Raw genomic sequence first — 283,687 nt, forward strand, 5'->3', positions numbered from 1 at the left:
CCTATGGAAGAAAATTCACTTAGCAGGTAAGTGGGGTTATGGTTCCTTTTTCTAGGTCAGTGTTGGATCCTAGATCCAGCACTACTGTACCACCTGTAAGCAGGTGAGAAACTGCGTTTAAGTTATACAGGCGATTTTTAAGGAATATTTACATGTTTGCAAAATCGACACTTAGAAGAAATTTCACAGAAAAACAGTCAATGGTTTCCTATGGAAGAAAATTCAAGTTACGGGTAAAGTACATTCTCGTTACTTTTGTAATCCAGTGCTGGGCTCCTAGGCTCAGTACTGGGACATCTATCTAAAACAGGTAAACAATTACGTTTTCACAGTTGGTACGATTTTTAAAGAATATTTGTAAGTTTCAAAAATCGACACTTAGAAAATTTTCAGCAAAAAGCAGGCAATGATATCCCATGGAAGGAAATTCGAGTTACTGGTAAGTACGGTTAAAATTACTTTTCAGGGTCAGTACTGAGCTCCAAGATGCAGCACTGAGGTCTCTCCTGATAACAGGTGAGTAAATCAGAATTCGTTGTTCGGCTGATTTTAGATGAATATTTTAAAGTTCCAAAACTCCACACCACTTAGAAGAATTTCCAAGTGAAACAACGAAATTTTAGCCTATGGAAGAAAAGTGAGTTATCGGCTTTTAGGTAAGTACTCGACTGGCAGAGTTATGGTTCTGGGCATAGACTCAGGGGTCTCCCAGGGGAGTCCCAGCCTACTTGCCAAGCCTTAAACTCCCCTTTTATTACATATAATTTACACCTAAGGTAGGCCCTAGGTAGTCCTAGGTGCATGATGCTATGTAAGTAAAAAATAAGATATGTAATTTGGTGGTTCGCGTGTCCTGTAAGTACCAAACAGTCTATTTCATTTTTCACTACTGTGAGGTCTACCCCTCTCATAGGTTAGCTCTGTGTATTCCCCTATACTTTTTATTTGGTAATTCCATATCGGAGAGGAGTAGCTTTATTTATTTATTGAAAATCCTACTTACTGGTGAGGTTGGATTTAACTTTACTATTTTAGAAATGCCACTTTTAGAGAGTGAACATTTCTCTGCACTTACTGCTCTATTTGCCTGAAACCTGGCCCCAATACACGTCTGGATTGGGCTGGGTGACAGCAAAATTTGTGCCTTCCCTCTAGAGAGCCACAACACAGGTCACTCAACTGCACCTGGGGGGTGAGCTCCGCTCCCCCTCCACCCCCAATAGGTTCAAGAACGATAATTTATGTAAGTAAATACATTATAGCTACAGCTTATAATCATGCGAGTTTAAATCATTTGTTGTTAGATGGTTTAAATATTTGAAAGGATCTGTTTTTAATAGACATTTTACAAAAACCACTGGTACATTTGCTAATTCTGTAAAATTAACACCCAACTGCCGTGACATTGCCAACCACAATGCCGTGACTCGGATTCGAACCAAGGTTGCTGCGGCCACAACGCAGAGTACTAACCACTATACGATCACGGCGAGCTACTTGGGCTCAACGACATACAGTGACATGGAGAATTTATAATTCGGAACAGTCAGGGCTATTCCTGTGATAGGCTGGATGTATTCATTGCTTCCTCATTCAGAGGCTGCGTCTCCTCAGTGGTTGATAGGCTGAAACCGTTTCCTGGCCGCCTGCTTGTGAAATGCCAGGAGTCAAAGATCACACATTACACTTGCGGACCTGTGATGGGACACCAATGCAGAGAAACCCACCTGGCACAGACCTTCTATTCTGTCTATTAGACCTGCATCTTCCCTGCACCTTTCAAGCCATTTGTATGTGAAGCAAGAAAGAGTTAGAGAGTGATCCATCTACACTTTTATAGGGAGGATGTCGCCGTGAGCTCCTCCCAGCTAATCACACGAACAGCAGAAAAGCAAGATAAATACACAGTTGAGGGGTGGGCTGCATGGTTATGTTTTTGAGTAAATATTGAAACTGACCTCAGTGGCTCATTAGCTGAGCTGCGGCTAATGACTGGTGCCAAATCATGATGAAGCAAGCACCATGGCTCGTAGGGGACCCACAACACGCTTTTCTTAGCTCACTGAATTAAAGTATAAACTTCCTCCGTGTGTGAGTGGTAAAGGCTTGTTAATATGGTTCCTTTTCCAATTCAAGTCTGACAACAAGAGGCAGGAACCACGTGGCTTCGGAAGCTCAGGAAAGTAGCCACCAACCACAGAGAAAGAGAGAACTGGCAGTATGAGAGGTGGAGAAAACAGAAGCGGGAGCAAGGAGCTCAAATGAGATTGATGGCGTTTAAATAGAGCGCGCAAAGGAACAGTTACACAGCTAAGAAATGGGAAAGACAGACTAGGGAAAAAAACACAGAAAGAGCCAGTAGATGAAATTCTCTTCCTGGGACAGCAGGTTAAGAGAAATTACACATGGGGAGGTTAAGCATGTAACACGGAGGAGAATAAAAAAGAAAATGCAGTTTTATGAAGTGTGTTTGCCAATCCAGCCAGCACTTTTGTTCTATTTCTCTCTTTGCGTCTTTTATTGGTAAAGTAACTTTCAAGTGCATACGCAGGTATGAATGAGAGAGCAACGGTATAATAATTTGAAGCGTTTACACCAGTGCTAAAGTAGGAATGAGGTGTAGCAAAGACATGAAAGAGGTAGCGATAACAAATATGTGGAGAGGCAATAGTGACACAAAAATAAGCCACCTATTTATAAAACTGAAATGGAAGAAATACTAAAGGTTAACTTCTGAAATTGTAGCCGATAATAAAAAGATTCTCGTTGTTGGCAGGATTCGAACCTGCGCGGGGATACCCCAATGGATTTCGAGTCCATCGCCTTAACCACTCGGCCACAACAACTTGCTGTAAGCTGCCTACAAATATTTTGTTTGAAAGTTTTGAAGTTTTCCCACATCAAAGTACTGATATTCTGCAATGCGCTTTTTAAAAACAATGTTTTTTTCATCATGCACGTTCTGTCCTAAAAACAAAAATTGCAGGAGTACATCTCTGGATCTGTAAAAGGATACGCTTGCATTCAAACTCCCTTGTGGCACTCAAGTTTTTGGGACCCTGTTGCACTCTGTTTTTGCGCTGCTTTTAGTATACGACCCATATTACAGAAGTCAACCATCTCTGAGTATTTGGGACTCCTTTGTAAGTGCCTTATCTTTAATCCTTGAAAAGCTCTATAATAAAGGGGTCTGTCAAATATTGCTTGAATGGAAGATAAAAGAAGGCCCACTTGTCTCACCAAATGCAGTAGAGAAACCTGATGTTTTACTCATGTTATCCTTAGTTCAGTTTTTGGTAGACCTGGCATCCTTAAGGTGGCCTACCAGCAACCTTTTTGCTTTTCACCTCACGTTTTGCTGTATCTTTATGTTGGTCTTAGGACTCTAATCACTTTATCACTACTGTGAGAAAGTGGCTCTGTATATACTGTTCCCAAATAGGTACAGTGTGCACAGAGTCCCCAGTCCCCAGAGGTTTGGCAGAGGCTAAAGTTAGATATAACCTTACTCTCTAAAGTGGTAGCTTGCCGAGCAGTAAGGCAGTATCAGAGTACAGTGTAAAACATTTGTTGTACACACTCAGTCAGCAAATGGTCTCACACACTCAAGAACTGAACTCTAGGCCATTGGTTTGCATACAAAAGATATTGTTGTTTTATTTTAGAACCAACAATAGGTATCAAAATATACTTTCTCAGAATGAGATGCTTTAGTTAAATACTTTGCAATAGGCAATTGACTTTTGCAGGTCATAGTTACAGTTTATTGCAATAGGCAACACAATTTGAATCACAATAATACATTGAGCTCAATGGGAATTTTAAGTTATATGCAATTAATTACTTTCAGGATTACTTTTCTAAATCCAGGACTGGATCCTAGATTCAGTCCTGGGACAGTTCTTGGAAACAAGTGAGTAAATTCGTTTTAGTTACTTTTGTGATTTTTAAGCAATATTTTGCTATTTTACAAGTTGACACTTAGAAACTTTTGCTGATCAAATTACCAATGTTATCCTATGGAAGGAAATTCACTTAGCAGGTAAGTGGGGTTATGGTTCCTTTTTCTAGGTCAGTGTTGGATCCTAGATACAGCACTACTGTACCACCTGTAAGCAGGTGAGAAACTGCGTTTAAGTTATACAGGCGATTTTTAAGGAATATTTACATGTTTGCAAAATCGACACTTAGAAGAAATTTCACAGAAAAACAGTCAATGGTTTCCTATGGAAGAAAATTCAAGTTACGGGTAAAGTACATTCTCGTTACTTTTGTAATCCAGTGCTGGGCTCCTAGGCTCAGTACTGGGACATCTATCTAAAACAGGTAAACAATTACGTTTTCACAGTTGGTACGATTTTTAAAGAATATTTGTAAGTTTCAAAAATCGACACTTAGAAAATTTTCAGCAAAAAGCAGGCAATGATATCCCATGGAAGGAAATTCGAGTTACTGGTAAGTACGGTTAAAATTACTTTTCAGGGTCAGTACTGAGCTCCAAGATGCAGCACTGAGGTCTCTCCTGATAACAGGTGAGTAAATCAGAATTCAATGTTCGGCTGATTTTAGATGAATATTTTAAAGTTCCAAAACTCCACACCACTTAGAAGAATTTCCAAGTGAAACAACGAAATTTTAGCCTATGGAAGAAACGTGAGTTATCGGCTTTTAGGTAAGTACTCGACTGGCAGAGTTATGGTTCTGGGCATAGACTCAGGGGTCTCCCAGGGGAGTCCCAGCCTACTTGCCAAGCCTTAAACTCCCCTTTTATTACATATAATTTACACCTAAGGTAGGCCCTAGGTAGTCCTAGGTGCATGATGCTATGTAAGTAAAAAATAAGATATGTACTTTGGTGGTTCGCGTGTCCTGTAAGTACCAAACAGTCTATTTCATTTTTCACTACTGTGAGGTCTACCCCTCTCATAGGTTAGCTCTGTGTATTCCCCTATACTTTTTATTTGGTAATTCCATATCGGAGAGGAGTAGCTTTATTTATTTATTGAAAATCCTACTTACTGGTGAGGTTGGATTTAACTTTACTATTTTAGAAATGCCACTTTTAGAGAGTGAACATTTCTCTGCACTTACTGCTCTATTTGCCTGAAACCTGGCCCCAATACACGTCTGGATTGGGCTGGGTGACAGCAAAATTTGTGCCTTCCCTCTAGAGAGCCACAACACAGGTCACTCAACTGCACCTGGGGGGTGAGCTCCGCTCCCCCTCCACCCCCAATAGGTTCAAGAACGATAATTTATGTAAGTAAATACATTATAGCTACAGCTTATAATCATGCGAGTTTAAATCATTTGTTGTTAGATGGTTTAAATATTTGAAAGGATCTGTTTTTAATAGACATTTTACAAAAACCACTGGCACATTTGCTAATTCTGTAAAATTAACACCCAACTGCCGTGACATTGCCAACCACAATGCCGTGACTCGGATTCAAACCAAGGTTGCTGCGGCCACAACGCAGAGTACTAACCACTATACGATCACGGCGAGCTACTTGGGCTCAACGACATACAGTGACATGGAGAATTTATAATTCGGAACACTCAGGGCTATTCCTGTGATAGGCTGGATGTATTCATTGCTTCCTCATTCCTCATTCAGAGGCTGCGTCTCCTCAGTGGTTGATAGGCTGAAACCGTTTCCTGGCCGCCTGCTTGTGAAATGCCAGGAGTCAAAGTTCACACATTACACTTGCGGACCTGTGATGGGACACCAATGCAGAGAAACCCACCTGGCACAGACCTTCTATTCTGTCTATTAGACCTGCATATTCCCTGCATCTTTCAAGCCATTTGTATGTGAAGCAAGAAAGAGTTAGAGAGTGATCCATCTACACTTTTATAGGGAGGATGTCGCCGTGAGCTCCTCCCAGCTAATCACACGAACAGCAGAAAAGCAAGATAAATACACAGTTGAGGGGTGGGCTGCATGGTTATGTTTTTGAGTAAATATTGAAACTGACCTCAGTGGCTCATTAGCAGAGCTGCGGCTAATGACTGGTGCCAAATCATGATGAAGCAAGCACCATGGCTCGTAGGGGACCCACAACACGCTTTTCTTAGCTCACTGAATTAAAGTATAAACTTCCGCCATGTGTGAGTGGTAAAAGCTTGTTAATATGGTTCCTTTTCCAATTCAAGTCTGACAACAAGAGGCAGGAACCACGTGGCTTCGGAAGCTCAGGAAAGTAGCCACCAACCACAGAGAAAGAGAGAACTGGCAGTATGAGAGGTGGAGAAAACAGAAGCGGGAGCAAGGAGCTCAAATGAGATTGATGGCGTTTAAATAGAGCGCGTAAAGGAACAGTTACACAGCTAAGAAATGGGAAAGACAGACTAGGGAAAAAAACACAGAAAGAGCCTGTAGATGAAATTCTCTTCCTGGGACAGCAGGTTAAGAGAAATTACACATGGGGAGGTTAAGCATGTAACACGGGGGAGAATAAAAAAGAAAATGCAGTTTTATGAAGTGTGTTTGCCAATCCAGCCAGCACTTTTGTTCTATTTCTCTCTTTGCGTCTTTTATTGGTAAAGTAACTTTCAAGTGCATGCGCAGGTATGAATGAGAGAGCAACGGTATAATAATTTGAAGCGTTTACACCAGTGCTAAAGTAGGAATGAGGTGTAGCAAAGACATGAAAGAGGTAGCGATAACAAATATGTGGAGAGGCAATAGTGACACAAAAATAAGCCACCTATTTATAAAACTGAAATGGAAGAAATACTAAAGGTTAACTTCTGAAATTGTAGCCGATAATAAAAAGATTTTCGTTGTTGGCGGGATTCGAACCTGCGCGGGGATACCCCAATGGATTTCGAGTCCATCGCCTTAACCACTCGGCCACAACAACTTGCTGTAAGCTGCCTACAAATATTTTGTTTGAAAGTTTTGAAGTTTTCCCACATCAAAGTACTGATATTCTGCAATGCGCTTTTTAAAAACAATGTTTTTTTCATCATGCACGTTCTGTCCTAAAAACAAAAATTGCATGAGTATATCTCTGGATCTGTAAAAGGATACGCTTGCATTCAAACTCCCTTGTGGCACTCAAGTTTTTTGGACCCTGTTGCACTCTGTTTTTGCGCTGCTTTTAGTCTACGACCCATATTACAGAAGTCAACCATCTCTGAGTATTTGGGACTCCTTTGTAAGTGCCTTATCTTTAATCCTTGAAAAGCTCTATAATAAAGGGGTCTGTCAAAGATTGCTTGAATGGAAGATAAAAGAAGGCCCACTTGTCTCACCAAATGCAGTAGAGAAACCTGATGTTTTACTCATGTTATCCTTTGTTCAGTTTTTGGTAGACCTGGCATCCTTAAGGTGGCCTACCAGCAACCTTTTTGCTTTTCACCTCACGTTTTGCTGTATCTTTATGTTGGCCTTAGCACTCTAATCACTTTATCACTACTGTGAGAAAGTGGCTCTGTATATACTGTTCCCAAATAGGTACAGTGTGCACAGAGTCCCCAGTCCCCAGAGGTTAGGCAGAGGCTAAAGTTAGATATAACCTTACTCTCTAAAGTGGTAGCTTGCCGAGCAGTAAGGCAGTATCAGAGTACAGTGTAAAACATTTGTTGTACACACTCAGTCAGCAAATGGTCTCACACACTCAAGAACTGAACTCTAGGCCATTGGTTTGCATACAAAAGATATTGTTGTTTTATTTTAGAACCAACAATAGGTATCAAAATATACTTTCTCAGAATGAGATGCTTTAGTTAAATACTTAGCAATAGGCAATTGACTTTTGCAGGTCATAGTTACAGTTTATTGCAATAGGCAACACAATTTGAATCACAATAATACATTGAGCTCAATGGGAATTTTAAGTTATATGCAATTAATTACTTTCAGGATTACTTTTCTAAATCCAGGACTGGATCCTAGATTCAGTCCTGGGACAGTTCTTGGAAACAAGTGAGTAAATTCGTTTTAGTTACTGTTGTGATTTTTAAGCAATATTTTGCTATTTTAAAAGTTGACACTTCGAAACTTTTGCTGATCAAATTACCAATGTTATCCTATGGAAGGAAATTCACTTAGCAGGTAAGTGGGGTTATGGTTACTTTTTCTAGGTCAGTGTTGGATCCTAGATCCAGCACTACTGTACCACCTGTAAGCAGTTGAGAAACTGCGTTTAAGTTATACAGGCGATTTTTAAGGAATATTTACATGTTTGCAAAATCGACACTTAGAAGAAATTTCACAGAAAAACACTCAATGGTTTCCTATGGAAGAAAATTCAAGTTATGGGTAAAGTACGTTCTCGTTACTTTTGTAATCCAGTGCTGGGCTCCTAGGCTCAGTACTGGGACATCTATCTAAAACAGGTAAACAATTACGTTTTCACAGTTGGTACGATTTTTAAAGAATATTTGTAAGTTTCAAAAATCGACACTTAGAAAATTTTCAGCAAAAAGCAGGCAATGATATCCCATGGAAGGAAATTCGAGTTACTGGTAAGTACGGTTAAAATTACATTTCAGGGTCAGTACTGAGCTCCAAGATGCAGCACTGAGGTCTCTCCTGATAACAGGTGAGTAAATCAGAATTCGTTGTTCGGCTGATTTTAGATGAATATTTTAAAGTTCCAAAACTCCACACCACTTAGAAGAATTTCCAAGTGAAACCACTCAATGTTAGCCTATGGAAGAAAAGTGAGTTATCGGCTTTTAGGTAAGTACTCGACTGGCAGAGTTATGGTTCTGGGCATAGACTCAGGGGTCTCCCAGGGGAGTCCCAGCCTACTTGCCAAGCCTTAAACTCCCCTTTTATTACATATAATTTACACCTAAGGTAGGCCCTAGGTAGTCCTAGGTGCATGATGCTATGTAAGTAAAAAATAAGATATGTACTTTGGTGGTTCGCGTGTCCTGTAAGTACCAAACAGTCTATTTCATTTTTCACTACTGTGAGGTCTACCCCTCTCATAGGTTAGCTCTGTGTATTCCCCTATACTTTTTATTTGGTAATTCCATATCGGAGAGGAGTAGCTTTATTTATTTATTGAAAATCCTACTTACTGGTGAGGTTGGATTTAACTTTACTATTTTAGAAATGCCACTTTTAGAGAGTGAACATTTCTCTGCACTTACTGCTCTATTTGCCTGAAACCTGGCCCCAATACACGTCTGGATTGGGCTGGGTGACAGCAAAATTTGTGCCTTCCCTCTAGAGAGCCACAACACAGGTCACTCAACTGCACCTGGGGGGTGAGCTCCGCTCCCCCTCCACCCCCAATAGGTTCAAGAACGATAATTTATGTAAGTTAATACATTATAGCTACAGCTTATAATCATGCGAGTTTAAATCATTTGTTGTTAGATGGTTTAAATATTTGAAAGGATCTGTTTTTAATAGACATTTTACAAAAACCACTGGCACATTTGCTAATTCTGTAAAATTAACACCCAACTGCCGTGACATTGCCAACCACAATGCCGTGACTCGGATTCAAACCAAGGTTGCTGCGGCCACAACGCAGAGTACTAACCACTATACGATCACGGCGAGCTACTTGGGCTCAGCGACATACAGTGACATGGAGAATTTATAATTCGGAACACTCAGGGCTATTCCTGTGATAGGCTGGATGTATTCATTGCTTCCTCATTCCTTATTCAGAGGCTGCGTCTCCTCAGTGGTTGATAGGCTGAAACCGTTTCCTGGCCGCCTGCTTGTGAAATGCCAGGAGTCAAAGTTCACACATTACACTTGCGGACCTGTGATGGGACACCAATGCAGAGAAACCCACCTGGCACAGACCTTCTATTCTGTCTATTAGACCTGCATCTTCCCTGCATCTTTCAAGCCATTTGTATGTGAAGCAAGAAAGAGTTAGAGAGTGATCCATCTACACTTTTATAGGGAGGATGTCGCCGTGAGCTCCTCCCAGCTAATCACACGAACAGCAGAAAAGCAAGATAAATACACAGTTGAGGGGTGGGCTGCATGGTTATGTTTTTAAGTAAATATTGAAACTGACCTCAGTGGCTCATTAGCAGAGCTGCGGCTAATGACTGGTGCCAAATCATGATGAAGCAAGCACCATGGCTCGTAGGGGACCCACAACACGCTTTTCTTAGCTCACTGAATTAAAGTATAAACTTCCGCCGTGTGTGAGTGGTAAAGGCTTGTTAATATGGTTCCTTTTCCAATTCAAGTCTGACAACAAGAGGCAGGAACCACGTGGCTTCGGAAGCTCAGGAAAGTAGCCACCAACCACAGAGAAAGAGAGAACTGGCAGTATGAGAGGTGGAGAAAACAGAAGCGGGAGCAAGGAGCTCAAATGAGATTGATGGCGTTTAAATAGAGCGCGTAAAGGAACAGTTACACAGCTAAGAAATGGGAAAGACAGACTAGGGAAAAAAACACAGAAAGAGCCTGTAGATGAAATTCTCTTCCTGGGACAGGAGGTTAAGAGAAATTACACATGGGGAGGTTAAGCATGTAACACGGGGGAGAATAAAAAAGAAAATGCAGTTTTATGAAGTGTGTTTGCCAATCCAGCCAGCACTTTTGTTCTATTTCTCTCTTTGCGTCTTTTATTGGTAAAGTAACTTTCAAGTGCATGCGCAGGTATGAATGAGAGAGCAACGGTATAATAATTTGAAGCGTTTACACCAGTGCTAAAGTAGGAATGAGGTGTAGCAAAGACATGAAAGAGGTAGCGATAACAAATATGTGGAGAGGCAATAGTGACACAAAAATAAGCCACCTATTTATAAAACTGAAATGGAAGAAATACTAAAGGTTAACTTCTGAAATTGTAGCCGATAATAAAAAGATTTTCGTTGTTGGCAGGATTCGAACCTGCGCGGGGATACCCCAATGGATTTCGAGTCCATCGCCTTAACCACTCGGCCACAACAACTTGCTGTAAGCTGCCTACAAATATTTTGTTTGAAAGTTTTGAAGTTTTCCCACATCAAAGTACTGATATTCTGCAATGCGCTTTTTAAAAACAATGTTTTTTTCATCATGCACGTTCTGTCCTAAAAACAAAAATTGCATGAGTATATCTCTGGATCTGTAAAAGGATACGCTTGCATTCAAACTCCCTTGTGGCACTCAAGTTTTTTGGACCCTGTTGCACTCTGTTTTTGCGCTGCTTTTCGTCTACGACCCATATTACAGAAGTCAACCATCTCTGAGTATTTGGGACTCCTTTGTAAGTGCCTTATCTTTAATCCTTGAAAAGCTCTATAATAAAGGGGTCTGTCAAAGATTGCTTGAATGGAAGATAAAAGAAGGCCCACTTGTCTCACCAAATGCAGTAGAGAAACCTGATGTTTTACTCATGTTATCCTTTGTTCAGTTTTTGGTAGACCTGGCATCCTTAAGGTGGCCTACCAGCAACCTTTTTGCTTTTCACCTCACGTTTTGCTGTATCTTTATGTTGGCCTTAGCACTCTAATCACTTTATCACTACTGTGAGAAAGTGGCTCTGTATATACTGTTCCCAAATAGGTACAGTGTGCACAGAGTCCCCAGTCCCCAGAGGTTAGGCAGAGGCTAAAGTTAGATATAACCTTACTCTCTAAAGTGGTAGCTTGCCGAGCAGTAAGGCAGTATCAGAGTACAGTGTAAAACATTTGTTGTACACACTCAGTCAGCAAATGGTCTCACACACTCAAGAACTGAACTCTAGGCCATTGGTTTGCATACAAAAGATATTGTTGTTTTATTTTAGAACCAACAATAGGTATCAAAATATACTTTCTCAGAATGAGATGCTTTAGATAAATACTTTGCAATAGGCAATTGACTTTTGCAGGTCATAGTTACAGTTTATTGCAATAGGCAACACAATTTGAATCACAATAATACATTGAGCTCAATGGGAATTTTAAGTTATATGCAATTAATTACTTTCAGGATTACTTTTCTAAATCCAGGACTGGATCCTAGATTCAGTCCTGGGACAGTTCTTGGAAACAAGTGAGTAAATTCGTTTTAGTTACTGTTGTGATTTTTAAGCAATATTTTGCTATTTTAAAAGTTGACACTTCGAAACTTTTGCTGATCAAATTACCAATGTTATCCTATGGAAGGAAATTCACTTAGCAGGTAAGTGAGGTTATGGTTACTTTTTCTAGGTCAGTGTTGGATCCTAGATCCAGCACTACTGTACCACCTGTAAGCAGTTGAGAAACTGCGTTTAAGTTATACAGGCGATTTTTCAGGAATATTTACATGTTTGCAAAATCGACACTTAGAAGAAATTTCACAGAAAAACACTCAATGGTTTCCTATGGAAGAAAATTCAAGTTATGGGTAAAGTACGTTCTCGTTACTTTTGTAATCCAGTGCTGGGCTCCTAGGCTCAGTACTGGGACATCTATCTAAAACAGGTAAACAATTACGTTTTCACAGTTGGTACGATTTTTAAAGAATATTTTTAAGTTTCAAAAATCGACACTTAGAAAATTTTCAGCAAAAAGCAGGCAATGATATCCCATGGAAGGAAATTCGAGTTACTGGTAAGTACGGTTAAAATTACATTTCAGGGTCAGTACTGAGCTCCAAGATGCAGCACTGAGGTCTCTCCTGATAACAGGTGAGTAAATCAGAATTCGTTGTTCGGCTGATTTTAGATGAATATTTTAAAGTTCCAAAACTCCACACCACTTAGAAGAATTTCCAAGTGAAACCACTCAATGTTAGCCTATGGAAGAAAAGTGAGTTATCGGCTTTTAGGTAAGTACTCGACTGGCAGAGTTATGGTTCTGGGCATAGACTCAGGGGTCTCCCAGGGGAGTCCCAGCCTACTTGCCAAGCCTTAAACTCCCCTTTTATTACATATAATTTACACCTAAGGTAGGCCCTAGGTAGTCCTAGGTGCATGATGCTATGTAAGTAAAAAATAAGATATGTACTTTGGTGGTTCGCGTGTCCTGTAAGTACCAAACAGTCTATTTCATTTTTCACTACTGTGAGGTCTACCCCTCTCATAGGTTAGCTCTGTGTATTCCCCTATACTTTTTATTTGGTAATTCCATATCGGAGAGGAGTAGCTTTATTTATTTATTGAAAATCCTACTTACTGGTGAGGTTGGATTTAACTTTACTATTTTAGAAATGCCACTTTTAGAGAGTGAACATTTCTCTGCACTTACTGCTCTATTTGCCTGAAACCTGGCCCCAATACACGTCTGGATTGGGCTGGGTGACAGCAAAATTTGTGCCTTCCCTCTAGAGAGCCACAACACAGGTCACTCAACTGCACCTGGGGGGTGAGCTCCGCTCCCCCTCCACCCCCAATAGGTTCAAGAACGATAATTTATGTAAGTAAATACATTATAGCTACAGCTTATAATCATGCGAGTTTAAATCATTTGTTGTTAGATGGTTTAAATATTTGAAAGGATCTGTTTTTAATAGACATTTTACAAAAACCACTGGCACATTTGCTAATTCTGTAAAATTAACACCCAACTGCCGTGACATTGCCAACCACAATGCCGTGACTCGGATTCAAACCAAGGTTGCTGCGGCCACAACGCAGAGTACTAACCACTATACGATCACGGCGAGCTACTTGGGCTCAACGACATACAGTGACATGGAGAATTTATAATTCGGAACACTCAGGGCTATTCCTGTGATAGGCTGGATGTATTCATTGCTTCCTCATTCCTCATTCAGAGGCTGCGTCTCCTCAGTGGTTGATAGGCTGAAACCGTTTCCTGGCCGCCTGCTTGTGAAATGCCAGGAGTCAAAGTTCACACATTACACTTGCGGACCTGTGATGGGACACCAATGCAGAGAAACCCACCTGGCACAGACCTTCTATTCTGTCTATTAGACCTGCATCTTCCCTGCATCTTTCAAGCCATTTGTATGTGAAGCAAGAAAGAGTTAGAGAGTGATCCATCTACACTTTTATAGGGAGGATGTCGCCGTGAGCTCCTCCCAGCTAATCACACGAACAGCAGAAAAGCAAGATAAATACACAGTTGAGGGGTGGGCTGCATGGTTATGTTTTTGAGTAAATATTGAAACTGACCTCAGTGGCTCATTAGCAGAGCTGCGGCTAATGACTGGTGCCAAATCATGATGAAGCAAGCACCATGGCTCGTAGGGGACCCACAACACGCTTTTCTTAGCTCACTGAATTAAAGTATAAACTTCCGCCGTGTGTGAGTGGTAAAAGCTTGTTAATATGGTTCCTTTTCCAATTCAAGTCTGACAACAAGAGGCAGGAACCACGTGGCTTCGGAAGCTCAGGAAAGTAGCCACCAACCACAGAGAAAGAGAGAACTGGCAGTATGAGAGGTGGAGAAAACAGAAGCGGGAGCAAGGAGCTCAAATGAGATTGATGGCGTTTAAATAGAGCGCGTAAAGGAACAGTTACACAGCTAAGAAATGGGAAAGACAGACTAGGGAAAAAAACACAGAAAGAGCCTGTAGATGAAATTCTCTTCCTGGGACAGGAGGTTAAGAGAAATTACACATGGGGAGGTTAAGCATGTAACACGGGGGAGAATAAAAAAGAAAATGCAGTTTTATGAAGTGTGTTTGCCAATCCAGCCAGCACTTTTGTTCTATTTCTCTCTTTGCGTCTTTTATTGGTAAAGTAACTTTCAAGTGCATGCGCAGGTATGAATGAGAGAGCAACGGTATAATAATTTGAAGCGTTTACACCAGTGCTAAAGTAGGAATGAGGTGTAGCAAAGACATGAAAGAGGTAGCGATAACAAATATGTGGAGAGGCAATAGTGACACAAAAATAAGCCACCTATTTATAAAACTGAAATGGAAGAAATACTAAAGGTTAACTTCTGAAATTGTAGCCGATAATAAAAAGATTTTCGTTGTTGGCAGGATTCGAACCTGTGCGGGGATACCCCAATGGATTTCGAGTCCATCGCCTTAACCACTCGGCCACAACAACTTGCTGTAAGCTGCCTACAAATATTTTGTTTGAAAGTTTTGAAGTTTTCCCACATCAAAGTACTGATATTCTGCAATGCGCTTTTTAAAAACAATGTTTTTTTCATCATGCACGTTCTGTCCTAAAAACAAAAATTGCATGAGTATATCTCTGGATCTGTAAAAGGATACGCTTGCATTCAAACTCCCTTGTGGCACTCAAGTTTTTTGGACCCTGTTGCACTCTGTTTTTGCGCTGCTTTTAGTCTACGACCCATATTACAGAAGTCAACCATCTCTGAGTATTTGGGACTCCTTTGTAAGTGCCTTATCTTTAATCCTTGAAAAGCTCTATAATAAAGGGGTCTGTCAAAGATTGCTTGAATGGAAGATAAAAGAAGGCCCACTTGTCTCACCAAATGCAGTAGAGAAACCTGATGTTTTACTCATGTTATCCTTTGTTCAGTTTTTGGTAGACCTGGCATCCTTAAGGTGGCCTACCAGCAACCTTTTTGCTTTTCACCTCACGTTTTGCTGTATCTTTATGTTGGCCTTAGCACTCTAATCACTTTATCACTACTGTGAGAAAGTGGCTCTGTATATACTGTTCCCAAATAGGTACAGTGTGCACAGAGTCCCCAGTCCCCAGAGGTTAGGCAGAGGCTAAAGTTAGATATAACCTTACTCTCTAAAGTGGTAGCTTGCCGAGCAGTAAGGCAGTATCAGAGTACAGTGTAAAACATTTGTTGTACACACTCAGTCAGCAAATGGTCTCACACACTCAAGAACTGAACTCTAGGCCATTGGTTTGCATACAAAAGATATTGTTGTTTTATTTTAGAACCAACAATAGGTATCAAAATATACTTTCTCAGAATGAGATGCTTTAGTTAAATACTTTGCAATAGGCAATTGACTTTTGCAGGTCATAGTTACAGTTTATTGCAATAGGCAACACAATTTGAATCACAATAATACATTGAGCTCAATGGGAATTTTAAGTTATATGCAATTAATTACTTTCAGGATTACTTTTCTAAATCCAGGACTGGATCCTAGATTCAGTCCTGGGACAGTTCTTGGAAACAAGTGAGTAAATTCGTTTTAGTTACTGTTGTGATTTTTAAGCAATATTTTGCTATTTTAAAAGTTGACACTTCGAAACTTTTGCTGATCAAATTACCAATGTTATCCTATGGAAGGAAATTCACTTAGCAGGTAAGTGGGGTTATGGTTACTTTTTCTAGGTCAGTGTTGGATCCTAGATCCAGCACTACTGTACCACCTGTAAGCAGTTGAGAAACTGCGTTTAAGTTATACAGGCGATTTTTAAGGAATATTTACATGTTTGCAAAATCGACACTTAGAAGAAATTTCACAGAAAAACACTCAATGGTTTCCTATGGAAGAAAATTCAAGTTATGGGTAAAGTACGTTCTCGTTACTTTTGTAATCCAGTGCTGGGCTCCTAGGCTCAGTACTGGGACATCTATCTAAAACAGGTAAACAATTACGTTTTCACAGTTGGTACGATTTTTAAAGAATATTTGTAAGTTTCAAAAATCGACACTTAGAAAATTTTCAGCAAAAAGCAGGCAATGATATCCCATGGAAGGAAATTCGAGTTACTGGTAAGTACGGTTAAAATTACATTTCAGGGTCAGTACTGAGCTCCAAGATGCAGCACTGAGGTCTCTCCTGATAACAGGTGAGTAAATCAGAATTCGTTGTTCGGCTGATTTTAGATGAATATTTTAAAGTTCCAAAACTCCACACCACTTAGAAGAATTTCCAAGTGAAACCACTCAATGTTAGCCTATGGAAGAAAAGTGAGTTATCGGCTTTTAGGTAAGTACTCGACTGGCAGAGTTATGGTTCTGGGCATAGACTCAGGGGTCTCCCAGGGGAGTCCCAGCCTACTTGCCAAGCCTTAAACTCCCCTTTTATTACATATAATTTACACCTAAGGTAGGCCCTAGGTAGTCCTAGGTGCATGATGCTATGTAAGTAAAAAATAAGATATGTACTTTGGTGGTTCGCGTGTCCTGTAAGTACCAAACAGTCTATTTCATTTTTCACTACTGTGAGGTCTACCCCTCTCATAGGTTAGCTCTGTGTATTCCCCTATACTTTTTATTTGGTAATTCCATATCGGAGAGGAGTAGCTTTATTTATTTATTGAAAATCCTACTTACTGGTGAGGTTGGATTTAACTTTACTATTTTAGAAATGCCACTTTTAGAGAGTGAACATTTCTCTGCACTTACTGCTCTATTTGCCTGAAACCTGGCCCCAATACACGTCTGGATTGGGCTGGGTGACAGCAAAATTTGTGCCTTCCCTCTAGAGAGCCACAACACAGGTCACTCAACTGCACCTGGGGGGTGAGCTCCGCTCCCCCTCCACCCCCAATAGGTTCAAGAACGATAATTTATGTAAGTAAATACATTATAGCTACAGCTTATAATCATGCGAGTTTAAATCATTTGTTGTTAGATGGTTTAAATATTTGAAAGGATCTGTTTTTAATAGACATTTTACAAAAACCACTGGCACATTTGCTAATTCTGTAAAATTAACACCCAACTGCCGTGACATTGCCAACCACAATGCCGTGACTCGGATTCAAACCAAGGTTGCTGCGGCCACAACGCAGAGTACTAACCACTATACGATCACGGCGAGCTACTTGGGCTCAACGACATACAGTGACATGGAGAATTTATAATTCGGAACACTCAGGGCTATTCCTGTGATAGGCTGGATGTATTCATTGCTTCCTCATTCCTCATTCAGAGGCTGCGTCTCCTCAGTGGTTGATAGGCTGAAACCGTTTCCTGGCCGCCTGCTTGTGAAATGCCAGGAGTCAAAGTTCACACATTACACTTGCGGACCTGTGATGGGACACCAATGCAGAGAAACCCACCTGGCACAGACCTTCTATTCTGTCTATTAGACCTGCATCTTCCCTGCATCTTTCAAGCCATTTGTATGTGAAGCAAGAAAGAGTTAGAGAGTGATCCATCTACACTTTTATAGGGAGGATGTCGCCGTGAGCTCCTCCCAGCTAATCACACGAACAGCAGAAAAGCAAGATAAATACACAGTTGAGGGGTGGGCTGCATGGTTATGTTTTTAAGTAAATATTGAAACTGACCTCAGTGGCTCATTAGCAGAGCTGCGGCTAATGACTGGTGCCAAATCATGATGAAGCAAGCACCATGGCTCGTAGGGGACCCACAACACGCTTTTCTTAGCTCACTGAATTAAAGTATAAACTTCCGCCGTGTGTGAGTGGTAAAGGCTTGTTAATATGGTTCCTTTTCCAATTCAAGTCTGACAACAAGAGGCAGGAACCACGTGGCTTCGGAAGCTCAGGAAAGTAGCCACCAACCACAGAGAAAGAGAGAACTGGCAGTATGAGAGGTGGAGAAAACAGAAGCGGGAGCAAGGAGCTCAAATGAGATTGATGGCGTTTAAATAGAGCGCGTAAAGGAACAGTTACACAGCTAAGAAATGGGAAAGACAGACTAGGGAAAAAAACACAGAAAGAGCCTGTAGATGAAATTCTCTTCCTGGGACAGGAGGTTAAGAGAAATTACACATGGGGAGGTTAAGCATGTAACACGGGGGAGAATAAAAAAGAAAATGCAGTTTTATGAAGTGTGTTTGCCAATCCAGCCAGCACTTTTGTTCTATTTCTCTCTTTGCGTCTTTTATTGGTAAAGTAACTTTCAAGTGCATGCGCAGGTATGAATGAGAGAGCAACGGTATAATAATTTGAAGCGTTTACACCAGTGCTAAAGTAGGAATGAGGTGTAGCAAAGACATGAAAGAGGTAGCGATAACAAATATGTGGAGAGGCAATAGTGACACAAAAATAAGCCACCTATTTATAAAACTGAAATGGAAGAAATACTAAAGGTTAACTTCTGAAATTGTAGCCGATAATAAAAAGATTTTCGTTGTTGGCAGGATTCGAACCTGTGCGGGGATACCCCAATGGATTTCGAGTCCATCGCCTTAACAACTCGGCCACAACAACTTGCTGTAAGCTGCCTACAAATATTTTGTTTGAAAGTTTTGAAGTTTTCCCACATCAAAGTACTGATATTCTGCAATGCGCTTTTTAAAAACAATGTTTTTTTCATCATGCACGTTCTGTCCTAAAAACAAAAATTGCATGAGTATATCTCTGGATCTGTAAAAGGATACGCTTGCATTCAAACTCCCTTGTGGCACTCAAGTTTTTTGGACCCTGTTGCACTCTGTTTTTGCGCTGCTTTTAGTCTACGACCCATATTACAGAAGTCAACCATCTCTGAGTATTTGGGACTCCTTTGTAAGTGCCTTATCTTTAATCCTTGAAAAGCTCTATAAGAAAGGGGTCTGTCAAAGATTGCTTGAATGGAAGATAAAAGAAGGCCCACTTGTCTCACCAAATGCAGTAGAGAAACCTGATGTTTTACTCATGTTATCCTTAGTTCAGTTTTTGGTAGACCTGGCATCCTTAAGGTGGCCTACCAGCAACCTTTTTGCTTTTCACCTCACGTTTTGCTGTATCTTTATGTTGGCCTTAGCACTCTAATCACTTTATCACTACTGTGAGAAAGTGGCTCTGTTTATACTGTTCCCAAATAGGTACAGTGTGCACAGAGTCCCCAGTCCCCAGAGGTTAGGCAGAGGCTAAAGTTAGATATAACCTTACTCTCTAAAGTGGTAGCTTGCCGAGCAGTAAGGCAGTATCAGAGTACAGTGTAAAACATTTGTTGTACACACTCAGTCAGCAAATGGTCTCACACACTCAAGAACTGAACTCTAGGCCATTGGTTTGCATACAAAAGATATTGTTGTTTTATTTTAGAACCAACAATAGGTATCAAAATATACTTTCTCAGAATGAGATGCTTTAGTTAAATACTTTGCAATAGGCAATTGACTTTTGCAGGTCATAGTTACAGTTTATTGCAATAGGCAACACAATTTGAATCACAATAATACATTGAGCTCAATGGGAATTTTAAGTTATATGCAATTAATTACTTTCAGGATTACTTTTCTAAATCCAGGACTGGATCCTAGATTCAGTCCTGGGACAGTTCTTGGAAACAAGTGAGTAAATTCGTTTTAGTTACTGTTGTGATTTTTAAGCAATATTTTGCTATTTTAAAAGTTGACACTTCGAAACTTTTGCTGATCAAATTACCAATGTTATGCTATGGAAGGAAATTCACTTAGCAGGTAAGTGGGGTTATGGTTACTTTTTCTAGGTCAGTGTTGGATCCTAGATCCAGCACTACTGTACCACCTGTAAGCAGTTGAGAAACTGCGTTTAAGTTATACAGGCGATTTTTAAGGAATATTTACATGTTTGCAAAATCGACACTTAGAAGAAATTTCACAGAAAAACAGTCAATGGTTTCCTATGGAAGAAAATTCAAGTTACGGGTAAAGTACGTTCTCGTTACTTTTGTAATCCAGTGCTGGGCTCCTAGGCTCAGTACTGGGACATCTATCTAAAACAGGTAAACAATTACGTTTTCACAGTTGGTACGATTTTTAAAGAATATTTGTAAGTTTCAAAAATCGACACTTAGAAAATTTTCAGCAAAAAGCAGGCAATGATATCCCATGGAAGGAAATTCGAGTTACTGGTAAGTACGGTTAAAATTACATTTCAGGGTCAGTACTGAACTCCAAGATGCAGCACTGAGGTCTCTCCTGATAACAGGTGAGTAAATCAGAATTCGTTGTTCGGCTGATTTTAGATGAATATTTTAAAGTTCCAAAACTCCACACCACTTAGAAGAATTTCCAAGTGAAACCACTCAATGTTAGCCTATGGAAGAAAAGTGAGTTATCGGCTTTTAGGTAAGTACTCGACTGGCAGAGTTATGGTTCTGGGCATAGACTCAGGGGTCTCCCAGGGGAGTCCCAGCCTACTTGCCAAGCCTTAAACTCCCCTTTTATTACATATAATTTACACCTAAGGTAGGCCCTAGGTAGTCCTAGGTGCATGATGCTATGTAAGTAAAAAATAAGATATGTACTTTGGTGGTTCGCGTGTCCTTTAAGTACCAAACAGTCTATTTCATTTTTCACTACTGTGAGGTCTACCCCTCTCATAGGTTAGCTCTGTGTATTCCCCTATACTTTTTATTTGGTAATTCCATATCGGAGAGGAGTAGCTTTATTTATTTATTGAAAATCCTACTTACTGGTGAGGTTGGATTTAACTTTACTATTTTAGAAATGCCACTTTTAGAGAGTGAACATTTCTCTGCACTTACTGCTCTATTTGCCTGAAACCTGGCCCCAATACACGTCTGGATTGGGCTGGGTGACAGCAAAATTTGTGCCTTCCCTCTAGAGAGCCACAACACAGGTCACTCAACTGCACCTGGGGGGTGAGCTCCGCTTCCCCTCCACCCCCAATAGGTTCAAGAACGATAATTTATGTAAGTAAATACATTATAGCTACAGCTTATAATCATGCGAGTTTAAATCATTTGTTGTTAGATGGTTTAAATATTTGAAAGGATCTGTTTTTAATATACATTTTACAAAAACCACTGGTACATTTGCTAATTCTGTAAAATTAACACCCAACTGCCGTGACATTGCCAACCACAATGCCGTGACTCGGATTCGAACCGAGGTTGCTGCGGCCACAACGCAGAGTACTAACCACTATACGATCACGGCGAGCTACTTGGGCTCAACGACATACAGTGACATGGAGAATTTATAATTCGGAACACTCAGGGCTGTTCCTGTGATAGGCTGGATGTATTCATTGCTTCCTCATTCCTCATTCAGAGGCTGCGTCTCCTCAGTGGTAGATAGGCTGAAACCGTTTCCTGGCCGCCTGCTTGTGAAATGCCAGGAGTCAAAGATCACACATTCCACTTACGGACCTGTGATGGGACACCAATGCAGAGAAACCCACCTGGCACAGACCTTCTATTCTGTCTATTAGACCTGCATCTTCCCTGCACCTTTCAAGCCATTTGTATGTGAAGCAAGAAAGAGTTAGAGAGTGATCCATCTACACTTTTATAGGGAGGATGTCGCCGTGAGCTCCTCCCAGCTAATCACACGAACAGCAGAAAAGCAAGATAAATACACAGTTGAGGGGTGGGCTGCATGGTTATATTTTTGAGTAAATATTGAAACTGACCTCAGTGGCTCATTAGCAGAGCTGCGGCTAATGACTGGTGCCAAATCATGATGAAGCAAGCACCATGGCTCGTAGGGGACCCACAACACGCTTTTCTTAGCTCACTGAATTAAAGTATAAACTTCCGCCGTGTGTGAGTGGTAAAGGCTTGTTAATATGGTTCCTTTTCCAATTCAAGTCTGACAACAAGAGGCAGGAACCACGTGGCTTCGGAAGCTCAGGAAAGTAGCCACCAACCACAGAGAAAGAGAGAACTGGCAGTATGAGAGGTGGAGAAAACAGAAGCGGGAGCAAGGAGCTCAAATGAGATTGATGGCGTTTAAATAGAGAGCGTAAAGGAACAGTTACACAGCTAAGAAATGGGAAAGACAGACTAGGGAAAAAAACACAGAAAGGGCCTGTAGATGAAATTCTCTTGCTGGGACAGCAGGTTAAGAGAAATTACACATGGGGAGGTTAAGCATGTGACACGGGGGAGAATAAAAAAGAAAATGCAGTTTTATGAAGTGTGTTTGCCAATCCAGCCAGCACTTTTGTTCTATTTCTCTCTTTGCGTCTTTTATTGGTAAAGTAACTTTCAAGTGCATGCGCAGGTATGAATGAGAGAGCAACGGTATAATAATTTGAAGCGTTTACACCAGTGCTAAAGTAGGAATGAGGTGTAGCAAAGACATGAAAGAGGTAGCGATAACAAATATGTGGAGAGGCAATAGTGATACAAAAATAAGCCACCTAGTTATAAAACTGAAATGGAAGAAATACTAAAGGTTAACTTCTGAAATTGTAGCCGATAATAAAAAGATCCTCGTTGTTGGCAGGATTCGAACCTACGCGGGAATACCCCAATGGATTTCGAGTCCATTGCCTTAACCACTCGGCCACAACAACTTGCTGTAAGCTGCCTACAAATATTTTGTTTGAAAGTTTTGATGTTTTCCCACATCAAAGTACTGATATTCTGCAATGCGCTTTTTAAAAACAATGTTTTTTTCATCATGCACGTTCTGTCCTAAAAACAAAAATTGCATGAGTATATCTCTGGATCTGTAAAAGGATACGCTTGCATTCAAACTCTCTTGTGGCACTCAAGTTTTTTGGACCCTGTTGCACTCTGTTTTTGCGCTGCTTTTAGTCTACGACCCATATTACAGAAGTCAACCATCTCTGAGTATTTGGGACTCCTTTGTAAGTGCCTTATCTCTAATCCTTGAAAAGCTCTATAATAAAGGGGTCTGTCAAAGATTGCTTGAATGGAAGATAAAAGAAGGCCCACTTGTCTCACCAAATGCAGTAGAGAAACCTGATGTTTTACTCATGTTATCCTTAGTTCAGTTTTTGTTAGACCTGGCATCCTTAAGGTGGCCTACCAGCAACCTTTTTGCTTTTCACCTCAAGTTTTGCTGTATCTTTATGTTGGCCTTAGGACTCTAATCACTTTATCACTACTGTGAGAAAGTGGCTCTGTATATACTGTTCCCAAATAGGTACAGTGTGCACAGAGTCCCCAGTCCCCAGAGGTTTGGCAGAGGCTAAAGTTAGATATAACCTTACTCTCTAAAGTGGTAGCTTGCCGAGCAGTAAGGCAGTATCAGAGTACAGTGTAAAACATTTGTTGTACACACTCAGTCAGCAAATGGTCTCACACACTCAAGAACTGAACTCTAGGCCATTGGTTTGCATACAAAAGATATTGTTGTTTTATTTTAGAACCAACAATTGGTATCAAAATATACTTTCTCAGAATGAGATGCTTTAGTTAAATACTTTGCAATAGGCAATTGACTTTTGCAGGTCATAGTTACAGTTTATTGCAATAGGCAACACAATTTGAATCACAATAATACATTGAGCTCAATGGGAATTTTAAGTTATATGCAATTAATTACTTTCAGGATTACTTTTCTAAATCCAGGACTGGATCCTAGATTCAGTCCTGGGACAGTTCTTGGAAACAAGTGAGTAAATTCGTTTTAGTTACGGTTGTGATTATTAAGCAATATTTTGCTATTTTAAAAGTTGACACTTCGAAACTTTTGCTGATCAAATTACCAATGTTATCCTATGGAAGGAAATTCACTTAGCAGGTAAGTGGGGTTATGGTTACTTTTTCTAGGTCAGTGTTGGATCCTAGATCCAGCACTACTGTACCACCTGTAAGCAGTTGAGAAACTGCGTTTAAGTTATACAGGCGATTTTTAAGGAATATTTACATGTTTGCAAAATCGACACTTAGAAGAAATTTCACAGAAAAACAGTCAATGGTTTCCTATGGAAGAAAATTCAAGTTACGGGTAAAGTACGTTCTCGTTACTTTTGTAATCCAGTGCTGGGCTCCTGGGCTCAGTACTGGGACATCTATCTAAAACAGGTAAACAATTACGTTTTCACAGTTGGTACGATTTTTAAAGAATATTTGTAAGTTTCAAAAATCGACACTTAGAAAATTTTCAGCAAAAAGCAGGCAATGATATCCCATGGAAGGAAATTCGAGTTACTGGTAAGTACGGTTAAAATTACTTTTCAGGGTCAGTACTGAGCTCCAAGATGCAGCACTGAGGTCTCTCCTGATAACAGGTGAGTAAATCAGAATTCGTTGTTCGGCTGATTTTAGATGAATATTTTAAAGTTCCAAAACTCCACACCACTTAGAAGAATTTCCAAGTGAAACCACTCAATGTTAGCCTATGGAAGAAAAGTGAGTTATCGGCTTTTAGGTAAGTACTCGACTGGCAGAGTTATGGTTCTGGGCATAGACTCAGGGGTCTCCCAGGGGAGTCCCAGCCTACTTGCCAAGCCTTAAACTCCCCTTTTATTACATATAATTTACACCTAAGGTAGGCCCTAGGTAGTCCTAGGTGCATGATGCTATGTAAGTAAAACATAAGATATGTACTTTGGTGGTTCGCGTGTCCTGTAAGTACCAAACAGTCTATTTCATTTTTCACTACTGTGAGGTCTACCCCTCTCATAGGTTAGCTCTGTGTATTCCCCTATACTTTTTATTTGGTAATTCCATATCGGAGAGGAGTAGCTTTATTTATTTATTGAAAATCCTACTTACTGGTGAGGTTGGATTTAACTTTACTATTTTAGAAATGCCACTTTTAGAGAGTGAACATGTCTCTGCACTTACTGCTCTATTTGCCTGAAACCTGGCCCCAATACACGTCTGGATTGGGCTGGGTGACAGCAAAATTTGTGCCTTCCCTCTAGAGAGCCACAACACAGGTCACTCAACTGCACCTGGGGGGTGAGCTCCGCTCCCCCTCCACCCCCAATAGGTTCAAGAACGATAATTTATGTCAGTAAATACATTATAGCTACAGCTTATAATCATGCGAGTTTAAATCATTTGTTGTTAGATGGTTTAAATATTTGAAAGGATCTGTTTTTAATAGACATTTTACAAAAACCACTGGTACATTTGCTAATTCTGTAAAATTAACACCCAACTGCCGTGATATTGCCAACCACAATGCCGTGACTCGGATTCGAACCGAGGTTGCTGCGGCCACAACGCAGAGTACTAACCACTATACGATCACGGCGAGCTACTTGGGCTCAACGACATACAGTGACATGGAGAATTTATAATTCGGAACACTCAGGGCTGTTCCTGTGATAGGCTGGATGTATTCATTGCTTCCTCATTCCTCATTCAGAGGCTGCGTCTCCTCAGTGGTTGATAGGCTGAAACCGTTTCCTGGCCGCCTGCTTGTGAAATGCCAGGAGTCAAAGATCACACATTACACTTGCGGACCTGTGATGGGACACCAATGCAGAGAAACCCACCTGGCACAGACCTTCTATTCTGTCTATTAGACCTGCATCTTCCCTGCACCTTTCAAGCCATTTGTATGTGAAGCAAGAAAGAGTTAGAGAGTGATCCATCTACACTTTTATAGGGAGGATGTCGCCGTGAGCTCCTCCCAGCTAATCACACGAACAGCAGAAAAGCAAGATAAATACACAGTTGAGGGGTGGGCTGCATGGTTATGTTTTTGAGTAAATATTGAAACTGATCTCAGTGGCTCATTAGCAGTGCTGCGGCTAATGACTGGTGCCAAATCATGATGAAGCAAGCACCATGGCTCGTAGGGGACCCACAACACGCTTTTCTTAGCTCACTCAATTAAAGTATAAACTTCTGCCGTGTGTGAGTGGTAAAGGCTTGTTAATATAGTTCCTTTTCCAATTCAAGTCTGACAACAAGAGGCAGGAACCACGTGGCTTCGGAAGCTCAGGAAAGTAGCCACCAACCACAGAGAAAGAGAGAACTGGCAGTATGAGAGGTGGAGAAAACAGAAGCGGGAGCAAGGAGCTCAAATGAGATTGATGGCGTTTAAATAGAGCGCGTAAAGGAACAGTTACACAGCTAAGAAATGGGAAAGACAGACTAGGGAAAAAAACACAGAAAGGGCCTGTAGATGAAATTCTCTTCCTGGGACAGCAGGTTAAGAGAAATTACACATGGGGAGGTTAAGCATGTGACACGGGGGAGAATAAAAAAGAAAATGCAGTTTTATGAAGTGTGTTTGCCAATCCAGCCAGCACTTTTGTTCTATTTCTCTCTTTGCGTCTTTTATTGGTAAAGTAACTTTCAAGTGCATGCGCAGGTATGAATGAGAGAGCAACGGTATAATAATTTGAAGCGTTTACACCAGTGCTAAAGTAGGAATGAGGTGTAGCAAAGACATGAAAGAGGTAGCGATAACAAATATGTGGAGAGGCAATAGTGACACAAAAATAAGCCACCTAGTTATAAAACTGAAATGGAAGAAATACTAAAGGTTAACTTCTGAAATTGTAGCCGATAATAAAAAGATCCTCGTTGTTGGCAGGATTCGAACCTTCGCGGGAATACCCCAATGGATTTCGAGTCCATTGCCTTAACCACTCGGCCACAACAACTTGCTGTAAGCTGCCTACAAATATTTTGTTTGAAAGTTTTGATGTTTTCCCACATCAAAGTACTGATATTCTGCAATGCGCTTTTTAAAAACAATGTTTTTTTCATCATGCACGTTCTGTCCTAAAAACAAAAATTGCATGAGTATATCTCTGGATCTGTAAAAGGATACGCTTGCATTCAAACTCTCTTGTGGCACTCAAGTTTTTTGGACCCTGTTGCACTCTGTTTTTGCGCTGCTTTTAGTCTACGACCCATATTACAGAAGTCAACCATCTCTGAGTATTTGGGACTCCTTTGTAAGTGCCTTATCTCTAATCCTTGAAAAGCTCTATAATAAAGGGGTCTGTCAAAGATTGCTTGAATGGAAGATAAAAGAAGGCCCACTTGTCTCACCAAATGCAGTAGAGAAACCTGATGTTTTATTCATGTTATCCTTAGTTCAGTTTTTGTTAGACCTGGCATCCTTAAGGTGGCCTACCAGCAACCTTTTTGCTTTTCACCTCAAGTTTTGCTGTATCTTTATGTTGGCCTTAGGACTCTAATCACTTTATCACTACTGTGAGAAAGTGGCTCTGTATATACTGTTCCCAAATAGGTACAGTGTGCACAGAGTCCCCAGTCCCCAGAGGTTTGGCAGAGGCTAAAGTTAGATATAACCTTACTCTCTAAAGTGGTAGCTTGCCGAGCAGTAAGGCAGTATCAGAGTACAGTGTAAAACATTTGTTGTACACACTCAGTCAGCAAATGGTCTCACACACTCAAGAACTGAACTCTAGGCCATTGGTTTGCATACAAAAGATATTGTTGTTTTATTTTAGAACCAACAATAGGTATCAAAATATACTTTCTCAGAATGAGATGCTTTAGTTAAATACTTTGCAATAGGCAATTGACTTTTGCAGGTCATAGTTACAGTTTATTGCAATAGGCAACACAATTTGAATCACAATAATACATTGAGCTCAATGGGAATTTTAAGTTATATGCAATTAATTACTTTCAGGATTACTTTTCTAAATCCAGGACTGGATCCTAGATTCAGTCCTGGGACAGTTCTTGGAAACAAGTGAGTAAATTCGTTTTAGTTACGGTTGTGATTTTTAAGCAATATTTTGCTATTTTAAAAGTTGACACTTCGAAACTTTTGCTGATCAAATTACCAATGTTATCCTATGGAAGGAAATTCACTTAGCAGGTAAGTGGGGTTATGGTTACTTTTTCTAGGTCAGTGTTGGATCCTAGATCCAGCACTACTGTACCACCTGTAAGCAGTTGAGAAACTGCGTTTAAGTTATACAGGCGATTTTTAAGGAATATTTACATGTTTGCAAAATCGACACTTAGAAGAAATTTCACCGAAAAACAGTCAATGGTTTCCTATGGAAGAAAATTCAAGTTACGGGTAAAGTACGTTCTCGTTACTTTTGTAATCCAGTGCTGGGCTCCTGGGCTCAGTACTGGGACATCTATCTAAAACAGGTAAACAATTATGTTTTCACAGTTGGTACGATTTTTAAAGAATATTTGTAAGTTTCAAAAATCGACACTTAGAAAATTTTCAGCAAAAAGCAGGCAATGATATCCCATGGAAGGAAATTCGAGTTACTGGTAAGTACGGTTAAAATTACTTTTCAGGGTCAGTACTGAGCTCCAAGATGCAGCACTGAGGTCTCTCCTGATAACAGGTGAGTAAATCAGAATTCGTTGTTCGGCTGATTTTAGATGAATATTTTAAAGTTCCAAAACTCCACACCACTTAGAAGAATTTCCAAGTGAAACAACGAAATTTTAGCCTATGGAAGAAAAGTGAGTTATCGGCTTTTAGGTAAGTACTCGACTGGCAGAGTTATGGTTCTGGGCATAGACTCAGGGTTCTCCCAGGGGAGTCCCAGCCTACTTGCCAAGCCTTAAACTCCCCTTTTATTACATATAATTTACACCTAAGGTAGGCCCTAGGTAGTCCTAGGTGCATGATGCTATGTAAGTAAAAAATAAGATATGTACTTTGGTGGTTCGCGTGTCCTGTAAGTACCAAACAGTCTATTTCATTTTTCACTACTGTGAGGTCTACCCCTCTCATAGGTTAGCTCTGTGTATTCCCCTATACTTTTTATTTGTTAATTCCATATCGGAGAGGAGTAGCTTTATTTATTTATTGAAAATCCTACTTACTGGTGAGGTTGGATTTAACTTTACTATTTTAGAAATGCCACTTTTAGAGAGTGAACATGTCTCTGCACTTACTGCTCTATTTGCCTGAAACCTGGCCCCAATACACGTCTGGATTGGGCAGGGTGACAGCAAAATGTGTGCCTTCCCTCTAGAGAGCCACAACACAGGTCACTCAACTGCACCTGGGGGGTGAGCTCCGCTCCCCCTCCACCCCCAATAGGTTCAAGAACGATAATTTATGTAAGTAAATACATTATAGCTACAGCTTATAATCATGCGAGTTTAAATCATTTGTTGTTAGATGGTTTAAATATTTGAAAGGATCTGTTTTTAATAGACATTTTACAAAAACCACTGGCACATTTGCTAATTCTGTAAAATTAACACCCAACTGCCGTGACATTGCCAACCACAATGCCGTGACTCGGATTCAAACCGAGGTTGCTGCGGCCACAACGCAGAGTACTAACCACTATACGATCACGGCGAGCTACTTGGGCTCAACGACATACAGTGACATGGAGAATTAATAATTCGGAACACTCAGGGCTATTCCTGTGATAGGCTGGATGTATTCATTGCTTCCTCATTCCTCATTCAGAGGCTGCGTCTCCTCAGTGGTTGATAGGCTGAAACCGTTTCCTGGCCGCCTGCTTGTGAAATGCCAGGAGTCAAAGTTCACACATTACACTTGCGGACCTGTGATGGGACACCAATGCAGAGAAACCCACCTGGCACAGACCTTCTATTCTGTCTATTAGACCTGCATCTTCCCTGCACCTTTCAAGCCATTTGTATGTGAAGCAAGAAAGAGTTAGAGAGTGATCCATCTACACTTTTATAGGGAGGATGTCGCCGTGAGCTCCTCCCAGCTAATCACACGAACAGCAGAAAAGCAAGATAAATACACAGTTGAGGGGTGGGCTGCATGGTTATGTTTTTGAGTAAATATTGAAACTGACCTCAGTGGCTCATTAGCAGAGCTGCGGCTAATGACTGGTGCCAAATCATGATGAAGCAAGCACCATGGCTCGTAGGGGACCCACAACACGCTTTTCTTAGCTCACTGAATTAAAGTATAAACTTCCGCCGTGTGTGTGTGGTAAAGGCTTGTTAATATGGTTCCTTTTCCAATTCAAGCCTGACAACAAGAGGCAGGAACCACGTGGCTTCGGAAGCTCAGGAAAGTAGCCACCAACCACAGAGAAAGAGAGAACTGGCAGTATGAGAGGTGGAGAAAACAGAAGCGGGAGCAAGGAGCTCAAATGAGATTGATGGTGTTTAAATAGAGCGCGTAAAGGAACAGTTACACAGCTAAGAAATGGGAAAGACAGACTAGGGAAAAAAACACAGAAAGAGCCTGTAGATGAAATTCTCTTCCTGGGACAGCAGGTTAAGAGAAATTACACATGGGGAGGTTAAGCATGTAACACGGGGGAGAATAAAAAAGAAAATGCAGTTTTATGAAGTGTGTTTGCCAATCCAGCCAGCACTTTTGTTCTATTTCTCTCTTTGCGTCTTTTATTGGTAAAGTAACTTTCAAGTGCATGCGCAGGTATGAATGAGAGAGCAACGGTATAATAATTTGAAGCGTTTACACCAGTGCTAAAGTAGGAATGAGGTGTAGCAAAGACATGAAAGAGGTAGCGATAACAAATATGTGGAGAGGCAATAGTGACACAAAAATAAGCCACCTATTTATAAAACTGAAATGGAAGAAATACTAAAGGTTAACTTCTGAAATTGTAGCCGATAATAAAAAGATTCTCGTTGTTGGCAGGATTCGAACCTGCGCGGGGATACCCCAATGAATTTCGAGTCCATCGCCTTAACCACTCAGCCACAACAACTTGCTGTAAGCTGCCTACAAATATTTTGTTTGAAAGTTTTGAAGTTTTCCCACATCAAAGTACTGATATTCTGCAATGCGCTTTTTAAAAACAATGTTTTTTTCATCATGCACGTTCTGTCCTAAAAACAAAAATTGCATGAGTATATCTCTGGATCTGTAAAAGGATACGCTTGCATTCAAACTCCCTTGTGGCACTCAAGTTTTTTGGACCCTGTTGCACTCTGTTTTTGCGCTGCTTTTAGTCTACGACCCATATTACAGAAGTCAACCATCTCTGAGTATTTGGGACTCCTTTGTAAGTGCCTTATCTTTAATCCTTGAAAAGCTCTATAATAAAGGGGTCTGTCAAAGATTGCTTGAATGGAAGATAAAAGAAGGCCCACTTGTCTCACCAAATGCAGTAGAGAAACCTGATGTTTTACTCATGTTATCCTTAGTTCAGTTTTTGGTAGACCTGGCATCCTTAAGGTGGCCTACCAGCAACCTTTTTGCTTTTCACCTCACGTTTTGCTGTATCTTTATGTTGGCCTTAGGACTCTAATCACTTTATCACTACTGTGAGAAAGTGGCTCTGTATATACTGTTCCCAAATAGGTACAGTGTGCACAGAGTCCCCAGTCCCCAGAGGTTTGGCAGAGGCTAAAGTTAGATATAACCTTACTCTCTAAAGTGGTAGCTTGCCGAGCAGTAAGGCAGTATCAGAGTACAGTGTAAAACATTTGTTGTACACACTCAGTCAGCAAATGGTCTCACACACTCAAGAACTGAACTCTAGGCCATTGGTTTGCATACAAAAGATATTGTTGTTTTATTTTAGAACCAACAATAGGTATCAAAATATACTTTCTCAGAATGAGATGCTTTAGTTAAATACTTTGCAATAGGCAATTGACTTTTGCAGGTCATAGTTACAGTTTATTGCAATAGGCAACACAATTTGAATCACAATAATACATTGAGCTCAATGGGAATTTTAAGTTATATGCAATTAATTACTTTCAGGATTACTTTTCTAAATCCAGGACTGGATCCTAGATTCAGTCCTGGGACAGTTCTTGGAAACAAGTGAGTAAATTCGTTTTAGTTACTGTTGTGATTTTTAAGCAATATTTTGCTATTTTAAAAGTTGACACTTCGAAACTTTTGCTGATCAAATTACCAATGTTATCCTATGGAAGGAAATTCACTTAGCAGGTAAGTGGGGTTATGGTTACTTTTTCTAGGTCAGTGTTGGATCCTAGATCCAGCACTACTGTACCACCTGTAAGCAGTTGAGAAACTGCGTTTAAGTTATACAGGCGATTTTTAAGGAATATTTACATGTTTGCAAAATCGACACTTAGAAGAAATTTCACAGAAAAACAGTCAATGGTTTCCTATGGAAGAAAATTCAAGTTACGGGTAAAGTACGTTCTCGTTACTTTTGTAATCCAGTGCTGGGCTCCTAGGCTCAGTACTGGGACATCTATCTAAAACAGGTAAACAATTACGTTTTCACAGTTGGTACGATTTTTAAAGAATATTTGTAAGTTTCAAAAATCGACACTTAGAAAATTTTCAGCAAAAAGCAGGCAATGATATCCCATGGAAGGAAATTCGAGTTACTGGTAAGTACGGTTAAAATTACTTTTCAGGGTCAGTACTGAGCTCCAAGATGCAGCACTGAGGTCTCTCCTGATAACAGGTGAGTAAATCAGAATTCGTTGTTCGGCTGATTTTAGATGAATATTTTAAAGTTCCAAAACTCCACACCACTTAGAAGAATTTCCAAGTGAAACCACTCAATGTTAGCCTATGGAAGAAAAGTGAGTTATCGGCTTTTAGGTAAGTACTCGACTGGCAGAGTTATGGTTCTGGGCATAGACTCAGGGGTCTCCCAGGGGAGTCCCAGCCTACTTGCCAAGCCTTAAACTCCCCTTTTATTACATATAATTTACACCTAAGGTAGGCCCTAGGTAGTCCTAGGTGCATGATGCTATGTAAGTAAAACATAAGATATGTACTTTGGTGGTTCGCGTGTCCTGTAAGTACCAAACAGTCTATTTCATTTTTCACTACTGTGATGTCTACCCCTCTCATAGGTTAGCTCTGTGTATTCCCCTATACTTTTTATTTGGTAATTCCATATCGGAGAGGAGTAGCTTTATTTATTTATTGAAAATCCTACTTACTGGTGAGGTTGGATTTAACTTTACTATTTTAGAAATGCCACTTTTAGAGAGTGAACATGTCTCTGCACTTACTGCTCTATTTGCCTGAAACCTGGCCCCAATACACGTCTGGATTGGGCTGGGTGACAGCAAAATTTGTGCCTTCCCTCTAGAGAGCCACAACACAGGTCACTCAACTGCACCTGGGGGGTGAGCTCCGCTCCCCCTCCACCCCCAATAGGTTCAAGAACGATAATTTATGTCAGTAAATACATTATAGCTACAGCTTATAATCATGCGAGTTTAAATCATTTGTTGTTAGATGGTTTAAATATTTGAAAGGATCTGTTTTTAATGGACATTTTACAAAAACCACTGGTACATTTGCTAATTCTGTAAAATTAACACCCAACTGCCGTGATATTGCCAACCACAATGCCGTGACTCGGATTCGAACCGAGGTTGCTGCAGCCACAACGCAGAGTACTAACCACTATACGATCACGGCGAGCTACTTGGGCTCAACGACATACAGTGACATGGAGAATTTATAATTCGGAACACTCAGGGCTGTTCCTGTGATAGGCTGGATGTATTCATTGCTTCCTCATTCCTCATTCAGAGGCTGCGTCTCCTCAGTGGTTGATAGGCTGAAACCGTTTCCTGGCCGCCTGCTTGTGAAATGCCAGGAGTCAAAGATCACACATTACACTTGCGGACCTGTGATGGGACACCAATGCAGAGAAACCCACCTGGCACAGACCTTCTATTCTGTCTATTAGACCTGCATCTTCCCTGCACCTTTCAAGCCATTTGTATGTGAAGCAAGAAAGAGTTAGAGAGTGATCCATCTACACTTTTATAGGGAGGATGTCGCCGTGAGCTCCTCCCAGCTAATCACACGAACAGCAGAAAAGCAAGATAAATACACAGTTGAGGGGTGGGCTGCATGGTTATGTTTTTGAGTAAATATTGAAACTGATCTCAGTGGCTCATTAGCAGTGCTGCGGCTAATGACTGGTGCCAAATCATGATGAAGCAAGCACCATGGCTCATAGGGGACCCACAACACGCTTTTCTTAGCTCACTGAATTAAAGTATAAACTTCCGCCGTGTGTGAGTGGTAAAGGCTTGTTAATATAGTTCCTTTTCCAATTCAAGTCTGACAACAAGAGGCAGGAACCACGTGGCTTCGGAAGCTCAGGAAAGTAGCCACCAACCACAGAGAAAGAGAGAACTGGCAGTATGAGAGGTGGAGAAAACAGAAGCGGGAGCAAGGAGCTCAAATGAGATTGATGGCGTTTAAATAGAGCGCGTAAAGGAACAGTTACACAGCTAAGAAATGGGAAAGACAGACTAGGGAAAAAAACACAGAAAGGGCCTGTAGATGAAATTCTCTTCCTGGGACAGCAGGTTAAGAGAAATTACACATGGGGAGGTTAAGCATGTGACACGGGGGAGAATAAAAAAGAAAATGCAGTTTTATGAAGTGTGTTTGCCAATCCAGCCAGCACTTTTGTTCTATTTCTCTCTTTGCGTCTTTTATTGGTAAAGTAACTTTCAAGTGCATGCGCAGGTATGAATGAGAGAGCAACGGTATAATAATTTGAAGCGTTTACACCAGTGCTAAAGTAGGAATGAGGTGTAGCAAAGACATGAAAGAGGTAGCGATAACAAATATGTGGAGAGGCAATAGTGACACAAAAATAAGCCACCTAGTTATAAAACTGAAATGGAAGAAATACTAAAGGTTAACTTCTGAAATTGTAGCCGATAATAAAAAGATCCTCGTTGTTGGCAGGATTCGAACCTACGCGGGAATACCCCAATGGATTTCGAGTCCATTGCCTTAACCACTCGGCCACAACAACTTGCTGTAAGCTGCCTACAAATATTTTGTTTGAAAGTTTTGATGTTTTCCCACATCAAAGTACTGATATTCTGCAATGCGCTTTTTAAAAACAATGTTTTTTTCATCATGCACGTTCTGTCCTAAAAACAAAAATTGCATGAGTACATCTCTGGATCTGTAAAAGGATACGCTTGCATTCAAACTCCCTTGTGGCACTCAAGTTTTTTGGACCCTGTTGCACTCTGTTTTTGCGCTGCTTTTAGTCTACGACCCATATTACAGAAGTCAACCATCTCTGAGTATTTGGGACTCCTTTGTAAGTGCCTTATCTCTAATCCTTGAAAAGCTCTATAATAAAGGGGTCTGTCAAAGATTGCTTGAATGGAAGATAAAAGAAGGCCCACTTGTCTCACCAAATGCAGTAGAGAAACCTGATGTTTTATTCATGTTATCCTTAGTTCAGTTTTTGTTAGACCTGGCATCCTTAAGGTGGCCTACCAGCAACCTTTTTGCTTTTCACCTCAAGTTTTGCTGTATCTTTATGTTGGCCTTAGGACTCTAATCACTTTATCACTACTGTGAGAAAGTGGCTCTGTATATACTGTTCCCAAATAGGTACAGTGTGCACAGAGTCCCCAGTCCCCAGAGGTTTGGCAGAGGCTAAAGTTAGATATAACCTTACTCTCTAAAGTGGTAGCTTGCCGAGCAGTAAGGCAGTATCAGAGTACAGTGTAAAACATTTGTTGTACACACTCAGTCAGCAAATGGTCTCACACACTCAAGAACTGAACTCTAGGCCATTGGTTTGCATACAAAAGATATTGTTGTTTTATTTTAGAACCAACAATAGGTATCAAAATATACTTTCTCAGAATGAGATGCTTTAGTTAAATACTTTGCAATAGGCAATTGACTTTTGCAGGTCATAGTTACAGTTTATTGCAATAGGCAACACAATTTGAATCACAATAATACATTGAGCTCAATGGGAATTTTAAGTTATATGCAATTAATTACTTTCAGGATTACTTTTCTAAATCCAGGACTGGATCCTAGATTCAGTCCTGGGACAGTTCTTGGAAACAAGTGAGTAAATTCGTTTTAGTTACTGTTGTGATTTTTAAGCAATATTTTGCTATTTTAAAAGTTGACACTTCGAAACTTTTGCTGATCAAATTACCAATGTTATCCTATGGAAGGAAATTCACTTAGCAGGTAAGTGGGGTTATGGTTACTTTTTCTAGGTCAGTGTTGGATCCTAGATCCAGCACTACTGTACCACCTGTAAGCAGTTGAGAAACTGCGTTTAAGTTATACAGGCGATTTTTAAGGAATATTTACATGTTTGCAAAATCGACACTTAGAAGAAATTTCACAGAAAAACAGTCAATGGTTTCCTATGGAAGAAAATTCAAGTTACGGGTAAAGTACGTTCTCATTACTTTTGTAATCCAGTGCTGGGCTCCTAGGCTCAGTACTGGGACATCTATCTAAAACAGGTAAACAATTACGTTTTCACAGTTGGTACGATTTTTAAAGAATATTTGTAAGTTTCAAAAATCGACACTTAGAAAATTTTCAGCAAAAAGCAGGCAATGATATCCCATGGAAGGAAATTCGAGTTACTGGTAAGTACGGTTAAAATTACTTTTCAGGGTCAGTACTGAGCTCCAAGATGCAGCACTGAGGTCTCTCCTGATAACATGTGAGTAAATCAGAATTCGTTGTTCGGCTGATTTTAGATGAATATTTTAAAGTTCCAAAACTCCACACCACTTAGAAGAATTTCCAAGTGAAACCACTCAATGTTAGCCTATGGAAGAAAAGTGAGTTATCGGCTTTTAGGTAAGTACTCGACTGGCAGAGTTATGGTTCTGGGCATAGACTCAGGGGTCTCCCAGGGGAGTCCCAGCCTACTTGCCAAGCCTTAAACTCCCCTTTTATTACATATAATTTACACCTAAGGTAGGCCCTAGGTAGTCCTAGGTGCATGATGCTATGTAAGTAAAAAATAAGATATGTACTTTGGTGGTTCGCGTGTCCTGTAAGTACCAAACAGTCTATTTCATTTTTCACTACTGTGAGGTCTACCCCTCTCATAGGTTAGCTCTGTGTATTCCCCTATACTTTTTATTTGGTAATTCCATATCGGAGAGGAGTAGCTTTATATATTTATTGAAAATCCTACTTACTGGTGAGGTTGGATTTAACTTTACTATTTAAGAAATGCCACTTTTAGAGAGTGAACATTTCTCTGCACTTACTGCTCTATTTGCCTGAAACCTGGCCCCAATACACGTCTGGATTGGGCTGGGTGACAGCAAAATTTGTGCCTTCCCTCTAGAGAGCCACAACACAGGTCACTCAACTGCACCTGGGGGGTGAGCTCCGCTCCCCCTCCACCCCCAATAGGTTCAAGAACGATAATTTATGTAAGTAAATACATTATAGCTACAGCTTATAATCATGCGAGTTTAAATCATTTGTTGTTAGATGGTTTAAATATTTGAAAGGATCTGTTTTTAATAGACATTTTACAAAAACCACTGGCACATTTGCTAATTCTGTAAAATTAACACCCAACTGCCGTGATATTGCCAACCACAATGCCGTGACTCGGATTCGAACCGAGGTTGCTGCGGCCACAACGCAGAGTACTAACCACTATACGATCACGGCGAGCTACTTGGGCTCAACGACATACAGTGACATGGAGAATTTATAATTCGGAACACTCAGGGCTGTTCCTGTGATAGGCTGGATGTATTCATTGCTTCCTCATTCCTCATTCAGAGGCTGCGTCTCCTCAGTGGTTGATAGGCTGAAACCGTTTCCTGGCCGCCTGCTTGTGAAATGCCAGGAGTCAAAGATCACACATTACACTTGCGGACCTGTGATGGGACACCAATGCAGAGAAACCCACCTGGCACAGACCTTCTATTCTGTCTATTAGACCTGCATCTTCCCTGCACCTTTCAAGCCATTTGTATGTGAAGCAAGAAAGAGTTAGAGAGTGATCCATCTACACTTTTATAGGGAGGATGTCGCCGTGAGCTCCTCCCAGCTAATCACACGAACAGCAGAAAAGCAAGATAAATACACAGTTGAGGGGTGGGCTGCATGGTTATGTTTTTGAGTAAATATTGAAACTGATCTCAGTGGCTCATTAGCAGAGCTGCGGCTAATGACTGGTGCCAAATCATGATGAAGCAAGCACCATGGCTCGTAGGGGACCCACAACACGCTTTTCTTAGCTCACTGAATTAAAGTATAAACTTCCGCCGTGTGTGAGTGGTAAAGGCTTGTTAATATAGTTCCTTTTCCAATTCAAGTCTGACAACAAGAGGCAGGAACCACGTGGCTTCGGAAGCTCAGGAAAGTAGCCACCAACCACAGAGAAAGAGAGAACTGGCAGTATGAGAGGTGGAGAAAACAGAAGCGGGAGCAAGGAGCTCAAATGAGATTGATGGCGTTTAAATAGAGCGCGTAAAGGAACAGTTACACAGCTAAGAAATGGGAAAGACAGACTAGGGAAAAAAACACACAAAGAGCCAGTAGATGAAATTCTCTTCCTGGGACAGCAGGTTAAGAGAAATTACACATGGGGAGGTTAAGCATGTAACACGGGGGAGAATAAAAAAGAAAATGCAGTTTTATGAAGTGTGTTTGCCAATCCAGCCAGCACTTTTGTTCTATTTCTCTCTTTGCGTCTTTTATTGGTAAAGTAACTTTCAAGTGCATGCGCAGGTATGAATGAGAGAGCAACGGTATAATAATTTGAAGCGTTTACACCAGTGCTAAAGTAGGAATGAGGTGTAGCAAAGACATGAAAGGGGTAGCGATAACAAATATGTGGAGAGGCAATAGTGACACAAAAATAAGACACCTATTTATAAAACTGAAATGGAAGAAATACTAAAGGTTAACTTCTGAAATTGTAGCCGATAATAAAAAGATTCTCGTTGTTGGCAGTATTCGAACCTGCGCGGGGATACCCCAATGGATTTCGAGTCCATCGCCTTAACCACTCAGCCACAACAACTTGCTGTAAGCTGCCTACAAATATTTTGTTTGAAAGTTTTGAAGTTTTCCCACATCAAAGTACTGATATTCTGGAATGCGCTTTTTAAAAACAATGTTTTTTTCATCATGCACGTTCTGTCCTAAAAACAAAAATTGCATGAGTACATCTCTGGATATGTAAAAGGATACGCTTGCATTCAAACTCCCTTGTGGCACTCAAGTTTTTTGGACCCTGTTGCACTCTGTTTTTGCGCTGCTTTTAGTCTACGACCCATATTACAGAAGTCAACCATCTCTGAGTATTTGGGACTCCTTTGTAAGTGCCTTATCTTTAATCCTTGAAAAGCTCTATAATAAAGGGGTCTGTCAAAGATTGCTTGAATGGAAGATAAAAGAAGGCCCACTTGTCTCACCAAATGCAGTAGAGAAACCTGATGTTTTACTCATGTTATCCTTAGTTCAGTTTTTGTTAGACCTGGCATCCTTAAGGTGGCCTACCAGCAACCTTTTTGCTTTTCACCTCACGTTTTGCTGTATCTTTATGTTGGCCTTAGGACTCTAATCACTTTATCACTACTGTGAGAAAGTGGCTCTGTATATACTGTTCCCAAATAGGTACAGTGTGCACAGAGTCCCCAGTCCCCAGAGGTTTGGCAGAGGCTAAAGTTAGATATAACCTTACTCTCTAAAGTGGTAGCTTGCCGAGCAGTAAGGCAGTATCAGAGTACAGTGTAAAACATTTGTTGTACACACTCAGTCAGCAAATGGTCTCACACACTCAAGAACTGAACTCTAGGCCATTGGTTTGCATACAAAAGATATTGTTGTTTTATTTTAGAACCAACAATAGGTATCAAAATATACTTGCTCAGAATGAGATGCTTTAGTTAAATACTTTGCAATAGGCAATTGACTTTTGCAGGTCATAGTTACAGTTTATTGCAATAGGCAACACAATTTGAATCACAATAATACATTGAGCTCAATGGGAATTTTAAGTTATATGCAATTAATTACTTTCAGGATTACTTTTCTAAATCCAGGACTGGATCCTAGATTCAGTCCTGGGACAGTTCTTGGAAACAAGTGAGTAAATTCGTTTTAGTTACGGTTGTGATTTTTAAGCAATATTTTGCTATTTTAAAAGTTGACACTTCGAAACTTTTGCTGATCAAATTACCAATGTTATCCTATGGAAGGAAATTCACTTAGCAGGTAAGTGGGGTTATGGTTACTTTTTCTAGGTCAGTGTTGGATCCTAGATCCAGCACTACTGTACCACCTGTAAGCAGTTGAGAAACTGCGTTTAAGTTATACAGGCGATTTTTAAGGAATATTTACATGTTTGCAAAATCGACACTTAGAAGAAATTTCACAGAAAAACAGTCAATGGTTTCCTATGGAAGAAAATTCAAGTTACGGGTAAAGTACGTTCTCGTTACTTTTGTAATCCAGTGCTGGGCTCCTGGGCTCAGTACTGGGACATCTATCTAAAACAGGTAAACAATTATGTTTTCACAGTTGGTACGATTTTTAAAGAATATTTGTAAGTTTCAAAAATCGACACTTAGAAAATGTTCAGCAAAAAGCAGGCAATGATATCCCATGGAAGGAAATTCGAGTTACTGGTAAGTACGGTTAAAATTACTTTTCAGGGTCAGTACTGAGCTCCAAGATGCAGCACTGAGGTCTCTCCTGATAACAGGTGAGTAAATCAGAATTCGTTGTTCGGCTGATTTTAGATGAATATTTTAAAGTTCCAAAACTCCACACCACTTAGAAGAATTTCCAAGTGAAACAACGAAATTTTAGCCTATGGAAGAAAAGTGAGTTATCGGCTTTTAGGTAAGTACTCGACTGGCAGAGTTATGGTTCTGGGCATAGACTCACGGTTCTCCCAGGGGAGTCCCAGCCTACTTGCCAAGCCTTAAACTCCCCTTTTATTACATATAATTTACACCTAAGGTAGGCCCTAGGTAGTCCTAGGTGCATGATGCTATGTAAGTAAAAAATAAGATATGTACTTTGGTGGTTCGCGTGTCCTGTAAGTACCAAACAGTCTATTTCATTTTTCACTACTGTGAGGTCTACCCCTCTCATAGGTTAGCTCTGTGTATTCCCCTATACTTTTTATTTGGTAATTCCATATCGGAGAGGAGTAGCTTTATTTATTTATTGGAAATCCTACTTACTGGTGAGGTTGGATTTAACTTTACTATTTTAGAAATGCCACTTTTAGAGAGTGAACATGTCTCTGCACTTACTGCTCTATTTGCCTGAAACCTGGCCCCAATACACGTCTGGATTGGGCAGGGTGACAGCAAAATTTGTGCCTTCCCTCTAGAGAGCCACAACACAGGTCACTCAACTGCACCTGGGGGGTGAGCTCCGCTCCCCCTCCACCCCCAATAGGTTCAAGAACGATAATTTATGTAAGTAAATACATTATAGCTACAGCTTATAATCATGCGAGTTTAAATCATTTGTTGTTAGATGGTTTAAATATTTGAAAGGATCTGTTTTTAATAGACATTTTACAAAAACCACTGGCACATTTGCTAATTCTGTAAAATTAACACCCAACTGCCGTGACATTGCCAACCACAATGCCGTGACTCGGATTCAAACCGAGGTTGCTGCGGCCACAACGCAGAGTACTAACCACTATACGATCACGGCGAGCTACTTGGGCTCAACGACATACAGTGACATGGAGAATTTATAATTCGGAACACTCAGGGCTATTCCTGTGATAGGCTGGATGTATTCATTGCTTCCTCATTCCTCATTCAGAGGCTGCGTCTCCTCAGTGGTTGATAGGCTGAAACCGTTTCCTGGCCGCCTGCTTGTGAAATGCCAGGAGTCAAAGTTCACACATTACACTTGCGGACCTGTGATGGGACACCAATGCAGAGAAACCCACCTGGCACAGACCTTCTATTCTGTCTATTAGACCTGCATCTTCCCTGCACCTTTCAAGCCATTTGTATGTGAAGCAAGAAAGAGTTAGAGAGTGATCCATCTACACTTTTATAGGGAGGATGTCGCCGTGAGCTCCTCCCAGCTAATCACACGAACAGCAGAAAAGCAAGATAAATACACAGTTGAGGGGTGGGCTGCATGGTTATGTTTTTGAGTAAATATTGAAACTGACCTCAGTGGCTCATTAGCAGAGCTGCGGCTAATGACTGGTGCCAAATCATGATGAAGCAAGCACCATGGCTCGTAGGGGACCCACAACATGCTTTTCTTAGCTCACTGAATTAAAGTATAAACTTCCGCCGTGTGTGTGTGGTAAAGGCTTGTTAATATGGTTCCTTTTCCAATTCAAGCCCGACAACAAGAGGCAGGAACCACGTGGCTTCGGAAGCTCAGGAAAGTAGCCACCAACCACAGAGAAAGAGAGAACTGGCAGTATGAGAGGTGGAGAAAACAGAAGCGGGAGCAAGGAGCTCAAATGAGATTGATGGTGTCTAAATAGAGCGCGTAAAGGAACAGTTACACAGCTAAGAAAGGGGAAAGACAGACTAGGGAAAAAAACACAGAAAGAGCCAGTAGATGAAATTCTCTTCCTGGGACAGCAGGTTAAGAGAAATTACACATGGGGAGGTTAAGCATGTAACACGGGGGAGAATAAAAAAGAAAATGCAGTTTTATGAAGTGTGTTTGCCAATCCAGCCAGCACTTTTGTTCTATTTCTCTCTTTGCGTCTTTTATTGGTAAAGTAACTTTCAAGTGCATGCGCAGGTATGAATGAGAGAGCAACGGTATAATAATTTGAAGCGTTTACACCAGTGCTAAAGTAGGAATGAGGTGTAGCAAAGACATGAAAGGGGTAGCGATAACAAATATGTGGAGAGGCAATAGTGACACAAAAATAAGCCACCTATTTATAAAACTGAAATGGAAGAAATACTAAAGGTTAACTTCTGAAATTGTAGCCGATAATAAAAAGATTCTCGTTGTTGGCAGGATTCGAACCTGCGCGGGGATACCCCAATGGATTTCGAGTCCATCGCCTTAACCACTCGGCCACAACAACTTGCTGTAAGCTGCCTTCAAATATTTTGTTTGAAAGTTTTGAAGTTTTCCCACATCAAAGTACTGATATTCTGCAATGCGCTTTTTAAAAACAATGTTTTTTTCATCATGCACGTTCTGTCCTAAAAACAAAAATTGCATGAGTACATCTCTGGATCTGTAAAAGGATACGCTTGCATTCAAACTCCCTTGTGGCACTCAAGTTTTTTGGACCCTGTTGCACTCTGTTTTTGCGCTGCTTTTAGTCTACGACCCATATTACAGAAGTCAACCATCTCTGAGTATTTGGGACTCCTTTGTAAGTGCCTTATCTCTAATCCTTGAAAAGCTCTATAATAAAGGGGTCTGTCAAAGATTGCTTGAATGGAAGATAAAAGAAGGCCCACTTGTCTCACCAAATGCAGTAGAGAAACCTGATGTTTTTTCATGTTATCCTTAGTTCAGTTTTTGTTAGACCTGGCATCCTTAAGGTGGCCTACCAGCAACCTTTTTGCTTTTCACCTCAAGTTTTGCTGTATCTTTATGTTGGCCTTAGGACTCTAATCACTTTATCACTACTGTGAGAAAGTGGCTCTGTATATACTGTTCCCAAATAGGTACAGTGTGCACAGAGTCCCCAGTCCCCAGAGGTTTGGCAGAGGCTAAAGTTAGATATAACCTTACTCTCTAAAGTGGTAGCTTGCCGAGCAGTAAGGCAGTATCAGAGTACAGTGTAAAACATTTGTTGTACACACTCAGTCAGCAAATGGTCTCACACACTCAAGAACTGAACTCTAGGCCATTGGTTTGCATACAAAAGATATTGTTGTTTTATTTTAGAACCAACAATAGGTATCAAAATATACTTGCTCAGAATGAGATGCTTTAGTTAAATACTTTGCAATAGGCAATTGACTTTTGCAGGTCATAGTTACAGTTTATTGCAATAGGCAACACAATTTGAATCACAATAATACATTGAGCTCAATGGGAATTTTAAGTTATATGCAATTAATTACTTTCAGGATTACTTTTCTAAATCCAGGACTGGATCCTAGATTCAGTCCTGGGACAGTTCTTGGAAACAAGTGAGTAAATTCGTTTTAGTTACTGTTGTGATTTTTAAGCAATATTTTGCTATTTTAAAAGTTGACACTTCGAAACTTTTGCTGATCAAATTACCAATGTTATCCTATGGAAGGAAATTCACTTAGCAGGTAAGTGGGGTTATGGTTACTTTTTCTAGGTCAGTGTTGGATCCTAGATCCAGCACTACTGTACCACCTGTAAGCAGTTGAGAAACTGCGTTTAAGTTATACAGGCGATTTTTAAGGAATATTTACATGTTTGCAAAATCGACACTTAGACGAAATTTCACAGAAAAACAGTCAATGGTTTCCTATGGAAGAAAATTCAAGTTACGGGTAAAGTACGTTCTCATTACTTTTGTAATCCAGTGCTGGGCTCCTAGGCTCAGTACTGGGACATCTATCTAAAACAGGTAAACAATTACGTTTTCACAGTTGGTACGATTTTTAAAGAATATTTGTAAGTTTCAAAAATCGACACTTAGAAAATTTTCAGCAAAAAGCAGGCAATGATATCCCATGGAAGGAAATTCGAGTTACTGGTAAGTACGGTTAAAATTACTTTTCAGGGTCAGTACTGAGCTCCAAGATGCAGCACTGAGGTCTCTCCTGATAACAGGTGAGTAAATCAGAATTCGTTGTTCGGCTGATTTTAGATGAATATTTTAAAGTTCCAAAACTCCACACCACTTAGAAGAATTTCCAAGTGAAACCACTCAATGTTAGCCTATGGAAGAAAAGTGAGTTATCGGCTTTTAGGTAAGTACTCGACTGGCAGAGTTATGGTTCTGGGCATAGACTCAGGGGTCTCCCAGGGGAGTCCCAGCCTACTTGCCAAGCCTTAAACTCCCCTTTTATTACATATAATTTACACCTAAGGTAGGCCCTAGGTAGTCCTAGGTGCATGATGCTATGTAAGTAAAAAATAAGATATGTACTTTGGTGGTTCGCGTGTCCTGTAAGTACCAAACAGTCTATTTCATTTTTCACTACTGTGAGGTCTACCCCTCTCATAGGTTAGCTCTGTGTATTCCCCTATACTTTTTATTTGGTAATTCCATATCGGAGAGGAGTAGCTTTATTTATTTATTGAAAATCCTACTTACTGGTGAGGTTGGATTTAACTTTACTATTTAAGAAATGCCACTTTTAGAGAGTGAACATTTCTCTGCACTTACTGCTCTATTTGCCTGAAACCTGGCCCCAATACACGTCTGGATTGGGCTGGGTGACAGCAAAATTTGTGCCTTCCCTCTAGAGAGCCACAACACAGGTCACTCAACTGCACCTGGGGGGTGAGCTCCGCTCCCCCTCCACCCCCAATAGGTTCAAGAACGATAATTTATGTAAGTAAATACATTATAGCTACAGCTTATAATCATGCGAGTTTAAATCATTTGTTGTTAGATGGTTTAAATATTTGAAAGGATCTGTTTTTAATAGACATTTTACAAAAACCACTGGCACATTTGCTAATTCTGTAAAATTAACACCCAACTGCTGTGATATTGCCAACCACAATGCCGTGACTCGGATTCGAACCGAGGTTGCTGCGGCCACAACGCAGAGTACTAACCACTATACGATCACGGCGAGCTACTTGGGCTCAACGACATACAGTGACATGGAGAATTTATAATTCGGAACACTCAGGGCTGTTCCTGTGATAGGCTGGATGTATTCATTGCTTCCTCATTCCTCATTCAGAGGCTGCGTCTCCTCAGTGGTTGATAGGCTGAAACCGTTTCCTGGCCGCCTGCTTGTGAAATGCCAGGAGTCAAAGATCACACATTACACTTGCGGACCTGTGATGGGACACCAATGCAGAGAAACCCACCTGGCACAGACCTTCTATTCTGTCTATTAGACCTGCATCTTCCCTGCACCTTTCAAGCCATTTGTATGTGAAGCAAGAAAGAGTTAGAGAGAGATCCATCTACACTTTTATAGGGAGGATGTCGCCGTGAGCTCCTCCCAGCTAATCACACGAACAGCAGAAAAGCAAGATAAATACACAGTTGAGGGGTGGGCTGCATGGTTATGTTTTTGAGTAAATATTGAAACTGATCTCAGTGGCTCATTAGCAGAGCTGCGGCTAATGACTGGTGCCAAATCATGATGAAGCAAGCACCATGGCTCGTAGGGGACCCACAACACGCTTTTCTTAGCTCACTGAATTAAAGTATAAACTTCCGCCGTGTGTGAGTGGTAAAGGCTTGTTAATATAGTTCCTTTTCCAATTCAAGTCTGACAACAAGAGGCAGGAACCACGTGGCTTCGGAAGCTCAGGAAAGTAGCCACCAACCACAGAGAAAGAGAGAACTGGCAGTATGAGAGGTGGAGAAAACAGAAGCGGGAGCAAGGAGCTCAAATGAGATTGATGGCGTTTAAATAGAGCGCGTAAAGGAACAGTTACACAGCTAAGAAATGGGAAAGACAGACTAGGGAAAAAAACACAGAAAGAGCCAGTAGATGAAATTCTCTTCCTGGGACAGCAGGTTAAGAGAAATTACACATGGGGAGGTTAAGCATGTAACACGGGGGAGAATAAAAAAGAAAATGCAGTTTTATGAAGTGTGTTTGCCAATCCAGCCAGCACTTTTGTTCTATTTCTCTCTTTGCGTCTTTTATTGGTAAAGTAACTTTCAAGTGCATGCGCAGGTATGAATGAGAGAGCAACGGTATAATAATTTGAAGCGTTTACACCAGTGCTAAAGTAGGAATGAGGTGTAGCAAAGACATGAAAGGGGTAGCGATAACAAATATGTGGAGAGGCAATAGTGACACAAAAATAAGCCACCTATTTATAAAACTGAAATGGAAGAAATACTAAAGGTTAACTTCTGAAATTGTAGCCGATAATAAAAAGATTCTCGTTGTTGGCAGTATTCGAACCTGCGCGGGGATACCCCAATGGATTTCGAGTCCATCGCCTTAACCACTCGGCCACAACAACTTGCTGTAAGCTGCCTACAAATATTTTGTTTGAAAGTTTTGAAGTTTTCCCACATCAAAGTACTGATATTCTGCAATGCGCTTTTTAAAAACAATGTTTTTTTCATCATGCACGTTCTGTCCTAAAAACAAAAATTGCATGAGTACATCTCTGGATATGTAAAAGGATACGCTTGCATTCAAACTCCCTTGTGGCACTCAAGTTTTTTGGACCCTGTTGCACTCTGTTTTTGCGCTGCTTTTAGTCTACGACCCATATTACAGAAGTCAACCATCTCTGAGTATTTGGGACTCCTTTGTAAGTGCCTTATCTTTAATCCTTGAAAAGCTCTATAATAAAGGGGTCTGTCAAAGATTGCTTGAATGGAAGATAAAAGAAGGCCCACTTGTCTCACCAAATGCAGTAGAGAAACCTGATGTTTTACTCATGTTATCCTTAGTTCAGTTTTTGGTAGACCTGGCATCCTTAAGGTGGCCTACCAGCAACCTTTTTGCTTTTCACCTCACGTTTTGCTGTATCTTTATGTTGGCCTTAGGACTCTAATCACTTTATCACTACTGTGAGAAAGTGGCTCTGTATATACTGTTCCCAAATAGGTACAGTGTGCACAGAGTCCCCAGTCCCCAGAGGTTTGGCAGAGGCTAAAGTTAGATATAACCTTACTCTCTAAAGTGGTAGCTTGCCGAGCAGTAAGGCAGTATCAGAGTACAGTGTAAAACATTTGTTGTACACACTCAGTCAGCAAATGGTCTCACACACTCAAGAACTGAACTCTAGGCCATTGGTTTGCATACAAAAGATATTGTTGTTTTATTTTAGAACCAACAATAGGTATCAAAATATACTTGCTCAGAATGAGATGCTTTAGTTAAATACTTTGCAATAGGCAATTGACTTTTGCAGGTCATAGTTACAGTTTATTGCAATTGGCAACACTATTTGAATCACAATAATACATTGAGCTCAATGGGAATTTTAAGTTATATGCAATTAATTACTTTCAGGATTACTTTTCTAAATCCAGGACTGGATCCTAGATTCAGTCCTGGGACAGTTCTTGGAAACAAGTGAGTAAATTCGTTTTAGTTACTGTTGTGATTTTTAAGCAATATTTTGCTATTTTAAAAGTTGACACTTTGAAACTTTTGCTGATCAAATTACCAATGTTATCCTATGGAAGGAAATTCACTTAGCAGGTAAGTGGGGTTATGGTTACTTTTTCTAGGTCAGTGTTGGATCCTAGATCCAGCACTACTGTACCACCTGTAAGCAGTTGAGAAACTGCGTTTAAGTTATACAGGCGATTTTTAAGGAATATTTACATGTTTGCAAAATCGACACTTAGAAGAAATTTCACAGAAAAACAGTCAATGGTTTCCTATGGAAGAAAATTCAAGTTACGGGTAAAGTACGTTCTCGTTACTTTTGTAATCCAGTGCTGGGCTCCTGGGCTCAGTACTGGGACATCTATCTAAAACAGGTAAACAATTACGTTTTCACAGTTGGTACGATTTTTAAAGAATATTTGTAAGTTTCAAAAATCGACACTTAGAAAATTTTCAGCAAAAAGCAGGCAATGATATCCCATGGAAGGAAATTCGAGTTACTGGTAAGTACGGTTAAAATTACTTTTCAGGGTCAGTACTGAGCTCCAAGATGCAGCACTGAGGTCTCTCCTGATAACAGGTGAGTAAATCAGAATTCGTTGTTCGGCTGATTTTAGATGAATATTTTAAAGTTCCAAAACTCCACACCACTTAGAAGAATTTCCAAGTGAAACAACGAAATTTTAGCCTATGGAAGAAAAGTGAGTTATCGGCTTTTAGGTAAGTACTCGACTGGCAGAGTTATGGTTCTGGGCATAGACTCAGGGGTCTCCCAGAGGAGTCCCAGCCTACTTGCCAAGCCTTAAACTCCCCTTTTATTACATATAATTTACACCTAAGGTAGGCCCTAGGTAGTCCTAGGTGCATGATGCTATGTAAGTAAAAAATAAGATATGTACTTTGGTGGTTCGCGTGTCCTGTAAGTACCAAACAGTCTATTTCATTTTTCACTACTGTGAGGTCTACCCCTCTCACAGGTTAGCTCTGTGTATTCCCCTATACTTTTTATTTGTTAATTCCATATCGGAGAGGAGTAGCTTTATTTATTTATTGAAAATCCTACTTACTGGTGAGGTTGGATTTAACTTTACTATTTTAGAAATGCCACTTTTAGAGAGTGAACATGTCTCTGCACTTACTGCTCTATTTGCCTGAAACCTGGCCCCAATACACGTCTGGATTGGGCTGGGTGACAGCAAAATTTGTGCCTTCCCTCTAGAGAGCCACAACACAGGTCACTCAACTGCACCTGGGGGGTGAGCTCCGCTCCCCCTCCACCCCCAATAGGTTCAAGAACGATAATTTATGTAAGTAAATACATTATAGCTACAGCTTATAATCATGCGAGTTTAAATCATTTGTTGTTAGATGGTTTAAATATTTGAAAGGATCTGTTTTTAATAGACATTTTACAAAAACCACTGGCACATTTGCTAATTCTGTAATATTAACACCCAACTGCCGTGACATTGCCAACCACAATGCCGTGACTCGGATTCAAACCGAGGTTGCTGCGGCCACAACGCAGAGTACTAACCACTATACGATCACGGCGAGCTACTTGGGCTCAACGACATACAGTGACATGGAGAATTTATAATTCGGAACACTCAGGGCTATTCCTGTGATAGGCTGGATGTATTCATTGCTTCCTCATTCCTCATTCAGAGGCTGCGTCTCCTCAGTGGTTGATAGGCTGAAACCGTTTCCTGGTCGCCTGCTTGTGAAATGCCAGGAGTCAAAGTTCACACATTACACTTGCGGACCTGTGATGGGACACCAATGCAGAGAAACCCACCTGGCACAGACCTTCTATTCTGTCTATTAGACCTGCATCTTCCCTGCACCTTTCAAGCCATTTGTATGTGAAGCAAGAAAGAGTTAGAGAGTGATCCATCTACACTTTTATAGGGAGGATGTCGCCGTGAGCTCCTCCCAGCTAATCACACGAACAGCAGAAAAGCAAAATAAATACACAGTTGAGGGGTGGGCTGCATGGTTATGTTTTTGAGTAAATATTGAAACTGACCTCAGTGGCTCATTAGCAGAGCTGCGGCTAATGACTGGTGCCAAATCATGATGAAGCAAGCACCATGGCTCGTAGGGGACCCACAACACGCTTTTCTTAGCTCACTGAATTAAAGTATAAACTTCCGCCGTGTGTGTGTGGTAAAGGCTTGTTAATATGGTTCCTTTTCCAATTCAAGTCTGACAACAAGAGGCAGGAACCACGTGGCTTCGGAAGCTCAGGAAAGTAGCCACCAACCACAGAGAAAGAGAGAACTGGCAGTATGAGAGGTGGAGAAAACAGAAGCGGGAGCAAGGAGCTCAAATGAGATTGATGGCGTTTAAATAGAGCGCGTAAAGGAACAGTTACACAGCTAAGAAATGGGAAAGACAGACTAGGGAAAAAAACACAGAAAGAGCCTGTAGATGAAATTCTCTTCCTGGGACAGCAGGTTAAGAGAAATTACACATGGGGAGGTTAAGCATGTAACACGGGGGAGAATAAAAAGAAAATGCAGTTTTATGAAGTGTGTTTGCCAATCCAGCCAGCACCTTTGTTCTATTTCTCTCTTTGCGTCTTTTATTGGTAAAGTAACTTTCAAGTGCATGCGCAGGTATGAATGAGAGAGCAACGGTATAATAATTTGAAGCGTTTACACCAGTGCTAAAGTAGGAATGAGGTGTAGCAAAGACATGAAAGAGGTAGCGATAACAAATATGTGGAGAGGCAATAGTGACACAAAAATAAGCCACCTATTTATAAAACTGAAATGGAAGAAATACTAAAGGTTAACTTCTGAAATTGTAGCCGATAATAAAAAGATTCTCGTTGTTGGCAGGATTCGAACCTGCGCGGGAATACCCCAATGGATTTCGAGTCCATCGCCTTAACCACTCGGCCACAAAAACTTGCTGTAAGCTGCCTACAAATATTTTGTTTGAAAGTTTTGATGTTTTCCCACATCAAAGTACTGATATTCTGCAATGCGCTTTTTAAAAACAATGTTTTTTTCATCATGCACGTTCTGTCCTAAAAACAAAAATTGCATGAGTATATCTCTGGATCTGTAAAAGGATACGCTTGCATTCAAACTCTCTTGTGGCACTCAAGTTTTTTGGACCCTGTTGCACTCTGTTTTTGCGCTGCTTTTAGTCTACGACCCATATTACAGAAGTCAACCATCTCTGAGTATTTGGGACTCCTTTGTAAGTGCCTTATCTTTAATCCTTGAAAAGCTCTATAATAAAGGGGTCTGTCAAAGATTGCTTGAATGGAAGATAAAAGAAGGCCCACTTGTCTCACCAAATGCAGTAGAGAAACCTGATGTTTTACTCATGTTATCCTTAGTTCAGTTTTTGGTAGACCTGGCATCCTTAAGGTGGCCTACCAGCAACCTTTTTGCTTTTCACCTCACGTTTTGCTGTATCTTTATGTTGGCCTTAGCACTCTAATCACTTTATCACTACTGTGAGAAAGTGGCTCTGTATATACTGTTCCCAAATAGGTACAGTGTGCACAGAGTCCCCAGTCCCCAGAGGTTTGGCAGAGGCTAAAGTTAGATATAACCTTACTCTCTAAAGTGGTAGCTTGCCGAGCAGTAAGGCAGTATCAGAGTACAGTGTAAAACATTTGTTGTACACACTCAGTCAGCAAATGGTCTCACACACTCAAGAACTGAACTCTAGGCCATTGGTTTGCATACAAAAGATATTGTTGTTTTATTTTAGAACCAACAATAGGTATCAAAATATACTTTCTCAGAATGAGATGCTTTAGTTAAATACTTTGCAATAGGCAATTGACTTTTGCAGGTCATAGTTACAGTTTATTGCAATAGGCAACACAATTTGAATCACAATAATACATTGAGCTCAATGGGAATTTTAAGTTATATGCAATTAATTACTTTCAGGATTACTTTTCTAAATCCAGGACTGGATCCTAGATTCAGTCCTGGGACAGTTCTTGGAAACAAGTGAGTAAATTCGTTTTAGTTACTGTTGTGATTTTTAAGCAATATTTTGCTATTTTAAAAGTTGACACTTAGAAACTTTTGCTGATCAAATTACCAATGTTATCCTATGGAAGGAAATTCACTTAGCAGGTAAGTGGGGTTATGGTTACTTTTTCTAGGTCAGTGTTGGATCCTAGATCCAGCACTACTGTACCACCTGTAAGCAGTTGAGAAACTGCGTTTAAGTTATACAGGCGATTTTTAAGGAATATTTACATGTTTGCAAAATCGACACTTAGAAGAAATTTCACAGAAAAACAGTCAATGGTTTCCTATGGAAGAAAATTCAAGTTACGGGTAAAGTACGTTCTCGTTACTTTTGTAATCCAGTGCTGGGCTCCTAGGCTCAGTACTGGGACATCTATCTAAAACAGGTAAACAATTACGTTTTCACAGTTGGTACGATTTTTAAAGAATATTTGTAAGTTTCAAAAATCGACACTTAGAAAATTTTCAGCAAAAAGCAGGCAATGATATCCCATAGAAGGAAATTCGAGTTACTGGTAAGTACGGTTAAAATTACTTTTCAGGGTCAGTACTGAGCTCCAAGATGCAGCACTGAGGTCTCTCCTGATAACAGGTGAGTAAATCAGAATTCGTTGTTCGGCTGATTTTAGATGAATATTTTAAAGTTCCAAAACTCCACACCACTTAGAAGAATTTCCAAGTGAAACCACTCAATGTTAGCCTATGGAAGAAAAGTGAGTTATCGGCTTTTAGGTAAGTACTCGACTGGCAGAGTTATGGTTCTGGGCATAGACTCAGGGGTCTCCCAGGGGAGTCCCAGCCTACTTGCCAAGCCTTAAACTCCCCTTTTATTACATATAATTTACACCTAAGGTAGGCCCTAGGTAGTCCTAGGTGCATGATGCTATGTAAGTAAAACATAAGATATGTACTTTGGTGGTTCGCGTGTCCTGTAAGTACCAAACAGTCTATTTCATTTTTCACTACTGTGAGGTCTACCCCTCTCATAGGTTAGCTCTGTGTATTCCCCTATACTTTTTATTTGGTAATTCCATATCGGAGAGGAGTAGCTTTATTTATTTATTGAAAATCCTACTTACTGGTGAGGTTGGATTTAACTTTACTATTTTAGAAATGCCACTTTTAGAGAGTGAACATGTCTCTGCACTTACTGCTCTATTTGCCTGAAACCTGGCCCCAATACACGTCTGGATTGGGCTGGGTGACAGCAAAATTTGTGCCTTCCCTCTAGAGAGCCACAACACAGGTCATTCAACTGCACCTGGGGGGTGAGCTCCGCTCCCCCTCCACCCCCAATAGGTTCAAGAACGATAATTTATGTAAGTAAATACATTATAGCTACAGCTTATAATCATGCGAGTTTAAATCATTTGTTGTTAGATGGTTTAAATATTTGAAAGGATCTGTTTTTAATAGACATTTTACAAAAACCACTGGTACATTTGCTAATTCTGTAAAATTAACACCCAACTGCCGTGACATTGCCAACCACAATGCCGTGACTCGGATTCGAACCGAGGTTGCTGCGGCCACAACGCAGAGTACTAACCACTATACGATCACGGCGAGCTACTTGGGCTCAACGACATACAGTGACATGGAGAATTTATAATTCGGAACACTCAGGGCTGTTCCTGTGATAGGCTGGATGTATTCATTGCTTCCTCATTCCTCATTCAGAGGCTGCGTCTCCTCAGTGGTTGATAGGCTGAAACCGTTTCCTGGCCGCCTGCTTGTGAAATGCCAGGAGTCAAAGATCACACATTACACTTGCGGACCTGTGATGGGACACCAATGCAGAGAAACCCAACTGGCACAGACCTTCTATTCTGTCTATTAGACCTGCATCTTCCCTGCACCTTTCAAGCCATTTGTATGTGAAGCAAGAAAGAGTTAGAGAGTGATCCATCTACACTTTTATAGGGAGGATGTCGCCGTGAGCTCCTCCCAGCTAATCACACGAACAGCAGAAAAGCAAGATAAATACACAGTTGAGGGGTGGGCTGCATGGTTATGTTTTTGAGTAAATATTGAAACTGACCTCAGTGGCTCATTAGCAGAGCTGCGGCTAATGACTGGTGCCAAATCATGATGAAGCAAGCACCATGGCTCGTAGGGGACCCACAACACGCTTTTCTTAACTCACTGAATTAAAGTATAAACTTCCGCCGTGTGTGAGTGGTAAAGGCTTGTTAATATAGTTCCTTTTCCAATTCAAGTCTGACAACAAGAGGCAGGAACCACGTGGCTTCGGAAGCTCAGGAAAGTAGCCACCAACCACAGAGAAAGAGAGAACTGGCAGTATGAGAGGTGGAGAAAACAGAAGCGGGAGCAAGGAGCTCAAATGAGATTGATGGCGTTTAAATAGAGCGCGTAAAGGAACAGTTACACAGCTAAGAAATGGGAAAGACAGACTAGGGAAAAAAACACAGAAAGAGCCAGTAGATGAAATTCTCTTCCTGGGACAGCAGGTTAAGAGAAATTACACATGGGGAGGTTAAGCATGTAACACGGGGGAGAATAAAAAAGAAAATGCAGTTTTATGAAGTGTGTTTGCCAATCCAGCCAGCACTTTTGTTCTATTTCTCTCTTTGCGTCTTTTATTGGTAAAGTAACTTTCAAGTGCATGCGAAGGTATGAATGAGAGAGCAACGGTATAATAATTTGAAGCGTTTACACCAGTGCTAAAGTAGGAATGAGGTGTAGCAAAGAAATGAAAGAGGTAGCGATAACAAATATGTGGAGAGGCAATAGTGACACAAAAATAAGCCACCTATTTATAAAACTGAAATGGAAGAAATACTAAAGGTTAACTTCTGAAATTGTAGCCGATAATAAAAAGATTCTCGTTGTTGGCAGGATTCGAACCTGCGCGGGGATACCCCAATGGATTTCGAGTCCATCTCCTTAACCACTCGGCCACAACAACTTGCTGTAAGCTGCCTACAAATATTTTGTTTGAAAGTTTTGAAGTTTTCCCACATCAAAGTACTGATATTCTGCAATGCGCTTTTTAAAAACAATGTTTTTTTCATCATGCACGTTCTGTCCTAAAAACAAAAATTGCATGAGTACATCTCTGGATCTGTAAAAGGATACGCTTGCATTCAAACTCCCTTGTGGCACTCAAGTTTTTTGGACCCTGTTGCACTCTGTTTTTGCACTGCTTTTAGTCTACGACCCATATTACAGAAGTCAACCATCTCTGAGTATTTGGGACTCCTTTGTAAGTGCCTTATCTTTAATCCTTGAAAAGCTCTATAATAAAGGGGTCTGTCAAAGATTGCTTGAATGGAAGATAAAAGAAGGCCCACTTGTCTCACCAAATGCAGTAGAGAAACCTGATGTTTTACTCATGTTATCCTTAGTTCAGTTTTTGGTAGACCTGGCATCCTTAAGGTGGCCTACCAGCAACCTTTTTGCTTTTCACCTCACGTTTTGCTGTATCTTTATGTTGGCCTTAGGACTCTAATCACTTTATCACTACTGTGAGAAAGTGGCTCTGTATATACTGTTCCCAAATAGGTACAGTGTGCACAGAGTCCCCAGTCCCCAGAGGTTTGGCAGAGGCTAAAGTTAGATATAACCTTACTCTCTAAAGTGGTAGCTTGCCGAGCAGTAAGGCAGTATCAGAGTACAGTGTAAAACATTTGTTGTACACACTCAGTCAGCAAATGGTCTCACACACTCAAGAACTGAACTCTAGGCCATTGGTTTGCATACAAAAGATATTGTTGTTTTATTTTAGAACCAACAATAGGTATCAAAATATACTTGCTCAGAATGAGATGCTTTAGTTAAATACTTTGCAATAGGCAATTGACTTTTGCAGGTCATAGTTACAGTTTATTGCAATAGGCAACACAATTTGAATCACAATAATACATTGAGCTCAATGGGAATTTTAAGTTATATGCAATTAATTACTTTCAGGATTACTTTTCTAAATGCAGGACTGGATCCTAGATTCAGTCCTGGGACAGTTCTTGGAAACAAGTGAGTAAATTCGTTTTAGTTACTGTTGTGATTTTTAAGCAATATTTTGCTATTTTAAAAGTTGACACTTAGAAACTTTTGCTGATCAAATTACCAATGTTATCCTATGGAAGGAAATTCACTTAGCAGGTAAGTGGGGTTATGGTTACTTTTTCTAGGTCAGTGTTGGATCCTAGATCCAGCACTACTGTACCACCTGTAAGCAGTTGAGAAACTGCGTTTAAGTTATACAGGCGATTTTTAAGGAATATTTACATGTTTGCAAAATCGACACTTAGAAGAAATTTCACAGAAAAACAGTCAATGGTTTCCTATGGAAGAAAATTCAAGTTACGGGTAAAGTACGTTCTCGTTACTTTTGTAATCCAGTGCTGGGCTCCTAGGCTCAGTACTGGGACATCTATCTAAAACAGGTAAACAATTACGTTTTCACAGTTGGTACGATTTTTAAAGAATATTTGTAAGTTTCAAAAATCGACACTTAGAAAATTTTCAGCAAAAAGCAGACAATGATATCCCATGGAAGGAAATTCGAGTTACTGGTAAGTACGGTTAAAATTACTTTTCAGGGTCAGTACTGAGCTCCAAGATGCAGCACTGAGGTCTCTCCTGATAACAGGTGAGTAAATCAGAATTCGTTGTTCGGCTGATTTTAGATGAATATTTTAAAGTTCCAAAACTCCACACCACTTAGAAGAATTTCCAAGTGAAACCACTCAATGTTAGCCTATGGAAGAAAAGTGAGTTATCGGCTTTTAGGTAAGTACTCGACTGGCAGAGTTATGGTTCTGGGCATAGACACAGGGGTCTCCCAGGGGAGTCCCAGCCTACTTGCCAAGCCTTAAACTCCCCTTTTATTACATATAATTTACACCTAAGGTAGGCCCTAGGTAGTCCTAGGTGCATGATGCTATGTAAGTAAAACATAAGATATGTACTTTGGTGGTTCGCGTGTCCTGTAAGTACCAAACAGTCTATTTCATTTTTCACTACTGTGAGGTCTACCCCTCTCATAGGTTAGCTCTGTGTATTCCCCTATACTTTTTATTTGGTAATTCCATATCGGAGAGGAGTAGCTTTATTTATTTATTGAAAATCCTACTTACTGGTGAGGTTGGATTTAACTTTACTATTTTAGAAATGCCACTTTTAGAGAGTGAACATGTCTCTGCACTTACTGCTCTATTTGCCTGAAACCTGGCCCCAATACACGTCTGGATTGGGCTGGGTGACAGCAAAATTTGTGCCTTCCCTCTAGAGAGCCACAACACAGGTCACTCAACGGCACCTGGGGGGTGAGCTCCGCTCCCCCTCCACCCCCAATAGGTTCAAGAACGATAATTTATGTAAGTAAATACATTATAGCTACAGCTTATAATCATGCGAGTTTAAATCATTTGTTGTTAGATGGTTTAAATATTTGAAAGGATCTGTTTTTAATAGACATTTTACAAAAACCACTGGTACATTTGCTAATTCTGTAAAATTAACACCCAACTGCCGTGATATTGCCAACCACAATGCCGTGACTCGGATTCGAACCGAGGTTGCTGCGGCCACAACGCAGAGTACTAACCACTATACGATCACGGCGAGCTACTTGGGCTCAACGACATACAGTGACATGGAGAATTTATAATTCGGAACACTCAGGGCTGTTCCTGTGATAGGCTGGATGTATTCATTGCTTCCTCATTCCTCATTCAGAGGCTGCGTCTCCTCAGTGGTTGATAGGCTGAAACCGTTTCCTGGCCGCCTGCTTGTGAAATGCCAGGAGTCAAAGATCACACATTACACTTGCGGACCTGTGATGGGACACCAATGCAGAGAAACCCACCTGGCACAGACCTTCTATTCTGTCTATTAGACCTGCATCTTCCCTGCACCTTTCAAGCCATTTGTATGTGAAGCAAGAAAGAGTTAGAGAGTGATCCATCTACACTTTTATAGGGAGGATGTCGCCGTGAGCTCCTCCCAGCTAATCACACGAACAGCAGAAAAGCAAGATAAATACACAGTTGAGGGGTGGGCTGCATGGTTATGTTTTTGAGTAAATATTGAAACTGATCTCAGTGGCTCATTAGCAGAGCTGCGGCTAATGACTGGTGCCAAATCATGATGAAGCAAGCACCATGGCTCGTAGGGGACCCACAACACGCTTTTCTTAGCTCACTGAATTAAAGTATAAACTTCCGCCGTGTGTGAGTGGTAAAGGCTTGTTAATATAGTTCCTTTTCCAATTCAAGTCTGACAACAAGAGGCAGGAACCACGTGGCTTCGGAAGCTCAGGAAAGTAGCCACCAACCACAGAGAAAGAGAGAACTGGCAGTATGAGAGGTGGAGAAAACAGAAGCGGGAGCAAGGAGCTCAAATGAGATTGATGGCGTTTAAATAGAGCGCGTAAAGGAACAGTTACACAGCTAAGAAATGGATAAGACAGACTAGGGAAAAAAACACAGAAAGAGCCAGTAGATGAAATTCTCTTCCTGGGACAGCAGGTTAAGAGAAATTACACATGGGGAGGTTAAGCATGTAACACGGGGGAGAATAAAAAAGAAAATGCAGTTTTATGAAGTGTGTTTGCCAATCCAGCCAGCACTTTTGTTCTATTTCTCTCTTTGCGTCTTTTATTGGTAAAGTAACTTTCAAGTGCATGCGCAGGTATGAATGAGAGAGCAACGGTATAATAATTTGAAGCGTTTACACCAGTGCTAAAGTAGGAATGAGGTGTAGCAAAGACATGAAAGGGGTAGCGATAACAAATATGTGGAGAGGCAATAGTGACACAAAAATAAGCCACCTATTTATAAAACTGAAATGGAAGAAATACTAAAGGTTAACTTCTGAAATTGTAGCCGATAATAAAAAGATTCTCGTTGTTGGCAGGATTCGAACCTGCGCGGGGATACCCCAATGGATTTCGAGTCCATCGCCTTAACCACTCGGCCACAACAACTTGCTGTAAGCTGCCTACAAATATTTTGTTTGAAAGTTTTGAAGTTTTCCCACATCAAAGTACTGATATTCTGCAATGCGCTTTTTAAAAACAATGTTTTTTTCATCATGCACGTTCTGTCCTAAAAACAAAAATTGCATGAGTACATCTCTGGATATGTAAAAGGATACGCTTGCATTCAAACTCCCTTGTGGCACTCAAGTTTTTTGGACCCTGTTGCACTCTGTTTTTGCGCTGCTTTTAGTCTACGACCCATATTACAGAAGTCAACCATCTCTGAGTATTTGGGACTCCATTGTAAGTGCCTTATCTTTAATCCTTGAAAAGCTCTATAATAAAGGGGTCTGTCAAAGATTGCTTGAATGGAAGATAAAAGAAGGCCCACTTGTCTCACCAAATGCAGTAGAGAAACCTGATGTTTTACTCATGTTATCCTTAGTTCAGTTTTTGGTAGACCTGGCATCCTTAAGGTGGCCTACCAGCAACCTTTTTGCTTTTCACCTCACGTTTTGCTGTATCTTTATGTTGGCCTTAGGACTCTAATCACTTTATCACTACTGTGAGAAAGTGGCTCTGTATATACTGTTCCCAAATAGGTACAGTGTGCACAGAGTCCCCAGTCCCCAGAGGTTTGGCAGAGGCTAAAGTTAGATATAACCTTACTCTCTAAAGTGGTAGCTTGCCGAGCAGTAAGGCAGTATCAGAGTACAGTGTAAAACATTTGTTGTACACACTCAGTCAGCAAATGGTCTCACACACTCAAGAACTGAACTCTAGGCCATTGGTTTGCATACAAAAGACATTGTTGTTTTATTTTAGAACCAACAATAGGTATCAAAATATACTTGCTCAGAATGAGATGCTTTAGTTAAATACTTTGCAATAGGCAATTGACTTTTGCAGGTCATAGTTACAGTTTATTGCAATAGGCAACACAATTTGAATCACAATAATACATTGAGCTCAATGGGAATTTTAAGTTATATGCAATTAATTACTTTCAGGATTACTTTTCTAAATCCAGGACTGGATCCTAGATTCAGTCCTGGGACAGTTCTTGGAAACAAGTGAGTAAATTCGTTTTAGTTACTGTTGTGATTTTTAAGCAATATTTTGCTATTTTAAAAGTTGACACTTAGAAACTTTTGCTGATCAAATTACCAATGTTATCCTATGGAAGGAAATTCACTTAGCAGGTAAGTGGGGTTATGGTTACTTTTTCTAGGTCAGTGTTGGATCCTAGATCCAGCACTACTGTACCACCTGTAAGCAGTTGAGAAACTGCGTTTAAGTTATACAGGCGATTTTTAAGGAATATTTACATGTTTGCAAAATCGACACTTAGAAGAAATTTCACAGAAAAACAGTCAATGGTTTCCTATGGAAGAAAATTCAAGTTACGGGTAAAGTACGTTCTCGTTACTTTTGTAATCCAGTGCTGGGCTCCTAGGCTCAGTACTGGGACATCTATCTAAAACAGGTAAACAATTACGTTTTCACAGTTGGTACGATTTTTAAAGAATATTTGTAAGTTTCAAAAATCGACACTTAGAAAATTTTCAGCAAAAAGCAGGCAATGATATCCCATGGAAGGAAATTCGAGTTACTGGTAAGTACGGTTAAAATTACTTTTCAGGGTCAGTACTGAGCTCCAAGATGCAGCACTGAGGTCTCTCCTGATAACAGGTGAGTAAATCAGAATTCGTTGTTCGGCTGATTTTAGATGAATATTTTAAAGTTCCAAAACTCCACACCACTTAGAAGAATTTCGAAGTGAAACCACTCAATGTTAGCCTATGGAAGAAAAGTGAGTTATCGGCTTTTAGGTAAGTACTCGACTGGCAGAGTTATGGTTCTGGGCATAGACTCAGGGGTCTCCCAGGGGAGTCCCAGCCTACTTGCCAAGCCTTAAACTCCCCTTTTATTACATATAATTTACACCTAAGGTAGGCCCTAGGTAGTCCTAGGTGCATGATGCTATGTAAGTAAAACATAAGATATGTACTTTGGTGGTTCGCGTGTCCTGTAAGTACCAAACAGTCTATTTCATTTTTCACTACTGTGAGGTCTACCCCTCTCATAGGTTAGCTCTGTGTATTCCCCTATACTTTTTATTTGGTAATTCCATATCGGAGAGGAGTAGCTTTATTTATTTATTGAAAATCCTACTTACTGGTGAGGTTGGATTTAACTTTACTATTTTAGAAATGCCACTTTTAGAGAGTGAACATGTCTCTGCACTTACTGCTCTATTTGCCTGAAACCTGGCCCCAATACACGTCTGGATTGGGCTGGGTGACAGCAAAATTTGTGCCTTCCCTCTAGAGAGCCACAACACAGGTCACTCAACTGTACCTGGGGGGTGAGCTCCGCTCCCCCTCCACCCCCAATAGGTTCAAGAACGATAATTTATGTAAGTAAATACATTATAGCTACAGCTTATAATCATGCGAGTTTAAATCATTTGTTGTTAGATGGTTTAAATATTTGAAAGGATCTGTTTTTAATAGACATTTTACAAAAACCACTGGTACATTTGCTAATTCTGTAAAATTAACACCCAACTGCCGTGACATTGCCAACCACAATGCCGTGACTCGGATTCGAACCGAGGTTGCTGCGGCCACAACGCAGAGTACTAACCACTATACGATCACGGCGAGCTACTTGGGCTCAACGACATACAGTGACATGGAGAATTTATAATTCGGAACACTCAGGGCTGTTCCTGTGATAGGCTGGATGTATTCATTGCTTCCTCATTCCTCATTCAGAGGCTGCGTCTCCTCAGTGGTTGATAGGCTGAAACCGTTTCCTGGCCGCCTGCTTGTGAAATGCCAGGAGTCATAGATCACACATTACACTTGCGGACCTGTGATGGGACACCAATGCAGAGAAACCCACCTGGCACAGACCTTCTATTCTGTCTATTAGACCTGCATCTTCCCTGCACCTTTCAAGCCATTTGTATGTGAAGCAAGAAAGAGTTAGAGAGTGATCCATCTACACTTTTATAGGGAGGATGTCGCCGTGAGCTCCTCCCAGCTAATCACACGAACAGCAGAAAAGCAAGATAAATACACAGTTGAGGGGTGGGCTGCATGGTTATGTTTTTGAGTAAATATTGAAACTGACCTCAGTGGCTCATTAGCAGAGCTGCGGCTAATGACTGGTGCCAAATCATGATGAAGCAAGCACCATGGCTCGTAGGGGACCCACAACACGCTTTTCTTAACTCACTGAATTAAAGTATAAACTTCCGCCGTGTGTGAGTGGTAAAGGCTTGTTAATATAGTTCCTTTTCCAATTCAAGTCTGACAACAAGAGGCAGGAACCACGTGGCTTCGGAAGCTCAGGAAAGTAGCCACCAACCACAGAGAAAGAGAGAACTGGCAGTATGAGAGGTGGAGAAAACAGAAGCGGGAGCAAGGAGCTCAAATGAGATTGATGGCGTTTAAATAGAGCGCGTAAAGGAACAGTTACACAGCTAAGAAATGGGAAAGACAGACTAGGAAAAAAAACACAGAAAGAGCCAGTAGATGAAATTCTCTTCCTGGGACAGCAGGTTAAGAGAAATTACACATGGGGAGGTTAAGCATGTAACACGGGGGAGAATAAAAAAGAAAATGCAGTTTTATGAAGTGTGTTTGCCAATCCAGCCAGCACTTTTGTTCTATTTCTCTCTTTGCGTCTTTTATTGGTAAAGTAACTTTCAAGTGCATGCGCAGGTATGAATGAGAGAGCAACGGTATAATAATTTGAAGCGTTTACACCAGTGCTAAAGTAGGAATGAGGTGTAGCAAAGAAATGAAAGAGGTAGCGATAACAAATATGTGGAGAGGCAATAGTGACACAAAAATAAGCCACCTATTTATAAAACTGAAATGGAAGAAATACTAAAGGTTAACTTCTGAAATTGTAGCCGATAATAAAAAGATTCTCGTTGTTGGCAGGATTCGAACCTGCGCGGGGATACCCCAATGGATTTCGAGTCCATCGCCTTAACCACTCGGCCACAACAACTTGCTGTAAGCTGCCTACAAATATTTTGTTTGAAAGTTTTGAAGTTTTCCCACATCAAAGTACTGATATTCTGCAATGCGCTTTTTAAAAACAATGTTTTTTTCATCATGCACGTTCTGTCCTAAAAACAAAAATTGCATGAGTACATCTCTGGATCTGTAAAAGGATACGCTTGCATTCAAACTCCCTTGTGGCACTCAAGTTTTTTGGACCCTGTTGCACTCTGTTTTTGCACTGCTTTTAGTCTACGACCCATATTACAGAAGTCAACCATCTCTGAGTATTTGGGACTCCTTTGTAAGTGCCTTATCTTTAATCCTTGAAAAGCTCTATAATAAAGGGGTCTGTCAAAGATTGCTTGAATGGAAGATAAAAGAAGGCCCACTTGTCTCACCAAATGCAGTAGAGAAACCTGATGTTTTACTCATGTTATCCTTAGTTCAGTTTTTGGTAGACCTGGCATCCTTAAGGTGGCCTACCAGCAACCTTTTTGCTTTTCACCTCACGTTTTGCTGTATCTTTATGTTGGCCTTAGGACTCTAATCACTTTATCACTACTGTGAGAAAGTGGCTCTGTATATACTGTTCCCAAATAGGTACAGTGTGCACAGAGTCCCCAGTCCCCAGAGGTTTGGCAGAGGCTAAAGTTAGATATAACCTTACTCTCTAAAGTGGTAGCTTGCCGAGCAGTAAGGCAGTATCAGAGTACAGTGTAAAACATTTGTTGTACACACTCAGTCAGCAAATGGTCTCACACACTCAAGAACTGAACTCTAGGCCATTGGTTTGCATACAAAAGATATTGTTGTTTTATTTTAGAACCAACAATAGGTATCAAAATATACTTGCTCAGAATGAGATGCTTTAGTTAAATACTTTGCAATAGGCAATTGACTTTTGCAGGTCATAGTTACAGTTTATTGCAATAGGCAACACAATTTGAATCACAATAATACATTGAGCTCAATGGGAATTTTAAGTTATATGCAATTAATTACTTTCAGGATTACTTTTCTAAATGCAGGACTGGATCCTAGATTCAGTCCTGGGACAGTTCTTGGAAACAAGTGAGTAAATTCGTTTTAGTTACTGTTGTGATTTTTAAGCAATATTTTGCTATTTTAAAAGTTGACACTTAGAAACTTTTGCTGATCAAATTACCAATGTTATCCTATGGAAGGAAATTCACTTAGCAGGTAAGTGGGGTTATGGTTACTTTTTCTAGGTCAGTGTTGGATCCTAGATCCAGCACTACTGTACCACCTGTAAGCAGTTGAGAAACTGCGTTTAAGTTATACAGGCGATTTTTAAGGAATATTTACATGTTTGCAAAATCGACACTTAGAAGAAATTTCACAGAAAAACAGTCAATGGTTTCCTATGGAAGAAAATTCAAGTTACGGGTAAAGTACGTTCTCGTTACTTTTGTAATCCAGTGCTGGGCTCCTAGGCTCAGTACTGGGACATCTATCTAAAACAGGTAAACAATTACGTTTTCACAGTTGGTACGATTTTTAAAGAATATTTGTAAGTTTCAAACATCGACACTTAGAAAATTTTCAGCAACTAGCAGGCAATGATATCCCATGGAAGGAAATTCGAGTTACTGGTAAGTACGGTTAAAATTACTTTTCAGGGTCAGTACTGAGCTCCAAGATGCAGCACTGAGGTCTCTCCTGATAACAGGTGAGTAAATCAGAATTCGTTGTTCGGCTGATTTTAGATGAATATTTTAAAGTTCCAAAACTCCACACCACTTAGAAGAATTTCCAAGTGAAACCACTCAATGTTAGCCTATGGAAGAAAAGTGAGTTATCGGCTTTTAGGTAAGTACTCGACTGGCAGAGTTATGGTTCTGGGCATAGACTCAGGGGTCTCCCAGGGGAGTCCCAGCCTACTTGCCAAGCCTTAAACTCCCCTTTTATTACATATAATTTACACCTAAGGTAGGCCCTAGGTAGTCCTAGGTGCATGATGCTATGTAAGTAAAACATAAGATATGTACTTTGGTGGTTCGCGTGTCCTGTAAGTACCAAACAGTCTATTTCATTTTTCACTACTGTGAGGTCTACCCCTCTCATAGGTTAGCTCTGTGTATTCCCCTATACTTTTTATTTGGTAATTCCATATCGGAGAGGAGTAGCTTTATTTATTTATTGAAAATCCTACTTACTGGTGAGGTTGGATTTAACTTTACTATTTTAGAAATGCCACTTTTAGAGAGTGAACATGTCTCTGCACTTACTGCTCTATTTGCCTGAAACCTGGCCCCAATACACGTCTGGATTGGGCTGGGTGACAGCAAAATTTGTGCCTTCCCTCTAGAGAGCCACAACACAGGTCACTCAACTGTACCTGGGGGGTGAGCTCCGCTCCCCCTCCACCCCCAATAGGTTCAAGAACGATAATTTATGTAAGTAAATACATTATAGCTACAGCTTATAATCATGCGAGTTTAAATCATTTGTTGTTAGATGGTTTAAATATTTGAAAGGATCTGTTTTTAATAGACATTTTACAAAAACCACTGGTACATTTGCTAATTCTGTAAAATTAACACCCAACTGCCGTGACATTGCCAACCACAATGCCGTGACTCAGATTCGAACCGAGGTTGCTGCGGCCACAACGCAGAGTACTAACCACTATACGATCACGGCGAGCTACTTGGGCTCGACGACATACAGTGACATGGAGAATTTATAATTCGTAACACTCAGGGCTGTTCCTGTGATAGGCTGGATGTATTCATTGCTTCCTCATTCCTCATTCAGAGGCTGCGTCTCCTCAGTGGTTGATAGGCTGAAACCGTTTCCTGGCCGCCTGCTTGTGAAATGCCAGGAGTCAAAGATCACACATTACACTTGCGGATCTGTGATGGGACACCAATGCAGAGAAACCCACCTGGCACAGACCTTCTATTCTGTCTATTAGACCTGCATCTTCCCTGCACCTTTCAAGCCATTTGTATGTGAAGCAAGAAAGAGTTAGAGAGTGATCCATCTACACTTTTATAGGGAGGATGTCGCCGTGAGCTCCTCCCAGCTAATCACACGAACAGCAGAAAAGCAAGATAAATACACAGTTGAGGGGTGGGCTGCATGGTTATGTTTTTGAGTAAATATTGAAACTGACCTCAGTGGCTCATTAGCAGAGCTGCGGCTAATGACTGGTGCCAAATCATGATGAAGCAAGCACCATGGCTCGTAGGGGACCCACAACACGCTTTTCTTAGCTCACTAAATTAAAGTATAAACTTCCGCCGTGTGTGAGTGGTAAAGGCTTGTTAATATAGTTCCTTTTCCAATTCAAGTCTGACAACAAGAGGCAGGAACCACGTGGCTTCGGAAGCTCAGGAAAGTAGCCACCAACCACAGAGAAAGAGAGAACTGGCAGTATGAGAAGTGGAGAAAACAGAAGCGGGAGCAAGGAGCTCAAATGAGATTGATAGCGTTTAAATAGAGCGCGTAAAGGAACAGTTACACAGCTAAGAAATGGGAAAGACAGACTAGGGAAAAAAACACAGAAAGAGCCAGTAGATGAAATTCTCTTCCTGGGACAGCAGGTTAAGAGAAATTACACATGGGGAGGTTAAGCATGTAACACGGGGGAGAATAAAAAAGAAAATGCAGTTTTATGAAGTGTGTTTGCCAATCCAGCCAGCACTTTTGTTCTATTTCTCTCTTTGCGTCTTTTATTGGTAAAGTAACTTTCAAGTGCATGCGCAGGTATGAATGAGAGAGCAACGGTATAATAATTTGAAGCGTTTACACCAGTGCTAAAGTAGGAATGAGGTGTAGCAAAGAAATGAAAGAGGTAGCGATAACAAATATGTGGAGAGGCAATAGTGACACAAAAATAAGCCACCTATTTATAAAACTGAAATGGAAGAAATACTAAAGGTTAACTTCTGAAATTGTAGCCGATAATAAAAAGATTCTCGTTGTTGGCAGGATTCGAACCTGTGCGGGGATACCCCAATGGATTTCGAGTCCATCGCCTTAACCACTCGGCCACAACAACTTGCTGTAAGCTGCCTACAAATATTTTGTTTGAAAGTTTTGAAGTTTTCCCACATCAAAGTACTGATATTCTGCAATGCGCTTTTTAAAAACAATGTTTTTTTCATCATGCACGTTCTGTCCTAAAAACAAAAATTGCATGAGTACATCTCTGGATCTGTAAAAGGATACGCTTGCATTCAAACTCCCTTGTGGCACTCAAGTTTTTTGGACCCTGTTGCACTCTGTTTTTGCGCTGCTTTTAGTCTACGACCCATATTACAGAAGTCAACCATCTCTGAGTATTTGGGACTCCTTTGTAAGTGCCTTATCTTTAATCCTTGAAAAGCTCTATAATAAAGGGGTCTGTCAAAGATTGCTTGAATGGAAGATAAAAGAAGGCCCACTTGTCTCACCAAATGCAGTAGAGAAACCTGATGTTTTACTCATGTTATCCTTAGTTCAGTTTTTGGTAGACCTGGCATCCTTAAGGTGGCCTACCAGCAACCTTTTTGCTTTTCACCTCACGTTTTGCTGTATCTTTATGTTGGCCTTAGGACTCTAATCACTTTATCACTACTGTGAGAAAGTGGCTCTGTATATACTGTTCCCAAATAGGTACAGTGTGCACAGAGTTCCCAGTCCCCAGAGGTTTGGCAGAGGCTAAAGTTAGATATAACCTTACTCTCTAAAGTGGTAGCTTGCCGAGCAGTAAGGCAGTATCAGAGTACAGTGTAAAACATTTGTTGTACACACTCAGTCAGCAAATGGTCTCACACACTCAAGAACTGAACTCTAGGCCATTGGTTTGCATACAAAAGATATTGTTGTTTTATTTTAGAACCAACAATAGGTATCAAAATATACTTTCTCAGAATGAGATGCTTTAGTTAAATACTTTGCAATAGGCAATTGACTTTTGCAGGTCATAGTTACAGTTTATTGCAATAGGCAACACAATTTGAATCACAATAATACATTGAGCTCAATGGGAATTTTAAGTTATATGCAATTAATTACTTTCAGGATTACTTTTCTAAATCCAGGACTGGATCCTAGATTCAGTCCTGGGACAGTTCTTGGAAACAAGTGAGTAAATTCGTTTTAGTTACTGTTGTGATTTTTAAGCAATATTTTGCTATTTTAAAAGTTGACACTTAGAAACTTTTGCTGATCAAATTACCAATGTTATCCTATGGAAGGAAATTCACTTAGCAGGTAAGTGGGGTTATGGTTACTTTTTCTAGGTCAGTGTTGGATCCTAGATCCAGCACTACTGTACCACCTGTAAGCAGTTGAGAAACTGCGTTTAAGTTATACAGGCGATTTTTAAGGAATATTTACATGTTTGCAAAATCGACACTTAGAAGAAATTTCACAGAAAAACAGTCAATGGTTTCCTATGGAAGAAAATTCAAGTTACGGGTAAAGTACGTTCTTGTTACTTTTGTAATCCAGTGCTGGGCTCCTAGGCTCAGTACTGGGACATCTATCTAAAACAGGTAAACAATTACGTTTTCACAGTTGGTACGATTTTTAAAGAATATTTGTAAGTTTCAAAAATCGACACTTAGAAAATTTTCAGCAAAAAGCAGGCAATGATATCCCATGGAAGGAAATTCGAGTTACTGGTAAGTACGGTTAAAATTACTTTTCAGGGTCAGTACTGAGCTCCAAGATGCAGCACTGAGGTCTCTCCTGATAACAGGTGAGTAAATCAGAATTCGTTGTTCGGCTGATTTTAGATGACTATTTTAAAGTTCCAAAACTCCACACCACTTAGAAGAATTTCCAAGTGAATCCACTCACTGTTAGCCTATGGAAGAAAAGTGAGTTATCGGCTTTTAGGTAAGTACTCGACTGGCAGAGTTATGGTTCTGGGCATAGACTCAGGGGTCTCCCAGGGGAGTCCCAGCCTACTTGCCAAGCCTTAAACTCCCCTTTTATTACATATAATTTACTCCTAAGGTAGGCCCTAGGTAGTCCTAGGTGCATGATGCTATGTAAGTAAAAAATAAGATATGTACTTTGGTGGTTCGCGTGTCCTGTAAGTACCAAACAGTCTATTTCATTTTTCACTACTGTGAGGTCTACCCCTCTCATAGGTTAGCTCTGTGTATTCCCCTATACTTTTTATTTGGTAATTCCATATCGGAGAGGAGTAGCTATATTTATTTATTGAAAATCCTACTTACTGGTGAGGTTGGATTTAACTTTACTATTTTAGAAATGCCACTTTTAGAGAGTGAACATGTCTCTGCACTTACTGCTCTATTTGCCTGAAACCTGGCCCCAATACACGTCTGGATTGGGCTGGGTGACAGCAAAATTTGTGCCTTCCCTCTAGAGAGCCACAACACAGGTCACTCAACTGCACCTGGGGGGTGAGCTCCGCTCCCCCTCCACCCCCAATAGGTTCAAGAACGATAATTTATGTAAGTAAATACATTATAGCTACAGCTTATAATCATGCGAGTTTAAATCATTTGTTGTTAGATGGTTTAAATATTTGAAAGGATCTGTTTTTAATAGACATTTTACAAAAACCACTGGTACATTTGCTAATTCTGTAAAATTAACACCCAACTGCCGTGACATTGCCAACCACAATGCCGTGACTCGGATTCGAACCGAGGTTGCTGCGGCCACAACGCAGAGTACTAACCACTATACGATCACGGCGAGCTACTTGGGCTCAACGACATACAGTGACATGGAGAATTTATAATTCGGAACACTCAGGGCTGTTCCTGTGATAGGCTGGATGTATTCATTGCTTCCTCATTCCTCATTCAGAGGCTGCGTCTCCTCAGTGGTTGATAGGCTGAAACCGTTTCCTGGCCGCCTGCTTGTGAAATGCCAGGAGTCATAGATCACACATTACACTTGCGGACCTGTGATGGGACACCAATGCAGAGAAACCCACCTGGCACAGACCTTCTATTCTGTCTATTAGACCTGCATCTTCCCTGCACCTTTCAAGCCATTTGTATGTGAAGCAAGAAAGAGTTAGAGAGTGATCCATCTACACTTTTATAGGGAGGATGTCGCCGTGAGCTCCTCCCAGCTAATCACACGAACAGCAGAAAAGCAAGATAAATACACAGTTGAGGGGTGGGCTGCATGGTTATGTTTTTGAGTAAATATTGAAACTGACCTCAGTGGCTCATTAGCAGAGCTGCGGCTAATGACTGGTGCCAAATCATGATGAAGCAAGCACCATGGCTCGTAGGGGACCCACAACACGCTTTTCTTAACTCACTGAATTAAAGTATAAACTTCCGCCGTGTGTGAGTGGTAAAGGCTTTTTAATATAGTTCCTTTTCCAATTCAAGTCTGACAACAAGAGGCAGGAACCACGTGGCTTCGGAAGCTCAGGAAAGTAGCCACCAACCACAGAGAAAGAGAGAACTGGCAGTATGAGAGGTGGAGAAAACAGAAGCGGGAGCAAGGAGCTCAAATGAGATTGATGGCGTTTAAATAGAGCGCGTAAAGGAACAGTTACACAGCTAAGAAATGGGAAAGACAGACTAGGGAAAAAAACACAGAAAGAGCCAGTAGATGAAATTCTCTTCCTGGGACAGCAGGTTAAGAGAAATTACACATGGGGAGGTTAAGCATGTAACACGGGGGAGAATAAAAAAGAAAATGCAGTTTTATGAAGTGTGTTTGCCAATCCAGCCAGCACTTTTGTTCTATTTCTCTCTTTGCGTCTTTTATTGGTAAAGTAACTTTCAAGTGCATGCGCAGGTATGAATGAGAGAGCAACGGTATAATAATTTGAAGCGTTTACACCAGTGCTAAAGTAGGAATGAGGTGTAGCAAAGAAATGAAAGAGGTAGCGATAACAAATATGTGGAGAGGTAATAGTGACACAAAAATAAGCCACCTATTTATAAAACTGAAATGGAAGAAATACTAAAGGTTAACTTCTGAAATTGTAGCCGATAATAAAAAGATTCTCGTTGTTGGCAGGATTCGAACCTGTGCGGGGATACCCCAATGGATTTCGAGTCCATCGCCTTAACCACTCGGCCACAACAACTTGCTGTAAGCTGTCTACAAATATTTTGTTTGAAAGTTTTGAAGTTTTCCCACATCAAAGTACTGATATTCTGCAATGCGCTTTTTAAAAACAATGTTTTTTTCATCATGCACGTTCTGTCCTAAAAACAAAAATTGCATGAGTACATCTCTGGATCTGTAAAAGGATACGCTTGCATTCAAACTCCCTTGTGGCACTCAAGTTTTTTGGACCCTGTTGCACTCTGTTTTTGCGCTGCTTTTAGTCTACGACCCATATTACAGAAGTCAACCATCTCTGAGTATTTGGGACTCCTTTGTAAGTGCCTTATCTTTAATCCTTGAAAAGCTCTATAATAAAGGGGTCTGTCAAAGATTGCTTGAATGGAAGATAAAAGAAGGCCCACTTGTCTCACCAAATGCAGTAGAGAAACCTGATGTTTTACTCATGTTATCCTTAGTTCAGTTTTTGGTAGACCTGGCATCCTTAAGGTGGCCTACCAGCAACCTTTTTGCTTTTCACCTCACGTTTTGCTGTATCTTTATGTTGGCCTTAGGACTCTAATCACTTTATCACTACTGTGAGAAAGTGGCTCTGTATATACTGTTCCCAAATAGGTACAGTGTGCACAGAGTCCCCAGTCCCCAGAGGTTTGGCAGAGGCTAAAGTTAGATATAACCTTACTCTCTAAAGTGGTAGCTTGCCGAGCAGTAAGGCAGTATCAGAGTACAGTGTAAAACATTTGTTGTACACACTCAGTCAGCAAATGGTCTCACACACTCAAGAACTGAACTCTAGGCCATTGGTTTGCATACAAAAGATATTGTTGTTTTATTTTAGAACCAACAATAGGTATCAAAATATACTTTCTCAGAATGAGATGCTTTAGTTAAATACTTTGCAATAGGCAATTGACTTTTGCAGGTCATAGTTACAGTTTATTGCAATAGGCAACACAATTTGAATCACAATAATACATTGAGCTCAATGGGAATTTTAAGTTATATGCAATTAATTACTTTCAGGATTACTTTTCTAAATCCAGGACTGGATCCTAGATTCAGTCCTGGGACAGTTCTTGGAAACAAGTGAGTAAATTCGTTTTAGTTACTGTTGTGATTTTTAAGCAATATTTTGCTATTTTAAAAGTTGACACTTAGAAACTTTTGCTGATCAAATTACCAATGTTATCCTATGGAAGGAAATTCACTTAGCAGGTAAGTGGGGTTATGGTTACTTTTTCTAGGTCAGTGTTGGATCCTAGATCCAGCACTACTGTACCACCTGTAAGCAGTTGAGAAACTGCGTTTAAGTTATACAGGCGATTTTTAAGGAATATTTACATGTTTGCAAAATCGACACTTAGAAGAAATTTCACAGAAAAACAGTCAATGGTTTCCTATGGAAGAAAATTCAAGTTACGGGTAAAGTACGTTCTCGTTACTTTTGTAATCCAGTGCTGGGCTCCTAGGCTCAGTACTGGGACATCTATCTAAAACAGGTAAACAATTACGTTTTCACAGTTGGTACGATTTTTAAAGAATATTTGTAAGTTTCAAAAATCGACACTTAGAAAATTTTCAGCAAAAAGCAGGCAATGATATCCCATGGAAGGAAATTCGAGTTACTGGTAAGTACGGTTAAAATTACTTTTCAGGGTCAGTACTGAGCTCCAAGATGCAGCACTGAGGTCTCTCCTGATAACAGGTGAGTAAATCAGAATTCGTTGTTCGGCTGATTTTAGATGAATATTTTAAAGTTCCAAAACTCCACACCACTTAGAAGAATTTCCAAGTGAAACCACTCAATGTTAGCCTATGGAAGAAAAGTGAGTTATCGGCTTTTAGGTAAGTACTCGACTGGCAGAGTTATGGTTCTGGGCATAGACTCAGGGGTCTCCCAGGGGAGTCCCAGCCTACTTGCCAAGCCTTAAACTCCCCTTTTATTACATATAATTTACACCTAAGTTGGGCCCTAGGTAGTCCTAGGTGCATGATGCTATGTAAGTAAAACATAAGATATGTACTTTGGTGGTTCGCGTGTCCTGTAAGTACCAAACAGTCTATTTCATTTTTCACTACTGTGAGGTCTACCCCTCTCATAGGTTAGCTCTGTGTATTCCCCTATACTTTTTATTTGGTAATTCCATATCGGAGAGGAGTAGCTTTATTTATTTATTGAAAATCCTACTTACTGGTGAGGTTGGATTTAACTTTACTATTTTAGAAATGCCACTTTTAGAGAGTGAACATGTCTCTGCACTTACTGCTCTATTTGCCTGAAACCTGGCCCCAATACACGTCTGGATTGGGCTGGGTGACAGCAAAATTTGTGCCTTCCCTCTAGAGAGCCACAACACAGGTCACTCAACTGCACCTGGGGGGTGAGCTCCGCTCCCCCTCCACCCCCAATAGGTTCAAGAACGATAATTTATGTAAGTAAATACATTATAGCTACAGCTTATAATCATGCGAGTTTAAATCATTTGTTGTTAGATGGTTTAAATATTTGAAAGGATCTGTTTTTAATAGACATTTTACAAAAACCACTGGTACATTTGCTAATTCTGTAAAATTAACACCCAACTGCCGTGACATTGCCAACCACAATGCCGTGACTCGGATTCGAACCGAGGTTGCTGCGGCCACAACGCAGAGTACTAACCACTATACGATCACGGCGAGCTACTTGGGCTCAACGACATACAGTGACATGGAGAATTTATAATTCGGAACACTCAGGGCTGTTCCTGTGATAGGCTGGATGTATTCATTGCTTCCTCATTCCTCATTCAGAGGCTGCGTCTCCTCAGTGGTTGATAGGCTGAAACCGTTTCCTGGCCGCCTGCTTGTGAAATGCCAGGAGTCATAGATCACACATTACACTTGCGGACCTGTGATGGGACACCAATGCAGAGAAACCCACCTGGCACAGACCTTCTATTCTGTCTATTAGACCTGCATCTTCCCTGCACCTTTCAAGCCATTTGTATGTGAAGCAAGAAAGAGTTAGAGAGTGATCCATCTACACTTTTATAGGGAGGATGTCGCCGTGAGCTCCTCCCAGCTAATCACACGAACAGCAGAAAAGCAAGATAAATACACAGTTGAGGGGTGGGCTGCATGGTTAAGTTTTTGAGTAAATATTGAAACTGACCTCAGTGGCTCATTAGCAGAGCTGCGGCTAATGACTGGTGCCAAATCATGATGAAGCAAGCACCATGGCTCGTAGGGGACCCACAACACGCTTTTCTTAACTCACTGAATTAAAGTATAAACTTCCGCCGTGTGTGAGTGGTAAAGGCTTGTTAATATAGTTCCTTTTCCAATTCAAGTCTGACAACAAGAGGCAGGAACCACGTGGCTTCGGAAGCTCAGGAAAGTAGCCACCAACCACAGAGAAAGAGAGAACTGGCAGTATGAGAGGTGGAGAAAACAGAAGCGGGAGCAAGGAGCTCAAATGAGATTGATGGCGTTTAAATAGAGTGCGTAAAGGAACAGTTACACAGCTAAGAAATGGGAAAGACAGACTAGGGAAAAAAACACAGAAAGAGCCAGTAGATGAAATTCTCTTCCTGGGACAGCAGGTTAAGAGAAATTACACATGGGGAGGTTAAGCATGTAACACGGGGGAGAATAAAAAAGAAAATGCAGTTTTATGAAGTGTGTTTGCCAATCCAGCCAGCACTTTTGTTCTATTTCTCTCTTTGCGTCTTTTATTGGTAAAGTAACTTTCAAGTGCATGCGCAGGTATGAATGAGAGAGCAACGGTATAATAATTTGAAGCGTTTACACCAGTGCTAAAGTAGGAATGAGGTGTAGCAAAGAAATGAAAGAGATAGCGATAACAAATATGTGGAGAGGCAATAGTGACACAAAAATAAGCCACCTATTTATAAAACTGAAATGGAAGAAATACTAAAGGTTAACTTCTGAAATTGTAGCCGATAATAAAAAGATTCTCGTTGTTGGCAGGATTCGAACCTGCGCGGGGATACCCCAATGGATTTCGAGTCCATCGCCTTAACCACTCGGCCACAACAACTTGCTGTAAGCTGCCTACAAATATTTTGTTTGAAAGTTTTGAAGTTTTCCCACATCAAAGTACTGATATTCTGCAATGCGCTTTTTAAAAACAATGTTTTTTTCATCATGCACGTTCTGTCCTAAAAACAAAAATTGCATGAGTACATCTCTGGATCTGTAAAAGGATACGCTTGCATTCAAACTCCCTTGTGGCACTCAAGTTTTTTGGACCCTGTTGCACTCTGTTTTTGCACTGCTTTTAGTCTACGACCCATATTACAGAAGTCAACCATCTCTGAGTATTTGGGACTCCTTTGTAAGTGCCTTATCTTTAATCCTTGAAAAGCTCTATAATAAAGGGGTCTGTCAAAGATTGCTTGAATGGAAGATAAAAGAAGGCCCACTTGTCTCACCAAATGCAGTAGAGAAACCTGATGTTTTACTCATGTTATCCTTAGTTCAGTTTTTGGTAGACCTGGCATCCTTAAGGTGGCCTACCAGCAACCTTTTTGCTTTTCACCTCACGTTTTGCTGTATCTTTATGTTGGCCTTAGGACTCTAATCACTTTATCACTACTGTGAGAAAGTGGCTCTGTATATACTGTTCCCAAATAGGTACAGTGTGCACAGAGTCCCCAGTCCCCAGAGGTTTGGCAGAGGCTAAAGTTAGATATAACCTTACTCTCTAAAGTGGTAGCTTGCCGAGCAGTAAGGCAGTATCAGAGTACAGTGTAAAACATTTGTTGTACACACTCAGTCAGCAAATGGTCTCACACACTCAAGAACTGAACTCTAGGCCATTGGTTTGCATACAAAAGATATTGTTGTTTTATTTTAGAACCAACAATAGGTATCAAAATATACTTGCTCAGAATGAGATGCTTTAGTTAAATACTTTGCAATAGGCAATTGACTTTTGCAGGTCATAGTTACAGTTTATTGCAATAGGCAACACAATTTGAATCACAATAATACATTGAGCTCAATGGGAATTTTAAGTTATATGCAATTAATTACTTTCAGGATTACTTTTCTAAATGCAGGACTGGATCCTAGATTCAGTCCTGGGACAGTTCTTGGAAACAAGTGAGTAAATTCGTTTTAGTTACTGTTGTGATTTTTAAGCAATATTTTGCTATTTTAAAAGTTGACACTTAGAAACTTTTGCTGATCAAATTACCAATGTTATCCTATGGAAGGAAATTCACTTAGCAGGTAAGTGGGGTTATGGTTACTTTTTCTAGGTCAGTGTTGGATCCTAGATCCAGCACTACTGTACCACCTGTAAGCAGTTGAGAAACTGCGTTTAAGTTATACAGGCGATTTTTAAGGAATATTTACATGTTTGCAAAATCGACACTTAGAAGAAATTTCACAGAAAAACAGTCAATGGTTTCCTATGGAAGAAAATTCAAGTTACGGGTAAAGTACGTTCTCGTTACTTTTGTAATCCAGTGCTGGGCTCCTAGGCTCAGTACTGGGACATCTATCTAAAACAGGTAAACAATTACGTTTTCACAGTTGGTACGATTTTTAAAGAATATTTGTAAGTTTCAAAAATCGACACTTAGAAAATTTTCAGCAAAAAGCAGGCAATGATATCCCATGGAAGGAAATTCGAGTTACTGGTAAGTACGGTTAAAATTACTTTTCAGGGTCAGTACTGAGCTCCAAGATGCAGCACTGAGGTCTCTCCTGATAACAGGTGAGTAAATCAGAATTCGTTGTTCGGCTGATTTTAGATGAATATTTTAAAGTTCCAAAACTCCACACCACTTAGAAGAATTTCCAAGTGAAACCACTCAATGTTAGCCTATGGAAGAAAAGTGAGTTATCGGCTTTTAGGTAAGTACTCGACTGGCAGAGTTATGGTTCTGGGCATAGACTCAGGGGTCTCCCAGGGGAGTCCCAGCCTACTTGCCAAGCCTTAAACTCCCCTTTTATTACATATAATTTACACCTAAGGTAGGCCCTAGGTAGTCCTAGGTGCATGATGCTATGTAAGTAAAACATAAGATATGTACTTTGGTGGTTCGCGTGTCCTGTAAGTACCAAACAGTCTATTTCATTTTTCACTACTGTGAGGTCTACCCCTCTCATAGGTTAGCTCTGTGTATTCCCCTATACTTTTTATTTGGTAATTCCATATCGGAGAGGAGTAGCTTTATTTATTTATTGAAAATCCTACTTACTGGTGAGGTTGGATTTAACTTTACTATTTTAGAAATGCCACTTTTAGAGAGTGAACATGTCTCTGCACTTACTGCTCTATTTGCCTGAAACCTGGCCCCAATACACGTCTGGATTGGGCTGGGTGACAGCAAAATTTGTGCCTTCCCTCTAGAGAGCCACAACACAGGTCACTCAACTGCACCTGGGGGGTGAGCTCCGCTCCCCCTCCACCCCCAATAGGTTCAAGAACGATAATTTATGTAAGTAAATACATTATAGCTACAGCTTATAATCATGCGAGTTTAAATCATTTGTTGTTAGATGGTTTAAATATTTGAAAGGATCTGTTTTTAATAGACATTTTACAAAAACCACTGGTACATTTGCTAATTCTGTAAAATTAACACCCAACTGCCGTGACATTGCCAACCACAATGCCGTGACTCGGATTCGAACCGAGGTTGCTGCGGCCACAACGCAGAGTACTAACCACTATACGATCACGGCGAGCTACTTGGGCTCAACGACATACAGTGACATGGAGAATTTATAATTCGGAACACTCAGGGCTGTTCCTGTGATAGGCTGGATGTATTCATTGCTTCCTCATTCCTCATTCAGAGGCTGCGTCTCCTCAGTGGTTGATAGGCTGAAACCGTTTCCTGGCCGCCTGCTTGTGAAATGCCAGGAGTCAAAGATCACACATTACACTTGCGGACCTGTGATGGGACACCAATGCAGAGAAACCCACCTGGCACAGACCTTCTATTCTGTCTATTAGACCTGCATCTTCCCTGCACCTTTCAAGCCATTTGTATGTGAAGCAAGAAAGAGTTAGAGAGTGATCCATCTACACTTTTATAGGGAGGATGTCGCCGTGAGCTCCTCCCAGCTAATCACACGAACAGCAGAAAAGCAAGATAAATACACAGTTGAGGGGTGGGCTGCATGGTTATGTTTTTGAGTAAATATTGAAACTGACCTCAGTGGCTCATTAGCAGAGCTGCGGCTAATGACTGGTGCCAAATCATGATGAAGCAAGCACCATGGCTCGTAGGGGACCCACAACACGCTTTTCTTAGCTCACTGAATTAAAGTATAAACTTCCGCCGTGTGTGAGTGGTAAAGGCTTGTTAATATAGTTCCTTTTCCAATTCAAGTCTGACAACAAGAGGCAGGAACCACGTGGCTTCGGAAGCTCAGGAAAGTAGCCACCAACCACAGAGAAAGAGAGAACTGGCAGTATGAGAGGTGGAGAAAACAGAAGCGGGAGCAAGGAGCTCAAATGAGATTGATGGCGTTTAAATAGAGCGCGTAAAGGAACAGTTACACAGCTAAGAAATGGGAAAGACAGACTAGGGAAAAAAACACAGAAAGAGCCAGTAGATGAAATGCTCTTCCTGGGACAGCAGGTTAAGAGAAATTACACATGGGGAGGTTAAGCATGTAACACGGGGGAGAATAAAAAAGAAAATGCAGTTTTATGAAGTGTGTTTGCCAATCCAGCCAGCACTTTTGTTCTATTTCTCTCTTTGCGTCTTTTATTGGTAAAGTAACTTTCAAGTGCATGCGCAGGTATGAATGAGAGAGCAACGGTATAATAATTTGAAGCGTTTACACCAGTGCTAAAGTAGGAATGAGGTGTAGCAAAGAAATGAAAGAGGTAGCGATAACAAATATGTGGAGAGGCAATAGTGACACAAAAATAAGCCACCTATTTATAAAACTGAAATGGAAGAAATACTAAAGGTTAACTTCTGAAATTGTAGCCGATAATAAAAAGATTCTCGTTGTTGGCAGGATTCGAACCTGCGCGGGGATACCCCAATGGATTTTGAGTCCAACGCCTTAACCACTCGGCCACAACAACTTGCTGTAAGCTGCCTACAAATATTTTGTTTGAAAGTTTTGAAGTTTTCCCACATCAAAGTACTGATATTCTGCAATGCGCTTTTTAAAAACAATGTTTTTTTCATCATGCACGTTCTGTCCTAAAAACAAAAATTGCATGAGTACATCTCTGGATCTGTAAAAGGATACGCTTGCATTCAAACTCCCTTGTGGCACTCAAGTTTTTTGGACCCTGTTGCACTCTGTTTTTGCGCTGCTTTTAGTCTACGACCCATATTACAGAAGTCAACCATCTCTGAGTATTTGGGACTCCTTTGTAAGTGCCTTATCTTTAATCCTTGAAAAGCTCTATAATAAAGGGGTCTGTCAAAGATTGCTTGAATGGAAGATAAAAGAAGGCCCACTTGTCTCACCAAATGCAGTAGAGAAACCTGATGTTTTACTCATGTTATCCTTAGTTCAGTTTTTGGTAGACCTGGCATCCTTAAGGTGGCCTACCAGCAACCTTTTTGCTTTTCACCTCACGTTTTGCTGTATCTTTATGTTGGCCTTAGGACTCTAATCACTTTATCACTACTGTAAGAAAGTGGCTCTGTATATACTGTTCCCAAATAGGTACAGTGTGCACAGAGTCCCCAGTCCCCAGAGGTTTGGCAGAGGCTAAAGTTAGATATAACCTTACTCTCTAAAGTGGTAGCTTGCCGAGCAGTAAGGCAGTATCAGAGTACAGTGTAAAACATTTGTTGTACACACTCAGTCAGCAAATGGTCTCACACACTCAAGAACTGAACTCTAGGCCATTGGTTTGCATACAAAAGATATTGTTGTTTTATTTTAGAACCAACAATAGGTATCAAAATATACTTTCTCAGAATGAGATGCTTTAGTTAAATACTTTGCAATAGGCAATTGACTTTTGCAGGTCATAGTTACAGTTTATTGCAATAGGCAACACAATTTGAATCACAATAATACATTGAGCTCAATGGGAATTTTAAGTTATATGCAATTAATTACTTTCAGGATTACTTTCCTAAATCCAGGACTGGATCCTAGATTCAGTCCTGGGACAGTTCTTGGAAACAAGTGAGTAAATTCGTTTTAGTTACTGTTGTGATTTTTAAGCAATATTTTGCTATTTTACAAGTTGACACTTAGAAACTTTTGCTGATCAAATTACCAATGTTATCCTATGGAAGGAAATTCACTTAGCAGGTAAGTGGGGTTATGGTTCCTTTTTCTAGGTCAGTGTTGGATCCTAGATCCACCACTACTGTACCACCTGTAAGCAGGTGAGAAACTGCGTTTAAGTTATACAGGCGATTTTTAAGGAATATTTACATGTTTGCAAAATCGACACTTAGAAGAAATTTCACAGAAAAACAGTCAATGGTTTCCTATGGAAGAAAATTCAAGTTACGGGTAAAGTACATTCTCGTTACTTTTGTAATCCAGTGCTGGGCTCCTAGGCTCAGTACTGGGACATCTATCTAAAACAGGTAAACAATTACGTTTTCACAGTTGGTACGATTTTTAAAGAATATTTGTAAGTTTCAAACATCGACACTTAGAAAATTTTCAGCAACTAGCAGGCAATGATATCCCATGGAAGGAAATTCGAGTTACTGGTAAGTACGGTTAAAATTACTTTTCAGGGTCAGTACTGAGCTCCAAGATGCAGCACTGAGGTCTCTCCTGATAACAGGTGAGTAAATCAGAATTCGTTGTTCGGCTGATTTTAGATGAATATTTTAAAGTTCCAAAACTCCACACCACTTAGAAGAATTTCCAAGTGAAACCACTCAATGTTAGCCTATGGAAGAAAAGTGAGTTATCGGCTTTTAGGTAAGTACTCGACTGGCAGAGTTATGGTTCTGGGCATAGACTCAGGGGTCTCCCAGGGGAGTCCCAGCCTACTTGCCAAGCCTTAAACTCCCCTTTTATTACATATAATTTACACCTAAGGTAGGCCCTAGGTAGTCCTAGGTGCATGATGCTATGTAAGTAAAACATAAGATATGTACTTTGGTGGTTCGCGTGTCCTGTAAGTACCAAACAGTCTATTTCATTTTTCACTACTGTGAGGTCTACCCCTCTCATAGGTTAGCTCTGTGTATTCCCCTATACTTTTTATTTGGTAATTCCATATCGGAGAGGAGTAGCTTTATTTATTTATTGAAAATCCTACTTACTGGTGAGGTTGGATTTAACTTTACTATTTTAGAAATGCCACTTTTAGAGAGTGAACATGTCTCTGCACTTACTGCTCTATTTGCCTGAAACCTGGCCCCAATACACGTCTGGATTGGGCTGGGTGACAGCAAAATTTGTGCCTTCCCTCTAGAGAGCCACAACACAGGTCACTCAACTGTACCTGGGGGGTGAGCTCCGCTCCCCCTCCAACCCCAATAGGTTCAAGAACGATAATTTATGTAAGTAAATACATTATAGCTACAGCTTATAATCATGCGAGTTTAAATCATTTGTTGTTAGATGGTTTAAATATTTGAAAGGATCTGTTTTTAATAGACATTTTACAAAAACCACTGGTACATTTGCTAATTCTGTAAAATTAACACCCAACTGCCGTGACATTGCCAACCACAATGCCGTGACTCAGATTCGAACCGAGGTTGCTGCGGCCACAACGCAGAGTACTAACCACTATACGATCACGGCGAGCTACTTGGGCTCGACGACATACAGTGACATGGAGAATTTATAATTCGGAACACTCAGGGCTGTTCCTGTGATAGGCTGGATGTATTCATTGCTTCCTCATTCCTCATTCAGAGGCTGCGTCTCCTCAGTGGTTGATAGGCTGAAACCGTTTCCTGGCCGCCTGCTTGTGAAATGCCAGGAGTCAAAGATCACACATTACACTTGCGGATCTGTGATGGGACACCAATGCAGAGAAACCCACCTGGCACAGACCTTCTATTCTGTCTATTAGACCTGCATCTTCCCTGCACCTTTCAAGCCATTTGTATGTGAAGCAAGAAAGAGTTAGAGAGTGATCCATCTACACTTTTATAGGGAGGATGTCGCCGTGAGCTCCTCCCAGCTAATCACACGAACAGCAGAAAAGCAAGATAAATACACAGTTGAGGGGTGGGCTGCATGGTTATGTTTTTGAGTAAATATTGAAACTGACCTCAGTGGCTCATTAGCAGAGCTGCGGCTAATGACTGGTGCCAAATCATGATGAAGCAAGCACCATGGCTCGTAGGGGACCCACAACACGCTTTTCTTAGCTCACTGAATTAAAGTATAAACTTCCGCCGTGTGTGAGTGGTAAAGGCTTGTTAATATAGTTCCTTTTCCAATTCAAGTCTGACAACAAGAGGCAGGAACCACGTGGCTTCGGAAGCTCAGGAAAGTAGCCACCAACCACAGAGAAAGAGAGAACTGGCAGTATGAGAGGTGGAGAAAACAGAAGCGGGAGCAAGGAGCTCAAATGAGATTGATAGCGTTTAAATAGAGCGCGTAAAGGAACAGTTACACAGCTAAGAAATGGGAAAGACAGACTAGGGAAAAAAACACAGAAAGAGCCAGTAGATGAAATTCTCTTCCTGGGACAGCAGGTTAAGAGAAATTACACATGGGGAGGTTAAGCATGTAACACGGGGGAGAATAAAAAAGAAAATGCAGTTTTATGAAGTGTGTTTGCCAATCCAGCCAGCACTTTTGTTCTATTTCTCTCTTTGCGTCTTTTATTGGTAAAGTAACTTTCAAGTGCATGCGCAGGTATGAATGAGAGAGCAACGGTATAATAATTTGAAGCGTTTACACCAGTGCTAAAGTAGGAATGAGGTGTAGCAAAGAAATGAAAGAGGTAGCGATAACAAATATGTGGAGAGGCAATAGTGACACAAAAATAAGCCACCTATTTATAAAACTGAAATGGAAGAAATACTAAAGGTTAACTTCTGAAATTGTAGCCGATAATAAAAAGATTCTCGTTGTTGGCTGGATTCGAACCTGTGCGGGGATACCCCAATGGATTTCGAGTCCATCGCCTTAACCACTCGGCCACAACAACTTGCTGTAAGCTGCCTACAAATATTTTGTTTGAAAGTTTTGAAGTTTTCCCACATCAAAGTACTGATATTCTGCAATGCGCTTTTTAAAAACAATGTTTTTTTCATCATGCACGTTCTGTCCTAAAAACAAAAATTGCATGAGTACATCTCTGGATCTGTAAAAGGATACGCTTGCATTCAAACTCCCTTGTGGCACTCAAGTTTTTTGGACCCTGTTGCACTCTGTTTTTGCGCTGCTTTTAGTCTACGACCCATATTACAGAAGTCAACCATCTCTGAGTATTTGGGACTCCTTTGTAAGTGCCTTATCTTTAATCCTTGAAAAGCTCTATAATAAAGGGGTCTGTCAAAGATTGCTTGAATGGAAGATAAAAGAAGGCCCACTTGTCTCACCAAATGCAGTAGAGAAACCTGATGTTTTACTCATGTTATCCTTAGTTCAGTTTTTGGTAGACCTGGCATCCTTAAGGTGGCCTACCAGCAACCTTTTTGCTTTTCACCTCACGTTTTGCTGTATCTTTATGTTGGCCTTAGGACTCTAATCACTTTATCACTACTGTGAGAAAGTGGCTCTGTATATACTGTTCCCAAATAGGTACAGTGTGCACAGAGTCCCCAGTCCCCAGAGGTTTGGCAGAGGCTAAAGTTAGATATAACCTTACTCTCTAAAGTGGTAGCTTGCCGAGCAGTAAGGCAGTATCAGAGTACAGTGTAAAACATTTGTTGTACACACTCAGTCAGCAAATGGTCTCACACACTCAAGAACTGAACTCTAGGCCATTGGTTTGCATACAAAAGATATTGTTGTTTTATTTTAGAACCAACAATAGGTATCAAAATATACTTTCTCAGAATGAGATGCTTTAGTTAAATACTTTGCAATAGGCAATTGACTTTTGCAGGTCATAGTTACAGTTTATTGCAATAGGCAACACAATTTGAATCACAATAATACATTGAGCTCAATGGGAATTTTAAGTTATATGCAATTAATTACTTTCAGGATTACTTTCCTAAATCCAGGACTGGATCCTAGATTCAGTCCTGGGACAGTTCTTGGAAACAAGTGAGTAAATTTGTTTTAGTTACTGTTGTGATTTTTAAGCAATATTTTGCTATTTTACAAGTTGACACTTAGAAACTTTTGCTGATCAAATTACCAATGTTATCCTATGGAAGGAAATTCACTTAGCAGGTAAGTGGGGTTATGGTTCCTTTTTCTAGGTCAGTGTTGGATCCTAGATCCAGCACTACTGTACCACCTGTAAGCAGGTGAGAAACTGCGTTTAAGTTATACAGGCGATTTTTAAGGAATATTTACATGTTTGCAAAATCGACACTTAGAAGAAATTTCACAGAAAAACAGTCAATGGTTTCCTATGGAAGAAAATTCAAGTTACGGGTAAAGTACATTCTCGTTACTTTTGTAATCCAGTGCTGGGCTCCTAGGCTCAGTACTGGGACATCTATCTAAAACAGGTAAACAATTACGTTTTCACAGTTGGTACGATTTTTAAAGAATATTTGTAAGTTTCAAAAATCGACACTTAGAAAATTTTCAGCAAAAAGCAGGCAATGATATCCCATGGAAGGAAATTCGAGTTACTGGTAAGTACGGTTAAAATTACTTTTCAGGGTCAGTACTGAGCTCCAAGATGCAGCACTGAGGTCTCTCCTGATAACAGGTGAGTAAATCAGAATTCGTTGTTCGGCTGATTTTAGATGAATATTTTAAAGTTCCAAAACTCCACACCACTTAGAAGAATTTCCAAGTGAAACCACTCAATGTTAGCCTATGGAAGAAAAGTGAGTTATCGGCTTTTAGGTAAGTACTCGACTGGCAGAGTTATGGTTCTGAGCATAGACTCAGGGGTCTCCCAGGGGAGTCCCAGCCTACTTGCCAAGCCTTAAACTCCCCTTTTATTACATATAATTTCACCTAAGGTAGGCCCTAGGTAGTCCTAGGTGCATGATGCTATGTAAGTAAAACATAAGATATGTACTTTGGTGGTTCGCGTGTCCTGTAAGTACCAAACAGTCAATTTCATTTTTCACTACTGTGAGGTCTACCCCTCTCATAGGTTAGCTCTGTGTATTCCCCTATACTTTTTATTTGGTAATTCCATATCGGAGAGGAGTAGCTTTATTTATTTATTGAAAATCCTACTTACTGGTGAGGTTGGATTTAACTTTACTATTTTAGAAATGCCACTTTTAGAGAGTGAACATGTCTCTGCACTTACTGCTCTATTTGCCTGAAACCTGGCCCCAATACACGTCTGGATTGGGCTGGGTGACAGCAAAATTTGTGCCTTCCCTCTAGAGAGCCACAACACAGGTCACTCAACTGCACCTGGGGGGTGAGCTCCGCTCCCCCTCCACCCCCAATAGGTTCAAGAACGATAATTTATGTAAGTAAATACATTATAGCTACAGCTTATAATCATGCGAGTTTAAATCATTTGTTGTTAGATGGTTTAAATATTTGAAAGGATCTGTTTTTAATAGACATTTTACAAAAACCACTGGTACATTTGCTAATTCTGTAAAATTAACACCCAACTGCCGTGACATTGCCAACCACAATGCCGTGACTCGGATTCGAACCGAGGTTGCTGCGGCCACAACTCAGAGTACTAACCACTATACGATCACGGCGAGCTACTTGGGCTCAACGACATACAGTGACATGGAGAATTTATAATTCGGAACACTCAGGACTGTTCCTGTGATAGGCTGGATGTATTCATTGCTTCCTCATTCCTCATTCAGAGGCTGCGTCTCCTCAGTGGTTGATAGGCTGAAACCGTTTCCTGGCCGCCTGCTTGTGAAATGCCAGGAGTCAAAGATCACACATTACACTTGCGGACCTGTGATGGGACACCAATGCAGAGAAACCCACCTGGCACAGACCTTCTATTCTGTCTATTAGACCTGCATCTTCCCTGCACCTTTCAAGCCATTTGTATGTGAAGCAAGAAAGAGTTAGAGAGTGATCCATCTACACTTTTATAGGGAGGATGTCGCCGTGAGCTCCTCCCAGCTAATCACACGAACAGCAGAAAAGCAAGATAAATACACAGTTGAGGGGTGGGCTGCATGGTTATGTTTTTGAGTAAATATTGAAACTGACCTCAGTGGCTCATTAGCAGAGCTGCGGCTAATGACTGGTGCCAAATCATGATGAAGCAAGCACCATGGCTCGTAGGGGACCCACAACACGCTTTTCTTAGCTCACTGAATTAAAGTATAAACTTCCGCCGTGTGTGAGTGGTAAAGGCTTGTTAATATAGTTCCTTTTCCAATTCAAGTCTGACAACAAAAGGCAGGAACCACGTGGCTTCAGAAGCTCAGGAAAGTAGCCACCAACCACAGAGAAAGAGAGAACTGGCAGTATGAGAGGTGGAGAAAACAGAAGCGGGAGCAAGGAGCTCAAATGAGATTGATGGCGTTTAAATAGAGCGCGTAAAGGAACAGTTACACAGCTAAGAAATGGGAAAGACAGACTAGGGAAAAAAACACAGAAAGAGCCAGTAGATGAAATTCTCTTCCTGGGACAGCAGGTTAAGAGAAATTACACATGGGGAGGTTAAGCATGTAACACGGGGGAGAATAAAAAAGAAAATGCAGTTTTATGAAGTGTGTTTGCCAATCCAGCCAGCACTTTTGTTCTATTTCTCTCTTTGCGTCTTTTATTGGTAAAGTAACTTTCAAGTGCATGCGCAGGTATGAATGAGAGAGATCAACGGTATAATAATTTGAAGCGTTTACACCAGTGCTAAAGTAGGAATGAGGTGTAGCAAAGAAATGAAAGAGGTAGCGATAACAAATATGTGGAGAGGCAATAGTGACACAAAAATAAGCCACCTATTTATAAAACTGAAATGGAAGAAATACTAAAGGTTAACTTCTGAAATTGTAGCCGATAATAAAAAGATTCTCGTTGTTGGCAGGATTCGAACCTGCGCGGGGATACCCCAATGGATTTCGAGTCCATCGCCTTAACCACTCGGCCACAACAACTTGCTGTAAGCTGCCTACAAATATTTTGTTTGAAAGTTTTGAAGTTTTCCCACATCAAAGTACTGATATTCTGCAATGCGCTTTTTAAAAACAATGTTTTTTTCATCATGCACGTTCTGTCCTAAAAACAAAAATTGCATGAGTACATCTCTGGATCTGTAAAAGGATACGCTTGCATTCAAACTCCCTTGTGGCACTCAAGTTTTTTGGACCCTGTTGCACTCTGTTTTTGCGCTGCTTTTAGTCTACGACCCATATTACAGAAGTCAACCATCTCTGAGTATTTGGGACTCCTTTGTAAGTGCCTTATCTTTAATCCTTGAAAAGCTCTATAATAAAGGGGTCTGTCAAAGATTGCTTGAATGGAAGATAAAAGAAGGCCCACTTGTCTCACCAAATGCAGTAGAGAAACCTGATGTTTTACTCATGTTATCCTTAGTTCAGTTTTTGGTAGACCTGGCATCCTTAAGGTGGCCTACCAGCAACCTTTTTGCTTTTCACCTCACGTTTTGCTGTATCTTTATGTTGGCCTTAGGACTCTAATCACTTTATCACTACTGTGAGAAAGTGGCTCTGTATATACTGTTCCCAAATAGGTACAGTGTGCACAGAGTCCCCAGTCCCCAGAGGTTTGGCAGAGGCTAAAGTTAGATATAACCTTACTCTCTAAAGTGGTAGCTTGCCGAGCAGTAAGGCAGTATCAGAGTACAGTGTAAAACATTTGTTGTACACACTCAGTCAGCAAATGGTCTCACACACTCAAGAACTGAACTCTAGGCCATTGGTTTGCATACAAAAGATATTGTTGTTTTATTTTAGAACCAACAATAGGTATCAAAATATACTTTCTCAGAATGAGATGCTTTAGTTAAATACTTTGCAATAGGCAATTGACTTTTGCAGGTCATAGTTACAGTTTATTGCAATAGGCAACACAATTTGAATCACAATAATACATTGAGCTCAATGGGAATTTTAAGTTATATGCAATTAATTACTTTCAGGATTACTTTCCTAAATCCAGGACTGGATCCTAGATTCAGTCCTGGGACAGTTCTTGGAAACAAGTGAGTAAATTCGTTTTAGTTACTGTTGTGATTTTTAAGCAATATTTTGCTATTTTACAAGTTGACACTTAGAAACTTTTGCTGATCAAATTACCAATGTTATCCTATGGAAGGAAATTCACTTAGCAGGTAAGTGGGGTTATGGTTCCTTTTTCTAGGTCAGTGTTGGATCCTAGATCCAGCACTACTGTACCACCTGTAAGCAGTTGAGAAACTGCGTTTAAGTTATACAGGCGATTTTTAAGGAATATTTACATGTTTGCAAAATCGACACTTAGAAGAAATTTCACAGAAAAACAGTCAATGGTTTCCTATGGAAGAAAATTCAAGTTACGGGTAAAGTACGTTCTCGTTACTTTTGTAATCCAGTGCTGGGCTCCTAGGCTCAGTACTGGGACATCTATCTAAAACAGGTAAACAATTACGTTTTCACAGTTGGTACGATTTTTAAAGAATATTTGTAAGTTTCAAAAATCGACACTTAGAAAATTTTCAGCAAAAAGCAGGCAATGATATCCCATGGAAGGAAATTCGAGTTACTGGTAAGTACGGTTAAAATTACTTTTCAGGGTCAGTACTGAGCTCCAAGATGCAGCACTGAGGTCTCTCCTGATAACAGGTGAGTAAATCAGAATTCGTTGTTCGGCTGATTTTAGATGAATATTTTAAAGTTCCAAAACTCCACACCACTTAGAAGAATTTCCAAGTGAAACCACTCAATGTTAGCCTATGGAAGAAAAGTGAGTTATCGGCTTTTAGGTAAGTACTCGACTGGCAGAGTTATGGTTCTGAGCATAGACTCAGGGGTCTCCCAGGGGAGTCCCAGCCTACTTGCCAAGCCTTAAACTCCCCTTTTATTACATATAATTTACACCTAAGGTAGGCCCTAGGTAGTCCTAGGTGCATGATGCTATGTAAGTAAAACATAAGATATGTACTTTGGTGGTTCGCGTGTCCTGTAAGTACCAAACAGTCAATTTCATTTTTCACTACTGTGAGGTCTACCCCTCTCATAGGTTAGCTCTGTGTATTCCCCTATACTTTTTATTTGGTAATTCCATATCGGAGAGGAGTAGCTTTATTTATTTATTGAAAATCCTACTTACTGGTGAGGTTGGATTTAACTTTACTATTTTAGAAATGCCACTTTTAGAGAGTGAACATGTCTCTGCACTTACTGCTCTATTTGCCTGAAACCTGGCCCCAATACACGTCTGGATTGGGCTGGGTGACAGCAAAATTTGTGCCTTCCCTCTAGAGAGCCACAACACAGGTCACTCAACTGCACCTGGGGGGTGAGCTCCGCTCCCCCTCCACCCCCAATAGGTTCAAGAACGATAATTTATGTAAGTAAATACATTATAGCTACAGCTTATAATCATGCGAGTTTAAATCATTTGTTGTTAGATGGTTTAAATATTTGAAAGGATCTGTTTTTAATAGACATTTTACAAAAACCACTGGTACATTTGCTAATTCTGTAAAATTAACACCCAACTGCCGTGACATTGCCAACCACAATGCCGTGACTCGGATTCGAACCGAGGTTGCTGCGGCCACAACTCAGAGTACTAACCACTATACGATCACGGCGAGCTACTTGGGCTCAACGACATACAGTGACATGGAGAATTTATAATTCGGAACACTCAGGGCTGTTCCTGTGATAGGCTGGATGTATTCATTGCTTCCTCATTCCTCATTCAGAGGCTGCGTCTCCTCAGTGGTTGATAGGCCGAAACCGTTTCCTGGCCGCCTGCTTGTGAAATGCCAGGAGTCAAAGATCACACATTACACTTGCGGACCTGTGATGGGACACCAATGCAGAGAAACCCACCTGGCACAGACCTTCTATTCTGTCTATTAGACCTGCATCTTCCCTGCACCTTTCAAGCCATTTGTATGTGAAGCAAGAAAGAGTTAGAGAGTGATCCATCTACACTTTTATAGGGAGGATGTCGCCGTGAGCTCCTCCCAGCTAATCACACGAACAGCAGAAAAGCAAGATAAATACACAGTTGAGGGGTGGGCTGCATGGTTATGTTTTTGAGTAAATATTGAAACTGACCTCAGTGGCTCATTAGCAGAGCTGCGGCTAATGACTGGTGCCAAATCATGATGAAGCAAGCACCATGGCTCGTAGGGGACCCACAACACGCTTTTCTTAGCTCACTGAATTAAAGTATAAACTTCCGCCGTGTGTGAGTGGTAAAGGCTTGTTAATATAGTTCCTTTTCCAATTCAAGTCTGACAACAAAAGGCAGGAACCACGTGGCTTCGGAAGCTCAGGAAAGTAGCCACCAACCACAGAGAAAGAGAGAACTGGCAGTATGAGAGGTGGAGAAAACAGAAGCGGGAGCAAGGAGCTCAAATGAGATTGATGGCGTTTAAATAGAGCGCGTAAAGGAACAGTTACACAGCTAAGAAATGGGAAAGACAGACTAGGGAAAAAAACACAGAAAGAGCCAGTAGATGAAATTCTCTTCCTGGGACAGCAGGTTAAGAGAAATTACACATGGGGAGGTTAAGCATGTAACACGGGGGAGAATAAAAAAAAAAATGCAGTTTTATGAAGTGTGTTTGCCAATCCAGCCAGCACTTTTGTTCTATTTCTCTCTTTGCGTCTTTGATTGGTAAAGTAACTTTCAAGTGCATGCGCAGGTATGAATGAGAGAGCAACGGTATAATAATTTGAAGCGTTTACACCAGTGCTAAAGTAGGAATGAGGTGTAGCAAAGAAATGAAAGAGGTAGCGATAACAAATATGTGGAGAGGCAATAGTGACACAAAAATAAGCCACCTATTTATAAAACTGAAATGGAAGAAATACTAAAGGTTAACTTCTGAAATTGTAGCCGATAATAAAAAGATTCTCGTTGTTGGCAGGATTCGAACCTGCGCGGGGATACCCCAATGGATTTCGAGTCCATCGCCTTAACCACTCGGCCACAACAACTTGCTGTAAGCTGCCTACAAATATTTTGTTTGAAAGTTTTGAAGTTTTCCCACATCAAATTACTGATATTCTGCAATGCGCTTTTTAAAAACAATGTTTTTTTCATCATGCACGTTCTGTCCTAAAAACAAAAATTGCATGAGTATATCTCTGGATCTGTAAAAGGATACGCTTGCATTCAAACTCTCTTGTGGCACTCAAGTTTTTTGGACCCTGTTGCACTCTGTTTTTGCGCTGCTTTTAGTCTACGACCCATATTACAGAAGTCAACCATCTCTGAGTATTTGGGACTCCTTTGTAAGTGCCTTATCTTTAATCCTTGAAAAGCTCTATAATAAAGGGGTCTGTCAAAGATTGCTTGAATGGAAGATAAAAGAAGGCCCACTTGTCTCACCAAATGCAGTAGAGAAACCTGATGTTTTACTCATGTTATCCTTAGTTCAGTTTTTGGTAGACCTGGCATCCTTAAGGTGGCCTACCAGCAACCTTTTTGCTTTTCACCTCACGTTTTGCTGTATCTTTATGTTGGCCTTAGCACTCTAATCACTTTATCACTACTGTGAGAAAGTGGCTCTGTATATACTGTTCCCAAATAGGTACAGTGTGCACAGAGTCCCCAGTCCCCAGAGGTTTGGCAGAGGCTAAAGTTAGATATAACCTTACTCTCTAAAGTGGTAGCTTGCCGAGCAGTAAGGCAGTATCAGAGTACAGTGTAAAACATTTGTTGTACACACTCAGTCAGCAAATGGTCTCACACACTCAAGAACTGAACTCTAGGCCATTGGTTTGCATACAAAAGATATTGTTGTTTTATTTTAGAACCAACAATAGGTATCAAAATATACTTTCTCAGAATGAGATGCTTTAGTTAAATACTTTGCAATAGGCAATTGACTTTTGCAGGTCATAGTTACAGTTTATTGCAATAGGCAACACAATTTGAATCACAATAATACATTGAGCTCAATGGGAATTTTAAGTTATATGCAATTAATTACTTTCAGGATTACTTTCCTAAATCCAGGACTGGATCCTAGATTCAGTCCTGGGACAGTTCTTGGAAACAAGTGAGTAAATTCGTTTTAGTTACTGTTGTGATTTTTAAGCAATATTTTGCTATTTTACAAGTTGACACTTAGAAACTTTTGCTGATCAAATTACCAATGTTATCCTATGGAAGGAAATTCACTTAGCAGGTAAGTGGGGTTATGGTTCCTTTTTCTAGGTCAGTGTTGGATCCTAGATCCACCACTACTGTACCACCTGTAAGCAGGTGAGAAACTGCGTTTAAGTTATACAGGCGATTTTTAAGGAATATTTACATGTTTGCAAAATCGACACTTAGAAGAAATTTCACAGAAAAACAGTCAATGGTTTCCTATGGAAGAAAATTCAAGTTACGGGTAAAGTACATTCTCGTTACTTTTGTAATCCAGTGCTGGGCTCCTAGGCTCAGTACTGGGACATCTATCTAAAACAGGTAAACAATTACGTTTTCACAGTTGGTACGATTTTTAAAGAATATTTGTAAGTTTCAAAAATCGACACTTAGAAAATTTTCAGCAGAAAGCAGGCAATGATATCCCATAGAAGGAAATTCGAGTTACTGGTAAGTACGGTTAAAATTACTTTTCAGGGTCAGTACTGAGCTCCAAGATGCAGCACTGAGGCCTCTCCTGATAACAGGTGAGTAAATCAGAATTCGTTGTTCGGCTGATTTTAGATGAATATTTTAAAGTTCCAAAACTCCACACCACTTAGAAGAATTTCCAAGTGAAACAACGAAATTTTAGCCTATGGAAGAAAAGTGAGTTATCGGCTTTTAGGTAAGTACTCGACTGGCAGAGTTATGGTTCTGGGCATAGACTCAGGGGTCTCCCAGGGGAGTCGCAGCCTACTTGCCAAGCCTTAAACTCCCCTTTTATTACATATAATTTACACCTAAGGTAGGCCCTAGGTAGTCCTAGGTGCATGATGCTATGTAAGTAAAAAATAAGATATGTACTTTGGTGGTTCGCGTGTCCTGTAAGTACCAAACAGTCTATTTCATTTTTCACTACCGTGAGGTCTACCCCTCTCATAGGTTAGCTCTGTGTATTCCCCTATACTTTTTATTTGGTAATTCCATATCGGAGAGGAGTAGCTTTATTTATTTATTGAAAATCCTACTTACTGGTGAGGTTGGATTTAACTTTACTATTTTAGAAATGCCACTTTTAGAGAGTGAACATTTCTCTGCACTTACTGCTCTATTTGCCTGAAACCTGGCCCCAATACACGTCTGGATTGGGCTGGGTGACAGCAAAATTTGTGCCTTCCCTCTAGAGAGCCACAACACAGGTCACTCAACTGCACCTGGGGGGTGAGCTCCGCTCCCCCTCCACCCCCAATAGGTTCAAGAACGATAATTTATGTAAGTAAATACATTATAGCTACAGCTTATAATCATGCGAGTTTAAATCATTTGTTGTTAGATGGTTTAAATATTTGAAAGGATTTGTTTTTAATAGACATTTTACAAAAACCACTGGCACATTTGCTAATTCTGTAAAAATAACACCCAACTGCCGTGACATTGCCAACCACAATGCCGTGACTCGGATTCAAACCGAGGTTGCTGCGGCCACAACGCAGAGTACTAACCACTATACGATCACGGCGAGCTACTTGGGCTCAACGACATACAGTGACATGGAGAATTTATAATTCGGAACACTCAGGGCTATTCCTGTGATAGGCTGGATGTATTCATTGCTTCCTCATTCCTCATTCAGAGGCTGCGTCTCCTCAGTGGTTGATAGGCTGAAACCGTTTCCTGGCCGCCTGCTTGTGAAATGCCAGGAGTCAAAGATCACACATTACACTTGCGGACCTGTGATGGGACACCAATGCAGAGAAACCCACCTGGCACAGACCTTCTATTCTGTCTATTAGACCTGCATCTTCCATGCACCTTTCAAGCCATTTGTATGTGAAGCAAGAAAGAGTTAGAGAGTGATCCATCTACACTTTTATAGGGAGGATGTCGCCGTGAGCTCCTCCCAGCTAATCACACGAACAGCAGAAAAGCAAGATAAATACACAGTTGAGGGGTGGGCTGCATGGTTATGTTTTTGAGTAAATATTGAAACTGACCTCAGTGGCTCATTAGCAGAGCTGCGGCTAATGACTGGTGCCAAATCATGATGAAGCAAGCACCATGGCTCGTAGGGGACCCACAACATGCTTTTCTTAGCTCACTGAATTAAAGTATAAACTTCCGCCGTGTGTGAGTGGTAAAGGCTTGTTAATATGGTTCCTTTTCCAATTCAAGTCTGACAACAAGAGGCAGGAACCACGTGGCTTCGGAAGCTCAGGAAAGTAGCCACCAACCACAGAGAAAGAGAGAACTGGCAGTATGAGAGGTGGAGAAAACAGAAGCGGGAGCAAGGAGCTCAAATGAGATTGATGGCGTTTAAATAGAGCGCGTAAAGGAACAGTTACACAGCTAAGAAATGGGAAAGACAGACTAGGGAAAAAACCACAGAAAGAGCCAGTAGATGAAATTCTCTTCCTGGGACAGCAGGTTAAAAGAAATTACACATGGGGAGGTTAAGCATGTAACACGGGGGAGAATAAAAAAGAAAATGCAGTTTTATGAAGTGTGTTTGCCAATCCAGCCAGCACTTTTGTTCTATTTCTCTCTTTGCGTCTTTTATTGGTAAAGTAACTTTCAATTGCATGCGCAGGTATGAATGAGAGAGCAACGGTATAATAATTTGAAGCGTTTACACCAGTGCTAAAGTAGGAATGAGGTGTAGCAAAGACATGAAAGAGGTAGCGATAACAAATATGTGGAGAGGCAATAGTGACACAAAAATAAGCCACCTATTTATAAAACTGAAATGGAAGAAATACTAAAGGTTAACTTCTGAAATTGTAGCCGATAATAAAAAGATTCTCGTTGTTGGCAGGATTCGAACCTGCGCGGGGATACCCCAATGGATTTCGAGTCCATCGCCTTAACCACTCGGCCACAACAACTTGCTGTAAGCTGCCTACAAATATTTTGTTTGAAAGTTTTGAAGTTTTCCCACATCAAAGTACTGATATTCTGCAATGCGCTTTTTAAAAACAATGTTTTTTTCATCATGCACGTTCTGTCCTAAAAACAAAAATTGCATGAGTACATCTCTGGATCTGTAAAAGGATACGCTTGCATTCAAACTCCCTTGTGGCACTCAAGTTTTTTGTACCCTGTTGCACTCTGTTTTTGCGCTGCTTTTAGTCTATGACCCATATTACAGAAGTCAACCATCTCTGAGTATTTGGGACTCCTTTGTAAGTGCCTTATCTTTAATCCTTGAAAAGCTCTATAATAAAGGGGTCTGTCAAAGATTGCTTGAATGGAAGATAAAAGAAGGCCCACTTGTCTCACCAAATGCAGTAGAGAAACCTGATGTTTTACTCATGTTATCCTTAGTTCAGTTTTTGGTAGACCTGGCATCCTTAAGGTGGCCTACCAGCATCCTTTTTGCTTTTCACCTCACGTTTTGCTGTATCTTTATGTTGGCCTTAGGACTCTAATCACTTTATCACTACTGTGAGAAAGTGGCTCTGTATATACTGTTCCCAAATAGGTACAGTGTGCACAGAGTCCCCAGTCCCCAGAGGTTTGGCAGAGGCTCGAGTTAGATATAACCTTACTCTCTAAAGTGGTAGCTTGCCGAGCAGTAAGGCAGTATCAGAGTACAGTGTAAAACATTTGTTGTACACACTCAGTCAGCAAATGGTCTCACACACTCAAGAACTGAACTCTAGGCCATTGGTTTGCATACAAAAGATATTGTTGTTTTATTTTAGAACCAACAATAGGTATCAAAATATACTTTCTCAGAATGAGATGCTTTAGTTAAATACTTTGCAATAGGCAATTGACTTTTGCAGGTCATAGTTACAGTTTATTGCAATAGGCAACACAATTTGAATCACAATAATACATTGAGCTCAATGGGAATTTTAAGTTATATGCAATTAATTACTTTCAGGATTACTTTTCTAAATCCAGGACTGGATCCTAGATTCAGTCCTGGGACAGTTCTTGGAAACAAGTGAGTAAATTCGTTTTAGTTACTGTTGTGATTTTTAAGCAATATTTTGCTATTTTACAAGTTGACACTTAGAAACTTTTGCTGATCAAATTACCAATGTTATCCTATGGAAGGAAATTCACTTAGCAGGTAAGTGGGGTTATGGTTCCTTTTTCTAGGTCAGTGTTGGATCCTAGATCCAGCACTACTGTACCACCTGTAAGCAGGTGAGAAACTGCGTTTAAGTTATACAGGCGATTTTTAAGGAATATTTACATGTTTGCAAAATCGACACTTAGAAGAAATTTCACAGAAAAACAGTCAATGGTTTCCTATGGAAGAAAATTCAAGTTACGGGTAAAGTACATTCTCGTTACTTTTGTAATCCAGTGCTGGGCTCCTAGGCTCAGTACTGGGACATCTATCTAAAACAGGTAAACAATTACGTTTTCACAGTTGGTACGATTTTTAAAGAATATTTGTAAGTTTCAAAAATCGACACTTAGAAAATTTTCAGCAGAAAGCAGGCAATGATATCCCATGGAAGGAAATTCGAGTTACTGGTAAGTACGGTTAAAATTACTTTTCAGGGTCAGTACTGAGCTCCAAGATGCAGCACTGAGGCCTCTCCTGATAACAGGTGAGTGAATCAGAATTCGTTGTTCGGCTGATTTTAGATGAATATTTTAAAGTTCCAAAACTCCACACCACTTAGAAGAATTTCCAAGTGAAACAACAAAATTTTAGCCTATGGAAGAAAAGTGAGTTATCGGCTTTTAGGTAAGTACTCGACTGGCAGAGTTATGGTTCTGGGCATAGACTCAGGGGTCTCCCAGGGGAGTCGCAGCCTACTTGCCAAGCCTTAAACTCCCCTTTTATTACATATAATTTACACCTAAGGTAGGCCCTAGGTAGTCCTAGGTGCATGATGCTATGTAAGTAAAAAATAAGATATGTACTTTGGTGGTTCGCGTGTCCTGTAAGTACCAAACAGTCTATTTCATTTTTCACTACCGTGAGGTCTACCCCTCTCATAGGTTAGCTCTGTGTATTCCCCTATACTTTTTATTTGGTAATTCCATATCGGAGAGGAGTAGCTTTATTTATTTATTGAAAATCCTTCTTACTGGTGAGGTTGGATTTAACTTTACTATTTTAGAAATGCCACTTTTAGAGAGTGAACATTTCTCTGCACTTACTGCTCTATTTGCCTGAAACCTGGCCCCAATACACGTCTGGATTGGGCTGGGTGACAGCAAAATTTGTGCCTTCCCTCTAGAGAGCCACAACACAGGTCACTCAACTGCACCTGGGGGGTGAGCTCCGCTCCCCCTCCACCCCCAATAGGTTCAAGAACGATAATTTATGTAAGTAAATACATTATAGCTACAGCTTATAATCATGCGAGTTTAAATCATTTGTTGTTAGATGGTTTAAATATTTGAAAGGATCTGTTTTTAATAGACATTTTACAAAAACCACTGGCACATTTGCTAATTCTGTAAAAATAACACCCAACTGCCGTGACATTGCCAACCACAATGCCGTGACTCGGATTCAAACCGAGGTTGCTGCGGCCACAACGCAGAGTACTATCCACTATACGATCACGGCGAGCTACTTGGGCTCAACTACATACAGTGACATGGAGAATTTATAATTCGGAACACTCAGGGCTATTCCTGTGATAGGCTGGATGTATTCATTGCTTCCTCATTCCTCATTCAGAGGCTGCGTCTCCTCAGTGGTTGATAGGCTGAAACCGTTTCCTGGCCGCCTGCTTGTGAAATGCCAGGAGTCAAAGATCACACATTACACTTGCGGACCTGTGATGGGACACCAATGCAGAGAAACCCACCTGGCACAGACCTTCTATTCTGTCTATTAGACCTGCATCTTCCCTGCACCTTTCAAGCCATTTGTATGTGAAGCAAGAAAGAGTTAGAGAGTGATCCATCTACACTTTTATAGGGAGGATGTCGCCGTGAGCTCCTCCCAGCTAATCACACGAACAGCAGAAAAGCAAGATAAATACACAGTTGAGGGGTGGGCTGCATGGTTATGTTTTTGAGTAAATATTGAAACTGACCTCAGTGGCTCATTAGCAGAGCTGCGGCTAATGACTGGTGCCAAATCATGATGAAGCAAGCACCATGGCTCGTAGGGGACCCACAACATGCTTTTCTTAGCTCACTGAATTAAAGTATAAACTTCCGCCGTGTGTGAGTGGTAAAGGCTTGTTAATATGGTTCCTTTTCCAATTCAAGTCTGACAACAAGAGGCAGGAACCACGTGGCTTCGGAAGCTCAGGAAAGTAGCCACCAACCACAGAGAAAGAGAGAACTGGCAGTATGAGAGGTGGAGAAAACAGAAGCGGGAGCAAGGAGCTCAAATGAGATTGATGGCGTTTAAATAGAGCGCGTAAAGGAACAGTTGCACAGCTAAGAAATGGGAAAGACAGACTAGGGAAAAAAACACAGAAAGAGCCAGTAGATGAAATTCTCTTCCTGGGACAGCAGGTTAAAAGAAATTACACATGGGGAGGTTAAGCATGTAACACGGGGGAGAATAAAAAAGAAAATGCAGTTTTATGAAGTGTGTTTGCCAATCCAGCCAGCACTTTTGTTCTATTTCTCTCTTTGCGTCTTTTATTGGTAAAGTAACTTTCAAGTGCATGCGCAGGTATGAATGAGAGAGCAACGGTATAATAATTTGAAGCGTTTACACCAGTGCTAAAGTAGGAATGAGGTGTAGCAAAGACATGAAAGAGATAGCGATAACAAATATGTGGAGAGGCAATTGTGACACAAAAATAAGCCACCTATTTATAAAACTGAAATGGAAGAAATACTAAAGGTTAACTTCTGAAATTGTAGCCAATAATAAAAAGATTCTCGTTGTTGGCAGGATTCGAACCTGCGCGGGGATACCCCAATGGATTTCGAGTCCATCGCCTTAACCACTCGGCCACAACAACTTGCTGTAAGCTGCCTACAAATATTTTGTTTGAAAGTTTTGAAGTTTTCCCACATCAAAGTACTGATATTCTGCAATGCGCTTTTTAAAAACAATGTTTTTTTCATCATGCACGTTCTGTCCTAAAAACAAAAATTGCATGAGTACATCTCTGGATCTGTAAAAGGATACGCTTGCATTCAAACTCCCTTGTGGCACTCAAGTTTTTTGGACCCTGTTGCACTCTGTTTTTGCGCTGCTTTTAGTCTACGACCCATATTACAGAAGTCAACCATCTCTGAGTATTTGGGACTCCTTTGTAAGTGCCTTATCTTTAATCCTTGAAAAGCTCTATAATAAAGGGGTCTGTCAAAGATTGCTTGAATGGAAGATAAAAGAAGGCCCACTTGTCTCACCAAATGCAGTAGAGAAACCTGATGTTTTACTCATGTTATCCTTAGTTCAGTTTTTGGTAGACCTGGCATCCTTAAGGTGGCCTACCAGCAACCTTTTTGCTTTTCACCTCACGTTTTGCTGTATCTTTATGTTGGCCTTAGGACTCTAATCACTTTATCACTACTGTGAGAAAGTGGCTCTGTATATACTGTTCCCAAATAGGTACAGTGTGCACAGAGTCCCCAGTCCCCAGAGGTTTGGCAGAGGCTCGAGTTAGATATAACCTTACTCTCTAAAGTGGTAGCTTGCCGAGCAGTAAGGCAGTATCAGAGTACAGTGTAAAACATTTGTTGTACACACTCAGTCAGCAAATGGTCTCACACACTCAAGAACTGAACTCTAGGCCATTGGTTTGCATACAAAAGATATTGTTGTTTTATTTTAGAACCAACAATAGGTATCAAAATATACTTTCTCAGAATGAGATGCTTTAGTTAAATACTTTGCAATAGGCAATTGACTTTTGCAGGTCATAGTTACAGTTTATTGCAATAGGCAACACAATTTGAATCACAATAATACATTGAGCTCAATGGGAATTTTAAGTTATATGCAATTAATTACTTTCAGGATTACTTTTCTAAATGCAGGACTGGATCCTAGATTCAGTCCTGGGACAGTTCTTGGAAACAAGTGAGTAAATTCGTTTTAGTTACTGTTGTGATTTTTAAGCAATATTTTGCTATTTTACAAGTTGACACTTAGAAACTTTTGCTGATCAAATTACCAATGTTATCCTATGGAAGGAAATTCACTTAGCAGGTAAGTGGGGTTATGGTTCCTTTTTCTAGGTCAGTGTTGGATCCTAGATCCAGCACTACTGTACCACCTGTAAGCAGGTGAGAAACTGCGTTTAAGTTATACAGGCGATTTTTAAGGAATATTTACATGTTTGCAAAATCGACACTTAGAAGAAATTTCACAGAAAAACAGTCAATGGTTTCCTATGGAAGAAAATTCAAGTTACGGGTAAAGTACATTCTCATTACTTTTGTAATCCAGTGCTGGGCTCCTAGGCTCAGTACTGGGACATCTATCTAAAACAGGTAAACAATTACGTTTTCACAGTTGGTACGATTTTTAAAGAATATTTGTAAGTTTCAAAAATCGACACTTAGAAAATTTTCAGCAAAAAGCAGGCAATGATATCCTATGGAAGGAAATTCGAGTTACTGGTAAGTACGGTTAAAATTACTTTTCAGGGTCAGTACTGAGCTCCAAGATGCAGCACTGAGGTCTCTCCTGATAACAGGTGAGTAAATCAGAATTCGTTGTTCGGCTGATTTTAGATGAATATTTTAAAGTTCCAAAACTCCACACCACTTAGAAGAATTTCCAAGTGAAACAACGAAATTTTAGCCTATGGAAGAAACGTGAGTTATCGGCTTTTAGGTAAGTACTCGACTGGCAGAGTTATGGTTCTGGGCATAGACTCAGGGGTCTCCCAGGGGAGTCCCAGCCTACTTGCCAAGCCTTAAACTCCCCTTTTATTACATATAATTTACACCTAAGGTAGGCCCTAGGTAGTCCTAGGTGCATGATGCTATGTAAGTAAAAAATAAGATATGTACTTTGGTGGTTCGCGTGTCCTGTAAGTACCAAACAGTCTATTTCATTTTTCACTACTGTGAGGTCTACCCCTCTCATAGGTTAGCTCTGTGTATTCCCCTATACTTTTTATTTGGTAATTCCATATCGGAGAGGAGTAGCTTTATTTATTTATTGAAAATCCTACTTACTGGTGAGGTTGGATTTAACTTTACTATTTTAGAAATGCCACTTTTAGAGAGTGAACATTTCTCTGCACGTACTGCTCTATTTGCCTGAAACCTGGCCCCAATACACGTCTGGATTGGGCTGGGTGACAGCAAAATGTGTGCCTTCCCTCTAGAGAGCCACAACACAGGTCACTCAACTACACCTGGGGGGTGAGCTCCGCTCCCCCTCCACCCCCAATAGGTTCAAGAACGATAATTCATGTAAGTAAACACATTATAGCTACAGCTTATAATCATGCGAGTTTAAATCATTTGTTGTTAGATGGTTTAAATATTTGAAAGGATCTGTTTTTAATAGACATTTTACAAAAACCACTGGCACATTTGCTAATTCTGTAAAATTAACACCCAACTGCTGTGACATTGCCAACCACAATGCCGTGACTCGGATTCAAACCAAGGTTGCTGCGGCCACAACGCAGAGTACTAACCACTATACGATCACGGCGAGCTACTTGGGCTCAACGACATACAGTGACATGGAGAATTTATAATTCGGAACACTCAGGGCTATTCCTGTGATAGGCTGGATGTATTCATTGCTTCCTCATTCCTCATTCAGAGGCTGCGTCTCCTCAGTGGTTGATAGGCTGAAACCGTTTCCTGGCCGCCTGCTTGTGAAATGCCAGGAGTCAAAGATCACACATTACACTTGCGGACCTGTGATGGGACACCAATGCAGAGAAACCCACCTGGCACAGACCTTCTATTCTGTCTATTAGACCTGCATCTTCCCTGCACCTTTCAAGCCATTTGTATGTGAAGCAAGAAAGAGTTAGAGAGTGATCCATCTATACTTTTATAGGGAGGATGTCGCCGTGAGCTCCTCCCAGCTAATCACACGAACAGCAGAAAAGCAAGATAAATACACAGTTGAGGGGTGGGCTGCATGGTTATGTTTTTGAGTAAATATTGAAACTGACCTCAGTGGCTCATTAGCAGAGCTGCGGCTAATGACTGGTGCCAAATCATGATGAAGCAAGCACCATGGCTCGTAGGGGACCCACAACACGCTTTTCTTAGCTCACTGAATTAAAGTATAAACTTCCGCCGTGTGTGAGTGGTAAAGGCTTGTTAATATGGTTCCTTTTCCAATTCAAGTCTGACAACAAGAGGCAGGAACCACGTGGCTTCGGAAGCTCAGGAAAGTAGCCACCAACCACAGAGAAAGAGAGAACTGGCAGTATGAGAGGTGGAGAAAACAGAAGCGGGAGCAAGGAGCTCAAATGAGATTGATGGCGTTTAAATAGAGCGCGTAAAGGAACAGTTACACAGCTAAGAAATGGGAAAGACAGACTAGGGAAAAAAACACAGAAAGAGCCTGTAGATGAAATTCTCTTCCTGGGACAGCAGGTTAAGAGAAATTACACATGGGGAGGTTAAGCATGTAACACGGGGGAGAATAAAAAAGAAAATGCAGCTTTATGAAGTGTGTTTGCCAATCCAGCCAGCACTTTTGTTCTATTTCTCTCTTTGCGTCTTTTATTGGTAAAGTAACTTTCAAGTGCATGCGCAGGTATGAATGAGAGAGCAACGGTATAATAATTTGAAGCGTTTACACCAGTGCTAAAGTAGGAATGAGGTGTAGCAAAGACATGAAAGAGGTAGCGATAACAAATATGTGGAGAGGCAATAGTGACACAAAAATAAGCCACCTATTTATAAAACTGAAATGGAAGAAATACTAAAGGTTAACTTCTGAAATTGTAGCCGATAATAAAAAGATTTTCGTTGTTGGCAGGATTCGAACCTGCGCGGGGATACCCCAATGGATTTCGAGTCCATCGCCTTAACCACTCGGCCACAACAACTTGCTGTAAGCTGCCTACGAATATTTTGTTTGAAAGTTTTGAAGTTTTCCCACATCAAAGTACTGATATTCTGCAATGCGCTTTTTAAAAACAATGTTTTTTTCATCATGCACGTTCTGTCCTAAAAACAAAAATTGCATGAGTATATCTCTGGATCTGTAAAAGGATACGCTTGCATTCAAACTCCCTTGTGGCACTCAAGTTTTTTGGACCCTGTTGCACTCTGTTTTTGCGCTGCTTTTAGTCTACGACCCATATTACAGAAGTCAACCATCTCTGAGTATTTGGGACTCCTTTGTAAGTGCCTTATCTTTAATCCTTGAAAAGCTCTATAATAAAGGGGTCTGTCAAAGATTGCTTCAATGGAAGATAAAAGAAGGCCCACTTGTCTCACCAAATGCAGTAGAGAAACCTGATGTTTTACTCATGTTATCCTTAGTTCAGTTTTTGGTAGACCTGGCATCCTTAAGGTGGCCTACCAGCAACCTTTTTGCTTTTCACCTCACGTTTTGCTGTATCTTTATGTTGGCCTTAGCACTCTAATCACTTTATCACTACTGTGAGAAAGTGGCTCTGTATATACTGTTCCCAAATAGGTACAGTGTGCACAGAGTCCCCAGTCCCCAGAGGTTAGGCAGAGGCTAAAGTTAGATATAACCTTACTCTCTAAAGTGGTAGCTTGCCGAGCAGTAAGGCAGTATCAGAGTACAGTGTAAAACATGTGTTGTACACACTCAGTCAGCAAATGGTCTCACACACTCAAGAACTGAACTCTAGGCCATTGGTTTGCATACAAAAGATATTGTTGTTTTATTTTAGAACCAACAATAGGTATCAAAATATACTTTCTCAGAATGAGATGCTTTAGTTAAATACTTTGCAATAGGCAATTGACTTTTGCAGGTCATCGTTACAGTTTATTGCAATAGGCAACACAATTTGAATCACAATAATACATTGAGCTCAATGGGAATTTTAAGTTATATGCAATTAATTACTTTCAGGATTACTTTTCTAAATCCAGGACTGGATCCTAGATTCAGTCCTGGGACAGTTCTTGGAAACAAGTGAGTAAATTCGTTTTAGTTACTGTTGTGATTTTTAAGCAATATTTTGCTATTTTAAAAGTTGACACTTCGAAACTTTTGCTGATCAAATTACCAATGTTATCCTATGGAAGGAAATTCACTTAGCAGGTAAGTGGGGTTATGGTTACTTTTTCTAGGTCAGTGTTGGATCCTAGATCCAGCACTACTGTACCACCTGTAAGCAGTTGAGAAACTGCGTTTAAGTTATACAGGCGATTTTTAAGGAATATTTACATGTTTGCAAAATCGACACTTAGAAGAAATTTCACAGAAAAACAGTCAATGGTTTCCTATGGAAGAAAATTCAAGTTACGGGTAAAGTACGTTCTCGTTACTTTTGTAATCCAGTGCTGGGCTCCTAGGCTCAGTACTGGGACATCTATCTAAAACAGGTAAACAATTACGTTTTCACAGTTGGTACGATTTTTAAACAATATTTGTAAGTTTCAAAAATCGACACTTAGAAAATTTTCAGCAAAAAGCAGGCAATGATATCCCATGGAAGGAAATTCGAGTTACTGGTAAGTACGGTTAAAATTACATTTGAGAGTCAGTACTGAGCTCCAAGATGCAGCACTGAGGTCTCTCCTGATAACAGGTGAGTAAATCAGAATTCGTTGTTCGGCTGATTTTAGATGAATATTTTAAAGTTCCAAAACTCCACACCACTTAGAAGAATTTCCAAGTGAAACCACTCAATGTTAGCCTATGGAAGAAAAGTGAGTTATCGGCTTTTAGGTAAGTACTCGACTGGCAGAGTTATGGTTCTGGGCATAGACTCAGGGGTCTCCCAGGGGAGTCCCAGCCTACTTGCCAAGCCTTAAACTCCCCTTTTATTACATATAATTTACACCTAAGGTAGGCCCTAGGTAGTCCTAGGTGCATGATGCTATGTAAGTAAAAAATAAGATATGTACTTTGGTGGTTCGCGTGTCCTGTAAGTACCAAACAGTCTATTTCATTTTTCACTACTGTGAGGTCTACCCCTCTCATAGGTTAGCTCTGTGTATTCCCCTATACTTTTTATTTGGTAATTCCATATCGGAGAGGAGTAGCTTTATTTATTTATTGAAAATCCTACTTACTGGTGAGGTTGGATTTAACTTTACTATTTTAGAAATGCCACTTTTAGAGAGTGAACATTTCTCTGCACTTACTGCTCTATTTGCCTGAAACCTGGCCCCAATACACGTCTGGATTGGGCTGGGTGACAGCAAAATTTGTGCCTTCCCTCTAGAGAGCCACAACACAGGTCACTCAACTGCACCTGGGGGGTGAGCTCCGCTCCCCCTCCACCCCCAATAGGTTCAAGAACGATGATTTATGTAAGTAAATACATTATAGCTACAGCTTATAATCATGCGAGTTTAAATCATTTGTTGTTAGATGGTTTAAATATTTAAAAGGATCTGTTTTTAATAGACATTTTACAAAAACCACTGGTACATTTGCTAATTCTGTCAAATTAAAACCCAACTGCCGTGACATTGCCAACCACAATGCCGTGACTCGGATTCGAACTGAGGTTGCTGCGGCCACAACGCAGAGTACTAACCACTATACGATCACGGCGAGCTACTTGGGCTCAACGACATACAGTGACATGGAGAATTTATAATTCGGAACACTCAGGGCTGTTCCTGTGATAGGCTGGATGTATTCATTGCTTCCTCATTCCTCATTCAGAGGCTGCGTCTCCTCAGTGGTTGATAGGCTGAAACCGTTTCCTGGCCGCCTGCTTGTGAAATGCCAGGAGTCAAAGATCACACATTACACTTGCGGACCTGTGATGGGACACCAATGCAGAGAAACCCACCTGGCACAGACCTTCTATTCTGTCTATTAGACCTGCATCTTCCCTGCATCTTTCAAGCCATTTGTATGTGAAGCAAGAAAGAGTTAGAGAGTGATCCATCTACACTTTTATAGGGAGGATGTCGCCGTGAGCTCCTCCCAGCTAATCACACGAACAGCAGAAAAGCAAGATAAATACACAGTTGAGGGGTGGGCTGCATGGTTATGTTTTTGAGTAAATATTGAAACTGACCTCAGTGGCTCATTAGCAGAGCTGCGGCTAATGACTGGTGCCAAATCATGATGAAGCAAGCACCATGGCTCGTAGGGGACCCACAACACGCTTTTCTTAGCTCACTGAATTAAAGTGTAAACTTCCGCCGTGTGTGAGTGGTAAAGGCTTGTTAATATGGTTCCTTTTCCAATTCAAGTCTGACAACAAGAGGCAGGAACCACGTGGCTTCGGAAGCTCAGGAAAGTAGCCACCAACCACAGAGAAAGAGAGAACTGGCAGTATGAGAGGTGGAGAAAACAGAAGCGGGAGCAAGGAGCTCAAATGAGATTGATGGCGTTTAAATAGAGCGCGTAAAGGAACAGTTACACAGCTAAGAAATGGGAAAGACAGACTAGGGAAAAAAACACAGAAAGAGCCTGTAGATGAAATTCTCTTCCTGGGACAGGAGGTTAAGAGAAATTACACATGGGGAGGTTAAGCATGTAACACGGGGGAGAATAAAAAAGAAAATGCAGTTTTATGAAGTGTGTTTGCCAATCCAGCCAGCACTTTTGTTCTATTTCTCTCTTTGCGTCTTTTATTGGTAAAGTAACTTTCAAGTGCATGCGCAGGTATGAATGAGAGAGCAACGGTATAATAATTTGAAGCGTTTACACCAGTGCTAAAGTAGGAATGAGGTGTAGCAAAGACATGAAAGAGGTAGCGATAACAAATATGTGGAGAGGCAATAGTGACACAAAAATAAGCCACCTATTTATAAAACTGAATTGGAAGAAATACTAAAGGTTAACTTCTGAAATTGTAGCCGATAATAAAAAGATTTTCGTTGTTGGCAGGATTCGAACCTGCGCGGGGATACCCCAATGGATTTCGAGTTCATCTCCTTAACCACTCGGCCACAACAACTTGCTGTAAGCTGCCTACAAATATTTTGTTTGAAAGTTTTGAAGTTTTCCCACATCAAAGTACTGATATTCTGCAATGCGCTTTTTAAAAACAATGTTTTTTTCATCATGCACGTTCTGTCCTAAAAACAAAAATTGCATGAGTATATCTCTGGATCTGTAAAATGATACGCTTGCATTCAAACTCCCTTGTGGCACTCAAGTTTTTTGGACCCTGTTGCACTCTGTTTTTGCGCTGCTTTTAGTCTACGACCCATATTACAGAAGTCAACCATCTCTGAGTATTTGGGACTCCTTTGTAAGTGCCTTATCTTTAATCCTTGAAAAGCTCTATAATAAAGGGGTCTGTCAAAGATTGCTTGAATGGAAGATAAAAGAAGGCCCACTTGTCTCACCAAATGCAGTAGAGAAACCTGATGTTTTACTCATGTTATCCTTAGTTCAGTTTTTGGTAGACCTGGCATCCTTAAGGTGGCCTACCAGCAACCTATTTGCTTTTCACCTCACGTTTTGCTGTATCTTTATGTTGGCCTTAGCACTCTAATCACTTTATCACTACTGTGAGAAAGTGGCTCTGTATATACTGTTCCCAAATAGGTAAAGTGTGCACAGAGTCCCCAGTCCCCAGAGGTTAGGCAGAGGCTAAAGTTAGATATAACCTTACTCTCTAAAGTGGTAGCTTGCCGAGCAGTAAGGCAGTATCAGAGTACAGTGTAAAACATTTGTTGTACACACTCAGTCAGCAAATGGTCTCACACACTCAAGAACTGAACTCTAGGCCATTGGTTTGCATACAAAAGATATTGTTGTTTTATTTTAGAACCAACAATAGGTATCAAAATATACTTTCTCAGAATGAGATGCTTTAGTTAAATACTTTGCAATAGGCAATTGACTTTTGCAGGTCATCGTTACAGTTTATTGCAATAGGCAACACAATTTGAATCACAATAATACATTGAGCTCAATGGGAATTTTAAGTTATATGCAATTAATTACTTTCAGGATTACTTTTCTAAATCCAGGACTGGATCCTAGATTCAGTCCTGGGACAGTTCTTGGAAACAAGTGAGTAAATTCGTTTTAGTTACTGTTGTGATTTTTAAGCAATATTTTGCTATTTTAAAAGTTGACACTTCGAAACTTTTGCTGATCAAATTACCAATGTTATCCTATGGAAGGAAATTCACTTAGCAGGTAAGTGGGGTTATGGTTACTTTTTCTAGGTCAGTGTTGGATCCTAGATCCAGCACTACTGTACCACCTGTAAGCAGTTGAGAAACTGCGTTTAAGTTATACAGGCGATTTTTAAGGAATATTTACATGTTTGCAAAATCGACACTTAGAAGAAATTTCACAGAAAAACAGTCAATGGTTTCCTATGGAAGAAAATTCAAGTTACGGGTAAAGTACGTTCTCGTTACTTTTGTAATCCAGTGCTGGGCTCCTAGGCTCAGTACTGGGACATCTATCTAAAACAGGTAAACAATTACGTTTTCACAGTTGGTACGATTTTTAAAGAATATTTGTAAGTTTCAAAAATCGACACTTAGAAAATTTTCAGCAAAAAGCAGGCAATGATATCCCATGGAAGGAAATTCGAGTTACTAGTAAGTACGGTTAAAATTACATTTCAGGGTCAGTACTGAGCTCCAAGATGCAGCACTGAGGTCTCTCCTGATAACAGGTGAGTAAATCAGAATTCGTTGTTCGGCTGATTTTAGATGAATATTTTAAAGTTCCAAAACTCCACACCACTTAGAAGAATTTCCAAGTGAAACCACTCAATGTTAGCCTATGGAAGAAAAGTGAGTTATCGGCTTTTAGGTAAGTACTCGACTGGCAGAGTTATGGTTCTGGGCATAGACTCAGGGGTCTCCCAGGGGAGTCCCAGCCTACTTGCCAAGCCTTAAACTCCCCTTTTATTACATATAATTTACACCTAAGGTAGGCCCTAGGTAGTCCTAGGTGCATGATGCTATGTAAGTAAAAAATAAGATATGTACTTTGGTGGTTCGCGTGTCCTGTAAGTACCAAACAGTCTATTTCATTTTTCACTACTGTGAGGTCTACCCCTCTCATAGGTTAGCTCTGTGTATTCCCCTATACTTTTTATTTGGTAATTCCATATCGGAGAGGAGTAGCTTTATTTATTTATTGAAAATCCTACTTACTGGTGAGGTTGGATTTAACTTTACTATTTTAGAAATGCCACTTTTAGAGAGCGAACATTTCTCTGCACTTACTGCTCTATTTGCCTGAAACCTGGCCCCAATACACGTCTGGATTGGGCTGGGTGACAGCAAAATTTGTGCCTTCCCTCTAGAGAGCCACAACACAGGTCACTCAACTGCACCTGGGGGGTGAGCTCCGCTCCCCCTCCACCCCCAATAGGTTCAAGAACGATAATTTATGTAAGTAAATACATTATAGCTATAGCTTATAATCATGCGAGTTTAAATCATTTGTTGTTAGATGGTTTAAATATTTGAAAGGATCTGTTTTTAATAGACATTTTACAAAAACCACTGGCACATTTGCTAATTCTGTAAAATTAACACCCAACTGCCGTGACATTGCCAACCACAATGCCGTAACTCGGATTCAAACCGAGGTTGCTGCGGCCACAACGCAGAGTACTAACCACTATACGATCACGGCGAGCTACTTGGGCTCAACGACATACAGTGACATGGAGAATTTATAATTCGGAACACTCAGGGCTATTCCTGTGATAGGCTGGATATATTCATTGCTTCCTCATTCCTCATTCAGAGGCTGCGTCTCCTCAGTGGTTGATAGGCTGAAACCGTTTCCTGGCCGCCTGCTTGTGAAATGCCAGGAGTCAAAGTTCACACATTACACTTGCGGACCTGTGATGGGACACCAATGCAGAGAAACCCACCTGGCACAGACCTTCTATTCTGTCTATTAGACCTGCATCTTCCCTGCATCTTTCAAGCCATTTGTATGTGAAGCAAGAAAGAGTTAGAGAGTGATCCATCTACACTTTTATAGGGAGGATGTCGCCGTGAGCTCCTCCCAGCTAATCACACGAACAGCAGAAAAGCAAGATAAATACACAGTTGAGGGGTGGGCTGCATGGTTATGTTTTTGAGTAAATATTGAAACTGACCTCAGTGGCTCATTAGCAGAGCTGCGGCTAATGACTGGTGCCAAATCATGATGAAGCAAGCACCATGGCTCGTAGGGGACAAACAACACGCTTTTCTTAGCTCACTGAATTAAAGTATAAACTTCCGCCGTGTGTGAGTGGTAAAGGCTTGTTAATATGGTTCCTTTTCCAATTCAAGTCTGACAACAAGAGGCAGGAACCACGTGGCTTCGGAAGCTCAGGAAAGTAGCCACCAACCACAGAGAAAGAGAGAACTGGCAGTATGAGAGGTGGAGAAAACAGAAGCGGGAGCAAGGAGCTCAAGTGAGATTGATGGCGTTTAAATAGAGCGCGTAAAGGAACAGGTACACAGCTAAGAAATGGGAAAGACAGACTAGGGAAAAAAACACAGAAAGAGCCTGTAGATGAAATTCTCTTCCTGGGACAGGAGGTTAAGAGAAATTACACATGGGGAGGTTAAGCATGTAACACTGGGGAGAATAAAAAAGAAAATGCAGTTTTATGAAGTGTGTTTGCCAATCCAGCCAGCACTTTTGTTCTATTTCTCTCTTTGCGTCTTTTATTGGTAAAGTAACTTTCAAGTGCATGCGCAGGTATGAATGAGAGAGCAACGGTATAATAATTTGAAGCGTTTACACCAGTGCTAAAGTAGGAATGAGGTGTAGCAAAGACATGAAAGAGGTAGCGATAACAAATATGTGGAGAGGCAATAGTGACACAAAAATAAGCCACCTATTTATAAAACTGAAATGGAAGAAATACTAAATGTTAACTTCTGAAATTGTAGCCGATAATAAAAAGATTTTCGTTGTTGGCAGGATTCGAACCTGCGCGGGGATACCCCAATGGATTTCGAGTCCATCGCCTTAACCACTCGGCCACAACAACTTGCTGTAAGCTGCCTACAAATATTTTGTTTGAAAGTTTTGAAGTTTTCCCACATCAAAGTACTGATATTCTGCAATGCGCTTTTTAAAAACAATGTTTTTTTCATCATGCACGTTCTGTCCTAAAAACAAAAATTGCATGAGTATATCTCTGGATCTGTAAAAGGATACGCTTGCATTCAAACTCCCTTGTGGCACTCAAGTTTTTTGGACCCTGTTGCACTCTGTTTTTGCGCTGCTTTTAGTCTACGACCCATATTACAGAAGTCAACCATCTCTGAGTATTTGGGACTCCTTTGTAAGTGCCTTATCTTTAATCCTTGAAAAGCTCTATAATAAAGGGGTCTGTCAAAGATTGCTTGAATGGAAGATAAAAGAAGGCCCACTTGTCTCACCAAATGCAGTAGAGAAACCTGATGTTTTACTCATGTTATCCTTAGTTCAGTTTTTGGTAGACCTGGCATCCTTAAGGTGGCCTACCAGCAACCTTTTTGCTTTTCACCTCACGTTTTGCTGTATCTTTATGTTGGCCTTAGCACTCTAATCACTTTATCACTACTGTGAGAAAGTGGCTCTGTATATACTGTTCCCAAATAGGTACAGTGTGCACAGAGTCCCCAGTCCCCAGAGGTTAGGCAGAGGCTAAAGTTAGATATAACCTTACTCTCTAAAGTGGTAGCTTGCCGAGCAGTAAGGCAGTATCAGAGTACAGTGTAAAACATTTGTTGTACACACTCAGTCAGCAAATGGTCTCACACACTCAAGAACTGAACTCTAGGCCATTGGTTTGCATACAAAAGATATTGTTGTTTTATTTTAGAACCAACAATAGGTATCAAAATATACTTTCTCAGAATGAGATGCTTTAGTTAAATACTTTGCAATAGGCAATTGACTTTTGCAGGTCATAGTTACAGTTTATTGCAATAGGCAACACAATTTGAATCACAATAATACATTGAGCTCAATGGGAATTTTAAGTTATATGCAATTAATTACTTTCAGGATTACTTTTCTAAATCCAGGACTGGATCCTAGATTCAGTCCTGGGACAGTTCTTGGAAACAAGTGAGTAAATTCATTTTAGTTACTGTTGTGATTTTTAAGCAATATTTTGCTATTTTACAAGTTGACACTTAGAAACTTTTGCTGATCAAATTACCAATGTTATCCTATGGAAGGAAATTCACTTAGCAGGTAAGTGGGGTTATGGTTCCTTTTTCTAGGTCAGTGTTGGATCCTAGATCCAGCACTACTGTACCACCTGTAAGCAGGTGAGAAACTGCGTTTAAGTTATACAGGCGATTTTTAAGGAATATTTACATGTTTGCAAAATCGACACTTAGAAGAAATTTCACAGAAAAACAGTCAATGGTTTCCTATGGAAGAAAATTCAAGTTACGGGTAAAGTACGTTCTCGTTACTTTTGTAATCCAGTGCTGGGCTCCTAGGCTCAGTACTGGGACATCTATCTAAAACAGGTAAACAATTACGTTTTCACAGTTGGTACGATTTTTAAACAATATTTGTAAGTTTCAAAAATCGACACTTAGAAAATTTTCAGCAAAAAGCAGGCAATGATATCCCATGGAAGGAAATTCGAGTTACTGGTAAGTACGGTTAAAATTACATTTGAGAGTCAGTACTGAGCTCCAAGATGCAGCACTGAGGTCTCTCCTGATAACAGGTGAGTAAATCAGAATTCGTTGTTCGGCTGATTTTAGATGAATATTTTAAAGTTCCAAAACTCCACACCACTTAGAAGAATTTCCAAGTGAAACCACTCAATGTTAGCCTATGGAAGAAAAGTGAGTTATCGGCTTTTAGGTAAGTACTCGACTGGCAGAGTTATGGTTCTGGGCATAGACTCAGGGGTCTCCCAGGGGAGTCCCAGCCTACTTGCCAAGCCTTAAACTCCCCTTTTATTACATATAATTTACACCTAAGGTAGGCCCTAGGTAGTCCTAGGTGCATGATGCTATGTAAGTAAAAAATAAGATATGTACTTTGGTGGTTCGCGTGTCCTGTAAGTACCAAACAGTCTATTTCATTTTTCACTACTGTGAGGTCTACCCCTCTCATAGGTTAGCTCTGTGTATTCCCCTATACTTTTTATTTGGTAATTCCATATCGGAGAGGAGTAGCTTTATTTATTTATTGAAAATCCTACTTACTGGTGAGGTTGGATTTAACTTTACTATTTTAGAAATGCCACTTTTAGAGAGTGAACATTTCTCTGCACTTACTGCTCTATTTGCCTGAAACCTGGCCCCAATACACGTCTGGATTGGGCTGGGTGACAGCAAAATTTGTGCCTTCCCTCTAGAGAGCCACAACACAGGTCACTCAACTGCACCTGGGGGGTGAGCTCCGCTCCCCCTCCACCCCCAATAGGTTCAAGAACGATAATTTATGTAAGTAAATACATTATAGCTACAGCTTATAATCATGCGAGTTTAAATCATTTGTTGTTAGAAGGTTTAAATATTTGAAAGGATCTGTTTTTAATAGACATTTTACAAAAACCACTGGCACATTTGCTAATTCTGTAAAATTAACACCCAACTGCCGTGACATTGCCAACCACAATGCCGTAACTCGGATTCAAACCGAGGTTGCTGCGGCCACAACGCAGAGTACTAACCACTATACGATCACGGCGAGCTACTTGGGCTCAACGACATACAGTGACATGGAGAATTTATAATTCGGAACACTCAGGGCTATTCCTGTGATAGGCTGGATATATTCATTGCTTCCTCATTCAGAGGCTGCGTCTCCTCAGTGGTTGATAGGCTGAAACCGTTTCCTGGCCGCCTGCTTGTGAAATGCCAGGAGTCAAAGTTCACACATTACACTTGCGGACCTGTGATGGGACACCAATGCAGAGAAACCCACCTGGCACAGACCTTCTATTCTGTCTATTAGACCTGCATCTTCCCTGCATCTTTCAAGCCATTTGTATGTGAAGCAAGAAAGAGTTAGAGAGTGATCCATCTACACTTTTATAGGGAGGATGTCGCCGTGAGCTCCTCCCAGCTAATCACACGAACAGCAGAAAAGCAAGATAAATACACAGTTGAGGGGTGGGCTGCATGGTTATGTTTTTGAGTAAATATTGAAACTGACCTCAGTGGCTCATTAGCAGAGCTGCGGCTAATGACTGGTGCCAAATCATGATGAAGCAAGCACCATGGCTCGTAGGGGACCCACAACACGCTTTTCTTAGCTCACTGAATTAAAGTATAAACTTCCGCCGTGTGTGAGTGGTAAAGGCTTGTTAATATGGTTCCTTTTCCAATTCAAGTCTGACAACAAGAGGCAGGAACCACGTGGCTTCGGAAGCTCAGGAAAGTAGCCACCAACCACAGAGAAAGAGAGAACTGGCAGTATGAGAGGTGGAGAAAACAGAAGCGGGAGCAAGGAGCTCAAATGAGATTGATGGCGTTTAAATAGAGCGCGTAAAGGAACAGTTACACAGCTAAGAAATGGGAAAGACAGACTAGGGAAAAAAACACAGAAAGGGCCTGTAGATGAAATTCTCTTCCTGGGACAGCAGGTTAAGAGAAATTACACATGGGGAGGTTAAGCATGTAACACGGGGGAGAATAAAAAAGAAAATGCAGTTTTATGAAGTGTGTTTGCCAATCCAGCCAGCACTTTTGTTCTATTTCTCTCTTTGCGTCTTTTATTGGTAAAGTAACTTTCAAGTGCATGCGCAGGTATGAATGAGAGAGCAACCGTATAATAATTTGAAGCGTTTACACCAGTGCTAAAGTAGGAATGAGGTGTAGCAAAGACATGAAAGAGGTAGCGATAACAAATATGTGGAGAGGCAATAGTGACACAAAAATAAGCCACCTATTTATAAAACTGAAATGGAAGAAATACTAAAGGTTAACTTCTGAAATTGTAGCCGATAATAAAAAGATTCTCGTTGTTGGCAGGATTCGAACCTGCGCGGGGATACCCCAATGGATTTCAAGTCCATCGCCTTAACCACTCAGCCACAACAACTTGCTGTAAGCTGCCTACAAATATTTTGTTTGAAAGTTTTGAAGTTTTCCCACATCAAAGTACTGATATTCTGCAATGCGCTTTTTAAAAACAATGTTTTTTTCATCATGCACGTTCTGTCCTAAAAACAAAAATTGCATGAGTATATCTCTGGATCTGTAAAAGGATACGCTTGCATTCAAACTCCCTTGTGGCACTCAAGTTTTTTGGACCCTGTTGCACTCTGTTTTTGCGCTGCTTTTAGTCTACGACCCATATTACAGAAGTCAACCATCTCTGAGTATTTGGGACTCCTTTGTAAGTGCCTTATCTTTAATCCTTGAAAAGCTCTATAATAAAGGGGTCTGTCAAAGATTGCTTGAATGGAAGATAAAAGAAGGCCCACTTGTCTCACCAAATGCAGTAGAGAAACCTGATGTTTTACTCATGTTATCCTTAGTTCAGTTTTTGGTAGACCTGGCATCCTTAAGGTGGCCTACCAGCAACCTTTTTGCTTTTCACCTCACGTTTTGCTGTATCTTTATGTTGCCCTTAGCACTCTAATCACTTTATCACTACTGTGAGAAAGTGGCTCTGTATATACTGTTCCCAAATAGGTACAGTGTGCACAGAGTCCCCAGTCCCCAGAGGTTAGGCAGAGGCTAAAGTTAGATATAACCTTACTCTCTAAAGTGGTAGCTTGCCGAGCAGTAAGGCAGTATCAGAGTACAGTGTAAAACATTTGTTGTACACACTCAGTCAGCAAATGGTCTCACACACTCAAGAACTGAACTCTAGGCCATTGGTTTGCATACAAAAGATATTGTTGTTTTATTTTAGAACCAACAATAGGTATCAAAATATACTTTCTCAGAATGAGATGCTTTAGTTAAATACTTTGCAATAGGCAATTGACTTTTGCAGGTCATCGTTACAGTTTATTGCAATAGGCAACACAATTTGAATCACAATAATACATTGAGCTCAATGGGAATTTTAAGTTATATGCAATTAATTACTTTCAGGATTACTTTTCTAAATCCAGGACTGGATCCTAGATTCAGTCCTGGGACAGTTCTTGGAAACAAGTGAGTAAATTCGTTTTAGTTACTGTTGTGATTTTTAAGCAATATTTTGCTATTTTAAAAGTTGACACTTCGAAACTTTTGCTGATCAAATTACCAATGTTATCCTATGGAAGGAAATTCACTTAGCAGGTAAGTGGGGTTATGGTTACTTTTTCTAGGTCAGTGTTGGATCCTAGATCCAGCACTACTGTACCACCTGTAAGCAGTTGAGAAACTGCGTTTAAGTTATACAGGCGATTTTTAAGGAATATTTACATGTTTGCAAAATCGACACTTAGAAGAAATTTCACAGAAAAACAGTCAATGGTTTCCTATGGAAGAAAATTCAAGTTACGGGTAAAGTACGTTCTCGTTACTTTTGTAATCCAGTGCTGGGCTCCTAGGCTCAGTACTGGGACATCTATCTAAAACAGGTAAACAATTACGTTTTCACAGTTGGTACGATTTTTAAAGAATATTTGTAAGTTTCAAAAATCGACACTTGGAAAATTTTCAGCAAAAAGCAGGCAATGATATCCCATGGAAGGAAATTCGAGTTACTGGTAAGTACGGTTAAAATTACATTTCAGGGTCAGTACTGAGCTCCAAGATGCAGCACTGAGGTCTCTCCTGATAACAGGTGAGTAAATCAGAATTCGTTGTTCGGCTGATTTTAGATGAATATTTTAAAGTTCCAAAACTCCACACCACTTAGAAGAATTTCCAAGTGAAACCACTCAATGTTAGCCTATGGAAGAAAAGTGAGTTATCGGCTTTTAGGTAAGTACTCGACTGGCAGAGTTATGGTTCTGGGCATAGACTCAGGGGTCTCCCAGGGGAGTCCCAGCCTACTTGCCAAGCCTTAAACTCCCCTTTTATTACATATAATTTACACCTAAGGTAGGCCCTAGGTAGTCCTAGGTGCATGATGCTATGTAAGTAAAAAATAAGATATGTACTTTGGTGGTTCGCGTGTCCTGTAAGTACCAAACAGTCTATTTCATTTTTCACTACTGTGAGGTCTACCCCTCTCATAGGTTAGCTCTGTGTATTCCCCTATACTTTTTATTTGGTAATTCCATATCGGAGAGGAGTAGCTTTATTTATTTATTGAAAATCCTACTTACTGGTGAGGTTGGATTTAACTTTACTATTTTAGAAATGCCACTTTTAGAGAGTGAACATTTCTCTGCACTTACTGCTCTATTTGCCTGAAACCTGGCCCCAATACACGTCTGGATTGGGCTGGGTGACAGCAAAATTTGTGCCTTCCCTCTAGAGAGCCACAACACAGGTCACTCAACTGCACCTGGGGGGTGAGCTCCGCTCCCCCTCCACCCCCAATAGGTTCAAGAACGATAATTTATGTAAGTAAATACATTATAGCTACAGCTTATAATCATGCGAGTTTAAATCATTTGTTGTTAGAAGGTTTAAATATTTGAAAGGATCTGTTTTTAATAGACATTTTACAAAAACCACTGGCACATTTGCTAATTCTGTAAAATTAACACCCAACTGCCGTGACATTGCCAACCACAATGCCGTAACTCGGATTCAAACCGAGGTTGCTGCGGCCACAACGCAGAGTACTAACCACTATACGATCACGGCGAGCTACTTGGGCTCAACGACATACAGTGACATGGAGAATTTATAATTCGGAACACTCAGGGCTATTCCTGTGATAGGCTGGATATATTCATTGCTTCCTCATTCAGAGGCTGCGTCTCCTCAGTGGTTGATAGGCTGAAACCGTTTCCTGGCCGCCTGCTTGTGAAATGCCAGGAGTCAAAGTTCACACATTACACTTGCGGACCTGTGATGGGACACCAATGCAGAGAAACCCACCTGGCACAGACCTTCTATTCTGTCTATTAGACCTGCATCTTCCCTGCATCTTTCAAGCCATTTGTATGTGAAGCAAGAAAGAGTTAGAGAGTGATCCATCTACACTTTTATAGGGAGGATGTCGCCGTGAGCTCCTCCCAGCTAATCACACGAACAGCAGAAAAGCAAGATAAATACACAGTTGAGGGGTGGGCTGCATGGTTATGTTTTTGAGTAAATATTGAAACTGACCTCAGTGGCTCATTAGCAGAGCTGCGGCTAATGACTGGTGCCAAATCATGATGAAGCAAGCACCATGGCTCGTAGGGGACCCACAACACGCTTTTCTTAGCTCACTGAATTAAAGTATAAACTTCCGCCGTGTGTGAGTGGTAAAGGCTTGTTAATATGGTTCCTTTTCCAATTCAAGTCTGACAACAAGAGGCAGGAACCACGTGGCTTCGGAAGCTCAGGAAAGTAGCCACCAACCACAGAGAAAGAGAGAACTGGCAGTATGAGAGGTGGAGAAAACAGAAGCGGGAGCAAGGAGCTCAAATGAGATTGATGGCGTTTAAATAGAGCGCGTAAAGGAACAGTTACACAGCTAAGAAATGGGAAAGACAGACTAGGGAAAAAAACACAGAAAGGGCCTGTAGATGAAATTCTCTTCCTGGGACAGCAGGTTAAGAGAAATTACACATGGGGAGGTTAAGCATGTAACACGGGGGAGAATAAAAAAGAAAATGCAGTTTTATGAAGTGTGTTTGCCAATCCAGCCAGCACTTTTGTTCTATTTCTCTCTTTGCGTCTTTTATTGGTAAAGTAACTTTCAAGTGCATGCGCAGGTATGAATGAGAGAGCAACGGTATAATAATTTGAAGCGTTTACACCAGTGCTAAAGTAGGAATGAGGTGTAGCAAAGACATGAAAGAGGTAGCGATAACAAATATGTGGAGAGGCAATAGTGACACAAAAATAAGCCACCTATTTATAAAACTGAAATGGAAGAAATACTAAAGGTTAACTTCTGAAATTGTAGCCGATAATAAAAAGATTCTCGTTGTTGGCAGGATTCGAACCTGCGCGGGGATACCCCAATGGATTTCAAGTCCATCGCCTTAACCACTCAGCCACAACAACTTGCTGTAAGCTGCCTACAAATATTTGTTTGAAAGTTTTGAAGTTTTCCCACATCAAAGTACTGATATTCTGCAATGCGCTTTTTAAAAACAATGTTTTTTTCATCATGCACGTTCTGTCCTAAAAACAAAAATTGCATGAGTATATCTCTGGATCTGTAAAAGGATACGCTTGCATTCAAACTCCCTTGTGGCACTCAAGTTTTTTGGACCCTGTTGCACTCTGTTTTTGCGCTGCTTTTAGTCTACGACCCATATTACAGAAGTCAACCATCTCTGAGTATTTGGGACTCCTTTGTAAGTGCCTTATCTTTAATCCTTGAAAAGCTCTATAATAAAGGGGTCTGTCAAAGATTGCTTGAATGGAAGATAAAAGAAGGCCCACTTGTCTCACCAAATGCAGTAGAGAAACCTGATGTTTTACTCATGTTATCCTTAGTTCAGTTTTTGGTAGACCTGGCATCCTTAAGGTGGCCTACCAGCAACCTTTTTGCTTTTCACCTCACGTTTTGCTGTATCTTTATGTTGCCCTTAGCACTCTAATCACTTTATCACTACTGTGAGAAAGTGGCTCTGTATATACTGTTCCCAAATAGGTACAGTGTGCACAGAGTCCCCAGTCCCCAGAGGTTAGGCAGAGGCTAAAGTTAGATATAACCTTACTCTCTAAAGTGGTAGCTTGCCGAGCAGTAAGGCAGTATCAGAGTACAGTGTAAAACATTTGTTGTACACACTCAGTCAGCAAATGGTCTCACACACTCAAGAACTGAACTCTAGGCCATTGGTTTGCATACAAAAGATATTGTTGTTTTATTTTAGAACCAACAATAGGTATCAAAATATACTTTCTCAGAATGAGATGCTTTAGTTAAATACTTTGCAATAGGCAATTGACTTTTGCAGGTCATCGTTACAGTTTATTGCAATAGGCAACACAATTTGAATCACAATAATACATTGAGCTCAATGGGAATTTTAAGTTATATGCAATTAATTACTTTCAGGATTACTTTTCTAAATCCAGGACTGGATCCTAGATTCAGTCCTGGGACAGTTCTTGGAAACAAGTGAGTAAATTCGTTTTAGTTACTGTTGTGATTTTTAAGACATATTTTGCTATTTTAAAAGTTGACACTTCGAAACTTTTGCTGATCAAATTACCAATGTTATCCTATGGAAGGAAATTCACTTAGCAGGTAAGTGGGGTTATGGTTACTTTTTCTAGGTCAGTGTTGGATCCTAGATCCAGCACTACTGTACCACCTGTAAGCAGTTGAGAAACTGCGTTTAAGTTATACAGGCGATTTTTAAGGAATATTTACATGTTTGCAAAATCGACACTTAGAAGAAATTTCACAGAAAAACAGTCAATGGTTTCCTATGGAAGAAAATTCAAGTTACGGGTAAAGTACGTTCTCGTTACTTTTGTAATCCAGTGCTGGGCTCCTAGGCTCAGTACTGGGACATCTATCTAAAACAGGTAAACAATTACGTTTTCACAGTTGGTACGATTTTTAAAGAATATTTGTAAGTTTCAAAAATCGACACTTGGAAAATTTTCAGCAAAAAGCAGGCAATGATATCCCATGGAAGGAAATTCGAGTTACTGGTAAGTACGGTTAAAATTACATTTCAGGGTCAGTACTGAGCTCCAAGATGCAGCACTGAGGTCTCTCCTGATAACAGGTGAGTAAATCAGAATTCGTTGTTCGGCTGATTTTAGATGAATATTTTAAAGTTCCAAAACTCCACACCACTTAGAAGAATTTCCAAGTGAAACCACTCAATGTTAGCCTATGGAAGAAAAGTGAGTTATCGGCTTTTAGGTAAGTACTCGACTGGCAGAGTTATGGTTCTGGGCATAGACTCAGGGGTCTCCCAGGGGAGTCCCAGCCTACTTGCCAAGCCTTAAACTCCCCTTTTATTACATATAATTTACACCTAAGGTAGGCCCTAGGTAGTCCTAGGTGCATGATGCTATGTAAGTAAAAAATAAGATATGTACTTTGGTGGTTCGCGTGTCCTGTAAGTACCAAACAGTCTATTTCATTTTTCACTACTGTGAGGTCTACCCCTCTCATAGGTTAGCTCTGTGTATTCCCCTATGCTTTTTATTTGGTAATTCCATATCGGAGAGGAGTAGCTTTATTTATTTATTGAAAATCCTACTTACTGGTGAGGTTGGATTTAACTTTACTATTTTAGAAATGCCACTTTTAGAGAGTGAACATTTCTCTGCACTTACTGCTCTATTTGCCTGAAACCTGGCCCCAATACACGTCTGGATTGGGCTGGGTGACAGCAAAATGTGTGCCTTCCCTCTAGAGAGCCACAACACAGGTCACTCAACTGCACCTGGGGGGTGAGCTCCGCTCCCCCTCCACCCCCAATAGGTTCAAGAACGATAATTTATGTAAGTAAATACATTATAGCTACAGCTTATAATCATGCGAGTTTAAATCATTTGTTGTTAGATGGTTTAAATATTTAAAAGGATCTGTTTTTAATAGACATTTTACAAAAACAACTGGTACATTTGCTAATTCTGTAAAATTAACACCCAACTGCCGTGACATTGCCAACCACAATGCCGTGACTCGGATTCGAACCGAGGTTGCTGCGGCCACAACGCAGAGTACTAACCACTATACGATCACGGCGAGCTACTTGGGCTCAACGACATACAGTGACATGGAGAATTTATAATTCGGAACACTCAGGGCTGTTCCTGTGATAGGCTGGATGTATTCATTGCTTCCTCATTCCTCATTCAGAGGCTGCGTCTCCTCAGTGGTTGATAGGCTGAAACCGTTTCCTGGCCGCCTGCTTGTGAAATGCCAGGAGTCAAAGATCACACATTACACTTGCGGACCTGTGATGGGACACCAATGCAGAGAAACCCACCTGGCACAGACCTTCTATTCTGTCTATTAGACATGCATCTTCCCTGCATCTTTCAAGCCATTTGTATGTGAAGCAAGAAAGAGTTAGAGAGTGATCCATCTACACTTTTATAGGGAGGATGTCGCCGTGAGCTCCTCCCAGCTAATCACACGAACAGCAGAAAAGCAAGATAAATACACAGTTGAGGGGTGGGCTGCATGGTTATGTTTTTGAGTAAATATTGAAACTGACCTCAGTGGCTCATTAGCAGAGCTGCGGCTAATGACTGGTGCCAAATCATGATGAAGCAAGCACCATGGCTCGTAGGGGACCCACAACACGCTTTTCTTAGCTCACTGAATTAAAGTGTAAACTTCCGCCGTGTGTGAGTGGTAAAGGCTTGTTAATATGGTTCCTTTTCCAATTCAAGTCTGACAACAAGAGGCAGGAACCACGTGGCTTCGGAAGCTCAGGAAAGTAGCCACCAACCACAGAGAAAGAGAGAACTGGCAGTATGAGAGGTGGAGAAAACAGAAGCGGGAGTAAGGAGCTCAAATGAGATTGATGGCGTTTAAATAGAGCGCGTAAAGGAACAGTTACACAGCTAAGAAATGGGAAAGACAGACTAGGGAAAAAAACACAGAAAGAGCCTGTAGATGAAATTCTCTTCCTGGGACAGGAGGTTAAGAGAAATTACACATGGGGAGGTTAAGCATGTAACACGGGGGAGAATAAAAAAGAAAATGCAGTTTTATGAAGTGTGTTTGCCAATCCAGCCAGCACTTTTGTTCTATTTCTCTCTTTGCGTCTTTTATTGGTAAAGTAACTTTCAAGTGCATGCGCAGGTATGAATGAGAGAGCAACGGTATAATAATTTGAAGCGTTTACACCAGTGCTAAAGTAGGAATGAGGTGTAGCAAAGACATGAAAGAGGTAGCGATAACAAATATGTGGAGAGGCAATAGTGACACAAAAATAAGCCACCTATTTATAAAACTGAAATGGAAGAAATACTAAAGGTTAACTTCTGAAATTGTAGCCGATAATAAAAAGATTTTCGTTGTTGGCAGGATTCGAACCTGCGCGGGGATACCCTAATGGATTTCGAGTTCATCTCCTTAACCACTCGGCCACAACAACTTGCTGTAAGCTGCCTACAAATATTTTGTTTGAAAGTTTTGAAGTTTTCCCACATCAAAGTACTGATATTCTGCAATGCGCTTTTTAAAAACAATGTTTTTTTCATCATGCACGTTCTGTCCTAAAAACAAAAATTGCATGAGTATATCTCTGGATCTGTAAAATGATACGCTTGCATTCAAACTCCCTTGTGGCACTCAAGTTTTTTGGACCCTGTTGCACTCTGTTTTTGCGCTGCTTTTAGTCTACGACCCATATTACAGAAGTCAACCATCTCTGAGTATTTGGGACTCCTTTGTAAGTGCCTTATCTTTAATCCTTGAAAAGCTCTATAATAAAGGGGTCTGTCAAAGATTGCTTGAATGGAAGATAAAAGAAGGCCCACTTGTCTCACCAAATGCAGTAGAGAAACCTGATGTTTTACTCATGTTATCCTTAGTTCAGTTTTTGGTAGACCTGGCATCCTTAAGGTGGCCTACCAGCAACCTATTTGCTTTTCACCTCACGTTTTGCTGTATCTTTATGTTGGCCTTAGCACTCTAATCACTTTATCACTACTGTGAGAAAGTGGCTCTGTATATACTGTTCCCAAATAGGTAAAGTGTGCACAGAGTCCCCAGTCCCCAGAGGTTAGGCAGAGGCTAAAGTTAGATATAACCTTACTCTCTAAAGTGGTAGCTTGCCGAGCAGTAAGGCAGTATCAGAGTACAGTGTAAAACATTTGTTGTACACACTCAGTCAGCAAATGGTCTCACACACTCAAGAACTGAACTCTAGGCCATTGGTTTGCATACAAAAGATATTGTTGTTTTATTTTAGAACCAACAATAGGTATCAAAATATACTTTCTCAGAATGAGATGCTTTAGTTAAATACTTTGCAATAGGCAATTGACTTTTGCAGGTCATCGTTACAGTTTATTGCAATAGGCAACACAATTTGAATCACAATAATACATTGAGCTCAATGGGAATTTTAAGTTATATGCAATTAATTACTTTCAGGATTACTTTTCTAAATCCAGGACTGGATCCTAGATTCAGTCCTGGGACAGTTCTTGGAAACAAGTGAGTAAATTCGTTTTAGTTACTGTTGTGATTTTTAAGCAATATTTTGCTATTTTAAAAGTTGACACTTCGAAACTTTTGCTGATCAAATTACCAATGTTATCCTATGGAAGGAAATTCACTTAGCAGGTAAGTGGGGTTATGGTTACTTTTTCTAGGTCAGTGTTGGATCCTAGATCCAGCACTACTGTACCACCTGTAAGCAGTTGAGAAACTGCGTTTAAGTTATACAGGCGATTTTTAAGGAATATTTACATGTTTGCAAAATCGACACTTAGAAGAAATTTCACAGAAAAACAGTCAATGGTTTCCTATGGAAGAAAATTCAAGTTACGGGTAAAGTACGTTCTCGTTACTTTTGTAATCCAGTGCTGGGCTCCTAGGCTCAGTACTGGGACATCTATCTAAAACAGGTAAACAATTACGTTTTCACAGTTGGTACGATTTTTAAAGAATATTTGTAAGTTTCAAAAATCGACACTTAGAAAATTTTCAGCAAAAAGCAGGCAATGATATCCCATGGAAGGAAATTCGAGTTACTAGTAAGTACGGTTAAAATTACATTTCAGGGTCAGTACTGAGCTCCAAGATGCAGCACTGAGGTCTCTCCTGATAACAGGTGAGTAAATCAGAATTCGTTGTTCGGCTGATTTTAGATGAATATTTTAAAGTTCCAAAACTCCACACCACTTAGAAGAATTTCCAAGTGAAACCACTCAATGTTAGCCTATGGAAGAAAAGTGAGTTATCGGCTTTTAGGTAAGTACTCGACTGGCAGAGTTATGGTTCTGGGCATAGACTCAGGGGTCTCCCAGGGGAGTCCCAGCCTACTTGCCAAGCCTTAAACTCCCCTTTTATTACATATAATTTACACCTAAGGTAGGCCCTAGGTAGTCCTAGGTGCATGATGCTATGTAAGTAAAAAATAAGATATGTACTTTGGTGGTTCGCGTGTCCTGTAAGTACCAAACAGTCTATTTCATTTTTCACTACTGTGAGGTCTACCCCTCTCATAGGTTAGCTCTGTGTATTCCCCTATACTTTTTATTTGGTAATTCCATATCGGAGAGGAGTAGCTTTATTTATTTATTGAAAATCCTACTTACTGGTGAGGTTGGATTTAACTTTACTATTTTAGAAATGCCACTTTTAGAGAGCGAACATTTCTCTGCACTTACTGCTCTATTTGCCTGAAACCTGGCCCCAATACACGTCTGGATTGGGCTGGGTGACAGCAAAATTTGTGCCTTCCCTCTAGAGAGCCACAACACAGGTCACTCAACTGCACCTGGGGGGTGAGCTCCGCTCCCCCTCCACCCCCAATAGGTTCAAGAACGATAATTTATGTAAGTAAATACATTATAGCTATAGCTTATAATCATGCGAGTTTAAATCATTTGTTGTTAGATGGTTTAAATATTTGAAAGGATCTGTTTTTAATAGACATTTTACAAAAACCACTGGCACATTTGCTAATTCTGTAAAATTAACACCCAACTGCCGTGACATTGCCAACCACAATGCCGTAACTCGGATTCAAACCGAGGTTGCTGCGGCCACAACGCAGAGTACTAACCACTATACGATCACGGCGAGCTACTTGGGCTCAACGACATACAGTGACATGGAGAATTTATAATTCGGAACACTCAGGGCTATTCCTGTGATAGGCTGGATATATTCATTGCTTCCTCATTCCTCATTCAGAGGCTGCGTCTCCTCAGTGGTTGATAGGCTGAAACCGTTTCCTGGCCGCCTGCTTGTGAAATGCCAGGAGTCAAAGTTCACACATTACACTTGCGGACCTGTGATGGGACACCAATGCAGAGAAACCCACCTGGCACAGACCTTCTATTCTGTCTATTAGACCTGCATCTTCCCTGCATCTTTCAAGCCATTTGTATGTGAAGCAAGAAAGAGTTAGAGAGTGATCCATCTACACTTTTATAGGGAGGATGTCGCCGTGAGCTCCTCCCAGCTAATCACACGAACAGCAGAAAAGCAAGATAAATACACAGTTGAGGGGTGGGCTGCATGGTTATGTTTTTGAGTAAATATTGAAACTGACCTCAGTGGCTCATTAGCAGAGCTGCGGCTAATGACTGGTGCCAAATCATGATGAAGCAAGCACCATGGCTCGTAGGGGACAAACAACACGCTTTTCTTAGCTCACTGAATTAAAGTATAAACTTCCGCCGTGTGTGAGTGGTAAAGGCTTGTTAATATGGTTCCTTTTCCAATTCAAGTCTGACAACAAGAGGCAGGAACCACGTGGCTTCGGAAGCTCAGGAAAGTAGCCACCAACCACAGAGAAAGAGAGAACTGGCAGTATGAGAGGTGGAGAAAACAGAAGCGGGAGCAAGGAGCTCAAATGAGATTGATGGCGTTTAAATAGAGCGCGTAAAGGAACAGGTACACAGCTAAGAAATGGGAAAGACAGACTAGGGAAAAAAACACAGAAAGAGCCTGTAGATGAAATTCTCTTCCTGGGACAGGAGGTTAAGAGAAATTACACATGGGGAGGTTAAGCATGTAACACTGGGGAGAATAAAAAAGAAAATGCAGTTTTATGAAGTGTGTTTGCCAATCCAGCCAGCACTTTTGTTCTATTTCTCTCTTTGCGTCTTTTATTGGTAAAGTAACTTTCAAGTGCATGCGCAGGTATGAATGAGAGAGCAACGGTATAATAATTTGAAGCGTTTACACCAGTGCTAAAGTAGGAATGAGGTGTAGCAAAGACATGAAAGAGGTAGCGATAACAAATATGTGGAGAGGCAATAGTGACACAAAAATAAGCCACCTATTTATAAAACTGAAATGGAAGAAATACTAAATGTTAACTTCTGAAATTGTAGCCGATAATAAAAAGATTTTCGTTGTTGGCAGGATTCGAACCTGCGCGGGGATACCCCAATGGATTTCGAGTCCATCGCCTTAACCACTCGGCCACAACAACTTGCTGTAAGCTGCCTACAAATATTTTGTTTGAAAGTTTTGAAGTTTTCCCACATCAAAGTACTGATATTCTGCAATGCGCTTTTTAAAAACAATGTTTTTTTCATCATGCACGTTCTGTCCTAAAAACAAAAATTGCATGAGTATATCTCTGGATCTGTAAAAGGATACGCTTGCATTCAAACTCCCTTGTGGCACTCAAGTTTTTTGGACCCTGTTGCACTCTGTTTTTGCGCTGCTTTTAGTCTACGACCCATATTACAGAAGTCAACCATCTCTGAGTATTTGGGACTCCTTTGTAAGTGCCTTATCTTTAATCCTTGAAAAGCTCTATAATAAAGGGGTCTGTCAAAGATTGCTTGAATGGAAGATAAAAGAAGGCCCACTTGTCTCACCAAATGCAGTAGAGAAACCTGATGTTTTACTCATGTTATCCTTAGTTCAGTTTTTGGTAGACCTGGCATCCTTAAGGTGGCCTACCAGCAACCTTTTTGCTTTTCACCTCACGTTTTGCTGTATCTTTATGTTGGCCTTAGCACTCTAATCACTTTATCACTACTGTGAGAAAGTGGCTCTGTATATACTGTTCCCAAATAGGTACAGTGTGCACAGAGTCCCCAGTCCCCAGAGGTTAGGCAGAGGCTAAAGTTAGATATAACCTTACTCTCTAAAGTGGTAGCTTGCCGAGCAGTAAGGCAGTATCAGAGTACAGTGTAAAACATTTGTTGTACACACTCAGTCAGCAAATGGTCTCACACACTCAAGAACTGAACTCTAGGCCATTGGTTTGCATACAAAAGATATTGTTGTTTTATTTTAGAACCAACAATAGGTATCAAAATATACTTTCTCAGAATGAGATGCTTTAGTTAAATACTTTGCAATAGGCAATTGACTTTTGCAGGTCATAGTTACAGTTTATTGCAATAGGCAACACAATTTGAATCACAATAATACATTGAGCTCAATGGGAATTTTAAGTTATATGCAATTAATTACTTTCAGGATTACTTTTCTAAATCCAGGACTGGATCCTAGATTCAGTCCTGGGACAGTTCTTGGAAACAAGTGAGTAAATTCATTTTAGTTACTGTTGTGATTTTTAAGCAATATTTTGCTATTTTACAAGTTGACACTTAGAAACTTTTGCTGATCAAATTACCAATGTTATCCTATGGAAGGAAATTCACTTAGCAGGTAAGTGGGGTTATGGTTCCTTTTTCTAGGTCAGTGTTGGATCCTAGATCCAGCACTACTGTACCACCTGTAAGCAGGTGAGAAACTGCGTTTAAGTTATACAGGCGATTTTTAAGGAATATTTACATGTTTGCAAAATCGACACTTAGAAGAAATTTCACAGAAAAACAGTCAATGGTTTCCTATGGAAGAAAATTCAAGTTACGGGTAAAGTACGTTCTCGTTACTTTTGTAATCCAGTGCTGGGCTCCTAGGCTCAGTACTGGGACATCTATCTAAAACAGGTAAACAATTACGTTTTCACAGTTGGTACGATTTTTAAAGAATATTTGTAAGTTTCAAAAATCGACACTTAGAAAATTTTCAGCAAAAAGCAGGCAATGATATCCCATGGAAGGAAATTCGAGTTACTAGTAAGTACGGTTAAAATTACATTTCAGGGTCAGTACTGAGCTCCAAGATGCAGCACTGAGGTCTCTCCTGATAACAGGTGAGTAAATCAGAATTCGTTGTTCGGCTGATTTTAGATGAATATTTTAAAGTTCCAAAACTCCACACCACTTAGAAGAATTTCCAAGTGAAACCACTCAATGTTAGCCTATGGAAGAAAAGTGAGTTATCGGCTTTTAGGTAAGTACTCGACTGGCAGAGTTATGGTTCTGGGCATAGACTCAGGGGTCTCCCAGGGGAGTCCCAGCCTACTTGCCAAGCCTTAAACTCCCCTTTTATTACATATAATTTACACCTAAGGTAGGCCCTAGGTAGTCCTAGGTGCATGATGCTATGTAAGTAAAAAATAAGATATGTACTTTGGTGGTTCGCGTGTCCTGTAAGTACCAAACAGTCTATTTCATTTTTCACTACTGTGAGGTCTACCCCTCTCATAGGTTAGCTCTGTGTATTCCCCTATACTTTTTATTTGGTAATTCCATATCGGAGAGGAGTAGCTTTATTTATTTATTGAAAATCCTACTTACTGGTGAGGTTGGATTTAACTTTACTATTTTAGAAATGCCACTTTTAGAGAGCGAACATTTCTCTGCACTTACTGCTCTATTTGCCTGAAACCTGGCCCCAATACACGTCTGGATTGGGCTGGGTGACAGCAAAATTTGTGCCTTCCCTCTAGAGAGCCACAACACAGGTCACTCAACTGCACCTGGGGGGTGAGCTCCGCTCCCCCTCCACCCCCAATAGGTTCAAGAACGATAATTTATGTAAGTAAATACATTATAGCTATAGCTTATAATCATGCGAGTTTAAATCATTTGTTGTTAGATGGTTTAAATATTTGAAAGGATCTGTTTTTAATAGACATTTTACAAAAACCACTGGCACATTTGCTAATTCTGTAAAATTAACACCCAACTGCCGTGACATTGCCAACCACAATGCCGTAACTCGGATTCAAACCGAGGTTGCTGCGGCCACAACGCAGAGTACTAACCACTATACGATCACGGCGAGCTACTTGGGCTCAACGACATACAGTGACATGGAGAATTTATAATTCGGAACACTCAGGGCTATTCCTGTGATAGGCTGGATATATTCATTGCTTCCTCATTCCTCATTCAGAGGCTGCGTCTTCTCAGTGGTTGATAGGCTGAAACCGTTTCCTGGCCGCCTGCTTGTGAAATGCCAGGAGTCAAAGTTCACACATTACACTTGCGGACCTGTGATGGGACACCAATGCAGAGAAACCCACCTGGCACAGACCTTCTATTCTGTCTATTAGACCTGCATCTTCCCTGCATCTTTCAAGCCATTTGTATGTGAAGCAAGAAAGAGTTAGAGAGTGATCCATCTACACTTTTATAGGGAGGATGTCGCCGTGAGCTCCTCCCAGCTAATCACACGAACAGCAGAAAAGCAAGATAAATACACAGTTGAGGGGTGGGCTGCATGGTTATGTTTTTGAGTAAATATTGAAACTGACCTCAGTGGCTCATTAGCAGAGCTGCGGCTAATGACTGGTGCCAAATCATGATGAAGCAAGCACCATGGCTCGTAGGGGACCCACAACACGCTTTTCTTAGCTCACTGAATTAAAGTATAAACTTCCGCCGTGTGTGAGTGGTAAAGGCTTGTTAATATGGTTCCTTTTCCAATTCAAGTCTGACAACAAGAGGCAGGAACCACGTGGCTTCGGAAGCTCAGGAAAGTAGCCACCAACCACAGAGAAAGAGAGAACTGGCAGTATGAGAGGTGGAGAAAACAGAAGCGGGAGCAAGGAGCTCAAATGAGATTGATGGCGTTTAAATAGAGCGCGTAAAGGAACAGGTACACAGCTAAGAAATGGGAAAGACAGACTAGGGAAAAAAACACAGAAAGAGCCTGTAGATGAAATTCTCTTCCTGGGACAGGAGGTTAAGAGAAATTACACATGGGGAGGTTAAGCATGTAACACGGGGGAGAATAAAAAAGAAAATGCAGTTTTATGAAGTGTGTTTGCCAATCCAGCCAGCACTTTTGTTCTATTTCTCTCTTTGCGTCTTTTATTGGTAAAGTAACTTTCAAGTGCATGCGCAGGTATGAATGAGAGAGCAACGGTATAATAATTTGAAGCGTTTACACCAGTGCTAAAGTAGGAATGAGGTGTAGCAAAGACATGAAAGAGGTAGCGATAACAAATATGTGGAGAGGCAATAGTGACACAAAAATAAGCCACCTATTTATAAAACTGAAATGGAAGAAATACTAAAGGTTAACTTCTGAAATTGTAGCCGATAATAAAAAGATTTTCGTTGTTGGCAGGATTCGAACCTGCGCGGGGATACCCCAATGGATTTCGAGTCCATCGCCTTAACCACTCGGCCACAACAACTTGCTGTAAGCTGCCTACAAATATTTTGTTTGAAAGTTTTGAAGTTTTCCCACATCAAAGTACTGATATTCTGCAATGCGCTTTTTAAAAACAATGTTTTTTTCATCATGCACGTTCTGTCCTAAAAACAAAAATTGCATGAGTATATCTCTGGATCTGTAAAAGGATACGCTTGCATTCAAACTCCCTTGTGGCACTCAAGTTTTTTGGACCCTGTTGCACTCTGTTTTTGCGCTGCTTTTAGTCTACGACCCATATTACAGAAGTCAACCATCTCTGAGTATTTGGGACTCCTTTGTAAGTGCCTTATCTTTAATCCTTGAAAAGCTCTATAATAAAGGGGTCTGTCAAAGATTGCTTGAATGGAAGATAAAAGAAGGCCCACTTGTCTCACCAAATGCAGTAGAGAAACCTGATGTTTTACTCATGGTATCCTTAGTTCAGTTTTTGGTAGACCTGGCATCCTTAAGGTGGCCTACCAGCAACCTTTTTGCTTTTCACCTCACGTTTTGCTGTATCTTTATGTTGGCCTTAGCACTCTAATCACTTTATCACTACTGTGAGAAAGTGGCTCTGTATATACTGTTCCCAAATAGGTACAGTGTGCACAGAGTCCCCAGTCCCCAGAGGTTAGGCAGAGGCTAAAGTTAGATATAACCTTACTCTCTAAAGTGGTAGCTTGCCGAGCAGTAAGGCAGTATCAGAGTACAGTGTAAAACATTTGTTGTACACACTCAGTCAGCAAATGGTCTCACACACTCAAGAACTGAACTCTAGGCCATTGGTTTGCATACAAAAGATATTGTTGTTTTATTTTAGAACCAACAATAGGTATCAAAATATACTTTCTCAGAATGAGATGCTTTAGTTAAATACTTTGCAATAGGCAATTGACTTTTGCAGGTCATAGTTACAGTTTATTGCAATAGGCAACACAATTTGAATCACAATAATACATTGAGCTCAATGGGAATTTTAAGTTATATGCAATTAATTACTTTCAGGATTACTTTTCTAAATCCAGGACTGGATCCTAGATTCAGTCCTGGGACAGTTCTTGGAAACAAGTGAGTAAATTCATTTTAGTTACTGTTGTGATTTTTAAGCAATATTTTGCTATTTTACAAGTTGACACTTAGAAACTTTTGCTGATCAAATTACCAATGTTATCCTATGGAAGGAAATTCACTTAGCAGGTAAGTGGGGTTATGGTTCCTTTTTCTAGGTCAGTGTTGGATCCTAGATCCAGCACTACTGTACCACCTGTAAGCAGGTGAGAAACTGCGTTTAAGTTATACAGGCGATTTTTAAGGAATATTTACATGTTTGCAAAATCGACACTTAGAAGAAATTTCACAGAAAAACAGTCAATGGTTTCCTATGGAAGAAAATTCAAGTTACGGGTAAAGTACGTTCTCGTTACTTTTGTAATCCAGTCCTGGGCTACTAGGCTCAGTACTGGGACATCTATCTAAAACAGGTAAACAATTACGTTTTCACAGTTGGTACGATTTTTAAACAATATTTGTAAGTTTCAAAAATCGACACTTAGAAAATTTTCAGCAAAAAGCAGGCAATGATATCCCATGGAAGGAAATTCGAGTTACTGGTAAGTACGGTTAAAATTACATTTGAGAGTCAGTACTGAGCTCCAAGATGCAGCACTGAGGTCTCTCCTGATAACAGGTGAGTAAATCAGAATTCGTTGTTCGGCTGATTTTAGATGAATATTTTAAAGTTCCAAAACTCCACACCACTTAGAAGAATTTCCAAGTGAAACCACTCAATGTTAGCCTATGGAAGAAAAGTGAGTTATCGGCTTTTAGGTAAGTACTCGACTGGCAGAGTTATGGTTCTGGGCATAGACTCAGGGGTCTCCCAGGGGAGTCCCAGCCTACTTGCCAAGCCTTAAACTCCCCTTTTATTACATATAATTTACACCTAAGGTAGGCCCTAGGTAGTCCTAGGTGCATGATGCTATGTAAGTAAAAAATAAGATATGTACTTTGGTGGTTCGCGTGTCCTGTAAGTACCAAACAGTCTATTTCATTTTTCACTACTGTGAGGTCTACCCCTCTCATAGGTTAGCTCTGTGTATTCCCCTATACTTTTTATTTGGTAATTCCATATCGGAGAGGAGTAGCTTTATTTATTTATTGAAAATCCTACTTACTGGTGAGGTTGGATTTATCTTTACTATTTTAGAAATGCCACTTTTAGAGAGTGAACATTTCTCTGCACTTACTGCTCTATTTGCCTGAAACCTGGCCCCAATACACGTCTGGATTGGGCTGGGTGACAGCAAAATTTGTGCCTTCCCTCTAGAGAGCCACAACACAGGTCACTCAACTGCACCTGGGGGGTGAGCTCCGCTCCCCCTCCACCCCCAATAGGTTCAAGAACGATAATTTATGTAAGTAAATACATTATAGCTACAGCTTATAATCATGCGAGTTTAAATCATTTGTTGTTAGATGGTTTAAATATTTGAAAGGATCTGTTTTTAATAGACATTTTACAAAAACCACTGGCACATTTGCTAATTCTGTAAAATTAACACCCAACTGCCGTGACATTGCCAACCACAATGCCGTAACTCGGATTCAAACCAAGGTTGCTGCGGCCACAACGCAGAGTACTAACCACTATACGATCACGGCGAGCTACTTGGGCTCAACGACATACAGTGACATGGAGAATTTATAATTCGGAACACTCAGGGCTATTCCTGTGATAGGCTGGATATATTCATTGCTTCCTCATTCCTCATTCAGAGGCTGCGTCTCCTCAGTGGTGGATAGGCTGAAACCGTTTCCTGGCCGCCTGCTTGTGAAATGCCAGGAGTCAAAGTTCACACATTACACTTGCGGACCTGTGATGGGACACCAATGCAGAGAAACCCACCTGGCACAGACCTTCTATTCTGTCTATTAGACCTGCATCTTCCCTGCATCTTTCAAGCCATTTGTATGTGAAATAAGAAAGAGTTAGAGAGTGATCCATCTACACTTTTATAGGGAGGATGTCGCCGTGAGCTCCTCCCAGCTAATCACACGAACAGCAGAAAAGCAAGATAAATACACAGTTGAGGGGTGGGCTGCATGGTTATGTTTTTGAGTAAATATTGAAACTGACCTCAGTGGCTCATTAGCAGAGCTGCGGCTAATGACTGGTGCCAAATCATGATGAAGCAAGCACCATGGCTCGTAGGGGACCCACAACACGCTTTTCTTAGCTCACTGAATTAAAGTATAAACTTCCGCCGTGTGTGAGTGGTAAAGGCTTGTTAATATGGTTCCTTTTCCAATTCAAGTCTGACAACAAGAGGCAGGAACCACGTGGCTTCGGAAGCTCAGGAAAGTAGCCACCAACCACAGAGAAAGAGAGAACTGGCAGTATGAGAGGTGGAGAAAACAGAAGCGGGAGCAAGGAGCTCAAATGAGATTGATGGCGTTTAAATAGAGCGCGTAAAGGAACAGGTACACAGCTAAGAAATGGGAAAGACAGACTAGGGAAAAAAACACAGAAAGAGCCTGTAGATGAAATTCTCTTCCTGGGACAGGAGGTTAAGAGAAATTACACATGGGGAGGTTAAGCATGTAACACGGGGGAGAATAAAAAAGAAAATGCAGTTTTATGAAGTGTGTTTGCCAATCCAGCCAGCACTTTTGTTCTATTTCTCTCTTTGCGTCTTTTATTGGTAAAGTAACTTTCAAGTGCATGCGCAGGTATGAATGAGAGAGCAACGGTATAATAATTTGAAGCGTTTACAGCAGTGCTAAAGTAGGAATGAGGTGTAGCAAAGACATGAAAGAGGTAGCGATAACAAATATGTGGAGAGGCAATAGTGACACAAAAATAAGCCACCTATTTATAAAACTGAAATGGAAGAAATACTAAAGGTTAACTTCTGAAATTGTAGCCGATAATAAAAAGATTTTCGTTGTTGGCAGGATTCGAACCTGCGCGGGGATACCCCAATGGATTTCGAGTCCATCGCCTTAACCACTCGGCCCCAACAACTTGCTGTAAGCTGCCTACAAATATTTTGTTTGAAAGTTTTGAAGTTTTCCCACATCAAAGTACTGATATTCTGCAATGCGCTTTTTAAAAACAATGTTTTTTTCATCATGCACGTTCTGTCCTAAAAACAAAAATTGCATGAGTATATCTCTGGATCTGTAAAAGGATACGCTTGCATTCAAACTCCCTTGTGGCACTCAAGTTTTTTGGACCCTGTTGCACTCTGTTTTTGCGCTGCTTTTAGTCTACGACCCATATTACAGAAGTCAACCATCTCTGAGTATTTGGGACTCCTTTGTAAGTGCCTTATCTTTAATCCTTGAAAAGCTCTATAATAAAGGGGTCTGTCAAAGATTGCTTGAATGGAAGATAAAAGAAGGCCCACTTGTCTCACCAAATGCAGTAGAGAAACCTGATGTTTTACTCATGGTATCCTTAGTTCAGTTTTTGGTAGACCTGGCATCCTTAAGGTGGCCTACCAGCAACCTTTTTGCTTTTCACCTCACGTTTTGCTGTATCTTTATGTTGGCCTTAGCACTCTAATCACTTTATCACTACTGTGAGAAAGTGGCTCTGTATATACTGTTCCCAAATAGGTACAGTGTGCACAGAGTCCCCAGTCCCCAGAGGTTAGGCAGAGGCTAAAGTTAGATATAACCTTACTCTCTAAAGTGGTAGCTTGCCGAGCAGTAAGGCAGTATCAGAGTACAGTGTAAAACATTTGTTGTACACACTCAGTCAGCAAATGGTCTCACACACTCAAGAACTGAACTCTAGGCCATTGGTTTGCATACAAAAGATATTGTTGTTTTATTTTAGAACCAACAATAGGTATCAAAATATACTTTCTCAGAATGAGATGCTTTAGTTAAATACTTTGCAATAGGCAATTGACTTTTGCAGGTCATAGTTACAGTTTATTGCAATAGGCAACACAATTTGAATCACAATAATACATTGAGCTCAATGGGAATTTTAAGTTATATGCAATTAATTACTTTCAGGATTACTTTTCTAAATCCAGGACTGGATCCTAGATTCAGTCCTGGGACAGTTCTTGGAAACAAGTGAGTAAATTCATTTTAGTTACTGTTGTGATTTTTAAGCAATATTTTGCTATTTTACAAGTTGACACTTAGAAACTTTTGCTGATCAAATTACCAATGTTATCCTATGGAAGGAAATTCACTTAGCAGGTAAGTGGGGTTATGGTTCCTTTTTCTAGGTCAGTGTTGGATCCTAGATCCAGCACTACTGTACCACCTGTAAGCAGGTGAGAAACTGCGTTTAAGTTATACAGGCGATTTTTAAGGAATATTTACATGTTTGCAAAATCGACACTTAGAAGAAATTTCACAGAAAAACAGTCAATGGTTTCCTATGGAAGAAAATTCAAGTTACGGGTAAAGTACGTTCTCGTTACTTTTGTAATCCAGTCCTGGGCTACTAGGCTCAGTACTGGGACATCTATCTAAAACAGGTAAACAATTACGTTTTCACAGTTGGTACGATTTTTAAACAATATTTGTAAGTTTCAAAAATCGACACTTAGAAAATTTTCAGCAAAAAGCAGGCAATGATATCCCATGGAAGGAAATTCGAGTTACTGGTAAGTACGGTTAAAATTACATTTGAGAGTCAGTACTGAGCTCCAAGATGCAGCACTGAGGTCTCTCCTGATAACAGGTGAGTAAATCAGAATTCGTTGTTCGGCTGATTTTAGATGAATATTTTAAAGTTCCAAAACTCCACACCACTTAGAAGAATTTCCAAGTGAAACCACTCAATGTTAGCCTATGGAAGAAAAGTGAGTTATCGGCTTTTAGGTAAGTACTCGACTGGCAGAGTTATGGTTCTGGGCATAGACTCAGGGGTCTCCCAGGGGAGTCCCAGCCTACTTGCCAAGCCTTAAACTCCCCTTTTATTACATATAATTTACACCTAAGGTAGGCCCTAGGTAGTCCTAGGTGCATGATGCTATGTAAGTAAAAAATAAGATATGTACTTTGGTGGTTCGCGTGTCCTGTAAGTACCAAACAGTCTATTTCATTTTTCACTACTGTGAGGTCTACCCCTCTCATAGGTTAGCTCTGTGTATTCCCCTATACTTTTTATTTGGTAATTCCATATCGGAGAGGAGTAGCTTTATTTATTTATTGAAAATCCTACTTACTGGTGAGGTTGGATTTATCTTTACTATTTTAGAAATGCCACTTTTAGAGAGTGAACATTTCTCTGCACTTACTGCTCTATTTGCCTGAAACCTGGCCCCAATACACGTCTGGATTGGGCTGGGTGACAGCAAAATTTGTGCCTTCCCTCTAGAGAGCCACAACACAGGTCACTCAACTGCACCTGGGGGGTGAGCTCCGCTCCCCCTCCACCCCCAATAGGTTCAAGAACGATAATTTATGTAAGTAAATACATTATAGCTACAGCTTATAATCATGCGAGTTTAAATCATTTGTTGTTAGATGGTTTAAATATTTGAAAGGATCTGTTTTTAATAGACATTTTACAAAAACCACTGGCACATTTGCTAATTCTGTAAAATTAACACCCAACTGCCGTGACATTGCCAACCACAATGCCGTAACTCGGATTCAAACCAAGGTTGCTGCGGCCACAACGCAGAGTACTAACCACTATACGATCACGGCGAGCTACTTGGGCTCAACGACATACAGTGACATGGAGAATTTATAATTCGGAACACTCAGGGCTATTCCTGTGATAGGCTGGATATATTCATTGCTTCCTCATTCCTCATTCAGAGGCTGCGTCTCCTCAGTGGTGGATAGGCTGAAACCGTTTCCTGGCCGCCTGCTTGTGAAATGCCAGGAGTCAAAGTTCACACATTACACTTGCGGACCTGTGATGGGACACCAATGCAGAGAAACCCACCTGGCACAGACCTTCTATTCTGTCTATTAGACCTGCATCTTCCCTGCATCTTTCAAGCCATTTGTATGTGAAGCAAGAAAGAGTTAGAGAGTGATCCATCTACACTTTTATAGGGAGGATGTCGCCGTGAGCTCCTCCCAGCTAATCACACGAACAGCAGAAAAGCAAGATAAATACACAGTTGAGGGGTGGGCTGCATGGTTATGTTTTTGAGTAAATATTGAAACTGACCTCAGTGGCTCATTAGCAGAGCTGCGGCTAATGACTGGTGCCAAATCATGATGAAGCAAGCACCATGGCTCGTAGGGGACCCACAACACGCTTTTCTTAGCTCACTGAATTAAAGTATAAACTTCCGCCGTGTGTGAGTGGTAAAGGCTTGTTAATATGGTTCCTTTTCCAATTCAAGTCTGACAACAAGAGGCAGGAACCACGTGGCTTCGGAAGCTCAGGAAAGTAGCCACCAACCACAGAGAAAGAGAGAACTGGCAGTATGAGAGGTGGAGAAAACAGAAGCGGGAGCAAGGAGCTCAAATGAGATTGATGGCGTTTAAATAGAGCGCGTAAAGGAACAGGTACACAGCTAAGAAATGGGAAAGACAGACTAGGGAAAAAAACACAGAAAGAGCCTGTAGATGAAATTCTCTTCCTGGGACAGGAGGTTAAGAGAAATTACACATGGGGAGGTTAAGCATGTAACACGGGGGAGAATAAAAAAGAAAATGCAGTTTTATGAAGTGTGTTTGCCAATCCAGCCAGCACTTTTGTTCTATTTCTCTCTTTGCGTCTTTTATTGGTAAAGTAACTTTCAAGTGCATGCGCAGGTATGAATGAGAGAGCAACGGTATAATAATTTGAAGCGTTTACAGCAGTGCTAAAGTAGGAATGAGGTGTAGCAAAGACATGAAAGAGGTAGCGATAACAAATATGTGGAGAGGCAATAGTGACACAAAAATAAGCCACCTATTTATAAAACTGAAATGGAAGAAATACTAAAGGTTAACTTCTGAAATTGTAGCCGATAATAAAAAGATTTTCGTTGTTGGCAGGATTCGAACCTGCGCGGGGATACCCCAATGGATTTCGAGTCCATCGCCTTAACCACTCGGCCCCAACAACTTGCTGTAAGCTGCCTACAAATATTTTGTTTGAAAGTTTTGAAGTTTTCCCACATCAAAGTACTGATATTCTGCAATGCGCTTTTTAAAAACAATGTTTTTTTCATCATGCACGTTCTGTCCTAAAAACAAAAATTGCATGAGTATATCTCTGGATCTGTAAAAGGATACGCTTGCATTCAAACTCCCTTGTGGCACTCAAGTTTTTTGGACCCTGTTGCACTCTGTTTTTGCGCTGCTTTTAGTCTACGACCCATATTACAGAAGTCAACCATCTCTGAGTATTTGGGACTCCTTTGTAAGTGCCTTATCTCTAATCCTTGAAAAGCTCTATAATAAAGGGGTCTGTCAAAGATTGCTTGAATGGAAGATAAAAGAAGGCCCACTTGTCTCACCAAATGCAGTAGAGAAACCTGATGTTTTACTCATGTTATCCTTAGTTCAGTTTTTGTTAGACCTGGCATCCTTAAGGTGGCCTACCAGCAACCTTTTTGCTTTTCACCTCAAGTTTTGCTGTATCTTTATGTTGGCCTTAGGACTCTAATCACTTTGTCACTACTGTGAGAAAGTGGCTCTGTATATACTGTTCCCAAATAGGTACAGTGTGCACAGAGTCCCCAGTCCCCAGAGGTTTGGCAGAGGCTAAAGTTAGATATAACCTTACTCTCTAAAGTGGTAGCTTGCCGAGCAGTAAGGCAGTATCAGAGTACAGTGTAAAACATTTGTTGTACACACTCAGTCAGCAAATGGTCTCACACACTCAAGAACTGAACTCTAGGCCATTGGTTTGCATACAAAAGATATTGTTGTTTTATTTTAGAACCAACAATAGGTATCAAAATATACTTTCTCAGAATGAGATGCTTTAGTTAAATACTTTGCAATAGGCAATTGACTTTTGCAGGTCATAGTTACAGTTTATTGCAATAGGCAACACAATTTGAATCACAATAATACATTGAGCTCAATGGGAATTTTAAGTTATATGCAATTAATTACTTTCAGGATTACTTTTCTAAATCCAGGACTGGATCCTAGATTCAGTCCTGGGACAGTTCTTGCAAACAAGTGAGTAAATTCGTTTTAGTTACGGTTGTGATTTTTAAGCAATATTTTGCTATTTTAAAAGTTGACACTTCGAAACTTTTGCTGATCAAATTACCAATGTTATCCTATGGAAGGAAATTCACTTAGCAGGTAAGTGGGGTTATGGTTACTTTTTCTAGGTCAGTGTTGGATCCTAGATCCAGCACTACTGTACCACCTGTAAGCAGTTGAGAAACTGCGTTTAAGTTATACAGGCGATTTTTAAGGAATATTTACATGTTTGCAAAATCGACACTTAGAAGAAATTTCACAGAAAAACAGTCAATGGTTTCCTATGGAAGAAAATTCAAGTTACGGGTAAAGTACGTTCTCGTTACTTTTGTAATGCAGTGCTGGGCTCCTGGGCTCAGTACTGGGACATCTATCTAAAACAGATAAACAATTACGTTTTCACAGTTGGTACGATTTTTAAAGAATATTTGTAAGTTTCAAAAATCGACACTTAGAAAATTTTCAGCAAAAAGCAGGCAATGATATCCCATGGAAGGAAATTCGAGTTACTGGTAAGTACGGTTAAAATTACTTTTCAGGGTCAGTACTGAGCTCCAAGATGCAGCACTGAGGTCTCTCCTGATAACAGGTGAGTAAATCAGAATTCGTTGTTCGGCTGATTTTAGATGAATATTTTAAAGTTCCAAAACTCCACACCACTTAGAAGAATTTCCAAGTGAAACAACGAAATTTTAGCCTATGGAAGAAAAGTGAGTTATCGGCTTTTAGGTAAGTACTCGACTGGCAGAGTTATGGTTCTGGGCATAGACTCAGGGGTCTCCCAGGGGAGTCCCAGCCTACTTGCCAAGCCTTAAACTCCCCTTTTATTACATATAATTTACACCTAAGGTAGGCCCTAGGTAGTCCTAGGTGCATGATGCTATGTAAGTAAAAAATAAGATATGTACTTTGGTGGTTCGCGTGTCCTGTAAGTACCAAACAGTCTATTTCATTTTTCACTACTGTGAGGTCTACCCCTCTCATAGGTTAGCTCTGTGTATTCCCCTATACTTTTTATTTGTTAATTCCATATCGGAGAGGAGTAGCTTTATTTATTTATTGAAAATCCTACTTACTGGTGAGGTTGGATTTAACTTTACTATTTTAGAAATGCCACTTTTAGAGAGTGAACATGTCTCTGCACTTACTGCTCTATTTGCCTGAAACCTGGCCCCAATACACGTCTGGATTGGGCTGGGTGACAGCAAAATTTGTGCCTTCCCTCTAGAGAGCCACAACACAGGTCACTCAACTGCACCTGGGAGGTGAGCTCCGCTCCCCCTCCACCCCCAATAGGTTCAAGAACGATAATTTATGTAGGTAAATACATTATAGCTACAGCTTATAATCATGCGAGTTTAAATCATTTGTTGTTAGATGGTTTAAATATTTGAAAGGATCTGTTTTTAATAGACATTTTACAAAAACCACTGGCACATTTGCTAATTCTGTAAAATTAACACCCAACTGCCGTGACATTGCCAACCACAATGCCATGACTCGGATTCAAACCGAGGTTGCTGCGGCCACAACGCAGAGTACTAACCACTATACGATCACGGCGAGCTACTTGGGCTCAACGACATACAGTGACATGGAGAATTTATAGTTCGGAACACTCAGGGCTATTCCTGTGATAGGCTGGATGTATTCATTGCTTCCTCATTCCTCATTCAGAGGCTGCGTCTCCCCAGTGGTTGATAGGCTGAAACCGTTTCCTGGCCGCCTGCTTGTGAAATGCCAGGAGTCAAAGTTCACACATTACACTTGCGGACCTGTGATGGGACACCAATGCAGAGAAACCCACCTGGCACAGACCTTCTATTCTGTCTATTAGACCTGCATCTTCCCTGCACCTTTCAAGCCATTTGTATGTGAAGCAAGAAAGAGTTAGAGAGTGATCCATCTACACTTTTATAGGGAGGATGTCGCCGTGAGCTCCTCCCAGCTAATCACACGAACAGCAGAAAAGCAAGATAAATACACAGTTGAGGGGTGGGCTGCATGGTTATGTTTTTGAGTAAATATTGAAACTGACCTCAGTGGCTCATTAGCAGAGCTGCGGCTAATGACTGGTGCCAAATCATGATGAAGCAAGCACCATGGCTCGTAGGGGACCCACAACACGCTTTTCTTAGCTCACTGAATTAAAGTATAAACTTCCGCCGTGTGTGTGTGGTAAAGGCTTGTTAATATGGTTCCTTTTCCAATTCAAGCCTGACAACAAGAGGCAGGAACCAGGTGGCTTCGGAAGCTCAGGAAAGTAGCCACCAACCACAGAGAAAGAGAGAACTGGCAGTATGAGAGGTGGAGAAAACAGAAGCGGGAGCAAGGAGCTCAAATGAGATTGATGGCGTTTAAATAGAGCGCGTAAAGGAACAGTTACACAGCTAAGAAATGGGAAAGACAGACTAGGGAAAAAAACACAGAAAGAGCCTGTAGATGAAATTCTCTTCCTGGGACAGCAGGTTAAGAGAAATTACACATGGGGAGGTTAAGCATGTAACACGGGGGAGAATAAAAAAGAAAATGCAGTTTTATGAAGTGTGTTTGCCAATCCAGCCAGCACTTTTGTTCTATTTCTCTCTTTGCGTCTTTTATTGGTAAAGTAACTTTCAAGTGCATGCGCAGGTATGAATGAGAGAGCAACGGTATAATAATTTGAAGCGTTTACACCAGTGCTAAAGTAGGAATGAGGTGTAGCAAAGACATGAAAGAGGTAGCGATAACAAATATGTGGAGAGGCAATAGTGACACAAAAATAAGCCACCTAATTATAAAACTGAAATGGAAGAAATACTAAAGGTTAACTTCTGAAATTGTAGCCGATAATAAAAAGATTCTCGTTGTTGGCAGGATTCGAACCTGCGCGGGGATACCCCAATGGATTTCGAGTCCATCGCCTTAACCACTCAGCCACAACAACTTGCTGTAAGCTGCCTACAAATATTTTGTTTGAAAGTTTTGAAGTTCTCCCACATCAAAGTACTGATATTCTGCAATGCGCTTTTTAAAAACAATGTTTTTTTCATCATGCACGTTCTGTCCTAAAAACAAAAATTGCATGAGTATATCTCTGGATCTGTAAAAGGATACGCTTGCATTCAAACTCCCTTGTGGCACTCAAGTTTTTTGGACCCTGTTGCACTCTGTTTTTGCGCTGCTTTTAGTCTACGACCCATATTACAGAAGTCAACCATCTCTGAGTATTTGGGACTCCTTTGTAAGTGCCTTATCTTTAATCCTTGAAAAGCTCTATAATAAAGGGGTCTGTCAAAGATTGCTTGAATGGAAGATAAAAGAAGGCCCACTTGTCTCACCAAATGCAGTAGAGAAACCTGATGTTTTACTCATGTTATCCTTAGTTCAGTTTTTGGTAGACCTGGCATCCTTAAGGTGGCCTACCAGCAACCTTTTTGCTTTTCACCTCACGTTTTGCTGTATCTTTATGTTGGCCTTAGGACTCTAATCACTTTATCACTACTGTGAGAAAGTGGCTCTGTATATACTGTTCCCAAATAGGTACAGTGTGCACAGAGTCCCCAGTCCCCAGAGGTTTGGCAGAGGCTAAAGTTAGATATAACCTTACTCTCTAAAGTGGTAGCTTGCCGAGCAGTAAGGCAGTATCAGAGTACAGTGTAAAACATTTGTTGTACACACTCAGTCAGCAAATGGTCTCACACACTCAAGAACTGAACTCTAGGCCATTGGTTTGCATACAAAAGATATTGTTGTTTTATTTTAGAACCAACAATAGGTATCAAAATATACTTTCTCAGAATGAGATGCTTTAGTTAAATACTTTGCAATAGGCAATTGACTTTTGCAGGTCATAGTTACAGTTTATTGCAATAGGCAACACAATTTGAATCACAATAATACATTGAGCTCAATGGGAATTTTAAGTTATATGCAATTAATTACTTTCAGGATTACTTTTCTAAATCCAGGACTGGATCCTAGATTCAGTCCTGGGACAGTTCTTGGAAACAAGTGAGTAAATTCGTTTTAGTTACTGTTGTGATTTTTAAGCAATATTTTGCTATTTTAAAAGTTGACACTTCAAAACTTTTGCTGATCAAATTACCAATGTTATCCTATGGAAGGAAATTCACTTAGCAGGTAAGTGGGGTTATGGTTACTTTTTCTAGGTCAGTGTTGGATCCTAGATCCAGCACTACTGTACCACCTGTAAGCAGTTGAGAAACTGCGTTTAAGTTATACAGGCGATTTTTAAGGAATATTTACATGTTTGCAAAATCGACACTTAGAAGAAATTTCACAGAAAAACAGTCAATGGTTTCCTATGGAAGAAAATTCAAGTTACGGGTAAAGTACGTTCTCGTTACTTTTGTAATCCAGTGCTGGGCTCCTAGGCTCAGTACTGGGACATCTATCTAAAACAGGTAAACAATTACGTTTTCACAGTTGGTACGATTTTTAAAGAATATTTGTAAGTTTCAAAAATCGACACTTAGAAAATTTTCAGCAAAAAGCAGGCAATGATATCCCATGGAAGGAAATTCGAGTTACTGGTAAGTACGGTTAAAATTACTTTTCAGGGTCAGTACTGAGCTCCAAGATGCAGCACTGAGGTCTCTCCTGATAACAGGTGAGTAAATCAGAATTCGTTGTTCGGCTGATTTTAGATGAATATTTTAAAGTTCCAAAACTCCACACCACTTAGAAGAATTTCCAAGTGAAACCACTCAATGTTAGCCTATGGAAGAAAAGTGAGTTATCGGCTTTTAGGTAAGTACTCGACTGGCAGAGTTATGGTTCTGGGCATAGACTCAGGGGTCTCCCAGGGGAGTCCCAGCCTACTTGCCAAGCCTTAAACTCCCCTTTTATTACATATAATTTACACCTAAGGTAGGCCCTAGGTAGTCCTAGGTGCATGATGCTATGTAAGTAAAACATAAGATATGTACTTTGGTGGTTCGCGTGTCCTGTAAGTACCAAACAGTCTATTTCATTTTTCACTACTGTGAGGTCTACCCCTCTCATAGGTTAGCTCTGTGTATTCCCCTATACTTTTTATTTGGTAATTCCATATCGGAGAGGAGTAGCTTTATTTATTTATTGAAAATCCTACTTACTGGTGAGGTTGGATTTAACTTTACTATTTTAGAAATGCCACTTTTAGAGAGTGAACATGTCTCTGCACTTACTGCTCTATTTGTCTGAAACCTGGCCCCAATACACGTCTGGATTGGGCTGGGTGACAGCAAAATTTGTGCCTTCCCTCTAGAGAGCCACAACACAGGTCACTCAACTGCACCTGGGGGGTGAGCTCCGCTCCCCCTCCACCCCCAATAGGTTCAAGAACGATAATTTATGTAAGTAAATACATTATAGCTACAGCTTATAATCATGCGAGTTTAAATCATTTGTTGTTAGATGGTTTAAATATTTGAAAGGATCTGTTTTTAATAGACATTTTACAAAAACCACTGGTACATTTGCTAATTCTGTAAAATTAACACCCAACTGCCGTGATATTACCAACCACAATGCCGTGACTCGGATTCGAACCGAGGTTGCTGCAGCCACAACGCAGAGTACTAACCACTATACGATCACGGCGAGCTACTTGGGCTCAACGACATACAGTGACATGGAGAATTTATAATTCGGAACACTCAGGGCTGTTCCTGTGATAGGCTGGATGTATTCATTGCTTCCTCATTCCTCATTCAGAGGCTGCGTCTCCTCAGTGGTTGATAGGCTGAAACCGTTTCCTGGCCGCCTGCTTGTGAAATGCCAGGAGTCAAAGATCACACATTACACTTGCGGACCTGTGATGGGACACCAATGCAGAGAAACCCACCTGGCACAGACCTTCTATTCTGTCTATTAGACCTGCATCTTCCCTGCACCTTTCAAGCCATTTGTATGTGAAGCAAGAAAGAGTTAGAGAGTGATCCATCTACACTTTTATAGGGAGGATGTCGCCGTGAGCTCCTCCCAGCTAATCACACGAACAGCAGAAAAGCAAGATAAATACACAGTTGAGGGGTGGGCTGCATGGTTATGTTTTTGAGTAAATATTGAAACTGATCTCAGTGGCTCATTAGCAGAGCTGCGGCTAATGACTGGTGCCAAATCATGATGAAGCAAGCACCATGGCTCGTAGGGGACCCACAACACGCTTTTCTTAGCTCACTGAATTAAAGTATAAACTTCCGCCGTGTGTGAGTGGTAAAGGCTTGTTAATATAGTTCCTTTTCCAATTCAAGTCTGACAACAAGAGGCAGGAACCACGTGGCTTCGGAAGCTCAGGAAAGTAGCCACCAACCACAGATAAAGAGAGAACTGGCAGTATGAGAGGTGGAGAAAACAGAAGCGGGAGCAAGGAGCTCAAATGAGATTGATGGCGTTTAAATAGAGCGCGTAAAGGAACAGTTACACAGCTAAGAAATGGGAAAGACAGACTAGGGAAAAAAACACAGAAAGAGCCAGTAGATGAAATTCTCTTCCTGGGACAGGAGGTTAAGAGAAATTACACATGGGGAGGTTAAGCATGTAACACGGGGGAGAATAAAAAAGAAAATGCAGTTTTATGAAGTGTGTTTGCCAATCCAGCCAGCACTTTTGTTCTATTTCTCTCTTTGCGTCTTTTATTGGTAAAGTAACTTTCAAGTGCATGCGCAGGTATGAATGAGAGAGCAACGGTATAATAATTTGAAGCGTTTACACCAGTGCTAAAGTAGGAATGAGGTGTAGCAAAGACATGAAAGGGGTAGCGATAACAAATAAGTGGAGAGGCAATAGTGACAAAAAAATAAGCCACCTATTTATAAAACTGAAATGGAAGAAATACTAAAGGTTAACTTCTGAAATTGTAGCCGATAATAAAAAGATTCTCGTTGTTGGCAGGATTCGAACCTGCGCGGGGATACCCCAATGGATTTCGAGTCCATCGCCTTAACCACTCGGCCACAACAACTTGCTGTAAGCTGCCTACAAATATTTTGTTTGAAAGTTTTGAAGTTTTCCCACATCAAAGTACTGATATTCTGCAATGCGCTTTTTAAAAACAATGTTTTTTTCATCATGCACGTTCTGTCCTAAAAACAAAAATTGCATGAGTACATCTCTGGATATGTAAAAGGATACGCTTGCATTCAAACTCCCTTGTGGCACTCAAGTTTTTTGGACCCTGTTGCACTCTGTTTTTGCGCTGCTTTTAGTCTACGACCCATATTACAGAAGTCAACCATCTCTGAGTATTTGGGACTCCTTTGTAAGTGCCTTATCTTTAATCCTTGAAAAGCTCTATAATAAAGGGGTCTGTCAAAGATTGCTTGAATGGAAGATAAAAGAAGGCCCACTTGTCTCACCAAATGCAGTAGAGAAACCTGATGTTTTACTCATGTTATCCTTAGTTCAGTTTTTGGTAGACCTGGCATCCTTAAGGTGGCCTACCAGCAACCTTTTTGCTTTTCACCTCACGTTTTGCTGTATCTTTATGTTGGCCTTAGGACTCTAATCACTTTATCACTACTGTGAGAAAGTGGCTCTGTATATACTGTTCCCAAATAGGTACAGTGTGCACAGAGTCCCCAGTCCCCAGAGGTTTGGCAGAGGCTAAAGTTAGATATAACCTTACTCTCTAAAGTGGTAGCTTGCCGAGCAGTAAGGCAGTATCAGAGTACAGTGTAAAACATTTGTTGTACACACTCAGTCAGCAAATGGTCTCACACACTCAAGAACTGAACTCTAGGCCATTGGTTTGCATACAAAAGATATTGTTGTTTTATTTTAGAACCAACAATAGGTATCAAAATATACTTGCTCAGAATGAGATGCTTTAGTTAAATACTTTGCAATAGGCAATTGACTTTTGCAGGTCATAGTTACAGTTTATTGCAATAGGCAACACAATTTGAATCACAATAATACATTGAGCTCAATGGGAATTTTAAGTTATATGCAATTAATTACTTTCAGGATTACTTTTCTAAATCCAGGACTGGATCCTAGATTCAGTCCTGGGACAGTTCTTGGAAACAAGTGAGTAAATTCATTTTAGTTACTGTTGTGATTTTTAAGCAATATTTTGCTATTTTACAAGTTGACACTTAGAAACTTTTGCTGATCAAATTACCAATGTTATCCTATGGAAGGAAATTCACTTAGCAGGTAAGTGGGGTTATGGTTCCTTTTTCTAGGTCAGTGTTGGATCCTAGATCCACCACTACTGTACCACCTGTAAGCAGGTGAGAAACTGCGTTTAAGTTATACAGGCGATTTTTAAGGAATATTTACATGTTTGCAAAATCGACACTTAGAAGAAATTTCACAGAAAAACAGTCAATGGTTTCCTATGGAAGAAAATTCAAGTTACGGGTAAAGTACATTCTCGTTACTTTTGTAATCCAGTGCTGGGCTCCTAGGCCGAGTACTGGGACATCTATCTAAAACAGGTAAACAATTACGTTTTCACAGTTGGTACGATTTTTAAAGAATATTTGTAAGTTTCAAAAATCGACACTTAGAAAATTTTCAGCAAAAAGCAGGCAATGATATCCCATGGAAGGAAATTCGAGTTACTGGTAAGTACGGTTAAAATTACTTTTCAGGGTCAGTACTGAGCTCCAAGATGCAGCACTGAGGTCTCTCCTGATAACAGGTGAGTAAATCAGAATTCGTTGTTCGGCTGATTTTAGATGAATATTTTAAAGTTCCAAAACTCCACACCACTTAGAAGAATTTCCAAGTGAAACAACGAAATTTTAGCCTATGGAAGAAAAGTGAGTTATCGGCTTTTAGGTAAGTACTCGACTGGCAGAGTTATGGTTCTGGGCATAGACTCAGGGGTCTCCCAGGGGAGTCCCAGCCTACTTGCCAAGCCTTAAACTCCCCTTTTATTACATATAATTTACACCTAAGGTAGGCCCTAGGTAGTCCTAGGTGCATGATGCTATGTAAGTAAAAAATAAGATATGTACTTTGGTGGTTCGCGTGTCCTGTAAGTACCAAACAGTCTATTTCATTTTTCACTACTGTGAGGTCTACCCCTCTCATAGGTTAGCTCTGTGTATTCCCCTATACTTTTTATTTGGTAATTCCATATCGGAGAGGAGTAGCTTTATTTATTTATTGAAAATCCTACTTACTGGTGAGGTTGGATTTAACTTTACTATTTTAGAAATGCCACTTTTAGAGAGTGAACATTTCTCTGCACTTACTGCTCTATTTGCCTGAAACCTGGCCCCAATACACGTCTGGATTGGGCTGGGTGACAGCAAAATTTGTGCCTTCCCTCTAGAGAGCCACAACACAGGTCACTCAACTGCACCTGGGGGGTTAGCTCCGCTCCCCCTCCACCCCCAATAGGTTCAAGAACGATAATTTATGTAAGTAAATACATTATAGCTACAGCTTATAATCATGCGAGTTTAAATCATTTGTTGTTAGATGGTTTAAATATTTGAAAGGATCTGTTTTTAATAGACATTTTACAAAAACCACTGGTACATTTGCTAATTCTGTAAAATTAACACCCAACTGCCGTGACATTGCCAACCACAATGCCGTGACTCGGATTCGAACCAAGGTTGCTGCGGCCACAACGCAGAGTACTAACCACTATACGATCACGGCGAGCTACTTGGGCTCAACAACATACAGTGACATGGAGAATTTATAATTCGGAACACTCAGGGCTGTTCCTGTGATAGGATGGATGTATTCATTGCTTCCTCATTCCTCATTCCTCATTCAGAGGCTGCGTCTCCTCAGTGGTTGATAGGCTGAAACCGTTTCCTGGCCGCCTGCTTGTGAAATGCCATGAGTCAAAGATCACACATTACACTTGCGGACCTGTGATGGGACACCAATGCAGAGAAACCCACCTGGCACAGACCTTCTATTCTGTCTATTAGACCTGCATCTTCCCTGCACCTTTCAAGCCATTTGTATGTGAAGCAAGAAAGAGTTAGAGAGTGATCCATCTACACTTTTATAGGGAGGATGTCGCCGTGAGCTCCTCCCAGCTAATCACACGAACAGCAGAAAAGCAAGATAAATACACAGTTGAGGGGTGGGCTGCATGGTTATGTTTTTGAGTAAATATTGAAACTGACCTCAGTGGCTCATTAGCAGAGCTGCGGCTAATGACTGGTGCCAAATCATGATGAAGCAAGCACCATGGCTCGTAGGGGACCCACAACACGCTTTTCTTAGCTCACTGAATTAAAGTATAAACTTCCGCCGTGTGTGAGTGGTAAAGGCTTGTTAATATGGTTCCTTTTCCAATTCAAGTCTGACAACAAGAGGCAGGAACCACGTGGCTTCGGAAGCTCAGGAAAGTAGCCACCAACCACAGAGAAAGAGAGAACTGGCAGTATGAGAGGATGAGAAAACAGAAGCGGGAGCAAGGAGCTCAAATGAGATTGATGGCGTTTAAATAGAGCGCGTAAAGGAACAGTTACACAGCTAAGAAATGGGAAAGACAGACTAGGGAAAAAAACACAGAAAGAGCCTGTAGATGAAATTCTCTTCCTGGGACAGCAGGTTAAGAGAAATTACACATGGGGAGGTTAAGCATGTAACACGGGGGAGAATAAAAAGAAAATGCAGTTTTATGAAGTGTGTTTGCCAATCCAGCCAGCACTTTTGTTCTATTTCTCTCTTTGCGTCTTTTATTGGTAAAGTAACTTTCAAGTGCATGCACAGGTATGAATGAGAGAGCAACGGTATAATAATTTGAAGCGTTTACACCAGTGCTAAAGTAGGAATGAGGTGTAGCAAAGACATGAAAGAGGTAGCGATAACAAATATGTGGAGAGGCAATAGTGACACAAAAATAAGCCACCTATTTATAAAACTGAAATGGAAGAAATACTAAAGGTTAACTTCTGAAATTGTAGCCGATAATAAAAAGATTCTCGTTGTTGGCAGGATTCGAACCTGCGCGGGAATACCCCAATGGATTTCGAGTCCATCGCCTTAACCACTCGGCCACAACAACTTGCTGTAAGCTGCCTACAAATATTTGGTTTGAAAGTTTTGATGTTTTCCCACATCAAAGTACTGATATTCTGCAATGCGCTTTTTAAAAACAATGTTTTTTTCATCATGCACGTTCTGTCCTAAAAACAAAAATTGCATGAGTATATCTCTGGATCTGTAAAAGGATACGCTTGCATTCAAACTCTCTTGTGGCACTCAAGTTTTTTGGACCCTGTTGCACTCTGTTTTTGCGCTACTTTTAGTCTACGACCCATATTACAGAAGTCAACCATCTCTGAGTATTTGGGACTCCTTTGTAAGTGCCTTATCTTTAATCCTTGAAAAGCTCTATAATAAAGGGGTCTGTCAAAGATTGCTTGAATGGAAGATAAAAGAAGGCCCACTTGTCTCACCAAATGCAGTAGAGAAACCTGATGTTTTACTCATGTTATCCTTAGTTCAGTGTTTGTTAGACCTGGCATCCTTAAGGTGGCCTACCAGCAACCTTTTTGCTTTTCACCTCACGTTTTGCTGTATCTTTATGTTGGCCTTAGGACTCTAATCACTTTATCACTACTGTGAGAAAGTGGCTCTGTATATACTGTTCCCAAATAGGTACAGTGTGCACAGAGTCCCCAGTCCCCAGAGGTTTGGCAGAGGCTAAAGTTAGATATAACCTTACTCTCTAAAGTGGTAGCTTGCCGAGCAGTAAGGCAGTATCAGAGTACAGTGTAAAACATGTGTTGTACACACTCAGTCAGCAAATGGTCTCACACACTCAAGAACTGAACTCTAGGCCATTGGTTTGCATACAAAAGATATTGTTGTTTTATTTTAGAACCAACAATAGGTATCAAAATATACTTTCTCAGAATGAGATGCTTTAGTTAAATACTTTGCAATAGGCAATTGACTTTTGCAGGTCATAGTTACAGTTTATTGCAATAGGCAACACAATTTGAATCACAATAATACATTGAGCTCAATGGGAATTTTAAGTTATATGCAATTAATTACTTTCAGGATTACTTTTCTAAATCCAGGACTGGATCCTAGATTCAGTCCTGGGACAGTTCTTGGAAACAAGTGAGTAAATTCGTTTTAGTTACTGTTGTGATTTTTAAGCAATATTTTGCTATTTTAAAAGTTGACACTTCGAAACTTTTGCTGATCAAATTACCAATGTTATCCTATGGAAGGAAATTCACTTAGCAGGTAAGTGGGGTTATGGTTACTTTTTCTACGTCAGTGTTGGATCCTAGATCCAGCACTACTGTACCACCTGTAAGCAGTTGAGAAACTGCGTTTAAGTTATACAGGCGATTTTTAAGGAATATTTACATGTTTGCAAAATCGACACTTAGAAGAAATTTCACAGAAAAACAGTCAATGGTTTCCTATGGAAGAAAATTCAAGTTACGGGTAAAGTACGTTCTCGTTACTTTTGTAATCCAGTGCTGGGCTCCTAGGCCGAGTACTGGGACATCTATCTAAAACAGGTAAACAATTACTTTTTCACAGTTGGTACGATTTTTAAAGAATATTTGTAAGTTTCAAAAATCGACACTTAGAAAATTTTCAGCAAAAAGCAGGCAATGATATCCCATGGAAGGAAATTCGAGTTACTGGTAAGTACGGTTAAAATTACTTTTCAGGGTCAGTACTGAGCTCCAAGATGCAGCACTGAGGTCTCTCCTGATAACAGGTGAGTAAATCAGAATTCGTTGTTCGGCTGATTTTAGATGAATATTTTAAAGTTCCAAAACTCCACACCACTTAGAAGAATTTCCAAGTGAAACCACTCCATGTTAGCCTATGGAAGAAAAGTGAGTTATCGGCTTTTAGGTAAGTACTCGACTGGCAGAGTTATGGTTCTGGGCATAGACTCAGGGGTCTCCCAGGGGAGTCCCAGCCTACTTTCCAAGCCTTAAACTCCCCTTTTATTACATATAATTTACACCTAAGGTAGGCCCTAGGTAGTCCTAGGTGCATGATGCTATGTAAGTAAAAAATAAGATATGTACTTTGGTGGTTCGCGTGTCCTGTAAGTACCAAACAGTCTATTTCATTTTTCACTACTGTGAGGTCTACCCCTCTCATAGGTTAGCTCTGTGTATTCCCCTATACTTTTTATTTGGTAATTCCATATCGGAGAGGAGTAGCTTTATTTATTTATTGAAAATCCTACTTACTGGTGAGGTTGGATTTAACTTTACTATTTTAGAAATGCCACTTTTAGAGAGTGAACATGTCTCTGCACTTACTGCTCTATTTGCCTGAAACCTGGCCCCAATACACGTCTGGATTGGGCTGGGTGACAGCAAAATTTGTGCCTTCCCTCTAGAGAGCCACAACACAGGTCACTCAACTGCACCTGGGGGGTGAGCTCCGCTCCCCCTCCACCCCCAATAGGTTCAAGAACGATAATTTATGTAAGTAAATACATTATAGCTACAGCTTATAATCATGCGAGTTTAAATCATTTGTTGTTAGATGGTTTAAATATTTGAAAGGATCTGTTTTTAATAGACATTTTACAAAAACCACTGGTACATTTGCTAATTCTGTAAAATTAACACCCAACTGCCGTGACATTGCCAACCACAATGCTGTGACTCGGATTCGAACCGAGGTTGCTGCGGCCACAACGCAGAGTACTAACCACTATACGATCACGGCGAGCTACTTGGGCTCAACAACATACAGTGACATGGAGAATTTATAATTCGGAACACTCAGGGCTGTTCCTGTGATAGGCTGGATGTATTCATTGCTTCCTCATTCCTCATTCAGAGGCTGCGTCTCCTCAGTGGTTGATAGGCTGAAACCGTTTCCTGGCCGCCTGCTTGTGAAATGCCAGGAGTCAAAGATCACACATTACACTTGCGGACCTGTGATGGGACACCAATGCAGAGAAACCCACCTGGCACAGACCTTCTATTCTGTCTATTAGACCTGCATCTTCCCTGCACCTTTCAAGCCATTTGTATGTGAAGCAAGAAAGAGTTAGAGAGTGATCCATCTACACTTTTATAGGGAGGATGTTGCCGTGAGCTCCTCCCAGCTAATCACACGAACAGCAGAAAAGCAAGATAAATACACAGTTGAGGGGTGGGCTGCATGGTTATGTTTTTGAGTAAATATTGAAACTGACCTCAGTGGCTCATTAGCAGAGCTGCGGCTAATGACTGGTGCCAAATCATGATGAAGCAAGCACCATGGCTCGTAGGGGACCCACAACACGCTTTTCTTAGCTCACTGAATTAAAGTATAAACTTCCGCCGTGTGTGAGTGGTAAAGGCTTGTTAATATAGTTCCTTTTCCAATTCAAGTCTGACAACAAGAGGCAGGAACCACGTGGCTTCGGAAGCTCAGGAAAGTAGCCACCAACCACAGAGAAATAGAGAACTGGCAGTATGAGAGGTGGAGAAAACAGAAGCGGGAGCAAGGAGCTCAAATGAGATTGATGGCGTTTAAATAGATCGCGTAAAGGAACAGTTACACAGCTAAGAAATGGGAAAGACAGACTAGGGAAAAAAACACAGAAAGAGCCTGTAGATGAAATTCTCTTCCTGGGACAGCAGGTTAAGAGAAATTACACATGGGGAGGTTAAGCATGTAACACGGGGGAGAATAAAAAAGAAAATGCAGTTTTGTGAAGTGTGTTTGCCAATCCAGCCAGCACTTTTGTTCTATTTCTCTCTTTGCGTCTTTTATTGGTAAAGTAACTTTCAAGTGCATGCGCAGGTATGAATGAGAGAGCAACGGTATAATAATTTGAAGCGTTTACACCAGTGCTAAAGTAGGAATGAGGTGTAGCAAAGACATGAAAGAGGTAGCGATAACAAATATGTGGAGAGGCAATAGTGACAGAAAAATAAGCCACCTATTTATAAAACTGAAATGGAAGAAATACTAAAGGTTAACTTCTGAAATTGTAGCCGATAATAAAAAGATTCTCGTTGTTGGCAGGATTCGAACCTGCGCGGGGATACCCCAATGGATTTCGAGTCCATCGCCTTAACCACTCGGCCACAACAGCTTGCTGTAAGCTGCTTACAAATATTTTGTTTGAACGTTTTCCCACATCAAAGTACTGATATTCTGCAATGCACTTTTTAAAAACAATGTTTTTTTCATCATGCACGTTCTGTCCTAAAAACAAAAATTGCATGAGTATATCTCTGGATCTGTAAAAGGATACGCTTGCATTCAAACTCTCTTGTGGCACTCAAGTTTTTTGGACCCTGTTGCACTCTGTTTTTGCGCTGCTTTTAGTCTACGACCCATATTACAGAAGTCAACCATCTCTGAGTATTTGGGACTCCTTTGTAAGTGCCTTATCTTTAATCCTTTAAAAGTCTCTATAATAAAGGGGTCTGTCAAAGATTGCTTGAATGGAAGATAAAAGAAGGCCCACTTGTCTCACCAAATGCAGTAGAGAAACCTGATGTTTTACTCATGTTATCCTTAGTTCAGTTTTTGTTAGACCTGGCATCCTTAAGGTGGCCTACCAGCAACCTTTTTGCTTTTCACCTCACGTTTTGCTGTATCTTTATGTTGGCCTTAGGACTCTAATCACTTTATCACTACTGTGAGAAAGTGGCTCTGTATATACTGTTCCCAAATAGGTACAGTGTGCACAGAGTCCCCAGTCCCCAGAGGTTTGGCAGAGGCTAAAGTTAGATATAACCTTACTCTCTAAAGTGGTAGCTTGCCGAGCAGTAAGGCAGTATCAGAGTACAGTGTAAAACATTTGTTGTACACACTCAGTCAGCAAATGGTCTCACACACTCAAGAACTGAACTCTAGGCCATTGGTTTGCATACAAAAGATATTGTTGTTTTATTTTAGAACCAACAATAGGTATCAAAATATACTTGCTCAGAATGAGATGCTTTAGTTAAATACTTTGCAATAGGCAATTGACTTTTGCAGGTCATAGTTACAGTTTATTGCAATAGGCAACACAATTTGAATCACAATAATACATTGAGCTCAATGGGAATTTTAAGTTATATGCAATTAATTACTTTCAGGATTACTTTTCTAAATCCAGGACTGGATCCTAGATTCAGTCCTGGGACAGTTCTTGGAAACAAGTGAGTAAATTCGTTTTAGTTACTGTTGTGATTTTTAAGCAATATTTTGCTATTTTAAAAGTTGACACTTAGAAACTTTTTCTGATCAAATTACCAATGTTATCCTATGGAAGGAATTTCACTTAGCAGGTAAGTGGGGTTATGGTTACTTTTTCTAGGTCAGTGTTGGATCCTAGATCCAGCACTACTGTACCACCTGTAAGCAGTTGAGAAACTGCGTTTAAGTTATACAGGCGATTTTTAAGGAATATTTACATGTTTGCAAAATCGACACTTAGAAGAAATTTCACAGAAAAACAGTCAATGGTTTCCTATGGAAGAAAATTCAAGTTACGGGTAAAGTACGTTCTCGTTACTTTTGTAATCCAGTGCTGGGCTCCTAGGCTCAGTACTGGGACATCTATCTAAAACAGGTAAACAATTACGTTTTCACAGTTGGTACGATTTTTAATGAATATTTGTAAGTTTCAAAAATCGACACTTAGAAAATTTTCAGCAAAAAGCAGGCAATGATATCCCATGGAAGGAAATTCGAGTTACTGGTAAGTACGGTTAAAATTACTTTTCAGGGTCAGTACCGAGCTCCAAGATGCAGCACTGAGGTCTCTCCTGATAACAGGTGAGTAAATCAGAATTCGTTGTTCGGCTGATTTTAGATGAATATTTTAAAGTTTCAAAACTCCACACCACTTAGAAGAATTTCCAAGTGAAACCACTCAATGTTAGCCTATGGAAGAAAAGTGAGTTATCGGCTTTTAGGTAAGTACTCGACTGGCAGAGTTATGGTTCTGGGCATAGACTCAGGGGTCTCCCAGGGGAGTCCCAGCCTACTTGCCAAGCCTTAAACTCCCCTTTTATTACATATAATTTACACCTAAGGTAGGCCCTAGGTAGTCCTAGGTGCATGATGCTATGTAAGTAAAAAATAAGATATGTACTTTGGTGGTTCGCGTGTCCTGTAAGTACCAAACAGTCTATTTCATTTTTCACTACTGTGAGGTCTACCCCTCTCATAGGTTAGCTCTGTGTATTCCCCTATACTTTTTATTTGGTAATTCCATATCGGAGAGGAGTAGCTTTATTTATTTATTGAAAATCCTACTTACTGGTGAGGTTGGATTTAACTTTACTATTTTAGAAATGCCACTTTTAGAGAGTGAACATTTCTCTGCACTTACTGCTCTATTTGCCTGAAACCTGGCCCCAATACACGTTTAGATTGGGCTGGGTGACAGCAAAATTTGTGCCTTCCCTCTAGAGAGCCACAACACAGGTCACTCAACTGCACCTGGGGGGTGATCTCCGCTCCCCCTCCACCCCCAATAGGTTCAAGAACGATAATTTATGTAAGTAAATACATTATAGCTACAGCTTATAATCATGCGAGTTTAAATCATTTGTTGTTAGATGGTTTAAATATTTGAAAGGATCTGTTTTTAATAGACATTTTACAAAAACCACTGGTAAATTTGCTAATTCTGTAAAATTAACACCCAACTGCCATGACATTGCCAACCACAATGCCGTGACTCGGTTTCGAACCGAGGTTGCTGCGGCCACAACGCAGAGTACTAACCACTATACGATCACAGCGAGCTACTTGGGCTCAATGACATACAGTGACATGGAGAATTTATAATTCGGAACACTCAGGGCTGTTCCTGTGATAGGCTGGATGTATTCATTGCTTCCTCATTCCTCATTCAGAGGCTGCGTCTCCTCAGTGGTTGATAGGCTGAAACCGTTTCCTGGATGCCTGCTTGTGAAATGCCAGGAGTCAAAGATCACACATTACACTTGCGGACCTGTGATGGGACACCAATGCAGAGAAACCCACCTGGCACAGACCTTCTATTCTGTCTATTAGACCTGCATCTTCCCTGCACCTTTCAAGCCATTTGTATGTGAAGCAAGAAAGAGTTAGAGAGTGATCCATCTACACTTTTATAGGGAGGATGTCGCCGTGAGCTCCTCCCAGCTAATCACATGAACAGCAGAAAAGCAAGATAAATACACAGTTGAGGGGTGGGCTGCATGGTTATGTTTTTGAGTAAATATTGAAACTGACCTCAGTGGCTCATTAGCAGAGCTGCGGCTAATGACTGGTGCCAAATCATGATGAAGCAAGCACCATGGCTCGTAGGGGACCCACAACATGCTTTTCTTAGCTCACTGAATTAAAGTATAAACTTCCGCCGTGTGTGAGTGGTAAAGGCTTGTTAATATGGTTCCTTTTCCAATTCAAGTCTGACAACAAGAGGCAGGAACCACGTGGCTTCGGAAGCTCAGGAAAGTAGCCACCAACCACAGAGAAAGAGAGAACTGGCAGTATGAGAGGTGGAGAAAACAGAAGCGGGAGCAAGGAGCTCAAATGAGATTGATGGCGTTTAAATAGAGCGCGTAAAGGAACAGTTACACAGCTAAGAAATGGGAAAGACAGACTAGGGAAAAAAACACAGAAAGAGCCTGTAGATGAAATTCTCTTCCTGGGACAGCAGGTTAAGAGAAATTACACATGGGGAGGTTAAGCATGTAACACGGGGGAGAATAAAAAAGAAAATGCAGTTTTATGAAGTGTGTTTGCCAATCCAGCCAGCACTTTTGTTCTATTTCTCTCTATGCGTCTTTTATTGGTAAAGTAATTTTCAAGTGCATGTGCAGGTATGAATGAGAGAGCAACGGTATAATAATTTGAAGCGTTTACACCAGTGCTAAAGTAGGAATGAGGTGTAGCAAAGACATGAAAGAGGTAGCGATAACAAATATGTGGAGAGGCAATAGTGACACAAAAATAAGCCACCTATTTATAAAACTGAAATGGAAGAAATACTAAAGGTTAACTTCTGAAATTGTAGCCGATAATAAAAAGATTCTCGTTGTTGGCAGGATTCGAACCTGCGCGGGGATACCCCAATGGATTTCGAGTCCATCGCCTTAACCACTTGGCCACAACAACTTGCTGTAAGCTGCTTACAAATATTTTGTTTGAACGTTTTCCCACATCAAAGTACTGATATTCTGCAATGCGCTTTTTAAAAACAATGTTTTTTTCATCATGCACGTTCTGTCCTAAAAACAAAAATTGCATGAGTATATCTCTGGATCTGTAAAAGGATACGCTTGCATTCAAACTCTCTTGTGGCACTCAAGTTTTTTGGACCCTGTTGCACTCTGTTTTTGCGCTGCTTTTAGTCTACGACCCATATTACAGAAGTCAACCATCTCTGAGTATTTGGGACTCCTTTGTAAGTGCCTTATCTTTAATCCTTTAAAAGTCTCTATAATAAAGGGGTCTGTCAAAGATTGCTTGAATGGAAGATAAAAGAAGGCCCACTTGTCTCACCAAATGCAGTAGAGAAACCTGATGTTTTACTCATGTTATCCTTAGTTCAGTTTTTGTTAGACCTGGCATCCTTAAGGTGGCCTACCAGCAACCTTTTTGCTTTTCACCTCACGTTTTGCTGTATCTTTATGTTGGCCTTAGGACTCTAATCACTTTATCACTACTGTGAGAAAGTGGCTCTGTATATACTGTTCCCAAATAGGTACAGTGTGCACAGAGTCCCCAGTCCCCAGAGGTTTGGCAGAGGCTAAAGTTAGATATAACCTTACTCTCTAAAGTGGTAGCTTGCCGAGCAGTAAGGCAGTATCAGAGTACAGTGTAAAACATTTGTTGTACACACTCAGTCAGCAAATGGTCTCACACACTCAAGAACTGAACTCTAGGCCATTGGTTTGCATACAAAAGATATTGTTGTTTTATTTTAGAACCAACAATAGGTATCAAAATATACTTGCTCAGAATGAGATGCTTTAGTTAAATACTTTGCAATAGGCAATTGACTTTTGCAGGTCATAGTTACAGTTTATTGCAATAGGCAACACAATTTGAATCACAATAATACATTGAGCTCAATGGGAATTTTAAGTTATATGCAATTAATTACTTTCAGGATTACTTTTCTAAATCCAGGACTGGATCCTAGATTCAGTCCTGGGACAGTTCTTGGAAACAAGTGAGTAAATTCGTTTTAGTTACTGTTGTGATTTTTAAGCAATATTTTGCTATTTTAAAAGTTGACACTTCGAAACTTTTGCTGATCAAATTACCAATGTTATCCTATGGAAGGAAATTCACTTAGCAGGTAAGTGGGGTTATGGTTACTTTTTCTACGTCAGTGTTGGATCCTAGATCCAGCACTACTGTACCACCTGTAAGCAGTTGAGAAACTGCGTTTAAGTTATACAGGCGATTTTTAAGGAATATTTACATGTTTGCAAAATCGACACTTAGAAGAAATTTCACAGAAAAACAGTCAATGGTTTCCTATGGAAGAAAATTCAAGTTACGGGTAAAGTACGTTCTCGTTACTTTTGTAATCCAGTGCTGGGCTCCTAGGCCGAGTACTGGGACATCTATCTAAAACAGGTAAACAATTACTTTTTCACAGTTGGTACGATTTTTAAAGAATATTTGTAAGTTTCAAAAATCGACACTTAGAAAATTTTCAGCAAAAAGCAGGCAATGATATCCCATGGAAGGAAATTCGAGTTACTGGTAAGTACGGTTAAAATTACTTTTCAGGGTCAGTACTGAGCTCCAAGATGCAGCACTGAGGTCTCTCCTGATAACAGGTGAGTAAATCAGAATTCGTTGTTCGGCTGATTTTAGATGAATATTTTAAAGTTTCAAAACTCCACACCACTTAGAAGAATTTCCAAGTGAAACCACTCAATGTTAGCCTATGGAAGAAAAGTGAGTTATCGGCTTTTAGGTAAGTACTCGACTGGCAGAGTTATGGTTCTGGGCATAGACTCAGGGGTCTCCCAGGGGAGTCCCAGCCTACTTGCCAAGCCTTAAACTCCCCTTTTATTACATATAATTTACACCTAAGGTAGGCCCTAGGTAGTCCTAGGTGCATGATGCTATGTAAGTAAAAAATAAGATATGTACTTTGGTGGTTCGCGTGTCCTGTAAGTACCAAACAGTCTATTTCATTTTTCACTACTGTGAGGTCTACCCCTCTCATAGGTTAGCTCTGTGTATTCCCCTATACTTTTTATTTGGTAATTCCATATCGGAGAGGAGTAGCTTTATTTATTTATTGAAAATCCTACTTACTGGTGAGGTTGGATTTAACTTTACTATTTTAGAAATGCCACTTTTAGAGAGTGAACATTTCTCTGCACTTACTGCTCTATTTGCCTGAAACCTGGCCCCAATACACGTTTAGATTGGGCTGGGTGACAGCAAAATTTGTGCCTTCCCTCTAGAGAGCCACAACACAGGTCACTCAACTGCACCTGGGGGGTGATCTCCGCTCCCCCTCCACCCCCAATAGGTTCAAGAACGATAATTTATGTAAGTAAATACATTATAGCTACAGCTTATAATCATGCGAGTTTAAATCATTTGTTGTTAGATGGTTTAAATATTTGAAAGGATCTGTTTTTAATAGACATTTTACAAAAACCACTGGTAAATTTGCTAATTCTGTAAAATTAACACCCAACTGCCATGACATTGCCAACCACAATGCCGTGACTCGGTTTCGAACCGAGGTTGCTGCGGCCACAACGCAGAGTACTAACCACTATACGATCACAGCGAGCTACTTGGGCTCAATGACATACAGTGACATGGAGAATTTATAATTCGGAACACTCAGGGCTGTTCCTGTGATAGGCTGGATGTATTCATTGCTTCCTCATTCCTCATTCAGAGGCTGCGTCTCCTCAGTGGTTGATAGGCTGAAACCGTTTCCTGGATGCCTGCTTGTGAAATGCCAGGAGTCAAAGATCACACATTACACTTGCGGACCTGTGATGGGACACCAATGCAGAGAAACCCACCTGGCACAGACCTTCTATTCTGTCTATTAGACCTGCATCTTCCCTGCACCTTTCAAGCCATTTGTATGTGAAGCAAGAAAGAGTTAGAGAGTGATCCATCTACACTTTTATAGGGAGGATGTCGCCGTGAGCTCCTCCCAGCTAATCACATGAACAGCAGAAAAGCAAGATAAATACACAGTTGAGGGGTGGGCTGCATGGTTATGTTTTTGAGTAAATATTGAAACTGACCTCAGTGGCTCATTAGCAGAGCTGCGGCTAATGACTGGTGCCAAATCATGATGAAGCAAGCACCATGGCTCGTAGGGGACCCACAACATGCTTTTCTTAGCTCACTGAATTAAAGTATAAACTTCCGCCGTGTGTGAGTGGTAAAGGCTTGTTAATATGGTTCCTTTTCCAATTCAAGTCTGACAACAAGAGGCAGGAACCACGTGGCTTCGGAAGCTCAGGAAAGTAGCCACCAACCACAGAGAAAGAGAGAACTGGCAGTATGAGAGGTGGAGAAAACAGAAGCGGGAGCAAGGAGCTCAAATGAGATTGATGGCGTTTAAATAGAGCGCGTAAAGGAACAGTTACACAGCTAAGAAATGGGAAAGACAGACTAGGGAAAAAAACACAGAAAGAGCCTGTAGATGAAATTCTCTTCCTGGGACAGCAGGTTAAGAGAAATTACACATGGGGAGGTTAAGCATGTAACACGGGGGAGAATAAAAAAGAAAATGCAGTTTTATGAAGTGTGTTTGCCAATCCAGCCAGCACTTTTGTTCTATTTCTCTCTATGCGTCTTTTATTGGTAAAGTAATTTTCAAGTGCATGTGCAGGTATGAATGAGAGAGCAACGGTATAATAATTTGAAGCGTTTACACCAGTGCTAAAGTAGGAATGAGGTGTAGCAAAGACATGAAAGAGGTAGCGATAACAAATATGTGGAGAGGCAATAGTGACACAAAAATAAGCCACCTATTTATAAAACTGAAATGGAAGAAATACTAAAGGTTAACTTCTGAAATTGTAGCCGATAATAAAAAGATTCTCGTTGTTGGCAGGATTCGAACCTGCGCGGGGATACCCCAATGGATTTCGAGTCCATCGCCTTAACCACTTGGCCACAACAACTTGCTGTAAGCTGCTTACAAATATTTTGTTTGAACGTTTTCCCACATCAAAGTACTGATATTCTGCAATGCGCTTTTTAAAAACAATGTTTTTTTCATCATGCACGTTCTGTCCTAAAAACAAAAATTGCATGAGTATATCTCTGGATCTGTAAAAGGATACGCTTGCATTCAAACTCTCTTGTGGCACTCAAGTTTTTTGGACCCTGTTGCACTCTGTTTTTGCGCTGCTTTTAGTCTACAACCCATATTACAGAAGTCAACCATCTCTGAGTATTTGGGACTCCTTTGTAAGTGCCTTATCTTTAATCCTTTAAAAGTCTCTATAATAAAGGGGTCTGTCAAAGATTGCTTGAATGGAAGATAAAAGAAGGCCCACTTGTCTCACCAAATGCAGTAGAGAAACCTGATGTTTTACTCATGTTATCCTTAGTTCAGTTTTTGTTAGACCTGGCATCCTTAAGGTGGCCTACCAGCAACCTTTTTGCTTTTCACCTCACGTTTTGCTGTATCTTTATGTTGGCCTTAGGACTCTAATCACTTTATCACTACTGTGAGAAAGTGGCTCTGTATATACTGTTCCCAAATAGGTACAGTGTGCACAGAGTCCCCAGTCCCCAGAGGTTTGGCAGAGGCTAAAGTTAGATATAACCTTACTCTCTAAAGTGGTAGCTTGCCGAGCAGTAAGGCAGTATCAGAGTACAGTGTAAAACATTTGTTGTACACACTCAGTCAGCAAATGGTCTCACACACTCAAGAACTGAACTCTAGGCCATTGGTTTGCATACAAAAGATATTGTTGTTTTATTTTAGAACCAACAATAGGTATCAAAATATACTTGCTCAGAATGAGATGCTTTAGTTAAATACTTTGCAATAGGCAATTGACTTTTGCAGGTCATAGTTACAGTTTATTGCAATAGGCAACACAATTTGAATCACAATAATACATTGAGCTCAATGGGAATTTTAAGTTATATGCAATTAATTACTTTCAGGATTACTTTTCTAAATCCAGGACTGGATCCTAGATTCAGTCCTGGGACAGTTCTTGGAAACAAGTGAGTAAATTCGTTTTAGTTACTGTTGTGATTTTTAAGCAATATTTTGCTATTTTAAAAGTTGACACTTAGAAACTTTTTCTGATCAAATTACCAATGTTATCCTATGGAAGGAATTTCACTTAGCAGGTAAGTGGGGTTATGGTTACTTTTTCTAGGTCAGTGTTGGATCCTAGATCCAGCACTACTGTACCACCTGTAAGCAGTTGAGAAACTGCGTTTAAGTTATACAGGCGATTTTTAAGGAATATTTACATGTTTGCAAAATCGACACTTAGAAGAAATTTCACAGAAAAACAGTCAATGGTTTCCTATGGAAGAAAATTCAAGTTACGGGTAAAGTACGTTCTCGTTACTTTTGTAATCCAGTGCTGGGCTCCTAGGCTCAGTACTGGGACATCTATCTAAAACAGGTAAACAATTACGTTTTCACAGTTGGTACGATTTTTAAAGAATATTTGTAAGTTTCAAAAATCGACACTTAGAAAATTTTCAGCAAAAAGCAGGCAATGATATCCCATGGAAGGAAATTCGAGTTACTGGTAAGTACGGTTAAAATTACTTTTCAGGGTCAGTACCGAGCTCCAAGATGCAGCACTGAGGTCTCTCCTGATAACAGGTGAGTAAATCAGAATTCGTTGTTCGGCTGATTTTAGATGAATATTTTAAAGTTCCAAAACTCCACACCACTTAGAAGAATTTCCAAGTGAAACCACTCAATGTTAGCCTATGGAAGAAAAGTGAGTTATCGGCTTTTAGGTAAGTACTCGACTGGCAGAGTTATGGTTCTGGGCATAGACTCAGGGGTCTCCCAGGGGAGTCCCAGCCTACTTGCCAAGCCTTAAACTCCCCTTTTATTACATATAATTTACACCTAAGGTAGGCCCTAGGTAGTCCTAGGTGCATGATGCTATGTAAGTAAAAAATAAGATATGTACTTTGGTGGTTCGCGTGTCCTGTAAGTACCAAACAGTCTATTTCATTTTTCACTACTGTGAGGTCTACCCCTCTCATAGGTTAGCTCTGTGTATTCCCCTATACTTTTTATTTGGTAATTCCATATCGGAGAGGAGTAGCTTTATTTATTTATTGAAAATCCTACTTACTGGTGAGGTTGGATTTAACTTTACTATTTTAGAAATGCCACTTTTAGAGAGTGAACATTTCTCTGCACTTACTGCTCTATTTGCCTGAAACCTGGCCCCAATACACGTTTGGATTGGGCTGGGTGACAGCAAAATTTGTGCCTTCCCTCTAGAGAGCCACAACACAGGTCACTCAACTGCACCTGGGGGGTGATCTCCGCTCCCCCTCCACCCCCAATAGGTTCAAGAACGATAATTTATGTAAGTAAATACATTATAGCTACAGCTTATAATCATGCGAGTTTAAATCATTTGTTGTTAGATGGTTTAAATATTTGAAAGGATCTGTTTTTAATAGACATTTTACAAAAACCACTGGTAAATTTGCTAATTCTGTAAAATTAACACCCAACTGCCGTGACATTGCCAACCACAATGCCGTGACTCGGATTCGAACCGAGGTTGCTGCGGCCACAACGCAGAGTACTAACCACTATACGATCACAGCGAGCTACTTGGGCTCAATGACATACAGTGACATGGAGAATTTATAATTCGGAACACTCAGGGCTGTTCCTGTGATAGGCTGGATGTATTCATTGCTTCCTCATTCCTCATTCAGAGGCTGCGTCTCCTCAGTGGTTGATAGGCTGAAACCGTTTCCTGGATGCCTGCTTGTGAAATGCCAGGAGTCAAAGATCACACATTACACTTGCGGACCTGTGATGGGACACCAATGCAGAGAAACCCACCTGGCACAGACCTTCTATTCTGTCTATTAGACCTGCATCTTCCCTGCACCTTTCAAGCCATTTGTATGTGAAGCAAGAAAGAGTTAGAGAGTGATCCATCTACACTTTTATAGGGAGGATGTCGCCGTGAGCTCCTCCCAGCTAATCACATGAACAGCAGAAAAGCAAGATAAATACACAGTTGAGGGGTGGGCTGCATGGTTATGTTTTTGAGTAAATATTGAAACTGACCTCAGTGGCTCATTAGCAGAGCTGCGGCTAATGACTGGTGCCAAATCATGATGAAGCAAGCACCATGGCTCGTAGGGGACCCACAACATGCTTTTCTTAGCTCACTGAATTAAAGTATAAACTTCCGCCGTGTGTGAGTGGTAAAGGCTTGTTAATATGGTTCCTTTTCCAATTCAAGTCTGACAACAAGAGGCAGGAACCACGTGGCTTCGGAAGCTCAGGAAAGTAGCCACCAACCACAGAGAAAGAGAGAACTGGCAGTATGAGAGGTGGAGAAAACAGAAGCGGGAGCAAGGAGCTCAAATGAGATTGATGGCGTTTAAATAGAGCGCGTAAAGGAACAGTTACACAGCTAAGAAATGGGAAAGACAGACTAGGGAAAAAAACACAGAAAGAGCCTGTAGATGAAATTCTCTTCCTGGGACAGCAGGTTAAGAGAAATTACACATGGGGAGGTTAAGCATGTAACACGGGGGAGAATAAAAAAGAAAATGCAGTTTTATGAAGTGTGTTTGCCAATCCAGCCAGCACTTTTGTTCTATTTCTCTCTATGCGTCTTTTATTGGTAAAGTAATTTTCAAGTGCATGTGCAGGTATGAATGAGAGAGCAACGGTATAATAATTTGAAGCGTTTACACCAGTGCTAAAGTAGGAATGAGGTGTAGCAAAGACATGAAAGAGGTAGCGATAACAAATATGTGGAGAGGCAATAGTGACACAAAAATAAGCCACCTATTTATAAAACTGAAATGGAAGAAATACTAAAGGTTAACTTCTGAAATTGTAGCCGATAATAAAAAGATTCTCGTTGTTGGCAGGATTCGAACCTGCGCGGGGATACCCCAATGGATTTCGAGTCCATCGCCTTAACCACTCGGCCACAACAACTTGCTGTAAGCTGCTTACAAATATTTTGTTTGAAAGTTTTCCCACATCAAAGTACTGATATTCTGCAATGCGCTTTTTAAAAACAATGTTTTTTTCATCATGCACGTTCTGTCCTAAAAACAAAAATTGCATGAGTATATCTCTGGATCTGTAAAAGGATACGCTTGCATTCAAACTCTCTTGTGGCACTCAAGTTTTTTGGACCCTGTTGCACTCTGTTTTTGCGCTGCTTTTAGTCTACGACCCATATTACAGAAGTCAACCATCTCTGAGTATTTGGGACTCCTTTGTAAGTGCCTTATCTTTAATCCTTGAAAAGCTCTATAATAAAGGGGTCTGTCAAAGATTGCTTGAATGGAAGATAAAAGAAGGCCCACTTGTCTCACCAAATGCAGTAGAGAAACCTGATGTTTTACTCATGTTATCCTTAGTTCAGTTTTTGTTAGACCTGGCATCCTTAAGGTGGCCTACCAGCAACCTTTTTGCTTTTCACCTCACGTTTTGCTGTATCTTTATGTTGGCCTTAGGACTCTAATCACTTTATCACTACTGTGAGAAAGTGGCTCTGTATATACTGTTCCCAAATAGGTACAGTGTGCACAGAGTCCCCAGTCCCCAGAGGTTTGGCAGAGGCTAAAGTTAGATATAACCTTACTCTCTAAAGTGGTAGCTTGCCGAGCAGTAAGGCAGTATCAGAGTACAGTGTAAAACATTTGTTGTACACACTCAGTCAGCAAATGGTCTCACACACTCAAGAACTGAACTCTAGGCCATTGGTTTGCATACAAAAGATATTGTTGTTTTATTTTAGAACCAACAATAGGTATCAAAATATACTTTCTCAGAATGAGATGCTTTAGTTAAATACTTTGCAATAGGCAATTGACTTTTGCAGGTCATAGTTACAGTTTATTGCAATAGGCAACACAATTTGAATCACAATAATACATTGAGCTCAATAGGAATTTTAAGTTATATGCAATTAACTACTTTCAGGATTACTTTTCTAAATCCAGGACTGGATCCTAGATTCAGTCCTGGGACAGTTCTTGGAAACAAGTGAGTAAATTCGTTTTAGTTACTGTTGTGATTTTTAAGCAATATTTTGCTATTTTACAAGTTGACACTTAGAAACTTTTGCTGATCAAATTACCAATGTTATCCTATGGAAGGAAATTCACTTAGCAGGTAAGTGGGGTTATGGTTCCTTTTTCTAGGCCAGTGTTGGATCCTAGATCCAGCACTACTGTACCACCTGTAAGCAGTTGAGAAACTGCGTTTAAGTTATACAGGCGATTTTTAAGGAATATTTACATGTTTGCAAAATCGACACTTAGAAGAAATTTCACAGAAAAACAGTCAATGGTTTCCTATGGAAGAAAATTCAAGTTACGGGTAAAGTACTGTTATAAAGATGACCAGAAGGCAGGTAAGTAAGAACTCTTCTTTAATGGTCATACACCACCACAGGATCCAGCCTAGTCAGAGGAAGGGTGCAATGGAATGTTGGTGACAGGGAGAGGGAAGAACCAAGGGAGGAGGAAGGAGGGGGGGGAAAGGAACGTACCAAGTAGGCGATTACAACACACCTCCCTGCATAGGGCAAAGAGAGACATAGCAGATTTAACAAGCAGCGAAAGGTCACTGCAGAACAATGTAAGCAGTAGAACAACAAAGCTAGGTAAGGAACCACAAGGAACATTTGACAATAATTCTCATTTAACACAGTAGTCTCTGGTCCATACAGGTGAGCTCCTTGCTCTCATAGACCTTCTGTGACTGAGGGTTTGCAACTCTGTCTCCGGGTCACTTTCGTTGTCCAAGTCACCCCCTTGTCCATGAGGAATGATTCTGTCCATGCTCCATGTTTGGCCATTGTCGAGATGGACTACATTCCTACCCACACTAGTTATTTTGTAAGGATCTGAAAATCTTGACGCTTCTTTCCTGCGTGCTTTAGGTAAATCCACCCGGACCCAATCACCTTCTTTGAACATTTGGGTTTTTACATGTTTGGTCTGGTCATACCTGACTTTGTATTTAGCTTGGTGTTCCTCCACTTTCCTTGAGATTTCACCTCTGTTTACTACACCGGTGTCCTTCCTTGGCCCTACCGGTGGAGTTAATTTGGTCTTTGGGATCCTTCCTTTGAGAGAGGTGAACGGAGAAACCCCAGTCACACTGTTTGGAGAAGTGCGATAGGCCCATACTGTTTCCACTAACGCTGAATTTGCTGGTGTCCCCATTACTTCTGCTCTCTGCAAACACTCTTTGAACAACCGGTTGATCCTTTCCACTAACCCGTTTGCACGGGGACAGTACAAAGCAGATTTGAGGTGAGTGATGCCCCGGTGATACAGAAATTCTTTCATCTTGTCCGAAGTGAACTGTACTCCATTGTCTGTTATAAGGGTATCAGGTAACCCTTCCTCAAAGAACACACTTTCTAAGAATTGTATGAGGACTCTTGTGTCTATCTGCTGGACACATTTGTAGACCAACCACCTTGAATGATAGTCCACTAGCACCAGAATGAACCGTTCCTTTAATGTTCTTAGGTTGAGGGGACCATGATGTCCAAGGCTAACTTTGACCATGGTCGATTAGGCACTTCGACAGGCGACAGGGGGGGCTTGCGGGTCTGGTGAGTTTTGTCACTCCGGCTACAGTCTACACAATTTCTCACCACCTGTTCCGTCATGGCGTCCATACCTGGCCACCAATATTCCAGTCTGATTTTATTCTTGGTTAGGCTTCGCCCTAAGTGTCCTGCATGCGCAAGCCCCACAATCTTTTCTCTCAGGTTCTCCGGTGGAATCACTTTCTCCCCTCTGCAAACCACATTGCCTTGTATATTGAGTTCTACTCTGACATCCCAGAATTTACTTAAACTGATAGGAATATCATTCTTGTTTTCCGGCCAACCATTCTTGATGAACTCTTTAATTGAACACATCTCTGCATCATTTTGCATACTGTCATTCCATTCTTCTTTTTTTAGGCATGTGAGTTGCAAAATCACATCATCACATTCACAGCTAACAGGAGCACTTTCTCCCTCTGAGGGAGACCGTGACAGAAAGTCAGCAACCGTGTTTTGATGACCTGGCATATATCTCACACAAAAATTGTATCCTTCCAGTCCCAGAATCCATCTAGCAATTCTGGGAGTGGTTTTGTTAGCCCCTTTGGTGGTGAAAGCAAACATCAGTGGTTTGTGGTCCGTCTTTACAGTAAAAGGGATACCCCACAGAAAGAAGCGGAAGTGTTTAATCGCCCAGAAACAAGCTAGTGCTTCTTTCTCCACCACTGAGTAGTTGATTTCTGCCCCCTTAAGAGCTCGAGATGCAAAGGCCACAATGTGTTCCTTGCCTTCCCCCATTTGGGTGAGACTGGCCCCCAACCCTTTATTGCTTGCATCAGTGGAAAGGATTGTGGTTTTGTTCGGGTCAAACCTACCCAGGGATGGTGCAGAAATTATGCTTTCTTTGACAAGATCAAAGGCCTTCTGACAGGCATCGGACCACACATACAAGGTTCTGGATTTGAGTAGGTTACGTAAAGGTTCCACTATTGAGGAATAGTTCCTCACAAATTTTGAATAGTATTCGGAAAGGCCCAAAAATGATTTAAGGTCTTGAACACCTTTAGGGGCCTCAGTGTCCCTAATCGCCTTAACTAGGTCTATTTTGGGTTTGATCCCATCTTGAGAGATGGTGTGTCCTAGATACTCAACCGATCCCACCCCTATACGACATTTCTCCTTTTTTAGAGTGAGCCCTGATTTTTCCAAGTTGGACAAGACCATCCTGAGGGTGACGTTATGCTCGTTTAAGTCCTTCCCGTAGATTAATATGTCATCTTGAAAACAGAGTGTTCTGGGAAGGTCTTTCAAGACATGCTGCATGATCCTCTGGAAGGCGGCCGCAGCAGAAGCCAACCCAAAAGGCATGCGACGGAATTGGAAGGCTCCTAGGGGTGTCACAAAGGAGGTGAGATGCCGTGAGTTGGGATGAAGCTCCACCTGGTGATAGGCAGAGGATAAGTCGAGAACGCTGAAACAACTCGCACCATTAATGAGGGTAAGCACCTCATGAATACGTGGAAGGGGGTGCCTGTCTACCCATATGTTTTGGTTAAGGTCCCTGAGGTCCACACAGAGCCTGATGTCCTTACTGGTAGCCTTGGTGGTAAGAACAATGGGGGCCAACCACTGTGAACACTCTATGGGTTTGATCACCCCCAACGACAGCAATCTGTCTAGCTCATTTTGAAGAGGCACGTGCATTAAATGTGGTATGGGTCTGGCTTTGTGTGCTACCGGTTTGGCATTGGATTTCAATTTGATGGAATGCTGATAATTCTTGAGTAATCCTAGGTCATCAGAAAACACTTTGGGGAAATCATTGCAAACATCCATCCCTCCCACCGAGGGATCCACTAAGAGGACTTGGTCGGGACTGTTGGGGTCTAACTTAATCCCGAGTTCCCTCTGGTGTTTCCATCCCAACAAGTTGGACCCCTTCTGGGTAATGTATATCTTGCCCACCGTGTTCCTTCCTTTGAACCCTATTTCCTTAGTGGTCATGCCTAATAGGGGTATGGGGTCCCCATTGTAGCCTCCTGGTTGTATGTCCGGAGGTTGTACCGTTTCTTCCCATGAGGGAAACAGTTGAGAAAATATGGTGGCATCAACCAGGGTGTAAGGGGAACATGAATCAGCAAAGACCGTTAGGGTTTTGTTATCCAGGGTAATGTTGCAAGATGGGAATTTATCGGTATTGTTTTTGTCTTTAAGTTGAAAAATTAACTTGGGATCAGGAAATAATTGTGGCTCAATCTCCAACACCGCTTTAGAGCGCTGATCATGACATACCCTGGACAAATGTCCTTTTTTCCCTGCTTGGCAAATCGGGTTATTGGCTAAGTGTGTAGGGCTCCCACATCCATAACACTTGAATTTATTTCCCTGAAGTGGGGTGTTAGCTATCTTACTTTTGTGATCTTTGCTTATGGCATTGACCTCCATGGTTTTGCCCCCTTCACCTTTCATTTCAACCATACAATCTGCCGTGTGCTCAATCCCTACCGCTATATCTATGGCTTCCTTGAGGTTAGGATTGGCCACAAGCAGCCTCTCCTGAATCTTATGATTGTTGGTGCACCTGACCAACTGGTCTCTAATCAGGGAATCCTGAAGGGACTCAAACTCACATGTGTTCGCTAGACCCTTTAAGGCTGCAATAAATGGTTTAACCTTCTCATTTTTTCCCTGTGTTCTTGAGAAGAATTTATGTCTCTCTAACACTACGTTTATCCTTTTACTGAAATGCTTTTCTAGTTTGTTTACTGCCACAATATACACATTTTCATCGTCATCACTATCACTTCCCCCTTCTGCATTAGTCGAAATGTCATCATAGACCTTGCGTCCCTCCACGCCCAAATTGTGTAGCAGGGTGTGTAACTTGCGTAAATGGGAAAACTTCTCCCCTCCAATAGCAATAAGATAGGACTCCAGTAACCCAAACCATTGTTTCCAAGGCAGAATAGGTTCTCCTGCCTCGTTAAGGAAAGGTGGGGGCTGCAACATATTAGCAGCTGCCATAATTTACAATAACTATGAGGGAGGAGGTAAAATACTGCAAAACAAAACAATGAACAACGTTGGAAAATGAAGAGGAGAAAACCCAATATACTCAAAATTGTTTTACACCCCACCCCATACAAAAGTCAATGTACATTTCAATATATGATGGAGCAGTACAGAAAATTAGCACAGGTACCAGTTTGGACAGTCATCAAAAATACAATTGAATAACCAACATACACTACAATACTCTGGCGAACACACCACACAGGAGGATCAACAGAACGTGTGACTGAGAATGTTAGCAAAGGAAAACTGAGCTGGTCAGCGTGAGCAGACAAGTGCGACCACAGTGATGATAACTGTGCCCATCAGTGACAAAAACTATGTGCAGCTGTGCCTGTCAGCGTGAAATGACAGGCAGAAGATTCCACAAGCTGTGCCCATCAGCGAAAACGAAGAAAACACATTACAAAGAAGGATTTACACAGCTATATCCTGGATATGTGGAGAATTTCGCTGGAGCCCTTAAGATGAAGAAATTGTTGTATTTTCCCCACAACCGGATCGTTAAGAAGAGCCACGCTGCCACCTGGTGGATGAAGTCAGAAACGCACCCCCATTCACCTCAGCAGAGGAGTGTCAATTATGACGGATCAGTTGCGAGCGCGCGAGAAGGAATGCTCGGCTGCCGTCAGGAATCCTGTCAGAAATGCCTCACTTGAAGAAAACAACACAGAGGCTGCCGCACACGGCTATAACAAAGTCGAAGAAACAGAAGCTATGTTGACGGTGCTTCAAACCACAGCCAATACAGCGTTGCTGAGGTCCAAGCAGTACTGAAAGCCAACCCCGTAGCACCCTCAGGCAGGCGCTGTGGTAACCGGTGCGGTAGCGCTGGATGGCCAAAAGCAGGGAATTGACTCCAAATGAGGCGAATTGCAACAAAGGCGGCTGAAACGCTCCTTAGGTCCGCAGAAGCAGGGAGAAACCCGACTAATCACACAGTCGAAATCATACCCTTCACAGACGGAGCCATGGCAGGACAGGAAAGGCAGCGCTAAGAGGCCAACACACAGAGCAAGTGTCACAAGGTCACGAAGGCGAAGCTAAAGTGGCAAACTCCCTCCTTCTCTCAGCCACATGCAGGCAGAAGCACACTTGCGAAATTGAAGGGATAAAACACCTCTTTAATCAGCACAGTAACAGTCTTACTTTGAAGAATTTGGAAACAGCGGAGCCTCCCAGGTACTCACGACCGCCGACACAGGAGAGCTGGAATTGAAGAATTGGGGGTGATGGTGAGCCGTCCCCACACAGCAAGACGTCGCCAGTGTTATAAAGATGACCAGAAGGCAGGTAAGTAAGAACTCTTCTTTAATGGTCATACACCACCACAGGATCCAGCCTAGTCAGAGGAAGGGTGCAATGGAATGTTGGTGACAGGGAGAGGGAAGAACCAAGGGAGGAGGAAGGAGGGGGGGAAAGGAACGTACCAAGTAGGCGAATACAACAAGTACGTTCTCGTTACTTTTGTAATCCAGTGCTGGGCTCCTAGGCTCAGTACTGGGACATCTATCTAAAACAGGTAAACAATTACGTTTTCACAGTTGGTACGATTTTTAAAGAATATTTGGAAGTTTCAAAAATCGACACTTAGAAAATTTTCAGCAAAAAGCAGGCAATGATATCCCATGGAAGGAAATTCGAGTTACTGGTAAGTACGGTTAAAATTACTTTTCAGGGTCAGTACTGAGCTCCAAGATGCAGCACTGAGGTCTCTCCTGATAACAGGTGAGTAAATCAGAATTCGTTGTTCGGCTGATTTTAGATGAATATTTTAAAGTTCCAAAACTCCACACCACTTAGAAGAATTTCCAAGTGAAACAACGAAATTTTAGCCTATGGAAGAAAAGTGAGTTATCGGCTTTTAGGTAAGTACTCGACTGGCAGAGTTATGGTTCTGGGCATAGACTCAGGGGTCTCCCAGGGGAGTCGCAGCCTACTTGCCAAGCCTTAAACTCCCCTTTTATTACATATAATTTACACCTAAGGTAGGCCCTAGGTAGTCCTAGGTGCATGATGCTATGTAAGTAAAAAATAAGATATGTACTTTGGTGGTTCGCGTGTCCTGTAAGTACCAAACAGTCTATTTCATTTTTCACTACTGTGAGGTCTACCCCTCTCATAGGTTAGCTCTGTGTATTCCCCTATACTTTTTATTTGGTAATTCCATATCGGAGAGGAGTAGCTTTATTTATTTATTGAAAATCCTACTTACTGGTGAGGTTGGATTTAACTTTACTATTTTAGAAATGCCACTTTTAGAGAGTGAACATTTCTCTGCACTTAGTGCTCTATTTGCCTGAAACCTGGCCCCAATACACGTCTGGATTGGGCTGGGTGACAGCAAAATTTGTACCTTCCCTCTAGAGAGCCACAACACAGGTCACTCAACTGCACCTGGGGGGTGAGCTCCGCTCCCCCTCCACCCCCAATAGGTTCAAGAACGATAATTTATGTAAGTAAATACATTATAGCTACAGCTTATAATCATGCGAGTTTAAATCATTTGTTGTTAGATGGTTTAAATATTTGAAAGGATCTGTTTTTAATAGACATTTTACAAAAACCACTGGCACATTTGCTAATTCTGTAAAAATAACACCCAACTGCCGTGACATTGCCAACCACAATGCCGTGACTTGGATTCAAACCGAGGTTGCTGCGGCCACAACGCAGAGTACTATCCACTATACGATCACGGCGAGCTACTTGGGCTCAACGACATACAGTGACATGGAGAATTTATAATTCGGAACACTCAGGGCTATTCCTGTGATAGGCTGGATGTATTCATTGCTTCCTCATTCCTCATTCAGAGGCTGCGTCTCCTCAGTGGTTGATAGGCTGAAACCGTTTCCTGGCCGCCTGCTTGTGAAATGCCAGGAGTCAAAGATCACACATTACACTTGCGGACCTGTGATGGGACACCAATGCAGAGAAACCCACCTGGCACAGACCTTCTATTCTGTCTATTAGACCTGCATCTTCCCTGCACCTTTCAAGCCATTTGTATGTGAAGCAAGAAAGAGTTAGAGAGTGATCCATCTATACTTTTATAGGGAGGATGTCGCCGTGAGCTCCTCCCAGCTAATCACACGAACAGCAGAAAAGCAAGATAAATACACAGTTGAGGGGTGGGCTGCATGGTTATGTTTTTGAGTAAATATTGAAACTGACCTCAGTGGCTCATTAGCAGAGCTGCGGCTAATGACTGGTGCCAAATCATGATGAAGCAAGCACCATGGCTCGTAGGGGACCCACAACACGCTTTTCTTAGCTCACTGAATTAAAGTATAAACTTCCGCCGTGTGTGAGTGGTAAAGGCTTGTTAATATGGTTCCTTTTCCAATTCAAGTCTGACAACAAGAGGCAGGAACCACGTGGCTTCGGAAGCTCAGGAAAGTAGCCACCAACCACAGAGAAAGAGAGAACTGGCAGTATGAGAGGTGGAGAAAACAGAAGCGGGAGCAAGGAGCTCAAATGAGATTGATGGCGTTTAAATAGAGCGCGTAAAGGAACAGTTACACAGCTAAGAAATGGGAAAGACAGACTAGGGAAAAAAACACAGAAAGAGCCTGTAGATGAAATTCTCTTCCTGGGACAGCAGGTTAAGAGAAATTACACATGGGGAGGTTAAGCATGTAACACGGGGGAGAATAAAAAAGAAAATGCAGTTTTATGAAGTGTGTTTGCCAATCCAGCCAGCACTTTTGTTCTATTTCTCTCTATGCGTCTTTTATTGGTAAAGTAATTTTCAAGTGCATGTGCAGGTATGAATGAGAGAGCAACGGTATAATAATTTGAAGCGTTTACACCAGTGCTAAAGTAGGAATGAGGTGTAGCAAAGACATGAAAGAGGTAGCAATAACAAATATGTGGAGAGGCAATAGTGACACAAAAATAAGCCACCTATTTATAAAACTGAAATGGAAGAAATACTAAAGGTTAACTTCTGAAATTGTAGCCGATAATAAAAAGATTCTCGTTGTTGGCAGGATTTGAACCTGCGCGGGGATACCCCAATGGATTTCGAGTCCATCGCCTTAACCACTCGGCCACAACAACTTGCTGTAAGCTGCTTACAAATATTTTGTTTGAAAGTTTTCCCACATCAAAGTACTGATATTCTGCAATGCGCTTTTTAAAAACAATGTTTTTTTCATCATGCACGTTCTGTCCTAAAAACAAAAATTGCATGAGTATATCTCTGGATCTGTAAAAGGATACGCTTGCATTCAAACTCTCTTGTGGCACTCAAGTTTTTTGGACCCTGTTGCACTCTGTTTTTGCGCTGCTTTTAGTCTACGACCCATATTACAGAAGTCAACCATCTCTGAGTATTTGGGACTCCTTTGTAAGTGCCTTATCTTTAATCCTTGAAAAGCTCTATAATAAAGGGGTCTGTCAAAGATTGCTTGAATGGAAGATAAAAGAAGGCCCACTTGTCTCACCAAATGCAGTAGAGAAACCTGATGTTTTACTCATGTTATCCTTAGTTCAGTTTTTGTTAGACCTGGCATCCTTAAGGTGGCCTACCAGCAACCTTTTTGCTTTTCACCTCACGTTTTGCTGTATCTTTATGTTGGCCTTAGCACTCTAATCACTTTATCACTACTGTGAGAAAGTGGCTCTGTATATACTGTTCCCAAATAGGTACAGTGTGCACAGAGTCCCCAGTCCCCAGAGGTTTGGCAGAGGCTAAAGTTTGATATAACCTTACTCTCTAAAGTGGTAGCTTGCCGAGCAGTAAGGCAGTATCAGAGTACAGTGTAAAACATTTGTTGTACACACTCAGTCAGCAAATGGTCTCACACACTCAAGAACTGAACTCTAGGCCATTGGTTTGCATACAAAAGATATTGTTGTTTTATTTTAGAACCAACAATAGGTATCAAAATATACTTTCTCAGAATGAGATGCTTTAGTTAAATACTTTGCAATAGGCAATTGACTTTTGCAGGTCATAGTTACAGTTTATTGCAATAGGCAACACAATTTGAATCACAATAATACATTGAGCTCAATGGGAATTTTAAGTTATATGCAATTAATTACTTTCAGGATTACTTTTCTAAATCCAGGACTGGATCCTAGATTCAGTCCTGGGACAGTTCTTGGAAACAAGTGAGTAAATTCGTTTTAGTTACTGTTGTGATTTTTAAGCAATATTTTGCTATTTTAAAAGTTGACACTTAGAAACTTTTGCTGATCAAATTACCAACGTTATCCTACGGAAGGCAATTCACTTAGCAGGTAAGTGGGGTTATGGTTACTTTTTCTAGGTCAGTGTTGGATCCTAGATCCAGCACTACTGTACCACCTGTAAGCAGTTGAGAAACTGCGTTTAAGTTATACAGGCGATTTTTAAGGAATATTTACATGTTTGCAAAATCGACACTTAGAAGAAATTTCACAGAAAAACAGTCAATGGTTTCCTATGGAAGAAAATTCAAGTTACGGGTAAAGTACGTTCTCGTTACTTTTGTAATCCAGTGCTGGGCTCCTAGGCTCAGTACTGGGACATCTATCTAAAACAGGTAAACAATTACGTTTTCACAGTTGGTACGATTTTTAAAGAATATTTGTAAGTTTCAAAAATCGACACTTAGAAAATTTTCAGCGAAAAGCAGGCAATGATATCCCATGGAAGGAAATTCGAGTTACTTGTAAGTACGGTTAAAATTACTTTTCAGGGTCAGTACTGAGCTCCAAGATGCAGCACTGAGGTCTCTCCTGATAACAGGTGAGTAAATCAGAATTTGTTGTTCGGCTGATTTTAGATGAATATTTTAAAGTTCCAAAACTCCACACCACTTAGAAGAATTTCCAAGTGAAACAACGAAATTTTAGCCTATGGAAGAAAAGTGAGTTATCGGCTTTTAGGTAAGTACTCGACTGGCAGAGTTATGGTTCTGGGCATAGACTCAGGGGTCTCCCAGGGGAGTCGCAGCCGACTTGCCAAGCCTTAAACTCCCCTTTTATTACATATAATTTACACCTAAGGTAGGCCCTAGGTAGTCCTAGGTGCATGATGCTATGTAAGTAAAAAATAAGATATGTACTTTGGTGGTTCGCGTGTCCTGTAAGTACCAAACAGTCTATTTCATTTTTCACTACTGTGAGGTCTACCCCTCTCATAGGTTAGCTCTGTGTATTCCCCTATACTTTTTATTTGGTAATTCCATATCGGAGAGGAGTAGCTTTATTTATTTATTGAAAATCCTACTTACTGGTGAGGTTGGATTTAACTTTACTATTTTAGAAATGCCACTTTTAGAGAGTGAACATTTCTCTGCACTTACTGCTCTATTTGCCTGAAACCTGGCCCCAATACACGTCTGGATTGGGCTGGGTGACAGCAAAATTTGTGCCTTCCCTCTAGAGAGCCACAACACAGGTCACTCAACTGCACCTGGGGGGTGAGCTCCGCTCCCCCTCCACCCCCAATAGGTTCAAGAACGATAATTTATGTAAGTAAATACATTATAGCTACAGCTTATAATCATGCGAGTTTAAATCATTTGTTGTTAGATGGTTTAAATATTTGAAAGGATCTGTTTTTAATAGACATTTTACAAAAACCACTGGCACATTTGCTAATTCTGTAAAAATAACACCCAACTGCCGTGACATTGCCAACCACAATGCTGTGACTCGGATTCAAACCGAGGTTGCTGCGGCCACAACGCAGAGTACTATCCACTATACGATCACGGCGAGCTACTTGGGCTCAATGACATACAGTGACATGGAGAATTTATAATTCGGAACACTCAGGGCTATTCCTGTGATAGGCTGGATGTATTCATTGCTTCCTCATTCCTCATTCAGAGGCTGCGTCTCCTCAGTGGTTGATAGGCTGAAACCGTTTCCTGGCCGCCTGCTTGTGAAATGCCAGGAGTCAAAGATCACACATTACACTTGCGGACCTGTGATGGGACACCAATGCAGAGAAACCCACCTGGCACAGACCTTCTATTCTGTCTATTAGACCTGCATCTTCCCTGCACCTTTCAAGCCATTTGTATGTGAAGCAAGAAAGAGTTAGAGAGTGATCCATCTACACTTTTATAGGGAGGATGTCGCCGTGAGCTCCTCCCAGCTAATCACACGAACAGCAGAAAAGCAAGATAAATACACAGTTGAGGGGTGGGCTGCATGGTTATGTTTTTGAGTAAATATTGAAACTGACCTCAGTGGCTCATTAGCAGAGCTGCGGCTAATGACTGGTGCCAAATCATGATGAAGCAAGCACCATGGCTCGTAGGGGACCCACAACACGCTTTTCTTAGCTCACTGAATTAAAGTATAAACTTCCGCCGTGTGTGAGTGGTAAAGGCTTGTTAATATGGTTCCTTTTCCAATTCAAGTCTGACAACAAGAGGCAGGAACCACGTGGCTTCGGAAGCTCAGGAAAGTAGCCACCAACCACAGAGAAAGAGAGAACTGGCAGTATGAGAGGTGGAGAAAACAGAAGCGGGAGCAAGGAGCTCAAATGAGATTGATGGCGTTTAAATAGAGCGCGTAAAGGAACAGTTACACAGCTAAGAAATGGGAAAGACAGACTAGGGAAAAAAACACAGAAAGAGCCAGTAGATGAAATTCTCTTCCTGGGACAGCAGGTTAAGAGAAATTACACATGGGGAGGTTAAGCATGTAACACGGGGGAGAATAAAAAAGAAAATGCAGTTTTATGAAGTGTGTTTGCCAATCCAGCCAGCACTTTTGTTCTATTTCTCTCTTTGCGTCTTTTATTGGTAAAGTAACATTCAAGTGCATGCGCAGGTATGAATGAGAGAGCAACGGTATAATAATTTGAAGCGTTTACACCAGTGCTAAAGTAGGAATGAGGTGTAGCAAAGACATGAAAGAGGTAGCGATAACAAATATGTGGAGAGGCAATAGTGACACAAAAATAAGCCACCTATTTATAAAACTGAAATGGAAGAAATACTAAAGGTTAACTTCTGAAATTGTAGCCGATAATAAAAAGATTCTCGTTGTTGGCAGGATTCGAACCTGCGCGGGGATACCCCAATGGATTTCGAGTCCATCGCCTTAACCACTCGGCCACAACAACTTGCTGTAAGCTGCCTACAAATATTTTGTTTGAAAGTTTTGAAGTTTTCCCACATCAAAGTACTGATATTCTGCAATGCGCTTTTTAAAAACAATGTTTTTTTCATCTTGCACGTTCTGTCCTAAAAACAAAAATTGCATGAGTATATCTCTGGATCTGTAAAAGGATACGCTTGCATTCAAACTCACTTGTGGCACTCAAGTTTTTTGGACCCTGTTGCACTCTGTTTTTGCGCTGCTTTTAGTCTACGACCCATATTACAGAAGTCAACCATCTCTGAGTATTTGGGACTCCTTTGTAAGTGCCTTATCTTTAATCCTTGAAAAGCTCTATAATAAAGGGGTCTGTCAAAGATTGCTTGAATGGAAGATAAAAGAAGGCCCACTTGTCTCACCAAATGCAGTAGAGAAACCTGATGTTTTACTCATGTTATCCTTAGTTCAGTTTTTGGTAGACCTGGCATCCTTAAGGTGGCCTACCAGCAACCTTTTTGCTTTTCACCTCACGTTTTGCTGTATCTTTATGTTGGCCTTAGGACTCTAATCACTTTATCACTACTGTGAGAAAGTGGCTCTGTATATACTGTTCCCAAATAGGTACAGTGTGCACAGAGTCCCCAGTCCCCAGAGGTTTGGCAGAGGCTAAAGTTAGATATAACCTTACTCTCTAAAGTGGTAGCTTGCAGAGCAGTAAGGCAGTATCAGAGTACAGTGTAAAACATTTGTTGTGCACACTCAGTCAGCAAATGGTCTCACACACTCAAGAACTGAACTCCAGGCCATTGGTTTGCATACAAAAGATATTGTTGTTTTATTTTAGAACCAACAATAGGTATCAAAATATACTTTCTCAGAATGAGATGCTTTAGTTAAATACTTTGCAATAGGCAATTGACTTTTGCAGGTCATAGTTACAGTTTATTGCAATAGGCAACACAATTTGAATCACAATAATACATTGAGCTCAATGGGAATTTTAAGTTATATGCAATTAATTACTTTCAGGATTACTTTTCTAAATCCAGGACTGGATCCTAGATTCAGTCCTGGGACAGTTCTTGGAAACAAGTGAGTAAATTCGTTTTAGTTACTGTTGTGATTTTTAAGCAATATTTTGCTATTTTACAAGTTGACACTTAGAAACTTTTGCTGATCAAATTACCAATGTTATCCTATGGAAGGAAATTCACTTAGCAGGTAAGTGGGGTTATGGTTCCTTTTTCTAGGTCAGTGTTGGATCCTAGATCCAGCACTACTGTACCACCTGTAAGCAGGTGAGAAACTGCGTTTAAGTTATACAGGCGATTTTTAAGGAATATTTACATGTTTGCAAAATCGACACTTAGAAGAAATTTCACAGAAAAACAGTCAATGGTTTCCTATGGAAGAAAATTCAAGTTACGGGTAAAGTACATTCTCGTTACTTTTGTAATCCAGTGCTGGGCTCCTAGGCTCAGTACTGGGACATCTATCTAAAACAGGTAAACAATTACGTTTTCACAGTTGGTATGATTTTTAAAGAATATTTGTAAGTTTCAAAAATCGACACTTAGAAAATTTTCAGCAAAAAGCAGGCAATGATATCCCATGGAAGGAAATTCGAGTTACTGGTAAGTACGGTTAAAATTACTTTACAGGGTCAGTACTGAGCTCCAAGATGCAGCACTGAGGTCTCTCCTGATAACAGGTGAGTAAATCAGAATTCGTTGTTCGGCTGATTTTAGATGAATATTTTAAAGTTCCAAAACTCCACACCACTTAGAAGAATTTCCAAGTGAAACAACGAAATTTTAGCCTATGGAAGAAAAGTGAGTTATCGGCTTTTAGGTAAGTACTCGACTGGCAGAGTTATGGTTCTGGGCATAGACTCAGGGGTCTCCCAGGGGAGTCGCAGCCTACTTGCCAAGCCTTAAACTCCCCTTTTATTACATATAATTTACACCTAATGTAGGCCCTAGGTAGTCCTAGGTGCATGATGCTATGTAAGTAAAAAATAAGATATGTACTTTGGTGGTTCGCGTGTCCTGTAAGTACCAAACAGTCTATTTCATTTTTCACTACTGTGAGGTCTACCCCTCTCATAGGTTAGCTCTGTGTATTCCCCTATACTTTTTATTTGGTAATTCCATATCGGAGAGGAGTAGCTTTATTTATTTATTGAAAATCCTACTTACTGGTGAGGTTGGATTTAACTTTACTATTTTAGAAATGCCACTTTTAGAGAGTGAACATTTCTCTGCACTTACTGCTCTATTTGCCTGAAACCTGGCCCCAATACACGTCTGGATTGGGCTGGGTGACAGCAAAATTTGTGCCTTCCCTCTAGAGAGCCACAACACAGGTCACTCAACTGCACCTGGGGGGTGAGCTCCGCTCCCCCTCCACCCCCAATAGGTTCAAGAACGATAATTTATGTAAGTAAATACATTATAGCTACAGCTTATAATCATGCGAGTTTAAATCATTTGTTGTTAGATGGTTTAAATATTTGAAAGGATCTGTTTTTAATAGACATTTTACAAAAACCACTGGCACATTTGCTAATTCTGTAAAAATAACACCCAACTGCCGTGACATTGCCAACCACAATGCCGTGACTCGGATTCAAACCGAGGTTGCTGCAGCCACAACGCAGAGTACTATCCACTATACGATCACGGCGAGCTACTTGGGCTCAACGTCATACAGTGACATGGAGAATTTATAATTCGGAACACTCAGGGCTATTCCTGTGATAGGCTGGATGTATTCATTGCTTCCTCATTCCTCATTCAGAGGCTGCGTCTCCTCAGTGGTTGATAGGCTGAAACCGTTTCCTGGCCGCCTGCTTGTGAAATGCCAGGAGTCAAAGATCACACATTACACTTGCGGACCTGTGATGGGACACCAATGCAGAGAAACCCACCTGGCACAGGCCTTCTATTCTGTCTATTAGACCTGCATCTTCCCTGCACCTTTCAAGCCATTTGTATGTGAAGCAAGAAAGAGTTAGAGAGTGATCCATCTACACTTTTATAGGGAGGATGTCGCCGTGAGCTCCTCCCAGCTAATCACACGAACAGCAGAAAAGCAAGATAAATACACAGTTGAGGGGTGGGCTGCATGGTTATGTTTTTGAGTAAATATTGAAACTGACCTCAGTGGCTCATTAGCAGAGCTGCGGCTAATGACTGGTGCCAAATCATGATGAAGCAAGCACCATGGCTCGTAGGGGACCCACAACACGCTTTTCTTAGCTCACTGAATTAAAGTATAAACTTCCGCCGTGTGTGAGTGGTAAAGGCTTGTTAATATGGTTCCTTTTCCAATTCAAGTCTGACAACAAGAGGCAGGAACCACGTGGCTTCGGCAGCTCAGGAAAGTAGCCACCAACCACAGAGAAAGAGAGAACTGGCAGTATGAGAGGATGAGAAAACAGAAGCGGGAGCAAGGAGCTCAAATGAGATTGATGGCGTTTAAATAGAGCGCGTAAAGGAACAGTTACACAGACTAGGGAAAAAAACACAGAAAGAGCCAGTAGATGAAATTCTCTTCCTGGGACAGCAGGTTAAGAGAAATTACACATGGGGAGGTTAAGCATGTAACACGGGGGAGAATAAAAAAGAAAATGCAGTTTTATGAAGTGTGTTTGCCAATCCAGCCAGCACTTTTGTTCTATTTCTCTCTTTGCGTCTTTTATTGGTAAAGTAACTTTCAAGTGCATGCGCAGGTATGAATGAGAGAGCAACGGTATAATAATTTGAAGCGTTTACACCAGTGCTAAAGTAGGAATGAGGTGTAGCAAAGACATGAAAGAGGTAGCGATAACAAATATGTGGAGAGGCAATAGTGACACAAAAATAAGCCACCTATTTATAAAACTGAAATGGAAGAAATACTAAAGGTTAACTTCTGAAATTGTAGCCGATAATAAAAACATTCTCGTTGTTGGCAGGATTTGAACCTGCGCGGGGATACCCCAATGGATTTCGAGTCCATCGCCTTAACCACTCGGCCACAACAACTTGCTGTAAGCTGCCTACAAATATTTTGTTTGAAAGTTTTGAAGTTTTCCCACATCAAAGTACTGATATTCTGCAATGCGCTTTTTAAAAACAATGTTTTTTTCATCATGCACGTTCTGTCCTAAAAACAAAAATTGCATGAGTACATCTCTGGATCTGTAAAAGGATACGCTTGCATTCAAACTCCCTTGTGGCACTCAAGTTTTTTGGACCCTGTTGCACTCTGTTTTTGCGCTGCTTTTAGTCTACGACCCATATTACAGAAGTCAACCATCTCTGAGTATTTGGGACTCCTTTGTAAGTGCCTTATCTTTAATCCTTGAAAAGCTCTATAATAAAGGGGTCTGTCAAAGATTGCTTGAATGGAAGATAAAAGAAGGCCCACTTGTCTCACCAAATGCAGTAGAGAAACCTGATGTTTTACTCATGTTATCCTTAGTTCAGTTTTTGTTAGACCTGGCATCCTTAAGGTGGCCTACCAGCAACCTTTTTGCTTTTCACCTCACGTTTTGCTGTATCTTTATGTTGGCCTTAGCACTCTAATCACTTTATCACTACTGTGAGAAAGTGGCTCTGTATATACTGTTCCCAAATAGGTACAGTGTGCACAGAGTCCCCAGTCCCCAGAGGTTTGGCAGAGGCTAAAGTTAGATATAACCTTACTCTCTAAAGTGGTAGCTTGCCGAGCAGTAAGGCAGTATCAGAGTACAGTGTAAAACATTTGTTGTACACACTCAGTCAGCAAATGGTCTCACACACTCAAGAACTGAACTCTAGGCCATTGGTTTGCATACAAAAGATATTGTTGTTTTATTTTAGAACCAACAATAGGTATCAAAATATACTTTCTCAGAATGAGATGCTTTAGTTAAATACTTTGCAATAGGCAATTGACTTTTGCGGGTCATAGTTACAGTTTATTGCAATAGGCAACACAATTTGAATCACAATAATACATTGAGCTCAATGGGAATTTTAAGTTATATGCAATTAATTACTTTCAGGATTACTTTTCTAAATCCAGGACTGGATCCTAGATTCAGTCCTGGGACAGTTCTTGGAAACAAGTGAGTAAATTCGTTTTAGTTACTGTTGTGATTTTTAAGCAATATTTTGCTATTTTACAAGTTGACACTTAGAAACTTTTGCTGATCAAATTACCAATGTTATCCTATGGAAGGAAATTCACTTAGCAGGTAAGTGGGGTTATGGTTCCTTTTTCTAGGTCAGTGTTGGATCCTAGATCCAGCACTACTGTACCACCTGTAAGCAGGTGAGAAACTGCGTTTAAGTTATACAGGCGATTTTTAAGGAATATTTACATGTTTGCAAAATCGACACTTAGAAGAAATTTCACAGAAAAACAGTCAATGGTTTCCTATGGAAGAAAATTCAAGTTACGGGTAAAGTACATTCTCGTTACTTTTGTAATCCAGTGCTGGGCTCCTAGGCTCAGTACTGGGACATCTATCTAAAACAGGTAAACAATTACGTTTCCACAGTTGGTACGATTTTTAAAGAATATTTGTAAGTTTCAAAAATCGACACTTAGAAAATTTTCAGCAAAAAGCAGGCAATGATATCCCATGGAAGGAAATTCGAGTTACTGGTAAGTACGGTTAAAATTACTTTTCAGGGTCAGTACTGAGCTCCAAGATGCAGCACTGAGGTCTCTCCTGATAACAGTTGAGTAAATCAGAATTCGTTGTTCGGCTGATTTTAGATGAATATTTTAAAGTTCCAAAACTCCACACCACTTAGAAGAATTTCCAAGTGAAACCACTCAATGTTAGCCTATGGAAGAAAAGTGAGTTATCGGCTTTTAGGTAAGTACTCGACTGGCAGAGTTATGGTTCTGGGCATAGACTCAGGGGTCTCCCAGGGGAGTCCCAGCCTACTTGCCAAGCCTTAAACTCCCCTTTTATTACATATAATTTACACCTAAGGTAGGCCCTAGGTAGTCCTAGGTGCATGATGCTATGTAAGTAAAAAATAAGATATGTACTTTGGTGGTTCGCGTGTCCTGTAAGTACCAAACAGTCTATTTCATTTTTCACTACTGTGAGGTCTACCCCTCTCATAGGTTAGCTCTGTGTATTCCCCTATACTTTTTATTTGTTAATTCCATATCGGAGAGGAGTAGCTTTATTTATTTATTGAAAATCCTACTTACTGGTGAGGTTGGATTTAACTTTACTATTTTAGAAATGCCACTTTTAGAGAGTGAACATTTCTCTGCACTTACTGCTCTATTTGCCTGAAACCTGGCCCCAATACACGTCTGGATTGGGCTGGGTGACAGCAAAATTTGTGCCTTCCCTCTAGAGAGCCACAACACAGGTCACTCAACTGCACCTGGGGGGTGAGCTCCGCTCCCCCTCCACCCCCAATAGGTTCAAGAACGATAATTTATGTAAGTAAATACATTATAGCTACAGCTTATAATCATGCGAGTTTAAATCATTTGTTGTTAGATGGTTTAAATATTTGAAAGGATCTGTTTTTAATAGACATTTTACAAAAACCACTGGCACATTTGCTAATTCTGTAAAATTAACACCCAACTGCCGTGACATTGCCAACCACAATGCCGTGACTCGGATTCGAACCGAGGTTGCTGCGGCCACAACGCAGAGTACTAACCACTATACGATCACGGCGAGCTACTTGGGCTCAACGACATACAGTGACATGGAGAATTTATAATTCGGAACACTCAGGGCTGTTCCTGTGATAGGCTGGATGTATTCATTGCTTCCTCATTCCTCATTCAGAGGCTGCGTCTCCTCAGTGGTTGATAGGCTGAAACCGTTTCCTGGCCGCCTGCTTGTGAAATGCCAGGAGTCAAAGTTCACATATTACACTTGCGGACCTGTGATGGGACACCAATGCAGAGAAACCCACCTGGCACAGACCTTCTATTCTGTCTATTAGACCTGCATCTTCCCTGCACCTTTCAAGCCTTTTGTATGTGAAGCAAGAAAGAGTTAGAGAGTGATCCATCTACACTTTTATAGGGAGGATGTCGCCGTGAGCTCCTCCCAGCTAATCACACGAACAGCAGAAAAGCAAGATAAATACACAGTTGAGGGGTGGGCTGCATGGTTATATTTTTGAGTAAATATTGAAACTGACCTCAGTGGCTCATTAGCAGAGCTGCGGCTAATGACTGGTGCCAAATCATGATGAAGCAAGCACCATGGCTCGTAGGGGACCCACAACACGCTTTTCTTAGCTCACTGAATTAAAGTATAAACTTCTGCCGTGTGTGAGTGGTAAAGGCTTGTTAATATGGTTCCTTTTCCAATTCAAGTCTGACAACAAGAGGCAGGAACCACGTGGCTTCGGAAGCTCAGGAAAGTAGCCACCAACCACAGAGAAAGAGAGAACTGGCAGTATGAGAGGTGGAGAAAACAGAAGCGGGAGCAAGGAGCTCAAATGAGATTGATGGCGTTTAAATAGAGCGCGTAAAGGAACAGTTACACAGCTAAGAAATGGGAAAGACAGACTAGGGAAAAAAACACAGAAAGGGCCTGTAGATGAAATTCTCTTCCTGGGACAGCAGGTTAAGAGAAATTACACATGGGGAGGTTAAGCATGTGACACGGGGGAGAATAAAAAAGAAAATGCAGTTTTATGAAGTGTGTTTGCCAATCCAGCCAGCACTTTTGTTCTATTTCTCTCTTTGCGTCTTTTATTGGTAAAGTAACTTTCAAGTGCATGCGCAGGTATGAATGAGAGAGCAACGGTATAATAATTTGAAGCGTTTACACCAGTGCTAAAGTAGGAATGAGGTGTAGCAAAGACATGAAAGAGGTAGCGATAACAAATATGTGGAGAGGCAATAGTGACACAAAAATAAGCCACCTAGTTATAAAACTGAAATGGAAGAAATACTAAAGGTTAACTTATGAAATTGTAGCCGATAATAAAAAGATCCTCGTTGTTGGCAGGATTCGAACCTCCGCGTGAATACCCCAATGGATTTCGAGTCCATTGCCTTAACCACTCGGCCACAACAACTTGCTGTAAGCTGCCTACAAATATTTTGTTTGAAAGTTTTGATGTTTTCCCACATCAAAGTACTGATATTCTGCAATGCGCTTTTTAAAAACAATGTTTTTTTCATCATGCACGTTCTGTCCTAAAAACAAAAATTGCATGAGTATATCTCTGGATCTGTAAAAGGATACGCTTGCATTCAAACTCTCTTGTGGCACTCAAGTTTTTTGGACCCTGTTGCACTCTGTTTTTGCGCTGCTTTTAGTCTACGACCCATATTACAGAAGTCAACCATCTCTGAGTATTTGGGACTCCTTTGTAAGTGCCTTATCTTTAATCCTTGAAAAGCTCTATAATAAAGGGGTCTGTCAAAGATTGCTTGAATGGAAGATAAAAGAAGGCCCACTTGTCTCACCAAATGCAGTAGAGAAACCTGATGTTTTACTCATGTTATCCTTAGTTCAGTTTTTGTTAGACCTGGCATCCTTAAGGTGGCCTACCAGCAACCTTTTTGCTTTTCACCTCAAGTTTTGCTGTATCTTTATGTTGGCCTTAGGACTCTAATCACTTTATCACTACTGTGAGAAAGTGGCTCTGTATATACTGTTCCCAAATAGGTACAGTGTGCAGTAAAGTTAGATATAACCTTACTCTCTAAAGTGGTAGCTTGCCGAGCAGTAAGGCAGTATCAGAGTACAGTGTAAAACATTTGTTGTACACACTCAGTCAGCAAATGGTCTCACACACTCAAGAACTGAACTCTAGGCCATTGGTTTGCATACAAAAGATATTGTTGTTTTATTTTAGAACCAACAATAGGTATCAAAATATACTTTCTCAGAATGAGATGCTTTAGTTAAATACTTTGCAATAGGCAATTGACTTTTGCAGGTCATAGTTACAGTTTATTGCAATAGGCAACACAATTTGAATCACAATAATACATTGAGCTTGATACAGATCAGGGTATCAAAAATATGCCCACTACCACGGATAGAGTAATCTTACAGTTACACGCACATACATTCTTCATACACTAGGGCCCATTTCACTAACATACGCTCAAATACTCTACCAGCAATAAACCTGTGGGAAGAAAACTCCTAAACCACCCTGCATCTATATCTAAGCGATAGGACCTGATTATAGTGGTTGTCCTTAAACATACTATAAACAATCTATAAAACAATAATCAAAAATATACTCAATAATTGACAAGGAAAGAAATATTCAACACCATGTTTAAAAGTTATATTGCTTTATCTAAAATTAGTCAAAATAAATCAGAATAAATCATTTCTCATAGTTACCTATTCTAACTAAGTGTCAGAACGGGTCAGGACCAGTCTCTTGGCAAAGTCTCTCAGGACAGTCCTCAGCATCAGTCCTCAGCAACGCAAGTTCACGCAGCGAAGGTAAAATGGCAAGTGGAAAAAAAGTGGGGAAAGAGTGGGGAGAGCCCTCCCTAAGCTAACAGTTTTTATAATGAAAAATACAATGGAAACTCACATAAAATTGACAAGTAAAACTGTATCACTGAGCAGAACGAGAAGGAAGAGATGTAACATTGCAACATCTGAAAATCTCCGCTCAGGAAAAGTCACAGAACGTAACCACGGAACAGGAACCAAGAAACAGAAACTATTAAAGTATCTAACTCATTCCGCTTCCCTCGGCAGCCGAGCTACAGCTCATTGTTTGTTTCAGAAGCTCCTTTGTCCACCAAGGACAAATCATTTCTTTTGGAGATCCTCCAAACTGCTGATATCCTCATGGAAATTTTCATTCAAGGACTACGGTCAGTTGTCTTCAACCGATTTCCAGCAGGGGTCTCCCTTGCCACATCACAGATTGCGCCACGGCTCAGCCAGGCTTCAAAATATTCTCAGCCATTTCATAAAGGCCTCCATAGGCCACAATAGACCATCTTTAATTAAAGAGACAAAATAAAGGTTACTACAGCATAATGATTAAACAGTGTTAACTCCACTAATACCCTTATGTGTATGCATTTATCTAGCTTTGCGACATAAAAAGCATTAATTCAGACAGCGTTTTGTGCTCAAAATAAATAGCACACAGCAACATTTAAACATGAAAACTTGCACGTTATTGTAAATACAGAAACAGCAAACATAAGCTAACCCTCGTATAACTTTCTCTCGTGTTAGGACAAACAGGTTAATTAGTAAAACACACTTGCACAAGACAAATAATTAATTGTTAATTATTAATAAATTAATAAAACGCATAGACAAGCCAGAGCTTCAAAAGCCCCAGAATTTTCTAAAAGAAAACTCTGCTCCAGCAATCCCCCCTTTGGTGATTTTATCACCAAATAAACCCAAAAAAAAATTAGTGAAAATTTAGTCCCATTTTAGGAGAAATCAGAAATGTCTTTTCCCCTTACACAAAATTACACACCAGTCACTCTTTCATCATCTCTCTTTGTTTCTAAATAAACACTCTCCCTCAATTCTTCTAATTCAATCTCTTCTGGTTCTCTTTTCGAATTTTTCGAATTCTTGTTTTTCTTTTCATTTTTCAATTTCTCTTTCCCTCTCCTGTTTTTACAACACACACACACTAACCTTAATATCAGTAAAGCAACAATTATACAAGACAACGGAAACAATATTCTACCTATAATAGTACTACCTATTTTTGTAATAAAATCCTTAACAGCTATCATCTTATTAGCTAATTTAGTCCATAAACTCCCAGTTTCAAGTGGTACTAATTCTTCATGCAAATCAGTAATATTTTTGATATAGACCTTCAGGTCTTTACTTTCATCAGGAATGTAAGTGCAACAATGTTGAACTTTCAAAATTCCACAAACTCCACCCTCCTTGGCCAAAAGAATAAGACCAAGTTTCTCTCTTAAAACGTGTTAATAAGTTAATATCTTCTACATCTTTTATTTTATCTGTATGAAAAATTTTAGGAAAAACCAAACCCACATAACACGTGCCATACCAATGGTCAGGCAACTTGTAATAAGCCTTGTTCCCACACACATAGTACACTCCTGGAAAAATTGTATCTTCTCCACCTTTGAAACCCGCAACGAAGTATGTATCATGGCACTCACTAGTCCCCACAAAATATGTATCATATTGGGATTTCCTTCTGGTAATGCATAGTTTACCCTTCTGCGGTGCATCTAGAGCCAAAGTTGGACTAGCCCCATTTTTCAACTCTTTTCCCATCTCAATGTCCCAAATTGTCTCACCCACTTCATATTTCCCTGCTTTCTCATGCATGTTCACTCTCCTTTCCTCTACCATATCCAGGAAAGCTTTCTCCTCTTCTTTCAGACTGCAAGTTAAATTATTCTTAAAAATGTAATCTAATGTTAGTCCTTTTTCTTCAATAAAAATCTCACCAAAAGTGTTAGCTTCTTTAGCTGGATTCAGCTCTTTATTCATTGGCAAGTGCCCAAAAATACTATCTCTGTTAGACATCTTATAATCTATTTTCCCTAACAAATAAAAAACACTACTTAAAATACTACAAGAAATACCATATGTAGCTGGTAAATGGTGATAAGTAACACCCTCTGAAACGGATGCAGGTAACTGCATGCAGACATAGCAATCCCTCACTTCCATTGTCTTCACATATTCATATAACAGTTTAGAAAAAACATTACTAGAAAAATTATTAATTGACCTATCTTTGTGTATGTAACTACTACTTCTAATTGGAACTACTTTTTGTGAATTCTTCTCTATATTAGTCATATTTTCTGTGTCCATTCCAAACTCAATCTTAAAAGTAACTAATAAAACTAAAACACCCCATAGAAGCATTAATAATCCAGTACAACAGCAGCACATCTTGCACCACCTTTTAAAGAAGGCACATCTATTTTGATTATTCTCTATGTTAGCCATTCTGCTTTAACCTCTACTACTCCACTACTGAAATTAGAACTTTTCAAATCTTCAACGTTTGTTCCAAACTCTTCAGCTCTTCAAATGATTTTTCTGTTCACTCAGTCCAAGTGAATCTTTCTTTTACTCAGTTTGGATACTCATCATTTTTCACTCCAATTTCTTCAACATCAAATTGTATCAGATCTCCAACACTCAAATCCTCAGTATCTGACTCTTCTCTAATGTCAGTCAAGAGTACTTTCAGGATTTCACCAGTATCTTCCTCAACCACTTTTCTCAAGACCACTTCCGGATTATCTTGAGTCACTGTTTCTTCTTTTCCTTCTTCAGACAGTGTCACATAAGACCATTCCGGTGATCTGTACTTTTGGTTGGGTCTTTTAACTCTTTTTATTTCTACTGGTTCTTTTGATCTCTTTGATTCTTCTTCTTCAGCTCTCGAAGTTTGACTTGATACTTCATTCACTTGTTCAGCTTTTGATGAATTTGCTCTTATTATTCTGTATTTCACCCTTTTAACTTGGTTGTTAGGCCAACGTTCTCCTTTCACAACCTTTTTCGGTTTCACTTTTTCAACACTCCTTTCTCCAATCGAAGTTCTCTTTTTCAGAACTCGACCCTCTGTTTGTTCATTTTCATCATCCGATTCTGTTTCAATTGCCTCTTGCTTTCGTTTCTTAGCAGTTTTCTTTTCTTCCACAGATTCTTTCACCACTATTTGAGACTTCCCTACTTCTGTCCCTCCTCGGGTCTCCGACACGCAATCTTCTTGCTGTCTACTTGTCCCTTCACCTAGCTCCTCATCAATGTTCCCTACACCTCCTCGCGGGTGTTCCGCAATCTGTCCCTCTCTATCTTTTTCTGACCCTGTTTCTTCAAGAATAATCTCAAGTGGTTCTTCAATCTCCTCCTCTTCTGATTCAGGAGTAGTCTCTGTGTGTTTTCTCTTTTCTTTTCTTTTTCCTCCACTGCTACTCGAAACTTCAGGCTCTTTAACAGAATCTGATTTTTCCTCTGATACTCGCAGTGAATCTCTTGAAGCTCTCTCTGCTTCTTTTCTCACTGATTCCGTATCTTCAGGATCTTCACCATCACTGGAATCTGACTCTTCATAATACTCTTCACCAGTTCCCTCTCTCGGGCTTGGAATTCTCAGAGTATGACTTGCATGTACCCAGTGTCTCACTCCAGCACACTTTACTGCAGTCGTTGTAGTCAGAATAACTTGTCTCGGCCTTCCCCACCTTGGAATCAAGCAATTTCTTCTTCTGTGCACCTTAATCCTCACCCAGTCACCTGGACTTAGATCATGAGCTTGCTTCTTCTCAAGTGTGGTAGCTTCTTCTCCAACCTGGTGAAACACAGAATGAACTGCGTCAGCCAGGCCTTTACAATAATCCAAAATCATGTCATCAGTTATTGTCACCAATTTATTCACAGGCACGAATGCATGGCGCATTGCATGTCCCATAATTATTTCATGCGGACTCAAACCTGTAGTTCTATCTGGAGTAGATCTCATAGTCATTAAGACTAGAGGCAAAACGTCTGGCCATTTCATGCCAGTGGCTAAACACATCTTTCCGATTCTGTTTTTGATTGTGCCATTGATCTGCTCAACCACACCAGAAGCCTCTGGTCGGTATGCACAATGTAGCTTCTGCTGTATTTTTAATGCTTCACAAATCAAACCAATGAGTTCATTTTGGAAGTGTCTACCTCTGTCAGACTCAACTGTAACTGGAAACCCGAACCTAGGAATCAATTCTCTCAACAGTAATTTTGCCACTGTCAATCCATCATTTCTTCTAGTCGGGTAAGCTTCCACCCACCTTGAAAACAAACAGACTACCACTAGAACATACCTCAGTCTGTTCACTTGGGGCATTTCAATGAAATCAATTTGCATTCTTGTGAAAGGACCTCCTTCTCTGCCAATTGTCCCTAGACTCACCACTGTCTTTTTCCCAGTGTTAAATTGCTGACAAATCAAACACCTTTGACAGATGCTCTCTGCAATTGTCCTAAACTTTGCATTGTACCAGGTTTGTTTAACCCATCCTGCCTTAACCCAATCTTGTTTCTCTTCTTCTCCTGCCTCATCTTGTAACTGTTTCACTTCATCCCACGTTTCTAGGACATTAGTAAACATCACAGAAAGAAAAGACATTTCCTTCTCTCTTTCCCTGTTAATCGACTGATTCGTCTTGGCGCAATACTGCGCCACATCGTTGGCATATCGATTTCCAACCGTGATAAAATCCTCCCCTGAACCATGTGCTTCACATTTTACAACTGCTAACTCCTTAGGCAGCTGTATCGCCTCAAGCAATTTTCCAATCAGTTCAGCATTCTTTATCGGAGTTCCACCCGATGTCAAGAAACCTCTTTGTAGCCACAGTTGGCCAAAGTCATGCACCACTCCAAATCCATACTGACTATCAGTCAATATTGTTGTTCTCAAATCCTTCCCAATCTCACAAGCTTTTGTCAATGCCACTAATTCAGCAACTTGCGCAGATTTCACTCCTTTCAATGGTGATGCTTCCATGACCTCTGAAACTTTGCACACTGCATATGCTGCACATAGCACACCATTATCATTTCTCAGGCATGATCCATCCACAAACAACACATGATCATTCTCAGGTAAGGGAATATCCCTGATATCTGGTCTCGGTTTCGTACAGTACTCAAGCACATCTAAGCAATCATGATCATCTTCCATCTTTATACCCACATTCTCAATATCCGGCAAGAGTGTCGCTGGATTCACATTCATACATCTCTCAAGAGTCACATTTGATGCTCCCAGAATCACTTTTTCATACTTAGTCAACCGACTATGTGACATATGCTGAGTTCTGCTTCTTGTCAAAAGAATTGCCACATTGTGAGGTACGAATACCCTTACAGGATACCCCATTATGATTCCCTCACTCTGTTCCAGGCTTCTGCATGTTGCAGCCACAGATTTTAGACAACCTGGTAAACCCACAGCTACAGGGTCGAGTGTCGATGAGAAGTACGCAATAGGCCTTCTCAATTGCCCATGTTTCTGGATTAACACTGAAAGTGCACATCCATTTCTCTCACTGCAGTACAGTTCAAACTCTTTTTCATAATCTGGCATACCCAGAGCTGGAGCTTCACACATTTTACTTTTTAGCTCTTCAAATGCTGCCAATTGTTCTGCATCCAGATCCAATGGATCTGTCATTTCACTTTTTGTCAATTTAATCAATGGCTTTGCTATCAGGGAAAAATTAATTATCCACTGACGACAATATCCCACCATACCCAGGAACATTCTCACTTCTCTCTGGGTTTTTGGAGCTTTCATTTCTCTGATTATTTTGATCCTGTCAGTAGTCACTTTTCTCAGACCTTTCTCAATATTATGTCCAAGATAATGCACCTCTTTCTTGCAAAATTGCAATTTGGCTGGAGATACCTTTAACCCTCCATCCGCCAGATGATTCAGTAAAGCTATGGTATCCACTTCACAAGCCTCACGTGTCTTTGATGACACAAGTAGGTCATCAATATATTGTACTAGTACTGAGCTTTCAGGCATGACTAGACTTTCCAACGATCTCTTCAATAACTGATTGAATATCGAAGGACTCTCCGTATATCCCTGTGGGATACGACACCATGCTAAAATACGCTGGCCAAACCTAAATGCAAAAATCGGCTGGCTGTCATGATGCAATGGAATTGAAAAGAATGCATGACACAAATCAATCACTGTATACCACTCAGCATCATGTGGAATTTGATACAGAATCACTGATGGATTTGGCACGATGGGACAACATGCCACCACAATCTGATTAACTTTTCTCAGGTCTTGCACGATCCTGAACTTACCATTGGGCTTTTTCAGTCCCATTATCGGTGAATTACACGGACTACTCAGTAGTTCTCTTAAAACTCCTTGCTGAATCATTTTCTCAATTATAGGAGTTATCCCTTCAATTATTTCTGGTGTCATTTTGTACTGAGGAATGTTAGGATATGTAATTCCCTCTTTCACTGCAATTTTCACTGGATCTACATTATTCATCAATCCCACATCCTCTCCTGTAAAATCCCAAACTGCTCTTTTCACTGTGTCTCTCAGCACTTGAGGCAAATCCTCCGGATTGAACACTGGAAATGCACCAATTAACTCACTTTCTCTATTTTCTAGAGTCATTCGGTAGAAAACATCATCATCTGGTGTCTCAAAAGCTATTCCATCTGGTGTACAGAAAATTGTACAGTTCATTTTACACAGCAAGTCCCTACCTAACAGGTTCACTGGACTCGTGTCACAGACAATGAATCTGTGCATGTCTGAAAATTTCCCTATCTGTACTCTTACTGGTTCAGTAAGACGTGTTCTGATTTGTGTATTGGCTACACCAACTACTTGGATTGCTTCATCCGAGAGAGGAAGATTTCTAACATCTGCTGACCTGACAGTTGATCTTGTCGCACCTGTGTCTACCAAAAAAGTAACACTCTCCTCATTTATTTTCCCATCCACAAATGGTCCTGCCTGGTCTATTTCTAGAGTTGCACCAAGTATGCACTCTTCTTCCTCTCCTCGGCACCGTCAATAATCACCCTCAGACTCACTCCCTTCACTCTTTAACAAGTACTGTTGTACCTTGTTAGTACGTCTTGGTTTATTTACCTGCTCATCATTGAAGAATCCCGAGTCCTGACTGTACTTTTGTACCCCTCTATTCTGCGGTAATGGCGGTTTTGGCTCTTGACTCTGCTGCTGTCTCACAACTTTCTGCTGTTGTTGCTGCTGGTTATTCCCTTCATTCTGCACCTGTTGATTTAAGGATTTACCCTCATTTAATGGTGGATTAGGACATTCAGATCTCCAATGTCCCAGTTGGCCACAGTTGTGACACGGGAACTTCTTTTTGGCTTCCTCAAGACTTCCCCTTCCTTTTCCTGCAAATCTCGGTCTATTCCCTGTATTATTTCCTGTATTATTTGCCTGTTCCACCAACTGTGCTTCCTGTCTTTCTGCAACTTTCACTTGTGCCCACATTGCTTTCTCTTTCAGCTTTCTTTGTTTTGCTTCAATTTCATGACTGAAATATTTTGCATGTCTCAGAATCTCATCTACTTTCTTACTCTGCCAGTCCACTGTGTGTTCACGAATTCTCTCACCAATTTCAGGTCTAAGACCATATACAAATCGGTATACAAAATGACTCAAATCCTTGTCACCCAGGTGTTCATCTCCACTGAATTGTTTAAAAGCCAGTATCAGCCTTTCGTAAAAAGCATGAACTGATTATTTTGCTTCCTGTTGTGTTCGATCTATTTTAACCCAGTCTGTCTCTTTTGGAGGAACTTTACTCTTCAGGTATACCATCACCTGATCGTACTTCCTCATCACTTCTGGATCTGGTGCCCCTGTTCTTGGATCTCTTGGATATTCCTCAGTAGGCCAACTCACAACTATTTTACACTCAGTCCATAAGTCTGCTGGAACAATTATATCAAACAGACTATTCAGGTCAACCCACAGCACTTTTGACAATTTCACAAACCTGTCTACCTGCCTATACCACTCGACGGGCTTTTCTCTCAATCGAGGGAAATCATGCGTAAATGATAAAATATCCTGTCTGGTCCATGGAACATGTACATATCCTCCTCCAGGTATTTCTCTCATGGGAAACTGCTCCACTGGTTTCTCTTTTTCTCTCACTGGAAATGCTGAGTAAGTTGTTCTATCTTCAGATTCCTCTCTCTTCTTATACCACCTATCCTTCCACTTTTCTACATCACCCCATCTTCGCAATAATGCCACCATTTCTTTAATCTGTCCTGTTCTACCAGAAGTATTCAAATTTTCTATATCTTTCTCTGTGAAATCCATCCTATACGTTTTCTGCAAAGCCTTTACTCTATCAATGTCAACTCCTTGCTCATTTGCTATCGCTCTCAGTCTATCATGTGTATTTCTTGCTCTCCATGTTATGCTCTTGCACATAAACATTAATTCACCATCATGATGACTTTTCAGGATTTCTGTTGGAACTGTTCCTGTCACAAGCTCTTCTAATTCTATACGTAATTTAACCACATCAATAACTTGTGAATCTTTATCTTTTTTCTGAAGAACCTTCATCCAATCATTTAAATCGTCAACTGTTATTTCTGCAGTTTTTCTCACTGGAACCACTTTTTTCTGCGGTTCTAAAATTGGCATCCCTGAACAACTAGGTTCACTAACATCCAATAATTCACTACATGTGTCATGTCTGGTTTGTCTCAAGTCACTACATGTGTCATGTCTGGTTTGTTTCAGATCACTTCTCCCTGTTCTTTTATCTGAATCTCCTGAAGGACCAGCTGAATTTGTCAAATCATTTGCAATATATGGAACTACCAGTCCATTCTCACCTGTCCTCTGTTTATCAAACACAGGAATTACCGGACCTATAGTTACAGGTACCGTAACAGCTTCCAGATTCATCGTTAACTCTCTAATTTTCTCAGTCAGTTCTGTTGTCGTCTTTGCTAATTGTCTGGCATTTTCCTCACTACCTCTATTCTCTCTCTCTCTGAAAGAACTACTACCCCTTGATTCAGGTGTCATTTTTTCTTTCTCAACAGTATCTCTTATCGGAGAAACAACTGGTGTACTCTCATCCGGTTCTGATCTATATGGAGGTGGTCTTTTGTAAATCATGTCATTCAAGACCTCATCTTCATACTCTCCATATCTTCTCCTATCTGACTCAGAAACCCTTTCTTCTGAAGGAGCAGAAGCTTCAACTGTTCTCATTGGATATAATCCCTCTGACATACTAACATCTCGCCATCTTTTCATTCGATCATGATGTGTCTCACGATCATGTCTCCTCCCAAACATGTACCTGTAATACCCTCCAGATCTTTGCTTTTCTCGGTCATGAACTTCCTCTTCCCATTCCACTAAAGCCTCGAACTGTGTAGGTCTCGGCTTCGGGTCTAAGCATAACATCTTTTCCCGTAAATTTCTCAACACGGCCAAATTAAATGAACCATGTTCTGGAAATGCTAGAACACCATCTTCTTTAGTATACCTGACCCAATTCTGTAACCATATACAGGTATGTAATCCATATTTCGCAGCCATGAAGGATGCAGGTGTTTTCGCTGGAGGTAGCAACTCACCCTCTCTTGTTTTAACCTCTTTATCCTTACTAAACCACTTCTTAACCTTTCCAAAGAATGTCTTTTTCTTTTTCTCTTCTTGGTAATACATTTTAGCAAGCGCTTATCAAACTCTCTATTCTTCCGTATTATAGATATACAATACGAATTTTCATCCAATAGCAGCGCGACTCACACTAACGCACCAATCCTAGCGCGAACCCTATTCTGAGTCACTATCCAATCAGTGCGCGAACTTTCTGACGTCAGCAGCCGCTGCAGTCTCTGTCTCCTGTCTCTGTCACTCGTCTACCCCTCCTTTACAAAAACTCTCAGTAGACTTCGTGTGTCAAAATCTCTACAAAATCTATTAGTTACAACATAAAAACATCTCCATTGTCTGCTTCGCTAACCACAGAATAGTAAAAGAGAGTCTATTTCTTAAGAGTCAACAAACTTACATACATCTCATAACTGTTTCCTCTAGGACGTATCCAAAAGAGTCTTACAATCAATAAATGTATATGCATTCACGCACATTCATACGAGAAAAAATATAGTACATACACACAGAATCCTGCTTCTCGAGAACAGCACAATCTGTCTCTGTACAGAATTATAACTCACAACAACTAAGCAGCTTACCTCTGCTCAGTTCCGCAAACAAGCTCAGAGAATACCTATTACTCCTCCCGCAATAAGCTTTAACGGCAATCCTTACGGATCCCTGGGACTTAAGACCAGAGTTTCACAGATAACCTTCACTACGATACACACTCCTTATATACCAGAAATATTTTCTAATAGTAACATACAATAATGTCACTGATTCCGAACCCAGACAATGTGAACGCGCAACTTCAATTGTCACACGTAATTCCTTACAATCCCGTCTTTCCCGAGAGCAGCATATACACCTTCCTCTGCCCTACTACGGAACTGCTTCCAGCTTCCAAATTCCAGAAGCACTACATATAACTCAACATTACGACTCCAACATATAGTATTAGTACATATACCAACAACATCAAAATAAGTCAATAATCAATAAGCTAATTTACAAGCAATCTTATCTTATCAGATCAAGACAACCATCTATAACCATCCTCTGCTACCAGAGAAATTGATACAGATCAGGGTATCAAAAATATGCCCACTACCACGGATAGAGTAATCTTACAGTTACACGCACATACATTCTTCATACACTAGGGCCCATTTCACTAACATACGCTCAAATACTCTACCAGCAATAAACCTGTGGGAAGAAAACTCCTAAACCACCCTGCATCTATATCTAAGCGATAGGACCTGATTATAGTGGTTGTCCTTAAACATACTATAAACAATCTATAAAACAATAATCAAAAATATACTCAATAATTGACAAGGAAAGAAATATTCAACACCATGTTTAAAAGTTATATTGCTTTATCTAAAATTAGTCAAAATAAATCAGAATAAATCATTTCTCATAGTTACCTATTCTAACTAAGTGTCAGAACGGGTCAGGACCAGTCTCTTGGCAAAGTCTCTCAGGACAGTCCTCAGCATCAGTCCTCAGCAACGCAAGTTCACGCAGCGAAGGTAAAATGGCAAGTGGAAAAAAAGTGGGGAAAGAGTGGGGAGAGCCCTCCCTAAGCTAACAGTTTTTATAATGAAAAATACAATGGAAACTCACATAAAATTGACAAGTAAAACTGTATCACTGAGCAGAACGAGAAGGAAGAGATGTAACATTGCAACATCTGAAAATCTCCGCTCAGGAAAAGTCACAGAACGTAACCACGGAACAGGAACCAAGAAACAGAAACAATTAAAGTATCTAACTCATTCCGCTTCCCTCGGCAGCCGAGCTACAGCTCATTGTTTGTTTCAGAAGCTCCTTTGTTCACCAAGGACAAATCATTTCTTTTGGAGATCCTCCAAACTGCTGATATCCTCATGGAAATTTTCATTCAAGGACTACGGTCAGTTGTCTTCAACCGATTTCCAGCAGGGGTCTCCCTTGCCACATCACAGATTTCGCAACGGCTCAGCCAGGCTTCAAAATATTCTCAGCCATTTCATAAAGGCCTCCATAGGCCACAATAGACCATCTTTAATTAAAGAGACAAAATAAAGGTTACTACAGCATAATGATTAAACAGTGTTAACCCCACTAATACCCTTATGTGTATGCATTTATCTAGCTTTGCGACATAAAAAGCATTAATTCAGACAGCGTTTTGTGCTCAAAATAAATAGCACACAGCAACATTTAAACATGAAAACTTGCACGTTATTGTAAATACAGAAACAGCAAACATAAGCTAACCCTCGTATAACTTTCTCTCGTGTTAGGACAAACAGGTTAATTAGTAAAACACACTTGCACAAGACAAATAATTAATTGTTAATTATTAATAAATTAATAAAACCCATAGACAAGCCAGAGCTTCAAAAGCCCCAGAATTTTCTAAAAGAAAACTCTGCTCCAGCAAGCTCAATGGGAATTTTAAGTTATATGCAATTAATTACTTTCAGGATTACTTTTCTAAATCCAGGACTGGATCCTAGATTCAGTCCTGGGACAGTTCTTGGAAACAAGTGAGTAAATTCGTTTTAGTTACTGTTGTGATTTTTAAGCAATATTTTGCTATTTTAAAAGTTGACACTTCGAAACTTTTGCTGATCAAATTACCAATGTTATCCTACGGAAGGAAATTCACTTAGCAGGTAAGTGGGGTTATGGTTACTTTTTCTAGGTCAGTGTTGGATCCTAGATCCAGCACTACTGTACCACCTGTAAGCAGTTGAGAAACTGCGTTTAAGTTATACAGGCGATTTTTAAGGAATATTTACATGTTTGCAAAATCGACACTTAGAAGAAATTTCACAGAAAAACAGTCAATGGTTTCCTATGGAAGAAAATTCAAGTTACGGGTAAAGTACGTTCTTGTTACTTTTGTAATCCAGTGCTGGGCTCCTAGGCTCAGTACTGGGACATCTATCTAAAACAGGTAAACAATTACGTTTTCACAGTTGGTACGATTTTTAAAGAATATTTGTAAGTTTCAAAAATCGACACTTAGAAAATTTTCAGCAAAAAGCAGGCAATGATATCCCATGTAAGGAAATTCGAGTTACTGGTAAGTACGGTTAAAATTACTTTTCAGGGTCAGTACTGAGCTCCAAGATGCAGCACTGAGGTCTCTCCTGATAACAGGTGAGTAAATCAGAATTCGTTGTTCGGCTGATTTTAGATAAATATTTTAAAGTTCCAAAACTCCACACCACTTAGAAGAATTTCCAAGTGAAACAACGAAATTTTAGCCTATGGAAGAAAAGTGAGTTATCGGCTTTTAGGTAAGTACTCGACTGGCAGAGTTATGGTTCTGGGCATAGACTCAGGGGTCTCCCAGGGGAGTCCCAGCCTACTTGCCAAGCCTTAAACTCCCCTTTTGTTACATATAATTTACACCTAAGGTAGGCCCTAGGTAGTCCTAGGTGCATGATGCTATGTAAGTAAAAAATAAGATATGTACTTTGGTGGTTCGCGTGTCCTGTAAGTACCAAACAGTCTATTTCATTTTTCACTACTGTGAGGTCTACCCCTCTCATAGGTTAGCTCTGTGTATTCCCCTATACTTTTTATTTGGTAATTCCATATCGGAGAGGAGTAGCTTTATTTATTTATTGAAAATCCTACTTACTGGTGAGGTTGGATTTAACTTTACTATTTTAGAAATGCCACTTTTAGAGAGTGAACATTTCTCTGCACTTACTGCTCTATTTGCCTGAAACCTGGCCCCAATACACGTCTGGATTGGGCTGGGTGACAGCAAAATTTGTGCCTTCCCTCTAGAGAGCCACAACACAGGTCACTCAACTGCACCTGGGGGGTGAGCTCCGCTCCCCCTCCACCCCCAATAGGTTCAAGAACGATAATTTATGTAAGTAAATACATTATAGCTACAGCTTATAATCATGCGAGTTTAAATCATTTGTTGTTAGATGGTTTAAATATTTGAAAGGATCTGTTTTTAATAGACATTATACAAAAACCACTGGTACATTTGCTAATTCTGTAAAATTAACACCCAACTGCCGTGACATTGCCAACCACAATGCCGTGACACGGATTCGAACCGAGGTTGCTGCGGCCACAACGCAGAGTACTAACCACTATACGATCACGGCGAGCTACTTGGGCTCAACGACATACAGTGACATGGAGAATTTATAATTCGGAACACTCAGGGCTGTTCCTGTGATAGGCTGGATGTATTCATTGCTTCCTCATTCCTCATTCAGAGGCTGCGTCTCCTCAGTGGTAGATAGGCTGAAACCGTTTCCTGGCCGCCTGCTTGTGAAATGCCAGGAGTCAAAGATCACACATTACACTTACGGACCTGTGATGGGACACCAATGCAGAGAAACCCACCTGGCACAGACCTTCTATTCTGTCTATTAGACCTGCATCTTCCCTGCACCTTTCAAGCCATTTGTATGTGAAGCAAGAAAGAGTTAGAGAGTGATCCATCTACACTTTTATAGGGAGGATGTCGCCGTGAGCTCCTCCCAGCTAATCACACGAACAGCAGAAAAGCAAGATAAATACACAGTTGAGGGGTGGGCTGCATGGTTATATTTTTGAGTAAATATTGAAACTGACCTCAGTGGCTCATTAGCAGAGCTGCGGCTAATGACTGGTGCCAAATCATGATGAAGCAAGCACCATGGCTCGTAGGGGACCCACAACACGCTTTTCTTAGCTCACTGAATTAAAGTATAAACTTACGCCGTGTGTGAGTGGTAAAGGCTTGTTAATATGGTTCCTTTTCCAATTCAAGTCTGACAACAAGAGGCAGGAACCACGTGGCTTCGGAAGCTCAGGAAAGTAGCCACCAACCACAGAGAAAGAGAGAACTGGCAGTATGAGAGGTGGAGAAAACAGAAGCGGGAGCAAGGAGCTCAAATGAGATTGATGGCGTTTAAATAGAGCGCGTAAAGGAACAGTTACACAGCTAAGAAATGGGAAAGACAGACTAGGGAAAAAAACACAGAAAGGGCCTGTAGATGAAATTCTCTTCCTGGGACAGCAGGTTAAGAGAAATTACACATGGGGAGGTTAAGCATGTGACACGGGGGAGAATAAAAAAGAAAATGCAGTTTTATGAAGTGTGTTTGCCAATCCAGCCAGCACTTTTGTTCTATTTCTCTCTTTGCGTCTTTTATTGGTAAAGTAACTTTCAAGTGCATGGGCAGGTATGAATGAGAGAGCAACGGTATAATAATTTGAAGCGTTTACACCAGTGCTAAAGTAGGAATGAGGTGTAGCAAAGACATGAAAGAGGTAGCGATAACAAATATGTGGAGAGGCAATAGTGACACAAAAATAAGCCACCTAGTTATAAAACTGAAATGGAAGAAATACTAAAGGTTAACTTCTGAAATTGTAGCCGATAATAAAAAGATCCTCGTTGTTGGCAGGATTCGAACCTGCGCGGGGATACCGCAATGGATTTCGAGTCCATCGCCTTAACCACTCGGCCACAACAACTTGCTGTAAGCTGCCTACAAATATTTTGTTTGAAAGTTTTGATGTTTTCCCACATCAAAGTACTGATATTCTGCAATGCGCTTTTTAAAAACAATGTTTTTTTCATCATGCACGTTCTGTCCTAAAAACAAAAATTGCATGAGTATATCTCTGGATCTTTAAAAGGATACGCTTGCATTCAAACTCCCTTGTGGCACTCAAGTTTTTTGGACCCTGTTGCACTCTGTTTTTGCGCTGCTTTTAGTCTACGACCCATATTACAGAAGTCAACCATCTCTGAGTATTTGGGACTCCTTTGTAAGTGCCTTATCTTTAATCCTTGAAAAGCTCTATAATAAAGGGGTCTGTCAAAGATTGCTTGAATGGAAGATAAAAGAAGGCCCACTTGTCTCACCAAATGCAGTAGAGAAACCTGATGTTTTACTCATGTTATCCTTAGTTCAGTTTTTGGTAGACCTGGCATCCTTAAGGTGGCCTACCAGCAACCTATTTGCTTTTCACCTCACGTTTTGCTGTATCTTTATGTTGGCCTTAGGACTCTAATCACTTTATCACTACTGTGAGAAAGTGGCTCTGTATATACTGTTCCCAAATAGGTACAGTGTGCACAGAGTCCCCAGTCCCCAGAGGTTTGGCAGAGGCTAAAGTTATATATAACCTTACTCTCTAAAGTGGTAGCTTGCCGAGCAGTAAGGCAGTATCAGAGTACAGTGTAAAACATTTGTTGTACACACTCAGTCAGCAAATGGTCTCACACACTCAAGAACTGAACTCTAGGCCATTGGTTTGCATACAAAAGATATTGTTGTTTTATTTTAGAACCAACAACAGGTATCAAAATATACTTTCTCAGAATGAGATGCTTTAGTTAAATACTTTGCAATAGGCAATTGACTTTTGCAGGTCATAGTTACAGTTTATTGCAATAGGCAGCACAATTTGAATCACAATAATACATTGAGCTCAATGGGAATTTTAAGTTATATGCAATTAATTACTTTCAGGATTACTTTTCTAAATCCAGGACTGGATCCTAGATTCAGTCCTGGGACAGTTCTTGGAAACAAGTGAGTACATTCGTTTTAGTTACTGTTGTGATTTTTAAGCAATATTTTGCTATTTTAAAAGTTGACACTTCGAAACTTTTGCTGATCAAATTACCAATGTTATCCTATGGAAGGAAATTCACTTAGCAGGTAAGTGGGGTTATGGTTACTTTTTCTAGGTCAGTGTTGGATCCTAGATCCAGCACTACTGTACCACCTGTAAGCAGTTGCGAAACTACGTTTAAGTTATACAGGCGATTTTTAAGGAATATTTACATGTTTGCAAAATCGACACTTAGAAGAAATTTCACAGAAAAACAGTCAACGGTTTCCTATGGAAGAAAATTCAAGTTACGGGTAAAGTACGTTCTCGTTACTTTTGTAATCCAGTGCTGGGCTCCTAGGCTCAGTACTGGGACATCTATCTAAAACAGGTAAACAATTACGTTTTCACAGTTGGTACGATTTTTAAAGAATATTTGTAAGTTTCAAAAATCGACACTTAGAAAATTTTCAGCAAAAAGCAGGCAATGATATCCCATGGAAGGAAATTCGAGTTACTGGTAAGTACGGTTAAAATTACTTTTCAGGGTCAGTACTGAGCTCCAAGATGCAGCACTGAGGTCTCTCCTGATAACAGGTGAGTAAATCAGAATTCGTTGTTCGGCTGATTTTAGATGAATATTTTAAAGTTCCAAAACTCCACACCACTTAGAAGAATTTCCAAGTGAAACAACGAAATTTTAGCCTATGGAAGAAAAGTGAGTTATCGGCTTTTAGGTAAGTACTCGACTGGCAGAGTTTTGGTTCTGGGCATAGACTCAGGGGTCTCCCAGGGGAGTCCCAGCCTACTTGCCAAGCCTTAAACTCCCCTTTTGTTACATATAATTTACACCTAAGGTAGGCCCTAGGTAGTCCTAGGTGCATGATGCTATGTAAGTAAAAAATAAGATATGTACTTTGGTGGTTCGCGTGTCCTGTAAGTACCAAACAGTCTATTTCATTTTTCACTACTGTGAGGTCTACCCCTCTCATAGGTTAGCTCTGTGTATTCCCCTATACTTTTTATTTGGTAATTCCATATCGGAGAGGAGTAGCTTTATTTATTTATTGAAAATCCTACTTACTGGTGAGGTTGGATTTAACTTTACTATTTTAGAAATGCCACTTTTAGAGAGTGAACATTTCTCTGCACTTACTGCTCTATTTGCCTGAAACCTGGCCCCAATACACGTCTGGATTGGGCTGGGTGACAGCAAAATTTGTGCCTTCCCTCTAGAGAGCCACAACACAGGTCACTCAACTGCACCTGGGGGGTGAGCTCCGCTCCCCCTCCACCCCCAATAGGTTCAAGAACGATAATTTATGTAAGTAAATACATTATAGCTACAGCTTATAATCATGCGAGTTTAAATCATTTGTTGTTAGATGGTTTAAATATTTGAAAGGATCTGTTTTTAATAGACATTTTACAAAAACCACTGGTACATTTGCTAATTCTGTAAACTTAACACCCCACTGCCGTGACATTGCCAACCACAATGCCGTGACTCGGATTCGAACCGAGGTTGCTGCGGCAACAACGCAGAGTACTAACCACTATACGATCACGGCGAGCTACTTGGGCTCAATGACATACAGTGACACGGAGAATTTATAATTCGGAACACTCAGGGCTGTTCCTGTGATAGGCTGGATGTATTCATTGCTTCCTCATTCCTCATTCAGAGGCTGCGTCTCCTCAGTGGTAGATAGGCTGAAACAGTTTCCTGGCCGCCTGCTTGTGAAATGCCAGGAGTCAAAGATCACACATTACACTTACGGACCTGTGATGGGACACCAATGCAGAGAAACCCACCTGGCACAGACCTTCTATTCTGTCTATTAGACCTGCATCTTCCCTGCACCTTTCAAGCCATTTGTATGTGAAGCAAGAAAGAGTTAGAGAGTGATCCATCTACACTTTTATAGGGAGGATGTTGCAGTGACCTCCTCCCAGCTAATCACACGAACAGCAGAAAAGCAAGATAAATACACAGTTGAGGGGTGGGCTGCATGGTTATATTTTTGAGTAAATATTGAAACTGACCTCAGTGGCTCATTAGCAGAGCTGCGGCTAATGACTGGTGCCAAATCATGATGAAGCAAGCACCATGGCTCGTAGGGGACCCACAACACGCTTTTCTTAGCTCACTGAATTAAAGTATAAACTTCCGCCGTGTGTGAGTGGTAAAGGCTTGTTAATATGGTTCCTTTTCCAATTCAAGTCTGACAACAAGAGGCAGGAACCACGTGGCTTCGGAAGCTCAGGAAAGTAGCCACCAACCACAGAGAAAGAGAGAACTGGCAGTATGAGAGGTGGAGAAAACAGAAGCGGGAGCAAGGAGCTCAAATGAGATTGATGGCGTTTAAATAGAGCGCGTAAAGGAACAGTTACACAGCTAAGAAATGGGAAAGACAGACTAGGGAAAAAAACACAGAAAGGGCCTGTAGATGAAATTCTCTTCCTGGGACAGCAGGTTAAGAGAAATTACACATGGGGAGGTTAAGCATGTGACACGGGGGAGAATAAAAAAGAAAATGCAGTTTTATGAAGTGTGTTTGCCAATCCAGCCAGCACTTTTGTTCTATTTCTCTCTTTGCGTCTTTTATTGGTAAAGTAACTTTCAAGTGCATGCGCAGGTATGAATGAGAGAGCAACGGTATAATAATTTGAAGCGTTTACACCAGTGCTAAAGTAGGAATGAGGTGTAGCAAAGACATGAAAGAGGTAGCGATAACAAATATGTGGAGAGGCAATAGTGACACAAAAATAAGCCACCTATTTATAAAACTGAAATGGAAGAAATACTAAAGGTTAACTTCTGAAATTGTAGCCGATAATAAAAAGATTGTCGTCGTTGGCAGGATTCGAACCTGCGCGGGGATACCCCAATGGATTTCGAGTCCATCGCCTTAACCACTCGGCCACAACAACTTGCTGTAAGCTACCTACAAATATTTTGTTTGAAAGTTTTGAAGTTTTCCCACATCAAAGTACTGATATTCTACAATGCGCTTTTTAAAAACAATGTTTTTTTCATCATGCACGTTCTGTCCTAAAAACAAAAATTGCATGAGTATATCTCTGGATCTGTAATAGGATACGCTTGCATTCAAACTCCCTTGTGGCACTCAAGTTTTTTGGACCCTGTTGCACTCTGTTTTTGCGCTGCTTTCAGTCTACGACCCATATTACAGAAGTCAACCATCTCTGAGTATTTGGGACTCCTTTGTAAGTGCCTTATCTTTAATCCTTGAAAAGCTCTATAATAAAGGGGTCTGTCAAAGATTGCTTGAATGGAAGATAAAAGAAGGCCCACTTGTCTCACCAAATGCAGTAGAGAAACCTGATGTTTTACTCATGTTATCCTTAGTTCAGTTTTTGGTAGACCTGGCATCCTTAAGGTGGCCTACCAGCAACCTTTTTGCTTTTCACCTCACGTTTTGCTGTATCTTTATGTTGGCCTTAGGACTCTAATCACTTTATCACTACTGTGAGAAAGTGGCTCTGTATATACTGTTCCCAAATAGGTACAGTGTGCACAGAGTCCCCAGTCCCCAGAGGTTTGGCAGAGGCTAAAGTTAGATATAACCTTACTCTCTAAAGTGGTAGCTTGCCGAGCAGTAAGGCAGTATCAGAGTACAGTGTAAAACATTTGTTGTACACACTCAGTCAGCAAATGGTCTCACACACTCAAGAACTGAACTCTAGGCCATTGGTTTGCATACAAAAGATATTGTTGTTTTATTTTAGAACCAACAATAGGTATCAAAATATACTTTTTCAGAATGAGATGCTTTAGTTAAATACTTTGCAATAGGCAATTGACTTTTGCAGGTCATAGTTACAGTTTATTGCAATAGGCAACACAATTTGAATCACAATAATACATTGAGCTCAATGGGAATTTTAAGTTATATGCAATTAATTACTTTCAGGATTACTTTTCTAAACCCAGGACTGGATCCTAGATTCAGTCCTGGGACAGTTCTTGGAAACAAGTGAGTAAATTCGTTTTAGTTACTGTTGTGATTTTTAAGCAATATTTTGCTATTTTACAAGTTGACACTTAGAAACTTTTGCTGATCAAATTACCAATGTTATCCTATGGAAGGAAATTCACTTAGCAGGTAAGTGGGGTTATGGTTACTTTTTCTAGGTCAGTGTTGGATCCTAGATCCAGCACTACTGTACCACCTGTAAGCAGTTGAGAAACTGCGTATAAGTTATACAGGCGATTTTTAAGGAATATTTACATGTTTGCAAAATCGACACAGAAGAAACTTCACAGAAAAACAGTCAATGGTTTCCTATGGAAGAAAATTCAAGTTACGGGTAAAGTACGTTCTCGTTACTTTTGTAATCCAGTGCTGGGCTCCTAGGCTCAGTACTGGGACATCTATCTAAAACAGGTAAACAATTACGTTTTCACAGTTGGTACGATTTTTAAAGAATATTTGTAAGTTTCATAAATCGACACTTAGAACATTTTCAGCAAAAAGCAGGCAATGATATCCCATGGAAGGAAATTCGAGTTACTGGTAAGTACGGTTAAAATTACTTTTCAGGGTCAGTACTGAACTCCAAGATGCAGCACTGAGGTCTCTCCTGATAACAGGTGAGTAAATCAGAATTCGTTGTTCGGCTGATTTTAGATGAATATTTTAAAGTTCCAAAACTCCACACCACTTAGAAGAATTTCCAAGTGAAACAACGAAATTTTAGCCTATGGAAGAAAAGTGAGTTATCGGCTTTTAGGTAAGTACTCGACTGGCAGAGTTATGGTTCTGGGCATAGACTCAGGGGTCTCCCAGGGGAGTCCCAGCCTACTTGCCAAGCCTTAAACTCCCCTTTTGTTACATATAATTTACACCTAAGGTAGGCCCTAGGTAGTCCTAGGTGCATGATGCTATGTAAGTAAAAAATAAGATATGTACTTTGGTGGTTCGCGTGTCCTGTAAGTACCAAACAGTCTATTTCATTTTTCACTACTGTGAGGTCTACCCCTCTCATAGGTTAGCTCTGTGTATTCCCCTATACTTTTTATTTGGTAATTCCATATCGGAGAGGAGTAGCTTTATTTATTTATTGAAAATCCTACTTACTGGTGAGGTTGGATTTAACTTTACTATTTTAGAAATGCCACTTTTAGAGAGTGAACATTTCTCTGCACTTACTGCTCTATTTGCCTGAAACCTGGCCCCAATACACGTCTGGAATGGGCTGGGTGACAGCAAAATTTGTGCCTTCCCTCTAGAGAGCCACAACACAGGTCACTCAACTGCACCTGGGGGGTGAGCTCCGCTCCCCCTCCACCCCCAATAGGTTCAAGAACGATAATTTATGTAAGTAAATACATTATAGCTACAGCTTATAATCATGCAAGTTTAAATCATTTGTTGTTAGATGGTTTAAATATTTGAAAGGATCTGTTTTTAATAGACATTTTACAAAAACCACTGGTACATTTGCTAATTCTGTAAAATTAACACCCAACTGCCGTGACATTGCCAACCACAATGCCGTGACACGGATTCGAACCGAGGTTGCTGCGGCCACAACGCAGAGTACTAACCACTATACGATCACGGCGAGCTACTTGGGCTCAATGACATACAGTGACATGGAGAATTTATAATTCGGAACACTCAGGGCTGTTCCTGTGATAGGCTGGATGTATTCATTGCTTCCTCATTCCTCATTCAGAGGCTGCGTCTCCTCAGTGGTAGATAGGCTGAAACCGTTTCCTGGCCGCCTGCTTGTGAAATGCCAGGAGTCAAAGATCACACATTACACTTACGGACCTGTGATGGGACACCAATGCAGAGAAACCCACCTGGCACAGACCTTCTATTCTGTCTATTAGACCTGCATCTTCCCTGCACCTTTCAAGCCATTTGTATGTGAAGCAAGAAAGAGTTAGAGAGTGATCCATCTACACTTTTATAGGGAGGATGTCGCCGTGAGCTCCTCCCAGCTAATCACACGAACAGCAGAAAAGCAAGATAAATACACAGTTGAGGGGTGGGCTGCATGGTTATATTTTTGAGTAAATATTGAAACTGACCTCAGTGGCTCATTAGCAGAGCTGCGGCTAATGACTGGTGCCAAATCATGATGAAGCAAGCACCATGGCTCGTAGGGGACCCACAACACGCTTTTCTTAGCTCACTGAATTAAAGTATAAACTTCCGCCGTGTGTGAGTGGTAAAGGCTTGTTAATATGGTTCCTTTTCCAATTCAAGTCTGACAACAAGAGGCAGGAACCACGTGGCTTCGGAAGCTCAGGAAAGTAGCCACCAACCACAGAGAAAGAGAGAACTGGCAGTATGAGAGGTGGAGAAAACAGAAGCGGGAGCAAGGAGCTCAAATGAGATTGATGGCGTTTAAATAGAGCGCGTAAAGGAACAGTTACACAGCTAAGAAATGGGAAAGACAGACTAGGGAAAAAAACACAGAAAGGGCCTGTAGATGAAATTCTCTTCCTGGGACAGCAGGTTAAGAGAAATTACACATGGGGAGGTTAAGCATGTGACACGGGGGAGAATAAAAAAGAAAATGCAGTTTTATGAAGTGTGTTTGCCAATCCAGCCAGCACTTTTGTTCTATTTCTCTCTTTGCGTCTTTTATTGGTAAAGTAACTTTCAAGTGCATGGGCAGGTATGAATGAGAGAGCAACGGTATAATAATTTGAAGCGTTTACACCAGTGCTAAAGTAGGAATGAGGTGTAGCAAAGACATGAAAGAGGTAGCGATAACAAATATGTGGAGAGGCAATAGTGACACAAAAATAAGCCACCTAGTTATAAAACTGAAATGGAAGAAATACTAAAGGTTAACTTCTGAAATTGTAGCCGATAATAAAAAGATCCTCGTTGTTGGCAGGATTCGAACCTGTGCGGGGATACCCCAATGGATTTCGTGTCCATCGCCTTAACCACTCGGCCACAACAACTTGCTGTAAGCTGCCTACAAATATTTTGTTTGAAAGTTTTGATGTTTTCCCACATCAAAGTACTGATATTCTGCAATGCGCTTTTTAAAAACAATGTTTTTTTCATCATGCACGTTCTGTCCTAAAAACAAAAATTGCATGAGTATATCTCTGGATCTTTAAAAGGATACGCTTGCATTCAAACTCCCTTGTGGCACTCAAGTTTTTTGGACCCTGTTGCACTCTGTTTTTGCGCTGCTTTTAGTCTACGACCCATATTACAGAAGTCAACCATCTCTGAGTATTTGGGACTCCTTTGTAAGTGCCTTATCTTTAATCCTTGAAAAGCTCTATAATAAAGGGGTCTGTCAAAGATTGCTTGAATGGAAGATAAAAGAAGGCCCACTTGTCTCACCAAATGCAGTAGAGAAACCTGATGTTTTACTCATGTTATCCTTAGTTCAGTTTTTGGTAGACCTGGCATCCTTAAGGTGGCCTACCAGCAACCTTTTTGCTTTTCACCTCACGTTTTGCTGTATCTTTATGTTGGCCTTAGGACTCTAATCACTTTATCACTACTGTGAGAAAGTGGCTCTGTATATACTGTTCCCAAATAGGTACAGTGTGCACAGAGTCCCCAGTCCCCAGAGGTTTGGCAGAGGCTAAAGTTATATATAACCTTACTCTCTAAAGTGGTAGCTTGCCGAGCAGTAAGGCAGTATCAGAGTACAGTGTAAAACATTTGTTGTACACACTCAGTCAGCAAATGGTCTCACACACTCAAGAACTGAACTCTAGGCCATTGGTTTGCATACAAAAGATATTGTTGTTTTATTTTAGAACCAACAACAGGTATCAAAATATACTTTCTCAGAATGAGATGCTTCAGTTAAATACTTTGCAATAGGCAATTGACTTTTGCAGGTCATAGTTACAGTTTATTGCAATAGGCAACACAATTTGAATCACAATAATACATTGAGCTCAATGGGAATTTTAAGTTATATGCAATTAATTACTTTCAGGATTACTTTTCTAAATCCAGGACTGGATCCTAGATTCAGTCCTGGGACAGTTCTTGGAAACAAGTGAGTACATTCGTTTTAGTTACTGTTGTGATTTTTAAGCAATATTTTGCTATTTTAAAAGTTGACACTTCGAAACTTTTGCTGATCAAATTACCAATGTTATCCTATGGAAGGAAATTCACTTAGCAGGTAAGTGGGGTTATGGTTACTTTTTCTAGGTCAGTGTTGGATCCTAGATCCAGCACTACTGTACCACCTGTAAGCAGTTGCGAAACTATGTTTAAGTTATACAGGCGATTTTTAAGGAATATTTACATGTTTGCAAAATCGACACTTAGAAGAAATTTCACAGAAAAACAGTCAATGGTTTCCTATGGAAGAAAATTCAAGTTACGGGTAAAGTACGTTCTCGTTACTTTTGTAATCCAGTGCTGGGCTCCTAGGCTCAGTACTGGGACATCTATCTAAAACAGGTAAACAATTACGTTTTCACAGTTGGTACGATTTTTAAAGAATATTTGTAAGTTTCAAAAATCGACACTTAGAAAATTTTCAGCAAAAAGCAGGCAATGATATCCCATGGAAGGAAATTCGAGTTACTGGTAAGTACGGTTAAAATTACTTTTCAGGGTCAGTACTGAGCTCCAAGATGCAGCACTGAGGTCTCTCCTGATAACAGGTGAGTAAATCAGAATTCGTTGTTCGGCTGATTTTAGATGAATATTTTAAAGTTCCAAAACTCCACACCACTTAGAAGAATTTCCAAGTGAAACAACGAAATTTTAGCCTATGGAAGAAAAGTGAGTTATCGGCTTTTAGGTAAGTACTCGACTGGCAGAGTTATGGTTCTGGGCATAGACTCAGGGGTCTCCCAGGGGAGTCCCAGCCTACTTGCCAAGCCTTAAACTCCCCTTTTGTTACATATAATTTACACCTAAGGTAGGCCCTAGGTAGTCCTAGGTGCTTGATGCTATGTAAGTAAAAAATAAGATATGTACTTTGGTGGTTCGCGTGTCCTGTAAGTACCAAACAGTCTATTTCATTTTTCACTACTGTGAGGTCTACCCCTCTCATAGGTTAGCTCTGTGTATTCCCCTATACTTTTTATTTGGTAATTCCATATCGGAGAGGAGTAGCTTTATTTATTTATTGAAAATCCTACTTACTGGTGAGGTTGGATTTAACTTTACTATTTTAGAAATGCCACTTTTAGAGAGTGAACATTTCTCTGCACTTACTGCTCTATTTGCCTGAAACCTGGCCCCAATACACGTCTGGATTGGGCTGGGTGACAGCAAAATTTGTGCCTTCCCTCTAGAGAGCCACAACACAGGTCACTCAACTGCACCTGGGGGGTGAGCTCCGCTCCCCCTCCACCCCCAATAGGTTCAAGAACGATAATTTATGTAAGTAAATACATTATAGCTACAGCTTATAATCATGCGAGTTTAAATCATTTGTTGTTAGATGGTTTAAATATTTGAAAGGATCTGTTTTTAATAGACATTTTACAAAAACCACTGGTACATTTGCTAATTCTGTAAACTTAACACCCAACTGCCGTGACATTGCCAACCACAATGCCGTGACTCGGATTCGAACCGAGGTTGCTGCGGCCACAACGCAGAGTACTAACCACTATACGATCACGGCGAGCTACTTGGGCTCAATGACATACAGTGACACGGAGAATTTATAATTCGGAACACTCAGGGCTGTTCCTGTGATAGGCTGGATGTATTCATTGCTTCCTCATTCCTCATTCAGAGGCTGCGTCTCCTCAGTGGTAGATAGGCTGAAACAGTTTCCTGGCCGCCTGCTTGTGAAATGCCAGGAGTCAAAGATCACACATTACACTTACGGACCTGTGATGGGACACCAATGCAGAGAAACCCACCTGGCACAGACCTTCTATTCTGTCTATTAGACCTGCATCTTCCCTGCACCTTTCAAGCCATTTGTATGTGAAGCAAGAAAGAGTTAGAGAGTGATCCATCTACACTTTTATAGGGAGGATGTTGCAGTGAGCTCCTCCCAGCTAATCACACGAACAGCAGAAAAGCAAGATAAATACACAGTTGAGGGGTGGGCTGCATGGTTATATTTTTGAGTAAATATTGAAACTGACCTCAGTGGCTCATTAGCAGAGCTGCGGCTAATGACTGGTGCCAAATCATGATGAAGCAAGCACCATGGCTCGTAGGGGACCCACAACACGCTTTTCTTAGCTCACTGAATTAAAGTATAAACTTCCGCCGTGTGTGAGTGGTAAAGGCTTGTTAATATGGTTCCTTTTCCAATTCAAGTCTGACAACAAGAGGCAGGAACCACGTGGCTTCGGAAGCTCAGGAAAGTAGCCACCAACCACAGAGAAAGAGAGAACTGGCAGTATGAGAGGTGGAGAAAACAGAAGCGGGAGCAAGGAGCTCAAATGAGATTGATGGCGTTTAAATAGAGCGCGTAAAGGAACAGTTACACAGCTAAGAAATGGGAAAGACAGACTAGGGAAAAAAACACAGAAAGGGCCTGTAGATGAAATTCTCTTCCTGGGACAGCAGGTTAAGAGAAATTACACATGGGGAGGTTAAGCATGTGACACGGGGGAGAATAAAAAAGAAAATGCAGTTTTATGAAGTGTGTTTGCCAATCCAGCCAGCACTTTTGTTCTATTTCTCTCTTTGCGTCTTTTATTGGTAAAGTAACTTTCAAGTGCATGCGCAGGTATGAATGAGAGAGCAACGGTATAATAATTTGAAGCGTTTACACCAGTGCTAAAGTAGGAATGAGGTGTAGCAAAGACATGAAAGAGGTAGCGATAACAAATATGTGGAGAGGCAATAGTGACACAAAAATAAGCCACCTATTTATAAAACTGAAATGGAAGAAATACTAAAGGTTAACTTCTGAAATTGTAGCCGATAATAAAAAGATTGTCGTCATTGGCAGGATTCGAACCTGCGCGGGGATACCCCAATGGATTTCGAGTCCATCGCCTTAACCACTCGGCCACAACAACTTGCTGTAAGCTACCTACAAATATTTTGTTTGAAAGTTTTGAAGTTTTCCCACATCAAAGTACTGATATTCTGCAATGCGCTTTTTAAAAACAATGTTTTTTTCATCATGCACGTTCTGTCCTAAAAACAAAAATTGCATGAGAATATCTCTGGATCTGTAATAGGATACGCTTGCATTCAAACTCCCTTGTGGCACTCAAGTTTTTTGGACCCTGTTGCACTCTGTTTTTGCGCTGCTTTCAGTCTACGACCCATATTACAGAAGTCAACCATCTCTGAGTATTTGGGACTCCTTTGTAAGTGCCTTATCTTTAATCCTTGAAAAGCTCTATAATAAAGGGGTCTGTCAAAGATTGCTTGAATGGAAGATAAAAGAAGGCCCACTTGTCTCACCAAATGCAGTAGAGAAACCTGATGTTTTACTCATGTTATCCTTAGTTCAGTTTTTGGTAGACCTGGCATCCTTAAGGTGGCCTACCAGCAACCTTTTTGCTTTTCACCTCACGTTTTGCTGTATCTTTATGTTGGCCTTAGGACTCTAATCACTTTATCACTACTGTGAGAAAGTGGCTCTGTATATACTGTTCCCAAATAGGTACAGTGTGCACAGAGTCCCCAGTCCCCAGAGGTTTGGCAGAGGCTAAAGTTAGATATAACCTTACTCTCTAAAGTGGTAGCTTGCCGAGCAGTAAGGCAGTATCAGAGTACAGTGTAAAACATTTGTTGTACACACTCAGTCAGCAAATGGTCTCACACACTCAAGAACTGAACTCTAGGCCATTGGTTTGCATACAAAAGATATTGTTGTTTTATTTTAGAACCAACAATAGGTATCAAAATATACTTTCTCAGAATGAGATGCTTTAGTTAAATACTTTGCAATAGGCAATTGACTTTTGCAGGTCATAGTTACAGTTTATTGCAATAGGCAACACAATTTGAATCACAATAATACATTGAGCTCAATGGGAATTTTAAGTTATATGCAATTAATTACTTTCAGGATTACTTTTCTAAACCCAGGACTGGATCCTAGATTCAGTCCTGGGACAGTTCTTGGAAACAAGTGAGTAAATTCGTTTTAGTTACTGTTGTGATTTTTAAGCAATATTTTGCTATTTTACAAGTTGACACTTAGAAACTTTTGCTGATCAAATTACCAATGTTATCCTATGGAAGGAAATTCACTTAGCAGGTAAGTGGGGTTATGGTTCCTTTTTCTAGGTCAGTTTTGGATCCTAGATCCAGCACTACTGTACCACCTGTAAGCAGTTGAGAAACTGCGTTTAAGTTATACAGGCGATTTTTAAGGAATATTTACATGTTTGCAAAATCGACACTTAGAAGAAATTTCACAGAAAAACAGTCAATGGTTTCCTATGGAAGAAAATTCAAGTTACGGGTAAAGTACGTTCTCGTTACTTTTGTAATCCAGTGCTGGGCTCCTAGGCTCAGTACTGGGACATCTATCTAAAACAGGTAAACAATTACGTTTTCACAGTTGGTACGATTTTTAAAGAATATTTGTAAGTTTCATAAATCGACACTTAGAACATTTTCAGCAAAAAGCAGGCAATGATATCCCATGGAAGGAAATTCGAGTTACTGGTAAGTACGGTTAAAATTACATTTCAGGGTCAGTACTGAGCTCCAAGATGCAGCACTGAGGTCTCTCCTGATAACAGGTGAGTAAATCAGAATTCGTTGTTCGGCTGATTTTAGATGAATATTTTAAAGTTCCAAAACTCCACACCACTTAGAAGAATTTCCAAGTGAAACAACGAAATTTTAGCCTATGGAAGAAAAGTGAGTTATCGGCTTTTAGGTAAGTACTCGACTGGCAGAGTTATGGTTCTGGGCATAGACTCAGGGGTCTCCCAGGGGAGTCCCAGCCTACTTGCCAAGCCTTAAACTCCCCTTTTGTTACATATAATTTACACCTAAGGTAGGCCCTAGGTAGTCCTAGGTGCATGATGCTATGTAAGTAAAAAATAAGATATGTACTTTGGTGGTTCGCGTGTCCTGTAAGTACCAAACAGTCTATTTCATTTTTCACTACTGTGAGGTCTACCCCTCTCATAGGTTAGCTCTGTGTATTCCCCTATACTTTTTATTTGGTAATTCCATATCGGAGAGGAGTAGCTTTATTTATTTATTGAAAATCCTACTTACTGGTGAGGTTGGATTTAACTTTACTATTTTAGAAATGCCACTTTTAGAGAGTGAACATTTCTCTGCACTTACTGCTCTATTTGCCTGAAACCTGGCCCCAATACACGTCTGGATTGGGCTGGGTGACAGCAAAATTTGTGCCTTCCCTCTAGAGAGCCACAACACAGGTCACTCAACTGCACCTGGGGGGTGAGCTCCGCTCCCCCTCCACCCCCAATAGGTTCAAGAACGATAATTTATGTAAGTAAATACATTATAGCTACAGCTTATAATCATGCGAGTTTAAATCATTTGTTGTTAGATGGTTTAAATATTTGAAAGGATCTGTTTTTAATAGACATTTTACAAAAACCACTGGTACATTTGCTAATTCTGTAAAATTAGCACCCAACTGCCGTGACATTGCCAACCACAATGCCGTGACACGGATTCGAACCGAGGTTGCTGCGGCCACAACGCAGAGTACTAACCACTATACGATCACGGCGAGCTACTTGGGCTCAACGACATACAGTGACATGGAGAATTTATAATTCGGAACACTCAGGGCTGTTCCTGTGATAGGCTGGATGTATTCATTGCTTCCTCATTCCTCATTCAGAGGCTGCGTCTCCTCAGTGGTAGATAGGCTGAAACCGTTTCCTGGCCGCCTGCTTGTGAAATGCCAGGAGTCAAAGATCACACATTACACTTACGGACCTGTGATGGGACACCAATGCAGAGAAACCCACCTGGCACAGACCTTCTATTCTGTCTATTAGACCTGCATCTTCCCTGCACCTTTCAAGCCATTTGTATGTGAAGCAAGAAAGAGTTAGAGAGTGATCCATCTACACTTTTATAGGGAGGATGTCGCCGTGAGCTCCTCCCAGCTAATCACACGAACAGCAGAAAAGCAAGATAAATACACAGTTGAGGGGTGGGCTGCATGGTTATATTTTTGAGTAAATATTGAAACTGACCTCAGTGGCTCATTAGCAGAGCTGCGGCTAATGACTGGTGCCAAATCATGATGAAGCAAGCACCATGGCTCGTAGGGGACCCACAACACGCTTTTCTTAGCTCACTGAATTAAAGTATAAACTTCCGCCGTGTGTGAGTGGTAAAGGCTTGTTAATATGGTTCCTTTTCCAATTCAAGTCTGACAACAAGAGGCAGGAACCACGTGGCTTCGGAAGCTCAGGAAAGTAGCCACCAACCACAGAGAAAGAGAGAACTGGCAGTATGAGAGGTGGAGAAAACAGAAGCGGGAGCAAGGAGCTCAAATGAGATTGATGGCGTTTAAATAGAGCGCGTAAAGGAACAGTTACACAGCTAAGAAATGGGAAAGACAGACTAGGGAAAAAAACACAGAAAGGGCCTGTAGATGAAATTCTCTTCCTGGGACAGCAGGTTAAGAGAAATTACACATGGGGAGGTTAAGCATGTGACACGGGGGAGAATAAAAAAGAAAATGCAGTTTTATGAAGTGTGTTTGCCAATCCAGCCAGCACTTTTGTTCTATTTCTCTCTTTGCGTCTTTTATTGGTAAAGTAACTTTCAAGTGCATGGGCAGGTATGAATGAGAGAGCAACGGTATAATAATTTGAAGCGTTTACACCAGTGCTAAAGTAGGAATGAGGTGTAGCAAAGACATGAAAGAGGTAGCGATAACAAATATGTGGAGAGGCAATAGTGACACAAAAATAAGCCACCTAGTTATAAAACTGAAATGGAAGAAATACTAAAGGTTAACTTCTGAAATTGTAGCCGATAATAAAAAGATCCTCGTTGTTGGCAGGATTCGAACCTGCGCGGGGATACCCCAATGGATTTCGTGTCCATCGCCTTAACCACTCGGCCACAACAACTTGCTGTAAGCTGCCTACAAATATTTTGTTTGAAAGTTTTGATGTTTTCCCACATCAAAGTACTGATATTCTGCAATGCGCTTTTTAAAAACAATGTTTTTTTCATCATGCACGTTCTGTCCTAAAAACAAAAATTGCATGAGTATATCTCTGGATCTTTAAAAGGATACGCTTGCATTCAAACTCCCTTGTGGCACTCAAGTTTTTTGGACCCTGTTGCACTCTGTTTTTGCGCTGCTTTTAGTCTACGACCCATATTACAGAAGTCAACCATCTCTGAGTATTTGGGACTCCTTTGTAAGTGCCTTATCTTTAATCCTTGAAAAGCTCTATAATAAAGGGGTCTGTCAAAGATTGCTTGAATGGAAGATAAAAGAAGGCCCACTTGTCTCACCAAATGCAGTAGAGAAACCTGATGTTTTACTCATGTTATCCTTAGTTCAGTTTTTGGTAGACCTGGCATCCTTAAGGTGGCCTACCAGCAACCTTTTTGCTTTTCACCTCACGTTTTGCTGTATCTTTATGTTGGCCTTAGGACTCTAATCACTTTATCACTACTGTGAGAAAGTGGCTCTGTATATACTGTTCCCAAATAGGTACAGTGTGCACAGAGTCCCCAGTCCCCAGAGGTTTGGCAGAGGCTAAAGTTATATATAACCTTACTCTCTAAAGTGGTAGCTTGCCGAGCAGTAAGGCAGTATCAGAGTACAGTGTAAAACATTTGTTGTACACACTCAGTCAGCAAATGGTCTCACACACTCAAGAACTGAACTCTAGGCCATTGGTTTGCATACAAAAGATATTGTTGTTTTATTTTAGAACCAACAACAGGTATCAAAATATACTTTCTCAGAATGAGATGCTTTAGTTAAATACTTTGCAATAGGCAATTGACTTTTGTAGGTCATAGTTACAGTTTATTGCAATAGGCAACACAATTTGAATCACAATAATACATTGAGCTCAATGGGAATTTTAAGTTATATGCAATTAATTACTTTCAGGATTACTTTTCTAAATCCAGGACTGGATCCTAGATTCAGTCCTGGGACAGTTCTTGGAAACAAGTGAGTACATTCGTTTTAGTTACTGTTGTGATTTTTAAGCAATATTTTGCTATTTTAAAAGTTGACACTTCGAAACTTTTGCTGATCAAATTACCAATGTTATCCTATGGAAGGAAATTCACTTAGCAGGTAAGTGGGGTTATGGTTACTTTTTCTAGGTCAGTGTTGGATCCTAGATCCAGCACTACTGTACCACCTGTAAGCAGTTGCGAAACTATGTTTAAGTTATACAGGCGATTTTTAAGGAATATTTACATGTTTGCAAAATCGACACTTAGAAGAAATTTCACAGAAAAACAGTCAATGGTTTCCTATGGAAGAAAATTCAAGTTACGGGTAAAGTACGTTCTCGTTACTTTTGTAATCCAGTGCTGGGCTCCTAGGCTCAGTACTGGGACATCTATCTAAAACAGGTAAACAATTACGTTTTCACAGTTGGTACGATTTTTAAAGAATATTTGTAAGTTTCAAAAATCGACACTTAGAAAATTTTCAGCAAAAAGCAGGCAATGATATCCCATGGAAGGAAATTCGAGTTACTGGTAAGTACGGTTAAAATTACTTTTCAGGGTCAGTACTGAGCTCCAAGATGCAGCACTGAGGTCTCTCCTGATAACAGGTGAGTAAATCAGAATTCGTTGTTCGGCTGATTTTAGATGAATATTTTAAAGTTCCAAAACTCCACACCACTTAGAAGAATTTCCAAGTGAAACAACGAAATTTTAGCCTATGGAAGAAAAGTGAGTTATCGGCTTTTAGGTAAGTACTCGACTGGCAGAGTTATGGTTCTGGGCATAGACTCAGGGGTCTCCCAGGGGAGTCCCAGCCTACTTGCCAAGCCTTAAACTCCCCTTTTGTTACATATAATTTACACCTAAGGTAGGCCCTAGGTAGTCCTAGGTGCATGATGCTATGTAAGTAAAAAATAAGATATGTACTTTGGTGGTTCGCGTGTCCTGTAAGTACCAAACAGTCTATTTCATTTTTCACTACTGTGAGGTCTACCCCTCTCATAGGTTAGCTCTGTGTATTCCCCTATACTTTTTATTTGGTAATTCCATATCGGAGAGGAGTAGCTTTATTTATTTATTGAAAATCCTACTTACTGGTGAGGTTGGATTTAACTTTACTATTTTAGAAATGCCACTTTTAGAGAGTGAACATTTCTCTGCACTTACTGCTCTATTTGCCTGAAACCTGGCCCCAATACACGTCTGGATTGGGCTGGGTGACAGCAAAATTTGTGCCTTCCCTCTAGAGAGCCACAACACAGGTCACTCAACTGCACCTGGGGGGTGAGCTCCGCTCCCCCTCCACCCCCAATAGGTTCAAGAACGATAATTTATGTAAGTAAATACATTATAGCTACAGCTTATAATCATGCGAGTTTAAATCATTTGTTGTTAGATGGTTTAAATATTTGAAAGGATCTGTTTTTAATAGACATTTTACAAAATCCACTGGTACATTTGCTAATTCTGTAAACTTAACACCCAACTGCCGTGACATTGCCAACCACAATGCCGTGACTCGGATTCGAACCGAGGTTGCTGCGGCCACAACGCAGAGTACTAACCACTATACGATCACGGCGAGCTACTTGGGCTCAATGACATACAGTGACACGGAGAATTTATAATTCGGAACACTCAGGGCTGTTCCTGTGATAGGCTGGATGTATTCATTGCTTCCTCATTCCTCATTCAGAGGCTGCGTCTCCTCAGTGGTAGATAGGCTGAAACAGTTTCCTGGCCGCCTGCTTGTGAAATGCCAGGAGTCAAAGATCACACATTACACTTACGGACCTGTGATGGGACACCAATGCAGAGAAACCCACCTGGCACAGACCTTCTATTCTGTCTATTAGACCTGCATCTTCCCTGCACCTTTCAAGCCATTTGTATGTGAAGCAAGAAAGAGTTAGAGAGTGATCCATCTACACTTTTATAGGGAGGATGTTGCAGTGAGCTCCTCCCAGCTAATCACACGAACAGCAGAAAAGCAAGATAAATACACAGTTGAGGGGTGGGCTGCATGGTTATATTTTTGAGTAAATATTGAAACTGACCTCAGTGGCTCATTAGCAGAGCTGCGGCTAATGACTGGTGCCAAATCATGATGAAGCAAGCACCATGGCTCGTAGGGGACCCACAACACGCTTTTCTTAGCTCACTGAATTAAAGTATAAACTTCCGCCGTGTGTGAGTGGTAAAGGCTTGTTAATATGGTTCCTTTTCCAATTCAAGTCTGACAACAAGAGGCAGGAACCACGTGGCTTCGGAAGCTCAGGAAAGTAGCCACCAACCACAGAGAAAGAGAGAACTGGCAGTATGAGAGGTGGAGAAAACAGAAGCGGGAGCAAGGAGCTCAAATGAGATTGATGGCGTTTAAATAGAGCGCGTAAAGGAACAGTTACACAGCTAAGAAATGGGAAAGACAGACTAGGGAAAAAAACACAGAAAGAGCCTGTAGATTAAATTCTCTTCCTGGGACAGCAGGTTAAGAGAAATTACACATGGGGAGGTTAAGCATGTAACACGGGGGAGAATAAAAAAGAAAATGCAGTTTTATGAAGTGTGTTTGCCAATCCAGCCAGCACTTTTGTTCTATTTCTCTCTTTGCGTCTTTTATTGGTAAAGTAACTTTCAAGTGCATGCGCAGGTATGAATGAGAGAGCAACGGTATAATAATTTGAAGCGTTTACACCAGTGCTAAAGTAGGAATGAGGTGTAGCAAAGACATGAAAGAGGTAGCGATAACAAATATGTGGAGAGGCAATAGTGACACAAAAATAAGCCACCTATTTATAAAACTGAAATGGAAGAAATACTAAAGGTTAACTTCTGAAATTGTAGCCGATAATAAAAAGATTCTCGTTGTTGGCAGGATTCGAACCTGCGCGGGGATACCCCAATGGATTTCGAGTCCATCGCCTTAACCACTCGGCCACAACAACTTGCTGTAAGCTGCCTACAAATATTTTGTTTGAAAGTTTTGAAGTTTTCCCACATCAAAGTACTGATATTCTGCAATGCGCTTTTTAAAAACAATGTTTTTTTCATCATGCACGTTCTGTCCTAAAAACAAAAATTGCATGAGTATATCTCTGGATCTGTAAAAGGATACGCTTGCATTCAAACTCCCTTGTGGCACTCAAGTTTTTTGGACCCTGTTGCACTCTGTTTTTGCGCTGCTTTTAGTCTACGACCCATATTACAGAAGTCAACCATCTCTGAGTATTGGGGACTCCTTTGTAAGTGCCTTATCTTTAATCCTTGAAAAGCTCTATAATAAAGGGGTCTGTCAAAGATTGCTTGAATGGAAGATAAAAGAAGGCCCACTTGTCTCACCAAATGCAATAGAGAAACCTGATGTTTTACTCATGTTATCCTTAGTTCAGTTTTTGGTAGACCTGGCATCCTTAAGGTGGCCTACCAGCAACCTTTTTGCTTTTCACCTCACGTTTTGCTGTATCTTTATGTTGGCCTTAGGACTCTAATCACTTTATCACTACTGTGAGAAAGTGGCTCTGTATATACTGTTCCCAAATAGGTACAGTGTGCACAGAGTCCCCAGTCCCCAGAGGTTTGGCAGAGGCTAAAGTTAGATATAACCTTACTCTCTAAAGTGGTAGCTTGCCGAGCAGTAAGGCAGTATCAGAGTACAGTGTAAAACATTTGTTGTACACACTCAGTCAGCAAATGGTCTCACACACTCAAGAACTGAACTCTAGGCCATTGGTTTGCATACAAAAGATATTGTTGTTTTATTTTAGAACCAACAATAGGTATCAAAATATACTTTCTCAGAATGAGATGCTTTAGTTAAATACTTTGCAATAGGCAATTGACTTTTGCAGGTCATAGTTACAGTTTATTGCAATAGGCAACACAATTTGAATCACAATAATACATTGAGCTCAATGGGAATTTTAAGTTATATGCAATTAATTACTTTCAGGATTACTTTTCTAAACCCAGGACTGGATCCTAGATTCAGTCCTGGGACAGTTCTTGGAAACAAGTGAGTAAATTCGTTTTAGTTACTGTTGTGATTTTTAAGCAATATTTTGCTATTTTACAAGTTGACACTTAGAAACTTTTGCTGATCAAATTACCAATGTTATCCTATGGAAGGAAATTCACTTAGCAGGTAAGTGGGGTTATGGTTCCTTTTTCTAGGTCAGTTTTGGATCCTAGATCCAGCACTACTGTACCACCTGTAAGCAGTTGAGAAACTGCGTTTAAGTTATACAGGCGATTTTTAAGGAATATTTACATGTTTGCAAAATCGACACTTAGAAGAAATTTCACAGAAAAACAGTCAATGGTTTCCTATGGAAGAAAATTCAAGTTACGGGTAAAGTACGTTCTCGTTACTTTTGTAATCCAGTGCTGGGCTCCTAGGCTCAGTACTGGGACATCTATCTAAAACAGGTAAACAATTACGTTTTCACAGTTGGTACGATTTTTAAAGAATATTTGTAAGTTTCAAAAATCGACACTTAGAAAATTTTCAGCAAAAAGCAGGCAATGATATCCCATAGAAGGAAATTCGAGTTACTGGTAAGTACGGTTAAAATTACTTTTCAGGGTCAGTACTGAGCTCCAAGATGCAGCACTGAGGTCTCTCCTGATAACAGGTGAGTAAATCAGAATTCGTTGTTCGGCTGATTTTAGATGAATATTTTAAAGTTCCAAAACTCCACACCACTTAGAAGAATTTCCAAGTGAAACAACGAAATTTTAGCCTATGGAAGAAAAGTGAGTTATCGGCTTTTAGGTAAGTACTCGACTGGCAGAGTTATGGTTCTGGGCATAGACTCAGGGGTCTCCCAGGGGAGTCCCAGCCTACTTGCCAAGCCTTAAACTCCCCTTTTATTACATATAATTTACACCTAAGGTAGGCCCTAGGTAGTCCTAGGTGCATGATGCTATGTAAGTAAAAAATAAGATATGTACTTTGGTGGTTCGCGTGTCCTGTAAGTACCAAACAGTCTATTTCATTTTTCACTACTGTGAGGTCTACCCCTCTCATAGGTTAGCTCTGTGTATTCCCCTATACTTTTTATTTGGTAATTCCATATCGGAGAGGAGTAGCTTTATTTATTTATTGAAAATCCTACTTACTGGTGAGGTTGGATTTAACTTTACTATTTTAGAAATGCCACTTTTAGAGAGTGAACATTTCTCTGCACTTACTGCTCTATTTGCCTGAAACCTGGCCCCAATACACGTCTGGATTGGGCTGGGTGACAGCAAAATTTGTGCCTTCCCTCTAGAGAGCCACAACACAGGTCACTCAACTGCACCTGGGGGGTGAGCTCCGCTCCCCCTCCACCCCCAATAGGTTCAAGAACGATAATTTATGTAAGTAAATACATTATAGCTACAGCTTATAATCATGCGAGTTTAAATCATTTGTTGTTAGATGGTTTAAATATTTGAAAGGATCTGTTTTTAATAGACATTTTACAAAAACCACTGGTACATTTGCTAATTCTGTAAAATTAACACCCAACTGCCGTGACATTGCCAACCACAATGCCGTGACACGGATTCGAACCGAGGTTGCTGCGGCCACAACGCAGAGTACTAACCACTATACGATCACAACGAGCTACTTGGGCTCAACGACATACAGTGACATGGAGAATTTATAATTCGGAACACTCAGGGCTGTTCCTGTGATAGGCTGGATGTATTCATTGCTTCCTCATTCCTCATTCAGAGGCTGCGTCTCCTCAGTGGTAGATAGGCTGAAACCGTTTCCTGGCCGCCTGCTTGTGAAATGCCAGGAGTCAAAGATCACACATTACACTTACGGACCTGTGATGGGACACCAATGCAGAGAAACCCACCTGGCACAGACCTTCTATTCTGTCTATTAGACCTGCATCTTCCCTGCACCTTTCAAGCCATTTGTATGTGAAGCAAGAAAGAGTTAGAGAGTGATCCATCTACACTTTTATAGGGAGGATGTCGCCGTGAGCTCCTCCCAGCTAATCACACGAACAGCAGAAAAGCAAGATAAATACACAGTTGAGGGGTGGGCTGCATGGTTATATTTTTGAGTAAATATTGAAACTGACCTCAGTGGCTCATTAGCAGAGCTGCGGCTAATGACTGGTGCCAAATCATGATGAAGCAAGCACCATGGCTCGTAGGGGACCCACAACACGCGTTTCTTAGCTCACTGAATTAAAGTATAAACTTCCGCCGTGTGTGAGTGGTAAAGGCTTGTTAATATGGTTCCTTTTCCAATTCAAGTCTGACAACAAGAGGCAGGAACCACGTGGCTTCGGAAGCTCAGGAAAGTAGCCACCAACCACAGAGAAAGAGAGAACTGGCAGTATGAGAGGTGGAGAAAACAGAAGCGGGAGCAAGGAGCTCAAATGAGATTCATGGCGTTTAAATAGAGCGCGTAAAGGAACAGTTACACAGCTAAGAAATGGGAAAGACAGACTAGGGAAAAAAACACAGAAAGGGCCTGTAGATGAAATTCTCTTCCTGGGACAGCAGGTTAAGAGAAATTACACATGGGGAGGTTAAGCATGTGACACGGGGGAGAATAAAAAAGAAAATGCAGTTTTATGAAGTGTGTTTGCCAATCCAGCCAGCACTTTTGTTCTATTTCTCTCTTTGCGTCTTTTATTGGTAAAGTAACTTTCAAGTGCATGGGCAGGTATGAATGAGAGAGCAACGGTATAATAATTTGAAGCGTTTACACCAGTGCTAAAGTAGGAATGAGGTGTAGCAAAGACATGAAAGAGGTAGCAATAACAAATATGTGGAGAGGCAATAGTGACACAAAAATAAGCCACCTAGTTATAAAACTGAAATGGAAGAAATACTAAAGGTTAACTTCTGAAATTGTAGCCGATAATAAAAAGATCCTCGTTGTTGGCAGGATTCGAACCTGCGCAGGGATACCCCAATGGATTTCGAGTCCATCGCCTTAACCACTCGGCCACAACAACTTGCTGTAAGCTGCCTACAAATATTTTGTTTGAAAGTTTTGATGTTTTCCCACATCAAAGTACTGATATTCTGCAATGCGCTTTTTAAAAACAATGTTTTTTTCATCATGCACGTTCTGTCCTAAAAACAAAAATTGCATGAGTATATCTCTGGATCTTTAAAAGGATACGCTTGCATTCAAACTCCCTTGTGGCACTCAAGTTTTTTGGACCCTGTTGCACTCTGTTTTTGCGCTGCTTTTAGTCTACGACCCATATTACAGAAGTCAACCATCTCTGAGTATTTGGGACTCCTTTGTAAGTGCCTTATCTTTAATCCTTGAAAAGCTCTATAATAAAGGGGTCTGTCAAAGATTGCTTGAATGGAAGATAAAAGAAGGCCCACTTGTCTCACCAAATGCAGTAGAGAAACCTGATGTTTTACTCATGTTATCCTTAGTTCAGTTTTTGGTAGACCTGGCATCCTTAAGGTGGCCTACCAGCAACCTTTTTGCTTTTCACCTCACGTTTTGCTGTATCTTTATGTTGGCCTTAGGACTCTAATCACTTTATCACTACTGTGAGAAAGTGGCTCTGTATATACTGTTCCCAAATAGGTACAGTGTGCACAGAGTCCCCAGTCCCCAGAGGTTTGGCAGAGGCTAAAGTTATATATAACCTTACTCTCTAAAGTGGTAGCTTGCCGAGCAGTAAGGCAGTATCAGAGTACAGTGTAAAACATTTGTTGTACACACTCAGTCAGCAAATGGTCTCACACACTCAAGAACTGAACTCTAGGCCATTGGTTTGCATACAAAAGATATTGTTGTTTTATTTTAGAACCAACAACAGGTATCAAAATATACTTTCTCAGAATGAGATGCTTTAGTTAAATACTTTGCAATAGGCAATTGACTTTTGCAGGTCATAGTTACAGTTTATTGCAATAGGCAACACAATTTGAATCACAATAATACATTGAGCTCAATGGGAATTTTAAGTTATATGCAATTAATTACTTTCAGGATTACTTTTCTAAATCCAGGACTGGATCCTAGATTCAGTCCTGGGACAGTTCTTGGAAACAAGTGAGTACATTCGTTTTAGTTACTGTTGTGATTTTTAAGCAATATTTTGCTATTTTAAAAGTTGACACTTCGAAACTTTTGCTGATCAAATTACCAATGTTATCCTATGGAAGGAAATTCACTTAGCAGGTAAGTGGGGTTATGGTTACTTTTTCTAGGTCAGTGTTGGATCCTAGATCCAGCACTACTGTACCACCTGTAAGCAGTTGCGAAACTACGTTTAAGTTATACAGGCGATTTTTAAGGAATATTTACATGTTTGCAAAATCGACACTTAGAAGAAATTTCACAGAAAAACAGTCAATGGTTTCCTATGGAAGAAAATTCAAGTTACGGGTAAAGTACGTTCTCGTTACTTTTGTAATCCAGTGCTGGGCTCCTAGGCTCAGTACTGGGACATCTATCTAAAACAGGTAAACAATTACGTTTTCACAGTTGGTACGATTTTTAAAGAATATTTGTAAGTTTCAAAAATCGACACTTAGAAAATTTTCAGCAAAAAGCAGGCAATGATATCCCATGGAAGGAAATTCGAGTTACTGGTAAGTACGGTTAAAATTACTTTTCAGGGTCAGTACTGAGCTCCAAGATGCAGCACTGAGGTCTCTCCTGATAACAGGTGAGTAAATCAGAATTCATTGTTCGGCTGATTTTAGATGAATATTTTAAAGTTCCAAAACTCCACACCACTTAGAAGAATTTCCAAGTGAAACAACGAAATTTTAGCCTATGGAAGAAAAGTGAGTTATCGGCTTTTAGGTAAGTACTCGACTGGCAGAGTTATGGTTCTGGGCATAGACTCAGGGGTCTCCCAGGGGAGTCCCAGCCTACTTGCCAAGCCTTAAACTCCCCTTTTGTTACATATAATTTACACCTAAGGTAGGCCCTAGGTAGTCCTAGGTGCATGATGCTATGTAAGTAAAAAATAAGATATGTACTTTGGTGGTTCGCGTGTCCTGTAAGTACCAAACAGTCTATTTCATTTTTCATTACTGTGAGGTCTACCCCTCTCATAGGTTAGCTCTGTGTATTCCCCTATACTTTTTATTTGGTAATTCCATATCGGAGAGGAGTAGCTTTATTTATTTATTGAAAATCCTACTTACTGGTGAGGTTGGATTTAACTTTACTATTTTAGAAATGCCACTTTTAGAGAGTGAACATTTCTCTGCACTTACTGCTCTATTTGCCTGAAACCTGGCCCCAATACACGTCTGGATTGGGCTGGGTGACAGCAAAATTTGTGCCTTCCCTCTAGAGAGCCACAACACAGGTCACTCAACTGCACCTGGGGGGTGAGCTCCGCTCCCCCTCCACCCCCAATAGGTTCAAGAACGATAATTTATGTAAGTAAATACATTATACCTACAGCTTATAATCATGCGAGTTTAAATCATTTGTTGTTAGATGGTTTAAATATTTGAAAGGATCTGTTTTTAATAGACACTTTACAAAAACCACTGGTACATTTGCTAATTCTGTAAACTTAACACCCAACTGCCGTGACATTGCCAACCACAATGCCGTGACTCGGATTCGAACCGAGGTTGCTGCAGCCACAACGCAGAGTACTAACCACTATACGATCACGGCGAGCTACTTGGGCTCAATGACATACAGTGACACGGAGAATTTATAATTCGGAACACTCAGGGCTGTTCCTGTGATAGGCTGGATGTATTCATTGCTTCCTCATTCCTCATTCAGAGGCTGCGTCTCCTCAGTGGTAGATAGGCTGAAACAGTTTCCTGGCCGCCTGCTTGTGAAATGCCAGGAGTCAAAGATCACACATTACACTTACGGACCTGTGATGGGACACCAATGCAGAGAAACCCACCTGGCACAGACCTTCTATTCTGTCTATTAGACCTGCATCTTCCCTGCACCTTTCAAGCCATTTGTATGTGAAGCAAGAAAGAGTTAGAGAGTGATCCATCTACACTTTTATAGGGAGGATGTTGCAGTGAGCTCCTCCCAGCTAATCACACGAACAGCAGAAAAGCAAGATAAATACACAGTTGAGGGGTGGGCTGCATGGTTATATTTTTGAGTAAATATTGAAACTGACCTCAGTGGCTCATTAGCAGAGCTGCGGCTAATGACTGGTGCCAAATCATGATGAAGCAAGCACCATGGCTCGTAGGGGACCCACAACACGCTTTTCTTAGCTCACTGAATTAAAGTATAAACTTCCGCCGTGTGTGAGTGGTAAAGGCTTGTTAATATGGTTCCTTTTCCAATTCAAGTCTGACAACAAGAGGCAGGAACCACGTGGCTTCGGAAGCTCAGGAAAGTAGCCACCAACCACAGAGAAAGAGAGAACTGGCAGTATGAGAGGTGGAGAAAACAGAAGCGGGAGCAAGGAGCTCAAATGAGATTGATGGCGTTTAAATAGAGCGCGTAAAGGAACAGTTACACAGCTAAGAAATGGGAAAGACAGACTAGGGAAAAAAACACAGAAAGAGCCTGTAGATGAAATTCTCTTCCTGGGACAGCAGGTTAAGAGAAATTACACATGGGGAGGTTAAGCATGTAACACGGGGGAGAATAAAAAAGAAAATGCAGTTTTATGAAGTGTGTTTGCCAATCCAGCCAGCACTTTTGTTCTATTTCTCTCTTTGCGTCTTTTATTGGTAAAGTAACTTTCAAGTGCATGCGCAGGTATGAATGAGAGAGCAACGGTATAATAATTTGAAGCGTTTACACCAGTGCTAAAGTAGGAATGAGGTGTAGCAAAGACATGAAAGAGGTAGCGATAACAAATATGTGGAGAGGCAATAGTGACACAAAAATAAGCCACCTATTTATAAAACTGAAATTGGAAGAAATACTAAAGGTTAACTTCTGAAATTGTAGCCGATAATAAAAAGATTCTCGTTGTTGGCAGGATTCGAACCTGCGCGGGGATACCCCAATGGATTTCGAGTCCATCGCCTTAACCACTCGGCCCCAACAACTTGCTGTAAGCTGCCTACAAATATTTTGTTTGAAAGTTTTGAAGTTTTCCCACATCAAAGTACTGATATTCTGCAATGCGCTTTTTAAAAACAATGTTTTTTTCATCATGCACGTTCTGTCCTAAAAACAAAAATTGCATGAGTATATCTCTGGATCTGTAAAAGGATACGCTTGCATTCAAACTCCCTTGTGGCACTCAAGTTTTTTGGACCCTGTTGCACTCTGTTTTTGCGCTGCTTTTAGTCTACGACCCATATTACAGAAGTCAACCATCTCTGAGTATTTGGGACTCCTTTGTAAGTGCCTTATCTTTAATCCTTGAAAAGCTCTATAATAAAGGGGTCTGTCAAAGATTGCTTGAATGGAAGATAAAAGAAGGCCCACTTGTCTCACCAAATGCAATAGAGAAACCTGATGTTTTACTCATGTTATCCTTAGTTCAGTTTTTGGTAGACCTGGCATCCTTAAGGTGGCCTACCAGCAACCTTTTTGCTTTTCACCTCACGTTTTGCTGTATCTTTATGTTGGCCTTAGGACTCTAATCACTTTATCACTACTGTGAGAAAGTGGCTCTGTATATACTGTTCCCAAATAGGTACAGTGTGCACAGAGTCCCCAGTCCCCAGAGGTTTGGCAGAGGCTAAAGTTAGATATAACCTTACTCTCTAAAGTGGTAGCTTGCCGAGCAGTAAGGCAGTATCAGAGTACAGTGTAAAACATTTGTTGTACACACTCAGTCAGCAAATGGTCTCACACACTCAAGAACTGAACTCTAGGCCATTGGTTTGCATACAAAAGATATTGTTGTTTTATTTTAGAACCAACAATAGGTATCAAAATATACTTTCTCAGAATGAGATGCTTTAGTTAAATACTTTGCAATAGGCAATTGACTTTTGCAGGTCATAGTTACAGTTTATTGCAATAGGCAACACAATTTGAATCACAATAATACATTGAGCTCAAAGGGAATTTTAAGTTATATGCAATTAATTACTTTCAGGATTACTTTTCTAAACCCAGGACTGGATCCTAGATTCAGTCCTGGGACAGTTCTTGGAAACAAGTGAGTAAATTCGTTTTAGTTACTGTTGTGATTTTTAAGCAATATTTTGCTATTTTACAAGTTGACACTTAGAAACTTTTGCTGATCAAATTACCAATGTTATCCTATGGAAGGAAATTCACTTAGCAGGTAAGTGGGGTTATGGTTCCTTTTTCTAGGTCAGTTTTGGATCCTAGATCCAGCACTACTGTACCACCTGTAAGCAGTTGAGAAACTGCGTTTAAGTTATACAGGCGATTTTTAAGGAATATTTACATGTTTGCAAAATCGACACTTAGAAGAAATTTCACAGAAAAACAGTCAATGGTTTCCTATGGAAGAAAATTCAAGTTACGGGTAAAGTACGTTCTCGTTACTTTTGTAATCCAGTGCTGGGCTCCTAGGCTCAGTACTGGGACATCTATCTAAAACAGGTAAACAATTACGTTTTCACAGTTGGTACGATTTTTAAAGAATATTTGTAAGTTTCATAAATCGACACTTAGAACATTTTCAGCAAAAAGCAGGCAATGATATCCCATGGAAGGAAATTCGAGTTACTGGTAAGTACGGTTAAAATTACTTTTCAGGGTCAGTACTGAGCTCCAAGATGCAGCACTGAGGTCTCTCCTGATAACAGGTGAGTAAATCAGAATTCGTTGTTCGGCTGATTTTAGATGAATATTTTAAAGTTCCAAAACTCCACACCACTTAGAAGAATTTCCAAGTGAAACAACGAAATTTTAGCCTATGGAAGAAAAGTGAGTTATCGGCTTTTAGGTAAGTACTCGACTGGCAGAGTTATGGTTCTGGGCATAGACTCAGGGGTCTCCCAGGGGAGTCCCAGCCTACTTGCCAAGCCTTAAACTCCCCTTTTATTACATATAATTTACACCTAAGGTAGGCCCTAGGTAGTCCTAGGTGCATGATGCTATGTAAGTAAAAAATAAGATATGTACTTTGGTGGTTCGCGTGTCCTGTAAGTACCAAACAGTCTATTTCATTTTTCACTACTGTGAGGTCTACCCCTCTCATAGGTTAGCTCTGTGTATTCCCCTATACTTTTTATTTGGTAATTCCATATCGGAGAGGAGTAGCTTTATTTATTTATTGAAAATCCTACTTACTGGTGAGGTTGGATTTAACTTTACTATTTTAGAAATGCCACTTTTAGAGAGTGAACATTTCTCTGCACTTACTGCTCTATTTGCCTGAAACCTGGCCCCAATACACGTCTGGATTGGGCTGGGTGACAGCAGAATTTGTGCCTTCCCTCTAGAGAGCCACAACACAGGTCACTCAACTGCACCTGGGGGGTGAGCTCCGCTCCCCCTCCACCCCCAATAGGTTCAAGAACGATAATTTATGTAAGTAAATACATTATAGCTACATCTTATAATCATGCGAGTTTAAATCATTTGTTGTTAGATGGTTTAAATATTTGAAAGGATCTGTTTTTAATAGACATTTTACAAAAACCACTGGTACATTTGCTAATTCTGTAAAATTAACACCCAACTGCCGTGACACTGCCAACCACAATGCCGTGACTCGGATTCAAACCGAGGTTGCTGCGGCCACAACGCAGAGTACTAACCACTATACGATCACGGCGAGCTACTTGGGCTCAACGACATACAGTGACATGGAGAATTTATAATTCGGAACACTCAGGGCTGTTCCTGTGATAGGCTGGATGTATTCATTGCTTCCTCATTCCTCATTCAGAGGCTGCGTCTCCTCAGTGGTTGATAGGCTGAAACCGTTTCCTGGCCGCCTGCTTGTGAAATGCCAGGAGTCAAAGATCACACATTGCACTTGCGGACCTGTGATGGGACACCAATGCAGAGAAACCCACCTGGCACAGACCTTCTATTCTGTCTATTAGACCTGCATCTTCCCTGCACCTTTCAAGCCATTTGTATGTGAAGCAAGAAAGAGTTAGAGAGTGATCCATCTACACTTTTATAGGGAGGATGTCGCCGTGAGCTCCTCCCAGCTAATCACACGAACAACAGAAAAGCAAGATAAATACACAGTTGAGGGGTGGGCTGCATGGTTATGTTTTTGAGTAAATATTGAAACTGACCTCAGTGGCTCATTAGCAGAGCTGCGGCTAATGACTGGTGCCAAATCATGATGAAGCAAGCACCATGGCTCGTAGGGGACCCACAACACGCTTTTCTTAGCTCACTGAATTAAAGTATAAACTTCCGCCGTGTGTGAGTGGTAAAGGCTTGTTAATATGGTTCCTTTTCCAATTCAAGTCTGACAACAAGAGGCAGGAACCACGTGGCTTCGGAAGCTCAGGAAAGTAGCCACCAACCACAGAGAAAGAGAGAACTGGCAGTATGAGAGGTGGAGAAAACAGAAGCGGGAGCAAGGAGCTCAAATGAGATTGATGGCGTTTAAATAGAGCGCGTAAAGGAACAGTTACACAGCTAAGAAATGGGAAAGACAGACTAGGCAAAAAAAACACAGAAAGAGCCTGAAGATGAAATTCTCTTCCTGGGACAGCAGGTTAAGAGAAATTACACATGGGGAGGTTAAGCATGTAACACGGGGGAGAATAAAAAAGAAAATGCAGTTTTATGAAGTGTGTTTGCCAATCCAGCCAGCACTTTTGTTCTATTTCTCTCTTTGCGTCTTTTATTGGTAAAGTAACTTTCAAGTGCATGCGCAGGTATGAATGAGAGAGCAACGGTATAATAATTTGAAGCGTTTACACCAGTGCTAAAGTAGGAATGAGGTGTAGCAAAGACATGAAAGAGGTAGCGATAACAAATATGTGGAGAGGCAATAGTGACACAAAAATAAGCCACCTATTTATAAAACTGAAATGGAAGAAATACTAAAGGTTAACTTCTGAAATTGTAGCCGATAATAAAAAAGATTCTCGTTGTTGGCAGGATTCGAACCTGCGCGGGGATACCCCAATGGATTTCTAGTCCATCGCCTTAACCACTCGGCCACAACAACTTGCTGTAAGCTGCCTACAAAAATTTTGTTTGAAAGTTTTGAAGTTTTCCCACATCAAAGTACTGATATTCTGCAATGCGCTTTTTAAAAACAATGTTTTTATCATCATGCACGTTCTGTCCTAAAAACAAAAATTGCATGAGTATATCTCTGGATCTTTAAAAGGATACGCTTGCATTCAAACTCTCTTGTGGCACTCAAGTTTTTTGGACCCTGTTGCACTCTGTTTTTGCGCTGCTTTTAGTCTACGACCCATATTACAGAAGTCAACCATCTCTGAGTATTTGGGACTCCTTTGTAAGTGCCTTATCTTTAATCCTTGAAAAGCTCTATAATAAAGGGGTCTGTCAAAGATTGCTTGAATGGAAGATAAAAGAAGGCCCACTTGTCTCACCAAATGCAGTAGAGAAACCTGATGTTTTACTCATGTTATCCTTAGTTCAGTTTTTGTTAGACCTGGCATCCTTAAGGTGGCCTACCAGCAACCTTTTTGCTTTTCACCTCACGTTTTGCTGTATCTTTATGTTGGCCTTAGGACTCTAATCACTTTATCACTACTGTGAGAAAGTGGCTCTGTATATACTGTTCCCAAATAGGTACAGTGTGCACAGAGTCCCCAGTCCCCAGAGGTTTGGCAGAGGCTAAAGTTAGATATAACCTTACTCTCTAAAGTGGTAGCTTGCCGAGCAGTAAGGCAGTATCAGAGTACAGTGTAAAACATTTGTTGTACACACTCAGTCAGCAAATGGTCTCACACACTCAAGAACTGAACTCTAGGCCATTGGTTTGCATACAAAAGATATTGTTGTTTTATTTTAGAACCAACAATAGGTATCAAAATATACTTTCTCAGAATGAGATGCTTTAGTTAAATACTTTGCAATAGGCAATTGACTTTTGCAGGTCATAGTTACAGTTTATTGCAATAGGCAACACAATTTGAATCACAATAATACATTGAGCTCAATGGGAATTTTAAGTTATATGCAATTAATTACTTTCAGGATTACTTTTCTAAATCCAGGACTGGATCCTAGATTCAGTCCTGGGACAGTTCTTGGAAACAAGTGAGTAAATTCGTTTTAGTTACTGTTGTGATTTTTAAGCAATATTTTGCTATTTTAAAAGTTGACACTTCGAAACTTTTGCTGATCAAATTACCAATGTTATCCTATGGAAGGAAATTCACTTAGCAGGTAAGTGGGGTTATGGTTACTTTTTCTAGGTCAGTGTTGGATCCTAGATCCAGCACTACTGTACCACCTGTAAGCAGTTGAGAAACTGCGTTTAAGTTATACAGGCGATTTTTAAGGAATATTTACATGTTTGCAAAATCGACACTTAGAAGAAATTTCACAGAAAAACAGTCAATGGTTTCCTATGGAAGAAAATTCAAGTTACGGGTAAAGTACGTTCTCGTTACTTTTGTAATCCAATGCTGGGCTCCTAGGCTCAGTACTGGGACATCTATCTAAAACAGGTAAACAATTACGTTTTCACAGTTGGTACGATTTTTACAGAATATTTGTAAGTTTCAAAAATCGACACATAGAAAATTTTCAGCAAAAAGCAGGCAATGATATCCCATGGAAGGAAATTCGAGTTACTGGTAAGTATGGTTAAAATTACTTTTCAGGGTCAGTACTGAGCTCCAAGATTCAGCACTGAGGTCTCTCCTGATAACAGGTGAGTAAATCAGAATTCGTTGTTCGGCTGATTTTAGATGAATATTTTAAAGTTCCAAAACTCCACACCACTTAGAAGAATTTCCAAGTGAAACCACTCAATGTTAGCCTATGGAAGAAAAGTGAGTTATCGGCTTTTAGGTAAGTACTCGACTGGCAGAGTTATGGTTCTGGGCATAGACTCAGGGGTCTCCCAGGGGAGTCCCAGCCTACTTGCCAAGCCTTAAACTCCCCTTTTATTACATATAATTTACACCTAAGGTAGGCCCTAGGTAGTCCTAGGTGCATGATGCTATGTAAGTAAAAAATAAGATATGTACTTTGGTGGTTCGCGTGTCCTGTAAGTACCAAACAGTCTATTTCATTTTTCACTACTGTGAGGTCTACCCCTCTCATAGGTTAGCTCTGTGTATTCCCCTATACTTTTTATTTGGTAATTCCATATCGGAGAGGAGTAGCTTTATTTATTTATTGAAAATCCTACTTACTGGTGAGGTTGGATTTAACTTTACTATTTTAGAAATGCCACTTTTAGAGAGTGAACATTTCTCTGCACTTACTGCTCTATTTGCCTGAAACCTGGCCCAATACACGTCTGGATTGGGCTGGGTGACAGCAAAATTTGTGCCTTCCCTCTAGAGAGCCACAACACAGGTCACTCAACTGCACCTGGGGGGTGAGCTCCGCTCCCCCTCCACCCCCAATAGGTTCAAGAACGATAATTTATGTAAGTAAATACATTATAGCTACAGCTTATAATCATGCGAGTTTAAATGATTTGTTGTTAGATGGTTTAAATATTTGAAAGGATCTGTTTTTAATAGACATTTTACAAAAACCACTGGTACATTTGCTAATTCTGTAAAATTAACACCCAACTGCCGTGACATTGCCAACCACAATGCCGTGACTCGGATTTGAACTGAGGTTGCTGCGGCCACAACGCAGAGTACTAACCACTATACGATCACGGCGAGCTACTTGGGCTCGACGACATACAGTGACATGGAGAATTTATAATTCGGAACACTCAGGGCTGTTCCTGTGATAGGCTGCATGTATTCATTGCTTCCTCATTCCTCATTCAGAGGCTGCGTCTCCTCAGTGGTTGATAGGCTGAAACCGTTTCCTGGCCGCCTGCTTGTGAAATGCCAGGAGTCAAAGATCACACATTACACTTGCGGACCTGTGATGGGACACCAATGCAGAGAAACCCACCTGGCACAGACCTTCTATTCTGTCTATTAGACCTGCATCTTCCCTGCACCTTTCAAGCCATTTGTATGTGAAGCAAGAAAGAGTTAGAGAGTGATCCATCTACACTTTTATAGGGAGGATGTCGCCGTGAGCTCCTCCCAGCTAATCACACGAACAGCAGAAAAGCAAGATAAATACACAGTTGAGGGGTGGGCTGCATGGTTATGTTTTTGAGTAAATATTGAAACTGACCTCAGTGGCTCATTAGCAGAGCTGCGGCTAATGACTGGTGCCAAATCATGATGAAGCAAGCACCATGGCTCGTAGGGGACCCACAACACGCGTTTCTTAGCTCACTGAATTAAAGTATAAACTTCCGCCGTGTGTGAGTGGTAAAGGCTTGTTAATATGGTTCCTTTTCCAATTCAAGTCTGACAACAAGAGGCAGGAACCACGTGGCTTCGGAAGCTCTGGAAAGTAGCCACCAACCACAGAGAAAGAGAGAACTGGCAGTATGAGAGGTGGAGAAAACAGAAGCGGGAGCAAGGAGCTCAAATGAGATTGATGGCGTTTAAATAGAGCGCGTAAAGGAACAGTTACACATCTAAGAAATGGGAAAGACAGACTAGGGAAACAAACACAGAAAGAGCCTGTAGATGAAATTCTCTTCCTGGGACAGCAGGTTAAGAGAAATTACACATGGGGAGGTTAAGCATGTAACACCGGGGAGAATAAAAAAGAAAATGCAGTTTTATGAAGTGTGTTTGCCAATCCAGCCAGCACTTTTGTTCTATTTCTCTCTTTGCGTCTTTTATTGGTAAAGTAACTTTCAAGTGCATGCGCAGGTATGAATGAGAGAGCAACGGTATAATAATTTGAAGCGTTTACACCAGTGCTAAAGTAGGAATGAGGTGTAGCAAATACATGAACGAGGTAGTGATAACAAATATGTGGAGAGGCAATAGTGACACAAAAATAAGCCACCTATTTATAAAACTGAAATGGAAGAAATACTAAAGGTTAACTTCTGAAATTGTAGCCGATAATAAAAAGATTCTCGTTGTTGGCAGGATTTGAACCTGCGCGGGGATACCCCAATGGATTTCTAGTCCATCGCCTTAACCACTCGGCCACAACAACTTGCTGTAAGCTGCCTACAAATATTTTGTTTGAAAGTTTTGAAGTTTTCCCACATCAAAGTACTGATATTCTGCAATGCGCTTTTTAAAAACAATGTTTTTTTCATCATGCACGTTCTGTCCTAAAAACAAAAATTGCATGAGTATATCTCTGGATCTGTAAAAGGATACGCTTGCATTCAAACTCTCTTGTGGCACTCAAGTTTTTTGGACCCTGTTGCACTCTGTTTTTGCGCTGCTTTAAGTCTACGACCCATATTACAGAAGTCAACCATCTCTGAGTATTTGGGACTCCTTTGTAAGTGCCTTATCTTTAATCCTTGAAAAGCTCTATAATAAAGGGGTCTGTCAAAGATTGCTTGAATGGAAGATAAAAGAAGGCCCACTTGTCTCACCAAATGCAGTAGAGAAACCTGATGTTTTACTCATGTTATCCTTAGTTCAGTTTTTGTTAGACCTGGCATCCTTAAGGTGGCCTACCAGCAACCTTTTTGCTTTTCACCTCACGTTTTGCTGTATCTTTATGTTGGCCTTAGGACTCTAATCACTTTATCACTACTGTGAGAAAGTGGCTCTGTATATACTGTTCCCAAATAGGTACAGTGTGCACAGAGTCCCCAGTCCCCAGAGGTTTGGCAGAGGCTAAAGTTAGATATAACCTTACTCTCTAAAGTGGTAGCTTGCCGAGCAGTAAGGCAGTATCAGAGTACAGTGTAAAACATTTGTTGTACACACTCAGTCAGCAAATGGTCTCACACACTCAAGAACTGAACTCTAGGCCATTGGTTTGCATACAAAAGATATTGTTGTTTTATTTCAGAACCAACAATAGGTATCAAAATATACTTTCTCAGAATGAGATGCTTTAGTTAAATACTTTGCAATAGGCAATTGACTTTTGCAGGTCATAGTTACAGTTTATTGCAATAGGCAACACAATTTGAATCACAATAATACATTGAGCTCAATGGGAATTTTAAGTTATATGCAATTAATTACTTTCAGGATTACTTTTCTAAATCCAGGACTGGATCCTAGATTCAGTCCTGGGACAGTTCTTGGAATCAAGTGAGTAAATTCGTTTTAGTTACTGTTGTGATTTTTAAGCAATATTTTGCTATTTTAAAAGTTGACACTTCGAAACTTTTGCTGATCAAATTACCAAGGTTATCCTATGGAAGGAAATTCACTTAGCAGGTAAGTGGGGTTATGGTTACTTTTTCTAGGTCAGTGTTGGATCCTAGATCCAGCACTACTGTACCACCTGTAAGCAGTTGAGAAACTGCGTTTAAGTTATACAGGCGATTTTTAAGGAATATTTACATGTTTGCAAAATCGACACAGAAGAAATTTCACAGAAAAACAGTCAATGGTTTCCTATGGAAGAAAATTCAAGTTACGGGTAAAGTACGTTCTCGTTACTTTTGTAATCCAGTGCTGGGCTCCTAGGCTCAGTACTGGGACATCTATCTAAAACAGGTAAACAATTACGTTTTCACAGTTGGTACGATTTTTAAAGAATATTTGTAAGTTTCAAAAATCGACACTTAGAAAATTTTCAGCAAAAAGCAGGCAATGATATCCCATGGAAGGAAATTCGAGTTACTGGTAAGTACGGTTAAAATTACTTTTCAGGGTCAGTACTGAGCTCCAAGATGCAGCACTGAGGTCTCTCCTGATAACAGGTGAGTAAATCAGAATTCGTTGTTCGGCTGATTTTAGATTAATATTTTAAAGTTCCAAAACTCCACACCACTTAGAAGAATTTCCAAGTGAAACAACTCAATGTTAGCCTATGGAAGAAAAGTGAGTTATCGGCTTTTAGGTAAGTACTCGACTGTCAGAGTTATGGTTCTGGGCATAGACTCAGGGGTCTCCCAGGGGAGTCTCAGCCTACTTGCCAAGCCTTAAACTCCCCTTTTATTACATCGAATTTACACCTAAGGTAGGCCCTAGGTAGTCCTAGGTGCATGATGCTATGTAAGTAAAAAATAAGATATGTACTTTGGTGGTTCGCGTGTCCTGTAAGTACCAAACAGTCTATTTCATTTTTCACTACTGTGAGGTCTACCCCTCTCATAGGTTAGCTCTGTGTATTCCCCTATACTTTTTATTTGGTAATTCCATATCGGAGAGGAGTAGCTTTATTTATTTATTGAAAATCCTACTTACTGGTGAGGTTGGATTTAACTTTACTATTTTAGAAATGCCACTTTTAGAGAGTGATCATTTCTCTGCACTTACTGCTCTATTTGCCTGAAACCTGGCCCCAATACACGTCTGGATTGGGCTGGGTGACAGCAAAATGTGTGCCTTCCCTCTAGAGAGCCACAACACAGGTCACTCAACTGCACCTGCGGGGTGAGCTCCGCTCCCCCTCCACCCCCAATAGGTTCAAGAACGATAATTTATGTAAGTAAATACATTATAGCTACAGCTTATAATCATGCGAGTTTAAATCATTTGTTGTTAGATGGTTTAAATATTTGAAAGGATCTGTTTTTAATAGACATTTTACAAAAACCACTGGTACATTTGCTAATTCTGTAAAATTAACACCCAACTGCCGTGACATTGCCAACCACAATGCCGTGACTCGGATTCGAACCGAGGTTGCTGCAGCCACAACGCAGAGTACTAACCACTATACGATCACGGCGAGCTACTCGGGCTCAACGACATACACTGACATGGAGAATTTATAATTCGGAACACTCAGGGCTGTTCCTGTGATAGGCTGGATGTATTCATTGCTTCCTCATTCCTCATTCAGAGGCTGCGTCTCCTCAGTGGTTGATAGGCTGAAACCGTTTCCTGGCCGCCTGCTTGTGAAATGCCAGGAGTCAAAGATCACACATTACACTTGCGGACCTGTGATGGGACACCAATGCAGAGAAACCCACCTGGCACAGACCTTCTATTCTGTCTATTAGACCTGCATCTTCCCTGCACCTTTCAAGCCATTTGTATGTGAAGCAAGAAAGAGTTAGAGAGTGATCCATCTACACTTTTATAGGGAGGATGTCGCCGTGAGCTCCTCCCAGCTAATCACACGAACAGCAGAAAAGCAAGATAAATACACAGTTGAGGGGTGGGCTGCATGGTTATGTTTTTGAGTAAATATTGAAACTGACCTCAGTGGCTCATTAGCAGAGCTGCGGCTAATGACTGGTGCCAAATCATGATGAAGCAAGCACCATGGCTCGTAGGGGACCCACAACACGCTTTTCTTAGCTCACTGAATTAAAGTATAAACTTCCGCCGTGTGTGAGTGGTAAAGGCTTGTTAATATGGTTCCTTTTCCAATTCAAGTCTGACAACAAGAGGCAGGAACCACGTGGCTTCGGAAGCTCAGGAAAGTAGCCACCAACCACAGAGAAAGAGAGAACTGGCAGTATGAGAGGTGGAGAAAACAGAAGCGGGAGCAAGGAGCTCAAATGAGATTGATGGCGTTTAAATAGAGCGCGTAAAGGAACAGTTACACAGCTAAGAAATGGGAAAGACAGACTAGGGAAAAAAACACAGAAAGAGCCTGTAGATGAAATTCTCTTCCTGAGACAGCAGGTTAAGAGAAATTACACATGGGGAGGTTAAGCATGTAACACGGGGGAGAATAAAAAAGAAAATGCAGTTTTATGAAGTGTGTTTGCCAATCCAGCCAGCACTTTTGTTCTATTTCTCTCTTTGCGTCTTTTATTGGTAAAGTAACTTTCAAGTGCATGCGCAGGTATGAATGAGACAGCAACGGTATGATAATTTGAAGCGTTTACACCAGTGCTAAAGTAGGAATGAGGTGTAGCAAATACATGAAAGAGGTAGCGATAACAAATATGTGGAGAGGCAATAGTGACACAAAAATAAGCCACCTATTTATAAAACTGAAATGGAAGAAATACTAAAGGTTAACTTCTGAAATTGTAGCCGATAATAAAAAGATTCTCGTTGTTGGCAGGATTCGAACCTGCGCGGGGATACCCCAATGGATTTCTAGTCCATCGCCTTAACCACTCGGCCACAACAACTTGCTGTTAGGTGCCTACAAATATTTTGTTTGAAAGTTTTGAAGTTTTCCCACATCAAAGTACTGATATTCTGCAATGCGCTTTTTAAAAACAATGTTTTTTTCATCATGCACGTTCTGTCCTAAAAACAAAAATTGCATGAGTATATCTCTGGATCTGTAAAAGGATACGCTTGCATTCAAACTCTCTTGTGGCACTCAAGTTTTTTGGACCTCTGTTTTTGCGCTGCTTTTAGTCTACGACCCATATTACAGAAGTCAACCATCTCTGAGTATTTGGGACTCCTTTGTAAGTGCCTTATCTTTAATCCTTGAAAAGCTCTATAATAAAGGGGTCTGTCAAAGATTGCTTGAATGGAAGATAAAAGAAGGCCCACTTGTCTCACCAAATGCAGTAGAGAAACCTGATGTTTTACTCATGTTATCCTTAGTTCAGTTTTTGTTAGACCTGGCATCCTTAAGGTGGCCTACCAGCAACCTTTTTGCTTTTCACCTCACGTTTTGCTGTATCTTTATGTTGGCCTTAGGACTCTAATCACTTTATCACTACTGTGAGAAAGTGGCTCTGTATATACTGTTCCCAAATAGGTACAGTGTGCACAGAGTCCCCAGTCCCCAGAGGTTTGGCAGAGGCTAAAGTTAGATATAACCTTACTCTCTAAAGTGGTAGCTTGCCGAGCAGTAAGGCAGTATCAGAGTACAGTGTAAAACATTTGTTGTACACACTCAGTCAGCAAATGGTCTCACACACTCAAGAACTGAACTCTAGGCCATTGGTTTGCATACAAAAGATATTGTTGTTTTATTTTAGAACCAACAATAGGTATCAAAATATACTTTCTCAGAATGAGATGCTTTAGTTAAATACTTTGCAATAGGCAATTGACTTTTGCAGGTCATAGTTACAGTTTATTGCAATAGGCAACACAATTTGAATCACAATAATACATTGAGCTCAATGGGAATTTGAAGTTATATGCAATTAATTACTTTCAGGATTACTTTTCTAAATCCAGGACTGGATCCTAGATTCAGTCCTGGGACAGTTCTTGGAAACAAGTGAGTAAATTCGTTTTAGTTACTGTTGTGATTTTTAAGCAATATTTTGCTATTTTAAAAGTTGACACTTAGAAACTTTTGCTGATCAAATTACCAATGTTATCCTATGGAAGGAAATTCACTTAGCAGGTAAGTGGGGTTATGGTTACTTTTTCTAGGTCAGTGTTGGATCCTAGATCCAGCACTACTGTACCACCTGTAAGCAGTTGAGAAACTGCGTTTAAGTTATACAGGCGATTTTTAAGGAATATTTACATGTTTGCAAAATCGACACAGAAGAAATTTCACAGAAAAACAGTCAATGGTTTCCTATGGAAGAAAATTCAAGTTACGGGTAAAGTACGTTCTCGTTACTTTTGTAATCCAGTGCTGGGCTCCTAGGCTCAGTACTGGGACATCTATCTAAAACAGGTAAACAATTACGTTTTCACAGTTGGTACGATTTTTAAAGAATATTTGTAAGTTTAAAAAATCGACACTTAGAAAATGTTCAGCAAAAAGCAGGCAATGATATCCCATGGAAGGAAAGTCGAGTTACTGGTAAGTACGGTTAAAATTACTTTTCAGGGTCAGTACTGAGCTCCAAGATGCAGCACTGAGGTCTCTCCTGATAACAGGTGAGTAAATCAGAATTCGTTGTTCGGCTGATTTTAGATGAATATTTTAAAGTTCCAAAACTCCACACCACTTAGAAGAATTTCCAAGTGAAACAACTCAATGTTAGCCTATGGAAGAAAAGTGAGTTATCGGCTTTTAGGTAAGCACTCGACTGGCAGAGTTATGGTTCTGGGCATAGACTCAGGGGTCTCCCAGGGGAGTCCCAGCCTACTTGCCAAGCCTTAAACTCCCCTTTTATTACATATAATTTACACCTAAGGTAGGCCCTAGGTAGTCCCAGGTGCATGATGCTATGTAAGTAAAAAATAAGATATGTACTTTGGTGGTTCGCGTGTCCTGTAAGTACCAAACAGTCTATTTCATTTTTCACTACTGTGAGGTCTACCCCTCTCATAGGTTAGCTCTGTGTATTCCCCTATACTTTTTATTTGGTAATTCCATATCGGAGAGGAGTAGCTTTATTTATTTATTGAAAATCCTACTTACTGGTGAGGTTGGATTTAACTTTACTATTTTAGAAATGCCACTTTTAGAGAGTGAACATTTCTCTGCACTTACTGCTCTATTTGCCTGAAACCTGGCCCCAATACACGTCTGGATTGGGCTGGGTGACAGCAAAATTTGTGCCTTCCCTCTAGAGAGCCACAACACAGGTCACTCAACTGCACCTGGGGGGTGAGCTCCGCTCCCCCTCCACCCCCAATAGGTTCAAGAACGATAATTTATGTAAGTAAATACATTATAGCTACAGCTTATAATCATGCGAGTTTAAATCATTTGTTGTTAGATGGTTTAAATATTTGAAAGGATCTGTTTTTAATAGACATTTTACAAAAACCACTGGTACATTTGCTAATTCTGTAAAATTAACACCCAACTGCCGTGACATTGCCAACCACAATGCCATGACTCGGATTCGAACCGAGGTTGCTGCGGCCACAACGCAGAGTACTAACCACTATACGATCACGGCGAGCTACTTGGGCTCAACAACATACACTGACATGGAGAATTTATAATTCGGAACACTCAGGGCTGTTCCTGTGATAGGCTGGATGTATTCATTGCTTCCTCATTCCTCATTCAGAGGCTGCGTCTCCTCAGTGGTTGATAGGCTGAAACCGTTTCCTGGCCGCCTGCTTGTGAAATGCCAGGAGTCAAAGATCACACATTACACTTGCGGACCTGTGATGGGACACCAATGCAGAGAAACCCACCTGGCACAGACCTTCTATTCTGTCTATTAGACCTGCATCTTCCCTGCACCTTTCAAGCCATTTGTATGTGAAGCAAGAAAGAGTTAGAGAGTGATCCATCTACACTTTTATAGGGAGGATGTCGCCGTGAGCTCCTCCCAGCTAATCACACGAACAGCAGAAAAGCAAGATAAATACACAGTTGAGGGGTGGGCTGCAAGGTTATGTTATTGAGTAAATATTGAAACTGACCTCAGTGGCTCATTAGCAGAGCTGCGGCTAATGACTGGTGCCAAATCATGATGAAGCAAGCACCATGGCTCGTAGGGGACCCACAACACGCTTTTCTTAGCTCACTGAATTAAAGTATAAACTTCCGCCGTGTGTGAGTGGTAAAGGCTTGTTAATATGGTTCCTTTTCCAATTCAAGTCTGACAACAAGAGGCAGGAACCACGTGGCTTCGGAAGCTCAGGAAAGTAGCCACCAACCACAGAGAAAGAGAGAACTGGCAGTATGAGAGGTGGAGAAAACAGAAGCGGGAGCAAGGAGCTCAAATGAGATTGATGGCGTTTAAATAGAGCGCGTAAAGGAACAGTTACACAGCTAAGAAATGGGAAAGACAGACTAGGGAAAAAAACACAGAAAGAGCCTGTAGATGAAATTCTCTCTCATTCATACCTGCGCATGCACTTGAAAGTTACTTTACCAATAAAAGACGCAAAGAGAGAAATAGAACAAAAGTGCTGGCTGGATTGGCAAACACACTTCATAAAACTGCATTTTCTTTTTTATTCTCCCCCGTGTTACATGCTTAACCTCCCCATGTGTAATTTCTCTTAACCTGCTGTCCCAGGAAGAGAATTTCATCTACAGGCTCTTTCTGTGTTTTTTTCCCTAGTCTGTCTTTCCCATTTCTTAGCTGTGTAACTGTTCCTTTACGCGCTCTATTTAAACGCCATCAATCTCATTTGAGCTCCTTGCTCCCGCTTCTGTTTTCTCCACCTCTCATACTGCCAGTTCTCTCTTTCTCTGTGGTTGGTGGCTACTTTCCTGAGCTTCCGAAGCCACATGGTTCCTGCCTCTTGTTGTCAGACTTGAATTGGAAAAGGAACCATATTAACAAGCCTTTACCACTCACACACGGCGGAAGTTTATACTTTAATTCAGTGAGCTAAGAAAAGCGTGTTGTGGGTCCCCTACGAGCCATGGTGCTTGCTTCATCATGATTTGGCACCAGTCATTAGCCGCAGCTCTGCTAATGAGCCACTGAGGTCAGTTTCAATATTTACTCAAAAACATAACCATGCAGCCCACCCCTCAACTGTGTATTTATCTTGCTTTTCTGCTGTTCGTGTGATTAGCTGGGAGGAGCTCACGGCGACATCCTCCCTATAAAAGTGTAGATGGATCACTCTCTAACTCTTTCTTGCTTCACATACAAATGGCTTGAAAGGTGCAGGGAAGATGCAGGTCTAATAGACAGAATAGAAGGTCTGTGCCAGGTGGGTTTCTCTGCATTGGTGTCCCATCACAGGTCCGCAAGTGTAATGTGTGATCTTTGACTCCTGGCATTTCACAAGCAGGCGGCCAGGAAACGGTTTCAGCCTATCAACCACTGAGGAGACGCAGCCTCTGAATGAGGAATGAGGAAGCAATGAATACATCCAGCCTATCACAGGAACATCCCTGAGTGTTCCGAATTATAAATTCTCCATGTCACTGTATGACGTTGAGCCCAAGTAGCTCGCCGTGATCGTATAGTGGTTAGTACTCTGCGTTGTGGCCGCAGCAACCTCGGTTCGAATCCGAGTTGCGGCAGTTGGGTGTTAATTTTACAGAATTAGCAAATGTACCAGTGGTTTTTGTAAAATGTCTATTAAAAACAGATCCTTTCAAATATTTAAACCATCTAACAACAAATGATTTAAACTCGCATGATTATAAGCTGTAGCTATAATGTATTTACTTACATAAATTATCGTTCTTGAACCTATTGGGGGTGGAGGGGGAGCGGAGCTCACCCCCCAGGTGCAGTTGAGTGACCTGTGTTGTGGCTCTCTAGAGGGAAGGCACAAATTTTGCTGTCACCCAGCCCAATCCAGACGTGTATTGGGGCCTGGTTTCAGGCAAATAGAGCAGTAAGTGCAGAGAAATGTTCACTCTCTAAAAGTGGCATTTCTAAAATAGTAAAGTTAAATCCAACCTCACCAGTAAGTAGGATTTTCAATAAATAAATAAAGCTACTCCTCTCCGATATGGAATTACCAAATAAAAAGTATAGGGGAATACACAGAGCTAACCTATGAGAGGGGTAGACCTCACAGTAGTGAAAAATGAAATAGACTGTTTGGTACTTACAGGACACGCGAACCACCAAAGTACATATCTTATTTTTTACTTACATAGCATCATGCACCTAGGACTACCTAGGGCCTACCTTAGGTGTAAATTATATGTAATAAAAGGGGAGTTTAAGGCTTGGCAAGTAGGCTGGGACTCCCCTGGGAGACCCCTGAGTCTATGCCCAGAACCATAACTCTGCCAGTCGAGTACTTACCTAAAAGCCGATAACTCACTTTTCTTCCATAGGCTAACATTGAGTGGTTTCACTTGGAAATTCTTCTAAGTGGTGTGGAGTTTTGGAACTTTAAAATATTCATCTAAAATCAGCCGAACAACGAATTCTGATTTACTCACCTGTTATCAGGAGAGACCTCAGTGCTGCATCTTGGAGCTCAGTACTGACCCTGAAAAGTAATTTTAACCGTACTTACCAGTAACTCGAATTTCCTTCCATGGGATATCATTGCCTGCTTTTTGCTGAAAATTTTCTAAGTGTCGATTTTTGAAACTTACAAATATTCTTTAAAAATCGTACCAACTGTGAAAACGTAATTGTTTACCTGTTTTAGATAGATGTCCCAGTACTGAGCCTAGGAGCCCAGCACTGGATTACAAAAGTAACGAGAACGTACTTTACCCGTAACTTGAATTTTCTTCCATAGGAAACCATTGACTGTTTTTCTGTGAAATTTCTTCTAAGTGTCGATTTTGCAAACATGTAAATATTCCTTAAAAATCGCCTGTATAACTTAAACGCAGTTTCTCAACTGCTTACAGGTGGTACAGTAGTGCTGGATCTAGGATCCAACACTGACCTAGAAAAAGTAACCATAACCCCACTTACCTGCTAAGTGAATTTCCTTCCATAGGATAACATTGGTAATTTGATCAGCAAAAGTTTCGGTCAACTTTTAAAATAGCAAAATATTGCTTAAAAATCACAACAGTAACTAAAACGAATTTACTCACTTGTTTCCAAGACCTGTCCCAGGACTGAATCTAGGATCCAGTCCTGGATTTAGAAAAGTAATCCTGAAAGTAATTAATTGCATATAACTTAAAATTCCCATTGAGCTCAATGTATTATTGTGATTCAAATTGTGTTGCCTATTGCAATAAACTGTAACTATGACCTGCAAAAGTCAATTGCCTATTGCAAAGTATTTAACTAAAGCATCTCATTCTGAGAAAGTATATTTTGATACCTATTGTTGGTTCTAAAATAAAACAACAATATCTTTTGTATGCAAACCAATGGCATAGAGTTCAGTTCTTGAGTGTGTGAGACCATTTGCTGACTGAGTGTGTACAACAAATGTTTTACACTGTACTCTGATACTGCCTTACTGCTCGGCAAGCTACCACTTTAGAGAGTAAGGTTATATCTAACTTTAGCCTCTGCCAAACCTCTGGGGACTGGGGACTCTGTGCACACTGTACCTATTTGGGAACAGTATATACAGAGCCACTTTCTCACAGTAGTGATAAAGTGATTAGAGTCCTAAGGCCAACATAAAGATACAGCAAAACGTGAGGTGAAAAGCAAAAAGGTTGCTGGTAGGCCACCTTAAGGATGCCAGGTCTAACAAAAACTGAACTAAGGATAACATGAGTAAAACATCAGGTTTCTCTACTGCATTTGGTGAGACAAGTGGGCCTTCTTTTATCTTCCATTCAAGCAATCTTTGACAGACCCCTTTATTATAGAGCTTTTCAAGGATTAAAGATAAGGCACTTACAAAGGAGTCCCAAATACTCAGAGATGGTTGACTTCTGTAATATGGGTCGTAGAATAAAAGCAGCGCAAAAACAGAGTGCAACAGGGTCCAAAAAACTTGAGTGCCACAAGAGAGTTTGAATGCAAGCGTATCCTTTTACAGATCCACAGATATACTCATGCAATTTTTGTTTTTAGGACAGAACGTGCATGATGAAAAAAACATTGTTTTTAAAAAGCGCATTGCAGAATATCAGTACTTTGATGTGGGAAAACTTCAAAACTTTCAAACAAAATATTTGTAGACAGCTTACAGCAAGTTGTTGTGGCCGAGTGGTTAAGGCGATGGACTCGAAATCCATTGGGGTATCCCCGCGCAGGTTCGAATCCTGCCAACAACGAGAATCTTTTTATTATCGGCTACAATTTCAGAAGTTAACCGTTAGTATTTCTTCCATTTCAGTTTTATAAATAGGTGGCTTATTTTTGTGTCACTATTGCCTCTCCACATATTTGTTATCGCTACCTCTTTCATGTCTTTGCTACACCTCATTCCTACTTTAGCACTGGTGTAAACGCTTCAAATTATTATACCGTTGCTCTCTCATTCATACCTGCGCATGCACTTGAAAGTTACTTTACCAATAAAAGACGCAAAGAGAGAAATAGAACAAAAGTGCTGGCTGGATTGGCAAACACACTTCATAAAACTGCATTTTCTTTTTTATTCTCCCCCGTGTTACATGCTTAACCTCCCCATGTGTAATTTCTCTTAACCTGCTGTCCCAGGAAGAGAATTTCATCTACAGGCTCTTTCTGTGTTTTTTTCCCTAGTCTGTCTTTCCCATTTCTTAGCTGTGTAACTGTTCCTTTACGCGCTCTATTTAAACGCCATCAATCTCATTTGAGCTCCTTGCTCCCGCTTCTGTTTTCTCCACCTCTCATACTGCCAGTTCTCTCTTTCTCTGTGGTTGGTGGCTACTTTCCTGAGCTTCCGAAGCCACATGGTTCCTGCCTCTTGTTGTCAGACTTGAATTGGAAAAGGAACCATATTAACAAGCCTTTACCACTCACACACGGCGGAAGTTTATACTTTAATTCAGTGAGCTAAGAAAAGCGTGTTGTGGGTCCCCTACGAGCCATGGTGCTTGCTTCATCATGATTTGGCACCAGTCATTAGCCGCAGCTCTGCTAATGAGCCACTGAGGTCAGTTTCAATATTTACTCAAAAACATAACCATGCAGCCCACCCCTCAACTGTGTATTTATCTTGCTTTTCTGCTGTTCGTGTGATTAGCTGGGAGGAGCTCACGGCGACATCCTCCCTATAAAAGTGTAGATGGATCACTCTCTAACTCTTTCTTGCTTCACATACAAATGGCTTGAAAGGTGCAGGGAAGATGCAGGTCTAATAGACAGAATAGAAGGTCTGTGCCAGGTGGGTTTCTCTGCATTGGTGTCCCATCACAGGTCCGCAAGTGTAATGTGTGATCTTTGACTCCTGGCATTTCACAAGCAGGCGGCCAGGAAACGGTTTCAGCCTATCAACCACTGAGGAGACGCAGCCTCTGAATGAGGAATGAGGAAGCAATGAATACATCCAGCCTATCACAGGAACAGCCCTGAGTGTTCCGAATTATAAATTCTCCATGTCACTGTATGACGTTGAGCCCAAGTAGCTCGCCGTGATCGTATAGTGGTTAGTACTCTGCGTTGTGGCCGCAGCAACCTCGGTTCGAATCCGAGTCGCGGCAGTTGGGTGTTAATTTTACAGAATTAGCAAATGTACCAGTGGTTTTTGTAAAATGTCTATTAAAAACAGATCCTTTCAAATATTTAAACCATCTAACAACAAATGATTTAAACTCGCATGATTATAAGCTGTAGCTATAATGTATTTACTTACATAAATTATCGTTCTTGAACCTATTGGGGGTGGAGGGGGAGCGGAGCTCACCCCCCAGGTGCAGTTGAGTGACCTGTGTTGTGGCTCTCTAGAGGGAAGGCACAAATTTTGCTGTCACCCAGCCCAATCCAGACGTGTATTGGGGCCAGGTTTCAGGCAAATAGAGCAGTAAGTGCAGAGAAATGTTCACTCTCTAAAAGTGGCATTTCTAAAATAGTAAAGTTAAATCCAACCTCACCAGTAAGTAGGATTTTCAATAAATAAATAAAGCTACTCCTCTCCGATATGGAATTACCAAATAAAAAGTATAGGGGAATACACAGAGCTAACCTATGAGAGGGGTAGACCTCACAGTAGTGAAAAATGAAATAGACTGTTTGGAACTTACAGGACACGCGAACCACCAAAGTACATATCTTATTTTTTACTTACATAGCATCATGCACCTAGGACTACCTAGGGCCTACCTTAGGTGTAAATTATATGTAATAAAAGGGGAGTTTAAGGCTTGGCAAGTAGGCTGGGACTCCCCTGGGAGACCCCTGAGTCTATGCCCAGAACCATAACTCTGCCAGTCGAGTACTTACCTAAAAGCCGATAACTCACTTTTCTTCCATAGGCTAACATTGAGTGGTTTCACTTGGAAATTCTTCTAAGTGGTGTGGAGTTTTGGAACTTTAAAATATTCATCTAAAATCAGCCGAACAACGAATTCTGATTTACTCACCTGTTATCAGGAGAGACCTCAGTGCTGCATCTTGGAGCTCAGTACTGACCCTGAAAAGTAATTTTAACCGTACTTACCAGTAACTCGAATTTCCTTCCATGGGATATCATTGCCTGCTTTTTGCTGAAAATTTTCTAAGTGTCGATTTTTGAAACTTACAAATATTCTTTAAAAATCGTACCAACTGTGAAAACGTAATTGTTTACCTGTTTTAGATAGATGTCCCAGTACTGAGCCTAGGAGCCCAGCACTGGATTACAAAAGTAACGAGAACGTACTTTACCCGTAACTTGAATTTTCTTCCATAGGAAACCATTGACTGTTTTTCTGTGAAATTTCTTCTAAGTGTCGATTTTGCAAACATGTAAATATTCCTTAAAAATCGCCTGTATAACTTAAACGCAGTTTCTCAACTGCTTACAGGTGGTACAGTAGTGCTGGATCTAGGATCCAACACTGACCTAGAAAAAGTAACCATAACCCCACTTACCTGCTAAGTGAATTTCCTTCCATAGGATAACATTGGTAATTTGATCAGCAAAAGTTTCGGTCAACTTTTAAAATAGCAAAATATTGCTTAAAAATCACAACAGTAACTAAAACGAATTTACTCACTTGTTTCCAAGACCTGTCCCAGGACTGAATCTAGGATCCAGTCCTGGATTTAGAAAAGTAATCCTGAAAGTAATTAATTGCATATAACTTAAAATTCCCATTGAGCTCAATGTATTATTGTGATTCAAATTGTGTTGCCTATTGCAATAAACTGTAACTATGACCTGCAAAAGTCAATTGCCTATTGCAAAGTATTTAACTAAAGCATCTCATTCTGAGAAAGTATATTTTGATACCTATTGTTGGTTCTAAAATAAAACAACAATATCTTTTGTATGCAAACCAATGGCATAGAGTTCAGTTCTTGAGTGTGTGAGACCATTTGCTGACTGAGTGTGTACAACAAATGTTTTACACTGTACTCTGATACTGCCTTACTGCTCGGCAAGCTACCACTTTAGAGAGTAAGGTTATATCTAACTTTAGCCTCTGCCAAACCTCTGGGGACTGGGGACTCTGTGCACACTGTACCTATTTGGGAACAGTATATACAGAGCCACTTTCTCACAGTAGTGATAAAGTGATTAGAGTCCTAAGGCCAACATAAAGATACAGCAAAACGTGAGGTGAAAAGCAAAAAGGTTGCTGGTAGGCCACCTTAAGGATGCCAGGTCTAACAAAAACTGAACTAAGGATAACATGAGTAAAACATCAGGTTTCTCTACTGCATTTGGTGAGACAAGTGGGCCTTCTTTTATCTTCCATTCAAGCAATCTTTGACAGACCCCTTTATTATAGAGCTTTTCAAGGATTAAAGATAAGGCACTTACAAAGGAGTCCCAAATACTCAGAGATGGTTGACTTCTGTAATATGGGTCGTAGAATAAAAGCAGCGCAAAAACAGAGTGCAACAGGGTCCAAAAAACTTGAGTGCCACAAGAGAGTTTGAATGCAAGCGTATCCTTTTACAGATCCACAGATATACTCATGCAATTTTTGTTTTTAGGACAGAACGTGCATGATGAAAAAAACATTGTTTTTAAAAAGCGCATTGCAGAATATCAGTACTTTGATGTGGGAAAACTTCAAAACTTTCAAACAAAATATTTGTAGACAGCTTACAGCAAGTTGTTGTGGCCGAGTGGTTAAGGCGATGGACTCGAAATCCATTGGGGTATCCCCGCGCAGGTTCGAATCCTGCCAACAACGAGAATCTTTTTATTATCGGCTACAATTTCAGAAGTTAACCGTTAGTATTTCTTCCATTTCAGTTTTATAAATAGGTGGCTTATTTTTGTGTCACTATTGCCTCTCCACATATTTGTTATCGCTACCTCTTTCATGTCTTTGCTACACCTCATTCCTACTTTAGCACTGGTGTAAACGCTTCAAATTATTATACCGTTGCTCTCTCATTCATACCTGCGCATGCACTTGAAAGTTACTTTACCAATAAAAGACGCAAAGAGAGAAATAGAACAAAAGTGCTGGCTGGATTGGCAAACACACTTCATAAAACTGCATTTTCTTTTTTATTCTCCCCCGTGTTACATGCTTAACCTCCCCATGTGTAATTTCTCTTAACCTGCTGTCCCAGGAAGAGAATTTCATCTACAGGCTCTTTCTGTGTTTTTTTCCCTAGTCTGTCTTTCCCATTTCTTAGCTGTGTAACTGTTCCTTTACGCGCTCTATTTAAACGCCATCAATCTCATTTGAGCTCCTTGCTCCCGCTTCTGTTTTCTCCACCTCTCATACTGCCAGTTCTCTCTTTCTCTGTGGTTGGTGGCTACTTTCCTGAGCTTCCGAAGCCACATGGTTCCTGCCTCTTGTTGTCAGACTTGAATTGGAAAAGGAACCATATTAACAAGCCTTTACCACTCACACACGGCGGAAGTTTATACTTTAATTCAGTGAGCTAAGAAAAGCGTGTTGTGGGTCCCCTACGAGCCATGGTGCTTGCTTCATCATGATTTGGCACCAGTCATTAGCCGCAGCTCTGCTAATGAGCCACTGAGGTCAGTTTCAATAGTTACTCAAAAACATAACCATGCAGCCCACCCCTCAACTGTGTATTTATCTTGCTTTTCTGCTGTTCGTGTGATTAGCTGGGAGGAGCTCACGGCGACATCCTCCCTATAAAAGTGTAGATGGATCACTCTCTAACTCTTTCTTGCTTCACATACAAATGGCTTGAAAGGTGCAGGGAAGATGCAGGTCTAATAGACAGAATAGAAGGTCTGTGCCAGGTGGGTTTCTCTGCATTGGTGTCCCATCACAGGTCCGCAAGTGTAATGTGTGATCTTTGACTCCTGGCATTTCACAAGCAGGCGGCCAGGAAACGGTTTCAGCCTATCAACCACTGAGGAGACGCAGCCTCTGAATGAGGAATGAGGAAGCAATGAATACATCCAGCCTATCACAGGAACAGCCCTGAGTGTTCCGAATTATAAATTCTCCATGTCACTGTATGTCGTTGAGCCCAAGTAGCTCGCCGTGATCGTATAGTGGTTAGTACTCTGCGTTGTGGCCGCAGCAACCTCGGTTCGAATCCGAGTCGCGGCAGTTGGGTGTTAATTTTACAGAATTAGCAAATGTACCAGTGGTTTTTGTAAAATGTCTATTAAAAACAGATCCTTTCAAATATTTAAACCATCTAACAACAAATGATTTAAACTCGCATGATTATAAGCTGTAGCTATAATGTATTTACTTACATAAATTATCGTTCTTGAACCTATTGGGGGTGGAGGGGGAGCGGAGCTCACCCCCCAGGTGCAGTTGAGTGACCTGTGTTGTGGCTCTCTAGAGGGAAGGCACAAATGTTGCTGTCACCCAGCCCAATCCAGACGTGTATTGGGGCCAGGTTTCAGGCAAATAGAGCAGTAAGTGCAGAGAAATGTTCACTCTCTAAAAGTGGCATTTCTAAAATAGTAAAGTTAAATCCAACCTCACCAGTAAGTAGGATTTTCAATAAATAAATAAAGCTACTCCTCTCCGATATGGAATTACCAAATAAAAAGTATAGGGGAATACACAGAGCTAACCTATGAGAGGGGTAGACCTCACAGTAGTGAAAAATGAAATAGACTGTTTGGAACTTACAGGACACGCGAACCACCAAAGTACATATCTTATTTTTTACTTACATTGCATCATGCACCTAGGACTACCTAGGGCCTACCTTAGGTGTAAATTATATGTAATAAAAGGGGAGTTTAAGGCTTGGCAAGTAGGCTGGGACTCCCCTGGGAGACCCCTGAGTCTATGCCCAGAACCATAACTCTGCCAGTCGAGTACTTACCTAAAAGCCGATAACTCACTTTTCTTCCATAGGCTAACATTGAGTTGTTTCACTTGGAAATTCTTCTAAGTGGTGTGGAGTTTTGGAACTTTAAAATATTCATCTAATATCAGCCGAACAACGAATTCTGATTTACTCACCTGTTATCAGGAGAGACCTCAGTGCTGCATCTTGGAGCTCAGTACTGACCCTGAAAAGTAATTTTAACCGTACTTACCAGTAACTCGAATTTCCTTCCATGGGATATCATTGCCTGCTTTTTGCTGAAAATTTTCTAAGTGTCGATTTTTGAAACTTACAAATATTCTTTAAAAATCGTACCAACTGTGAAAACGTAATTGTTTACCTGTTTTAGATAGATGTCCCAGTACTGAGCCTAGGAGCCCAGCACTGGATTACAAAAGTAACGAGAACGTACTTTACCCGTAACTTGAATTTTCTTCCATAGGAAACCATTGACTGTTTTTCTGTGAAATTTCTTCTAAGTGTCGATTTTGCAAACATGTAAATATTCCTTAAAAATCGCCTGTATAACTTAAATGCAGTTTCTCAACTGCTTACAGGTGGTACAGTAGTGCTGGATCTAGGATCCAACACTGACCTAGAAAAAGTAACCATAACCCCACTTACCTGCTAAGTGAATTTCCTTCCATAGGATAACATTGGTAATTTGATCAGCAAAAGTTTCGAAGTGTCAACTTTTAAAATAGCAAAATATTGCTTAAAAATCACAACAGTAACTAAAACGAATTTACTCACTTGTTTCCAAGAACTGTCCCAGGACTGAATCTAGGATCCAGTCCTGGATTTAGAAAAGTAATCCTGAAAGTAATTAATTGCATATAACTTAAAATTCCCATTGAGCTCAATGTATTATTGTGATTCAAATTGTGTTGCCTATTGCAATAAACTGTAACTATGACCTGCAAAAGTCAATTGCCTATTGCAAAGTATTTAACTAAAGCATCTCATTCTGAGAAAGTATATTTTGATACCTATTGTTGGTTCTAAAATAAAACAACAATATCTTTTGTATGCAAACCAATGGCATAGAGTTCAGTTCTTGAGTGTGTGAGACCATTTGCTGACTGAGTGTGTACAACAAATGTTTTACACTGTACTCTGATACTGCCTTACTGCTCGGCAAGCTACCACTTTAGAGAGTAAGGTTATATCTAACTTTAGCCTCTGCCAAACCTCTGGGGACTGGGGACTCTGTGCACACTGTACCTATTTGGGAACAGTATATACAGAGCCACTTTCTCACAGTAGTGATAAAGTGATTAGAGTCCTAAGGCCAACATAAAGATACAGCAAAACGTGAGGTGAAAAGCAAAAAGGTTGCTGGTAGGCCACCTTAAGGATGCCAGGTCTAACAAAAACTGAACTAAGGATAACATGAGTAAAACATCAGGTTTCTCTACTGCATTTGGTGAGACAAGTGGGCCTTCTTTTATCTTCCATTCAAGCAATCTTTGACAGACCCCTTTATTATAGAGCTTTTCAAGGATTAAAGATAAGGCACTTACAAAGGAGTCCCAAATACTCAGAGATGGTTGACTTCTGTAATATGGGTCGTAGACTAAAAGCAGCGCAAAAACAGAGTGCAACAGGGTCCAAAAAACTTGAGTGCCACAAGAGAGTTTGAATGCAAGCGTATCCTTTTACAGATCCAGAGATATACTCATGCAATTTTTGTTTTTAGGACAGAACGTGCATGATGAAAAAAACATTGTTTTTAAAAAGCGCATTGCAGAATATCAGTACTTTGATGTGGGAAAACTTCAAAACTTTCAAACAAAATATTTGTAGGCAGCTTACAGCAAGTTGTTGTGGCCGAGTGGTTAAGGCGATGGACTAGAAATCCATTGGGGTATCCCCGCGCAGGTTCGAATCCTGCCAACAACGAGAATCTTTTTATTATCGGCTAAAATTTCAGAAGTTAACCTTTAGTATTTCTTCCATTTCAGTTTTATAAATAGGTGGCTTATTTTTGTGTCACTATTGCCTCTCCACATATTTGTTATCGCTACCTCTTTCATGTCTTTGCTACACCTCATTCCTACTTTAGCACTGGTGTAAACGCTTCAAATTATTATACGGTTGCTCTCTCATTCATACCTGCGCATGCACTTGAAAGTTACTTTACCAATAAAAGACGCAAAGAGAGAAATAGAACAAAAGTGCTGGCTGGATTGGCAAACACACTTCATAAAACAGCATTTTCTTTTTTATTCTCCCCCGTGTTACATGCTTAACCTCCCCATGTGTAATTTCTCTTAACCTGCTGTCCCAGGAAGAGAATTTCATCTACAGGCTCTTTCTGTGTTTTTTTCCCTAGTCTGTCTTTCCCATTTCTTAGCTGTGTAACTGTTCCTTTACGCGCTCTATTTAAACGCCATCAATCTCATTTGAGCTCCTTGCTCCCGCTTCTGTTTTCTCCACCTCTCATACTGCCAGTTCTCTCTTTCTCTGTGGTTGGTGGCTACTTTCCTGAGCTTCCGAAGCCACATGGTTCCTGCCTCTTGTTGTCAGACTTGAATTGGAAAAGGAACCATATTAACTAGCCTTTACCACTCACACACGGCGGAAGTTTATACTTTAATTCAGTGAGCTAAGAAAAGCGTGTTGTGGGTCCCCTACGAGCCATGGTGCTTGCTTCATCATGATTTGGCACCAGTCATTAGCCGCAGCTCTGCTAATGAGCCACTGAGGTCAGTTTCAATATTTACTCAAAAACATAACCATGCAGCCCACCCCTCAACTGTGTATTTATCTTGCTTTTCTGCTGTTCGTGTGATTAGCTGGGAGGAGCTCACGGCGACATCCTCCCTATAAAAGTGTAGATGGATCACTCTCTAACTCTTTCTTGCTTCACATACAAATGGCTTGAAAGGTGCAGGGAAGATGCAGGTCTAATAGACAGAATAGAAGGTCTGTGCCAGGTGGGTTTCTCTGCATTGGTGTCCCATCACAGGTCCGCAAGTGTAATGTGTGATCTTTGACTCCTGGCATTTCACAAGCAGGCGGCCAGGAAACGGTTTCAGCCTATCAACCACTGAGGAGACGCAGCCTCTGAATGAGGAATGAGGAAGCAATGAATACATCCAGCCTATCACAGTCACAGCCCTGAGTGTTCCGAATTATAAATTCTCCATGTCACTGTATGTCGTTGAGCCCAAGTAGCTCGCCGTGATCGTATAGTGGTTAGTACTCTGCGTTGTGGCCGCAGCAACCGCGGTTCGAATCCGAGTCACGGCATTGTGGTTGGCAATGTCACGGCAGTTGGGTGTTAATTTTACAGAATTAGCAAATGTACCAGTGGTTTTTGTAAAATGTCTATTAAAAACAGATCCTTTCAAATATTTAAACCATCTAACAACAAATGATTTAAACTCGCATGATTATGAGCTGTAGCTATAATGTATTTACTTACATAAATTATCGTTCTTGAACCTATTGGGGGTGGAGGGGGAGCGGAGCTCACCCCCCAGGTGCATTTGAGTGACCTGTGTTGTGGCTCTCTAGAGGGAAGGCACAAATTTTGCTGTCACCCAGCCCAATCCAGACGTGTATTGGGGCCAGGTTTCAGGCAAATAGAGCAGTAAGTGCAGAGAAATGTTCACTCTCTAAAAGTGGCATTTCTAAAATAGTAAAGTTAAATCCAACCTCACCAGTAAGTAGGATTTTCAATAAATAAATAAAGCTACTCCTCTCCGATATGGAATTACCAAATAAAAAGTATAGGGGAATACACAGAGCTAACCTATGAGAGGGGTAGACCTCACAGTAGTGAAAAATGAAATAGACTGTTTGGTACTTACAGGACACGCGAACCACCAAAGTACATATCTTATTTTTTACTTACATAGCATCATGCACCTAGGACTACCTAGGGCCTACCTTAGGTGTAAATTATATGTAATAAAAGGGGAGTTTAAGGCTTGGCAAGTAGGCTGGGACTCCCCTGGGAGACCCCTGAGTCTATGCCCAGAACCATAACTCTGCCAGTCGAGTACTTACCTAAAAGCCGATAACTCACTTTTCTTCCATAGGCTAACATTGAGTTGTTTCACTTGGAAATTCTTCTAAGTGGTGTGGAGTTTTGGAACTTTAAAATATTCATCTAAAATCAGCCGAACAACGAATTCTGATTTACTCACCTGTTATCAGGAGAGACCTCAGTGCTGCATCTTGGAGCTCAGTACTGACCCTGAAAAGTAATTTCAACCGTACTTACCAGTAACTCGAATTTCCTTCCATGGGATATCATTGCCTGCTTTTTGCTGAAAATTTTCTAAGTGTCGATTTTTGAAACTTACAAATATTCTTTAAAAATCGTACCAACTGTGAAAACGTAATTGTTTACCTGTTTTAGATAGATGTCCCAGTACTGAGCCTAGGAGCCCAGCACTGGATTACAAAAGTAACGAGAACGTACTTTACCCGTAACTTGAATTTTCTTCCATAGGAAACCATTGACTGTTTTTCTGTGAAATTTCTTCTAAGTGTCGATTTTGCAAACATGTAAATATTCCTTAAAAATCGCCTGTATAACTTAAATGCAGTTTCTCAACTGCTTACAGGTGGTACAGTAGTGCTGGATCTAGGATCCAACACTGACCTAGAAAAAGTAACCATAACCCCACTTACCTGCTAAGTGAATTTCCTTCCATAGGATAACATTGGTAATTTGATCAGCAAAAGTTTCGAAGTGTCAACTTTTAAAATAGCAAAATATTGCTTAAAAATCACAACAGTAACTAAAACGAATTTACTCACTTGTTTCCAAGAACTGTCCCAGGACTGAATCTAGGATCCAGTCCTGGATTTAGAAAAGTAATCCTGAAAGTAATTAATTGCATATAACTTGAAAAATCCCATTGAGCTCAATGTATTATTGTGATTCAAATTGTGTTGCCTATTGCAATAAACTGTAACTATGACCTGCAAAAGTCAATTTCCTATTGCAAAGTATTTAACTAAAGCATCTCATTCTGAGAAAGTATATTTTGATACCTATTGTTGGTTCTAAAATAAAACAACAATATCTTTTGTATGCAAACCAATGGCCTAGAGTTCAGTTCTTGAGTGTGTGAGACCATTTGCTGACTGAGTGTGTACAACAAATGTTTTACACTGTACTCTGATACTGCCTTACTGCTCGGCAAGCTACCACTTTAGAGAGTAAGGTTATATCTAACTTTAGCCTCTGCCAAACCTCTGGGGACTGGGGACTCTGTGCACACTGTACCTATTTGGGAACAGTATATACAGAGCCACTTTCTCACAGTAGTGATAAAGTGATTAGAGTCCTAAGGCCAACATAAAGATACAGCAAAACGTGAGGTGAAAAGCAAAAAGGTTGCTGGTAGGCCACCTTAAGGATGCCAGGTCTAACAAAAACTGAACTAAGGATAACATGAGTAAAACATCAGGTTTCTCTACTGCATTTGGTGAGACAAGTGGGCCTTCTTTTATCTTCCATTCAAGCAATCTTTGACAGACCCCTTTATTATAGAGCTTTTCAAGGATTAAAGATAAGGCACTTACAAAGGAGTCCCAAATACTCAGAGATGGTTGACTTCTGTAATATGGGTCGTAGACTAAAAGCAGCGCAAAAACAGAGTGCAACAGGGTCCAAAAAACTTGAGTGCCACAAGAGAGTTTGAATGCAAGCGTATCCTTTTACAGATCCAGAGATATACTCATGCAATTTTTGTTTTTAGGACAGAACGTGCATGATGAAAAAAACATTGTTTTTAAAAAGCGCATTGCAGAATATCAGTACTTTGATGTGGGAAAACTTCAAAACTTTCAAACAAAATATTTGTAGGAAGCTTACAGCAAGTTGTTGTGGCCGAGTGGTTAAGGCGATGGCCTAGAAATCCATTGGGGTATCCCCGCGCAGGTTCGAATCCTGCCAACAACGAGAATCTTTTTATTATCGGCTACAATTTCAGAAGTTAACCTTTAGTATTTCTTCCATTTCAGTTTTATAAATAGGTGGCTTATTTTTGTGTCACTATTGCCTCTCCACATATTTGTTATCGCTACCTCTTTCATGTCTTTGCTACACCTCATTCCTACTTTAGCACTGGTGTAAACGCTTCAAATTATTATACGGTTGCTCTCTCATTCATACCTGCGCATGCACTTGAAAGTTACTTTACCAATAAAAGACGCAAAGAGAGAAATAGAACAAAAGTGCTGGCTGGATTGGCAAACACACTTCATAAAACTGCATTTTCTTTTTTATTCTCCCCCGTGTTACATGCTTAACCTCCCCATGTGTAATTTCTCTTAACCTGCTGTCCCAGGAAGAGAATTTCATCTACAGGCTCTTTCTGTGTTTTTTTCCCTAGTCTGTCTTTCCCATTTCTTAGCTGTGTAACTGTTCCTTTACGCGCTCTATTTAAACGCCATCAATCTCATTTGAGCTCCTTGCTCCCGCTTCTGTTTTCTCCACCTCTCATACTGCCAGTTCTCTCTTTCTCTGTGGTTGGTGGCTACTTTCCTGAGCTTCCGAAGCCACATGGTTCCTGCCTCTTGTTGTCAGACTTGAATTGGAAAAGGAACCATATTAACAAGCCTTTACCACTCACACACGGCGGAAGTTTATACTTTAATTCAGTGAGCTAAGAAAAGCGTGTTGTGGGTCCCCTACGAGCCATGGTGCTTGCTTCATCATGATTTGGCACCAGTCATTAGCCGCAGCTCTGCTAATGAGCCACTGAGGTCAGTTTCAATATTTACTCAAAAACATAACCATGCAGCCCACCCCTCAACTGTGTATTTATCTTGCTTTTCTGCTGTTCGTGTGATTAGCTGGGAGGAGCTCACGGCGACATCCTCCCTATAAAAGTGTAGATGGATCACTCTCTAACTCTTTCTTGCTTCACATACAAATGGCTTGAAAGGTGCAGGGAAGATGCAGGTCTAATAGACAGAATAGAAGGTCTGTGCCAGGTGGGTTTCTCTGCATTGGTGTCCCATCACAGGTCCGCAAGTGTAATGTGTGATCTTTGACTCCTGGCATTTCACAAGCAGGCGGCCAGGAAACGGTTTCAGCCTATCAACCACTGAGGAGACGCAGCCTCTGAATGAGGAATGAGGAAGCAATGAATACATCCAGCCTATCACAGGAACAGCCCTGAGTGCAGTTGAGTGACCTGTGTTGTGGCTCTCTAGAGGGAAGGCACAAATGTTGCTGTCACCCAGCCCAATCCAGACGTGTATTGGGGCCAGGTTTCAGGCAAATAGAGCAGTAAGTGCAGAGAAATGTTCACTCTCTAAAAGTGGCATTTCTAAAATAGTAAAGTTAAATCCAACCTCACCAGTAAGTAGGATTTTCAATAAATAAATAAAGCTACTCCTCTCCGATATGGAATTACCAAATAAAAAGTATAGGGGAATACACAGAGCTAACCTATGAGAGGGGTAGACCTCACAGTAGTGAAAAATGAAATAGACTGTTTGGAACTTACAGGACACGCGAACCACCAAAGTACATATCTTATTTTTTACTTACATTGCATCATGCACCTAGGACTACCTAGGGCCTACCTTAGGTGTAAATTATATGTAATAAAAGGGGAGTTTAAGGCTTGGCAAGTAGGCTGGGACTCCCCTGGGAGACCCCTGAGTCTATGCCCAGAACCATAACTCTGCCAGTCGAGTACTTACCTAAAAGCCGATAACTCACTTTTCTTCCATAGGCTAACATTGAGTTGTTTCACTTGGAAATTCTTCTAAGTGGTGTGGAGTTTTGGAACTTTTAAATATTCATCTAATATCAGCCGAACAACGAATTCTGATTTACTCACCTGTTATCAGGAGAGACCTCAGTGCTGCATCTTGGAGCTCAGTACTGACCCTGAAAAGTAATTTTAACCGTACTTACCAGTAACTCGAATTTCCTTCCATGGGATATCATTGCCTGCTTTTTGCTGAAAATTTTCCAAGTGTCGATTTTTGAAACTTACAAATATTCTTTAAAAATCGTACAAACTGTGAAAACGTAATTGTTTACCTGTTTTAGATAGATGTCCCAGTACTGAGCCTAGGAGCCCAGCACTGGATTACAAAAGTAACGAGAACGTACTTTACCCGTAACTTGAATTTTCTTCCATAGGAAACCATTGACTGTTTTTCTGTGAAATTTCTTCTAAGTGTCGATTTTGCAAACATGTAAATATTCCTTAAAAATCGCCTGTATAACTTAAATGCAGTTTCTCAACTGCTTACAGGTGGTACAGTAGTGCTGGATCTAGGATCCAACACTGACCTAGAAAAAGTAACCATAACCCCACTTACCTGCTAAGTGAATTTCCTTCCATAGGATAACATTGGTAATTTGATCAGCAAAAGTTTCGAAGTGTCAACTTTTAAAATAGCAAAATATTGCTTAAAAATCACAACAGTAACTAAAACGAATTTACTCACTTGTTTCCAAGAACTGTCCCAGGACTGAATCTAGGATCCAGTCCTGGATTTAGAAAAGTAATCCTGAAAGTAATTAATTGCATATAACTTAAAATTCCCATTGAGCTTAATGTACTATTGTGATTCAAATTGTGTTGCCTATTGCAATAAACTGTAACTATGACCTGCAAAAGTCAATTGCCTATTGCAAAGTATTTAACTAAAGCATCTCATTCTGAGAAAGTATATTTTGATACCTATTGTTGGTTCTAAAATAAAACAACAATATCTTTTGTATGCAAACCAATGGCATAGAGTTCAGTTCTTGAGTGTGTGAGACCATTTGCTGACTGAGTGTGTACAACAAATGTTTTACACTGTACTCTGATACTGCCTTACTGCTCGGCAAGCTACCACTTTAGAGAGTAAGGTTATATCTAACTTTAGCCTCTGCCAAACCTCTGGGGACTGGGGACTCTGTGCACACTGTACCTATTTGGGAATAGTATATACAGAGCCACTTTCTCACAGTAGTGATAAAGTGATTAGAGTCCTAAGGCCAACATAAAGATACAGCAAAACGTGAGGTGAAAAGCAAAAAGGTTGCTGGTAGGCCACCTTAAGGATGCCAGGTCTAACAAAAACTGAACTAAGGATAACATGAGTAAAACATCAGGTTTCTCTACTGCATTTGGTGAGACAAGTGGGCCTTCTTTTATCTTCCATTCAAGCAATCTTTGACAGACCCCTTTATTATAGAGCTTTTCAAGGATTAAAGATAAGGCACTTACAAAGGAGTCCCAAATACTCAGAGATGGTTGACTTCTGTAATATGGGTCGTAGACTAAAAGCAGCGCAAAAACAGAGTGCAACAGGGTCCAAAAAACTTGAGTGCCACAAGAGAGTTTGAATGCAAGCGTATCCTTTTACAGATCCAGAGATATACTCATGCAATTTTTGTTTTTAGGACAGAACGTGCATGATGAAAAAAACATGGTTTTTAAAAAGCGCATTGCAGAATATCAGTACTTTGATGTGGGAAAACTTCAAAACTTTCAAACAAAATATTTGTAGGCAGCTTACAGCAAGTTGTTGTGGCCGAGTGGTTAAGGCGATGGACTGGAAATCCATTGGGGTATCCCCGCGCAGGTTCGAATCCTGCCAACAACGAGAATCTTTTTATTATCGGCTAAAATTTCAGAAGTTAACCTTTAGTATTTCTTCCATTTCAGTTTTATCAATAGGTGGCTTATTTTTGTGTCACTATTGCCTCTCCACATATTTGTTATCGCTACCTCTTTCATGTCTTTGCTACACCTCATTCCTACTTTAGCACTGGTGTAAACGCTTCAAATTATTATACGGTTGCTCTCTCATTCATACCTGCGCATGCACTTGAAAGTTACTTTACCAATAAAAGACGCAAAGAGAGAAATAGAACAAAAGTGCTGGCTGGATTGGCAAACACACTTCATAAAACAGCATTTTCTTTTTTATTCTCCCCCGTGTTACATGCTTAACCTCCCCATGTGTAATTTCTCTTAACCTGCTGTCCCAGGAAGAGAATTTCATCTACAGGCTCTTTCTGTGTTTTTTTCCCTAGTCTGTCTTTCCCATTTCTTAGCTGTGTAACTGTTCCTTTACGCGCTCTATTTAAACGCCATCAATCTCATTTGAGCTCCTTGCTCCCGCTTCTGTTTTCTCCACCTCTCATACTGCCAGTTCTCTCTTTCTCTGTGGTTGGTGGCTACTTTCCTGAGCTTCCGAAGCCACATGGTTCCTGCCTCTTGTTGTCAGACTTGAATTGGAAAAGGAACCATATTAACTAGCCTTTACCACTCACACACGGCGGAAGTTTATACTTTAATTCAGTGAGCTAAGAAAAGCGTGTTGTGGGTCCCCTACGAGCCATGGTGCTTGCTTCATCATGATTTGGCACCAGTCATTAGCCGCAGCTCTGCTAATGAGCCACTGAGGTCAGTTTCAATATTTACTCAAAAACATAACCATGCAGCCCACCCCTCAACTGTGTATTTATCTTGCTTTTCTGCTGTTCGTGTGATTAGCTGGGAGGAGCTCACGGCGACATCCTCCCTATAAAAGTGTAGATGGATCACTCTCTAACTCTTTCTTGCTTCACATACAAATGGCTTGAAAGGTGCAGGGAAGATGCAGGTCTAATAGACAGAATAGAAGGTCTGTGCCAGGTGGGTTTCTCTGCATTGGTGTCCCATCACAGGTCCGCAAGTGTAATGTGTGATCTTTGACTCCTGGCATTTCACAAGCAGGCGGCCAGGAAACGGTTTCAGCCTATCAACCACTGAGGAGACGCAGCCTCTGAATGAGGAATGAGGAAGCAATGAATACATCCAGCCTATCACAGGAACAGCCCTGAGTGCAGTTGAGTGACCTGTGTTGTGGCTCTCTAGAGGGAAGGCACAAATGTTGCTGTCACCCAGCCCAATCCAGACGTGTATTGGGGCCAGGTTTCAGGCAAATAGAGCAGTAAGTGCAGAGAAATGTTCACTCTCTAAAAGTGGCATTTCTAAAATAGTAAAGTTAAATCCAACCTCACCAGTAAGTAGGATTTTCAATAAATAAATAAAGCTACTCCTCTCCGATATGGAATTACCAAATAAAAAGTATAGGGGAATACACAGAGCTAACCTATGAGAGGGGTAGACCTCACAGTAGTGAAAAATGAAATAGACTGTTTGGAACTTACAGGACACGCAAACCACCAAAGTACATATCTTATTTTTTACTTACATTGCATCATGCACCTAGGACTACCTAGGGCCTACCTTAGGTGTAAATTATATGTAATAAAAGGGGAGTTTAAGGCTTGGCAAGTAGGCTGGGACTCCCCTGGGAGACCCCTGAGTCTATGCCCAGAACCATAACTCTGCCAGTCGAGTACTTACCTAAAAGCCGATAACTCACTTTTCTTCCATAGGCTAACATTGAGTTGTTTCACTTGGAAATTCTTCTAAGTGGTGTGGAGTTTTGGAACTTTTAAATATTCATCTAATATCAGCCGAACAACGAATTCTGATTTACTCACCTGTTATCAGGAGAGACCTCAGTGCTGCATCTTGGAGCTCAGTACTGACCCTGAAAAGTAATTTTAACCGTACTTACCAGTAACTCGAATTTCCTTCCATGGGATATCATTGCCTGCTTTTTGCTGAAAATTTTCCAAGTGTCGATTTTTGAAACTTACAAATATTCTTTAAAAATCGTACAAACTGTGAAAACGTAATTGTTTACCTGTTTTAGATAGATGTCCCAGTACTGAGCCTAGGAGCCCAGCACTGGATTACAAAAGTAACGAGAACGTACTTTACCCGTAACTTGAATTTTCTTCCATAGGAAACCATTGACTGTTTTTCTGTGAAATTTCTTCTAAGTGTCGATTTTGCAAACATGTAAATATTCCTTAAAAATCGCCTGTATAACTTAAATGCAGTTTCTCAACTGCTTACAGGTGGTACAGTAGTGCTGGATCTAGGATCCAACACTGACCTAGAAAAAGTAACCATAACCCCACTTACCTGCTAAGTGAATTTCCTTCCATAGGATAACATTGGTAATTTGATCAGCAAAAGTTTCGAAGTGTCAACTTTTAAAATAGCAAAATATTGCTTAAAAATCACAACAGTAACTAAAACGAATTTACTCACTTGTTTCCAAGAACTGTCCCAGGACTGAATCTAGGATCCAGTCCTGGATTTAGAAAAGTAATCCTGAAAGTAATTAATTGCATATAACTTAAAATTCCCATTGAGCTTAATGTACTATTGTGATTCAAATTGTGTTGCCTATTGCAATAAACTGTAACTATGACCTGCAAAAGTCAATTGCCTATTGCAAAGTATTTAACTAAAGCATCTCATTCTGAGAAAGTATATTTTGATACCTATTGTTGGTTCTAAAATAAAACAACAATATCTTTTGTATGCAAACCAATGGCATAGAGTTCAGTTCTTGAGTGTGTGAGACCATTTGCTGACTGAGTGTGTACAACAAATGTTTTACACTGTACTCTGATACTGCCTTACTGCTCGGCAAGCTACCACTTTAGAGAGTAAGGTTATATCTAACTTTAGCCTCTGCCAAACCTCTGGGGACTGGGGACTCTGTGCACACTGTACCTATTTGGGAATAGTATATACAGAGCCACTTTCTCACAGTAGTGATAAAGTGATTAGAGTCCTAAGGCCAACATAAAGATACAGCAAAACGTGAGGTGAAAAGCAAAAAGGTTGCTGGTAGGCCACCTTAAGGATGCCAGGTCTAACAAAAACTGAACTAAGGATAACATGAGTAAAACATCAGGTTTCTCTACTGCATTTGGTGAGACAAGTGGGCCTTCTTTTATCTTCCATTCAAGCAATCTTTGACAGACCCCTTTATTATAGAGCTTTTCAAGGATTAAAGATAAGGCACTTACAAAGGAGTCCCAAATACTCAGAGATGGTTGACTTCTGTAATATGGGTCGTAGACTAAAAGCAGCGCAAAAACAGAGTGCAACAGGGTCCAAAAAACTTGAGTGCCACAAGAGAGTTTGAATGCAAGCGTATCCTTTTACAGATCCAGAGATATACTCATGCAATTTTTGTTTTTAGGACAGAACGTGCATGATGAAAAAAACATGGTTTTTAAAAAGCGCATTGCAGAATATCAGTACTTTGATGTGGGAAAACTTCAAAACTTTCAAACAAAATATTTGTAGGCAGCTTACAGCAAGTTGTTGTGGCCGAGTGGTTAAGGCGATGGACTGGAAATCCATTGGGGTATCCCCGCGCAGGTTCGAATCCTGCCAACAACGAGAATCTTTTTATTATCGGCTAAAATTTCAGAAGTTAACCTTTAGTATTTCTTCCATTTCAGTTTTATCAATAGGTGGCTTATTTTTGTGTCACTATTGCCTCTCCACATATTTGTTATCGCTACCTCTTTCATGTCTTTGCTACACCTCATTCCTACTTTAGCACTGGTGTAAACGCTTCAAATTATTATACGGTTGCTCTCTCATTCATACCTGCGCATGCACTTGAAAGTTACTTTACCAATAAAAGACGCAAAGAGAGAAATAGAACAAAAGTGCTGGCTGGATTGGCAAACACACTTCATAAAACAGCATTTTCTTTTTTATTCTCCCCCGTGTTACATGCTTAACCTCCCCATGTGTAATTTCTCTTAACCTGCTGTCCCAGGAAGAGAATTTCATCTACAGGCTCTTTCTGTGTTTTTTTCCCTAGTCTGTCTTTCCCATTTCTTAGCTGTGTAACTGTTCCTTTACGCGCTCTATTTAAACGCCATCAATCTCATTTGAGCTCCTTGCTCCCGCTTCTGTTTTCTCCACCTCTCATACTGCCAGTTCTCTCTTTCTCTGTGGTTGGTGGCTACTTTCCTGAGCTTCCGAAGCCACATGGTTCCTGCCTCTTGTTGTCAGACTTGAATTGGAAAAGGAACCATATTAACTAGCCTTTACCACTCACACACGGCGGAAGTTTATACTTTAATTCAGTGAGCTAAGAAAAGCGTGTTGTGGGTCCCCTACGAGCCATGGTGCTTGCTTCATCATGATTTGGCACCAGTCATTAGCCGCAGCTCTGCTAATGAGCCACTGAGGTCAGTTTCAATATTTACTCAAAAACATAACCATGCAGCCCACCCCTCAACTGTGTATTTATCTTGCTTTTCTGCTGTTCGTGTGATTAGCTGGGAGGAGCTCACGGCGACATCCTCCCTATAAAAGTGTAGATGGATCACTCTCTAACTCTTTCTTGCTTCACATACAAATGGCTTGAAAGGTGCAGGGAAGATGCAGGTCTAATAGACAGAATAGAAGGTCTGTGCCAGGTGGGTTTCTCTGCATTGGTGTCCCATCACAGGTCCGCAAGTGTAATGTGTGATCTTTGACTCCTGGCATTTCACAAGCAGGCGGCCAGGAAACGGTTTCAGCCTATCAACCACTGAGGAGACGCAGCCTCTGAATGAGGAATGAGGAAGCAATGAATACATCCAGCCTATCACAGTCACAGCCCTGAGTGTTCCGAATTATAAATTCTCCATGTCACTGTATGTCGTTGAGCCCAAGTAGCTCGCCGTGATCGTATAGTGGTTAGTACTCTGCGTTGTGGCCGCAGCAACCGCGGTTCGAATCCGAGTCACGGCATTGTGGTTGGCAATGTCACGGCAGTTGGGTGTTAATTTTACAGAATTAGCAAATGTACCAGTGGTTTTTGTAAAATGTCTATTAAAAACAGATCCTTTCAAATATTTAAACCATCTAACAACAAATGATTTAAACTCGCATGATTATGAGCTGTAGCTATAATGTATTTACTTACATAAATTATCGTTCTTGAACCTATTGGGGGTGGAGGGGGAGCGGAGCTCACCCCCCAGGTGCATTTGAGTGACCTGTGTTGTGGCTCTCTAGAGGGAAGGCACAAATTTTGCTGTCACCCAGCCCAATCCAGACGTGTATTGGGGCCAGGTTTCAGGCAAATAGAGCAGTAAGTGCAGAGAAATGTTCACTCTCTAAAAGTGGCATTTCTAAAATAGTAAAGTTAAATCCAACCTCACCAGTAAGTAGGATTTTCAATAAATAAATAAAGCTACTCCTCTCCGATATGGAATTACCAAATAAAAAGTATAGGGGAATACACAGAGCTAACCTATGAGAGGGGTAGACCTCACAGTAGTGAAAAATGAAATAGACTGTTTGGTACTTACAGGACACGCGAACCACCAAAGTACATATCTTATTTTTTACTTACATAGCATCATGCACCTAGGACTACCTAGGGCCTACCTTAGGTGTAAATTATATGTAATAAAAGGGGAGTTTAAGGCTTGGCAAGTAGGCTGGGACTCCCCTGGGAGACCCCTGAGTCTATGCCCAGAACCATAACTCTGCCAGTCGAGTACTTACCTAAAAGCCGATAACTCACTTTTCTTCCATAGGCTAACATTGAGTGGTTTCACTTGGAAATTCTTCTAAGTGGTGTGGAGTTTTGGAACTTTAAAATATTCATCTAAAATCAGCCGAACAACGAATTCTGATTTACTCACCTGTTATCAGGAGAGACCTCAGTGCTGCATCTTGGAGCTCAGTACTGACCCTGAAAAGTAATTTTAACCGTACTTACCAGTAACTCGAATTTCCTTCCATGGGATATCATTGCCTGCTTTTTGCTGAAAATTTTCTAAGTGTCGATTTTTGAAACTTACAAATATTCTTTAAAAATCGTACCAACTGTGAAAACGTAATTGTTTACCTGTTTTAGATAGATGTCCCAGTACTGAGCCTAGGAGCCCAGCACTGGATTACAAAAGTAACGAGAACGTACTTTACCCGTAACTTGAATTTTCTTCCATAGGAAACCATTGACTGTTTTTCTGTGAAATTTCTTCTAAGTGTCGATTTTGCAAACATGTAAATATTCCTTAAAAATCGCCTGTATAACTTAAACGCAGTTTCTCAACTGCTTACAGGTGGTACAGTAGTGCTGGATCTAGGATCCAACACTGACCTAGAAAAAGTAACCATAACCCCACTTACCTGCTAAGTGAATTTCCTTCCATAGGATAACATTGGTAATTTGATCAGCAAAAGTTTCGAAGTGTCAACTTTTAAAATAGCAAAATATTGCTTAAAAATCACAACAGTAACTAAAACGAATTTACTCACTTGTTTCCAAGAACTGTCCCAGGACTGAATCTAGGATCCAGTCCTGGATTTAGAAAAGTAATCCTGAAAGTAATTAATTGCATATAACTTAAAATTCCCATTGAGCTCAATGTATTATTGTGATTCAAATTGTGTTGCCTATTGCAATAAACTGTAACTATGACCTGCAAAAGTCAATTGCCTATTGCAAAGTATTTAACTAAAGCATCTCATTCTGAGAAAGTATATTTTGATACCTATTGTTGGTTCTAAAATAAAACAACAATATCTTTTGTATGCAAACCAATGGCCTAGAGTTCAGTTCTTGAGTGTGTGAGACCATTTGCTGACTGAGTGTGTACAACAAATGTTTTACACTGTACTCTGATACTGCCTTACTGCTCGGCAAGCTACCACTTTAGAGAGTAAGGTTATATCTAACTTTAGCCTCTGCCAAACCTCTGGGGACTGAGGACTCTGTGCACACTGTACCTATTTGGGGACAGTATATACAGAGCCACTTTCTCACAGTAGTGATAAAGTGATTAGAGTCCTAAGGCCAACATAAAGATACAGCAAAACGTGAGGTGAAAAGCAAAAAGGTTGCTGGTAGGCCACCTTAAGGATGCCAGGTCTAACAAAAACTGAACTAAGGATAACATGAGTAAAACATCAAGTTTCTCTACTGCATTTGGTGAGACAAGTGGGCCTTCTTTTATCTTCCATTCAAGCAATCTTTGACAGACCCCTTTATTATAGAGCTTTTCAAGGATTAAAGATAAGGCACTTACAAAGGAGTCCCAAATACTCAGAGATGGTTGACTTCTGTAATATGGGTCGTAGACTAAAAGCAGCGCAAAAACAGAGTGCAACAGGGTCCAAAAAACTTGAGTGCCACAAGAGAGTTTGAATGCAAGCGTATCCTTTTACAGATCCACAGATATACTCATGCAATTTTTGTTTTTAGGACAGAACGTGCATGATGAAAAAAACATTGTTTTTAAAAAGCGCATTGCAGAATATCAGTACTTTGATGTGGGAAAACTTCAAAACTTTCAAACAAAATATTTGTAGGCAGCTTACAGCAAGTTGTTGTGGCCGAGTGGTTAAGGCGATGGACTCGAAATCCATTGGGGTATCCCTGCGCAGGTTCGAATCCTGCCAACAACGAGAATCTTTCTATTATCGGCTACAATTTCAGAAGTTAACCTTTAGTATTTCTTCCATTTCAGTTTTATAAATAGGTGGCTTATTTTTGTGTCACTATTGCCTCTCCACATATTTGTTATCGCTACCTCTTTCATGTCTTTGCTACACCTCATTCCTACTTTAGCACTGGTGTAAACGCTTCAAATTATTATACCGTTGCTCTCTCATTCATACCTGCGCATGCACTTGAAAGTTACTTTACCAATAAAAGACGCAAAGAGAGAAATAGAACAAAAGTGCTGGCTGGATTGGCAAACACACTTCATAAAACTGCATTTTCTTTTTTATTCTCCCCCGTGTTACATGCTTAACCTCCCCTTGTGTAATTTCTCTTAACCTGCTGTCCCAGGAAGAGAATTTCATCTACAGGCTCTTTCTGTGTTTTTTTCCCTAGTCTGTCTTTCCCATTTCTTAGCTGTGTAACTGTTCCTTTACGCGCTCTATTTAAACGCCATCAATCTCATTTGAGGTCCTTGCTCCCGCTTCTGTTTTCTCCACCTCTCATACTGCCAGTTCTCTCTTTCTCTGTGGTTGGTGGCTACTTTGATTAGCTTCCGAAGCCACATGGTTCCTGCCTCTTGTTGTCAGACTTGAATTGGAAAAGGAACCATATTAACAAGCCTTTACCACTCACACACGGCGGAAGTTTATACTTTAATTCAGTGAGCTAAGAAAAGCGTGTTGTGGGTCCCCTACGAGCCATGGTGCTTGCTTCATCATGATTTGGCACCAGTCATTAGCCGCAGCTCTGCTAATGAGCCACTGAGGTCAGTTTCAATATTTACTCAAAAACATAACCATGCAGCCCACCCCTCAACTGTGTATTTATCTTGCTTTTCTGCTGTTCGTGTGATTAGCTGGGAGGAGCTCACGGCGACATCCTCCCTATAAAAGTGTAGATGGATCACTCTCTAACTCTTTCTTGCTTCACATACAAATGGCTTGAAAGGTGCAGGGAAGATGCAGGTCTAATAGACAGAATAGAAGGTCTGTGCCAGGTGGGTTTCTCTGCATTGGTGTCCCATCACAGGTCCGCAAGTGTAATGTGTGATCTTTGACTCCTGGCATTTCACAAGCAGGCGGCCAGGAAACGGTTTCAGCCTATCAACCACTGAGGAGACGCAGCCTCTGAATGAGGAATGAGGAAGCAATGAATACATCCAGCCTATCACAGGAACAGCCCTGAGTGTTCCGAATTATAAATTCTCCATGTCACTGTATGTCGTTGAGCCCAAGTAGCTCGCCGTGATCGTATAGTGGTTAGTACTCTGCGTTGTGGCCGCAGCAACCTCGGTTCGAATCCGAGTCACGGCATTGTGGTTGGCAATGTCACGGCAGTTGGGTGTTAATTTTACAGAATTAGCAAATGTACCAGTGGTATTTGTAAAATGTCTATTAAAAACAGATCCTTTCAAATATTTAAACCATCTAACAACAAATGATTTAAACTCGCATGATTATAAGCTGTAGCTATAATGTATTTACTTACATAAATTATCGTTCTTGAACCTATTGGGGGTGGAGGGGGAGCGGAGCTCACCCCCCAGGTGCAGTTGAGTGACCTGTGTTGTGGCTCTCTAGAGGGAAGGCACAAATTTTGCTGTCACCCAGCCCAATCCAGACGTGTATTGGGGCCGGTTTCAGGCAAATAGAGCAGTAAGTGCAGAGAAATGTTCACTCTCTAAAAGTGGCATTTCTAAAATAGTAAAGTTAAATCCAACCTCACCAGTAAGTAGGATTTTCAATAAATAAATAAAGCTACTCCTCTCCGATATGGAATTACCAAATAAAAAGTATAGGGGAATACACAGAGCTAACCTATGAGAGGGGTAGACCTCACAGTAGTGAAAAATGAAATAGACTGTTTGGTACTTACAGGACACGCGAACCACCAAAGTACATATCTTATTTTTTACTTACATAGCATCATGCACCTAGGACTACCTAGGGCCTACCTTAGGTGTAAATTATATGTAATAAAAGGGGAGTTTAAGGCTTGGCAAGTAGGCTGGGACTCCCCTGGGAGACCCCTGAGTCTATGCCCAGAACCATAACTCTGCCAGTCGAGTACTTACCTAAAAGCCGATAACTCACTTTTCTTCCATAGGCTAACATTGAGTGGTTTCACTTGGAAATTCTTCTAAGTGGTGTGGAGTTTTGGAACTTTAAAATATTCATCTAAAATCAGCCGAACAACGAATTCTGATTTACTCACCTGTTATCAGGAGAGACCTCAGTGCTGCATCTTGGAGCTCAGTACTGACCCTGAAAAGTAATTTTAACCGTACTTACCAGTAACTCGAATTTCCTTCCATGGGATATCATTGCCTGCTTTTTGCTGAAAATGTTCTAAGTGTCGATTTTTGAAACTTACAAATATTCTTTAAAAATCGTACCAACTGTGAAAACGTAATTGTTTACCTGTTTTAGATAGATGTCCCAGTACTGAGCCTAGGAGCCCAGCACTGGATTACAAAAGTAACGAGAACGTACTTTACCCGTAACTTGAATTTTCTTCCATAGGAAACCATTGACAGTTTTTCTGTGAAATTTCTTCTAAGTGTCGATTTTGCAAACATGTAAATATTCCTTAAAAATCGCCTGTATAACTTAAACGCAGTTTCTCAACTGCTTACAGGTGGTACAGTAGTGCTGGATCTAGGATCCAACACTGACCTAGAAAAAGTAACCATAACCCCACTTACCTGCTAAGTGAATTTCCTTCCATAGGATAACATTGGTAATTTGATCAGCAAAAGTTTCGAAGTGTCAACTTTTAAAATAGCAAAATATTGCTTAAAAATCACAACAGTAACTAAAACGAATTTACTCACTTGTTTCCAAGAACTGTCCCAGGACTGAATCTAGGATCCAGTCCTGGATTTAGAAAAGTAATCCTGAAAGTAATTAATTGCATATAACTTAAAATTCCCATTGAGCTCAATGTATTATTGTGATTCAAATTGTGTTGCCTATTGCAATAAACTGTAACTATGACCTGCAAAAGTCAATTGCCTATTGCAAAGTATTTAACTAAAGCATCTCATTCTGAGAAAGTATATTTTGATACCTATTGTTGGTTCTAAAATAAAACAACAATATCTTTTGTATGCAAACCAATGGCCTAGAGTTCAGTTCTTGAGTGTGTGAGACCATTTGCTGACTGAGTGTGTACAACAAATGTTTTACACTGTACTCTGATACTGCCTTACTGCTCGGCAAGCTACCACTTTAGAGAGTAAGGTTATATCTAACTTTAGCCTCTGCCAAACCTCTGGGGACTGGGGACTCTGTGCACACTGTACCTATTTGGGAACAGTATATACAGAGCCACTTTCTCACAGTAGTGATAAAGTGATTAGAGTCCTAAGGCCAACATAAAGATACAGCAAAACGTGAGGTGAAAAGCAAAAAGGTTGCTGGTAGGCCACCTTAAGGATGCCAGGTCTAACAAAAACTGAACTAAGGATAACATGAGTAAAACATCAGGTTTCTCTACTGCATTTGGTGAGACAAGTGGGCCTTCTTTTATCTTCCATTCAAGCAATCTTTGACAGACCCCTTTATTATAGAGCTTTTCAAGGATTAAAGATAAGGCACTTACAAAGGAGTCCCAAATACTCAGAGATGGTTGACTTCTGTAATATGGGTCGTAGACTAAAAGCAGCGCAAAAACAGAGTGCAACAGGGTCCAAAAAACTTGAGTGCCACAAGAGAGTTTGAATGCAAGCGTATCCTTTTACAGATCCAGAGATATACTCATGCAATTTTTGCTTTTAGGACAGAACGTGCATGATGAAAAAAACATTGTTTTTAAAAAGCGCATTGCAGAATATCAGTACTTTGATGTGGGAAAACTTCAAAACTTTCAAACAAAATATTTGTAGGCAGCTTACAGCAAGTTGTTGTGGCCGAGTGGTTAAGGCGATGGACTAGAAATCCATTGGGGTATCCCCACGCAGGTTCGAATCCTGCCAACAACGAGAATCTTTTTATTATCGGCTAAAATTTCAGAAGTTAACCTTTAGTATTTCTTCCATTTCAGTTTTATAAATAGGTGGCTTATTTTTGTGTCACTATTGCCTCTCCACATATTTGTTATCGCTACCTCTTTCATGTCTTTGCTACACCTCATTCCTACTTTAGCACTGGTGTAAACGCTTCAAATTATTATACGGTTGCTCTCTCATTCATACCTGCGCATGCACTTGAAAGTTACTTTACCAATAAAAGACGCAAAGAGAGAAATAGAACAAAAGTGCTGGCTGGATTGGCAAACACACTTCATAAAACTGCATTTTCTTTTTTATTCTCCCCCGTGTTACATGCTTAACCTCCCCATGTGTAATTTCTCTTAACCTGCTGTCCCAGGAAGAGAATTTCATCTACAGGCTCTTTCTGTGTTTTTTTCCCTAGTCTGTCTTTCCCATTTCTTAGCTGTGTAACTGTTCCTTTACGCGCTCTATTTAAACGCCATCAATCTCATTTGAGCTCCTTGCTCCCGCTTCTGTTTTCTCCACCTCTCATACTGCCAGTTCTCTCTTTCTCTGTGGTTGGTGGCTACTTTCCTGAGCTTCCGAAGCCACATGGTTCCTGCCTCTTGTTGTCAGACTTGAATTGGAAAAGGAACCATATTAACAAGCCTTTACCACTCACACACGGCGGAAGTTTATACTTTAATTCAGTGAGCTAAGAAAAGCGTGTTGTGGGTCCCCTACGAGCCATGGTGCTTGCTTCATCATGATTTGGCACCAGTCATTAGCCGCAGCTCTGCTAATGAGCCACTGAGGTCAGTTTCAATATTTACTCAAAAACATAACCATGCAGCCCACCCCTCAACTGTGTATTTATCTTGCTTTTCTGCTGTTCGTGTGATTAGCTGGGAGGAGCTCACGGCGACATCCTCCCTGTAAAAGTGTAGATGGATCACTCTCTAACTCTTTCTTGCTTCACATACAAATGGCTTGAAAGGTGCAGGGAAGATGCAGGTCTAATAGACAGAATAGAAGGTCTGTGCCAGGTGGGTTTCTCTGCATTGGTGTCCCATCACAGGTCCGCAAGTGTAATGTGTGATCTTTGACTCCTGGCATTTCACAAGCAGGCGGCCAGGAAACGGTTTCAGCCTATCAACCACTGAGGAGACGCAGCCTCTGAATGAGGAATGAGGAAGCAATGAATACATCCAGCCTATCACAGGAACAGCCCTGAGTGTTCCGAATTATAAATTCTCCATGTCACTGTATGTCGTTGAGCCCAAGTAGCTCGCCGTGATCGTATAGTGGTTAGTACTCTGCGTTGTGGCCGCAGCAACCGCGGTTCGAATCCGAGTCACGGCATTGTGGTTGGCAATGTCACGGCAGTTGGGTGTTAATTTTACAGAATTAGCAAATGTACCAGTGGTTTTTGTAAAATGTCTATTAAAAACAGATCCTTTCAAATATTTAAACCATCTAACAACAAATGATTTAAACTCGCATGATTATAAGCTGTAGCTATAATGTATTTACTTACATAAATTATCGTTCTTGAACCTATTGGGGGTGGAGGGGGAGCGGAGCTCACCCCCCAGGTGCAGTTGAGTGACCTGTGTTGTGGCTCTCTAGAGGGAAGGCACAAATTTTGCTGTCACCCAGCCCAATCCAGACGTGTATTGGGGCCGGTTTCAGGCAAATAGAGCAGTAAGTGCAGAGAAATGTTCACTCTCTAAAAGTGGCATTTCTAAAATAGTAAAGTTAAATCCAACCTCACCAGTAAGTAGGATTTTCAATAAATAAATAAAGCTACTCCTCTCCGATATGGAATTACCAAATAAAAAGTATAGGGGAATACACAGAGCTAACCTATGAGAGGGGTAGACCTCACAGTAGTGAAAAATGAAATAGACTGTTTGGTACTTACAGGACACGCGAACCACCAAAGTACATATCTTATTTTTTACTTACATAGCATCATGCACCTAGGACTACCTAGGGCCTACCTTAGGTGTAAATTATATGTAATAAAAGGGGAGTTTAAGGCTTGGCAAGTAGGCTGGGACTCCCCTGGGAGACCCCTGAGTCTATGCCCAGAACCATAACTCTGCCAGTCGAGTACTTACCTAAAAGCCGATAACTCACTTTTCTTCCATAGGCTAACATTGAGTGGTTTCACTTGGAAATTCTTCTAAGTGGTGTGGAGTTTTGGAACTTTAAAATATTCATCTAAAATCAGCCGAACAACGTATTCTGATTTACTCACCTGTTATCAGGAGAGACCTCAGTGCTGCATCTTGGAGCTCAGTACTGACCCTGAAAAGTAATTTTAACCGTACTTACCAGTAACTCGAATTTCCTTCCATGGGATATCATTGCCTGCTTTTTGCTGAAAATGTTCTAAGTGTCGATTTTTGAAACTTACAAATATTCTTTAAAAATCGTACCAACTGTGAAAACGTAATTGTTTACCTGTTTTAGATAGATGTCCCAGTACTGAGCCTAGGAGCCCAGCACTGGATTACAAAAGTAACGAGAACGTACTTTACCCGTAACTTGAATTTTCTTCCATAGGAAACCATTGACAGTTTTTCTGTGAAATTTCTTCTAAGTGTCGATTTTGCAAACATGTAAATATTCCTTA

The 283,687-nt window shown here is 40.6% G+C and overlaps 92 non-coding genes across 92 annotated transcripts; 12 read left to right on the forward strand and 80 right to left on the reverse strand.

Moving 5' to 3' along the window:
- Window positions 1–1,418: 1,418 nt before the first annotated feature.
- On the reverse strand, window positions 1,419–1,490 carry TRNAH-GUG (transfer RNA histidin (anticodon GUG)). Its single transcript has one exon. It is a non-coding gene; the product is annotated as a tRNA-His (tRNA).
- A 1,274-nt stretch (window positions 1,491–2,764) lies between these two features.
- TRNAS-CGA (transfer RNA serine (anticodon CGA)) lies at window positions 2,765–2,846 on the reverse strand. Its single transcript has one exon. It is a non-coding gene; the product is annotated as a tRNA-Ser (tRNA).
- Window positions 2,847–6,787: 3,941 nt separating this feature from the next.
- TRNAS-CGA (transfer RNA serine (anticodon CGA)) lies at window positions 6,788–6,869 on the reverse strand. The gene has a single exon. It is a non-coding gene; the product is annotated as a tRNA-Ser (tRNA).
- A 3,941-nt stretch (window positions 6,870–10,810) lies between these two features.
- On the reverse strand, window positions 10,811–10,892 carry TRNAS-CGA (transfer RNA serine (anticodon CGA)). The gene has a single exon. It is a non-coding gene; the product is annotated as a tRNA-Ser (tRNA).
- Window positions 10,893–14,833: 3,941 nt separating this feature from the next.
- TRNAS-CGA (transfer RNA serine (anticodon CGA)) lies at window positions 14,834–14,915 on the reverse strand. Its single transcript has one exon. It is a non-coding gene; the product is annotated as a tRNA-Ser (tRNA).
- Window positions 14,916–18,856: 3,941 nt separating this feature from the next.
- TRNAS-CGA (transfer RNA serine (anticodon CGA)) lies at window positions 18,857–18,938 on the reverse strand. The gene has a single exon. It is a non-coding gene; the product is annotated as a tRNA-Ser (tRNA).
- A 2,588-nt stretch (window positions 18,939–21,526) lies between these two features.
- On the reverse strand, window positions 21,527–21,598 carry TRNAH-GUG (transfer RNA histidin (anticodon GUG)). The gene has a single exon. It is a non-coding gene; the product is annotated as a tRNA-His (tRNA).
- A 1,281-nt stretch (window positions 21,599–22,879) lies between these two features.
- TRNAS-CGA (transfer RNA serine (anticodon CGA)) lies at window positions 22,880–22,961 on the reverse strand. The gene has a single exon. It is a non-coding gene; the product is annotated as a tRNA-Ser (tRNA).
- A 2,588-nt stretch (window positions 22,962–25,549) lies between these two features.
- On the reverse strand, window positions 25,550–25,621 carry TRNAH-GUG (transfer RNA histidin (anticodon GUG)). Its single transcript has one exon. It is a non-coding gene; the product is annotated as a tRNA-His (tRNA).
- A 1,281-nt stretch (window positions 25,622–26,902) lies between these two features.
- TRNAS-CGA (transfer RNA serine (anticodon CGA)) lies at window positions 26,903–26,984 on the reverse strand. The gene has a single exon. It is a non-coding gene; the product is annotated as a tRNA-Ser (tRNA).
- A 3,941-nt stretch (window positions 26,985–30,925) lies between these two features.
- Window positions 30,926–31,007, reverse strand: TRNAS-CGA (transfer RNA serine (anticodon CGA)). Its single transcript has one exon. It is a non-coding gene; the product is annotated as a tRNA-Ser (tRNA).
- A 2,588-nt stretch (window positions 31,008–33,595) lies between these two features.
- TRNAH-GUG (transfer RNA histidin (anticodon GUG)) lies at window positions 33,596–33,667 on the reverse strand. The gene has a single exon. It is a non-coding gene; the product is annotated as a tRNA-His (tRNA).
- Window positions 33,668–34,948: 1,281 nt separating this feature from the next.
- Window positions 34,949–35,030, reverse strand: TRNAS-CGA (transfer RNA serine (anticodon CGA)). Its single transcript has one exon. It is a non-coding gene; the product is annotated as a tRNA-Ser (tRNA).
- A 2,588-nt stretch (window positions 35,031–37,618) lies between these two features.
- On the reverse strand, window positions 37,619–37,690 carry TRNAH-GUG (transfer RNA histidin (anticodon GUG)). The gene has a single exon. It is a non-coding gene; the product is annotated as a tRNA-His (tRNA).
- Window positions 37,691–38,971: 1,281 nt separating this feature from the next.
- On the reverse strand, window positions 38,972–39,053 carry TRNAS-CGA (transfer RNA serine (anticodon CGA)). Its single transcript has one exon. It is a non-coding gene; the product is annotated as a tRNA-Ser (tRNA).
- Window positions 39,054–42,994: 3,941 nt separating this feature from the next.
- On the reverse strand, window positions 42,995–43,076 carry TRNAS-CGA (transfer RNA serine (anticodon CGA)). Its single transcript has one exon. It is a non-coding gene; the product is annotated as a tRNA-Ser (tRNA).
- A 2,587-nt stretch (window positions 43,077–45,663) lies between these two features.
- TRNAH-GUG (transfer RNA histidin (anticodon GUG)) lies at window positions 45,664–45,735 on the reverse strand. Its single transcript has one exon. It is a non-coding gene; the product is annotated as a tRNA-His (tRNA).
- Window positions 45,736–47,016: 1,281 nt separating this feature from the next.
- On the reverse strand, window positions 47,017–47,098 carry TRNAS-CGA (transfer RNA serine (anticodon CGA)). Its single transcript has one exon. It is a non-coding gene; the product is annotated as a tRNA-Ser (tRNA).
- Window positions 47,099–51,038: 3,940 nt separating this feature from the next.
- TRNAS-CGA (transfer RNA serine (anticodon CGA)) lies at window positions 51,039–51,120 on the reverse strand. Its single transcript has one exon. It is a non-coding gene; the product is annotated as a tRNA-Ser (tRNA).
- A 2,588-nt stretch (window positions 51,121–53,708) lies between these two features.
- On the reverse strand, window positions 53,709–53,780 carry TRNAH-GUG (transfer RNA histidin (anticodon GUG)). The gene has a single exon. It is a non-coding gene; the product is annotated as a tRNA-His (tRNA).
- A 1,281-nt stretch (window positions 53,781–55,061) lies between these two features.
- Window positions 55,062–55,143, reverse strand: TRNAS-CGA (transfer RNA serine (anticodon CGA)). Its single transcript has one exon. It is a non-coding gene; the product is annotated as a tRNA-Ser (tRNA).
- Window positions 55,144–57,731: 2,588 nt separating this feature from the next.
- On the reverse strand, window positions 57,732–57,803 carry TRNAH-GUG (transfer RNA histidin (anticodon GUG)). Its single transcript has one exon. It is a non-coding gene; the product is annotated as a tRNA-His (tRNA).
- A 1,281-nt stretch (window positions 57,804–59,084) lies between these two features.
- Window positions 59,085–59,166, reverse strand: TRNAS-CGA (transfer RNA serine (anticodon CGA)). Its single transcript has one exon. It is a non-coding gene; the product is annotated as a tRNA-Ser (tRNA).
- Window positions 59,167–61,754: 2,588 nt separating this feature from the next.
- Window positions 61,755–61,826, reverse strand: TRNAH-GUG (transfer RNA histidin (anticodon GUG)). The gene has a single exon. It is a non-coding gene; the product is annotated as a tRNA-His (tRNA).
- Window positions 61,827–63,107: 1,281 nt separating this feature from the next.
- TRNAS-CGA (transfer RNA serine (anticodon CGA)) lies at window positions 63,108–63,189 on the reverse strand. Its single transcript has one exon. It is a non-coding gene; the product is annotated as a tRNA-Ser (tRNA).
- A 3,941-nt stretch (window positions 63,190–67,130) lies between these two features.
- Window positions 67,131–67,212, reverse strand: TRNAS-CGA (transfer RNA serine (anticodon CGA)). The gene has a single exon. It is a non-coding gene; the product is annotated as a tRNA-Ser (tRNA).
- A 2,588-nt stretch (window positions 67,213–69,800) lies between these two features.
- TRNAH-GUG (transfer RNA histidin (anticodon GUG)) lies at window positions 69,801–69,872 on the reverse strand. The gene has a single exon. It is a non-coding gene; the product is annotated as a tRNA-His (tRNA).
- A 1,281-nt stretch (window positions 69,873–71,153) lies between these two features.
- Window positions 71,154–71,235, reverse strand: TRNAS-CGA (transfer RNA serine (anticodon CGA)). The gene has a single exon. It is a non-coding gene; the product is annotated as a tRNA-Ser (tRNA).
- Window positions 71,236–73,823: 2,588 nt separating this feature from the next.
- TRNAH-GUG (transfer RNA histidin (anticodon GUG)) lies at window positions 73,824–73,895 on the reverse strand. The gene has a single exon. It is a non-coding gene; the product is annotated as a tRNA-His (tRNA).
- Window positions 73,896–75,176: 1,281 nt separating this feature from the next.
- On the reverse strand, window positions 75,177–75,258 carry TRNAS-CGA (transfer RNA serine (anticodon CGA)). Its single transcript has one exon. It is a non-coding gene; the product is annotated as a tRNA-Ser (tRNA).
- Window positions 75,259–77,846: 2,588 nt separating this feature from the next.
- On the reverse strand, window positions 77,847–77,918 carry TRNAH-GUG (transfer RNA histidin (anticodon GUG)). Its single transcript has one exon. It is a non-coding gene; the product is annotated as a tRNA-His (tRNA).
- A 1,281-nt stretch (window positions 77,919–79,199) lies between these two features.
- TRNAL-CAA (transfer RNA leucine (anticodon CAA)) lies at window positions 79,200–79,281 on the reverse strand. The gene has a single exon. It is a non-coding gene; the product is annotated as a tRNA-Leu (tRNA).
- A 3,941-nt stretch (window positions 79,282–83,222) lies between these two features.
- TRNAS-CGA (transfer RNA serine (anticodon CGA)) lies at window positions 83,223–83,304 on the reverse strand. The gene has a single exon. It is a non-coding gene; the product is annotated as a tRNA-Ser (tRNA).
- A 3,942-nt stretch (window positions 83,305–87,246) lies between these two features.
- TRNAS-CGA (transfer RNA serine (anticodon CGA)) lies at window positions 87,247–87,328 on the reverse strand. The gene has a single exon. It is a non-coding gene; the product is annotated as a tRNA-Ser (tRNA).
- Window positions 87,329–91,269: 3,941 nt separating this feature from the next.
- TRNAS-CGA (transfer RNA serine (anticodon CGA)) lies at window positions 91,270–91,351 on the reverse strand. The gene has a single exon. It is a non-coding gene; the product is annotated as a tRNA-Ser (tRNA).
- A 3,941-nt stretch (window positions 91,352–95,292) lies between these two features.
- TRNAS-CGA (transfer RNA serine (anticodon CGA)) lies at window positions 95,293–95,374 on the reverse strand. The gene has a single exon. It is a non-coding gene; the product is annotated as a tRNA-Ser (tRNA).
- Window positions 95,375–99,315: 3,941 nt separating this feature from the next.
- On the reverse strand, window positions 99,316–99,397 carry TRNAS-CGA (transfer RNA serine (anticodon CGA)). The gene has a single exon. It is a non-coding gene; the product is annotated as a tRNA-Ser (tRNA).
- A 3,941-nt stretch (window positions 99,398–103,338) lies between these two features.
- TRNAS-CGA (transfer RNA serine (anticodon CGA)) lies at window positions 103,339–103,420 on the reverse strand. Its single transcript has one exon. It is a non-coding gene; the product is annotated as a tRNA-Ser (tRNA).
- Window positions 103,421–107,361: 3,941 nt separating this feature from the next.
- Window positions 107,362–107,443, reverse strand: TRNAS-CGA (transfer RNA serine (anticodon CGA)). Its single transcript has one exon. It is a non-coding gene; the product is annotated as a tRNA-Ser (tRNA).
- Window positions 107,444–111,384: 3,941 nt separating this feature from the next.
- Window positions 111,385–111,466, reverse strand: TRNAS-CGA (transfer RNA serine (anticodon CGA)). Its single transcript has one exon. It is a non-coding gene; the product is annotated as a tRNA-Ser (tRNA).
- Window positions 111,467–115,400: 3,934 nt separating this feature from the next.
- On the reverse strand, window positions 115,401–115,482 carry TRNAS-UGA (transfer RNA serine (anticodon UGA)). The gene has a single exon. It is a non-coding gene; the product is annotated as a tRNA-Ser (tRNA).
- A 3,934-nt stretch (window positions 115,483–119,416) lies between these two features.
- TRNAS-UGA (transfer RNA serine (anticodon UGA)) lies at window positions 119,417–119,498 on the reverse strand. The gene has a single exon. It is a non-coding gene; the product is annotated as a tRNA-Ser (tRNA).
- Window positions 119,499–122,085: 2,587 nt separating this feature from the next.
- TRNAH-GUG (transfer RNA histidin (anticodon GUG)) lies at window positions 122,086–122,157 on the reverse strand. Its single transcript has one exon. It is a non-coding gene; the product is annotated as a tRNA-His (tRNA).
- A 1,281-nt stretch (window positions 122,158–123,438) lies between these two features.
- TRNAS-CGA (transfer RNA serine (anticodon CGA)) lies at window positions 123,439–123,520 on the reverse strand. Its single transcript has one exon. It is a non-coding gene; the product is annotated as a tRNA-Ser (tRNA).
- A 3,941-nt stretch (window positions 123,521–127,461) lies between these two features.
- Window positions 127,462–127,543, reverse strand: TRNAS-CGA (transfer RNA serine (anticodon CGA)). Its single transcript has one exon. It is a non-coding gene; the product is annotated as a tRNA-Ser (tRNA).
- A 3,941-nt stretch (window positions 127,544–131,484) lies between these two features.
- TRNAS-CGA (transfer RNA serine (anticodon CGA)) lies at window positions 131,485–131,566 on the reverse strand. Its single transcript has one exon. It is a non-coding gene; the product is annotated as a tRNA-Ser (tRNA).
- Window positions 131,567–135,507: 3,941 nt separating this feature from the next.
- On the reverse strand, window positions 135,508–135,589 carry TRNAS-CGA (transfer RNA serine (anticodon CGA)). Its single transcript has one exon. It is a non-coding gene; the product is annotated as a tRNA-Ser (tRNA).
- A 3,941-nt stretch (window positions 135,590–139,530) lies between these two features.
- On the reverse strand, window positions 139,531–139,612 carry TRNAS-CGA (transfer RNA serine (anticodon CGA)). The gene has a single exon. It is a non-coding gene; the product is annotated as a tRNA-Ser (tRNA).
- Window positions 139,613–143,553: 3,941 nt separating this feature from the next.
- TRNAS-CGA (transfer RNA serine (anticodon CGA)) lies at window positions 143,554–143,635 on the reverse strand. The gene has a single exon. It is a non-coding gene; the product is annotated as a tRNA-Ser (tRNA).
- Window positions 143,636–146,223: 2,588 nt separating this feature from the next.
- TRNAH-GUG (transfer RNA histidin (anticodon GUG)) lies at window positions 146,224–146,295 on the reverse strand. The gene has a single exon. It is a non-coding gene; the product is annotated as a tRNA-His (tRNA).
- Window positions 146,296–147,576: 1,281 nt separating this feature from the next.
- On the reverse strand, window positions 147,577–147,658 carry TRNAS-CGA (transfer RNA serine (anticodon CGA)). Its single transcript has one exon. It is a non-coding gene; the product is annotated as a tRNA-Ser (tRNA).
- Window positions 147,659–150,246: 2,588 nt separating this feature from the next.
- Window positions 150,247–150,318, reverse strand: TRNAH-GUG (transfer RNA histidin (anticodon GUG)). Its single transcript has one exon. It is a non-coding gene; the product is annotated as a tRNA-His (tRNA).
- A 1,287-nt stretch (window positions 150,319–151,605) lies between these two features.
- TRNAS-CGA (transfer RNA serine (anticodon CGA)) lies at window positions 151,606–151,687 on the reverse strand. The gene has a single exon. It is a non-coding gene; the product is annotated as a tRNA-Ser (tRNA).
- Window positions 151,688–155,628: 3,941 nt separating this feature from the next.
- On the reverse strand, window positions 155,629–155,710 carry TRNAS-CGA (transfer RNA serine (anticodon CGA)). The gene has a single exon. It is a non-coding gene; the product is annotated as a tRNA-Ser (tRNA).
- A 3,934-nt stretch (window positions 155,711–159,644) lies between these two features.
- TRNAS-CGA (transfer RNA serine (anticodon CGA)) lies at window positions 159,645–159,726 on the reverse strand. Its single transcript has one exon. It is a non-coding gene; the product is annotated as a tRNA-Ser (tRNA).
- Window positions 159,727–163,660: 3,934 nt separating this feature from the next.
- On the reverse strand, window positions 163,661–163,742 carry TRNAS-CGA (transfer RNA serine (anticodon CGA)). Its single transcript has one exon. It is a non-coding gene; the product is annotated as a tRNA-Ser (tRNA).
- A 2,581-nt stretch (window positions 163,743–166,323) lies between these two features.
- On the reverse strand, window positions 166,324–166,395 carry TRNAH-GUG (transfer RNA histidin (anticodon GUG)). The gene has a single exon. It is a non-coding gene; the product is annotated as a tRNA-His (tRNA).
- Window positions 166,396–167,676: 1,281 nt separating this feature from the next.
- Window positions 167,677–167,758, reverse strand: TRNAS-CGA (transfer RNA serine (anticodon CGA)). The gene has a single exon. It is a non-coding gene; the product is annotated as a tRNA-Ser (tRNA).
- A 9,639-nt stretch (window positions 167,759–177,397) lies between these two features.
- Window positions 177,398–177,479, reverse strand: TRNAS-CGA (transfer RNA serine (anticodon CGA)). Its single transcript has one exon. It is a non-coding gene; the product is annotated as a tRNA-Ser (tRNA).
- Window positions 177,480–181,412: 3,933 nt separating this feature from the next.
- Window positions 181,413–181,494, reverse strand: TRNAS-CGA (transfer RNA serine (anticodon CGA)). Its single transcript has one exon. It is a non-coding gene; the product is annotated as a tRNA-Ser (tRNA).
- Window positions 181,495–185,415: 3,921 nt separating this feature from the next.
- On the reverse strand, window positions 185,416–185,497 carry TRNAS-CGA (transfer RNA serine (anticodon CGA)). The gene has a single exon. It is a non-coding gene; the product is annotated as a tRNA-Ser (tRNA).
- A 2,588-nt stretch (window positions 185,498–188,085) lies between these two features.
- On the reverse strand, window positions 188,086–188,157 carry TRNAH-GUG (transfer RNA histidin (anticodon GUG)). Its single transcript has one exon. It is a non-coding gene; the product is annotated as a tRNA-His (tRNA).
- A 1,281-nt stretch (window positions 188,158–189,438) lies between these two features.
- Window positions 189,439–189,520, reverse strand: TRNAS-CGA (transfer RNA serine (anticodon CGA)). The gene has a single exon. It is a non-coding gene; the product is annotated as a tRNA-Ser (tRNA).
- A 16,502-nt stretch (window positions 189,521–206,022) lies between these two features.
- On the reverse strand, window positions 206,023–206,104 carry TRNAS-CGA (transfer RNA serine (anticodon CGA)). Its single transcript has one exon. It is a non-coding gene; the product is annotated as a tRNA-Ser (tRNA).
- Window positions 206,105–208,692: 2,588 nt separating this feature from the next.
- On the reverse strand, window positions 208,693–208,764 carry TRNAN-GUU (transfer RNA asparagine (anticodon GUU)). The gene has a single exon. It is a non-coding gene; the product is annotated as a tRNA-Asn (tRNA).
- Window positions 208,765–210,045: 1,281 nt separating this feature from the next.
- Window positions 210,046–210,127, reverse strand: TRNAS-CGA (transfer RNA serine (anticodon CGA)). Its single transcript has one exon. It is a non-coding gene; the product is annotated as a tRNA-Ser (tRNA).
- Window positions 210,128–214,066: 3,939 nt separating this feature from the next.
- Window positions 214,067–214,148, reverse strand: TRNAS-CGA (transfer RNA serine (anticodon CGA)). Its single transcript has one exon. It is a non-coding gene; the product is annotated as a tRNA-Ser (tRNA).
- A 2,588-nt stretch (window positions 214,149–216,736) lies between these two features.
- Window positions 216,737–216,808, reverse strand: TRNAH-GUG (transfer RNA histidin (anticodon GUG)). Its single transcript has one exon. It is a non-coding gene; the product is annotated as a tRNA-His (tRNA).
- Window positions 216,809–218,089: 1,281 nt separating this feature from the next.
- TRNAS-CGA (transfer RNA serine (anticodon CGA)) lies at window positions 218,090–218,171 on the reverse strand. Its single transcript has one exon. It is a non-coding gene; the product is annotated as a tRNA-Ser (tRNA).
- Window positions 218,172–222,112: 3,941 nt separating this feature from the next.
- TRNAS-CGA (transfer RNA serine (anticodon CGA)) lies at window positions 222,113–222,194 on the reverse strand. Its single transcript has one exon. It is a non-coding gene; the product is annotated as a tRNA-Ser (tRNA).
- Window positions 222,195–224,782: 2,588 nt separating this feature from the next.
- TRNAH-GUG (transfer RNA histidin (anticodon GUG)) lies at window positions 224,783–224,854 on the reverse strand. The gene has a single exon. It is a non-coding gene; the product is annotated as a tRNA-His (tRNA).
- Window positions 224,855–226,135: 1,281 nt separating this feature from the next.
- Window positions 226,136–226,217, reverse strand: TRNAS-CGA (transfer RNA serine (anticodon CGA)). Its single transcript has one exon. It is a non-coding gene; the product is annotated as a tRNA-Ser (tRNA).
- Window positions 226,218–230,158: 3,941 nt separating this feature from the next.
- Window positions 230,159–230,240, reverse strand: TRNAS-CGA (transfer RNA serine (anticodon CGA)). The gene has a single exon. It is a non-coding gene; the product is annotated as a tRNA-Ser (tRNA).
- A 2,588-nt stretch (window positions 230,241–232,828) lies between these two features.
- On the reverse strand, window positions 232,829–232,900 carry TRNAH-GUG (transfer RNA histidin (anticodon GUG)). The gene has a single exon. It is a non-coding gene; the product is annotated as a tRNA-His (tRNA).
- A 1,282-nt stretch (window positions 232,901–234,182) lies between these two features.
- On the reverse strand, window positions 234,183–234,264 carry TRNAS-CGA (transfer RNA serine (anticodon CGA)). Its single transcript has one exon. It is a non-coding gene; the product is annotated as a tRNA-Ser (tRNA).
- A 3,943-nt stretch (window positions 234,265–238,207) lies between these two features.
- Window positions 238,208–238,289, reverse strand: TRNAS-AGA (transfer RNA serine (anticodon AGA)). Its single transcript has one exon. It is a non-coding gene; the product is annotated as a tRNA-Ser (tRNA).
- A 3,940-nt stretch (window positions 238,290–242,229) lies between these two features.
- TRNAS-AGA (transfer RNA serine (anticodon AGA)) lies at window positions 242,230–242,311 on the reverse strand. The gene has a single exon. It is a non-coding gene; the product is annotated as a tRNA-Ser (tRNA).
- Window positions 242,312–244,897: 2,586 nt separating this feature from the next.
- TRNAH-GUG (transfer RNA histidin (anticodon GUG)) lies at window positions 244,898–244,969 on the reverse strand. The gene has a single exon. It is a non-coding gene; the product is annotated as a tRNA-His (tRNA).
- A 1,281-nt stretch (window positions 244,970–246,250) lies between these two features.
- TRNAS-AGA (transfer RNA serine (anticodon AGA)) lies at window positions 246,251–246,332 on the reverse strand. Its single transcript has one exon. It is a non-coding gene; the product is annotated as a tRNA-Ser (tRNA).
- A 2,577-nt stretch (window positions 246,333–248,909) lies between these two features.
- TRNAH-GUG (transfer RNA histidin (anticodon GUG)) lies at window positions 248,910–248,981 on the reverse strand. Its single transcript has one exon. It is a non-coding gene; the product is annotated as a tRNA-His (tRNA).
- A 1,970-nt stretch (window positions 248,982–250,951) lies between these two features.
- TRNAH-GUG (transfer RNA histidin (anticodon GUG)) lies at window positions 250,952–251,023 on the forward strand. Its single transcript has one exon. It is a non-coding gene; the product is annotated as a tRNA-His (tRNA).
- A 2,561-nt stretch (window positions 251,024–253,584) lies between these two features.
- TRNAS-CGA (transfer RNA serine (anticodon CGA)) lies at window positions 253,585–253,666 on the forward strand. The gene has a single exon. It is a non-coding gene; the product is annotated as a tRNA-Ser (tRNA).
- Window positions 253,667–254,947: 1,281 nt separating this feature from the next.
- On the forward strand, window positions 254,948–255,019 carry TRNAH-GUG (transfer RNA histidin (anticodon GUG)). Its single transcript has one exon. It is a non-coding gene; the product is annotated as a tRNA-His (tRNA).
- A 2,561-nt stretch (window positions 255,020–257,580) lies between these two features.
- On the forward strand, window positions 257,581–257,662 carry TRNAS-CGA (transfer RNA serine (anticodon CGA)). Its single transcript has one exon. It is a non-coding gene; the product is annotated as a tRNA-Ser (tRNA).
- A 1,281-nt stretch (window positions 257,663–258,943) lies between these two features.
- On the forward strand, window positions 258,944–259,015 carry TRNAH-GUG (transfer RNA histidin (anticodon GUG)). Its single transcript has one exon. It is a non-coding gene; the product is annotated as a tRNA-His (tRNA).
- A 2,565-nt stretch (window positions 259,016–261,580) lies between these two features.
- TRNAS-AGA (transfer RNA serine (anticodon AGA)) lies at window positions 261,581–261,662 on the forward strand. Its single transcript has one exon. It is a non-coding gene; the product is annotated as a tRNA-Ser (tRNA).
- A 3,942-nt stretch (window positions 261,663–265,604) lies between these two features.
- Window positions 265,605–265,686, forward strand: TRNAS-AGA (transfer RNA serine (anticodon AGA)). Its single transcript has one exon. It is a non-coding gene; the product is annotated as a tRNA-Ser (tRNA).
- Window positions 265,687–269,266: 3,580 nt separating this feature from the next.
- Window positions 269,267–269,348, forward strand: TRNAS-GGA (transfer RNA serine (anticodon GGA)). Its single transcript has one exon. It is a non-coding gene; the product is annotated as a tRNA-Ser (tRNA).
- A 3,580-nt stretch (window positions 269,349–272,928) lies between these two features.
- TRNAS-GGA (transfer RNA serine (anticodon GGA)) lies at window positions 272,929–273,010 on the forward strand. Its single transcript has one exon. It is a non-coding gene; the product is annotated as a tRNA-Ser (tRNA).
- Window positions 273,011–276,951: 3,941 nt separating this feature from the next.
- Window positions 276,952–277,033, forward strand: TRNAS-CGA (transfer RNA serine (anticodon CGA)). The gene has a single exon. It is a non-coding gene; the product is annotated as a tRNA-Ser (tRNA).
- Window positions 277,034–278,314: 1,281 nt separating this feature from the next.
- TRNAH-GUG (transfer RNA histidin (anticodon GUG)) lies at window positions 278,315–278,386 on the forward strand. Its single transcript has one exon. It is a non-coding gene; the product is annotated as a tRNA-His (tRNA).
- A 2,587-nt stretch (window positions 278,387–280,973) lies between these two features.
- Window positions 280,974–281,055, forward strand: TRNAS-AGA (transfer RNA serine (anticodon AGA)). The gene has a single exon. It is a non-coding gene; the product is annotated as a tRNA-Ser (tRNA).
- Window positions 281,056–283,687: the final 2,632 nt, after the last annotated feature.

Source organism: Triturus cristatus, chromosome 12 (assembly GCF_964204655.1).
Source record: "Triturus cristatus chromosome 12, aTriCri1.1, whole genome shotgun sequence".
Classification (NCBI taxonomy): Eukaryota; Metazoa; Chordata; class Amphibia; order Caudata; family Salamandridae; genus Triturus; species Triturus cristatus.